Raw genomic sequence first — 288,358 nt, forward strand, 5'->3', positions numbered from 1 at the left:
GATCCAGGCCCACTTTAGCCAGACAGATCCCGTTCCGGCAGACAGACACACAGACGCGCTGGAGGGTGGGGGCAAACAGATGGAAAGACACATTTCCCCCCACCTCGATGGATTCACATTTCTCCGGGGGATTCTGGAAAGTGCGTTAATTCCCCCTTCCTCTTCTCCTCCCCGAAAAGTTTAGAGCAATACATTTTCGGAGGTAAATTCCATTCTAACGGGCTTGTATTTAATCTATTGGAACGACACAGAGATAGGGCCATCTGTGATCTGGAGCTGTGAAATTAACAACTGGGGTTTCTTCCGCTTCTTATTCACATGGATGGGGAGTTTGGTCCCAAAGTAAAAAAACAAAACGCGCTGGGGCTTGCTTGCGTTGTGCGAATGGGAGAATCGAAGGAATGAAAGAAACTTACATCCGAAATTAGCCCAAGAGAAAACTAGCTCCTCCATCTCTTAGATGTTACTTACCGTGCAGACTCGAAATCTGGTTTTGTGTATGCGTATAAAGAGACTAAATGTTTCCCTTATCTTAAGCATTCTAGACCTTAAAACATTTAACGACTTTAAGGGGGGGGGATCACATTTTGAAAACGTCTAGTCACCCCTTTAGTGCTTCTTGGGGAAATGATCGCCGAGTCACGGCAACAAAAATAGTACTGAGAGAAAGGTTTCAGAGTAGCAGCCGTGTTAGTCTGTATTCGCAAAAAGAAAAGGAGGACTTGTGGCACCTTAGAGACTAACCAATTTATTTGAGCATAAGCATCGGATGAAGTGAGCTGTAGCTCACGAAAGCTTATGCTCAAATAAATTGGTTGGTCTCTAGGGTACCACAAGTCCTCCTTTTCTTATTGAGAGGAAAAAAAATTAAACCTTTGTTAAAAAAGAGGTATACCCTAGACAAAGCACATAAATCGTGAAGCTTTTAACTTTATTGTCCCCCCCTTCCCCCCGTTGCATAACGTGGAGGATTCAGAACAGAAAAAGAGACAGATTTACATTTTGAAGACAAAAATATTTAGAAATGACCCTAATCACGAGAGAGCGGGAAATTGCCTTTTTCTGCTCTTTCGGTCGACTTATGATCTAATTATTTAACCACCAGAGAAGCTGAGATCCCACCTTACATCACTCCTCCTCTCAAAGAAATCAATATTTCAGTGACATGGTTCTCTTCTGTCCCTCCAGATTGGGTTGTCTTCAAAATCATGGTCAGTTTTTCACATTGATATGCCATGTTATCAGTTTTAAGCACAATTTTCCATTGAGCTCGATGCGGACCTTTTAAAACACATGACACCATGTGGGCTATATTTCCTACTAGTACATCTTATAGAGTCGATCATTAAAAAACTGCGGAAAGAGAACAAGAAAAAAAAAAAGTCCCTAATTTCCACATTAGTATTAAAAGCATCCACACCAGAGGTGTGGCTTATTAACACCAGAAGTGAGGACTAGTCAGCTTCCCGTGTCTTTCTTTTCAAGGCTCTCTGAAAATGTAGCTCAGTCAAACTAAAACATGGACCCTCTTTCATCTCCAAAACTGTTGTACAAATTAAGCTTTTGTGAGCTGTTGAAGTATAGGTATGTGAATGGATTGATTTGGCTGTTAGGAGACCCGTTACTAGTAAACTAGATAGACAAGCTAGGGCCTCAAGTGAACAACATCAGGCTACTTCGGTGACCTGAATATTCGGCAGGAATTATTTTCTTCCTTCCGAATAATCATTCCCCCCCCCCTTCTTGTCCCATTATTTATTGCCCCACTTTGCTGTGGGGAAGGGTAGTTAAAAGAAAAGGGGGGGGGGAACCCTCATTTTTAAGCATTTCCTCTTTGCTGTTCTATCATCTAAATAGATTGAAGTTAAAAAACAAACAAACAAACCAACATGAAAATGAACATCCCTGCTTGCTTTTAAACCAGAAGGGTACCAGAATTGTAGGCAAGGCCGATTTAGTCTCATGTCGAGACATATTTGTCCATTTCTAGAGTATCTAGCTAAAACTCCACATTCCTGTGTGTTCGTTTAACACATATCCTGGCTAAAAGACCAGTCTAGTTTCTTAATATAAATGCCACTTCCTAAGCACTGTAATATTTAATGTTTCCTTGTGCCCTAGGTTATTCGCTTGGCTGTCTAGCTTCCTCTGCATTGGAATCTCACACTATCTAACAGCCATTGTAGCGCCACCGAATTACACATTATCTATCCTACGTTTTCGCCCATGTGCCCTCTGGTTTATAGGTTCTAGCAGAGATCTCCTAAAGCTCTGATGGAAACGGACTCTCATTAGATGAACCCTAAACGAAGCTATACGGTTTAACAATGTAGTGTATTGGAGTCAGACCCCCCGTCGGCGTCTAGTGAACGTGTCAGCAAAGAGGAGAGAGCGGAGCTGGACCATCAGTGGAAACAGCCACTTGAAAGAAGTGGTTTCTATGGCCCGCTTGCTTGGTGGGGAGAACGCCGCGGCGGGTGCGGGGAGGCGCTGCGTGGGAAAGGCAGGCACACTCCTGGGTGTGTGCGTGCCTGGTTCGGTCCAGCGCTAGGTTTGCTCCTCTAGCTGGATCACAGGTTTTAACAGGACATTGGGTGGAGCGCCTTTGGGGCCCAGATCTGCTGTGGCTGCGGACTCAGCCCGAGCGGCGTCTCGCAAGCCTCGCTCCGCCAAGCCGCAGGGTCGGAGGCGGAGGCTAGCAGGCACCCAGGAATCCCTCTGGTCGCCTCTCTGCTCGTCCTTATGCTACGTTGAGTCGCCTGAGCGAATTGTGTGAGGAACGTTACATTCCCCCCCCCCCCCCCTTACGCCATCCAACTCAACGCCTGTCGCTGACCCGAGGAAATAGACCAATAATCCCAGGCCATCCGTATCTCTGTGTGCTACAGCCTTGTCAGCGTGTTTACAAATATGCCTTAAAAGCACTAAACGCCTTGGGAAAAAGACTGCTCGGTGTCTTTTAAATGAAAGCCACATGCAAGGTTGTTGCAGCCCGCAGTGCACTTTTATCCCAATAAATGTCCCTCTTAAAAGGCAGCTAGTAAACTGCAGGGAAGCCGGGGACAAGGAACAGCGCATCTGCCTGTAAAACCGGTTCCTAGCAGACATCAAGCCTGGACTCTCCAGAGAGACGCTAGGGAAAACACTGTCAAGGCACGGGATCTTTGCTAGAGAGGGACGCGCAGCCCTGTGCTTAAACTGAGGGCCCGCTTGGTGGCAAACTCCCGTAATAAACGCTTCCCCGGCACTTGGCTGGCAAGGAGAGAGCTCTCTGGATGCCGGGGGGGCCGGAGGGGTCTCCAAAGCTGGAAAGGCTGTTCCTGGTAATGTCACAGGTCTGAGCGTTCCTAACAAGCGCCGAGTGACTCCTGCACGCCAGGAGGGGAGCTGCAGCCCGCAGAGACTCCGAAGTGAGACCGTCACTTTCACTTGCCCTTGATGCTTGGTGCCTTCTAGCTCTAGGGAAAACCCCCCATGCGATGGGGCTGAGCGCCTGGGGTTACCCCCACTCCAGCTTCTCAACCCATTTCCCGCCTAGAGCTGCACCTTGATTCAGAGGCTGCTGGTTACGACAGCGCTGTCTGAATCTGTTACTGACAGGGCGGCGGGGTGGGGGTACCCACCACCACCCATTGTTACATTGCGTGTTTACGGGTCAAATTCTGCTCCCATTTACATCCGTGCCATTCTGCTGACTTCAAAGGGGTGGAAGGACGTAACTGGGGGGAGGGAGGGGAGAAATTGGCGCCACATACGTAAAATTATTCTTCAGAGCTTGAAAGGGCAAAGCTGCCTTCAGCTGCAGAAAATTTTTTAAAGGGCTTCTAAAGATCTCAGGAGAGGAGGAGGCAAATCGCACAGCGCCGGGAGCGCTCTCGCTCTCGCTGTCTGAAAAAGCATCTTTCTGCAGGGCAACTTCCCTGAGTGCAGCAGCCAGCCCGCCCCGGTAGTAAGGGCAGCGCGCAGATGTGCCGCTGTGTTTCAAGAGATGAAGGATCTCCTGAACCTGCTGTGAAAGGGTGTTGCGTGTGATGAAGAGACGTTTCGTGGCCAGAGGTGGTGTGAAGGCGCTTGCCCTTGCAGCGAACGCGAGCTCGCCAGGGAAACGCTGCCCGAGATCACCCCCGGATTATCCGCTGCCAAGTGGCTCCCGGCCCTGAGGTTTCGGAACTTCTGAACTTTTTTTGAGGGCTTTAGTGAACTTGGCTTCTTTCTTTTTCTTTCGCAACCTTTCCCCTTCCCGTCGGGATCAATTCGCTCTCTAGGAGCGCGCTCAGGAAGCTAAACTAAGAGAGTCGACAGGAGTGAATTATGAGCAAACATCAAACACAAACAGATCCCACATTTTAAAACAAAACCTACTTGGGGGAAAAAAAAAGAACTGGATGAGTCGGAAAAACTTCTCCACTGAACCAACCATCATTATTTGCGACAAACTGCCTGGAGCTACAGCCCGGGCGAGCTGCTCACATTGTCTCTCCAGTTTGCCCAGTCCCTATATTTATGGGCTCACGGCTCAATTAATGTCCCACTCTCCAGGGAATTCCCTTAGGTCTTCAGTTTGTTTAAACAAAGAGAGCGGACTAAAACACCAGTAAGGCTCAGGGATTTCCGTTGTAAATTTCAAATAAGACCACCCCCACCCTCTATTTCAGCCAGTGTTTTTCTAGCATTAGGATCAGGCAGGGTGTTTTGGCCTGGACTGTAGGGATCTACTTTACACCACTGATGTCTCCCAAACAACAAGCTGGTTTTAGTGCCTGTGTTGCAAACACGACATATATTTGTGGAAAAGAGAAATGATTCGCTTAGGTTGAGCGGCAGAGAGAAATCTCTTACTGCAGGGGTTGGCTTCTCTAAAGTACGGTTTTCTTCCCGAGCTGTTAACACAACCCTCTGATAAGGGAATTACAAGCTATAGGGGTTGTAAGATGGATGCTTTTACAGGGTTATTTTACAAAGTGAATTTGAGGTATACCAGTAAGGGAAGCTAGGGAGAGAAAAAAACTTGAATATGACCGAACATGCCAACTGCCGGGAAAGGAAAAAAAGGTCCATGAAAATAACGAAAGTAATTGAATGTTATGTAGAATGGCAAGTGGCCAAATGGTACAATATTGTCTGTGCCCTCTGTTTCCTTTGTGGAGGCTTCACCAACCACGAGTTTCATGCTTAAATATATAGATTTGTACTATCTCAGACTAACTTGAGAGTTTCACTGAAGTGAAAGCCATCAAGAAATAAATACACCAGCCTACAGTGTTATGAATCATTTTCTAAAACTTAGTTATTACTAACTTGACCTTCTTTTTGGCGACGGGCGAGCCAAAGAGAGGCGAATAAAACATAAAGTGCAACCTGCATGAATGATGTGACTTGAGAAATATTCACCCAAAATTATCTAAGGGAGCGTGAGAAGCCAACTTTTATAGGTGTAGAATATGGATTAACCCATTTACCTTTTACCAACACATTCTGTTTGGGAAAAAATATCAAATCAAATATTATTATAATAAACACACAATGCCAGCGTTTTAAAATGTATTCACACGCCGTTTAGAACGAGTTACTTAATATGATAAACTTCATGTTCAATGCATTAAAATACTGAATCCGTTTTAACCGCAGCACTCAGGATACTTAAAGGACCCGATTCAGCCCTCTTAAGTTCTATAGACAGGTCGTGTCCAAATCGATGAACTTTCTTTCCAAAGGACCGAAGAAACTTTCCCCCTCGCCGCGCCCCATTAAAGCATACAAATTTGGTTCAATACAGACAGATGCCCTTCGCATTTCATACTTCGGAGGGAAAAATGTTGAACAAAAATATTTTGAGAATTTTTACTGATATCTGGGCTCTGTAGGCTCAGTTAGAACGTACCAATAAATCCAGTTTTTTACTGAATATTTTAATATTTAATCCTGTGCAGAAGAAAAAGACTGACTGGCTCTAATAAACCCCTTTCACCTCTATCTGTGTTAAATTAAAACAAACGGATCATTTACTAGTTACGCCGGTCCCGATCCCCCAGCCCAAACCCAAGGAATGCAAGGTCAGGCACTTTCCGTTCGTATCTACAATCCAGCCAAGGGCAAAATAGCAGTAACGCTGCGGTATCTACCGTTTGACAATACCTTACTGGTTTAGCAGATTTCTTTTATGACACCTGCACAGATAAAAAGAAGAAAATCCCTGTCAGTTTAATTTGCGTCAAATAGGTGTTCAGGAAGAATACAGCACATGTAGGGAACGTAAAGGTTTGCCTTCCTCATGCAGGAAACAGCGAAATTGTTTCCAAAACTACGCCAGCCTTGATGAATTTCCATTTGGAGTACGCAATGACTAATCTTAAACCACCTAACGTTTCCCTAAGAACAAAATGGTATGAGATAGTGTGGTGTGTGGTATGGATTTAATCTGAGCTCAACAGGGAATCTCAACAGAGATGCTCCACAAAAGCAGACGGAGCTCTTAACTGGATCTAATTTAAATGATAATGACGCCTACTCACGTGTGTTGCAAAAACAAACCCAACAAGACTTCAAACTGCACATTACATGGAGGTTATAGTCGCTCTTTATCAGGTCTGTAAAGGGTTTGAAATTTGAGCAATAAGTGTCATAAGGATGAGACCAGCTACTCAAGAATGCAGGTTTCCAGGACCCGACCGTGTCCCGTACTCCACTTTAGAGCCGGCTCTAACTGCCCGCAGGCACTAGAAAGAGTTCCTGTCACATCACTGGGAGTTGGATCGGGCCCCTGGAGGAGGTGGCGCATCTGGACCCTATTCAATTCGCACTCTTTACAAGGATACACCAGTTCGAAATGAGAGGGGGGATAGCTGAGGTAGGTCTCCACTACAGCAGCTGAAAACTTTGTTTGAAATGGGGTCTGACCCCCTGTGCCATCCTGCCTAATAAATCAAGGAGATACATATAAAGAAAAACACAAATACCGTTTTCCACATCAAAGAAATGGTCACATTAAGAAAAAGAGGCCCAAACATGACTAAACAAGCCCGCTAGTAAGTGAAAGTTGAACATTTGCTGCTCATTTTCCCAGCAGAATTAATGTCTTATGTGTATTTTTTTAAAAATGAGCTCATTGAGAGTTTTAATTTTCGAAGACTCCTAACTAAATTAAATTAAAAAAAAAAAGCCTCTCTCTGTAGAACCACCCCAAAGTGAATCAACCTAGCCCCGATTTGGACTCTAAAACATTCAAGACTTCACACACCGAAGAAAGCCCCGTAATGGTCAGACACTCTTACCTTGCTAGCCTCTTGATTACTAGGAGGACAATTCTAAATCAATACGGGCTACATTACCGCAGCGACGCCAAGACACAGAAAACATCGCGGAGGCTGGTGTGAGTGGGTGTAGGGCTGAGCTGTCATCTCACGATTTAAAAAAAAACCAACAACACATGAAATATAGGTCGAAATTCTTGGTTTGCAGCACGAAGCTAAAGAAAGTCGGTTACAGATCGCACAAGGGCTAAAAAAAGGGCCGCTATTTATGGAGCCTGCGTTAACAAACGGCTACATTGAGTCGATTTAGACCCACATTGACAGGGACTGCTAGTTTTCAAGCTTAGATCAGCTGAAAGGCCGCTGCTTTTCGCCATGCAACATAAACGCTAGATCAGATTCAAAAATGGGTAATTCAGCTTCACCATTACTCATACAGCGCCCAGGCCGAAAGCCACAAAGCGATTTTATTCTGCTTTCTCGGGGTTTGGATCTGGAGAGTCTCAGCATTATTTTGCCCTTCGGTGAGAACCGTTTTGTAGTTTTCGAGCCGTTTTGAGTGCTTAATGGAGCATTTATTCCCAGCTAACTAAAGGTTCTCGCTCGGCCTTTCTTACCATGAGCATCTAGGTGAATACAGCCCCCCCCCCCCCCAAAAAAAAACACAAAAACCCAAAGACTGAGTGGGTAACCGATGTGCTACTGATATTTCATCCATGGTGCTTTTCTTTCCCCTTTAAACTCTAACTCTTGGGAAAACAACATATTTTAAGCTTTCCACACAAATATTGATATTGGCAAATAAAGCCCCATCTCACCGTCCATGGCTAGAGACAGTATTCTTTTTGTTTCGAAATTGTGCAATCAAAATTAACCCACGGCATTACAAATTGCCTAAAATATTCAGAGGGGGGCAGGTAACTTGTCTAGACAAAACTCCTACCTCCACTTGCCACTGTGGCAGAACGTGCCTGAGCCCTATGGCGAGGCATTTGCCTATCGGGGGACGCAGGCAAATGGCACAAAGTAGGATACGTCAAACTCAAACACGTGTATCACTGCATTACTGCCCGTAAATCGTTGGTGCGATCAAATAACCCAGGGAAGGTTGATCTCGACGCCTTGATTTGTATTCTGGTCACAGGGCAGCCCTGTAGACCTATATCTGAACCGAAGCAGGATAGCATGTCCTGGACATAGAACAGAACCAGATTGATCGCATCCTGGATAGTCATTGGGGTCTGAAACGCCAAATAAGGAACATACAAATACAATACCAACGCCGTCCGGATCAAGAGACTGACTTTAATCACCGCATAGGGCCAAGCTATACAATATACTAAATGGACTCGACCAGCCTTTAAGATGCACGGTCTGCAACAGAAACAAAGCAGATGAGTATTAATGAAAATGACATCAACATGAGTCGGATCCACACATAACAACTGTTGGCTAAGAGGTCTATTCTCAGACAAAAAAATAATGGAAATCAATGGGAATGGGCCCAAAATAAGGAATGAAACTTCTACTTTTAAAGAAGGGAAACTACCTGATCACTCAGTTTCTAACTATGACATTTTAAAAATAGAGATTCCTTTGTGGTCTTTAAGGAGCCGCTGTACTGCGCTTCTGTGAACTAACGTCGCCTTAGCAGCAAAAAGTTCACTCAATTTCATCAGTCCAGTTCTTCATAGAGGTTCCAATTTAATAAGAAACTATTTGTGAGGAATGGAAAAAAAGTCTTTAGAAATCACTATTTAGTTGAGCCTGTTTCATTTTCTTGGACTGCCTCCACTTCCATCATCTGCTTAATAGTATTTGCTTTCTGTGGCAGGCATTCTTCTTTTCCCACATTAAGAAAATTGTTTTTAAAAGAAAATTGCTGAGGAACTGAATTAAATTAGGTGAAATACAAAGACCTCACTACACAGGGCAGAGAAAGAATTCACGTTAGTCCTGTGTTTTTGCAAATGGGTAGACACTTGAATCTCTTGCAGATGATAATGGCAAAACACCTGTCCTGTTGAAATGACTGGTATCATATTATTACAGTCATCCTGCGGGAAAATAACTTATCTCCATCAACAGCAACTTGAATCAACCTTGTTCTTTTAATACTCTTAAAAATCGTGACACACAGCAGTAGACGATTAGCACCAGTACAAAAATACAGGAGTTACCGTCTTTATTTCTTATTGTTTATTTAATTTACAAAGCCTCAGCTACATAGCAGCAACTTTCCCTCGAAAATTGGTTTGTACAGAGAAACACCGGACGAGCTGATTTAAAGTCTTAACTAACTGCATTGTGCTCTTACAGGTATTAAGATTCAACATAATGACTTATGCAATCAAATATCAGCTACGGCACAAAAGGTACATGCTTGCCCTTAGAGATTGAAGAGACCACTGAATTTCAGCCACCAGGACACTTGGCTACTATCTGATCAGTGGTAACTGGCTTTCTTTAGTATGCAGGTGCAGCAAAGTAAATGTTGACGCTTAAAGGAAATACAGAAAACCAAATGAAAATTCTCCAGTTTCAAAACCACCAATCAACCCAAAATCCCAGCAAAACACAAATAATTTAATTAGTTGGAGAGTGGGGCAGGCAGAATTTTGCTAACCAGCCCGAACAACATTATTTAGCTAGACTATCAAAAAGTGTACCTGTCCAGTCATTTGTCCATAAGTAGGCATCTATTTGTATGTTGTTCTACAGGTAACCCATACATGCTCCCTCTTCACAATTTTACTCATGTCAGTTTCAAATCACCATAGAAAAGGCTTGTCCAACAGGGGATTAGGGTCGATTACACAGTGTCTCTGTTCAAGTTACTGGAAATTCCAAGACAGTTGCAAGGTTCGCTGAAATGTAAGGAGCTCTTCAGGATTTATAGAGAAAGTCTCCCAACCGCATATACAAGGCCCTCTGCACCACTATGAGTTGCCTGAGTGAGCTGGGGGGATGAGGAGTGTAAGCTACAAGTTGTGATCAGCTTGTCCCTGCACAACATGTAGATAGGGCAGTTGGGGACAGAGCAAGGAACTACCACAAGACCAACACCTAAAAGATATACAGTGTCACTAGCCTTGAGCTGGAATAGAGGGATGTGTTGCAAACCTGTTAATCTACAGGTGGGCTAGAGGTCTTTTCCCTAAGTTTCCTACAGAAAGGCCATTTTTCTTCCCTTGTGTGAGAAGGGACAATTTTTCCTTTTCTATTTTAAACTGGAATAATGCCCAATTCCCTTGAGAATCCCAGTCTCATCTAATTTATCCTAGTTAGATATGTGGCATGGGTTCCACTATCCATTTTTAGGCCTGCAGAGGCTGTAAATCAGCACTGAATCTGGTTCCTTGTCTTACTAGGTTTATAACTCCCATGCCAAGCCAGGATAATATTTTTCACAAGTCTTTAAAAAGATTAACATTAGATAATCTGTTTTTTTCCACTTATGCTGGTAAAAAATAAAACAAGCAACAAAGATTGCTAGTGTAAGACTTTTATGCTAGTACAGTTTAGTACAAACAGCTTTGATCTAAGATTGGAAATTTGGCAACCTAATCATGCATAATATGGTTCAGTTCTCTCCTGTATTATTGGGGACATCCAATAAAAACTAGTTTTCGTAAGGATTTTTCTCATTACACAATGTCACTTTAAGGTATCGTTTTCCAGTACAACCTGGCTTCCATTACTGCTAATAGGAGTAACTTTGGCGTTCATCAAGGAAAGAATGTATCTCCATAAATACACATTTCCATGACTGCTATGACTTACTATGCTGTGACACGGCAATCAAAGGGCTGTTAATCAACTACATTCTTTGCAGTGACTGTAATTTGTGCAGTAGGCAATCAAATGGTAGTTATGCTCCTGTGTATCTGTGGACTGATATGGATCCTAGTTATGGGAGCATCTTTGAAAATTATAGCATCATCGAGTAGATCCACCTTTAAGGGACAGGCCTGTTAAAATTAATTATGATGCTCCATTAAGGTAAAATGCAGCACAACCCTACATAAAAAGAAATCTGTAGAATATTTTTCTTTGTATCAACCAAAATATATTTTCTGTAAATAGAGCAGCACCTTGTTAAATGGGGATCAGTTAAAAGAAAAGAGCATTTTGAAGAATAGTGTTTAGTTAAAATAAGGTTACTGTTTAATTACTGTCTACTATACAAGCAGAATGGACTGTAGAGTAAACAAGAGGCATATATAATTATGGTACTTGGTCATTCAAGCACAGATTATTTGAGCATCACTGACGCATTTTAGTCTAACTAAGCAATAATGTTCAATTTTGGATATAGTCTCCCCATTTGAGGATGTTGTGATTACCAGTATTCAAATAGCTATAAACCTGTTAAAAACTTTCTAAATAAACAAGTAGTTAAAAAAAAGTTCTCATTTTATGAGCTCAGATACTATGGTGTTGAAGGAAATCAGGTAGCTGCAAGTTAGATAGGCAAAGAGAGTTCAGTGTTTGGATCAGAGGAGAATACATGTAAAAATTTCAAAAGTCTTTCAAATTGATTTGGTAAATGACACAGTTATAACAAACCTCTCTATGTATATTTCTATGTTGGTCATTTCAATCCCAATTTGGAATCACTGCATTTTTAGGTTTCTGAGAATGTATTCTATACATTCATCAGAGGACTTTTTAAGTGGATATTCCCATTAATTTTTTCTTCCTGATTTATAGGACGTACAAAGAAAAAAAAAAGCCTTAGATGGAAACGTTGATGGATTGTTGTTAAGAGTGCTGGTGCACCATATGGAAGTAGAACTTCTAGCAGACTATGCTCTCAGATTTTTACGGATCTGGGTTTGTTAAGCCACTAATGGGGAGAGGAGAAGGGTTTTCAGTTTACAGGGTCAGTGTTAGTCTATATCAGCTTTTCCTCATTCAACACATTCCTGTTCTGACTTCAGAAAATAGAACTAGGTCCCTGGGAAATTTTTCATTGAAAATACTCTGACTATGTTCCTAACTAGGAAGTATTTTCTGATGTATACAGGAAGTAGCATATGACATCTTTGTGTTGTAAAGCTATGGTTCTCAACCTTTATTTCATTTATGGACCTCTAAATTTTTCAAATGGAGGTGAGGACCCCTTTGGAAATCTTAGACATAGTTTGGGTCAGCGGACCACAGGTTGAAAACGACTGTTGTAAGGAACGGGGTCCCAACTGATAGTGGAAGAGATGTCATGTCTCATAAATATGCTGCCATCTCTAGACATCCATACTTATTATTCATAATATCAGACATTACAAAGTTGTGTACATTCCACTATAAAATGTTTGCACAACCTTAAGAGTCCCATTCTACTCCAACTGAAATCAATGGAAGTCTTTCCATTAATTTTAACAGGAGCTGGATCAGACACCTTTGTCCATATCTGACCAGACCCAGTGCCTCTTTGATGTTCTGATCATATAATAGGGCTCTTTGAAAAAGCAAATTGTGCACTTTGATATGACATTGCAACGTTATGTAGTAAAGGCTGCAGCATATCTTGGCATAGTCCATACTTGACTTTTGGATGGATATGTTGTTTAAACACCACCATGACAATGCTAATTTGTGGAATAGCAGAATAAGTACAATACTATAACAAAGAAGTTCGCTACAAAATTCTGTCACTTCAGAGTACTTGCTCACAGATTACATTGTAGAGCAGTTAAGACAAAACTACCACTTTGCTCATCACATAGTATGCACCTGAAATGATGATGCCAAATCAGTTGCCATTAACAGTTTTCAGTTTATTCATGCTTGGAGACGACGGTTCTTAACTTTTGAAAATCTGCAGTGCTGCCCTGATGAAAGTAGATACAGTTCCCTTTTACACAGCATGAATTTGGAAATACAAATCCCCTTCATTTGTAGCTGCTCTCACATGTGCAGTGGGGTGCAGATTGCCACCTGCTACACCCATGGGTGTGTGTCAAATCACATAATGAATCTGAATTGCTAGATGTTACATTCGGACCTCTACTTTAGCTGATACACAGGTAAAACATATAGTCAGAAATCTACTTAGTGACTGTACAGCTGCACATATTGAAAACCATGTTATTTCAGGTTTCAGAGTAGCAGCCGTATTAGTCTGTATCCGCAAAAAGAAAAAATTGTTAGTCTCTCAGGTGCCACACGTACTCCTTTTCTTTTTTCATGTTATTTCAGTGATGGAAGAAGGTTGTTCCTGCCATCCTGGATAATATAATGGTAGTCATAGTTTTCAAATTTGAACACCTACATGGCATGCAGTGATGCATCTGGATCGTCAAATTAGCATTAAGTATCTAAAACAGGTACTTGATCAGGTAAGTACCAATTTGTGTCCACATCTAAAGAACTGGATGCTGTAACACACCGCTTATGGGCATTTTATATTCTTGTTTATGATGAATAGCAGCTTACTCCATAAGCAGTTCCATTGATACATTTCTATTCATCCTGAATAAGGTAACTGGTGTCCCCATCCTCTGATGCCCCAGAAACCTCTCAGATTTGGTCCAGTAAGTAGCAATTTTGTGTGAATTTATTTGTAATTCCCATCACCAATACAGTCTGGTGTATCCAGAGACGAACCGAGTCTCCCTTCCTTGAGATCTCAGTGCATTCTTGGGATCAGCTAACCCAGGTTCTCCCCTTCCTTCCTTCCGGTGTCTTCTTTTATACTCCTCAGCTCATGGCTAATAGGTTCATCAGCCCTCCCACCCTGATCAGCGAATTAGTGGCATATTCCCCAATCAGCCTTTTTCAGGGGAACTGACTGGTGCCTAAGTGCAGGCTCACCAGTTACTTTCCAGCATTCTGTCACACTAGCCTTCAGTATGAATAGCAGGCTCACTGGAGTAAGCAGCAATTTATCTTTTTCAAAATTTAAATAAGAAATTAGCACGTAGATTTTAATTAGAGAATATTTTTGTTCCTTTTAAATAACGAGGCAATTAAATAGGCAGAGATCAGCTTCATGAGTTTGCATATGAATACTAAAAGTCCTTAAACATCAGTATTAATGCAGCTTTCCTTTGGATTGTTCAGAGTAAAAGACGATAAAGTTAAACACTTCCAATCCATATTAACTTGTGGATGTTAAAAGAAGACAATATGATGGACACCGCACAGAACAATGTCTTCTGGAATTTACACCATGTTCCAAAAACAATGACAACATAAGAATTTATGTTTTCTTTATTGACTGACATCTCAAGCCCCATTAGCCTTCCCACTGAGTCTCAGTTTGTAGCAGTTTAAGGCTTCACAAGAAAGCATGAGACAAAGGCAAACAGATGAGGAAACACCAAAGACTTGCTTCTCTATATGCAATTAGCAATTTCCACCTTTTAAACAGAAACCATTTAAAAATAGGAATACAAATCTAACGACCTTTTCTGTCCTGTCTATGGATGAACATAGTGATTATTAAAAACAATGAGAGTTATGCACCCACTTCAAGCGTGCTAAAGATAAACATAGTACTTCTCAGGCTTCCTTCATTAAAGCTGTCTCACAATACTTTTACGCATGCGTGCATTAGCTTGAATGAGACCAATTACTTGAACAAATAGAGACTGCCTATCATTGACCTCGAGATGTAATGCTACACTACCACAGGAGAAAATTTCAGGATGGTGAACTCAACTTTTCACTGAAAAAAATGTTAGAAGTCCTTGAAAGTATAAAACGTTAGCAGCTTGCCTTAGCGTCACAACAGAACAGTACTAACATAATTTAGCATTAGAATTCATATGCACCTCTCATCTTACTAGAAACAAATACTCGCATTTTATAAGCTTCTAACATGCTGAGAATTTCCATTGTTTCTTCAATAATATATACATGTAGACTTTTCTCAGGGTGCCATTCTTGGCCATTAGAGTTCACAACACAGTTCATAAGTATAAACATGACATATATTATTATTGTATTATAAGAAATCAGTACTTCAGTTTCTAACATACATCCTCAATAATAATCATGACCTATTATTGCATTTATACATCTAAACTAGTTATGAGTAAACCCACAAATCACATTATATTAACAGAAGTTAATGGATTCTGTATTCCATGCCACATGAACACAGAAGCAATTGCAAATACAAAATCTGATATGTATAGAATATCGTCACCAGAAAACAAAAACAAAACAAAAAACCTGCAAAACATGCAGGGTAAAATAAATCAAACATAGTTCTCTGAAACTTTGTATCTAATTGGTAACATATATCTAGAATCCTGAAATAACTGATAATCACAGACCTCTTGAAAAGAAACAGCTCTTCACACATTTTGCATGTTGAAGTTTAAACTAATTCTTTAAAGGTTTTGCCTTCTTCTTGCCACTTCCCCATCCCCCACTGAGCTGGACTGGATGGTCTCGAAATGATATCCGCTCTTTATGAAATGGACCCAGGTTTGTTCTTTCTGAAGCAGGTATGTCCTTTGCTATACAATCAAACAAGTGGCATGAAAATATGTCATCAGTTCAGTCAAATTAGATTATTTTTAATACAATAAAGTAAAAATTCTTTCATCAACATGTCTAATTTGGTAGTTTATACATTTGCATAGCTTGTGTCTTTTGTCTTTGTGCTTTTTCTTCAAAATAATTTCAAGGTTTAAAAGAAGCTTGTAGCAGTAATTTTGTAAATATAGTACAGTATTTTGGAAAATAAACTGCAAAATTATTAGACATAGGCAATGTAGTTTCCAAACAAGTTTCCCTACCTGCCCATTTTGAAATTATTTTAAAGAATATGCACAAGATACATTAGAGAAACAAGTCACTCTTATAATTAAAGATGTTTTGTAACCACACAAAGAACAAGCTTGGAGGTTTTATCTATTTAACTAGTTATTGTTTTGATAACATCAGTACAAATACAATGGGCCAGATTTGCTCTAAGTGACGTCAAAGGAAGTTTTGCCCTTAGTGCTGATGAAAGCAGAACTGGGACAAAAAGATATTATAACCCCCCAAAACTTTTAAATCTTATGAAATTATTCAGTATTTAGTAACATCTATACAAATACCTAAGTAATGCAACTACTGATTTCTACAAACAAGCAGCGTAAGACAAGATGGGTTAATTTAATAGACAAGAGAATAATGTATAAAGAATGCCATAGATGTAATTTTATTTTAAGAAAATCAACACTTCAACTGACATAAATGTCTCCCTTTCTCTCACTAGGCATGTAAAATCCTCTCATATTCTGTGTAACACATCTCACATTGTGTAGCAAATCCTCAGAGGAAAATGGTGAAGATAATACAGTTATCTAAGGTGTCTATTACCAAAGAATTAAGCTAAGCAAGCATAACCAAATTTTACAAGTGTCTTTCTGCCAATTATCAATAGAACCTGTTCTAATTTACCCATTTTGGGTAGTCCATACGTTATTTTCAACAATTTTAATTAGCTGCATTAAAGTAGTTCATAGAATCATGGAGACTCGAAATGAAAAATGCCTATTATATCATCTCTGCCAAAACAGGATTGGTGACTGTTATATATGTGTTGCCTAATTTAGTTTTAATTCCCGAGCAATGGCACCCTCACTACTTCCCTTCAGAGCTTATTCTACAGTCTAACAGTATCTCACAGTCAGGACATTTCCCCTGATATTCACTCTCCATCACCCCTTTTAATTTTATTCCATTACCCCTTGTTATACTGTCATGCACTACGCAAAATAACACTTCTCTCTTCTTGATATTTTGACCCTTCAAATATTTTTTATGCATCCCCGATTTTTAGTTGTGGCTTAGTCAAGCTATACATATTTTTCTTATTTAATTTTTCCTCACAATTCTTTTCTGATACTACTTACAGTAGACCTAATTAATAAGGTGTCAAAAATGCCTGTGGCAGCTGTTGCCCCATCTACACTAGGGCTCTCAACATTGGGTCATTCTGTTACCTTACCAATGGCAACAAGTTTTTAGAAAATGTCACTAGTGCAGACAGGACATTTAATAGGGAGCAAGGAGTTAAGGTATATAATAATTAATGGAAGCTTACTGTAAACTTTCAGGGAATTCTTTAGCTGGAGACATAAAGTACTCCCAGAAGACAGCCGAAGCTGACAGCAGCAGAGTGGTAAATTCAATAATTTCCTTGATGAAGTTTCAAATTAAGCATAATAAAACAATAATATGAAGAAGTTTCTTTCTCAACTGAAGGAGAGACTGTGAAGTTGGAAAGCACAGTTGCTAAGAAGAAAAAGCACCAAGAATTAAGAATATGGAACATGGTTTGTTTATTTGTGGAAAAGAGGAAGTCATTGTTACATGTTTAGACTAAAAGAAAGAGTTGGCGCTATTGTGTGTATGTGACAGGCTTTCTCCAGCACATCTCTTATAAGCTGCAGCAATACGAATGGGCGAAGGTGGGGACATGAATTATTTTTTTCCTTTCCCCATGTCACACCTTTTTATATCCCTTACGTGGAAAAAAAAATCCCCATACCAAAATGGTTCTGGAAGTTCACCCAAAAGGGACAGAATTCAGTGGAGCAGAACTTGAAATTCATCACACCCTAACTACTAATGGCACTAGCTGCTTCTAAATTTCTACATTGTTTAAATTTGATTTCTAGTGGAAGGACTCCAGAAATCTTTGCATGTAGGGTTTTCTGCTTTTCCACATATAAACGCACATAATTCATTGGAACGGACAGTACTACATTTCCATTGCTATGAAATAATATTCTGAAATGGAAATGTAAGAATTTTTTCCAGTTTGGTGTAATTTGCTGCAAGATAATTGTTAACATTTTACAAAATTATTGAGTTATATCTTTTTATTTGGACAGAACCATGTTATACTACGGCATGAACTGTTCTTGCCCCCAAAGTCTCTAAACTTCAGCTTCAAATGTCCACAAATTTACTTTGTATTTCTGATTGTAATATTTTTTTTTAAATGTGTATTAATTTTTTTTGTAAATAAATATGAATTTAATAATTTTTAGAGTTTGCGAACTGTGTCGACAACAGGTGGTATTCCAACAGTCTGTGATTACACTTGTGGGAAGAATGACAATCATATCTCAGACTATGCAGTTATACAGTGTCACAGAGTAGGATTAAACAGTCAGTCTTTTGATGGTTTTGTAGGTTTCCAGAAAATTCTACATAACCAGATTCTCTGTTTCACTGAGTTTATATTCAGTGAAGCAAAGAGGGGGATTCGTAAGGGTGCCAGTTGTGGCTCCCTGATTATCTAGCCATTCTCTACCTCCGTAACTGACAAGATCCATATATGGCGTGCAAAGGATTGCTCTTTAGTGGCTAAAAAAAAAAAAAAAATCAACTACTCTCTGAAGGGAAAGATTAACCAAACTACTATGAAATCCCAAGAGTTTAGGGAAGCTATAAGATAACTACACAAGACATTTCACCTCTATGTGCCTCAGCTTCCCCAACTCTGTAAAATGGAATAATGATACTGACCTTTGTGAAGCATTTTGAGATCTATCAATGAAAAGCAGTATATAAGAACTAGGTATTAATTATTATTATTATTACTACTGCTACTGACAGTCTTAGCAGACAGGTTAAAGCCTGAACGGATAGGGAGATTAAACAACCTCATCATACCTAAAGATTGTCCCTTGAACACAGAATTGAGTCAGATTGGCATAGGAGTATAGCGAAGACTGTTCTTTTCTATACCTACTCTAGACTGATGCTGCAGGCTTTACACACAGAAAACTACCACTGGTTTACACATTAATCATGATTGAAAGACTGGGCCCTGGGATTCTGTGATTATGCCAGAGGCAGTCTGGGTAGTCAATGGAGGAGTTCACCTTGTAAGAAAAGTACCCCAATTTATCCCAGTCCTTCCTGGAGTTGAATGTAGAAACAACCTGTGGGGAAGAAAAAGAAAGAGGAGCCAGCTGCAGGGCAGACACTGCAGAACTAGGAATTGTCTACGCACAAATTGACCCTGAAATAACAATTTTGGTTGTAATTCACAGTTAGTTACTTTTGTGAAAGTTGTGCACGAATGCACTTATTTTGCATTAAGAGTGTCTTATTTATACAAAATGAGCATCCATACACAGACTAGCACTGAAATAACAAAAGATGTCAATTAAAATCAATTTAGTTATTTTGGTGTCAATCTGTCTGTAATTTTAATTTAATCTGTCTCTTTATTCTACGCTATCAATATAGAAACCTGGGCAAACTTTTCTCTGAGTGAAGCGTTCCACTAAAGAGAGAATCATCTCCAACGTTTCCAGTCCCGTCTAGATCCAGGGGTACAACAGGAATTTACAGAATTGGCAACACCATTTTGAACTGAGAGAGTATTCCTTACTTATACAGCGCCACTTATTCCCAGAAATTCTGCACTGCAGTCTCTCACTGAAATGAATGGGTAACAAATACCAGTTTATGTTTCATCTGTTTATTTATATTTTTTCTCTTTTCTTCTGATTTCTCTTCTCCTCCTCCTCATTGGTATATGTGTTTGTAGCTGCTTGTTTCCTTCTGGCCACAGGAGGCCAAGCAGGATTATTATTTTAAAGTGTTTTTTTTTAAACAGCCAAGAGAGGGGACAAAGAAAGAATGGAGAGATAGAGGAAGATGATTGATTGGAGATACCAGAGATAAAGACAGAGATCCCTACTAACTAATACCTAGCACTTTTATAGCATTTTGTATTTTTCAAGGTGCTGTAGCAAACATTAATCTCAATGGGGCTAATTACATAAGTAAGAGCTGCATGGTCAGGCATTTATTCATTGCAAAACTATTCTGTGGGCCTTCAGCTGTTGTCTTTGTGCCCTTTCTCAAAGTCAGACTCTACACATAGTGGCAACCACAAGAATACCCCTGTTAATAAGTATGATTAGTATTACATTTAAACAGAATTGGACAAGTCTATTAAATAGAATAATTATACACTGACTGTGCTAAATTGTAACAGTTAGCCAGATGGGAATAAAATCATGAACAATTCTTAAACAAGAAAAGTGAATAACTCATACTATTCATACCTCTAAAATTGTGAAGCTGTTATTGAAAATGATTTGTTTATAGTAACACTGTGTTTTTGGCTATGTGAAGCTCCAAGTATCAAAGATATTTTCAGGTGCTTGCACATACCAAATAATATTTTTGTTTAAATATGTGCTGAAAGCATCTCTTGAGTTTGGTTAGAGTGTTCATATTTTCAAGCAGTCACTTCTCTGATGTTTAATCTGTTTTCTGCTAATGATTTGTTCTGGTCTTTTTTGGTTAAATCCTTGGTTCTTTAACAAATGTCAAGGTTTACATATGCTCTGTTTGGATAAGTAATGCAATATGTAAAATGCTTTGAATGAAACTCTTGGTATTTAGAAAAAAACCTTTGTTAAACAAGTTATGTTAGAAATTTTCATGATGTATGCTAAGACGTCATAGGATTTTCATCGATACACCTAACATGTTGTCTGGATATATAATTCATTTCAAAGTCCTTACCATATTGTATTGCTTAACAGCAAATACTGCAAAAGAAAGCATGGAGAGAAAAATTCAACATTTTAATGAAAGTGACCAGAACGAATCCTTAGCAGCACAGCGTTTACATCAATTTAAGCTCTGCGAATGAGTTAGATTCAGCAGGTTTAGGGGTGAGCTAGATGCTACAGTCTATCAGCAGTTGTTTTTAATATTGTTTCTTATGTCCACATTGAAGTTATACTGGCCACTTCTCCTGAACATTATTTGTAGCATTTAAACTTTTTTTTTATAAATAGATAAAAATCAGGGGAGAAAATAAATAGAAAACTCTGAGGGCAAAATTCTGGCCCTTTTGAAATCAATGGGAGTTTTAGAGTAGGGTGAGGATTTTACCCCCAATGTATAATATATTTGGTATGTCAATAAACATATATTGTGATCTTAGTTACACTGTCTCATACATTTTTAAACCAGTTCAAAATGACTTTTTAATACTTTAACTCTAATTTTCAATTTGATCAATTTTCTTCATATTATTATTTCACTCTTATTCTGCAGTAGCATCAAGAAGCCTCAACCACTTTTCAGACTCAAAAATAGACCTGTTAAAAACAACTCTTATCAGATTTTGTAATATAAATGAGACAGTACATTTAGAACTTTTAACAAGCATACAATTTAGAAAGGGATGTGTAAAGATCAAAGATGAGGAAAAAAACCTCACAGGATTTGGGGTATGACATCTTTAATGATATTCTTTGTCGGTTAAATCCCAGTCCTGCAAACATTTATGCAAGTGTTAAACTTTATGTATGGGTCTTCTTGACTTCATGTTAAGGACCGGCATACGCATTTATAGGATTGGAGCCTGATTTTTGAATTTTGTAAACAAGACAACTAGTTTTAAATATTTGTCACTTCTGCCTGCATGCTACAAATGTTTATGCACATGAGTACCCTCACTGATCTCCAAAGGACTACTCAAATGCATAAAGATACTCATGAGTTTAAGTGTTTGCAGGGTATGGGCCATAAATTGCAACTATTTACTTATGGCATTTCTATACAATGAAACCATGTTTTAAAAAGCCAATAATCCAATTTTTCAATTTCCCTCCAAATAACTGTAAAACACAGCATTTTTTAAATCACAGGAGGGACTAATATTAAGGTTGCTTGGCACTTTCCATTACAAGACTATGTTCTCAGTTGCTTTGCAAGCTTTACCTATTTTGGCTGAAATAAATTTTTCATGCCAGCTATCTGCCTCAGGCGGATTCTTTTTAATTCTGGTGACCTTTCATATGATCAGCTCTTGCAACATCCATGCTATGGAGCAGGGACTTTAATTTTAGCAAGGAGGCAGCCTTTGTGTTAGGGATGTGTCTTTTGCCATTCCCATGATCTGTTCAAATTTAGCCAAGTTATAAGCCTTTGAAAAATCTTAGTTCACACATGATCAGTACAGACTTGCTAGAGCTTTGCAGATACATTCCAGAAGATTATGCCCCCACTAAGCTTCTCTGGTCTGGAATTTCAGGGACTGAGTAGGACTTTCCCTACAACTGCTCCTGCAGGTTGGGCCAGGTCCAGGCATGGAATAGGAAACTGCTTGAATCAAATGCAAAGGGAACAAGAACTGGACTGTGTGTGTATGTGTGTGGGGCGTGGGGAGAGGAGCAGTATAATAGGACAGGGAGCCAGTGGTGGGGTGTGGTTTGAGACTGGAAGTTGAGGGGATGAGGAGCTGGAAGGAGGGAACTGGCACTGAAATGGCAAGGAGACTGGAATTGAGAGTGGGAAAAAGACTTTGACTGGTGGTGGGAGACTAGGACTGGGATAAGAAGCTCAGGAGTGGAGCCTGAGACTGGCTAGAGGAGGAGAATGGGACTGAGACAAGGAGCCACAGATGAAGAAGAGACAGAATTGGGCAGGTTGGAGGCAAAGGAGCAGAAGTGGTCAAGCTTGGGGAAATAAGAAAAGTCTGTGCCCATTAGAGCACACTCCTCTCCAGAGCCTGAAATGAAGCCCTAGATTCCTGTATCTCACCATTCCTCTGAAATCAGTAAATATCAATAAAACCCACTGGCAAAGTGGGTGCTAATTCAGATAGAGGATGAGTACAGGCTATTTTACTCAGTTAGCTCAAGTGACAGAGGTCTGTGTGGTGGATCTAAAGGTTCCAGCCTTAATAATCACTCAAGTGGATGTCAATATGTTACATGATGGAATTTCTGTTTTTTCAGTTTGCTTATTTAAAAACCTAGAAAATTCCATACCAAAAACTACATTAAAACAACACGATTAATATTGCAAAGTCAAGCACGCAAAATTAGGAAATACCAGAATTAAGGTTCCCTTTGTGATCTTAATTCATTTCCGCATGTATACACGGATTATGAAACAGTCTTCAATTACAAGCACAAATGCTATTTTTTCCATCAGACTCCTGCCTCATTCAGTGCATATGGTGGACCTGCTGTGGAGATAAATCAGCACCGTGTAATAAAGGAGGCTTTTGTTTGTAGGACCCCTGTCCATTTGTTGTAGAAGATGGAAGGTGTGTAGTAAATGAGACAGGGGACTGCAGGAAGAGAAGTACAGTCTCATGGTTAAGACACTGAATGTTGCCCTGGAGAATTCGATTCTCTCTCTACCTCTGTCACTAAGTTACTGTGTGATGCTAGGCAAGTCACTTAAATCAAACTTTTCAGAGGTGGTCATTAGTTGTGTTCCTCCTTTTCTGGGTGCCGGACTTCCCACCCGGAAGTTTGAACTGCAAAGTGCTGAGCACTCACAGCTGCAACTGAAGTCAATGAGAGCTGTGCTTTGAACGTATTAAGTGCTATATTATATTACTTGCTCTGAGAAAAAACAGGAGGTAAGTATCTCAAATTGGGTGCCAAAAATTAGTGGATACTTTTGACCTAAGTCTTTTTGCCTCAGTTCCCCACCTGTAAAGTGGGGATACCACCATCCTATCACAGGGGTGTTGTGAAGATAAATTAATTAATGTCTGGAAGCACTCCAATACTATAGCAGCGGTGGCCAAGCTTACTGACCCTCCGAGCCACATACGATAATCTTCAGAAGCTCTAGAGCCAGGCACACCTTCCAGGGCTTGGGGCGTCTGCCCTATGGCAGGGTGGTGGGGCTAGGGGCTTTAGCCTGCCTGGCCTTCAGGCTTCAGCAAGAGTGGGGCTGAAGCCCTGATCTCTGGCAGGTGCCTCCCATGGGGCTGAAGCCCTGTGACCCACCACAGGGCAGAAGCCCTGAGCTCCCCGCTAAGTCTGGTAGGCAGAGAACGGGGGACATAGCGGGGCTCCGCAAGCTGCACTTTAACTGTAAAAGAGTCACATGGGTTTGGCCACCCCTGTACTATAGAAATGAGCGCCACAGAAAAGCCCATATGGAAAATAATAATTCTCTCTTCAGAGCAGGGTTTGAATAGTGTGCAATAAATAAGGCCTGGGCCACACACTGAGCAATAAGGATAAAACAAAATATTGTATAGCTGCCTATTAAATGAGCACTGTCCATTCTGTGCACAGGGGTCTTGTTGAAAAAAATACAGTATGTAATCATTTAACTAGACCATCATAATGAATACGCACAAGGGAGCCAAATTAAGGTTGCACAGGCACCTTAATTCTGGCATTTCCTAACTTTTGAGTGTTTGACTTTTTAACCTTAATAATGTTCTTTTAATGTAGTTTTTGAGTTTAATTATAGATCTATGTCTGTCTCTATATCTGATATATATGTCTCATAGGTGAAAACAATATTTATGTATGCATTATTTCTAGGGCTTTCCCAACAAAATATGTATCCCAAAAACAGATTAAGCACTTTATTAAAGGAATGCAATAAATAGGCTTTATTATTAGGGTATTAATGAATTATGGGTGAAATCTTGGTCCCTCTGAAGTTAATGAGAGTTTTGCCACTGACTTCAGCAGAATCAAAATTAGACCCAGAAGTCCAGCTTTTCACTCTGTCCCATTATTACTGTGATTCTTTACTAGAATCAAACCTAAGCTCCTTATCTTGTAAGTGGCTGCATGTGGGAGGATCCCTGCACCTGCACATTAAAGTCAATGGGGCTCCAGGAGGACATACAAGATTCTAGGCATGCTGAATCACTTCACTTGTAGGCATGGGGCCACAGGCGCTGGATCTAGGGGTGCGGGGCTGATGCTGCCACACTCCCTGGCTTGGAGTGATTTCCATCATATAGGGTTTACAGTTTTGTTCAATGGCTCTCAGCACCCCCATTGTACAAATTGTTCCAGCACCCTGGCTTAACTCTAAAGAAAATTTTTGAAAAGAAAGCCCATTTCACTTTCATGAATCTTTAATTCATTGTGCCAATTTATTTTATGATGCTCTGTCAAATTTTAAATATTACTACTTGAGAGTAATACTGCACTTTTGTCATTTAATATATCCAGAAAAAAGTTAGAGAAAATAACGAAACTGTCAAAGCTGATACACCTACAGTCTGACCAACCAACTTTGCTTTCTTTTGCTGGTAAGTACATCACTCGCCTCATGTGTCTGGCCATGGGTTTATTTTTGCCAAGAAAGGCCTTGATCGTGCAGATGGATGTGCACTGGTACAGAGCTCCATTGGCTTTAAATGGGGTTCTCTGTGATGCAGGGATATGCCTGGGTGGATCCATTTGTAGGACCTACCCTTGTCTTGACATGGAGGTTCTAAGCAGTTTAGTTAACTCATCAATGAGCAAGAAATATATAATTAGTACTTACTTGCTCCTTTTCTCACATACTACTCTTGGTAGTTAACAAAATAATACTATCAAGTTTTCATAAGTAGCTATCAGTACACTTTACATATTTGGTCAGTATTATTATCCCCATTTTACATATGCAGAGACTGAGGTATAGAGCGGGGAAGTGACTTGCCAAAATTTACCTAGCAGGTAGTGACAGAGTCCCACTCCAATACTTTTCTTACTAGACCACAGTGTCTCCCAAGTAGCTATAATATAGCCCAACAATACAATTCATTTGCTATACGCAGAAAATCAGTTTTCTATATCTCTCAGATTTTGTGCAAATAAGTTCTATTGTGTTGTGTTTTTTCACACATTATGCTTTAAAAACACCTTAATAAACTCAATAATAACTAAAGTAACATTATATAACTTCTGTTCATAGCTGATATTGTTTTATTCTTAATTATATCTTGAATAAAAAGTATCAATATTATATGAGTCACAGTTGAAAAAGTACATATTTGGAAAGTCTGTATTTGGATTATAGCTCAGAGTACAATACAGCCCTAAATATACAGGGATGTTATACATATAAATAAATAATTATTACTATGACGTGTTCTCCACTTTAAAAGTATATTTAAAATGATCAGACTTTTCAATAGGTGTCCATGCCATACTACTAGGTATAACAACATTTATCAAGACTTCAAGCATGTCAGAATAGTAGAACATTTCCCAGTCATCTCACACTTAAAGTTTGCACAGCTGTCTGTTCTCCCATCATGTCCTCTGTTTGATGGATTGCAGGCCTGCCAAAATATATGTGGACATTTCAGCTAGCTATAAGCCTACAGAAGATATCTACCTTACTCCTAATTATGGTGGCAGTAGTTGTGATTCTAGAGTAAGGTAGGGTTCAATTTAATGCAAGGCTAGGGTTAAAGACTTTATTCTGGATGACAGATACACTATATCTTCTCCAAATTTACAGCACTTAATCTGTGAGTGAAGAGTGAATTTTATGGCTATTTTCAAGTAAGCTGTTAAGCAGTTAATATTAATTTAAAATGATCCCTTAAAAAATTCATTACAAAATTAGGTTGAGTTTCAGAATCTTTCAGGCTTCTCCAATGGCTTGTTATTAATCCTTTAAACTCTCCATACAGTCAAATCTAATTGAAAAAACCTGGAAAAAGGCACAATTGAAAAAGTTTGTAATTAAGCAACTTCATTAATTACTGTTGTTTGAAACGTATTACAATCAGAGCCAATTCAATGATTCATGTCATTCTTTTGTGTCACCGTGATATCAGAGACAACTCAATCATTCATCACTATTCCTCACTCATTAATTTGCATGCTATAGTTCTACTGGCTAGAGTAAATCAATTACATAAGGGTGGCTGTATCTAATGCTGTCTCCTCTGAGGGTCCAGAACATTGATGCTCCTGTACTTCTCCAGCTGGTTGAGCAGACAAAAGCTAGGATACACAGAATTAAGGTTTCCATGGCAGCTTTGCCTTTTGTGCATTTTATTACTATTAATAAACATTTTTATACTGTTGTAAGTTTATATATCTCTTTAAAGATACAAGGTGAAATATGGAGATCCCTGGTCCATTTTTATACTGAGGCATATTATCACTGGAGTCAATGGGAGTTAGCTAAATATAGAATCAGTAAAATATGAGTAAAGACATTGGGATTTAGCTCAGAAATAAAATGTTTCCTGCCCCATGAGTTTACAGACTGCTAGCAGCAAAATAAAGATAAAGATGATACAGAAGACTACATTTCTGGAATGACAGTCTGGAGATTACTAACGCTGAGGAACTGGTTAAAGAAGTGGATTAAGGAGGGGTTTGAAGGAATAGGATGGACAGTAAGAGCTTTCTTGGTGTAGGAGGTAGCATGACAGACGGCTCACAACCTTCAAATGAAACTGGGTGGAGCTCAGGGAGTGGGTAGCGTGGAGGAGTAGGAAGAAGCAGAAATGTAGGTGAGGACAAGATGTAAAAGGCCTCATAGGTGACAACAATGTAGAAGATTTGCTAAGTGATCATGAAGTGCTAGAATATAGGATGCAATGACGGGAAACAAGGAGGGAAGACTCTACCAGAGAGGAGGAAAAGGAAGATGATTTTTTCAGCAGAATTTTGTATAGATTGGAGGAGGGGCAGCTGGAGCCAGGAGACTGGACAGTAAAAGCTTACTGTTTATTTAATTAGTTAATTTAACTAGAGGGTTTTTTGTAGTCTTACCACAGTAGTATACAAATGCTTCATTAATCATGATGAACTTAATTTCACAATATAGTGATGTAGTAGTGAAGTAATCTAGGTGAGAGGTGACCAGGGAATGTATAAAGGTTTAGCAGTGGAGATGATAAGTCAAGGGTAGATTCGGAAAAGAATGATAAGGAAGAAGTGCCGGGATTTAGGTATCTGATTAAGGCAAGCTTCCTTGCCTGAGAAGTGATGCTTTCCTAAATCAGTGACTCAGCGAGAGATTAGCATGTGCGGAGGAGGAGAGGTAAGAATTAAAGGTGAGATACTGAAAAGCACCTGTGTGATTTAAGAGCACAAGTCCCATTGATTTTCAATTCTAAATCATACATGTGCTTTTGGAAATTCCACTCTAAAAGATAACAACAAAATTATAGGCCTCAGAAACAAGGAGGAGAATGGAAATAAAGGACGAGAAGGCCAGCGATTAGGAGAAAAAAAGGATATGTTTAAATTACGAAAAATGGAGCTGGTGGCTGGACACTGCAGAAGAGAGGTCAGAGAGACATTTAAAAGTGCAAGACTGGTTGGAGTGGGGAGAGGTCTGGAGTAGAGGCAGATTTAGGGATAATTAGCATTGGAAGTCAAAACCACAAGAAGAGTCATAGTGACAGAAAGAGGGAGGAGGAGATTGAAAACAGGTCACGGTGATCAGGTCTTGCACTATATGACCACAAACTGGGCACTGGTGTAAGTATTTTAGTCTATCCTTCCAATTTGTCAAAGCTATACTATATTCTAATTCTCTCTAAAAAATCCCATCCACAATTTTGCATTACCTAGGCACCTAGAATGTTAACAGTCTTACATAAAAATGATCTACAAGCTTGGTTACTGTGCTATTTACTGCAAAGTTCCTGACATTAATTAAAATATTAATTAGTATTGGAACCATACCTGAACTTTGCATGACTATTTGACAATATATCACTAATAATCACTGCTAAAGGCACACAGACTAATTAAGGTAATTGAGAAGATATACTGGCTACTTATTCACCCTGTCTCTTAATACAAATATAAGGGGATAGGAAATGAAATTGAAAGGCTGAATATTTAATAATCATAAACGTTTTGTTTTTAACACAATATTCCATTTTGCTTTCAGAATTCTCTGCCACAAGATGTCACTGAGGTCAACACCTTCACAAAATTCAAAATGGATTGAACATTTATGTGGATAATGAGAACACCCAGAGGTATAATAGCAATGATTAAAAAAACACAAAAATTAACAGCCAAGAGTTTTCAAAGGGATATAAACCCTCATGTTTCAGAGCACAAGTCAAGCTCTAACTAATTGGGTTGTGATGAAATTTTTCCTGGGGGCAGGTTATCCAATAACTGACCACTTCAAAGTTTCCTGTACCTTCTTCTGAAGCAGCTAGTGCTGGCCGGTGGCAGAGACAGGATACCGAAAAAAACAGACCACTAGTCCGATCCAATATGGCAGTTCTTATATCCCTGTTCTTTCTGTTGATGTTTTAGCTTGTTGTAGTGCAGTGGCTCCATTTAATCCACAGCACTCAATTTTCTTTATGAGTATATTATGTGGCACCATATCAGATGCCTTACTAAAGTTGAGATATACTGTTCTACTGCATTTCCCTTATCCACCCCCTGCCTGGGAGAGTACATGGTAGAAAGAGAGAAATGAGTCATTGGGCTTCCTTGACCAGGAAAGGGAGGGATGGGGAAAGAGAACAGCTGAGAACTTGAGCTCCCTTCTCCAGTAGGAACTTTGCTAACAGTCTCATTTTGGCTGTCACTGTCTCAGATTTTAGTTCTGAGTTCTAGATCTCAGTGAATTGCATCTCTGTCTTGAGGACACAGAGCTGCTTGGATTGCAATATGTGCTGAAGAGGCTGTTCCTCATAGTTCTCATTGATCCTAATCAGAGCTCCTTTTCTTTGTGCCGCACTGCAGAGGCATAATGGGAGCACCAGCTACCTGCCCCACCACACCCCTTGCAGGAGAAGAACAGGAAAATATGAAAACATGGTGTGGGAAAGAAAGAAAGAAAGAGGGGATATAAGAGAGAAAGCGAAAATAAAAGGAAGAGAAAGATGGCTCATGGAAGCATAATGGCAAGATGTGAGGGGCTGTGACGTGTAGCAGGAGTAGGTGAGGGAGGAGGGGCAGAGAGCAAGGTAGGAAAGACAAGTTGAGAGAGAATTTTGCCTTTCTGACTCCAAGACCCCACGTGTTTCTGAATTCAATATAGTATTCAGCTACAATAAATGTGACCATGGAACAGGGTACTCACTTGAGCCAATGGAGGGTTGTGAATGAAGGATGGCAAATGGGGACAAGCAGAGAGACTCTAACTTGTATTTTTGTCTATACTGGAATTAACATCACACACATACACACAATCTTGGTTTTGTATGCCTTTCTTATGAATAGTCTTCTGAAATCTGTAACAAAGACAGAAATCAAGGGCACTACTCTGAATTACAATTCTCCCTGAGTTCCTGGGTTGTGCAAGGGAGGATGGCAAGGGAGGGGCCTACTGCCACTCACAGCATACCCCACCCCTGTCTCACACACCCCCAAACACAATACGGCTCTGCCAACATTTTGTTCCTTCCTGTCCACTTGTTTGCGTGGTGGTGGTGGTGTCTGTCCTCCCCTTTGCGCCCAATTCCCACTTTGGGAAAAAGTTACATGGCTATCCGGGGGATGAAGGTGATACATGCCCCTCCCCCCGATGTTTATCAGGATGGTCACATAGGGCTAGGATTACAACGTAGGCCACAATTGTTATATGTTGTATTATTTAATAAAACAGACACCCACTTTTCATCTTTATATGTGAGTCAAGGTTTCTCCATATATATTGTTCAAGATACGCTGCATTTATGAAGTTTTTTTAACTGAATTATAGATAAGATGCATTCATTATACATGTATTTATTTATGAACAATTCATTCAAGTGTTCATTACAGGACTTTGTATCTCTGTACACTTATGAGCACAGTGGGCTCAACCCTACTTCCTTTCATCTCAGTGGGACTTTTGCCATCAATTTAACTTAGTGTAGGATTAGATGCAATGTTTTTTTGGGTTTTTTTGCCCTTAGTGGATTTTCTGACTGACTGTATTCCAGCTGTATCCTCATTTCACCCTTTGTTTTAAACGTTTTTTAATTATAGTAGCAAAATATAGATTACAAAAAGTATTCCTTATGGTTTTATATCTACTTTTTTTCTTTTAGGACATCAGTTTATTGGACTTTGGTTCAAGTTCATTTAAACTGAACAGTCAATATTAATGTCAATGGTAACAGTCTGATCAAAATTTCTAAAACCAGCAATTTGATTTACTTTTTGTTGAAATCACCTATTTTACGATATGAACAATCTCAATGAACTCCACTAGTTATACAGTACTACTGAACTACACAAATCTGCCTTCGTCTTTTAATATCCCTTACACTTCCTATGCGGTCTTTTTTTTCACCTGAATTTCACTTACACTTGAAAGTCACATTTTCCAAAATCTACATCCAAAAGTATAAATAGCATATGAAATATAATATATTACACAACAGATGATTCCCCAATTTTCCTCAATTAGTTTTACTATGCAAAGCAAAACTTTAAGCTTAAAAAGTTAAGTTTTTTATGATTTTTAATAATTAGAACCTTTATTTCCAGTGTTGATTCCCTTGTTTATTTCTATGACATTTAAACAGTGATAAAGTTTCCCCAGAACTCTGAAAATACCATTTGCTATTAGAGTCCAACAGTCATCACTATCTCCATCCCAATTTAATAACTGAATTCATGGCAATACGTGCCTTGATTGGGACATATGTACTGGCATCTGGGTGGTTATAGAAATCAACTTTCCCTAAATATTTTTAATGAACTTTTATGGAAGAAAGACAAGAAATCAATTCTTTAGAAGTACAAAACTTTCCTTTCATAATTAAAGAGTTAGACAAAAATCTGTTTTTTAGGAAATGAATGATCAAAGGATTTGGTATAGTTTACAGGAGAATCACAGGTTACAATTAACTAACAGACAAAAATCTAATGATGTTAATTTTTTGAAGTGATTTAGCATTATAAATAAATATGTAAAACATAAAGGGAAAGTTTCAAGTAAGAAAGAATCAAATATACATGTTACTAGACATTCCAAAGGCTGGCATCCTATCCCGTCTATATGAGAATGCAGTTAGACAGGCAATTCCATCAACTCATTTTAAAGTGAATATTGAAAGAAACCACAACTTACTTGAAGATCCTGCTGAGTGTCTGTGTGGCTGATTATTTTTTTCTCTGTTCTGAGTCAAAGCACTTCCACTGATCATGGAAATAAGGTCTAAATCCGCGTCTTCTCTGCTTACAGGGCTTGCCTGGGAGCAGTGGGAGAGAATGTACACAATCATGAAACAAAATATGACATTTTCTGAATGCAGCTCACATTCCTCAAATAAACAAACAGACTCTGTCAAACAACCTTCTTCAAAATGATACCACAGTCCTTTATTGCTGCCTCGGCTGAACAAATGCACTATGTCAAAGCATTTTTGTAAATAAGAGCTGATCTTAAAATTGTGGTTTGCGATCTGAGTCAGTACAACAACAAAAGAAAACTTTTCAGTACAGTAATTTTGAAGAAAATCAATCTTGCAGACAGCTGATGAAACCTTAAACAGCTTAAGATCATTTACTGACCAGTCTATAATTTAAGTCATAGCTGAATGCCAGAAATGTCATATCAAATTATTTTCTGCAATATTTATGTTTTATCCAGGGCAAGTATCAATTCTATCAATCAAGCATGCAGTAAGTAATTTCATCTTTTAGTGGTTTGCTACTTAACCATGGCCATCAAAGAGCATTTAAATTATACTTTGAGTATTATATTAATTATAATCTTCTGGCATGCAATGGTGGTACATAAGAATGGCCATACTGGGTCAGACCAAAGGTCCTCCAGCCCAGTATCCTGTCTACCGACAGTGGCCAATGCCAGGTGCCCCAGAGGGAGTGAACCTAACAGGTAACGATCAAGTGATCTCTCTCCTGCCATCCCTTTCCACTCTCTGACAAACAGTGGCTAGGGACACCATTCCTTACCCATCCTGGCTAATAGCCATTAATGGACTTAACTTCCATGAATTTATCTAGTTCTCTTTTAAACCCTGTTATAGTCCTAGCCTTCACAACCTCCTCGGGCAAGGAGTTCCACAGGTTGACTGTGCGCTGAGTGAAGAAGAACTTCCTTTTATTTGTTTTAAACCTGCTGCCCATTAATTTCATTGGTGGCCCCTAGTTCTTATATTATGGGAACAAGTAAATAACTTTTCCTTATTCACTTTCTCCACACCACTCATGATTTTATATACCTCTATCATATCCCCCCTTAGTCTCCTCTTTTCCAAGCTCTTTTCCTAGCCTCTTTAATCTCTCCTCATATGGGATCTGTTCCAACCCCTAATCATTATAGTTGCCCTTTTCTGAACCTTTTCTAATGCCAGTACATGTTGGTGATGGACAGGATATATGAACCTAAATACAATAACATAAAATTGAAATGTTCTCTCATTTTAGCATTGGGTTCTTGATCTTGGGGGCTCATGCAGCATGGCATAGAAACACTGACCTGGAAGATACCACAGTCCATAGATAACACTTTTAGGAGCTTGAACCTACATGTACTTAATGAGAATTCCCTTAGGTAGAAGATCTGAGATATTAATCCAAGCAGGGAATATCCTGCAACACCTATGCTTAGGGACCTAGACAGTCCACTGTGCTTTTATTGTCAGTTCTCTTTCTAGTAGGGAGTGATATATTTCTAAAACAAAAGCATATGAACAATATACGTATACTCAAATTTCAGAGTCCCCATTTTGGTGGGGAGTGGTAATCTGTCAAGATGTACCTCCTCAATGAAAACAATGATAGAAAAGTAATTATTTCTTCTCTGAAAATACCTATTTTGATAGATTTCCATTCTGGGAGACTAAACTGCTGCAGATATGTCAAAGAAAAAGAACTGCAATAGGAAGTGTGAGACGATAAACACAGTAAACATACATCTTGAACAGTAGCAATTTTATGTTACATTATTACTATATAAAAACACACACACTCACACATGTATGTATGTGTATACACATTTTGGGCTCAATTATGACAATATGTGTCAGCTTGTAGGGATCCTCAGCAGGAACTCAAAGTTATTGTGCCTCAGTGCAGAGAGAGAAAGGCTGTTGTACCATCCTTGGTGCTATCATGCCCAAGTCAGGTAAACCACAGCTCTTGATCCTCCCTCCTTCCTCTGTGGAGTCTAGCAGCCACGATAATGCAAGATAGATTTCAACAGTCTTTGCATTCAAAACAGCACAAGAACTGAGATTTCTCACAGCCTTTGTGATGACTTTCTGAGAAATGAAGTCTGCTCCAGACAAAAGCTCAGGGGCTTTTTTTACATTGATCTTGTGAAGACGGTCTTCACCGCACCAGATGTGAGTAAAGGAATGACATGAAAAGGGATATTGACTAATGAAGGTGGGACACCATCACCAACTTAGGAAGGAATTCAGGCTGTGTTGGGAGCACCATCTTGTCCTTGAAAAAAACATTGTGTAAGATGGAGGTTTTAAAGGCAACCTGCAAAGGAAACGAAGAAGGGTGGTGTCCTTTTTAGCTTGTTTACAATATGTAAAGGGGGCCTAAACCGCTATTTCAAAAGAGGGAGGGGCTCTACAATTAAAATTTTGGGTTTTAAGCAGATTCTATGGATGAGAGGAAAATTAGGAGACTTATGATATGACAAGTACCAAAGAAATAAAACCTAACCTGCTCAGGCTGGACACCATTGTGAGAAAAGTAATAGTACCTTATGTCAGAGAGACATAAAAGAGACAATAGTCATTGACTAGAGAGCAACCTGTAAGTATTAAATTCCTGACTTGAGCTGGACAGGTAAAAGGTATCATTGTAAAAAATGGCCATTGTAATCTCCATTCAAACTGCAACTAAATACTGACAGGTATCAATGATGTGTAAAAGGAAATTTCAGAAGCAGGGTAAAACGATAGACAAGATTTAGAAAAGAGAAAGAAAATGAATCCACCTCCATGTTAACAGAGTGCAAGCAAGAGAGCATGCATGAAATGGAATAAACCTGGCATTAACTCATTCTCTGAGAGACAGAGTGATTGGTTTTATTTTGTGAGTATCATGCTTTTTCATATCCTCACACCTCAATCTCCTTCTGTCAAATGAAAGCTGCTATTTTGCAGGATTTGTAGACTGTCTACACCACATTGCCTTTGTGACCTTTAGCACTGCCAGATAAAAGAGGATTTACTTAAAGATGTAACTGGGGAGAAACACTAAAATACAACACCCCCCCCCCCCCCGGTCTCTGCAGTGCTATTAGGATTTTCTCCTTATCTGTGAAGTTGTGGAGTCACAGTATAAGAGCTCCTGGTCTTGGAGCTCCCGGAGACGAGGAATTAATGAGCTGTGAGTGGAGTGTATTTTCATGTAGTTACATTTCTATTCAAGATTTAAAACTTCAGAGAACCCCATGTTAGAGAAAGTTGTGGGATCAAGCCTTGGGCTCCTCAACCCACAATGCACAAATTGTTCCTTTATTTTTTGTTCTCTCACTTTTCCAGACACCTTCCCCATTATTGCAATTTCTTGCTGGAGCTGTTATAAACTCTAAAGTACAGACTCTCATCCTCTAGGGAAGGGGCGGACAATAATTTTGGCAGGGGGGCCACTCCACAAATTTTGCTAAGTCGTCATGGGCCGCACATTCCTATGAAATTTATGTTGGGGTGCAGGAGAAGGGAAGGGCTCTGGGAGGGAGTTTGGTTCAGGAGGGGTCTCTGGGCTGGAGAGGGGATTGGGGTACAGGAGTGGGTGCAGGGTCTGGGTGCGAGTTTGGGTGCAGGAGGCAGTTCTGACCTTGGGCGTGGGGTTGGGGTCCAAGAGGGGGTGTGAGGTGCAGGCTCTGGCCAGGAGGTGCTTACCACAGGCGGTTCTTGGCTGGCAGCATAGTGGGGTGCTCAGGCAGGCTGCCTTCATGCCATGGCCCCACACCACTCCCGGAAGTGGCCAGCTGCTGGCACCATGGCATGTCTCTGCATGTCCCTGGTGGGGCGGGGGAGCAGGTCTCCATGCACTGCCCACGCCTGCAAGCACTGCCCCTGCAGCTCCCATTGGCTGGAAACCAATGATTCAGTAATTTAAACAAGTATCCATTCTGTGGGGCTCCAATTTGTCCACCAACAAACCTTTTGAGAATGCATCCCTCTCTTACAGACACATTTACACCGGATTTAATAAGGGTTGCTGGCTTTATGACTATTAATATTTCTTACTCTGCAGGCTAAAATAAAGATAAGAATAATCACATCAAAAGATGGTCAATCAAAATATTAGCTTTTAAAAATTCTTTACTACAGAACAAAGTTTCATCCAGCACCCGGAAGCGGCCTAATCCAAAGCCCACAGAAGTCAATGGAAATAGTCCCATTGATTTCAGTAGACTTTGGATCAGGTCCAAGATGCACAGCAGGAGTCCAACACATTTTTTTTTTTTTTAAGAACAATGGAGGTAAGCATCTCACCTGAATTCATGACACTATATTTAACTTTTTTCCCTATTTCACCCTTGGCCTTATTTTATAAAACATCCTTTCAAATTAATTGGAATTTTTTTGACTCCACAGGAAAGTCTATCTGTATTGAATATAGCTGTAGATTTGTACATTTGATTATTACTTTGTTAAATTTTCAAATCTTCTGAGAGAAAAGGCTATCTATACATGTAAAAGATATGTGGATGTTTTTGGTATGATAATCAGTAATTAACTAGTTAACAACATAATTATTTGGAGATACGATGTATTAATTTCGATGGAATAAATGGGCCAAAGGTGTTACTATAACCCAGTCCCTGTTGAACATTAAACAGTGTTAAATAAAGTACAGTGTCTGGTATACAAAGACCTCAGCCTGCTTAGTACCAGGGCAAACAGATCATTAAAAGTCCTTTTAACTTTTTAGTAAAGCAAAAGAAAAGAAGGAAAAACGGTGAAAACTTTGTAAAGTATTAAATAAAGCTTTCATTTTAATATTTTTTGTTCCCTTTTTCTTTAGCTGGAGAGAGTTTTTAGAAGAAAAAAACCCCTTGTTTGGAAATCTCTTAGGTGGTATCCAAGGGGTAATAACCATACTTTGGGGGTGTGGGGAAAGAGAAGAAGTTAGATGAAATTGATTGGCGCTGTTGTTGTTTTTGCTGTTCTCAAAATATATGATCCCGTTTTATCTCAGGTGGAATTTGCGATTCAGCTGAAGCTGCTGGGGGGGGGGGGGGGTGCCAGGATCTGGATCCCACTCTCTGGCCCGGTCTGGTCAGGACATCTCTCAGGATTTGGATGACGAAAGCCAAGAGTCCCAGAAGACCAGGATGAGGTGGGGTGGGGTTTGGCAGCCATGATGGTGAAGCTTGCTGTAGTAACCTCTGTCTTTCATTCCATTCTCTCCCAAAAGTCTCCTTCTTCAAGGACCCACAAAGAGAATGGTGGGTGGAATAGCCCATTATTGTGTTTACCAGTTAGGCCTAATATCGGATACACTAATTCTGGCTCATTAATTTCTGGTTCCACATCTTTTGTGATTTCAACACAGTCCTTGAGATACATCAAGTGGCCTTTTTTTTTGTTTGGACTAATTTAGTCTGTCTGATTCTCTTGCATCTGTTTGTAACATTCATTACTGAAAACAACTTGACCTACTCTCGATCAATATTTATTATTATAGGTTACTGTAGTATCTTATGGACTTTCATATACTTTTTACAATTAAGTTTACAATTAGGGTAAATTTGTCAGCCCAATTATCACAACAGGTAATAAACACCTTGTTAAGATGAAAAAGGAAGTGCACTCTACTCTAATACCCCAATTCAGTGAAGTCCTTAAGCACATGGCTAATTTAACATGCTTAACTTAAACATGAAGTCAATGCAACTACTTATGTGCTTAAAGTCAGGCATGCATTTCAAGTACATTGGAGAATTAGGGGTTTGGTATTAGTTCTTCAGTCTGTCTTGAAGACTCAAAACAGTGTACTAGACAAAGCTGCTTTTGCAGCTAGAAGGTTAGGACTTCATTTTTTGCTACGGTATTTAGACTTGGAAGGATTAGACTTTTATTGATAAAATGTTGGTAAACATCCATTTCACCGTACACACAGAAAAATACTTCCAATGATAATCATCAAAATTTACAGACAGACTAAGTAAGAAAAGCCCTGAAAGTAGTGAGGCATCCACAGTAGACTGTCAACCCCCAACCTTCTCTGAAATATCCCCAGATTTGTTCTCCATTCCCAGACAGCGTAGAAAGACGAAAAGGGAAAGAAGGGCAGCTAAGGCCTTGGGAACCCGAATGCTGGCCCAAAGCCAGAGGGTCGCTCTCACAGGTAGGCGGACCCAAGCAGCTGAAAACGAGGCCACCCAGGAGGGAGAAACACCCGAGTCTGACCCACACCCTAACGCCTCTGAACAAGTAGAGGCAACAGAGACTGGCCCCCTAGACCCCCTAATCTCGGGCAGATTAGCCCCGGAAGAGGAAATTCTGGACTAAATAAAAGGATTATATTCAAGGGAAGAAAAAAAAAAGATCATGCTTGTTTTTCATACTGCATACATATTTGGGAATATCAGCTATTAAGGTTTAAGTGCTGATTTTATAAAGTTTTACAGTGAAACAAACATCTTACCACTAGCTGAACTCGTCCACCATTGAGTATGTCTGGATCTAAGTCAGGCAAGAAGCGATTGCTGTGTAGTGATAAAAACCAGAGCAAATACTTCAGAAACACCTTAACTATACAGATTTCGATAAGATAACTTCCTGGAAGTACTATTGCTCAATAGAGAAAGCAACATATTCAGCTAAATATGATCAATGATTGTTTTTATTTTATATCAAGGCATATTATTTTTTAAACACCTGAGTAGCTCAAATATAGTCATCAGTCATTTCAAGCTAGCCAAAGATGTAGTTCTCAAAATGCAAATCAGTCAATGACTGGAAACAAAAAATATAGCGGTTTGCTGAATGAGTGTAAATTACAGCCATAGACTCTGATCCAAAACCCACTGAAGAAAGTGAAGACTCCCTTTGACTTCAGTGGGCTTTGGTTCAGGCTCACAATTATCAGATCTTATCAAATCAGTTGTTATATTTACCTTCTGTCACAATGAAGTTGTTTAAGTCTATCAGATGTTTTACACATTGTGTTCCCATTGAAGTCAATGGGAGTTTTACCACTAACTTCAATAGGAGCAGGATTGGACAAAATATCGATATGCAGTGTTGTAGCTGTGTTGGTCCCAGGATGTGACACTGAAACAGATTTGGCAGAGACCTAAAGATGAGCTCTGTATCAGCGCAAAAGCTTGTCTCACTCACCAATAGAAGTTGGTCCTCATCCAGCTTGTCTCTCTAGTACTAATATTAATGTCCTACACATCAGAGGTGCTGGAACTAGGGGTGCTACCGCACCTCCCGACTTGAAGTGGTTTCCATCATATACAGGATTTACAGTTGGTTCAATGGCTCTCAGCACCCCACTTTAAAAATTGTTCCAGCACCCCTAATACGCACATTTGCAGAGGTAACTTCAGATTTTAAAAACTTTTCCTGCGGCGGACATATTTTCTTACTTTTGAAAATCATCCTGTTTTCCTTTGCAAAATGTTTTCATTAAAATCAAAAGCAGTGAAAAATCACCTTAAACACCTGGAGTCCAGGAAGCTCACTATGAGATTATTGCTACTTACTCATCTGATATACACAATTTAACAATGTAGAGAAAGGTTATTTTTTCTAAGTGAAAAAATATATCAGTACAGTAGTTTTCTTCAGAAATTAATATTTTTGCTTCTTAAAGAAATAGGTTAAATAAAGCACACTAGCATGATTTTTCTTTTTAAAAGTGCTGAGCATCTGCAGTTCGCAGTGACTTCAATGGCCAAATATTTATTGGCTATTGACTTTATGAACAAGAAATGGTAAATGCACTGTGTTTATGTTAACATCTCCGTTTAAGGAGCTAAAATATTTTAAATAAATCTATACTTGTATTTGATCTAGTTAGTAACCAAAACAAAGTTAATACAGAGGAGGGGCGTTTTATAACCCCTTATCCACATGTAGTATAGACTTGTCAAGGTTGTATTTTCTTAATTTGTTCTCTGTGTTTCAAAGATAAAATAAAAATACATATTATCCATTTGTAAAGTTTTAATTAGTTCCTTAACATATCCTAACAACATATGTACAGTGTATCTAATTAGCTATTACACTAAAATAATTTGAATGCATTATATAACAAGGAAATTATGCCCCACGTGAAGAACATATATTTTTCCTATATTCTTCATAGAATACAATTCCTCATATTTGTGGTGAAAAGTTACTTATATATATGTTATCATTAGATATTGCATTCTGGTAACATACCAATTCCCTATCAGTTGCAGAAGAGGGATCCATAGAATTATTAAATCAGTTTTAACGGGAGTCTGTTTGGGACCTCAAAAAGAAAAGGAGGACTTGTGGCACCTTAGAGACTAACAAATTTATTTGAGCATAAGCTTTTGTGAGCTACAGCTCACTTCATCCACTGAATGCATCTGATGAAGTGAGCTGTAGCTCACAAAAGCTTATGCTCAAATAAATTTGTTAGTCTCTAAGGTGCCACAAGTCCTCCTCTTCTTTTTGCGGATACAGACTAACACGGCTGCTATCTGAAACTTGTTTGGGACCTGGTATTGTGATGTGCTGGCCTTTGGCTATAAAGCCATGTTTGTTTTAGGACAATACACCTAGGTTTCACTTTACAAGAGGTATTTAACATACACAAATCTAATTTAAAAGCCAATGAACTCACCATTTAACATTGCTCAAACTGGTTGCTTCATAATCTCCGACCTGTGTGTGAAGCCATTGGTATGTAAGTTCTTTGCTCCTTTGTAATTTCTCAGCTGAAGTGGTATCCAAGTGGACAATATCTTCTTCCCTCCCTGGGGATGAGAAAGAGATCCTCATCTTCCATTGTTATTTGAGAATAAGAGAGAGTAAAAGAGTAATCACTGAACTCTGCAAATATCAGAAGATGATTTTGAGGAAGTCAACAAACCAGCAATTATCCACTTAACCTGAAAAGAGTCCAAAGCCCTCTGGATTACTTTTAAATATTATTCTTTTTTAGGATAAAATATTGACCCTTTGAAGAAAAGTGTCTGGAAAGGGAAGATTGCAGAGCACCCTTCTGTAGTAGCTGGGGAAATAAAATTCTACCTAGGAACTTACAGCCCTGCTTAGTGCAGCATGTAGATGCTTCTCAAACATTAATGAATTTATCTTTACTTTGCCCCCATAAGGTAGGAATTATTATTATCCTCATTTTCCAAATAGGGAACCAAAGCAAACGTGACTTACCCAAAGTCACACAAGAAGTTGGCAGAGCCTCAACTGATAGTGGTCCCAACTCTCAGCTTCAGCTGCCTCCAAACAGTCATTTCATGTTAAGATAATAAATCTTAACTATATATTAGCAAAGGTTTTTTTTCTGGGGGAAATCTAGCTGAAGAGTTGGAACAACTGCTGAAACTTACCTCTGAGTGTTGGGGGGAAAGCAGGGCAGAGAGTCAGGGAGGAAGTCACATATACAATAAGCTATAATAAAAAGTACATACTCTTTTTAACTGGCAAGTTATGTTTCCCAAATTATTGTTAATTATTTGCTACGTGTATGGTTTGGATTTCTGACTGTGTTATGTCTGGGGAATATTGCCAATTGTTTTATTCATAGCAATGCAAAACATTCTGACATCCAGTTACTTAAAAAAGGAAATAATCAAGATAAATGTACGTACATTAAACTGACAAATGTATGAACTGATTTTTAAATCACATCTGCTATTTAACACAATGGCCACTTTCTATATTACATTTAACACAGTTTTTGTTTTCTCAAAAGGGCAAATGCTATGCAGGAACTGCTTAGTTAATGCACAAGAAAATTCTGTTCTCTTGTCTCTCCCTAAAATATATCCACACGCTTAAATCTCAGTGTTAATGTCTTGAATATTTTTCTTGAGGTTACAATCTTTTTACTTATTTAGAAAAAATAATATATTAAAAATAATAAATGTTAATCAACCACTCTTGTTCCATTTGTGAATCTTCAAAACCACCCATACCAAATATCATGTGTTTGGGGATCCGATATATCAATAGTAATAAAATGCTATTTACCTGACAGCATTCTTAAATTAGGACTCTAGCTTTCTGACAGCTTGTGGCCTGATTTTCAAAAGTACTGAACACCTACAAATCCCACTGAAATCATTTGGGGCTACAGGCATTCACCATCTTTGAAAATCAGGCCTATCTATTTGCAAAACATAAATTCCTCTTGGAATATCAGGTTAAAGGGAACTTTTGACTATTCAGAGAGAAATGACAGTAATAATAACACCACCTCTCTCTTATTTAGTACTTTTCATCAGTAGATCTCAAAGTACTTTACAAAAGGAGGTCAGTATCATTGTTCCCCATTTTACAGATGCAGAAACTAAGGCACAGGGAGGTAAATTGACTTGACCAAGGTCACTTAGTAGGGCCAGGAGCAGAACCAGAAATATAACACCCAGGACCCCTAAGTCCCAGTCCAGTGCTCTAACCACTAGGCAATACAAGAAAACTAAATTAATTTCAGAAACATTAAAATAAAACACATTAAGGGATCATTTCTAAGCTTTCAATCTATTACACTTTACCTACATGATACATGCACTTTAACCATTTAAGATTAGAAAACTCAATACAATAGTGATTTTTAGGTGCTGTCAATTAACAGTCAGCACGCACAACACACACCACACAATTACATATTTCAATATTAAATTTCTCTGGGCTAGATAATATCCTCACAATTGTGCATGTCCAACCTTTTTCATGGAACTTGGACTCTAGAGGATGACTTCGTTCAAGTAGTCAGCTTACTGAGGGTGCAAATTGAGGGATCAACTCACTTGGGTCTCTAAAGGATTATGTCTGGTCTAAGAAGGATCTTTCAAACATAAAAAAATATAGGGAGGTGATTTCAGGTCTCTAGTTTTATGCCACTTATTTCTCTGGTCTTATTAAGTTGGAAAGTAATGCCTGAGGCGTAACTATTAACACCTAACTAAAGCGCTAGGAACCTAGCCCAACGTTGGCAGAGGGAGGCAGCTGAGAATAATATTTTAGAATATTATTTGTATTTAATCTGTAGTTTTGAACCTTTGCATTCCCCAGCTCAGAAGAACTTTAGCTGCTCCCCTAGTGGGGGGATGGGCAACTAGAAAGTATGCAGGGTGCCGAGTGGGGATTTGCAGGCTACATCTACCCTTGGAACTAGGGGGGTGATTCCCAGCGCACTAAAAGTAGCGTAGCTGCAGTGGCACAGGCAGTGCTGAGTGGCACCATAGGCTTGCTGCCCTGATTATGCACTCATGGTCCAGGAGTTTCCCAGTGAGCCCAATTAACTTCTGAAGGTGAATGAAAGAGCTATAAAATGGACATTTCTCAAGGGAAAGCAATGTCTGACCATGAAACTGAACTCTAAACCAACAAGCACCCAGAAACTTACAAATGTACTAAGGAAAAGGTTAACAAAGAGTACTGCGTACACACATTTTTTGACCCATTCACAACAGCAAGAGTCCTGCAGAAAGTAACTGAAGCATACATAGCCAGAATCTAGTAAAATGAGGACTACAAACTTTGATTCTGTCCTAAAACTCTCTCCCTCTCCTTCTCCACACGATTGTTCAGATTTCAAAGAGAAGATCAATAAAAGCTACCACAATCTCCCCCTCCTGCTCTCCTCTAATCCCTCCACCTGCCCTAGTGTGATTCCATCCTTTTCACATCCTGACCTCCCTTGACCCCCACCATCATTCTCCAGTGCTCTCCTTTCATAATGCAAGCATGCTCTGGTCTCCCTGATCCTCAAAAAGCGATGACTCAAATAGGGCCAGAGTCCAATATCTTGGTAAATCAGTCCCACTTTTCATTGTGAGGCCATACTCCTCTTCCCCTATTTCAGTTTTCTTGCCAGCTGTCTCAATTCCCCTCCCCTGCACTCTATCTCTGGGTGCTCTCTTCTACTCACATGACTTCAAGTACCTGACAAATTGAAAGTCTACCTCTCCACTCCTAACCTGCCTCCCTCCATATAATACCATATCTCAGCTAAAGATGACACCTCAGTTTTCTCATAGTAAAATTACCTGGAAGATTTTATTTTTCTTCTGAGAAGGTTGTGTGATTTTTATGGTCTAAAAACAGAGTTAAGAAAACATGACCTGGCCACTGTTTTGGGTAGTCACAATTGAGATTCTAGCGATGAATACCAGGACTAAAATTAGTTCCTAAAGTTGGGGACCATTGTTACTCCTTGATAATGAAAAATCCCAGATTAACAAGTAGAGAACTATAGAATGTATCTATTTCCAAGAGTAGATGCATTTTAACTCCTTCACAGATGACAATCTCCATTCTGGCATTTATATTCAGCATTGCTCTGGTAAATATCAGCATGTCACCTTGTAATACTGACATTTTAAAGGAGCCATATTGTACTAGGTATGTGCGGCAAAACAGTAGGATTTTTTTTTTTTTGCTTCTGCACCTGGCACGATAGCCGGACGCAAATGGTTAATCAAGTGAATTATATAGAAGAAAAATAAGACAGAAGTAAACTACATAAATGCTGAAAGACTAAGATTCTAACTGCTCTGTAACTTTCCAGATTCATAGGAATAATTCAACTCCCTCACAAAATGTCAGTGCTACTATTTCCAAAGCAAGGTTTAGAAAGAAAGCAGTCTTTCATTTCTTGTATGCTGGATGAATATCAAATCTTTGTAACATCTGTGCCAGCATTTGATCTAACATTTAGATTCTTGAAATCTATGAGGCTGCATTAAGAAAAACAGAAGACAGGTATCATGGCAATACCATTTGTAGCTCCAAAGCAAAGCATAACAGTTTTCATTAGAATCCATAATTTGAAGTGATTATAAACATTTGCATCAAGTTACAGATACAAGATACCCATTTTAGGAGCAAAACAATTGGAAAAAAAATATTAGTAGCATATCATTGGAGTGGCAATTTTTTTTCTATCTATGGTACCTATATGCCCCCAGTCACCATGTTATATGAGCACCTTTTAATTTATTTATCATCTTTGAATATATTTATTCATATAACAACCCTCTAAGGTAGTGAAGTATTATTGCCCACATTTTACAGATAGGGAAATGATACACAGAGATATTGACTTGCCCACGGTCTCATAGGAAGTCTGTGGCAAAGCAGAGCATTGAAGCTGGGTCTCCCAAGTCCCAGGCTAGCACCCTAACCACTGGACTATTCTTCCTCTCTTTCCCCATCACCTTAGTCCTTAGTGTGAACTGAAATATGTGGACAATTAGAAAAATCAAAATCAACCAAGTTAGAAATGTGTCAAGTGCATTTGCTAAAATATTTTGAAAAAGCATTTACTTAGTGCTATAGCTAGGCTTGTAAGGATTACAGTTTTATAGGTAAATGTCAACAAACACAGATTTCATCATATACACAAACCAACAAAAATATCTGCAGCAATAATAACGGAAATTTCAGATAGACAAAGTAAGAAAAATGATGCTTGAGAACGTCTTAGAGTTGGATTCAAGGATATTTACTTTGTATATGCTGATGTGATTTTGTCATTTGTTAAAACACAAATTGTCAACGCTAACTTTTTGAATCTCTCAGTCTACTGTCATTAAATAATGATGGTCTGCTCCCCCATACTTTCTGCAACAGTGAAAATTTAAATAGATGAAAATAAAAAAATTGCTAAAACATAATTTTGCACAAAAATGAAAATGTAAATTGATAAAATCTAAAAAAAAAAAAAGCTTCAAATAAACAATATTAACTGTCAAAATTACAAAAGAATAAAAATCAAATTCTGCAAAGCCTAGCTATAACATAGTTAAATCACTATCAGTAGCTGGATGTTCCAAAATATCCATTTCCACAAATCCATTTAGAGCCCATGTGCCTTGTTGTAAGGGTTCAAAAACGTTGAGAGCACTTGGCTGCATGTTGTTGCTACACATGCAGATTGGCGCCAAGCTTGAAGTGATAAAAAAGGCAAAGAGGCTCCCCCCCCGCCTCAGCTTCAATCTGAAATAAAGAAAAACTCCAAAGAAACAGAATTGGAGCGATAGAAGGAAGGGGCAAATATGGATCTGTGGAGGCCATACTGCATATCTGGGAAAATTAAGTTGTTGATAAAGTGCCATATTGCAACTGATATTCCTCTAGGCCAGTGGTTCTCAAACTTATTTGATCAGGCCTCCCTTCTTTGTGTCTGTAGTCATTTACATCCCACCCCCCTCCACAAGTACATAATCCGCCACCCAGCTCTGAAGGCAGAACAGAGAGCAGTGGCTGCTGGCTGGGCGTCCAGCTCCGAAGGCAGTGCCATATTGGCAGCAGCACAGAAGTAAGGGGAGCAATGTGAAAAGTGATATTCGTCAATATCACTTTTCACAGCAGACTTAGTGCCCCATTGACACCCTGCACTTACTTCTGTGCTGCTACCGCCACCCCGGGGCTGGCAGCCAGAGCCCCGCTGCCTCCAGGTGAGGGATGGGGGTGGGGTGAGGGAAGGAGTGCCCGAGCCCAGGTGGCAAGGCTCCAGCAATTCCCCTTTATCCCCGCATCCCAGGTGTGCACGGTCCTTCTGCATGAGCCCTAGCCACCTGGGGCTGACAGCCAGAGCTCTTAAAAAAAAAAAAAAAAAAAAAAAAAAAAAAAAAGCAGCACACAGCTCACACTTCCCTTGACACATTCCTGCGCCCAGCCCCATAGTTTGAGAACTGCTGCTCTAGGGTATAGCAGCAAGTGCTGTGGCATACCAGCTCCTCCTAGATATCTTACTGTCTATACTATGTGCTTGGAGGCAAGCACTGAAGGTGCTACAAGCACTAAACTCTTCAGCAGCCAGACCCTGGTGGATTACTAAATTATCTGTATTATCATAGCATCTAGGAGTCCTAAATCATGGACCAGAGCCCCATTATGCTAGGTACTGCATAAACAGAACACAAACAATGCCTGCCTCAAAGAGCTTACAATCTAAGGATAAGGCAAGACAGAACAGATGGATACAGACAGACTGACGGGGAGAACAATGAACAAAAAAAACAATCAACATTCACACACCTCAAGTAACACATAATTGCTTTACCAGCGCCGCCAGAAACTACCAGGTGCACAATGGCACCCTAAGCACAATGATTTTATGTTACAATGCAAAGATCAAACCACCAACAGTCCTCAGATCAGCTCCTAAAAGCAGTCCAATTCATCAATATCATCATCACATTGTAACCTTGCCACCCTATACTCTTGGCCTGTAGGCTGCTACCTGTATCTCCCTGGGAGATGCAACTGTTGCCTCCTTGCCAGCAACAGAGCGAGTCTGGCTGTCAGCCTTTCAGTCCCAGCTTCCAAGCCTCTCCTCCACAGCCAACTACCATGATACTGCCTCTGGCCTGCTGATCCTGCTCTCCCAGTGTCTCTGGGTCTCCACCCTATCCTGTCCCCAATGACCTCAGGTCATCCTCTCTGAGGATTATGGAGCCCTCAATTGGCTAAATATTGAACTGGGGATTGAACCAGAAATGAGCCACAAACTTCATTACAGTTTCTCCCTTATGAAATTACTTCTACATTTCTCAAACTCTTGAGATTAACAACAGAAGTAATCCACTATGTTAGGTGACTGATAAGTGCTTAGTGGAAGGATGGAAACATTAATCTGATATAGCCTCAACATCAAGAATAATTCTGGGTAAAAATATATATCCAATTACCCAAAGTCTCTCCGTGAATCTTAGAGATGGACACTGGGAGTCTGTAGAAGCTGCTCTAACTCTACTAGAGTTGGCTTTAAGGCCATCCGGTAGTTGAATTCCAGAGAGTACATAATAGATCTGCTTGGTGAGGATGATCAATTTGCACAATCTCAACACCTAAGAAAATTGTCAAATGCAATACGTCATCTGCAGGACTTTCCAAAATATTAGGTCCTATCCAGCTAACAACAGAATACCTGCATTACATTCATTTTATAGAGCAAATTTGTCCTAGGACCATCACAGAGTCTGTGGGGTAGATGGATGGACTGTTTCAGAAGTTGAAACACGTTATCTTATCTTTATAAAGAACTGTAAGAGAGGGATGAGATATCAAAGCTTGGAGCTCGCCCATACACTTAACAATGGTAATAAATGACCAAAAAGGTGGCCGCTTTTTGCTACAGAAAGTGTAAAGAATGTTCCCAACGTGATTCAAAAGGAAGGGTCCAGGAATTTGCTGAAGTCTATATTCATATCCCAGAAATTTGTTAGGCACACTAGCAGACAGTACAAGTGCAGCAGCTTCTTTCAGGGAAAACAAGCAGAAGCCAACATTCAGCAAAAGTAAGCAATCTAAGATGCAAGGTAGCAAAACAAGAATGGAGGCACCAGAGCCTAGTTTGAAATACAAATGGAAAAGTGCCTCCACTTTGAAGCACAGGCTTATGACAAGTAGCATTGTCACGGAGTGGAAGGACGTGGTTTCAGGATAGCAGTACGGATAAACCCATTCTACTACCCCTAGATTTTGAGTGTGAGGCTAGAGTACCAAAAAGAGGTTGGGCGGGGATTTCTCTCCTTGGTTTAGGATTATTCTTCGGCCTAGATAGAGATACACTCAGTAAGCCTGTTATTTTTTCCTTATTTGAGTATGGTTTGGATCTGATCCTGAAGGTTCCAGGATGGCAGATGCAAGCATAACACTTGCCGGAGTTTGCCTAGTGTGAGAAGTCTCCTTCCTAATAGGGTCTCAGAAGCCATTTTGTCAAAGCCGAAGAGTTTGTTCCCACTCACCACCACTCTAAGATTCAGTGGTGAAAGCAAGCTGGGAAACATTATCCAGCTTAGCAATCATTGTAACAATTTGTGTCTTTGGTGGGGCATGAAGGGCAAAGGGGAGGAAATACTGGGATATTAAAAAACCCCAAACGTTTTTTTAAAAAATGGAGATTACTAAGTGACAACACTGTAATTAACTTGCATCATCCTAAGTACTTACAAGCAAGGAAATGATTAGGTAGGGATAGTATAAAATGACTTCAGGGGAGTCACAATGATTTACACCAGATGAATATTTGGCCAATACTATTTATGAAATGCATATTTTTCACCAAACCTTATATTGTTACTTTAAAAAAAACATATATTACACTATTTATGTATGTTTTATTTTGCTTTTAATATCTAAATATTTTGTTCTAAAGTATATTCTAATTACACTATTATAACTTAATATTTGTCAATTGATAATAGGATTTGTATATATACTTATAATTGCAGTTTCTTTAGAACAACACTAAGTGAAGTTTAGTAAAGAAAATGTATACTTTATCAATGTATGGTAAAATTATGAATGCACATGGGCTTGTATATTATGCTGATCAATACATTCATATTTGTGTTTCATTTTAGAAGGGTTTTATCTTGTGTTATTTCAGCTAATGATGAAAAATAGTATTTGTTTTTGGGTCAGTCATGGTCATTGCTTTGTGATGAAATATGTATTATTTAACTAGATAAGAGTATTGTATTAACTATTCATGGCTTCATGAGTGTGAGAAATGCAGCAATTAAAAAACATATGGCAATAAGTGATATCACACTACATCATTATGTATTTTCTCATACAAGTTCCACACACAAAGTGTATGAAAAAGGATGTGAGAATTATTGTTTAATATTTATATTACAGTAGTACCCAGAGGCACCAGTGAGATCAGACATCCCATTGTGCTGTGCATTGTACAAACAAGGCCTGATCCAATGCTCAGCTGACGTCAACGGAAAGAATTGTAATAATTTCAATAGGCGTATTGATTTCAATTTCAGATTCACATATAGGAAGACATGGTTCCTTTTCCAAAAAGCTTAAATCTAAGGAAACAAATGACATGGTAGGTGGAGACGAGTATAATCAAATACATACCATTTAAAATGTATTTGCAATTTGTACATTATAAATAGATATAAATGTCAACTATCCCCATCTTCCCTTCAAGTCATAATTCATTGGTGACTTTACATATGGCAGAAGTAGTTCTTAAAGAGGGATTTGAAGGACAAGATCTTATAGTTAAGTTCAGGGAGGACATTCCACGCACAAGGGGAACCACTGAGAAAGGAAGAGAGTCGTTTGAACACATTCTTCTAGCCCTAATGTAACACTTTGTATTTCTACACTAAGGAGTTCAAAGGACTTTACAAATGTTCCTTAATGAAGCCTCAACTGTTTGGAAAAGAGAGTCTTCTGACTTGTTTACACAAAGGAATGGTAACAATTTAACTACAGTTGTTTCTGAACCAATTTAGTTACAAATGGCATAACCTCTTTGTGTGGGCACATTTAAAACGACTTAAGAGTGTCAATCTAGGAGGCTGCACCAAATTTAACAAGATTGATTTAGAAACAGATATAGTTACATTGGCACAATTTCTTTGTGTAGACCAGGCCTAAATGATTTGCCTGACAGAAATAACAAGTCAGAGCTGAGAACAGAACCCAGGAATCCAAATTCCCACAGTCCTTTGCAGGAACTATTATACTCGCACAATGCCTACTTAATATAAGTTAACTTTAAGCTAATGACAACTCTGTACTGCTTAATTCACTAAGTTCTCACCTAAGCTTGTAAGATGAGGATGAATATTTTATTCTCATTGGAGTTGTACACAAATTCCCATGATTTTTGAGATATTCTTATTTGGGCAACTATTAAAAATACAGTGAATATACCCAAGTTCACTTACTTGGGACACAAATAATGGGGAGATCATGTGTTTAATTAGGGTGTTTCCAAGGGAACCAGTTAAATCCAGGCATTAGGATGCTGATTCTGACTTCAGGTGATGCTTTTGTCCTGTCTCTCTAATCTCTGCTCATTTTTTGTTTTGTTTTGTTTTTTCATCTCTACCAATTTTCAAGATGTCCATAGCTGAGATACATGCAGAAGTATGAATTGTTTCACTGCTGTTTGTTCCTGACTGTTCACTTGCAACCTCCATGCAAATTATATATGCTCAGTCCCTGTCTCTGGCACTGAGCAGGCAAAACACACAGTCCCTATCCCAGTACAGGGAATGTCCAATTATATGATGATCTTTGCAATTTTTAAAGACTACAACTATACTAGTAAAATGCTGTCATCTCAGGTGAGAAGTCTTCAAAATGACAACAAAATAATCTCCATCAAAACAAACCAATTAAGAAGATGCTACTTGATCTGTAATAAGGCAGAGCTGATGGCATTTAATGGACAAATCTAGAAATACCACATGCCTGCTTTTGGGTTTGTTTGGGAGAACCCAGAATCCATGGCTTCTCCCAGGAAGAGCTGAAGCAAGTCACAAAAAAAGAGAAAACACACAGAGATTCATACAAAATAAAACCTTACTAAACAGATTCTATTAGATTCTTGCAACACAAACAACAGCAAAATAGTATGAACAAAAATGATGATAGCTTTATAACAGCTCAAGAAATTAAAAGTCCCGCATTAATTAGAAATAATTACAACATATGGTAGTTGCATTTGTCTAAATGTACTCTAATAACTGAAAGTAAGTGCATGCTTAACAGTCTTGTGTTACAGCAGAATTTCTTCTACTCCTCTGATCTGAAAGGAAAATAAATTGATTAGAAACAGCATGTTAAAAATATTCTCACAGAGACTTATGTATCACTGCAGTGAGATGATAAAAAATGTTAATGAAAAACATACAAACTTGTCATCAGTGGGTGCATCATAGTCCCCAAAATACCCTTTCAAACCTCTAAAGCAAGCAGCTCTCCCACTCTGGTTCAGCTGCTGCAGCAGAAGCAATTAATGCAGAGACATGCCTGGATGGCATCATAGTCCCCCAAACAAGCACATTCTCAGAAGAGGCTCTCCTCTCCCTCATGATTCTAGCTGCCATGGTTAATAAAACAGGAAAAAAGAACGTAATGTAGTTAAAAGGTAATTAACAGGAAGATATGTGAAATCCAACAAACTTAAAGCTCATACTACTACTTTCCTTCTCCCAGATTCCAACCAGGTTCTACAGTTTTCATCTAGCCAGACCTTAGATCACCTCACTTTGAGGTGGTCTGGGAGCTCACCAGTATTGCTTCCTTGTACATGGTTAATTGTACAATGAAAATAAGGATTTCACCCTCTAGCAGTGCTGCCAGGATGCATATGAGGCATCCGAGTATATCATACTGGCAGAGAGACTTGGAAACAAGAAGCACTTTGAACAGGGAAATAAGACAAAGCTCTTGTTACATAACTTGTACAACATATTATAAGACATACTGTATCACTAATCGGTGACTATGAAACTATTTGATGCTTGTACAAATATAAAAAAAAACCCATCACATCCATCATATGAAATGATGGACATCTAATGAACAAGGAATTTGTTTGTGAAATGTATGTCAAGTAAGTTTTACAAACATTAGTATTTGCAAAATGCATTTAAAAAAAGTTTCAAAAGAGATTTGTATGGTGTACTAAAGTCACATAATACCATGACAGCCTACGTGATGTTTCAGCATATGTAGCCCAGACTACAAGCAGAGTCTGACAAAACCTAAGCAAGCAGACCTGGCTAAGAATCAGGAGTCATGCTTATTATATAGAATTCTCAAGGGTATCTTGCAATCAGAGGTCACAATCGAGGCAACAGAAGCAATGTCACGATATCAGAGAAAGGGCCAATTCAGTCCTGCTCCCTGACAGTCAGTGAGGTCAGGGATTGCAGCAAATAATTGTATCAAAAGGGAATATTCTCTGCACACTTTTAGAACCATCATCTGAACAAACAAGGCCAGGTCATCTCGAGGTTAAATCAGAACTCTCTGCTTAACCTTGTAGCTGATTGTTTTATGTTTAATTCCCAATCAATTTCTTACTTAAAAGAGGAACCTCTAATGAAAATTCTTTATATACATTTTACTTTGATATACATATTAAACTGTTTAGAAATAATAAAATGTATATTTGCAATTAAATCCTTAACTATGTCTATAAAAGATGCCCCTTTTCATATGCTTCAAAATGCTTCATATTAGAGTACAATAATGATGTAACTATTTTAAGAGAAATGACCTTTCATAGTTTAGTAAGCCTGGTACTCAATCTGCACTTGAAAACCACTTAAATAACTTATGCTTAAGCATATCTCACTTGCTGTATAATTAATGTGAAAGTGAGGTTAATTGCTACCCTTGTCTGGCTATTTTTATTCCTTTATACTGAACGTGCCACAGGGGGCTAAACACAAGCCTTATCAATGGCTTTTTAGTTGCAATAATTTAATTTATGCAATTATAATAAAATGTCAGAAATTTTAACCTGATAGTATATGAATAGAAGAATTATTTGAATGGTCATCTAAGTGACATTTTATTGTAGAACATGATCTCTGCAGTGCCGTGACAATGTTTACAAGCACAGAAGTTTCCTGAGTCACAGCTGAGGAAGCTAACTGTATCAATTGGAAAATACAGTATTTTCACATTGTTCTTTACCCAGTATTAATTGTACAGTATGAGATTTGTTTCCAAGCCTACTTAAAACTTGAAACTCAATAGTCTGTTTTTTTAATTTTCTTTTTGAATATACATAGGCAAGATAAAATATTTAAGGCACACACACCAAGAAGCACTGTGGTGTAACTCCAACCTAAAAACACCTTCCTTATAAACAGTACAGACATATACATTTGACATAACTTGAAAAGTTTGTATATTATACATGTTAAAATTTGAATTTTGAAGTCATGGAGTAGAAAAGTGTATATTATATAACACATGTCCTAAAGGTTAATATAAAATTGACTAGATATATTATTCTACAATTCCTCTATTACAATATTTGAATAGTTTGTAACCATACCTACAATTTCTTGTAAAAGCATCTAAATCTAGCATGATTACGGTCTATTTGTGTAGATTATATGAATCTTGTAAAAGGTACAGGGCTTTGTTCATTTTATTTAACAGCACTATATTTTCAATATCTAAGTTTCAATTTTGGAGTCTTTTCTCAATGTTTTGTTTAACAGAATATTTCACATCATCAAAAGGAGTTATAATATACTGCTGATCCTCAACTTTATTAGTAAGAAAAAAGAAAAAAACAACTCAAACGTGCGTTTAATATTAAAAATGTTGTCACAAGGAAACAACTTTTTTTGAACGCTGTAGATCTCTGACCTCATTAAGACAATTAATCTTTCATAACACTGTAGGTCCCATGCACAGAATAGAAAACCAATAATTTCTTCATAAGCGATGTCAGTCAATTACATTTTCAGTTCAACAAAATGACCTTGTAAAGGTCTTTCTTGTCCTAATCCAACCTCAAAGGTATTTGAACAGTTAAGACAGATGATTAGAGGCATTTGTATTATAACATATACATTTATAGAATACTTTATTTTCTTTGTTGTGGATTTAAAATGTATCATGTTGCCATCTGTTATAGGAGTTGCACACAGGAATTGTTTCTAAGACTTCATTTGTTCACCCAGAGTCATAACTCTGCACACTCCTAACTTATTTTCGTGAAGTGAACTATCACATAATGTGGCACTTGAGGATCTTCTTTGAATATGCAGTATATACCTAAATGCTCTGTGTAAGGTTATTTGTATATCTAAATGAGTTAAACGTTTAGAATATTTAGCAATCCAAAACTAAGTAAGATAACCTCCTTATGTTTAGTGACTTTCTGGAAAGTAAAAGTAGAATCTCTGCCTTGGCATGTTGTTTTAAAAAAATAAATAGTATGGACGTATGTCATCCAGGTACATGGCAACAAATTCAATGATTATTTTTAATTAGACTTAAGTTCAAATGTTGTAAAACTTTATTGAAAGAGGAATTTAGCCAAATTTACTCTCCCTTAACCCCTCCAACCAAACCCATTTGGATTTAACTTGTTGCTAAAATTATCTGTCTTTTGCACTCGAAGACCTGGGTCACAACCTTACTTAGGGACAGGAAATAGTTATCAGGTCACTGAATGGTCAGATGAAAAAGGATTTGAAATGCTTTAGTACTCAGGGGTCTATTCATCCAAAATGACTGCCTTATGCAGTGTAAAAAGCTGTGGATTTTGACTCTGCACTCAATTTATTCATCTATAAATTGGTTGCGAGGCAGAAATATTTGTTTTATGTTACCCAGTTCCAGGTCACAGAAGCTAAATAAAAAAAAAAAAAAAAGAGAAAACTTCAGATGCTGTAAATTACTGTTCAGCTATCTTATTCAAGAATGATAAAAAATTGCCCTAAGTGGCTGCAGAAATTATGAGGCCTAATCTTGTTCCACCCATTGAAGTCCACATTAGTCAGTCATTAATTTAAGAAGCAGGAAGACCTCGCTCTATTGTTTTTAAATGTAAAGTCCCCCTCTACCCCCGTTCCCTCAAAGCCAGGTAAATTGCCATAGCAGCCAGGTGTGACCCAGGTGTCAAAGCTCTAACTTTTTTTTTTTTTTAAATAGTTTGGGGCCTTAAAAGGTTGTTGTGGCACAGAAGATTGGAGAACATATTAAAGTCAGATAGCCTCACAAGCGGCTTACTGTTGTTCACCTAATATCATTACAAATGACTAGAGCCTTCAAATGGGAGGAGGTAGGGAATGAGGAGAGGGGACAGTGCACAAATGGGTGGAACATTCCGCCAAGTTCAGAATCCTGTGGGGCTAACACCATGGAATTTGGAAGACCAGAACCACAGTGAGGCAGCAGGGTATCAAGCTGTAGTATCTCCATGGCTGGTACTTACAGTGCTGGAATCACAAGCAAATGCCAACCTTACTGTTTAAAATAGACTTCTGAACATAAAACACAGAATTCACTTTCTAAATATTCAAACGCCAATGCACACTGCATTGCTCACCAAACAAAATAGGTTTTATTTATTTATTTATTTATTTTTAAGCTTGTGAAGCAATTTTAAGATTGGTTTATTCCAAGATCACTGAAAATGCCTAAGTTATCATTGATGGACAGAAGACTGGCAAATTAGGCACAGATTTCATTTTAAAGTTTTATTTCATAATAAGAAACTGGGCTACTAAAACTATGTAATTGAAGCTCGAGTGCGTGCACTGTAAGGCCCCTGCAGTCTTTTGCAACTTTTCAGCGTGCCGCTATTGTGAACTGGGTTTGCACTCTGCCAGCAGAGCAGCTCTGACCCATGGAGAGCACTCCTTCAGATCAACACTGCCTCAGGCTTTACTGCTTTCTCCAAGAAGTCTTACATTTCAGGCATCAAGTTGATTTCTTCTGGAGATGATTAACCCAAACCCATGACAGATTTTTTCCAAGATATCCAACTCCTTATGTTTATTTTATCCTGGCTCTTTCTGGATGTACTGGACACAAGTAACCTACTCATTTTACATGTTAAAGGGCTTGTGGAGAGCCATTAATTCCTTAAAATGAGAAAATATTTCAATGTGCAGAGCTCTGTTGTGTGAGCTCACACTAGATAATGAGAAACAAAGTTACAGAACTATGATTTTAAAAGACAGACTCCCTTCCACACTACAGGTTTTTTTTAAATGCATTTTATTACATCTCAAGATAGATCTTATGCTTTTTGGAAATGCATTATTCTGTCACTTTCACCAGTGCTGTACTGTAAGAATCAGATATTGCTTCCATAGTCTACCATAAAAAATATAGTGCCTGGGAGAGATTATTATATTTTTACTGTAAACATGGGAAAACATTTGTTAAATTATAGAGAATTAATTTTGCAGCATGGTTACTGATGTGTTTTTAGACCAGATTTTAGAAATTGGATGTATACAAACAATTTGTGCTTTCTGGGAACTAAGGCCTTTTATATGCTTTAACTGAAAATGGTCAAGTTATTAAAGCCTAAAAACAACTAATACCCATGTGTATTAGCTACCTTTCATAATATTCTTATCTACCGTTTGAACGACATACACATCCTGATATAATGAAAGCTTATCTGTTTCACAGCACTAGTAAAGGTTACTGAAAATATCTCAATCTCAATGACACTTCTGTCAGCTTTCATCTGAAGATATTATATCCAGACAACCACTAGGAATTTGAATCAATAAGTAAATGCTATTTACTTACTATATACTTATATTTTCCAATGTATTTCCTTTCATTACGACAATATAGGATATTACATATGTTAAACATGTTTATGTAAAAACATTTTTAAAGTGCGTACTTATATTAACCAAAAAAGGGAATCCTAAATTACCAGATGTATTTGGCCTAGTATAGCAAAGAAATTTAAAGACAAAGTGGCAGTCCTAAGTCTCAGTTTTCATGGGTTTAAGTTAAGCCTAGTAATAATAAATACAGTATAACAACATTCTGCACTTAAGTAACACCTTCTGTCTGTGGATGTAGATGAGCTTTACAAATATGAGTTATGAGAAAGTTGAGGCACAGACATATTTTAAGAGACATACCTAAAGTCAAATAAGTTGTCTGTGTCACAGCCAGGATGGATGAAAACCTGGACCCACTGAAGACAACAGGAGTTTAGCTATTCATTTCACAAGGGTCAGGATTTCATACCTGCTTTCCTGAATCCCAGTCCTGTGCTGTAACCACACAATCATCTTTCCTCTAATTTTTGGTTAATGTGATCTGAAAAGAACTTGTATTTTTTGTATTTTCATTTGCAATGTTAGAGAAATTAAATACATTTGTCTTTAAATAAAAACTGACTGATAAAAGCAGAACCTGTTAGTTTTCAAATGAATATTTATGAAAATCTATCCTCAGTACTTATTATGTTTTCTATATTTCTTATTATGCTTTCTATAATTTAGTGACCAATGATCATAAGATGACAGAGGACAAAGTATTACTAATTAGATACTACGGCTTATTAAGAAATTTCCAGCCTGCAGGCTACATCTAACAATATAAAACAATATGACTAATAGCGATTATCCTTGTGACACTGAACACTGTGCACATTCAGGAGTGAAGCCACCTTAATGAGTTATTTTCACTGAATCTGAAGACTATACAGAGAGTGCATGTACACCAAGAGGTTCAGATGTACCTTGATGCATGTACTTCTATGCCAGTCACCGGTTGTGAGTAAAACTTAATAAAGGCATCAGAGTATAGTGCCTGAACTTCTGAGTAACAGCAAGAGAAGTGGATCCTGACATTAAAGATTTTCAGTAGGATTACTGACTTCCAACAGATTGATTCTGTTTCTCCTTCTTGCACAGCTGATTCCCCACCTAAGAGAAATGATGAACATGGCTCACCAATCATATGGGTAGATGGACTGCACTCACTATCAGGTGGCCAGGATGATCCAAAGTGCTTCAAAAGCTTATATTCCAAGTGGGCCAGACCCAGCAGTTTTGTGCTGCTGTAGCAGAGTAATACAGCCATATTGCCCGTTGAACTGACTGTGGCAGAGACGGACTATGCCACACTCTGGCTCACGATTTATAGGAATTTTCCAAGAAGAAGGAGACAACGGAGAACACCAGCAACTTGTAGCTGTCAGATCAACTCTTTGGGTCCGAAAGGCCCCAGACTACTCTACACGAGACCAGGAATTGGACTGGTCCCTAGGCAGCCCCAGGATGAAGGAGTAGAAATAAAAGTGGTTTAAAGTAGAGCTGGTCTAAAAATCATGAAAAAAAATGATTTTTTTAATTGAGAAAAAAAAAAGTTTCACAGAACTTTTCATTACATTTTTCGTTTGTCATTCTAAATCAAAATTTGACAAAAAAATTTAACCAGCTTTAGCTTAAAGCCATCTAACCCCTCCCTCTTCTAATCCCAATCTAAGCAGAACTCAGCTGGACCAGAGAATCCAGTCCAACATATTTGATCCATATGAACGGCTAACAGATCACTGGAAATCACAGAACATGTCTTTCAGATTACTGCAGAGGGTTTTGGATCAGGCCCTAACTTCCCAAGAAGAAAAGCAGGTTATCGTGTGTGTGTGTGTGCGTGTTTAAAATATATTACAATTTTACTAAGTGCTAACATGGCCCATCAGTGCCACAACATTTAGGAAGGTTTTGTAGCCTTCAGATGTATTGACAGGTTACTGTCTCACCTTCTCTAGAATTATTTTGGTGCATGTATATATCCCTCCTCCCATCCCTTTTACATATCACTTATCTTCTTAGATTGGTTTCAGAGTAGCAGCCGTGTTAGTCTGTATTTGCAAAAAGAAAAGGAGTACTTGTGGCACCTTAGAGACTAACAAATTTATTTGAGCATAAGCTTTCGTGAGCTACAGCTCACTTCATCGGATTCATTGGAAACTCTTCAAAGTGGAGACCAGGTCTCCATATGTTGTTTGTGCAACACCTAACACAAAGAGGTCTGTTTCTGATTGGGACTTCTGCATGCTACTCTGCTATAAATATTAATGAATAACAATTTCTCCTTCAGGCTTATTATACAGTCACTGGAGGATCAATAGTGGATTCACTGACATTTCATGAAAGATTTGATATCTCATGGCAAACTTTAAAAAATATATTTTTGGATATTCCTGTTCACAAAGACCCCGGTCCTATAAAGCACTCAAGGAGCATGTATCAGGTTTTGCTCACATGAGTAGTCCCATGTGACTGAAGTTATGCACATGCCTTGATGCTTTGAAGTAGGTCCATAAATTTCTTTTCTTCTCACTTTCCCCCTACAATTTTGTTATAGAATGATTTGCATAAAAATGGGTTTTCTTCTGCAGAGCTCATTTTCTCTTTTTGGCAATACCTCAGTATAGTAAATCTGTGGCATCACACTTGCTTTTACAAGTACAATTAGTGTGATGCCAGAAATGAAATTCCAATTTCAAATGAGGAAAAAGCAGGACCAGGAGGTCTCAAAACCAAAGCTTTTGGATTTATACAATAATCTGTAATAAAAAATGAATGAAGGCAGAAAGAAAATACATGAGCCAGTAAGAGAATTGTCAGCAAGAAAAGTGCTATTTTCCATGAAGTCTCAGTGAGCTTTTAAAAAGCCATAAGTTCAATAAGTTGTCAACTCAACATGTGGGGGAAGGGAATGTTATACTTTTTATGTAGTATTAAAACAAAACTATTTAAAAAAATCCCATTCAAATTAAAATATTGGTCTTACCTAAACTTAAACCAAGGAAGTTGAGTATTACAGATGCCAATTTATCCTAATTCCCCCATTGTGTTTAGATCTATGTCACACAACAGCATACAACATCCTGAGACTTCTGAACTATGTAGGAAAAAAAGGTGAATTATGACAAAATGTCATCCTTAACTCAGACAGAATTGATTTGCTTTAATTAGTTCACCAGATTGTTGATCTTATTTAAGTGCAAGTTTTTTCCTTCCATTCAGTGGACTTGTTTCCAGACAAAAAGTTTGCTATATTCTTCCCTTCCCACAAATGCTTAGCATCCATTAATCCTTAGAACAATAAATATTTTAAAATAACCATGAAAAAAATGAAATACCAGATATATTTAAAGTTGAAACAAATTTAACCAACCGAAGGATAGAATATAAAATACAAATATGATACAGTGGTTTAAATAACCATCAATACTGGTTAATACTGTATAGATAGGAGTCAGATACAAGCTTTTAGATATATTGTTTTTTCTACCACTTCTTTTCCGTCTATGCAGTGTTTCTTTTTTGCATTAGGTTTATTTTAAATACTGTTAACCATAATCCATAATTACAACCAAAAGAACAGAGAAGACTCAAGAGACATACCATACATTTGACAACTTAAATCCTTCTAGATGTTCTCTGCTGTGATGTGTTCCAGTTTAAAAAGCTAAAAATCATCTAATTGTTTCACTTCCTAGGGCATCCCCTTTCAAAAGGGGCAATCCCCTTATTTAACAGATAACATGTGTTCTTGCTATTGATGTTACAGTTTCTCCTCCCCACCTCCCACATTAAAGCAGGAATATTTAGAATGTAGATCTCTTCTTCTTTGAGATCTCTCTTTAGTGGGTTCTAAAGGAGAGGAGTTGGGATTCAAACCCTCCACCAAAGTATTAAAGCACTGACTGGCAGGCAGGCCGGCTGTCCGTGGAGGGAAAATGGGTTGTATGGTTGAAGTTGATTCCTACCAGTCAGCCGATTGGTTTGTTCTTCCTTTTGCTCTGGGGGACAATGTCTGCAGGGCTTGAACAGAAGTTGGTCCAATAAAAGATATTACCTCACCCACCTTGTATCTACCTGGTGTCTCTACAGAGCTTGTTCGCAGAGAGTGGGAACTCCCACCATAAAAAAAAGATTCAAGAAGATCTGCTCAAGGCAGGAAAAGGCATGGTCAAAAGGACAGAAAGGGAAGACATTGGCCTGGTGCTTGTGAGATGGGAGTCAAGCAACCCAGTCTGCACAGATCCTGTTCCAGCCCAACTCAGTGAAACTCTCATGCAGGCTCTTTGTTTTGTGGAGGCCAAAGTGAGGCACAGAAAGCTCTGAAGTCATCCTGGTGGTATCACAACAGCTCAAGCAGCTGTTCCTCAGGTGTGCTTTTGACCCTAATTCCCATCCCCAACTTAATGCTTTCTGGGAAGCCCATTTGAAGCCATATTGCACCAGAGATGCTTTCTTCCACTTGATCAAGGAATGAAGCAATGTGGCAGCATTCTCAGTCTAACCAAACCCCCTTTAGAGAAGGAATAGTCACTAATAGTATGCAGTGCCTGTGAGAGTTAGCTGGAAAAAAACCCAGCCAGTCAATGATCAGAGGGGAATAGCTGTGGACGACGGGAGAAGTGCCCAGCATTGGCCTAACTCTGCTTCCAGTGAAGACAATTGGAGTATTACCACTGACTTCAATAGTAGCAGAATTGAACAAACGCTGAGGGCATTTGAAAAGCTCAGTCTATAACTTTTATAAGTTCTTCTGAAATTTCTCACGTATACCCTCAGCCCAAAGGTGAATTCTTTTTGAATGTTCAATACAATGTTTGAATTGTATGAGCATGGAGCAAAAATGTTTTTTTTTTCCATTTAAAGATTTTATCATATTTTTCTTTTGAATTTACAGAATAGTTTGTTTAAAATAAAAAAGGTTCATTGTCTTCAAGAATGGGTAACTTGAAAAAAAACATAACCAAGAAACAAAGTGAGCTTAGAAATGGTGTTATTTGGTGCATTTAAATTGGTAAGAAAAACGTACAGTGTCTGAAATAGATAAGGGTGTACACAAGGCCCAAACCATATTATTTCTCTGGTTACTACCATTCATAGTATTCTATGCTACTGCTTTGTATTTCCTCTGTACAGTGCTTTGCTGCTTGTTTAAAATATTTTATTAAATCTGTAGCAGCTAGTGTCATGCCGTTCCACCTCCAATCCCACAGCACGGTGAACAGCTCCCCATTTTGTTGAAAGGGTCTTTTACTAAGATCCTTCTAAGCTGCACAGCCGCGTGGCTGCACAGCAGGCTATCAAGGGCTATCAAGTGCCGCGTAGGCGGGGAAAGGTGCCTCTCCCCCAGCCCCAGCCCCATGGCAGCCTGCACCCAACCCCCTCATCCCCAGCCCCACCCCAGAGCCCACACTCCCAGCTGGAGCCCTCACCTCCCTGCAGCACTCCAACCCTCTGCCCCAGTTGTGAGCCCCCTCCCGGACCCCAAACTCCTCATCCTTGGCCCCACCCCAGAGCCCTCCCCTTCCCCCCCCCCCGCACCCTAACCCTGTGCCCCCTCCCACATGCCAAAACTCTCAGTCCCACCCCCGCCAGACATCATCTCCATATTGGTGCACATAACAAAATTCATTCCGCACATGGATGTAAAAAATTAGAGGGAACATTGGTCTTTCACCTCCCTTCTATGCATGTAGCTTCAAGCATGTCACTTAAACCAGCTCCCCCAATTTAAAAGTATTTAGTGCCTGAACCAAAGCTCACTGAAATCAATGGAAAAATTCCCATTGATTTCAATGAGCTTTGGGTCAGGCCTACAGTGCACATTACAAATTAATCACTAGAAAAAAGTGTATTAAAACTGAAATGTTTCATCATGTCATTTGAGTTGTCCACACACAGCTAAGGACTTGGAGCTAATCCCTTCTCTTACTTCTGCGTGTTTTTTCATAACTGAAAAAGAATTGCAAAGACATTGCAAAATACATAAATACATATAAAGGAAAACTCCTGTTCAATACCTTCAAAGTAACTGCTGGCTGTCTCTTTTGCTGGCTGTCTCTTCCTTGGTGGTTTCACAGGGGGATGTTTATTTTCATTGTTTCTGAACAACGCCAGGCGCACAGCTGGGTCTAGACGACAAGAACAAGTTAAAATCAGAGGTCAGATCTGGCTTGTTCATTCCTTGAAGCAGATATTCACCTTTTAGTCATTTAATAAAAGAAACAATCTCTTGTGTACGTTTTACATTAACAAAAACAATTACATTACTTCTAAAATACATTAATATATGTACAAAGAAGCAGCCATCTTGACTTGTTTATGTACTTTTAAAAGTTTTCTAAATCATCCACCTGTGAAAAGCAAAACTACATTTTGAAAGGATATATATTTTAGGAAATATTTAGAAGTCCTATTTTGAAGGTGGGGATCTCAATCATAAATATTAGGTAAACAAATATGTAACCCCCCAACGTCTACAACTTAATAGACTGGTTCAAATAAATGTGTTTCCCATTAAGCAAAGAAAATCACAAATATTTTATTATCTGAGGCTAAACTTGAGGAACATAAATGAACTGAAAGCCCTTTAACATATCCTATCCTGTTCAAAGTAGAGATGGCCTCCAACAGCCTGTGGAAACATACACTCCATAATCATTCCCATAATTAGTAGGCTACATAGTCTTAAGTCTTCATAACTTAGCAAAAATTGTTTGTAAAGAGCCAGAGATGGACACAAACATTCCCACACCAGAAGAACTTACAATTTATATAAGAAAAGCAAAACAAATCTTTTTGTTCAACAGCTGAGGAGAAGGGAGTTTTGCACTTTATTAATGAAGGGAAGGGAGGAGGGACTGCTTGAACAGGTGAATTTAAGGAGGGATATGAAGGAAAGTGAGTGCTTGAGGACAAGGAAAGGAGTACTTGTGGCACCTTAGAGACTAACAAATTTATCTGAGCATAAGCTTTCGTGAGCTACAACTCACTTCATCGGATGCATTCAGTGGAAAATACAGTGGGGAGATTTATATACACAGAGAACATGAAACAATGGGCGTTACCATACACACTGTAACAAGAGTGATCAGGTAAGGTGAACTACCACCAGCAGGAGAGCGGGGGGGAAAAACCTTTTGTAGTGATAATCAAGGAGGGCCATTTCCAGCAGTTGACAAGAACGTGTGAGGAACAGTGTGTGTGGGGGAAATAAACATGGGGAAATAGTTTTACTTCGTGTAATGACACATCCACTCCCAGTCTTTATTCAAGCCTAAGTTAATTGTATACAGTTTTCAAATTAATTCCAATTCAGCAGTCTCTCATTGGAGTCTGTTTTTGAAGTTTTTTTGTTGAAGAATTGCCACTTTTAGGTCTGTAATCGAGTGACCAAAGAGACTGAAGTGTTCTCCAACTGGTTTTTGAATGTTATAATTCTTGACATCTGATTTGTGTCCATTTATTCTTTTATGTAGAGACTGTCCAGTTTGCCCAATGTACATGGCCAAACTGCCCCTCCACCCCCACGAACATGATACAGTTCTGTGGGGACCTAGAATCCTACTTTCGACGTCTCCGACTCAAGGAATATTTCCAACACACCTCTGAACAACATACTAACCCACAGAGACCTTCCTACCAAGACTACAAAAAGAAGGATTCTGGGTGGACTCCTCCTGAAGGTCGAAACAACAGACTGGACTTCTACATAGAGTGCTTCCGCCGACGTGCACGGGCTGAAATTGTGGAAAAGCAGCATCACTTGCCCTATAAGCTCAACTGTGCAGAACACAATGCCATCCACAGCCTCAGAAACAACTCTGACATCATAATCAAAAAGGCTGACAAAGGAGGTGCTGTCGTCATCATGAATAGGTCGGAATATGAACAAGAGGCTGCTCTGCAGCTCTCCAACACCACTTTCTACAAGCCATTACCCTCTGATCCCACTGAGGGTTACCAAAAGAAACTACACCATTTGCTCAAGAAACTCCCTGAAAAAGCACAAGAACAAATCTGTACAGACACACCCCTAGAACCCTGACCAGGGGTATTCTATCTGCTACCCAAGATCCATAAACCTGGAAATCCTAGATGCCCCATCATCTCACCATGGCACCCTGACAGCAGGATTGTCTGGCTATGTCGACTCCCTCCTCAGGCCCTACACTACCAGCAATCTTCGAGACACAACTGACTTCCTGAGGAAACTACAATCCATCGGTGATCTTCCTGAAAATATCATCCTAGCCACTATGGATGTAGAAGCCCTCTACACCAACATTCCACACAAAGATGGACTACAAGCCATCAGGAACACTATCCCCGATAATGTCACGGCAAACCTCGTGGCTGAACTTCGTGATTTTGTCCTCACCTATAACTATTTCACATTTCGGGACAATGTATACCTTCAAATCAGCAGCACTGTTATGGGAACCCGCATGGCCCCACAGTATGCCAACATTTTTATGGCTGTCTTAGAACAACGCTTCCTCAGTTCTCATCCCCTAATGCCCTTACTCTACTTGCGCTACATTGATGACATCTTCATCATCTGGACCCATGGAAAAGAAGTCCTTGAGGAATTCCACCATGATTTCAACAATTTCCGTCCCACCAGCACCCTCAGCCTGGACCAGTCCACACAACAGATCCACTTCCTGGACACTACGGTGCTAATAAGCTATGGTCACATAAACACCACCCTATACCAGAAACCTACTGACCGCTATGCTTACCTACATGCCTCCAGCTTTCATCCAGACCACACCTTGTCTACAGCCAAGCTCAACGATACAACCGCATTTGCTCCAATCCCTCAGACAGAGACAAACACCTATAAGATCTCTATCAAGCATTCTTACAACTACAATACCCACCTGCTGAAGTGAAAAAAAACAGATTGACAGAGCCAGAAGAGCACCCAGAAGTTACCTACTTCAGGACAGGCCCAACAAAGAAAATAACAGAACGCCACTAGCCATCACCTTCAGCCCCCAACTAAAACGTCTTCAACGCATCATCAAGGATCTACACCCTATCCTGAAGGATGACCCATCACTCTCACAGATCTTGGGAGACAGGCCAGCCCTTGCTTACAGACAGCCCCCCAACCTGAAGCAAATACTCAACAGCAACCACACACCACACAACTAAAACACTAACCCAGGAAGCTATCCTTGCAACAAAACCCGTTGCCAACTGTGTCCACATATCTATTCAGGGGACACCTTCAGAGGGCCTAATCACATCAGCCACACTATCAGTGGCTCGTTCACCTGCACATCTACCCATGTGATATCTGCCATCATGTGCCAGCAATGCCCCTCTGCCATGTACATTGGGCAAACTGGACAGTCTCTATGTAAAAGAATAAATGGACACAAATCAGATATCAAGAATTATAACATTCAAAAACCAGTCGAGAACACTTCAATCTCTTTGGTAACTCAATTACAGACCTAAAAGTGGCAATCCTTCAACAAAAAAAACTTCAAAAACAGACTCCAAGGAGAGACTGCTGAATTGGAATTAATTTGAAAACTATATACAATTAACTTAGGTTTGAATAAAGACTGGAAGTGGATGTGTCATTACACAAAGTAAAACTATTTCCCCATGTTTATTTCCCCTCCCCCCCACTGTTCCTCAGACATTCTTGTCAAGTGCTGGAAATGGCCCACCTTGATTATCACTACAAAAGGTTTTTTCCCTCCCGCTCTCCTGCTGGCAATAGCTCACCTTACCTGATCACTCTTGTTACAGTGTGTATGGTAACACCCATTGTTTCATGTTCTCTGTGTATATAAATCTCCCCACTGTATTTTCCACTGCATGCGTCCGATGAAGTGAGCTGTAGCTCACGAAAGCTTATGCGCAAATAAATTTGTTAGTCTCTGAGGTGCCACAAGTACTCCTTTTGTTTTTGCGGATACAGACTAACATGGTTGCTAGTCTGAAACCTGAGGACAAGGAAAGAGTCTCACATACAGGGGGCAGAATGAAATAAGCTTAAATCAGGTATCTGGAATAGGGGATGAAGAGGGGGTGGGAAAAACACAAGAACTGGAAGAAATGCACAGAGTAAGAGCGGGAGGCATTACATAGGATCGTGCAGGGGGTGAAGTTGGAAAGCTTGAACCTGATGCTAGGGTTGCCAACCCTCCAGGATTGGCCTGGAGTCTCCAGGAATTAAAGATTAATCTTTATTTAAAGATTATGTCATGTGATTAAATCTCCAGGAATATGTCCAACCAAAACTGGGAACCCTACCTGATGCAGTAAACAGTGTAAGACCCAAAGGAGGGAACCAATGGAAAAGGTCATATGGTTAGTGAAGGGGGGAGGAGACTGTATCAGCAGACAGACTTGGGATGAAGGGGAAAGCTAATAGGAAATGAAGGCAGAAAAGAGATTGTTACAAGGTGACAGATTGTTTTTTAGCCGTGACAAGGGTTTTAGCAGTGGGGACAATGAGGAAAGGATGTAGCTTGAGGAAGTGAAGAGAAAAAGGAGTAGAACTTAGCAAGAAAAGAATGAGTAGGCAGGCAGCGTAGAAGGATTAGGGAAGATGGGAAGTGCAGTTTTGGAGAGAATGGGTGTGTCAGAATAATAATGTCAGTTTCTCCATTATGAGACTGTTACCAAGGGAGCCGGGGGAAGGAGGAGGCGGCTTCTGTGGGGACAAAATTACTTCTTAATCAGTGAGGCTGTCAGAGCTTCTGAGAGCCAGCAGCAAAGTATGTAGTCTTTTAGAGGCGTGAGGGTGAGGGGAAGGGAGCTAGGTCTATAAATGTCAGACCCTAATCTCTCCAAAGTCAAGGTGTGTTTTTCCACTAACTTCAGAATTAGATTAGAAAATAGGCTGGAGTCCCTTCATACCAGGTAAAAGGGCTGGAATGGCATGAAGGGGCCCTAGAAGTTCCAGTTCTGCATGGGGGAGGATTCCCTTGGTGCAAGTACTCCAGACCCAGGACCCCATCACAAGCCCTAGGGTAGAGGGCATGATAGGGGCACGGCTGGAGGTGGGGGAGGGATGTGTGTCGGGGGGTCAGGGAGGCTTTTTAGCTTCCAATCATGGTGCAATCTCTATTGGTTGCAGGAACAAATTCGTAATAAATTCAATTCAGTCTGTAGTTCAGGCGTACTCCTGGGATTCCTTGTTGACATTAGGCTCTCACACAGCAGCATCTAGAAGTAATACTTTTTACCATCTCTGATTGGCTAAGGGACTCCCAAGATCTGGCCTCAGTTATTAAACTGAAACTACTGAAAGGCACTCAGACACTATGGTCATGAGCATGGTAAAAAGCCTATATAGAAACAGGAACTGCAGTGCACAGAATCCAGAGATTCCAGGCAGTGCTGTGGTCTATAGGGCAGTCTGGAGGATGCTGCCATATCTTAGGCCTCCAGGGTCTGTCTATGTTCTGGTAATGACCTCTCCAGCCTCTGGAGGAGCCAAGGATTGAGATGCCACAAAGGAAGTGAAAAGTCACCTTAGCCTGACCCTCTATTTGCCTGGCTGCAAGTTTCATCAGCCTTTCTCTCAAGGTTAGCTCCATTAACTTAAATCAGACATTTTAGAATGTTTCAGATAACTAGATTGTTTGTGTTGAGGAACCAGACTACTGGGCTAACTTGTTAACTGTGGAGATTTTAGTAGTTACGGTGGGTAGCTAGACAAGTCAAGTATTTCCATTTTGGCAAATCACCAAAATCTTTATTAATATGCCATTCTTAGTGTCAGCAAATGTTTACAGTACTCGGTCATACTGGTGTGCAAGTTCATAACTAATATCTAAAATACAGTAACAGATAATCAGTCCTTGTTACAATATACAAGAGAATTTGTCATGCATTTCTTACTATAACTCAGTAAAAATACTGCACCTGTATAACTATATCAGTTATGCGCATACAATTTTAATTTCAGAGATCCTTTTCTCAATAACTTTAGCTGACAGAAAAGCTATATGAAATATAAAAATGTTTAACTATAGTGTAATTCATTATAATTTATAATTATAATGTAATACACTGTAGTGTATTTTCTAGAGTTATATAATGAGACCCATTTTTATATACAGTACAACACACAGTGAGAAAGGTAGAGAAGAATATTTTCTGTACTAATTGCTTCCCCAAAACCAAGCCTGTAATGTGCAATGAAAAACCAGACACCTCAGCAGACTACTTTAGAACAATTTCAAATATGGTAACTTTCTTGAGGAGGGTAAAAGATCAAGTTACCAAAATTGAAAGACTAGTAATTCACAAAACAAAATGTGATAAAGGATTCCTAGGTTTCTTCTCTGATGTTCCCAACAGACTATTATAAATTGTTTTGCTTCTTGGGTCTATTGAAGCTATTCCAAACTTGTTATGTCTAAAAGCTTTAGAAATGGAACTTTTTCCACATTCAAACCTGCCTAGTTTGAAAAAGATGACCAGTCTAATAGTACAATGCATCAGGGACATTTGGGTGAAGTCACATAAAATGACTAATATCACCAGAATTATTCTATAATTGATCTATGTATAAGATTGTCAAAGTAGGTACTGAAGGAGAGTTGTCTATTGGGAAGAGAGCTATGGAAACTGTTCTGAGAGATTTATATCAGATAATCTTACTTTTGAGCTACGCAAAATAATTTAAATAATCCACCGAGATTTATCACAATGTCAGAGTACTTAAATTACACCTACATGAATCACCCTAATCATTGCCTACAGCTCTTTTGATATTAAAAAGAACCCTTTTTAAATCTAGTCTCCAATTAAGGTAATATTACTTCAGTTATTTTATGATACTAGTATTTTTCAGTATCAGAGAAATGGATTAGATTTACGTTTTTATTATAGACAATCAACAAACGTTTTAGATTTCACACACAGGAACTGCGAAAGAGTCAAACAGTTCAGAATTACACTAAGATCTTACTAGACTCTGGCATACTTGTTTAAATTTGGTTTATTAGTTGATGATTTGTACTGAATATCTGGAAACCTGGGAGGTAATTTAATGCACACATTTTGGCAGACTCCAGCTATAAAAGATAATTTGGACAAACATTATAAATGTGATAGAAATACTATGGAAATTCTATGGAAATTCATGTTACTGCCTGAGCTGGCATTTGTTACATGACATCTTGGCAATGCGTGAAAATACAAAAAACCCTCAAAACTTTAATTAGTTTGTCACTGATTTTGGGCGTGGGGAAAAACTGAGAAAATGAAAACAAAAATAGGTATTAGTTGTGCCAGTTTTAAAGAGTTGATATTTCAAAATTGCGAACATTGCATCATGTCAAGGAGGATTATTCAGAGTAAGTTCAATGGGAGAGGGACTATCCTTTTGTTCTGTGTTTGTATTGTGCCTATCACAGTGTTTTACTGGTCCATAACTGGGGCTCCTAGGGACTATTGCAATACAAAGAATAAAACAAACAAACAAACATAGAAGCATTTTATTTTTTACAGAGGAATTTCTTGCATCCATTAAGGAAAATTCAGGAATAAGGGTATTTTAATTCATATGGGAAGTACAGATGGTGAATGATGTTCAGTTCATTAAAGTTGTTTTGTATTGTCAGAAAATCTTTTAACTCTGAATGTATTTAATGTAGTATCTTTCAAAGACGAAGAAGAAAACAGACTGACAGAACAATACTTCTTGTCCTGTGACAAATCAATCAGTTGTTTCAGTTTTATCTGAGTAGTCAAGTCTCAGCTTTTACTTCTCCTTTGTCTCTTCTTCTGTTTCCACCTGGGTGGCACCAGAAGTATCACTTCATTTTGTCAATCACTAACAAACTTTGCCTCCAGAAAGGAAATGGTTAAACAAGTAACAGTACAGCATGGCAGAAGATAGCAGCTGAAAACAGTTACTCCAGACCTCTGGTCATTTTAAAAAAAATTTGTTAAAAGAAAAAAGAAATTAACTTTATTAAAGTCTTTGAATTTCCTTGATTTTGTGGATTTGATAATAGGCCCTTAAATCCCAAAGTTAAGCCAGAAACTCTGTTCTCTTGTGCCAAGATATCTTTAAGGGCTCTGTGATCTTATGAATCATAGATGTTTAGTACCCAGGCACAATGAAGTGCATTACTGTCTATTGCTTTTAGGTTTTTAATTAGAATTCTGCAGAATTTCATGCATTCTTAATAAATGGGAATATTTTTGATATTTTGCCGCTTCTACTTGGCTGCAAAAATTTCTAGTATCTTGCCCGCATTTCTCATATTATTTGACAGTCAAGAAAAGTAGTTGATGTGGATACAGTGGAGGTATAAAACATGGCATGCATATGTTATGGTTAAAATACAGGCCACGATTTTAACTGTTTATACCTGCATCCATAACCGTAATAGATTGGAGCATAATCTATGCCGGTGGTACTGGTCCAGTGCAATATGATACTCATTGTCTGCACCAACCCAACTTTGTAAGGACAGACTACCTTTAGCTCTCCCTAATGATACAAGGCACAGGACTCAGGATACTTACTAGCATCCTTCAGACCCGTCTTTCTTTGTGCAAAGCTTCTTGGGCCCAGACACAGCATGACTCTGTAGAAGACCCCATGCCCTGCAGGTCTTGTCTTAATTTTTTTCTAATCCTGTGCTCAAGGTTAAGATTGGTAAAAACCTCACATTTTCTTAGAACTCCTGCACTGGAATCTGCTCCACAAAGTTTCAACAAATACACAAATAGAATGCATATACAGAAAGTCCCCCCATAAACTAAGCTTTTGGGGAAGGCAAACCCCATAACTGGCTCATGTTAATCTGCAAAAACTGCACAGTCCTCTAGATGTGCTCTCAGTGCACATCCCCTTCACCAATATCACCACAATACCCAGTGCTTCCACCTATTTACTCAGTGCTTCCACCTACAGCTTTAGGCCCTCTCAGGTCCTGACCTGATGGGAGAAGAGATCTCCTTTGTCTGAGCCCTCTCTGTGACCAGCCCCAGCTAGCCCTGACCCTCTGTTCTCCCCTTTCTCTCTTTTTTCCCTTTACACTTCCTTCCTGTGTCTCTTGTCAGCCTGGGGCTGATGAGCCAAGTGAGTTCATTGATCCCAAACAGCTTCTCCTGGGGCACTAATTAGCCTCTAAGTGATCAGAGTGCAGGCTCGTCTATTCACTCCCTTCACTCTGTCACAGGGCTGCTGAATCAGTACAGTCAGTCATAAAGTGCACCTACCACTGCTGGAGCTGGATGCACTCGAGCAACAGAAGTCAGGGATAATTTGTGCTCTCACATTATGGACTTGCATGGCCCAGTGGAAGAGGTGGAATAGTATCTCTATGAGTATGCGGGTGGGCCCGGGGAAACAGGGCTAGATTACCATGCAATGTAGTTATTATGAATGTCATGATGTTTTATGAAATGGGTGGGAAGTGAGTCATAGTATGGGTTCATATAAGGAAGTGATTGACACATGGATTGGTGTATCTAACTGTATAGGAATAGTGTTTGCTTACTAATTCTTAAATTGTTCCTGAACTTATGTTTAGCTTTATTAATTCAAATCTTGGTTGTATTATGAGATGCAGTGATAGCAATAAACTTTCTTGGTGACATAAAAGGCTTTATTTATAAACATGTGTTAAAACAGTGCAGCAGTCACACACAGCCAGGCAGGCCAGCTGCCATTACAACACCAAAACACCAGTTACAAAAGAACATCCCCAAAATAGGAAAACAAGTGCACACATGACAGAAACACCCTACTGCTGTATGTCCCTAGTCTTCCCTATTCTCCTTTCCTTTCTTTTCTCATTTCCCATGCAGTTGGTGCAGCAGGAGGTGGATGGAGGTATTCAGAGGAGAGGGGGATCAAGATGGAGGGCCACATGAGGTTTAGTTTGCCCTGCCCAACTGCTCATGGGGCCAGACTGTATGGGCCACCCAGACATGGAGTTTTTGCAGCTGTTTTTGGACTCAGGGTATGTCACAAGGGAATCAAGCCACAGTGTGGGAAAGGCACCAGGTGCCAATAATCTTGCAGCCATAATTAAGATGAACAGCTCAAACAGTTCTTTCTGTTGAGCCCTGTCCTCCTCCCTTAGCCACTGTTCTCGCTCCTGTGCTGATACCTTGTTCTCAGCCTTTCCTCTTGCCTCTCAGAATGCCTTTTCTCCAGTCTTAAGTCCCTGTGTTTCTGGTACTGAACTTGCTTGTTGGCCCTCTCAAGAACTTCAACCATTAGTTCATCACAGAAATGCTTCCTCTTGGAATGGTCCATGAAAGTACGGATATCAAGCTGTGGAGATACAGCAGCTAGTAGTGGGGACTGCAATAGGACACAATATAGAGCGTCTCAAATATCTCAGTGGCAGGAGCCCAGAATTAATTCTTGTGGAATTTCAAGGACATAAAATGTTACATTTCAAAACTTAACTGCAATATACTGTGAAATGGATGCTTCAGTCCCCAGAATCTCCCTGGACATAGCCTGGGTAACAGCAGTTAAAGCAGTGCAGACACAATGGTAAATAAAAATGCAAAGCTGTTTTGGTTTTACAAAACTTGCATAATTACTTGGGTTGGAGAAAGGGAGGGGGAATGGTCGATAGCCTTTCTACAAAAAGCTTTTTTTATTTTTTATAATCATTTCAGGCCTTTCATATTTTGGAAGGACATAACTGTTCTCATGGTGCCCCATTGGCAAAGGAAGATGTTATTTCAAGCTACTGGTTGTAAATTTGCAGTGTATGCATCAGAAATATTCAAACATATCATGATTGAACATCACATCTATGAATGGAGTGGGCTGGTGAGCTACCCAAGTGACACTGGAAAATATATGTTTCCACACAATGTGACTAACTATCTGGAATTCCTGCTTCAGGAAAATTGTGCAGCTATTAGCAATCAGGACTGGGTCAGAATCCATGACTGAATGAACAGAATGCTGAGTTAGCTCACTCATGGCTTATTCTGTTATGGCTGCATTCCTCCTTCCTTCCCACAGCACATTTCTGGACAAAACTTCAAACCCCAGTCATACTTGGGATAAATGATTGTGTCACCTATGGACTGCATGGACTACCTTTAACTGAAATGAACTAGTTTTGAAAATGGATCACATTTCCCTAAACACATAGTTCATTTTTATAGGCAGCTCCATAGACCACTGAGTGATTACAGTGTGGCAAATGCACGGCAATGTAATATTATTTTTATGAAACAGGAATGGGCTGAGCAAAAAATCTGTGTCTTTCCAGTAAAAATCCTCTTTAAAGGTGTTCATTACTGTTTTCACTTCCTGGTCGTCATTTTGAGCCGTGTGAGGGGGGGCTGGGGAGAAAGGGAGGCAGAATGCCAAGCTGATTCCAAGACAATGGAAGACTTAATGCTGATTCACTGAGCTGCTGTTGTATGCTGAGGGGGGTGGCTTCTTTTTTCAACTGAGTCAACTGGAGATTCTTGGGATACAGAGGAGAAAGGTGGTTGACCCATGGGATTGGGGTATACTACTTTTGGACTCCCTGGACACACGTTGGGGGGTTGTGACTACCATGCAAAGCAATAGGGCTCAAACCCTGGATCATGGCTTGACACGGGCTTACCCTTGAACACCACAGGGTCCTAGGAGTGGACCCTAGGTCCAAGCCCGAGTCTGAGAGATTTACGCAGACAGAAGAAGGGTTTGAGTTCAAGCCTGAGTCTGAGCCTGGGTTTACACTGCAGTGTACAGATACTCCAAGTGGCCAGTGCATAAGCCAGTCCTGGTCCCACAGGATGGGAAACCCTCCTACCACACTACTCATCACAGCTCTAAGAGAAGCAGATATATGGAGAGAAGAAGGGAACAAGTCCCCTCACCAGAGAGCATCAGGAACCCAGGATGTTCATTACAATGCTAATCCCATCCAAGTTCCACTGTGGTAAATGAGTAGGCATTTTAAAGAGGGGCTATGTAAAACCCAGGGCAGATGCTAACTTTCTATTTTGTGGGTATGTGAATATCAGCTAATAAAGCCCTAAGGCAGAGGAAGTTGGTGACATTTGCAAGTGACGGGTGACAAGACCACAAGATATTTGTAGTGACAAGAGCATATGAGTGGTCCTATGAAACAACAGTTAATAAGGGACTACTGTGTGAATGCACCATCTTCAATTTAGCAAGTCCTTACCTTAGCATAGCAAGATTTCTCATGAAAGATGTTTGGTTAGCGGGCTGACATTGAGACTTGAACATAAAAGGATGCCTATTTGTTAATATTCTGTAACTTCCTTGTATTTCGAGCTACTGGAGGTTGCTCATTCTATGGCTCAGCTGACAACTTAATTTTTATTGTATTTTTGTTTGCAAATAATGTATAGAGCAATGAATGGACATATTAGAGGTTCTGGAAACCTACTTCTTTATAGAATATAATTAACGTTGTGTGCATACTTTGTACTTTATCCTCAGATTGGTGGGAATGTCTATATCACTAAGTTAATACTTATATTAAAATAATATTAAGTTTTTGAATGAAATTAGTTGAAACTATGCCCAGATAAATTTGTTAGTCTCTAAAGTACCACAAGGATGCCTCATTGTTTTTATGTTAGGAAGGAATAGTGACAAACAACATAACATACAATCTGGAGTTTAAGAAAAGATCAAACCTAAAAAAACCCAAGATATAATCAGGGTAAGGGTAATACTGAGGTGTGGATGACTATATGGTGGCTGAGGATCAATTCAGAGAATACAGAAAGGATGTGATGCTGGTTCCTAGGGAAACAAGAGGAAATGATGAGGCTGACAATTGCTTATTGTTTAGAGAGGTTGTTACCTGCCTTTTGTTAGTAAGAGGCACATGTTCTGGGGATATCCAGCTGCATGAGAGGTTAAACTGACAGAAGAGGCCAAAGGTTTTTTTTTTTTTTTTAATGTCTGGTTAAGGGATTGTGACTGCTCTCATTCTTGAAAAGGATGTTGACATTGCCAAATATGTTTTTTTACCTCAAGACGAGTTACTGCAATTTGTTCTACATGTGGCTGCATCTGAAGACCACTCATCCCTGAGTTGGGGAGAGTGGCAGCCACACACAGCTTGTTGCAGCTCCCTGATTCACGGCTGCCTGGTCTCGGAACAAGTTAGAACAGGACTCCTCCACCTCTTACTTAAGCTTCTGGTGTAAAGTCTCAGTTCCACCATGTCCTCAGACCATCCCTGATATTCCTTTTCTGTTTCTCTTCCCCCACCCACCCACCCCCATCCCGTATGCTGGGAGGGATGTAGGAGACAGCTATGCTTGTGGAGATTCCCCCTACACAGGGAAAATTTTCCACTGGGATTTTCTGATCAGTATAAAGCCACTTCACATAAGCAGCACAAAGGAACTTTGGCAGACTACAGACGCCAGACCAGAAAGTTCTGAATGTAGTTGCTTGATTATGCACTTAGTGCTGCTTCTGGCAAGGAGGGATTGACAGCTGTGCTTCAGTATCTGCACTAGTGTCCAATTCAGATCAGGGTGTAACTGAAAATGTTGGTTTTAAGTTAAGCTCCATTTAGATCTGACTACTTTAGAGTCTGCCTCTTTCACCATGCTGTACCAGAGCAATTCAGATGAACGGAGGTACTTGACCTAACAGCCCCAATACTGAAAGGGGATTGAAGGTGGGGCATTTTCTGTGACGAGGCACTCACTCTGAAAATCAACGCTCTCTTTTGCCTGGATGGAATATGTGGAAAGGGGATTCCTTACTGGGTAGTCATGGAAGGAGATATCTTGCAACTAAACAACAGATCAGGTCTATACAGATCTAACAACTCAAATTATAAAGTCTTTTTAACTTTTTAAACACTGGTCATGTGCTTAGAAGACTTTTCCAGAGCAGCACTTTCTATAAACAAACAAAACAAAACCCCCTCCAATCATCTGAACAAAATGAATATAAAAACATTCAAAAAATCCACTAGAACAACAACAAAAAAATAGGATAATTGAATTTGATACTCTCAAACCATTTATGACTGAATTAATCACTACTAATATAAACCAGACAACATATGGAGAAAAGATGATATAACCTAATAGACTTTATTCATTAAAAATGATACAAGGGCTACCAAGTTATACATATGTCAAACGTTCAGCTGGCCACCAGATATTTATGGTTTTGTGGCTGGGCAATGTGGTGGGGCAGGGTGGGAAACTATAAAGGATTAAATAACAATGTTTTAGCCTCCTGCCCATTGTCTTTTCCTCACCCATAATAAAAAGGTTAATTATATAGTACCTTTTGTTGAAATCTAGAGATCTATCTGTCATAAGTAGTCTTAGGTGCTGGTACTTGGCTGGGGGAGGAGGGACTTGCAAATTTTTCTTAACTTTACCTTTTTATCTGTAAGTTGTGTTTCCCCTCTTGAGTGCAAATAATCTTGAATTTAAAAAAAAAACAACCACCACTTGTCACAAAACAGGGATTTCCCATGTTATGCAGCAATGGAAAATGAATTATAGCCAGTAGTGAGAGCTCCAAACATATCACCAAAGAGTTAAACATTATTAATGGAAGGATTTCTCAAGACAGCCTACCATGACTAATGAACTTAAAGATGTCAACCAATAATTAACTAAGATATTTTATCCTTATGACGGACACAAGAGGTGACCATGCAGGGAAGGAATAATTTTAGCATCAGTCAGCGAAGAGAGGAAAGTACCTTCCAAGATTCACAGAATCATCTCTGAAGCTTGAATGCCAAATTATGATAAATTCTAGAGACACCAAAAACTGTGAAACCTTCAGAAATGTATATAAATAGCACCTAATATAATCAAGAGCAGGAGAACTGAGCAAGGCTATTATAACTTGAGATATTCTTCTGAAGGAAAAAAAATTTAAGCAGCACAAAAATACAGAAATATAAACTTTATATCTAGAAAAGGGAATACACAGAACACAATGAAACAAAGTTCCCATGTCATACACTTGTCAAATATTCCTCTCAATATTCACCAGAGTACTTTTTCAAATATTAATATATTTAACATATAGACAAAATAAACTTCCTTTTATGATGATTTAATATGTTCATTTCTGAAGCACATTACTCCCCCCTCATATTAACATGTGAAGCAATCTAAGAAAATACAAGCAAAATTTCTAGAAGTGACAATCTGCTTTCAGAAGAAGAAGTAGAGACCTGCTGTTTCCTACATTTTATACATATTCTTATGTAACATATATTGTAACAGAACTGTTGACTTACCTAGATTTTTATGACTAGATTTCTTGGATTTCATTTTATGGGCCCTCTTCAGCATTAGCTGTGCAGTAGCAATATCTTTAAAACCCCTAAGGGAAGGTGATATTTTACTATCAATATATACACGTTCTCACATATCAACTGCACAGTGTTCTCTCTCTCTCTCTCTCTCTCTCCCTCCCCCACATCTTTCACATAGAATACAGCAAGAGCACAGGATATCTCATGTATGATACTCGACATACTGAACTACACAGATGCTTGCAGTGCTCGTCTTAAACAGTTAAGACATTGTAGTTAATTGACTTGGTATCTCACACGCCGGTTAAAAGTTTAAAACAATATTTTTGACATTTAGAAATAAATACCTACTTAACCAGGGTACCTATTAAAAGCCTCTACATCTACAGCTCCTGATGTGTAAAATTCACATTAAAAAACAAACAAACAAACAAAAAAACAGGATAGATTTGGACATACCATTCTTCTGAAATTTTCTCTTCTTTTTCCGATTTGAAAGACAACTTATTTCTGGGTTGCAAGTCAGAGAGACGTGACATAGCTCTCTTCTCTGACCTGACAAAAGAGTAGCAGAGCAATACTGAAACCTGGGTCAGTAGTAAAAGTATGGTATGATGGCTTTGCAGCCTTTATTATTCTGCGAACTATTTATGCCTTCTGAAACTCAGAAATAAAAACATCTATTTTAATACTCCAAGAAGTCTTTATCTTTGAGAGTAATAAAAGTTTGCCATCGATTTTGAATGTTTACATTTCAGTTACAATGAAGTGTATTTCAGTCCTTTTCTGAAAAGGAATACAGCCTTGTGAGAAATACTTTTAAATTCTTATCTGTTAGATATCTGTATGTTAAGGCCTATGTTATAAGATTTTTTTTGTTAACATTTTATTATTTACATATATATAGCCTTTTATTCTTAGAACTTTGATAGTTTAATTAAATGCACATTAAACTACTGCAGACCTAATAGACTGTATTTGTTTTATTCAGTTTTAATGAGCGCATTTACTTACAAATCAGTAATTATCTGAGTTACTAATCAAACAGTTGCAAAAACCACCACAAAGAGGAGTACTAATTACTCTTCCAGTGTCTATTCTGGTCCCTGCCAGAGCAGGTACAAGTAGTAATAAAAAAAGCAAATCATTTTGGCTTACCTGCTACTAAGTTGGGTGTTTTCTGATGACAATGAATGTGGTCTCTCATCACACTGCCAGGCTTCATGTGGAGGCCATGGTAAATTAAATGAATTATGATCGGAACTTTGAGGCCTAGCATACTTGTAAGTCAGGAAATATATATATATAAAAAAAAGTCAGTGAATAGTATCGTAACTTTGGCCCTGATCCTACAAACGCTTACTCATGGGCTTGATTTTATGCACAGGAGTAGCCTTGTTGATTTTAATGAGGCTACTCACATATGTAGTTAAACATAAGTGTGTTTGCAGAGTCGTGCCCTTTGTTTGTATTTCAGAGGTATAGTCAAAACATGATAAGGTCTATGATGGACCTTATCTTCAATTAACTAAATGCTCTGTGGAATATTGCAAAAAAGATGGTGTGTTTAATTATATCTCAAAAGCAAAAAAAAGTTTAAGTCACTATACATTTATGAATAGCTATTATTTGAATCCAGGCAAAAATATTTTAAAGAATACTTTGCATATACAGCAGAAGAAAAATGGAAAAAACCTAAAACAAAAACAAAAACACCCCAGAAAGCTGAAACTTCAAAGTTTATCAAATAACTCACAGATATTACAGTTCAGTGACCTTTAGCTGTTCTGAAAGTCCTCAGCTGTTGCAATATAATGCAGACTTTAGTATTTTTAAAGTACTGTGTCAACGAGCAATTTTTAATCCATTGCCAAATGTGCAGATGAAGCACATCATCTTTTTTTTTTTTGAGCTACTGTGAAGTAAAGTGTTGAAAGAAATCCAAAATAAAGAAAAATTTAAGCAAATGAAAGAAAAGCTACATGAAAAATTACATCTGGGGATGAGGAGGAAGTCAGAGGCTTCTAAAAGTAATTGTGTTTTTCAAGTCAATAAATTGAAGTATTAATCACCCCAGTGTAGCATATCCTCAAGGAATGAACAAAGACTGAAGACTAAGAAGTTTCCATGACATGTTACCTTTGGCCAGTGCAGCTGGTTTGTGAGCAGCAGTGTTTTTGAAGGGAAGCGGGTGGAATCCAAAGCTAGCCATTCTCTCTCTAAGGCAGCCTGTATGAATGAGTAAAGTCAAATAATGCACTGATAAAAACAGTTTAGTTTAGATAATTTCTACAAAGTCTCTTTTAAATTGTCTTGCAGATTGATTCAAATGTGTTCACGTTGTATATCAGAATTGCCACCTGCAATGTAATCACAGTCACAATTCTGAAGTGCTGCATTGGATTGATTTCTATTATTATTTACTGTTTGTATTATCATTGCATCTAGGACCATGATCATGGACCAAGACCCCTATTGTACTAGGTGCTGTAGAAATAGAACAAAAAGACACAAATAAATCCACAATTAATAGTTATTTTCACTCAGCTGTTTCTATCCTCTTCTCAAATTCTCTTTATTTTACTCCAACAACTTTGCTAAAATAAGCAAATAAGAGCCACTAAAACAGAAAAGTACAGAGCTAAAGTAGTTTTCAAATATTAAGGGCACAGAGAAGCTTGTTAGCTTTTTTTGAACAATTACTATTTTAAATCCCTGTTTGCATGCCTGATTCTGTCACCCTTTCTCATGTTGAGTTGTACTTATCTGGTGAAGAGTCCCACTGAAATCAATGTGTCAAAATGTGCAAACATTCACTAAAGTAGTCCAACTGATTTATAGCCTAATAGAACAACTTGCAAGGGTCGCAGAATCAGATCCTGAAGGGTATTTTATTTTTTCCTAATTGAAAACTCAGCCAGTCTAACTTTTTTCTTACACTTCATTGACTTTTTCTACCATATTTTCTTTTAACACTTTTAAACAAGTGATAGAAGTGCACATCCCGATGAGAATAAGTAAGTACCTCTAAGAGTCTGGCTTCTCTTACTGAAGACTCAGACACTCAGATTGCTCCTACTTCAGCAGCAAAGAACCTTGCAGTTCATTCTAATCCTACTCCCTTTTCCAAAAACCTCTAATTTATGTGGCTAGAACATCTTTCTCCCATTTATGGAATATTATTAGGTTGCATTCATTTCTGCCTCCATCAGAACTCCCAGCTTTGAATACCTTAAGACGTGATTACAGTAATTCTTTATTGGCTAGCATGCTTTACAAGTCTTTGCATAATCTTACATTGGTGAACAATGGGTGCTGCCAGATTCTTTCTGAAGAGGAGATGACAGGTTCATATTTTACCTATTTTGAACAGGTAACCTTGGATGATGGTCAAATACTATACTAATTTTAAAACAGCTCTTATCTATATGTACTATATGATGCTGAATCATCATCCTTCCTCCATACTTACTCAAAAATTCCTGAAACAAGGTTTTTCAGAGTTTATAGGCAAGTTTTAAATCATAAGAACTCTTCCATGTTAGACTCCTTGTTTCTATAATTTCCTTAAGCTTGATAGGATGGAATTAGCCATATTTGGTACTTGGGGTTTAATTTCTTTTAAAATCTAGATCAGATTCTATTCCCTCTTCATTTATATCTGATGTAGCATCGCTGTTCTTTCCCATTTATCGTTTAATTTCAAGAACAAAGTTTTTTAGGTTTTCCTTTAAACCCCTTCACATCAGTTGCATGTTTAGGAAATATCAGAGTGATAAAGTCAAAACACATTTGCCAGATAAATTTATCATGCACCTATGACTGTCTCATTCGCCCTCTGTCCACTCATCAACCCACTTTGGAATTTATTCTAACATTCCTAACCAGTGAGCAGCTTCAAACCACCCCCCATTTAAAAAAAAAAAATCAAAGTGCCACTCTGATGTGGATTCTGTCTTTGCAGTCCACACCTTAAAAGCCACCAATCTGAGATGTAAGATGGACAATGTTCAGACTCAGAAACAGTGACTAATTCAAGGTTTGATAGGTCTATGACCCAGCAGAGCTAGAATTGGGAGCTTCCCAGATTTTCCACACAGAACTTGCTTCTAAGCTTTGGAATGGTATCTCAGGACATCCATCAGACTTTAAAAGTATATACTTATTGTTGGCCTTGTAGTTTATCTGCTGTGGGAAGAGGTTTTGAAGCTAAAAATCTCTTCAATCTTGACAAAAAGAACAATTTTAGAGGGAGTCAAATTTGCGTATTTTTCTTAACATTAAATGAGACTACCAAACATCTCATTTGGAAAAAGGTATTAGTTTACAAATGAGTACTCTTCATGCCCTCTTTAATTTGTACTCAGTTTCAATTAACTAGCAGAAAAAAACTTCTGATTATTCAAATGAGCATCCCTTCATTCATCCTGAGTCCAGTCTTGCAACCATCAGAAGTAGTCTCACTGACACTAGAAGTTCTGCTCCAAAAAGCAGCTGTATAAAGATGATAGCCTTCTTATTCAAAAATCTCCTCCCTCTCTGTTAGTAGTACCAAGTCAACACAACTAAGTGTGTACTGGAGTCTGTTATTTCTTCTGCATATTTGTCAGGAGACTGGGTAGTAGGCAGTCAGGCCTAGTGGCTAGATTCCAATTTCCAGAGCCAGGGGTTGAGACAGGACCAGAACTAGGACCAAAGGTCAGAATCAGAGTCAGCGTCCAAATGCCAGAGCCAAGCGTTGAGGCAGTGTTGCAGTCAGGAATCAGAGCTGAGTGTTGGAACTGGATTACCAGAAGTCAGGGAAGGCAGGAGCAGGGCAGGTTCTGAGGGAGGAGCAAGGCAGGGACAGGATGGGAACAAGGCTGGATGCAGGGCAGGACCTGGGCTGAAGCTGTGGAGGAGCAGAGCAGGAGCAGGGGTTGGTGAGAGACAAGCACAAGGAGGCAGAAAGTCTGTGTGCATGTGCATTGGGCAGTCAACAAGCTACAGCTCCTGTTGATCTTCAGAACTGGCCTACTGGCTGCCTCATCCAGTCAGGCAGGATGGTCTGTCAGGCAGCCCAGATGACTCGTTAGGGTGTCAGGAGTACTGAGTAGGCATAGCTGCAGTGCCTTACTCCTGATAATACCGAATTCTAATCAATCTCTCTTGGGTAATCACACTGAAGCTACTTGTGGTACACAGGCATATTTGAAAGGAGATTCTGCAAAACATTTATTAATGCAGAATAAGACCCAAGCTTGACTCTCAGATCTCCGGTCAAGTTTGTAGACCTGGCAGTTTAAGTTTCTACTCTAAACTGAGCTCATTTGCTACAGAAATCAGTCAAAAAACCCCCAAACAAACATAGAAGCCTAGACAGCTTTAAGATTTGAGGACTTCAGTAACTCAGCAAGAGATTATGAGCCTATTGTCAGAATGGGTGGGTGAAGAAGCTCTGTGGCCTGTGGTATGCAGGAGGCCAGACTAGATGCCGGTATGGTCCCTGCCTGAAGTATGGATTGGATCCCTTTGTTTTAGAGATGCATTATTTACTAATATTCTTTCTTTGGCTTTTAAATGCATGTTGAAGCCTTACTGTAATTTTTAAATTCAGTTTATACCATTTACTGAATTTTATATCAGTTACTATTTTAATAGTGTTTTCATTTGTTTCACTAATTGTATGTAAAATATAAAATGTCTAAAGCTGTCCGGTAAAAAAAGACACCACAGCACAGAATGGTAAAGCATTATTCAAAGATATAAAAGGTACAGTAACTAACAAAACATTACCAAGACAATTGATTTATCATTAAGATCAGATTTGTTAATACGAAGCACATTTAGCACTACTAAGAATGTACTGTGTATTAAAAATATACTAAAATGTCATTTGCTTTGGCCAACAACAATAAACACATCATTGATTTTCAAAATGTATGTTATTCTATTATGCTTATCCCTAGAGATTTCTACAGTACCAAGCTCAAGAAACTCCTGTTCATAGTCCTCCCATAAATATAGTACTGAAGTATAACTATCTAAACCAAAGTTTATACACAAACAGATTTTTCGATAACAGTCTTAAAATTAGATCCCAATACTACTGCGGATATACTCTGATGGAAAAAAATGCAAGCTGGGATAGACTAAAGATGTATAAAAAGTAGAAAGCATGATTATATGGACTAAATAAAAAAATACCAATTCCATTTTTACTAGAGAAGTGTGTGTACGTCGAAGAGCCTCTGCTGAATATTAAATATATTTCTGAAACCAAATTAAGCGCTTGATTTTAAAACACTAATGTATACAAGTAACTTTACGCATGCTTGCAAATTCCATTCAATGGACCTAACTCACATGTGTAAAGTCAATTATTCATGTACAATTCGCTGCAGGATTATACCCTTGGAATTTTACATCTAGTTCTATTTGTTTCAAAATAAAGAATGAAATTTACAAAGCTTCATTTAATGGAACTGAAGATTTGGCAAAGATAATACATAAATTGGTTGCAAGTTAGAAACACTAGCACATTTTTAAATCTCAAAATAAATTCTTTAACCTCCTTTCAGTCTGACCTTTTAACACTAGTTTGTTTGCACGTTTTTCCAAGAAAGAATACACATATATTGAGTAATATTCAGTAAAGGTTTGCACTTTCTGATTTACCAGGAGCGGGCACAAGAATGTCCAGATTATACCTTCATGCTCAATCTAGCTCATGGAATTCTTTATTAAATACAGTATTTTTTCTCCTCATTGCTTCATATTGCAAGAACTATTAAAATGAACATATATATTATAGTAATACAAAATTCTTATGCTGTAAGTACATTTTGGTATATCGATTAGATAAAGAACTTCATTCAGTGATTCACTGCATCACATTCTTTCAGCTTCTGTGAATGTAATCCTGTGATTATTTTACCCCAGTATTCTGGTATCTCATAAATGAATTCCAAATGAACAGTGAATTCTTCCACTCCATAGTTTACTACATAACCTTTTCATATATAGCTATTCTTTCCTACCTTTAATCTATTAATTCTAAAATAATCCCAATATCTCTTTCTAGAGCATTATATATCTTGCTTTTATTAAATAGTCCTCATTTTGGACTTAACATTTCAAAGTGCAGAGCACCCCCAATTCCAATGTTAGTCAGTGGGAGCTGTGGGAGCTCAGCACTTTGCAGATGACTGTCAGCACGTAAAAGTGTGGAATTCTGCTGAGTACAATTTAAATAAACTTAATTAAATAATAATAATAATAAAAGCAATGATGAGGTGGTCAGTGACTTCTTAAGAAGGAAAAGGCAGTGGGTAGAGAAGGTGGGTGTCCTAATTCATCTTTTATAAAAATACAACTGCATTACAAAAAAAATTAATTACTTTCATTGGATCCAATGTCCATTGAATGTATGCTGGATTAGGCCTACTGGGAGGTGGAGATTACATCCCAATCATGCAAACATACATCAGAGTAACTTTACTCTTGTGAGCAGCCCCACTGAGATCAATGGACAGGTCTCATGTGAGTAAAGTTATGCACATACATAGTTTTGGAGAGGACTGGACCATAGTCTTCTCCAGGAGCAAAGTGGAGCAGGAGGGTTAACAAAAATACAAAAACAAATTAGGGAGAGGTTGGATTGACAGGAAGGAGAAGAGGGAGGGAAGAGTCTCAAAATATTTAAATAAATCAGCATTTCAAACAAACAACTACGCAAGGATTCTTCAAGTTAATGTATTAACCTAAACTCCTGCCTACAAACACACAATAGCTTTATGGCTTCTAAATTGATTTAGCCCATGATTCAGTTATTATAATAGCTTGACAGTTCTTCTTGTTTACAAGTACTAACTATGTCCTAAGATATATTTTTATTAATCCCATAATATATTACTGAATTTCTAGACAGTAGAGTCAATTCATTATTATACTGAAGTATTCACTTAAATAGCTACATATTATATGGGAAGAAAAAAAACCTACAAGAAGCTGTTCAAAATGTTGAATGTTACCTTTTTAAAAGTAGAAAATCCTTTTGACCTCCTCAATTACTCTCTTCCCCCTCATTTAACCCCTTCTCTGCCTACAGTACAGCATGGGGCTGTCCAGAATAATTGTCATATTTGTGTTTATACTGTGCTTCAAAACCAAAATTTGGGAGTGATTGGCTGGAATCCTCCAAATGTAAACAAAGCAATGAAAACAATTATTCTGACAGTTATTCTGAATTCAGGTGCCCTGTTGGCCTGTGGGAGTGACGGTGGCATGAGAAGAATGGAAGGAAAGAAGGCAATGAGTAAATCTTGTTTTAAAAAACAGCCTCTCTTTACAGTTTCACAGGCCTAACAGCTAAATCCACTGCTTATTTTCACTCAAGGCTGTTCTATACTCAGCTCCAGTCTATACCTATCATAAGATTTTGTCTAATCAGTTTCCCTGACTTCTGCTCTGCCAATGAAGTCATTCATCTCCAGTTCCCAATCCTGTCACCATGCCTTTTTCACATCATCTCTAGGTAAGGAATGTCCTCTTCATCCTGATTTTACCACACCGCCATCCTCTCTGCATCCAAATTTCTTTTTAACATTCATTTTTCCACATGGACAACAAAGAGTGAACAAATAGAAAAATGACTCAAAATTAATCATTATGCTTATCTTCCCCATGCCTGAAGTGTTTTCAGTTTTGTATTTAAACTAAATTCTTCATGGTAGGGGATGTCTTCACTTTGTTCTTGTACAGAACCAAGTTTGCTGTTGGTCTTCAATAGAAATGAGTAACAGTCTAGCTCAGTGTTGAAATAATGCTCTGATTCACAATGCAAGTGGAATACATTCAACAGTGTTCTCAGAAATGTCACTCCCCAAGATGCGGAGGATAAGCACTTTGTTTCCATGTGACATGCCATAGACTAAAACTTCTTCACCCCATGTTGGCTATTTAGTGGGCTATATTGTTGTTTTCTCTCTTCTTTGGGTCAGGAATAAGGAACCACGTAATGGTGGCCAACTTTGTGGATGATGGAAGTAGAAAAGAACATACCAGAGAAAAAATGACTGTATTGCCTTTCATTTGGCTGAAAGCTGCAAATTTCTATCTTGATTTCTGGCTAAAATCTCTCCGTGGTGTATTCCATTCAATCCTCCAAGACAAACCTTTTCACCACTTAATCTAGCTTTTGTTTTCTGCAAGAATCTTAGTATCTCTGATACAAAGTTCTTCTCTGTAAAGTTAAGTACTTGCAAAAGTTGCAAGAAAACATGCAATTGTTACTCACAGGTTTCCTGGCACAAGAGCCCTGAACTATTCTTTCCCAGTTGTTTATATATTGCTGATTGACTGTGAATGAAACCTGCCTTTGAAATTAGAGATCTGAATTTTTTTAGTGCATTTAAAGTTCTCTTTCATCCCCAGAATTTTGATAAATAAGATTACTCTACAGGCTAGTTTTCCAGAGCAAGAAAGCAACAGGAGTTGTCTTGTATAGCTTAATTTGGAATCAGGAAGCCAAACATATTTAGACATTCAGGGCCAAACTCTTGGCTAGTATAAATTCATCTGAATCCAATGGAGCTACACCTATTTACATATACTGAAGATGTGTCCTCAGGCAGATTTGCTACAACTTTCATTAAAAGGGGGAAGATTTTAATATTTTCAAACAAAAAGATTGGATAAAAGTTGGAAGTTGAGGCAGTATGAATTATGTGTTACAGAAAGTGTACATATTGGGCCTGATACTTCTCAGCATTACATTGATTTTACACCTTAGTCCAAACACCTTTTAGTCAGTGGAGTTACACAAGCATAAAAAACAGTGCAACTAGGTGGACCAGGCCCTATTGTTTTTATAAAAGCTATCATCCTGAATTGTTTTAAATCAATTTGTCCCACAAGTTCCATCTTTCCTCAAACAGTTCTATTGATGAATCACATACATGGATAGAATCTTAGAATTGCAGCCAATAAGAATAATGTAGCCTTTTTCTGTTGGTTTTACTTTTCCTGATACCTCACCTATTCTATTTGGTAGAAGTAAGCAGGTAAGCTCCCCAGAAGAGCATTTTAACCTTTGACCAATGCTTCTTCCTTAGCTCTGCTGTTATTTGTGGTGGAGGAGTTGAGAAAGAGAAAATGAGCATGTGTGCTTAAAGCAAGATTCCTATAAGTTCCAAAGTTGCTCTTAAAAAACGTCCCTTAGACAGAATCAGAATGGAGAAAGGTTAATACTGTTTACATGCTAGCAAAATGGGTATACACTTTTGTTTGTAGTGGGCGAGCTTGAAGCATGATGACTATCTCTGCCATTGGATGTGGAATGCCTGACCAGTAAGAGGAAGCAGCATAGCCTGATACCAACACTTCAGCTGCCACTGGTGAATCTGCAAAGGAGATCTCTGTAGCGCAGACTAGTGAAGATGCCACGGAAAATATTCAGCTTTTGGATCCCAAGTTGAGTTTTGCAAGGCTGGCAGTTAGAAAAATTTCCATTTGTAAACACAGCACATTTCATAGGTAAATCAGTACTAAAATGGAATTTTGGAGTGCTGTGTTTGTCTCAGTCATTTTACAAAGTAAAACCACATAGCAAACCACTCTGAAAGCAAAGCGAGGAAAATATGGATCATCAGGATATGTAAATTTAATAAAAATTGTGCAAAACTTTGTGTGCAATACAAAAATAAGGATTATAGAAAATGGCTATTGCATACCTCTATCTACAAAAATAGGAAGCTTTAGAAACCTGTTATACCTGGATTCAGAAACAACTCTGAACTACTACTAACTGAGATTATTTTAAAACACTATTCTAATTGCTAAAACCAAACAATATTTCCAGCCAAGAAAAGTAGAGAGAGGTGTTGTATGAATTCCAAAGAAATATCACAACAGTGAATTGTTCTCATGGGATCTCAAGAGATTTTAAAGACATAAGAAAGTAGAGTAATTATTACAGAACATTCCTTTAAGAGAGAGTTAATTTAGAAGAAAAGTACAGCTATAGTGGCATAATCCTCTGTATCTCTCTTGTAAGTGGACACAATGAAAAAAACGATAACATTTTGCTGAGAAAAACTTAAAGCAGGACCATATTTTTGAATGCTTGCGCCAAATGTCATTTGCCAAAATCCTTAGAGTAACCCTAGACAATCATTCTAATGATTGGTTTCACTCTTATTCCTATTGCCTGTGTTTTTTTTTAAAAACTAAATATGATTAGGACTGTGTAGAATTAGCTGACTACTCAGTATATGAAGGAGGATGCAAGTAAATGAGTAAAATAAAACAATCTCCAGAACCTTGGAATTTTTACAAATGAAAACACTCCATACTTAACTCCAAAGAGGTCAAGTCTTATGATAGTGTTACAGAAGTTATTCATGACATACACATAACTTTTCTCCAAAATGTGCTTTGTGCCCTAAGCTTGATAGTGCTCAAAGGAAGTTATGGGTCAGAAGCCAATTCCTACATTTTGTTTTGAATAAAAGACTACAAAGTACAGATGAGTGAACCTCATAAGCTTCAGAGGTTACACTTGGTTCACATAAGCACCAGAAATGCTTGGATGCTTACCCAACCCTTTTGAAGTTCCCAATCCCACCCTCTCAGCAACCTCAAGAATCCCCAGGCTCTTGGCACCTTCAGCCCTCCTCTGGAAGGCTCCAAGATCCCCACACAATCTTCCTTCCAAAGGCTCCCAGAATCCTGCTGCCTTCCTACCTCTGATTCCACCGCTCTCTACAAGATCCCAACCAGACCACTGTCCCTACACGTTCCAGATGATGTGTCCACACAACCAAATCTCCCACACATCCTAACTTTGTAAATAAAGCTAGGGAATTCAAACTACAACAGCTTTGCTAGACTGTGGCAAGACCACAAAGCTTCTGTATCTAAATAATATTGCACTTGGAGCTTTCTCTATTAAACATAACTCAGAGTATACTGGCCTCCAGATTTCCAATATGGGATATCACCACCAGAGAATATGCTACAATTGCTGGGGGCTGCAGCTTTATCAGAAGAAGAGAAGCCGGAGAGAAAAGTTAATAGTGGAACAGGATAAATGTTGAGGTATTGCCCAAGGCAGAGATTTTCAAAATTGGAGTGTGGCTGCACATTCTGCACTTTTGAAAGACAGGCTACTTTTTAAGTGTCTAAATATGGACTTCAGAACATAGTTTTAGGCTCCTGTTTTTTTGAAAATCACAATGTAAGATGCTTAAGGTAGACACAGGATACTTAATTATTAAGAAGATCTATCTTCATAAGACCCACTGCTGGAGAAAAATTGGACCAGGAAGCAAAGAAGGTGGCTAGTCACCTGCCTTGACCTGAGTCCCCACATTCTGCGCCTCCTGGCTTCAACTCTTCTTTAGAAACGAGTCCTATGAAGCTCTAAAAACAGTTGGTCCCTGAGTGTCTTGTCAGTCTAGGACTTGGATCCACTATTCTTTTGAGATCTGCACTCAGTCTACCACTGTTTAAAGAGGTTTTGAGAACCTCCAAGTGCTGGGCCCTCCAAAATGTCTCTCTGTTGGACAGTCACCCCTGCAGATCAATAATTGTCACTGTTTGTGTGTCAAAATTTATTTTTTGTGGGGGGAGGGTACAAAATAAACAATTAATGTAAGGACCCACAGAAAGTCATATCAACAGCATTTTTGGCTCCTCAACCCAAGGTGCAGTCATGCCTAAAACTGAAGGACTTGATTGATACAGGGTCAGGGAAATCTGCCTGTTTGTAAGCAAAGATAATACTGTATTTGCATAGTCTCCATAAGGAGATTTGTGATGTCTTTTTTCCCTTTTAAGAATCACAGGAATAAATTATTAGAACCTGACAAAACTTATGGACTCTTTACAGTCAAAGAATGCACATGGTTACAAGATGCACATATTCTGCCTGTTTTGTTCCTAACATCATTTGGTTTTTGTTCCTTCCTTCCCTATCTCCCTCTTCCTTTAGGAGCTCAAGAACTGATAAGAGGGGGGAAAAGGCTTAGAGAAATAATGTATAGACTTCAGGCTACCAGGAGAAAGAGGAAAAACAGTGAGGAGAAAGTGGGTGGGTTGAGCTACTTATAGCAGCTGTGACTGACAAGCCATCTTTGTCTCCTTACTTCCAGGTAGTTTGCAACATGAAGGATAAGTCCTAAGTAGGCTTAGGAAAGAAAGGTTGCATGACAAATCAACAGTTTAAGAGCTGTGTAACATTGTTCTATTTCGTAAGAAGATAATAGTAATTATTTTTCAAGAGAGGATTGTTTCATTTAGTAATGTTCTCAAATATTTCTTTCATCACTTTTCTTAAGATTGGAAAAAGTGAATGCTTCTGAAGTTTAAGCTGATGCTGAATATATCTATGAATTCTCCAGGACAACTCTCAAAGACAAGAGCTTCAATTGGAAGCAAGAATTTGTTATTTATTAGATTTTATTTTGAAAGAATTTGGTCTTTCTTTTCTATTATTGCTACATTAAATATTGATGTTCCTTTAAAAACAAATGAATTAATGATGAATAAAATTTCTCCTCACATTTAGCCTGTGGGTTAGAAGATATCCCGTGTTCTAAAGCTAAAAGGATTTCATGAGCCAAGCTACAAACAATGAGATACATATGGATTTTTGTGTGGAGAGAGAAAGAAAGGAAATTGACACTTCACTTTCCTCCTTTGTCCCTCTAAAAGTATTGATATTAAAGCCAATTACAATACTGGCTGCATTGATGACCTCTTCTCACAGAGTATGGAAATGGATGTTGATACAATTAGCACATTCTTGGCACACAGATCTCCAAGTACTTTAGTAAGAGTGTAACCCAAAGTTCTTGACTCTTTAGAAGCAACTATATATAAAGCCCCTAGGCTATGAGCTGGAAAAGATTAGCTAGACCCCACATTACCTCATCTATATAACGATATCATACATGCCATGATAAATTTATATAAGGGAGCAGATTATGATAAATCTATATGAGGGTTAAATGGGAGCTCTGGGTAATTAATGGCAGACAACTGGATGGAGAAGCTTAATATAGTATCTTTTGGCATTTCAATTGTATAGACGCTAAAAGCATGACAGCAAAGATGTATAAAACCCTCCATCATTCCAGACACAGAATTTCTTGCCCTTGATGTACAGGAACACCTAGAAGAGTAGTTAATATGGACAGGAACTTGCAGAAGAGATAGAGGGTCACCCATATTAGTAAGCCAGAATGCAATCATTGGAGCAGCCAGGCAGGGAGAAAGCACTCCTAGAGTTTGAAAACAGATGTTACAGAAGTCTTCTTCCCCACCAGTCAATGTACCAAATATTATGTGACCATGTTAAATAACTGAGGTGACAGATCTCTGGATATTTATACATTCTGGATGACCCTTTAAAGGCAAAATATACCATCAATATACAAAAATATAGTAATTTTAATTGGACACAAAAATATGTGAATTTAGGGTTAGACTCAATTCCAGTTCCCGCCTCCATGAGTTCAGTGACTCCCCTGACAACAGAGCTAGTGCAGGTCTATTGCAGAAGGATGAGCTGAATGCAGGGAATTGGCACCTCATGCTCACTGCAGCTGTGCAAGGCCTCCTGATGCAACTGTACTGAGAAACAGGCAAAGTGGAAGGATCTATCACTGCATGAATCCTCACCTGCCTTTTCACTTTGTAACATGCCATAGAAACTGCTTTGCCTCCTAGCCTGGAGTAATCACTCCATGACCCTGGGAGGGGTAGAAAGATTCCTCCCGTTTACATTCAGGCCAGGTGCTTGACTCTGTATTTGCACCTAGATGAGCAACTATTAAGAATATTCAGGTAATGACATGATAGCACTCTGATATGGAATACATGCTATAAACACCACTGTTATTCATTTTAGAAAAATACTATAATAGTTGGAATATAGAGAGATTCCAGGCCAGATCTCCATGTGGTATAAAAGGCCATAGTTCCACTGACTTTAATGCAACTACACTGATTTACACTAAATAAGGATCTGGTTCACTGGGTGTAAAATGCAATACAACATATGTGCCTTTCCCTTCTTTGATACACGTGAACAGATATTTTCCTCCCTGTGTGAGAAAGGAAGTTCTGCAACTTTCTAGTATTGAGTATTATTTGAGAGAAAGATGGGAGCAAACACCACAGTTGCTCTTTATGTTGGATACGTTTTAAAATCCTAAACATTAAAAGGTAAAATTTAAGCCTACTCTGCTGGTTCAAACCCCCATTTATGCCCGCAAAATTATTTCCTGGTACTTGTGCCTCTGTCTGATTTGCACTCTCAAAAGGGTGGCTGCCCTTTTGAAAATATACCCCTGAAAAGTTTATAGCTACTCAAAGACTGAAGAAAAACTAATTTTGATTGTTAAAAATTATTCCAAGTCATAAGTAATAAATTGTATGTCTATATAATAAACACCATTCCTGTTTTGTTTAATCCACTGCAACTCTAACTGGGGTCCTCAAAAGGTGGCTGATCCTCAGGTCACTAGATACTGGTACAGTCCCATTTTGGTATACGGCAAAGGCAAAAATATTTTATGAGCCCTAAGAACACGTGATCTCTGGCCAAGGAGGGGTTAACCACATCAGAAGTAAGTCATCTCAACCTCCCTTTTGAAGTTATGGTGGGATTTTAACACAGGACTTTTGCAAGCACCCATGAGCTCCATACAGTACATCACAGCTCACCCAGATCCAAATGTCCATGACAAAGCCATATACAGTTCCATGGAGCCAGCCACGATGAGTTCCTTTCTTGTACTTGAAATCATGACAAGGAAAGCAGGGTGAGTGAATGAGGATGTGCAGAAAACTCAGAGAGCTCCAATTACAGGTGAGTAACTTTCTTCATCCAGAATTGCTCCTACAGATACTCAGTTTCCATCCAGTTTCCAGAAGTGGTAGGCTGTACTGTGTAGTATTTAATTCACACTGGATTAATTCTCCCCTGAAATGACCCTCTGACTGGCTCTGAGCAACAATTAAATCCTTGCTGGAGTCTACTCTGCCAACTGCTTCCAAAAACAGAGCCCCAACCATGCAAGTACTTTCAAAGAGGAGTTTCTGTTGTTTTGCAGGAAAGTAAAGATGATGCTGTGTAAGGTTCCTTTTCCATGTTTAGTGAAAAGATTTGGCTGTTGGCAGTTGTTTGATTCCCTAGATGCTGTAGAACATTGCCTAAATGTTTTATATATCAATTTACCAGGTTTTGAACTTTACTTTATTGCTCTGTAATTCCTTTGGTGATCTTTGTCATCTCTTAAAAATGAATATTTTTGCTCAAGTTCAGTCCTCTGAAACTTCACTTATCCTCCCTGAACTGCCAATATTATTGACAATTATTCCAATACACCTCTACCCCGATATAACGTGACCCGATATAACCTGCGGCGGGAAGCTGAGCGCCGTGGCTGGGAGCTGGCAGAGTGGAGCGGGCTGGGGCTGGGCTGCTCCACTTCCCGCTACCAGTGAGCATGGGACCTTTCCCCAACCTCCCCCACCCCGAGGGACACTGGAGGCAAGGAGAGCGGAGCAGGCTGGGGCCGTGTCGCTCCACTTCCCACTGCCAGTGAGTGCAGGGGGCGTCCTTTCTCCAACCTCCCCGCACTCACAGGCGGCAGGAAGCAGAGTGCCACAGCTGGGAGCTGGCGGAGTGGAGCGGGCTGGGGCCAGGCTGCTTCGCTTCCTGCCGCTGTCGGCGAGTGCCTGTTAGGGGACAGGGTGTGTGGATAGCCGTTGGGGCAGTCAGGGGACAAGGAGCAGGGGGGCCAAAGCAAGTTCGATATAACACAGTCTCACCTATATAGCACGGTAAGATTTTTTGGCTCCCGAGGACTGCATTATATCAGGGTAGAGGTGTAGTTCCTATAGTACTGCAGATGGACGTTGGGGGTACTGCTTCTTTAGCCTGTTCCTTCCCAATTTCACTATCCCTTTCTTCATTAACTATTCTTGTATTAAGAACCCTGATCCTCCTTGTCATTTTCAAAAAGACAGGTGAGACTGCTGAATTGTTTAGCAGCTTTCTCCACTTCCTGTTGATGGTGGTGGTTTGTTTATTTATTTAGTTATCCCTTAATGTTAATTAGCAGATATATTTTCCTTTAATTTCAAATATGTTTTTTCTTTTAGAAGTTTGCATCCATCAGTGTCATAGCTCCCAATCTGCCAAATGACCCGACTGATCACTATGTTGGTGACATCACACCTACTCGGGAACCTGGGGACCACTTGGGAGGGTCAACGCCAATCCATATTTTCTCCAAAAATTACGGTTTTGTAATATTTTTGAAACTACATTGTACCTTTTACCCCACAGGGTATAAAATATTATTAAAAGGGTTACAAAACTGCACATTTTTGGACAAAAACAATCACTTGCTCGATCCATTTATTTGCCTTCAGGTTCTAGAAATAGATAAGGTTCCACGGTGGGTATGTCATTAAAAGCATAGTAGCACTGGAACATCAATGCGACCAGGAATCCAATAATCCATAACAAGTACATTTAAATGAATTATATACACAAAATGTAACTCTCTCTCACTCTCTCAGGATATCTAGGACATCCAACATACAGTTCTAATGTAGGTAGGTTTACTGCTGTTTTAGGCGAGCTTTTATGTTAACAACTGTGCTTACTTCATCAAATGTAAAATCATCCACATTTACTTCTTCATAGTCATCCTCCACTTCATCACTTTTAACAGCTGCAAGAGCACTGGCTAGTTTCTTCCGCAAGAGGAAACCCTTCCAAAATGCCTAAACAAAAATTTAAAGCATGTTATACAAGGCCATAGATCAAACCCAAATCCAGATTCTCTATGTTATCCCATTAGGAAGATAAAACATCTTAGACCTTGGTTTAATAGCTCAATGATCTGTTTTTTGAACTTTATGTGACATTTAAAACTACAAGACAAATTAAATGCCAGCATATGTCTAAAGCCCAGAATACTCAAGAGGTTTTCCTCAAGTAAGCAGAATGGAATCTTGAAACTCCCTCAACTACAAACCTAGGTCAACTAATTAATTATTTGACAATTCCTACAGGGCCTATTCTAAGCTGAGGGGGAAGAAGATATAACAAAAAGTTGAGTGTTCACTTTCAAATTACTGAGAACAAAAATAAAAACACACTTATACCAAATTTCCAGTGGTTACAAGTGGCAATTGTTGTTGTCATTTCATGTGATTAACCTAAACCAGTCAACCACATCTTCACAGTCACCGTCTACTCTTTTTTTTTTTTTTAAGAAAGAGGCTTTTTATCATCATCATCTAGCTAAAAAAAAGAACATACAGCAAAAGAATGAGCACTTACATACCAGAACATGATGCAAGTCAGTAGGAACATGTACAAAGACATACTGGATACGTTAGGATAAAAGGTACATTATACATGGGAATATTATTTTTTATAACTGTAGTCTTATGGATCATGGTTTTAAGGGAAATTCCTGTTTTATGGTAGACAGTGTTAGAACTTGGAAAGCAATTTTCCTTGCTCATTGAGAATGTCCTACACTGTATCAATTAGAGGATATTGCCATTTCCTCCTCCCTCTCAAAAATTATGTGCAAATAGCAGCCCTATATCTGCTTTGCCTTATCATTTGCAGTGTGCTGCCACAAACTAATGATTTATCATAAACATAATGAAATGCTGAGACTGAAGATCTGCTTTCGTACTGGTTACTCTGTTGGGCTTTAACTGCTAGGAACATACAATTAAAGTTAAATCAGGAATACCATAGCACTTATGATTGGCTGGGTTAAAAGCTTGTAGATTGGGTTATAGCCTCAACTCTTCCAGAGCACACGTGGTAGGACAGGGCATCCTCATGGGCAAGTGACCTGTGCTTGGAGAGCCCATTTCTAGAATTCAGAGAGAAGGAAAAGACAGCATTTCCCCACAATGCTGGTCCTTTCCTGACACCCATTCTACATTCCCAGAAGACAAGTCACGTTGAGCAGATGCCACAATGTGATGAAATCCATGAGGCAAGCAGTAAAATTTTCTAAAGTAGGATACTTAGTAGATTAAATCCTATTGATATTTAAATAAGATTTAGGCTTCAAAGTGCCTAAGGTATTTTTGAAAATGAGACTTAAGATCCTAAATCACTTAGGTACCTTTGACGTTTTCACCCAACACACACAATATGGAATAACCTTCAAGATAGGGTTTACATAAGGCTAAACATTCTGGCAATGTTCCTTTAATTTAAAAAGGACTATAAAGATTTTAGAACTTAGAACGTTCAGGGTACATAGCATTATTTACCTAAGTCACCACAGTAAAATTAAAACCAAGCATCAACTAATTTAACAGTATTTTGTAAAAGACAAAAACTTGTGATGCTTATACAGGATTTTATTAAACAAAAAAAAAGGGGGGGTTTCTGCTGGAATCATCTGTTTGGTTCAAGGAAAAAACCGAATGAACATTACTTATAAATACAGCTAATCAATCAGATCATTCCTTACTAAGTCTAACTGTAACAAATGAACAGAACACTGTAGCAAACCAACCTGAATAAGGGTAGCAGCTTTATGCTTCTGTTCTATAGCATCTGTGAGTTGATTACTTTCTTTTTTGCAGTAGACACTGTTTCTCCTGGCACAGTACTTCCGCCAAGCACACTGGATCTCTGTTGCTGCCATATGTAGTCTAGCACAGAAATTAATATCTCTGCGAATTATGTAGCCTCGCCAATATGACTGGATTAGTGTAGCTGCCAAGCTATCAACACCAGAAAAAGAAAGTTTTATGGAACTGAAGACACTACCAGTAACGGTAAAGAAGTTCCCCATTAGATATTATGCATACATGTGTTTATCCACACACAATGGTTGAGAGACTCTTGGAAAACGCATTTTCAGCTTCTACCTATTTTTACTTTTTAAACAACAAGACTATTCAAGAGAGTAATACATTAGGGATTCTTTTAAATCTCCACAATGATTTAAAACAGCTATGTACGGGGTGCCATGTAGTTAGGCTTATGCAATCATCATATAGTTTATAATTTCATACGGCAATCCTAGTGGTTAAAGTATTGTTCAAGTTCCATTCTGCTTATTGTTTAAAAAGTACAGTTATTAATTTAAATGCTATAAAACAGCCTTGATTATATTACAATCAGACTATTCAGATCTGTCAAATGGTTGCTGCTTTCTAAAGGTTTGGGGAATTCAAGAAACCAAGGCACATGCTCCCTACAGTGATCTGCAGATAAATTTTTTACAGAGAAGTTAATGTTTAATGGCAGTTCTAAGTTATCTCAAAATGTTAGAAAAAAACCCTAGCATCTCTTATATCAACAAACCAATGAAAGAGCAGAAGAACTGAGAAACACCCAAAAATTCTATATTTTTATATTTTTTTTTCTTATTTAGGTATAGCTGCTTAAAATGTGAAGCAGCTTACAGTGAAACAGATACTCCGAAACAAGTCACAACCTCCCACAGGAATATTCTGAAGTCAACAAGTTAACTCAGAGATAAGTAAATATTAAATGGAAAATATGTGGCTTTTTAAAAATCTTAACTTTTAAGAAAATACTTGGGAAATTTTTAAAAATAATTGATATCACCACAAAAAAGTATATTTTAAAACCTTGCTTAAGTACTGATGAGCAAGCGCAACCAGGGGTGGGGAACTAAGGATGCTGGGGGTGCAGTAGCACCCCTGATTTGAAGTAGTTTCTATCACATACAGGGTTTACACTTTTGCCCAATAACTTTCAGCACCTTCACTATAAAAAATGTTCCGCCACTGGGTGCAACTCACAGTTAAGAGAATGGCTTTCCAACAGCAGAATTCCTGAAAAATTTATATTAGAAGATTAACTAAAAAACTTTAAATGCAATGTTTAGAAAAGGATTTAGATTTTCAAAAACACTAAGGTTTCATAATGGGCTATTATGCTCCCGCTCATCTCCACTGGAGTCCATTGTGAATTCTGCAGTCCTTCTCAATAAATATATTCATAATAAATTAATCGATTCCCACGTACAACCAAAAACAAAAAACCCTAAAACACAGGGAATGATGTCTGCATATTGTACTTCTAAGGAAACCGAAGGAACATACCTTTCAGTGTTGCCCCTCACAATGTACCCCAGGCTTGTACATGTACAGTGTATTTTTTAAACTGGACACCTTGTCATACCAGAACTTTTATGTACATAGGACCAAATCTTCACCTCCCGTTCTACCTGTGTAGCTGGAGTCACTACAAAGCAGCTAGAAATCTGCCCTAAACAGCAACAGAGCATTCCACTTCACACAGGAGAATCCTTAGATGGCACAAATCAAGTGTAGCTGGCTCTATGCTCCCCAACCCCTCTTGTATGAGATGGAAAGAGGCAGGTTGGGAATGCCAAGGGAAGGACAGATAGTTGGCTCTTCAGTCAGCACAGCTGCATGTGATTGGCCTAGGGTCAGGAGAATGGAGACACAGCTTTATCACCACCTTTCCCTCCCACCTGCTCAACTGTAAACTCAGCACAGATTAGGACTGAGCCCTAATGAAGTTCAGAAAAAAAAAAATCTTACTAACAATGGTAAAAAACCTCTACACTATTGTTTTATTGTTTTATACAATTAGGCAGAGGGTTCATGTATTTAGTACCAAGAAAGGAAAAGTTAGATAGAAGTCACATTTAAAATTTTCTCCTTACTTTTCACGCAGTTTTCAATTCGAATATATTTTTAAAATATTTTTTAAATGCAATCACTGACAAAATATCACAGAACGGTCATACATAAAGGATATTAATTTTAACCAAGATTAGGGGACAATAAGAGTTAAAACTTCTTATTAAAAAAGTACATAGGAGGTGAACAGAAAAGACAAAGGGTTTTTCTACATGGCAAGTTACTGCACAGCAAGCCTGTGTGTAATATACAGCATACTGCACTTTGAAGTAGAAGAATGCTAAGCCACACTCCAGGACTTTCACTGTGGTCCACCCAGGATGCTGCTGCATGGCAAGCTAGTGCGCCGTAGATTCACAGCACGGTAACTTGCTGTGTAGACAAGCCCTTAATAGAACATAATAGTTGTAAGTTTGTATCCCATTGGAAACTATTTTGAAAACTAACTTTCTACATTACATTTATGCAGAAATAGAACTGGGTTTTTATGGCAAATATTTGACATTTATATCTTACTTTTCCACACTGTTCTCAACATATTGGAGATTCTTTCCCTCATTACTTGCAATGACTGTCTCTCTGAATGTGTTTCTTGTAGTTGGGGTTGATATTTTACTGTTATCTTTGTGCTCCCCTTTCTGACTGATGCAACATTCAGTACTTTTCTTCTTTATTTTGTGCTCTTGATTACTTTTTTTTTGAGGCACAGGTACGGAGGAGTTAATGAACATAGGCTGAATGTGGCCTGTAGTAATCCATCTTTCAGAAGGATTCAACAAGCCCTGCTTATTTTCCTTTGCACCAGCGATAAAGAGGTTATTTTGCTGTAGCCTGTCGGTGGCTGTTTGCTTCAAATGATCTTGCTGTGCTTCTGGTTCATCTCTGTCAGCAATGTTTAGGTCTCCATATTCATGTGCACATCGGTGTTCATTACTAAGTTTCATCAGCTCCTTAAAATACCAGCACTGACTCTGTGCAGCATCCAAGGCAGAAGCATTTCTGAAGAAAGATAAAAATGCAGTTACATTTATTTTAGACAATTGGAATTATATTTTTTAAATCAAGCATGCCTTTATTTTCTAATGTACATAAGCCACGTATTGGATGAGTTTAGCACACACATAACATTGTGAACACTGAGTACTAAATGACTCCTGCTTTAATTGCTAATTTATAATATTCTTAAATTGTTTCTTTTCCCCCTCTTTATTTTTCCAGTATCTTGAATACACTAACACACATCAGTTTGTTTATTTTACTAAGCCAGTAGCTTGATTAGAAAATTATTTTTTCTCGGTTTTCAGACTTTAGGTTTGAAATACGTACTGGGGTATCTATTTCACTGAAAATTTTAGTGTGGTTAGGAGCACATAGTGCAGCAAATTCTGGAGGATTTGAATCTATTTTACTTTACACACCAATAACCTTACGAATCTATTCTAAAATAGGAACTAAGCAAGACAAAGTAAAGATGGTACTAAATATTTCTGAATCTAGAGCAGAACTTAACAAAACTCAGACTCCAACCAACAAGCCACAATGTCTAGTGAGGATCTAAAAGAGAATAAAAAGACTATTAAAAAATGGAGAAATGCAACAATAAAATACTTTGGCAGGTTGCCATTCTCCACCAGCTTGCTGGTTTCAAAGAATTACTCAGTGGCCTCCCACTTCCATAGCTAACTGCTGGTGAAGTTTTCATGGATTTTTGCTGGTTTGTGACTGGTAGGTTTAAATGCACTAAGGCATGATAATCAGCTTAGAGTAGAGGAAGGAACGTAAGAGGAAACGAGGAACACAGGGCACTTGCCTTCCTGTTTGGCTGCTGGGTCCATAGTCCTACCTTCCTTTCCTCTCTCCACTAAGTATGGTTATGTGTTGTAGCTCCTACATGAATAGGAGGAGTAAGTGCATATAATAACCAGGTACTGCAGACAGAGGAGTATGTCTTGCTGATCATCACTTACATAGAACGAATGCACAGCATTAGTCAATAAATATTTCTGGGGTCAGTGGCACAAGAGAAGTGGAAACCTAGAAGGCTCCTGTACAAGATCTGGCAGAATTGAGACCTGCAACTGTCGCAGAAGAATGACAGCAGTATACTTGCCATATTTTCTTATTGAAAGACAAGGCTTTCATAGTGCCTGGCTGTGTAAAAAGCCACACACTGATTTTCCTTATATGAGCATTCCTCTACTGTATTTCTACCAAATGTATGAAATGTTGGAAACTGAGTCAGGCCATGCTAGAAAGACAGCCTGATTCTCTTCACCAGTTTGATTCTATTGACTCAAAGGGAGCTTCACCAGCATAAAACTGGTTTAATAGAAATTAGGTCCATGCACTAGAACCAGATAACTTACTGCAGATACATGGGCCAAACAACTTGAGAGTCCTGTTGCCCATTAGGCAGCATTTCTCTTTCTTGTTAAAAAAAAAATCCAAAACAATGGCAGCACTTTATCTATAAAGATTTATTAAAACCAACAGTGCTGTACATTTGCTTGAGGAACTAAGATAAATTACACCTGCACCTGCTGACTTCAACACACGAAAAAGGTTGACATGTCTGAAAATGAAAGAAATATTGTTAAGGTTTAGAAGAAGATAGATCTATTGAAAACATGCCAAAAGGTTGGACTTGCATTTCCCAAATGCTGCAAGATATACTGCATCAAAGAAGTTTGTTGATTATGATGGGCTAAATGCTATCAGCTCAACAATAGACACTATGTTTGAGACCATCACCAGTGCAACTTCTTCTGAAAATGCCAGTCTAAGCCAGATTATTTTTATCATATCTCACAAACCACTTAAACATATCTTAATACCATTTGGCCAAAAAAAAGGGGGGTGGGAAGAGTGGTAATATTAATGCTTGTTACATTCCTTGTTGAATCCATCTGGTAAAAGTTCACTGACAATCTGAAATTTCTACATGTGTTGCAACCCAAACATTATGCAACAGCCCTCATAATTTCTGAAGTTCAGAAATGCAAATAAATGTAACAATGACAACATTACTAGAAAAAGTGATACCATTAATAAACAAACAATCTCATATCCACCACTTATTTTTGAATTTCAGATTGGCTGTCAGAAATTTCCATTCCACTCACTGAGTCAGAATTTACGGACAATACTACGATTGACACTCATTAAAACACCAAGCAAAGACTGCACCTTTGTAACTGGAAACCCGAACGCGAAAGTAGGAGCTGTAAATGCTCTTAAGGAAGTAATGGGAAACAATGGTCTGGGTTTGAAAAATGAGAGAGGAAGGCACTGTGGCGGGCGGGACACACCCCTGTGGCGCCTCCTGCTGGTTGTCCAGGTAATTAGCGTTTCCAGCCTCCGGAGCGCCATCTGCAGGCCAGTGTCCCGCTTCCCACTGGGCCCCGAGTCCCTCCCAGACCCCGGTGCCCCTTTCACGCCGGGGTGCTGCCCCCTGGCAGCACCCCCACAGATCTGGGTCTCCCTCCCCCCCCCCAGGAACCCCCACCCTCTATCCCCACCTCGCCTCAGTATATGGCTACTGCCAGTCACCATCTAGCCCCCACTTCCTGAGGCAGACTGCAGTATAATTGCCACTCATCATCGGCAATGAGGGTCTGGACCTGCTGCTTCTGCCTACCCTTGGGCTGCCCAGTACCCTTTTCCTAGGCCTTCATCAAGGCCTGCAGCCTGGGGGTTTCTCAGGCCACAGTTCCCCAGCTCCTCTGGCCTTTCCCCATCCTTGCTCCACTGATAGGTACCCTGCTCAGATCCCAGCAGTCAGGGCCCTCCCTCTCAACCTCTAGAGAGAGACTGTCTCAGCTTCTGGCCCACTGCCCTCTTATAAGGGCCAGCTGGGCACAGATTGCACTGGCTACAGCTGTGGCTGCTTTCTCCATCAGCCCTGCTTTTCTCTCCCACAGCCCTCTCCTGGGCTGCTTTAAGCCCTTCTAGGGAGGAGCGGAGTGACCACCCTGCTACACTCCGCTACAGGCACTTAGTCAGATTCTGCTGCTGTAATCATCTGGTCATTACAAACACCATTTTCAGCCACCATCCTAGATGTTTATATATTGAGGTCACATGACAAAGAACAAAACTGATTATGTAATGATACAGGGATGATTGCGATTGAGTGGCCAATGGACGAAGACTTTCCTGAATGCAGACTGCCGGTCAGACCAACTCTTAGCCTCAAACATAAAATTAAAACTGAAAAAGATAAGCTGTTTGGCAGGTCCACTGTGTATGGTCTTGTTCAAAATCAATTAAAAGACTACAAGACTTCTATATAATTTCTATATAGGTTTGAGTCATTGTCATAGGTGAAAAGAGAAAAACCTGAATGAACTTGGAATAAAATGAAACCATCATGCTCAAAGCTGCCAAAGCACACATTCTAAAAAAAAAAATCAGTGTTGGACCACACCATTGTTGACTGAAAAGGTGTTTGATCTTGCGCTGTTTTTTCACTGAGTCAAAGAGAGAGGATTGAAGACTGAGGAATGCAGGAAAGAACACAAGGAATTGAGCAGACAGATTCAAAGGCAGAGCAGACAAGACAAAAGTGACTACATCAGGGCAAAATGTGAGGATTATAAATTGTAAAAAGAGTAATAATACAAAAGGTATGTTCAAAGTTGTCAGACTTCTTTCTAAAAAGTTTTCCCCACCACTGAGTGTAATAAAAGATTATGATGGCAGGTTATTGAAAGTGACTATATCAAATGCAACTGGAGAGATTGCTGTAATAATCTGTATGCCCAATCAAAGCCATTTACAATACAGGATGACAGAAAAGAGTATGGAGCTACAGTCATCAGTCCAAAACAGTGCATGCTATTATGAAAATGAAACCTGAGAAAGCATGAGGGGTAGATAACTTACCAACAGGATTGTTAAAAATGACTGGTGACCATGGTATTGATCTCATGCGGAAAACTTGTATTGTGATACAAATGACTAAAAACTGGCTGGATGACTTGGATGAAGAGAATCTTTCGGTCCTTACCAAAGAAATGGGATATAACAGATTGCAGTAGCTGTTGTAACATCTCCCTAATATCACATTCATATAAAGTGCTGTTCTACATAATTCAGGATTGCAAGAAGCGGATGATAGAAACAGAACTACCACCACAAGAAGTTGGTTTCAGAGAGGGACGTGATCAAATTATGAATATCTCATATCACTGAAAAATGCAGGGAGTATAATCACCCATTGATTGTGTGTTTTATTGACTATTCCAAAGTATTTGATGCCATCCAACATATTAGTCTCTGGAGGATACTGGAGGATATGGGAATTCCAAAAATATGTCACTGAACTCATTCCAAATCTCTGCGATCAACAGCAGACCATGATGCTAACAGCAGCAGGCAACAGCCAGTGTTTTTCCATTAGGCAGCGTGTATTCGGCCCCCATGTTCACAGAATTTATTATGAGACAAGATCTGGACAGTTTTGATAAAGTGGAAGAAGCTGGGATTTCCATTGGTGCACACTTCTTAACTGACCTCAGATATGCTGATGATATGATGATATGATGCAACCATTGATACAATGCAATGAATGTTAGTCTGTAAAAGCAGTTAGTGAGGACTATATACTATTCCTGAAAGTGGAAAAACTTATATTCATGAATTTTGACATGAACAATAAAAATAGGATACAAGCAGACATTGCAATTAACTGTACAGCACAGGCTGTTGATTAATTTCATTATCTGGGTATCATACATATCCAACCAAGAAGGCTGCTCCAAAGAAATTGGAAGATGATTACAGATGGATCCACTCAGCCATGGAATCTATCTGAAAATGTGGAAAAACTGTGGCATCTCAAAATGCATGAAAGGTCCACGTGAACTTAGTTACTTATGGATATGAATCCTTGGAAACTAATGCTGCAGACAAAAAGAAAATTGAAGCCTTTGAGATGTGGTACTAGTGAAGATTCTTGTGCATCTCCTGGACAGAAAAGAAGAAAATCACTTACATTAGAAATATTATCAGAGAGAAGCAGATTTGGCTCTTGGAAATCAAAAGGTGCAAACTTCTATACACCTCTATCCCGATATAACGCGACCTGATATAATACGAATTCGGATATAACGCGGTAAAGCAGCGCTCCAGGGGGGCGGGGCTGCGCGGTCCAGTGGATCAAAGCAAGTTTGATATAACGCAGTTTCACCTATAACGCGGTAAGATTTTTTGGCTCCCGAGGACAGCGTTATATCGGGGTAGAGATGTATTTTGATCAAATCAGACACAGAGATGAAAATACCCTTGAACAAGTTATCATGAAAGGAATAGTGATGGATCATTATAGTAAAGGACAACCAGTGAGAAGATGGATAGATGATTTGCAGCAGATCACTAGAAGTTCAGCTGCTGTATGTGTGAAGTTAGCAATGGACTGAAAAGGCTTCCGAAAATTCTGCTATGATGTCACCAGTGTTCAGCCAGGAACAAATGGATTTTACTACTATTACTATTACTGACCAGCCATCAAAGACTTTGCCTAACATGCTAGATTACAGTTTTGCAAAAATACATGTAGGCATTAGTAATGCTCTGGCAAAAATGTCTTATTCTTATCTGAATCTTTACCCTACAAGTCCATATTTAAAAGCACCCTTTCGTCAATGCTGGCACTATAGACACTAATAATGCACCATAATGCCTGATAGTGTAGAATGACTTACTTTCCCAAACATAAATTATATCAAGTTTCAGTATTCAGTGTATGTCGCTTTAATAAAGAATTATTACACAATTCTGTGTTTAAAAGAAATATGAGAGTTGTTACAAACAGTATATGGAGACTCTACACTCAGATATTACATTAGATTCTATTTGTAATTGTGTAGTAAAATAATTCTGCATAGAGGAAACATCTAGAAGTATCATTATTCTTCAACTACAAATTACAAAAGTCCCTTACAGATACATAAAAGAGTTCACTGTTTATATTTCTTCTTTCACATTCCTATAACAGAGCTTTCCTGTCATTTTCACTATTTTAAATAGTTACTATTTATAAGGTTTTCAACTTCCATCAGTATCTGTTACTGAAACTGAAGTGTTGGGTTTCTTAATATAGCTATTTATTAGTAAGTGTCAAAAGATTACATGACAGGCATTATTAGAACACAGAAATTTAATTTTTAAAAAACATAATTCTTAAGCACGGTAAAAACAAGGCATTTGAAAGCAGAAACTGCACAGACAATTTATTTGAGCAGCAGTGGTATATGAAACATGGATTAGAGAACCAACCAGTGATTACTTTTGGCAGATTACATAGCTGAGGTCGTACCTACAGGGGCTCATAACTTAGTGAGATGTGAAACAGACAAGAAGCTTGCTCTTTTTTCAGTCTGTTCTTATATTCAATGTTACATTAACTCAGTCAACTTGGAGAAAGTATCACAGTATGTAAGTATAATAGCTGTGCTGTTTAGGCTTATGTAGGTATGTTTTGTTTAGGGGGGTTTTGTGTGTGTTTTTTTAAGTGCACTTTTCAATGGTTTTTAAATCATCCATATAATGTGCTCTGGGCCAAAAAATATAATATACAAGTTTGTAACCCAAGTGAATACTTTTTTAAACCAAATTTCATAAGAGTTATTTCATCCATTTCCAATTTACAAGTTTAAATTTAAAAATTACTAAGGGTAAAATTTTTAAAGGACCTTCAGATATCATTGACAACAGAAGATAGTTAAACTAAAGAATATTTGTGAAACAAAATTTGGACATGAGAATTATCTACTTGTAATTGATCTTCTCAAATATATCCAAAATTTTGGGTGCATAATGCTATATTATGGCAGGAACTGCCATAGTTTTAGAATTTTCTTGTATCCTCCCCCAGTACACCAGCAATTGATATTTCCCATCCTCATTGAGGGCTGAAGCAATCCTAAGTGTCTCTAGTCACTTTGGTACTTCAATAAGCAAATCACTTTCCTGCAGTTATACATCCACAGTTGAGGACACTATAAAGTTCTCTACACGGTAAATAAGTAATAGGCAAATTTTTTAGCAAGGAGACATTGCTTCAAGTGGTAAACTGGTGAGGAAGCATCAGTGCTTCATCTGCAAAACAGAAGTCAAGAATCACAATTAAAAACACAGCTGGCTATGAAGATGTGGAAACTCTTACTGTGTGCTGTAAGAATAAGAGCATGCAGTGTGAATATGTTCTGGAAACCAAAGAGAAACCTGGATACATAAAATAAGAACAAATCTAAATACTAGAGCCCTGAAAAGTAATCAGGGCAATATGACCTAGAACCCAGGAATGGTCAGACAAAATGAAGTGTAAACACAAACTAAATGGACCTTTTACAGGCCTCATCTGCAGAGTTTGTTGCAGATAAAGGTTAAAAAAAAAAAAGCCTCCAATACTGAACTCACACAGTAAAGAAGAAAGGTGTTACTAGTTAAAAAGGTGGTTAAGGTAGGACAAAGTTGACTGTTGATGAGGTGATTCTTCCACTGCAAGCCTGCATAATATGTACATATAATTTGAAACAGAAGATGATTTAGACCAGAGGTGGGCAAACTATGGCCCGCGGGCCCCATCCGGCCTGCAGGACCCTCCTGCCCGGCCCCTGGCCTGAGAGGCTAGCCCCCAGCCCCTCCCCTGCTGTTCCCCCTCCCTCACAGCCTCAGCTCACTGTGCTGCCGGCGCAATGCTCTGGGCGGTGGGGCTGCGAGGTCTTGCTGGGCAGCGCAGCTGAAGAGTCACAGCCTGACCCAGTGCTCTGTGCTGTGTGGCAGCATGGCTGGCTCCAGCTGGGCAGCATGGCTGCCTGTCCTGGTGCTTTGGGTGGCACGGCTGTAGCGCCGCCAACCACCGGTGCTCCAGGCAGCACGGTAGGGGGCAGGAGCAGGGCAGGTTGGATAGAGGGCAGGGGAGTTTGGGATGGTGGGCAGGGGGCAGGGGTATGGATCGGGCTTGGGGCGGTTAGAGGTCGGAGAATGGGGGGGTAGAATGGGGGGCAGGGGTCCCAGGGGGGCAGTCAGGAAGGGGGGGGGGTGGATGGGGCGATGAGGGGCAGCCAGGGGTAGGGATTCCGGGCAGTCAGGAATGAGAGAAGGGGTGGTTGGATGGGGGGGGGCAGTCAGGGGCCAGGGAAGGGTGGATGGAGCAGGGGTCCCAGGGGGGCCAGGCCACGCCTGGCTGTTTGGGGAGGCACAGCCTTCCCTAACCAGCCCTCCAGACAATTTCGGAAACCCAATGTGGCCCTCAGGCCAAAAAGTTTGCCAGCCCCTGGGATAGATACTCCATTTAGGATATACTGACTATCACATATAGAAAAAACAGTTACCTACCTTTCGTAACTGTTGTTCTTCAAGATGTGTTGCTCATGTCCATTCCAGTTAGGTGTGTGCACGTTGCGTGCACAGTAGCCAGAAGGTTTTTCCGCTAGCAGTACCCGTCAAGTCAGCTCAGGCACCCCCTGGCGTCACACCTCCATGGCGGCATATATAGGGCCCTGCCGAGCCGCCACCACTTCAGTTCTTTCTTGCCGGACTTGCTCCGACAGAGGGGTAGACAGGTGGGTCTTGGAAAGGACATGAGCAACACATCTCACATCAACACATCTCAACAGTTACGAAAGGTAGGTAACCATTTTTTCTTCTTCAAGTGCTTGCTCATGTCGATTCCAATTAGGTGACTCCCAAGCAGGAACTCAGAGGCAGGGTCAGAGCTCATGGGTTCGCTAATTGAAGCACCGCTCTGCTAAAGGCTGCATTGTCCCTAGCCTGCTGAGTAATGGCGTAATGCAAGGGAAACCACATCGCAGCCCTGAAAATTTCCTGGGTTGGGACCTGGGCCAGGAATGCCACTGAAGATGCCTGCGTCCTCATGAAGCGTGCTATAAGCATGGGGCAGGTACTTTCGCCAGATCGTAGCACATCCTGATAATTGAGGTAATCCACGAAGAAATTATTTGAGAAGAGACCAGGAGCCCCTTCATTCTGTCTGCTACTGTGATGAAGAGCTGAGTAGATTTTTGAAACAGCTTTGTCTGTTCAATATAGAAGGCTAACGCCTGGCGAACACCCAAAGAGTGAAGTCTTTGTTCCCGGCTGTTTGCATGTGGCTTGGGGTAAAAGATTGTAAGAAAAATGTCCTGATTAACGTGAAACTGGGAGACGACCTTTGGTAGGAAGGCCGGGTGCAGGCTGAAGCTGAATCTTGTCCTTATAGAAGACTGTGTAAGGAGGTTCAGATGTTAGGGCCTTAATCTTGGATACACTCCTGGCAAATGTTTTTTGCTCTGTCTCTCATGAAAAGGGAACATTTCTGGTAGAAATAACATATCACTAGTGGCTCAAAGAGGGGCCCCAATACTCTGGAAAGAACCAGGTTAAGGTCCTAGGCAAGGATCGGTTATCGTACTTGAGGGTATAGCCTCTCAAGTCCTTTAGGAAGCATTCAACTATTGGGTTTGTGAAGACCGACTGGCTTGCCACATCTGGATAAAAGACGGAAATGGCAGCCAAGTGGACTTTTACTGATGACATAGAAAGCCCTTGCTGCTTCAGGTGCAGAAGTTCAAGATAAAAGGTATTGTCGAGTGCGCACAAGATGTGTGTTTCTACGATGACCAAATTGTGAATTTCTTCCATTTGGGTTGATAAGTTGCCCTAGTAGATGGTTTCCTACGGCCAAGGAGGACTTCCCTAAATGGATCAGAGCAAGCAAGCTCCATCGGGTTTAGCCCTGGAGCTTCCAAGCCATGAAGTGGAGAGATTCAAGGTTGGCAGCGGTTCTGTGTTATCAGGTCCAGGAGAAACGGTAGAGTGACTGGAGTTTCCACTGACAGCTCCAGAAGAGATGTGTACCAGTGCTGACATGGAGCTATCATGAAGTGAGCTGTAGCACACGAAAGCTTATGCTCAAATAAATTGGTTAGTCTCCAAGGTGCCACAAGTACTCCTTTTCTTTTTGCGAATACAGACTAACACGGCTGCTACTCTGAAACCTGTCAATATTACAGAGGTTTCATCCCTCTGAACCTTGAGTAGCATCTTGTGGACGAGTAGAATGGGGGGGTACCCCCAGAACAATTCCCTACTAGAATTCTAACTATATAATGACTAAACTAACTACAACTACTAACTACTGGTCTAACTATTTACAGAAAAAACAGTCTGAAGACTACTAGGGAGAAAGCTTGCCAAAGCAAGAGAGAACGAGTATTCTGGCTAACTGTCACAGACAGTAAGAAGGAACTGAAGTGGGGGTGAGTCGGCAGGGCCCTATATACAGTGTCATAGAGGCGTGACTCTAGCGGGCCCCTGAGTCTACCTCATCAGTACTGCTAGGGGAAAAACCTTCTGCTTACTGTGCACGCAGTGCACACATACCTAATTGGAATCAACATGAGCAAGCACTTGAAGAAGTAGTGAGAATATCTCTGCAAAAAGACCCAGAACATTTCCAAGCCTTTCTGCTAATATGTCACAGAAAGGCTTGGAAAGATTTACAGTTTCCTGATTTACCTGGGCCTGTTTCAGCAAAGCACTTAAGCAAGCACTTAACTTCAAGCATATGTGTAGTCCCATTAACTTTAGTGGAAATATTCACCCACTTACAGTTAAGCACAGGCTTGAGTACTTTCCTGAACTGAAGCCTCTATCCCTATGCAAGATACCAAAGAACTCATGAATGGAATGAGAAACACAGATTGTGGATTTTGGTATAATTTTATGAAATATACACAAAAGTATGTTTCCGATAAATAGCTAAAAAAACAAATAGGTGTTTTATATGGGATATTTTAAGATGCCTTATTGTAATAATATGCCTTTCAGAATTCATATCACAAATATTTTACGTTAACAAAATCTGTAACCCCTAGTAAGGAATAGGACAATCACTACAGACAATGCATGAAGGTCTCATCCCAGAAATGTAGATGTTGCCCAAGAATGAAAAAACACTGAGTGATTCCAGAGACTAATCAGCACAACAAAAGCCCCAATAAGATCCCTTATCAAAATAAAGCAAACATAAAAAAACCTGTGCAAAAATAAACTTGTAACAAATTTGAAAAAAGCTGTTTATGCAACATAGATAGTAGGAGAATGCCTGTTAACAAATACTGTACATTTTATTTATGCATACACTTACATGAAAGCGTACACACACACACACACACACACACAGAGTGACCAGCTTCTTGGTTTCTAAAAGGACTTGACATTTCAGTGCTAGACAAATTAATTATTTACATTGATATATCCGTTTCTTGGAATATGTATCAGAACTAAATTAATAATGATCGAACAGGAAACTTTTGGTTGGCCCAAGACCAATTAAATTGTTAAATAATGTTACCTGCCTCATTATTACCTGATTTATGTTATCTTTTCTAAAGTTATTCTAGGGAAGATATTTTCTCCATACTTCTACATTATCTCCTTGCAAGAAAATCTCAATCTCATAAATTTATTTAAGAAAAATTTACCACAGGACAGCTGCTCAAAAATTTACCACGGTATCAAGTCTGGAGGTATGAGAGACTTTGAAGACCACAGTCTTCCCTTATAAAAACTTAGAGCTTTACCTATGTACCTCCAATCACTTGGAGTATTATCAACACACCCAAGAAAAACTAATATGGGAAAAAATCTCAATGTGCCTTTAACAAAAATCACTTTAATCTAATCTTGGGCCGCAAATACTAAAATGTATTGATTGAATCAGCCCTTAGAGGATAGACTTAAACTTGTTTGAAGGCCTTGACATGTTTGGATCTCTTAAGTTTAAACTTAACTCTGACCTGGCTTTGTAAGCTTATTTTGAGGATAATTATAACATCATTGCAATGTTCTTTATGTTTAAATTACTTATATATACTCTCATTCTTAACATAAATTTATATTCCCAGACAAAAAATTAAGTAAAATACAGGAAAACAATGAGGAAGTATACTAAAGACATAACATTTCCAAAAGCATGCTTTTGAAAATAATTATATTCGCATAAAAAGATTTCGGATATCTACCCTTGTTCAGTGGTCTTCTTTTTTATTAAGTCAATTTCTTCAATCTGGGCTTGATAAAATTTCAAAAAGCTTCCTGGTTTTGACGCTTTGATTCTTTCAGTTGAGAGCTTTGCAGGAGAATTTAGGTTTTCACCATTAAGAAACTGCAAACTAGGAAGTATTTTAAGTAGGGAACACCTTTTAAAAGAGGAGAGAACAATCCATTATTAGCATTATGGAAAAACTTGCATTTTAGAATCCAAAGTCTAGAAATCCCCATCACAACTACATAAAGAGATTGACCTTTAAGTATGTTATTTTACTAAACATTTTGGTATACATGAAAATGTTTACATAAATTTATATACCTTATTTGATATTTATTTACGGTTTATTACTAGCAAAATTTACTCTTATGGAAACCACAAAATTAACATGAAAAATCATTTCTTTGCAGCAATTCTTAATACTTTGTAGGTATATAGATGCTGGGTGAAATCCTGGCCACACTGAAATCAGTGACAAAAATCTCTGATTCAAAAGGGCCCGGATGTAATCCATTACCATTAATAACTCCATGAGTACCTGAAATATTTTTGTGTTTTGTTTTAAACATAGGCAACTGATTAGCAGGCAATACAGAAAACTATATCATGATGGAGTAACATAAAAATAAAAATAAAGCAGCACTGGCTGACCTGACACATTTGGAGACATTGCATAGACTGTGAATGAAAATGGCATTGCAATATCAGCTCACTCTCCATTTATACACACAGCAAAAACAAGACAATTCAGCCTGACTAGCAGTCTCAGGAAAGTCCATGTGGAACAGCAGGGGTGTTGCAAGTCACGAATGAGAGGAAAATAGCATGGAACTTGCTTGTACTATAGCAAATTCTAGTGCTGTTGTTAGTCACACATTTTTATGAGAATTAAGGGATAGCTCCTGCTCCAATCCTAGTCACTGGGATAGGTCCCTGATTCTGTATATACCTAAATGGAACTCCCACTGACTTCAAACAAAACAGGACTGGGTTAATTCACCCCCTTTAAAAAAAAAAAACACCTTAGATAGCTATTGGAATTCATTTTTTACTTTTCTAAAAGATGTATTTTAAAAAATATTCAGAAATGTGTAACAACTGATTTAACAGACTATGGGATTAACAATACCCCTCATAGCACAAAGTCCATCCTAGAAGAAAGGAAGTTGTACCAGTGAAAGCAGAGTGGGGAGGGCTAATGAATTTCCTAGGCAGTCCTTTCACATGTAAGGGATAATCTGGCACACAGATGTTAAAAACACTTTTTATGTGTGTCTTATTCACCAATTAAACCTCATGGCATTTTAAATATTTGTTTAGGACAATACAATATGTATTATGTCTGATATTCCTTATTTTCAATTCATCAAACTGCAAAAAAAAAAATCTTAAATTGGTAAAGTATTATATCTTAACACAAATAGTTTTAAATAAGTCTGAATTAGCTTTTCCTTTATTTAGATTTAAACACCACACATTAAAGAAAGTCTATTCTGCACTATAGGCACCCTTGCCATCAGTTAAAACTATATTACATAATCCTTCAGAACCAGAGCATTCCTTGACTGCCCCCATATTTAAAGAAAAGAATGTTACTTAGCTGAGACCATATATGCCAAGTTTCAAATCCGAGCAAATTTCTATGGCTGAGTTACATTATCCAAAACATAGATTGGCAAAAGTCTTTACAACAGCAGTGCTCTTTGATGCAGATATAAAGATTACCCCGCACTCCCTGCTTGTTATGGCAAATGTAATACTGTCTAAAATATACTTGAAATAAAAGGATCATTTTAGATACACTGGCCTTGAGCTTGTAATGAAGAGCCAATGTTGAATAATGATACATTTAACAAGTGCCATATCAAGTTGATTAATGCTGAAAGTAGTGTATCTTCGAGCTATGGGATCTCAACACTGGTTTTTCCAGCTGGGTTTCTCCTGGTGAAGGGCTGAGTCAATATTTCATTTAGTGAAAACTTCCTGGTGAATATTCTGTCACTTAAGAGGCTCTATTAATCATTGCTGCAGTGAAACACATTCCCCTAGGAGCGCTCAGACTGATCCTAGGGTTTAATTTTTAAAAAGCAATTTCTTAGTACTTCAGTTTTGTCGGTGTTATCGCTGGCTGGACATGAAAGTAGGAAACCGATTGGAAAATTTTACAACTAATTCCTTTGTTGGTATCAGGGGGTTATGTAAAGTTCATTGGAACATATTGCCTGAAGTTATAGTTAATGCTGTATTCCACAAATCCATATTTTATACTGTCCCAGCCTTTAAATCCTTGAGATAAATGAATCTCTTGTCCAATCATAAAGGCTCTATTGGGTCAAATGATCTAAGAGAGGAACCTGAGGTATCAGTTCTTAAAGTTAATAGGAATTCAGAAGTAATTTCGTTTTCCTGAGTAATGTCTGAGGAAGAAATTCATTCTATGAGACATCAGAAATTAAAAACAGTATAAACGTAAATGTGAGCTTTACTAAAATGTCACATGCTGAAGAGTAATATTTAATAGTACTTGCATTCATTAACAGTAGTGTAAATACCTGTATGCATTAAATATAAACACATATTTACAGCTACTTCTGCTACGGTTTGAAAGCTTCAAATTCCAAAAAATGTGCACACATTTTTCCACTTGAATACTAATATGAAGTTTGCTAAAAGATCTCCTACTGCAGAAAATATACGTATATATTTTTCTCTCTTTATATACCACATGCAAAAACCAAACAAACAAAAAACCAAAACAACCCCCCCCGCTCCCCTGAATTTATCACACCAATAAAATAAAAATTGGCAAGTCACTGCATTAGGGAAGCTTGTGGTAATACTGGAGCATAAAGTTTTGTATTTAATTGGCTTGAAGTTATGCAAGGAACTGAGAGAAAAGTTTTTTAAAAAATGATTACAGAAATGAATGTCAATGAATGTCAAAGTAAATGTTGACTCAGACACTGAAATGATCATACTGAAGGTTACTATACACAGTTACATGGTACTGCACTTGAGGGACTATGGCTCGTGGGCAGCAAAAGTAGGAAATCATAAGAACATTACTAGCAGCATATTTCTGTGGCTTGGAAAGATTGGTCCCAGAGACTAGGAAAACAAAGAAAAAAAGAAGTTAAGAAATATTTCAATCTATGGTTCCAAGAAGGGCTTATCAATGACAGTAATATTTTTTTAAATAATAAAAAAAAAATAAACCCTCAAACACTGCTACATATTCCACCGCCTTGTGATATCACTTTTGATAAGCAACACAAGCGAGGCCAGGATCCAATTGCTAAGCTCTTTTAATTTTTTTTTTGAAAGTGTTCCTAGTCAAAATCATAATCAACTACATTACTCATATCTTATCTGAAAGTTCCCTTGTTATCTCAACCCAGAATACTGACATTTTTAATGGGCTTAATATCTCTTTTCTATCCTTAGAGCTATTCTATATAAGTAATACTTTCCCAAGTAAATACTACATGCCCTTATTTGGAAAGAACAGTTTAGATTACTCTGGTCAATCTAAAGCTTCTCTGAATCAACTAAATGGCTCACTTAAAAAGTTCAGTAATAGGGACAGCTTATTGACCCAATAGTTTATTCTGCCCTATCATGTACAAGACAAAAGTTGGATTCCAGGCCTGCCATCTTCCTCTTGAAGCTACCAGGCCAGAAAGTTAAGTGAAAGAACTCTGGATCTTATGCAGGATCAGACTGGCTGCTCAGGAACCATCTGTCTAAAAAGGTTAAGGAAAAGATTTGGAAGGGGGAGTTTGTGGATTTATTTACCTGGCTCTTTAGGAAACAACAGACAGAGAAAGGGGGCAAAAAGAACAAAAAAAAGATGAGAACAAATCCCGCATACCTAAGGTGCTTCAAAATTTTAAGAACGATCTTTTGCAGTTATGCGAGCATAATTTGCGAGCGAGTTGTATTTCCTTGTTCAAGTACGAGGACTTAATGGCAAGGACTTATGCTACATTATGGTGGGGTAACACAGTTAAAAAGCATGACAGAGAATTTAGACAGAGGATGGCAAAGGAGACAATTACCCTGGGTTACAACAGACCAGGAACTTTGGCTGCAGTGCATGACTCCTTATCACCCCACCCAGCTGGCATTCATAGACATTCGTTTTCAAAATACCAATTTAAAATGAAGATGTGCTTTACATTTAACTATGGAAAATGTTTTTGCTCCCAATGCAAGTACAAACTTCACTATAGGTGATCTGGGGGGTCAGCACAGTTCCCTCCCTTGTTATGGGGATAAAAGGTGGTAGGAAAGGGGGTCAACAGGACTCACTGCTTCAGGAGATGCTACAGGGGGAGGAAGTAACCATGAGAAGGCTCCTTCTACAAATTAAAATACAGGATTTATGGAATATTATTGGACCAACCCAAGAAAAAAAAATATGCAGCTTATTTATGGAATGGGTTTTCAGCCAGTTTTCAAATCCCAAATGAAGGAGTGAGATACAACTCCTTGGCAAAAAACTGGAAGTCCATTAAAGGCATCAAGCATATAGTGAGAGCAAACATCACCCCACATTATAGGGCCAGATCCTGGTGCCCACTCTGGCTGCTTCATATCCCACAAAGCATCCAGAAAGATGGCAGATCCAGCCCCTTAAAGATTTCCCAACTATAGAAGAATCCTGGGGTAGTACAGAGTTGTTATAGAGGCTTCCCAACAACCCTCCCAGACCACGGGATCTGGGCAGGGAAAATGTGCACAGTTGGTTGCCTGTATTCCTCAGCTGCTGGGATGGCCCTTAGTGTCCCTGAAGCTACTCTGCTTTATACCTGAGACTGGCTCAATCTGAAGCCTGAGGTTTAATACCTTGCCTGCTTCTCTCCCCCGACCTGTTACACTGTGTACATCTCAGCCACAACTGAAGAACTAGTCCTACATACCATTGCATACAAAAGTCCTTAATCATCTATTAGTTTCTCAATGTTTATACAAATGAAAACTACTTTTTAAGAAGCATTTCACAGCAATTACTCACTGGAAATATCATAAAAGTGTTCTATTGATATTGTAACAGGGATTTCAGTAACTCCAAGAGATGGAACCTAGTAAACCTGCCAATTTAAATTGGTACACCATTTCAGAAAGAGAACAGAGATGAAATGATAGGTATGCTGTGAAATATCTGAGTGACAAACGTGTGTGCCAGAACAGGTCAATGCTCACTCTTTTTATGAAGCAGTAAGTACTCTACTAAAACATCTTAATTTGTGTATTTCACTTTATAAAGCTATAAAACATTTTAAGACATGTTCTTTAATTTTATTTGGAGTTGGGAAAGAATGCTAATTAGAATGGAGAATAAGCTTGAAGTAACCACTGCCACACTTTGGCAAACTTATGAAAATATACAGTATTTTACTAAAAACCCAGAAATGTTGGGCTAAATTTTGGGGTCCTTGTTTGTGCAAAGTTTCCGTTGATATCAATAGGATTTTTCCTCAAATAAACAGTGCACAATTCAGCCCATTTATGCAGTTTTCCCCCTTAAGTGCTATTGTAAAGAGTGTATATATATATACACACACACACATATACACACACATACACATACATATAGATATACTTACACACACACACACACACACACACACACACATATATCACAGTTCTCTTTCATTGTATATCTGTCCTGTTCCTACTTCATTCGTTTAGAAGTGTCATACTTGGTTGTTTGCAGGAGTGTATCTAAGACCAAAGAGTTGTGGGTGGGGAAAGCATGTTTTGTGTCAACAATTTTACAAGTGAAGAGAGACAGCTACTTGCTCACTTATATCTCCAATGACTCTTCAGAGTCCTTCATTGTGAGGGAAAGAAATCAGAAGGAAACAGAATGCCTCTATAAAAACCAACAATGAAATCATTAACTTTTCCAATTCTTTTTATCCACACTCATTCCCTGTCACCCCCATCCAAGTTATAAATCCCTGAATACAAAAGGACTGCAGAATCCAGCAGCCAGGCCCACATTTTTGTATTGGGATAAGCCTGGGTTCCCCCCCGTCCCAAATTTAACTGTGATGATGAAAACTGTTTTCCTTTTAAGCAGTGGAATTCAGAGTTGGAAGAGAAGGAAAGGGAGGACAAGGTGCTTGAGTCCAAAAACTGACAGGATCGGTCAGGATCTAACTTTAACCCAGCACCTTACACCTATACTAAGTGTCAGGGAAACAAATCTTCCCTCCAAAAACCTCTCCCAAAGCACCACAATACTGCCTTTCACATGCACCATAGTAAATGTAAGTGTTCATTTATAACTTGACAAGCACAAGTTGAGATTTTTAAATAATTTTAGAGTGGCTGGCATATTCCTGGTGTTGAAGCTCTATAAGGCTTACTGAAGCAAAGTAAATTTACAGATAATCCTATGAATGTTTCTGGCCTGCCCATCATTTTGGTACATGATGGTACTGACATGCTCCTTCATTTCTGTGCACCTCCACCTTTCTGTGCACACACAGAACTCTCCTCTTTCCTAACCACTTACATGCAGCACCACAGTACTCATAGTTGTGAAGTCTCATTATAAGCTAGGCTGGCAGGGAAGCAGCTCCTGGTGCACAAGAAGCCTAGTGACTAATGCTGACAGTCAGTCTTCCACTGGACAGTGTAATCTGGGAGTTCCCTCTCGACAGACTAAGCCATGCTGACTTTTCTCTCTATCTGCTCGTTCCAGTTTGTGGGTAGCGATTACTTAGATTAGGGAACTGGCTTCTCTTTCTTTCTGTTATTGATAGCAGCAATTTTGGTGGGTAGCTCCCCATAAAGCTGGGTACTTCCGATCAGCTGCACTCCCTCGTCCTGAGGAGCAAAGCAGAGCGTTTTGTTTTTTTCCTATTCTCAAGGGCAAGCGAAGGGGCTGAGCCTTTTTTTGCTACTTGAAGTCAACTCCCTTACCTTCCCCAAAACACAGTACTTGTGTGGCCTGGGTGCATGTCTGAATGTCTTAGCTGTGTGCATGCTACTATAGGTGTGGGGTTGGTTGTCCAGGCATGTCAGTCAGGCTCTGGGCCCCAGCCAGGATGATAGCCCCATTGTGCTAAGTGCCATACAAACATGGAACAGGAAGGCAGTCCCTGTCCTAGAGAGCTCAGAAGCTAAGCTCACAACCAGAAACAACACATAGATGAAGCAGGTAAACAGGATGATGGAATGATAACGCAGAACTGTTTGCAAAGTAGAAGGTAGTCTCAGCTTGCCACCTGACTAGCCACTGTCATCTGGCAGTATTTTCTAGGGTTTTATTGAGTCATACTTTTATCATTATTGAGGCCTGCAGTAGGCATGCTCTCCGCAACAGTGGGTATGGTCTACATTGCAAAAAAAAAGATGTGTTCTTCACTCAAATTAGCTCACCCACATTAGCTAACTCAAGTTAAAATAGCATCAAAGACATGTCAACTTGGGTTAGCAACTTGGGTTAAAGCTGATTGAATTCAGGCTGCTAACCCAATTTAAAAACTTTGTGCTGTGTCTTCACTGATATTTTAACCCGAGTTAGCTAACCTGAGTTAAGAACAAAGCGTTTGTTTTTGCAGTGTACACCTACCCACAGGCAGGCTGCCCAGAATATTAACCATTATAGTTGGAAACTGGAAGACAGCCCCAAATCTGAGGTTAGTGAGTGATGCAAAATGCATCCCTCTATACAAAAAGGGGAAATGAATATCTCCCACAGCTGGCAAGCCCTGCACAGCTCTTCATAACTAATCTTACACGTCAGTCTCTCTACATTTCCTGGATGTAACAAAGATTAATATTTACCACTACAAGTTTTCTCTGATCATAGAAGCTTAGGCCTTAGTCTTTTCCTGAAATTAGAATCCCTACAAGGATGATGACTCTCTGGATATTATTTCACAACAATATCTAACTTTAAAAAATGACCAGCATTTACACCAAAAAAAAAATAATCAGATCACCTATAAAAATATCAACATTTGCAGATGTTGCATCAAGCCTAGATGCAGATGTTGCCACAAGCCTAAATGCAGTGTGTGCAGGAGAGCTGAGGGATAATTTTGGCCATTTGTTGGGTGGAGGTATTTATAATATTTAGATTTCAAAAATGATCAGATATAATATTCTGAATAATAAAATATATAGTGTATTCATTGCAACCTCCAGATTTTTATAAAATTACTATTTAGCTAAACTTAAATATTAAGATTTATTTACCATCTGGTTATGTGTGAACTTTGGTTGATTTAGATTTTGTTGAGCAATGGATATATTGTAAGGGTTAATTAATTGTTTATCTTACCTCCAACTTTTTTCTTGGAGAACTGGATTTCCACTGAGTGACAACTCAGTTAGTTTGTGACATCCACTAAACCATGTGATGACACTCTCAAGGTCTATATTACATTAGGGAGGAAAAAGTATATATAACATTGAATAATTAAGGTGAAACCATGTGTAAAAAGCAAAGAATTATAGTAAAGTAGTATCATTAACAAACTCTCAGTTACTGTGGATTCTGTTAGAAACAAAATGACAATTGTCCAAATTTTTTGTGAAAAAGTTTTCTCCAATTTCAACCAGCTCTAGTATAGAGTATATTCAAATAAAATTCAATTTAACAGAAATCATAAAATTGAGCAGAAGTATACAAACATTTCTGTTGTCTTGTAAAGTAGTCACCTGTTTGCCTGAATATGTTTGGAAATACCTGAAATATCTAGATAAATAGGTATTTGATAAAACATTATGCTATTACATTTTGAAAAACAGGTGAGGACAACAAGGCATCCCAAAACATAGAATGAGGATATATTCCTTCTTTACGGATTTCCTTCATCTAAAGAGCACTCTGACATTAAATTATGATCCTTTGCATTACAGCTGGAAATGCACAAATAACACTAACTACTACAAACAGAGCTGATGGTATACAATTCCAGCTTGAGTCTGTGGAATAGAAGCTACAACATATTCTTCATTGTTTCAAATATAGCAGTAATTCATGTCTAGGTTTTTTGTTCTTTAGCCAGCAGTATGCAGATGGCACAGAGCTTTACCTATTTTTCACCATACAGTGGAGTCGCATCTTACGTGGGGATTAGATTCTAAAGTCAGTGCGTAAGGAGAAAATCACGTATAGTCAAAAAGAGAGAGACAGAAAAATGAAAGAATAAAAACGGGAGAAAGACGACTTCAACGTCGTTATGCGGAAACCGGAGTGCCTCAGGATGGCAAGAAGCATTGTCTATGATCAGCAATGCTTTAAAGTCAAGTCCTTTCTCTTCGAGGTACCGCTTGACCTCCGGAATGAAACACTTGTGGAACCAATCCAGAAATAATGCTGCCATCACCCAAGCCTTTTAGTTTGATTGCCAGAACACGGGCAGGAGATTTTTGTTCTTGCCTTTTAGGGCACAGATTTGCAGCTCTGTAGAGCAAGCCCGGCTTTATTAAATGCCCAGCCGCATTGCCACAAAACAACATAGTCTTTAGCTGCTTTGAAGCCAGGGGCTTGTCTTTCTGTTTTTGAAGCGTAAGTGCAGTTGGGCATTTTTTTTTCCAGAAGAGCCCAGTCTCGTCAGCATTAAAAACTTGTTCCGGAAGATAGCCCTTTTCTTCTATGATTTCGTTTAATTGTTCGGGGGAGGCTTTTGCTGCCTCTTCATTGGCAGATGCAGCTTCACCAGTAGTCTGCACCTTTTTGAGATTGAAGCGGTTCCTAAAACTGTTAAGCCAACGTTGGCTGGCTTTGAATTCCTTCTCATCAGAAGGCTGTCCCTCTTCGGCAGGAGGTTTGAACAGTGCATACAGGCTAAGAGCCTTTTCTTGCAACGTGTTGCCATCAATAGGCACGTGTTTCCAGTTCATGTCTTCCAGCCATAAGTTTAATGCCTTTTCAGTCTTCACTAAAGTCTTATCATGTACCTGGCTCATCACCTTAGCAGTTATTGGAGCATTTGATGCCACGGCTTGACGAATTTCTCTCTCTCGAATCTTGATGACACGGATGCTAGATTAGTTGCAGCCATACTGGAGACCACCATACCGTCTCTCTATAAGGCCAATACAGCCAGTTTTTCCTTCAGCGTTGGAACAGCTTGCTGTTTCTTCAGTTGAGCACCAGATGAAGTAGTTGGCTTGCGTTTAGGGGCCATGTTGTACAAAAAATACAGATCTTTAAACACTAGAATCACACTCAGCGCGGCGAGATGCTCACCGGATCGGCGGGCAGCGATCGATCCAGCGGGGGTCGACTAGACGTGATAAATCAACCCCCAAGCGCTCTCCCGTCAACTCCTGTACAGTACTCCACCGCAGAGAGTTATTGTTATTTTCTTTTTTTTTTTGCTGAGCGTGTATAGTTGAATCCGCGTAAGTTAAATGCGTGTACGATGCAACTCCACTGTATATGACCTACCACTAAGATGCCCCAGTGCTTGGATGAGATCATCTCACGGATGAAGATCAGCTGGTTGAAAAAGAACTTGACAGAGGTTATGCTGATGGAGAGAAGAAAGCAGTTTGAGGAGTCTGCAGCCACAGTGCAATCTCCTTTGATTAAAGGTACACACCCTCAGTTGGTGAAGTCAGTATGTAGGTGAGCAGTACTCCCAGATTCCTCACTCTGATTCTAAATTCTCACATAGCATCCACGAATAAAACAACTTCTAACAACTCTAGTTGGTTAGGAGACTGCATTATATGCTGGTGGCCTCAGTTACATAAACCTTCCTCACCTCTCATCTGGACTACAACAGTGCAAGCCATCAGACCTTTGATAACTCCAAGTAGTACAGCACACCACCAAGCATCTCCTTAGCAACACAGGCTACTGTGTGCATGTCAAACATGTCCTCTGCTGCATACACTGGCTTCCCATAGAATAATTAAGCAAGTTCAAGGTCCTTATCTTTGAAGTGTTCAGCAGCCTAGGCCTAGCATATCTCAAAGATCACCAGAAGCTTTGGGATGAAGTCTGACCAACAAATGCTCCTGAAGAATAATTAATCTTCCTATCGTAAGGGTAATGCTCTTCTGTGTGGAAGAAAGAACTGTCTCGGGGGACCCATCTGAGATGGCAGAATGAACTCACAAACTTCACCACCTTCTAATCCAAATGCAAGATGCAATTCTTCAACCCTTCTTTAACATAAGCACACAGCAGCATGTACATTAAAAAAAACAAAAACACAATTCTTCCCCTGGGGAGAGGATGAGAGACAGAATAAATCAGATGTTAGCGACATCACTTAGTACACAACTGGCAGGTGCCCAGATACTACACTCATGAAGGTGGTGATAGAATAGAATAGCTCCTGTCATTTTAAGACCCCATTCCATATATTTTAATAAACAACTGAAATTTATAATATGCTGGTTGCCTGTATTCCTAAAAAAGGCCTTAAGGTAATTTTTTAAAAAAAATATTGTTTAATTCATTTTACATACTCACCTGACAAGCAGTTGTTGCTGATATTAAGCTTTTCCAAAGATATACATGAAAACAGGGGTGCAAGCTGAGTCAAACTAGAAACAAAACAGAGAAAGTTATGTAAATAAAAAAGCAGCACTTCTCATTGAGACAGACATAGGGACAAGTATTGCTGAAATAAGTTTTGAAATACGATGTCAGGAATAGATAGATAGATAATTTTGCTATTAGGGTTGTCAACTAATCGCAGTTAACTCACGCGATTAACTAAAAAAATTAATTGCAATTAAAAAAATTAATCAGGATTAATTGCAGTTTTAATCGCACTGTTAAGCAATAGAATACCAAGTGAAATTTATTAAATATTTTGAATGTTTTTTTTCTATATTTTCAAATATAGTGATTTCAATTACAACACAGAATACAAAACGTTCAGGGCTCACTTTATATTATTTTTATTACAAATAGTTGCACTCTAAAACTAACAAAATAAATACCATTTTTCAATTGACCTCAGACAAGTACTATAGTGCAATCTCTTTATCGTGAAAGTGCAACTTACAAATGTAATTTTTTTTGTTACATAACTGCACTCAAACACAAACGAACAATGTAAAACTTTAGAGCCTACAAGTCCAATCAGTCCTACTTCTTGTTCAGCCAATCACTAAGACAAACAAGTTTGTTTACATTTATGGGATGTAATGCTGCCTGCTTATTATTTGTAATGTCTCCTGAAAGTCAGAACAGGCCTTTGCATGGAACTTCTGTAGCCAGCATTGCAAGGTATTTACGTGCCAGATATGCTAAATATTCGTATGTCCCTTCATGCTTCTGCCACCAATCCAGAGCACATGCTTCCACGCTGATGATGCTCATTAAAAAAATAATGCATTAATTCAATTTGTGACCAAACTCCTTGGGAGAGAATTGTATGTCTCCTGCTGTTTTACCTGCATTTACCTGCTGTTTTACCCGGATGATGACCCAGCATGTTATTTGTTTTAAGAACACTTTCATTGCAGATTTGACAAAATGCAAAGAAGGTACCAATGTGAGATTTCGAAAGATAGTGACAGCACTCGATCCAAGGTTTAAGAATCTGAAGTGCCTTCCAAAATCTGAGAGGGACTAGATGTGGAGCATGCTTTCAAAAGTCTTAGAAGAGCAACACTCAGATGTGGAACCTACAGAACCCAAACCACCAAAAAAGAAAACCATGCAGCTACACTGCCGGCTATCTGCTACAGGCGCCGCCCCTCTCCCCCACCCCAGCAGCTTCCATTGGCTGGGGGAGAGGGACAGAGATACCATCACTAGTCGCTGGGCAGAGTCAGCCATGGAGGGAGCATCACTCGTTGCCAGGCAGAGTCAGCCATGGTGGCATGACGCCAAGGGAGCGAGGGAAAAGGGTGGGAAACGGGCTGGGAGGTGGTGTGAACACCATCTTCAGAGACATTATTGGCCTGCTGGGAGGAGTTGAGGACTGGCACTGGCCCTAAGGTAAATTGAGTTTGAGACCCCTGATTTAGTCTAACCGTCTGTATAGCACAGGCCATAGAACGTCCCCAAAATAATTCCTAGAGCATATCTTTTAGAAAAAGCATCCAATCTTGATTTAAAAATGGTTAGTGATGGAGAATCCATCATGACCCTTGGTAAATTGCTCCAATGGTTAATTGCTGTCACCATTAAAAAATTATGCCTTATTTCCAGTCTGAATTTGTCTAGCTTCAAATTCCAGCCATTGGATTCTGTTTAAAATAGACAAATTATCTTTGGGCAATAGAAAAAAGATCTCTGTTGCATACAAGGCATTGTGATCCCTTGCCTGTTGAAGTCAATGACAAAACAAACTCCCATTGAGTTCGATCTAAGCAGGATCAAATTCAGTGCAAACACACTGATCCTGCAACATGTTTTCACACCCAGTTGAGTGTGGTTTTTTTAAAGGAATTCTAATCAAAATGCCCCCTCAGAGCTCTCACTTATTAATACATATTAGTCTCTCTATTAAATGTGTATGTTATATGCATTTTTATACTACACTAACGACTGTAATTATGGTTGACAGTGTATTTCCATTGCAAGCCACTGTCTTTTGGGAATTACAACATTTCCAGAAATCCTTAGTGGTAATTAACTATGATATTGGAGTTAATCAGTCATAAAAATACCTTTGGATATAGAATTTTTCTGAATAGGACTGGATTTTATCAATTTCAGTAACCTTTTGTTGCAGATATTTATTTTGAGTGTCTAGTATTAGACAATGTTGTTAAGTATTCTCTGCCAGAATATTCAGGAAAAATAGAAGGATAATTTAGGACAATAGAGGTGAAGTTTTGTAAGTAAAACACTGTATAATTTTTAAAGAATGTGAAAGAAATACAGGAACTTTATTTTAAGATAAGAATATACATTATAGTACATCAGTTAAATTTTAGTTCTTCAGTCTTCCTACCTGTTAAAACTTTCCTGGGTAAAGGCAGACATTCAACAGGATTTGGGCCATTGTGTAATATTTGGTAAGCATATTCTAAAATTAATTTTTACACTGTTTTCTCCTATTCGAGTCTTTTAAAAATCTGTTTTCTGACTGCAAGCCTCTCTAGCTGTCAGCATCCTACTCCTGCTGCAACATTAAATGGGAGCAGAAAGCGGAAGCTGTTGCTTGCTTTTTTGTGAATATCTTTTACTTGTGTGTCTTCTTTGTAATTTATATCTTTTTTATGCCGAGGGCTAGTGTGACAAGGTCAAGTGGTATTAAGTTTTCAGTAATGTCCTTTGTCTTTCTGGTTTGAATTTTCTTCGAAAAAGAATTAACAAAGCATGTCAGTCAAAGGAAAGCGATATACTGATGAGAAAAAGTTTTAAATCTCATAATAATCCCAGCAGAAAAAAGCAGAGTAGGAGTCAAACAGAATTGTCAATTCATCACGGAATAGCGCTACAACTACCAACATAATCAACACAGCATAAAAAAAATAGTGCATTATTTTGTCTAGGAAACTGCTTTAAAATCAGCTTTCACCCCATAGCACCCAGACTAACTTTTGTTGATTCTGAGGTACTAGAGCCTGTGTCATGGATTTTCAAGATGCAGTATACACTGTTATGAGAAATAAAAATAGATGCACTATTTGTGTGTCAGTGGAAAAAAATACTTTTGAAGTGATTTTTAAATGATATTGTTAACGTCCTGTAAAACCACATTAAATCGTTTTTAAAGACTATAATACAGGGATTGGCAACCTTTGGAACGCGGACTACCAGGGTAAGCCCCCTGGCAGGCCGGACCGGTTTGTTTACCTGCCACGTCTGCAGGTTCAGCCGATCGCAGCTCCCGCTGGCCACGGTTCGCCGCTTCCTGCGGCCCCCATTGGACTTGAACGGCGAACCGCAGCCAGTGGGAGCCGCGATCGGCCAAACCTGCGGATGCAGCAGGTAAACAAACAGGCCTGGCCTGCCAGGGGTCTTACTCTGATGGGCCACATGTCAAAGGTTGCTGATCCCTTCTATAATGTTCCATAATTTTTTCAATCTCGTTGAAAAAATATGATGGGCAGAGGATAAATTGGAGTAAGTGCAGTTCTTACTGTGAAATGTAATTCAAAAAGAAAAGGCATATTGAGACACAACTAATATGAATTTTACTGACTCTAGATTTGATTTTCGGACTTTGAAACTATATTTTTACTTGTAAACTGCCCTCCTTGTGAATTGACATGGGATGTGAAAGTCAGGTTGAGCTCTTTGTGGCTCACATGTACACATATTCATCAGTAATAAAGATTCTGCAATCAAAACTTGTTTCACAATTCTATTGATGATACATGAACCAGAAGAAAATCCATCTTTTTCTCTTAGCTGTAATGACTACAGGAATAACAGTGTTTAAAAGTCATAAAACATGTATTTTGGCAAATATGAGCAGCTTTGACTAACAGGTTGTGAGTCTATCAGAAGATGTTTTTACGCAAAAAGATTTCTGACCATAGCAGACTCTAATTTATAGGTTCATTTACTTTCCTCCCCACAGTACAGTCCTTTCGATTTTAAAAACTAACGGTTGCCAACAGTCATAGTGCCATCTGTGATATTTAGGCCTTGTCCGTACAAAAACTTGAACCAGGTTAATTAAATGCGTGTTTATTAACTGATTTAGCTAAACTAGTGCAAGTTTGTGCATAAACCCTTTAATTTTGGTTTAAGAGTGGCATGTTGCAGTTTAGCTTGATCCCTTCTTTTTTTTTCAGGTTTAAGATAAAGCAAAATATAAACTACTCTTTTAAAATGAAAGAATAGCATTTTCATTCAACAAACTGGCAATGGTTTAACTAAATCCAATTAAAAACACACACTTCATTAAACCAGTGCAAACTTGTGTGTAGACAAAGTCTTACAATAACAGTGCATAGCACAACTGTGGATAAATTTTGATTTTTTTAATTGCAGTAACTGAAAATGTTCTTTAATTCAGAAAAACGTACAATGTGTTGATCATACCCATGCCACAAACACTCTCCACAGTAGATTTCCTATTTTGGGGACCCAGTATTTTGCTATTTCAGTTCTGTTCTGACTGACTAGCGTATAAAGAGTAATTCTGTATCAGTCCTTGTACTTGGCATATCTCTGATAGAGTTTTCTGAGGTAGTGAGATACAGGAGGCTCTACAGAGCTAGTTGACCTCAGCGCAGCAGCTGATATATCAGAGCATATGCACGCCTACAAGGATATTACTGCTGTGTACCTTTTAAGGTCTAGGAAGCAATTTGAGTGAGTAGAGAAAGGAGATGGAAACAAATAGTGTAAGGGAGGAGAAAACTGAGAAAAAAAGAGGAAAAACAAATTTTTCTTATTTCCCCAGAATCATGGCCCCTTGTTAGTCCCATACTGGTGGTGCTATCTCGAGCAAAGACATGGTAGCTGAGTCATTGAAAGGTAGCAGAAGAGTTAAAATAATCAGAACTACATAAAAATAAAAAAAAAATAAAAAAAGAGTAAAATCTATGAAGCAAAAGACAAAACAAAACCTCCTAAAGAGAAAATGGTTAGACTAAGCTGAGCTGGTCTAAAGTACTGCGCTGAAATGCCATGCCATGTAAGAGATTAAAATACTATAAAGCACTATAAGCTAAAAAGGAAAACTGCAGCAATTAGTTCTAGCACCTTGGATAGCTAAATGAATAGTTACCAGGGCTGTCAAGCGATTATAAAAATTAATCATGATTAAACATGCGATTAATCGCATTGTTAAACAATAATAGAATACCATTTATTTAAATATTTTGGGTGTTTTCTATATTTTCAAATATATTGATTTCAATTACAACACAGAATACAAAGTGTACAGTGCCCAGTTTATATTTATTTTTGATTGCAAATATTTGCACTGTAAAAAAAAAAAAAAAGAAAGTATTTTTCAGTTCCCGCATTTACAAGTACTGCAGTGCAATCTCTTTATCATGAAAGTTGAATTTACAAATGTAGAATTATGTAAAAGAAAAAAACCCTGGATTCAAAAACAATGTAAAGCTTTAGAGCCTACAAGTCCACTCAGTCCTACTTCTTGTTCAGCCAATCACTCAGACAAACAAGTTCATTTACATTTGCAGGAGATAATTCTGCCCGCTTTTTATTCACAATGTCACCTGAAAGTGACCAACAGGTGTTCACGTGGCACTGTTGTAGCTGGCGTCACAAGATATTTACATGCCAAATGCCCTAAAGATTCGTATGTCCCTTCATGCTACAGCCACCATTCCAGGGCACATGAGTCCATGCTGATGTCGGGTTTTGCTCGATAACAATCCAAAGTAGTGCGGACAGATGCGTGTTCATTTTCATCATCTGAGTCAGATGCCACCAGTAGAAGGTTGAGTCTCTCCTCTGTGGCTCCGCCGGCAACAGCAGGGATAGTGAACCGCTTGCAGGGAGCGGAGCTGCTCGAGGTGAATGACACGTTGCCGAGTGCAACCCCTGGGAGGGTCCCAGGAGCAGCAGGATGGAGCAACGTTGGTGGGAGGCGCATGTGAATCTCTCCTGTCCGGTCCCCTCCTACCCCCAGCTGGTAGCCATGAGGGCCGGATGAAAGAACTTTTAAAAAAGTTTCTGTGGGCTGCATGTGGGGAAGTTCTCAGGCCGCAGATGCCCACGGGAAGGGACTTTGAGACCCCTGGACTAAATGATCACAAAGGTTCCGTCTGGATTCATAATCTATAAAGTTATACTCAGAAACATAATAGCTGGCTGAAAATTAGGCTAACAAAGTTTCATTGTAAAGCCTTTGTCAATTAAAAAGAAATTGTTATGATCCTAAGTCATTAACAGAGTACATGTATAGATATAAATATTAAAGACTTTTAATGAAAACCTTTCTGAAAATGAATTTTTCTACCTACTGGCCACATCCTGACTTCAGAGTTCTGTTTGTTCTGAAACATCTAATGTAATCTTAAAAGTCTAAAGCAAAGCAAGGAACACTTGTTCCCTTGCATGCCGCTCTCTAATTGGGTGTTTGTGATGTTCAGCTATCACACAGGGAACACAGCTAGGGAGGCCAGCTGCCCAGTTTTCGACCAGAAAGTCCGGTTGAAAAGGGGACCTGATAGTGTCCATTCAGATTACTGATTGGACACCCAAAGTCCCGTTATTGTGAGTGAGGGAGGTGCCAAGTCATCACCTGTGTCAGTCCCTACTTAGCTGGGTCCTACCTGTGTCAGGCAGCTGCAGTTCCCAGCCCCGGCTCCGCAGGCAAGTCCATCCCGATAGAGGTGGGGGAGGTGAAGAGCAGCAAGCGACAAGGGGAGGGGGGAAAAGAGGAGCAAATGGGCACGGGGCCTCAGGGGCAGGGCAGCGGCTGGTCCGCAGGGAGAAGGGGCGGGGAAGGAGAGGTTCTGGCGCTCCTGCTGGAGTGTTATTAAATATTACAAATTTGGCAACCTTAAACATAGCTCTTGACTAGTACATTCATATAGGCTCTTCTCATAAATATAAAGGGAAGGGTAAACACCTTTAAAATCCCTCCTGGCCAGAGGAAAAATCCTTTCACCTGTAAAGGGTTAAGAAGCTAGGATAACCTCGCTGGGACCTGACCACAATGACTAATGAGGAGACAAGATAATTTCAAAAGCTGGGAGGAGGGAGAAAAACAAAGGGTCTGTGTCTGTCTGTGGGATGCTTTTGCTGGGGACAGAACAGGAATGGAGTCTTAGAATTTAGTAAGTAATCTAGCTAGATATGCGTTAGATTATGATTTCTTTAAATGGCTGAGAAATTAAGCTGTGCTGAATAGAATGGATATTCCTGTCTGTGTGTCTTTTTGTAACTTAAGGTTTTGCCTAGAGGGATTCTCTATGTTTTGAATCTAATTACCCTGTAAGGTATTTACCATCCTGATTTTACAGAGGTGATTCTTTTTTTTACTTTTTACTTCTATTAAAATCCTTCTTTTCAGAAACTGAATGCTTTTTCATTGTTCTTAAGATCCAAGGGTTTGGGTCTGTGGTCACCTATGCAAATTGGTGAGGATTTTTACCAAACCTTCCCCAGGAAGTGGGGTGCAAGGGTTGAGAGGATTTTGGGGGGAAAGACGTTTCCAAACAACGCTTTCCTAATAAATAAACCCAGATAAACGTTTGGTGGTGGCAGTGGAAGTCCAAGGGCAAAGGGTAAAATAGTTTGTACCTTGGGGAAGGTTTTAACCTAAGCTGGTAAAAGTAAGCTTAGGAGGTTTTCATGCAGGTCCCCACATCTGTACCCTAGAGTTCAGGGTGGGGAAGGAACCTTGACAGCCCTGATTCTGCACTGTTAAAGTCAGTGGGAGCTATGCTGTTGACTGCAGGGATCAAACCCACACTGAGTATGTATAGGTTTCAGAGTAGTAGCTGTGTTAGTCTGTACATGCAAAAAGAAAAGGAGTACTTGTGGCGCCTTAGAGACTAACAAATTTATCTGAGCATAAGCTTTCGTGAGCTACAGCTCACTTCATCGGATGCACGAAAGCTTATGCTATAATAAATTTGTTAGTCTCTAAGGTGCCACAAGTACTCCTTTTCTTTTTGCTGAGTATGTATGTATTACATAATGCAAAGCTCTGTGACCATCTCAGCTGTAGCACTGCAACACCACAAAAAACTTGGACTTCTGAAGGTATGTGAAAGAGATACCTGTTTTCAGTTATTTTGTCTTCAGATGCATTTACAATATGTAATGTTTAGCTCTATAACAATTCCCTGTTAACAAGTTGTGGATTTAAAACATTTTCTTTATGCTTTGAGGTTCAACTTTGAAAAATGATTTTTGGGAGCAATTTTTGATATCGATATGGACATAATATCTAGATCAACAAATCCTTACAAATTAGTTTGTGAGGAACTTTTTTTTGTTTTGATTTTCCTTAACACTGTGCTTTATTTTTAAGGAGAATATAAATTCACAGTCTTACCATTGCAGGGGCTTCCTGAAATCAGCAAAAAGGAAATGGCACTCAGTACACACTCTTAAAAAGATTCACAAGATTGCATTGGCTGAAGGATTAAAGCAAAGAAACAGCTTTTCTTTCAACAGCTTACTCCATTACATTAATTCCTCCTATATAGAAGATCCAGTTATTTATGCCATAGCGACGCATATGGAGCTGCTTATAATGTACATAAAGTGAATGTAACAGAGTAGGCTACTGCAATACTAGGAATTTTGAGGCTTCTATCCTGTATTTAACGCGAACTTGTCTCTTTTGCCCCAAAGATTTGAGTTAAGGCACTGACACATGATGTGGTAGTTGTTCATGTCTGACTTATCATTCATATATTTGTTCTGTTGATGCTCTGACATGTTACAGCGCTTCTTTCTCCACTACGGGAAGCACTTTACATTTCAGCCAACCACTAAAGCACAGCATGTCAGCAGGACTAGCAGAGAGAAGACACATGAAAGGGAATGAGGGTTTTAACAGAAAAAGATGGCAACTGAATGTGTGAATGAGTCAGAAAAAAAGAGATGGGGGAGAAGGGGAAAAAGCAGGGGACAGGAAACAGAGAAGGACTCCATAAAATATAGAGAAGAGGAAAAGGCACTCAGGCTGGATCCACAAGGTATTTAGGCACTGAGATACTGAGCATCGCAAAACCTAATGTTTAGGCACCTAGAAAAATCACAGGAACGTATTGTATTCACCAAGCCTGAGTTAGACATCTAGGCTCCTATACAATGAATGGGGAGAGATAGGCACCTTGGAATACAATTCCCAAAAGCCAGCATGCTAGGCAGGGAAATGACTAGAGGTACCCAATAGGAGATGCCAAAATCAAGGATGTGTCAAACTCCAGCCCTATAGGCAGGGAGATGCCTCAGTCCAGGCTGTAGGGAGGTGCCTCTCTTTGCTACCGGTTCATAAAGAGGAACCCCTTTCTTGGAGTCAGGCAGCTTAGATGACTAAGCTGCTTCTTGTGAGAATGAATGAGGCCAGAGCATCGCTCCACACAAAATAGCTAGAGACTCACCCAGGTTCAATTCTCCCCGTCCTGTAGGGTGCTATAACTACTGAGCTATGGGTTAGTCTGATATGGGGCTCTCTCAGTCTCTTCTACTGAAGTTGTTCCAGTTTGGATAAATAAACTGAAGAATGATCGGAGCAGGAGAACTAGACCAAGGGTCCTCCCACCTCCGAAGTGAGTATCCTAACCACCAAGCTATAATCAGTCAGTCATTCTCTCACTCTCTGACTTTTTAAGTATTTATAAACAGCGGAACAGCTTCAAATACTAAAGAATCTTTGGGAGAGAGAGAAAATATGATTCTATAGCCTTGTGAGAGCACTTACCTGGGAGGTGGTGGACCCAGCATCCATTCTCTCTGCTCCAATGACTCTTTATCCAAAGTAGAACAGCTTCAACAGGAGACACTGAGGGAGCTTCACACTGGACAATCCCATGGCTCAGCAGTTAGAGCACTCTCCCGAGAGGTGGCAAACCCATGTTCAAATCCTTTCTTCTTCTCTGGAAGGGGGCGGGGGGAAATGAACTCAGATCTCCCACATCCCAGCTGAATACCATAACCACTTCAGCTCAAAAGTTCATCACCATCATCTTGTGTTGAGGCCATATTTTGAATGCGACACAATCTGGTAGGCAACCTCTGAGCACTCTTACCAGATTGGGCCCTCCACACAAGGTAGGCAGCTGAATACCTATCTTCCCCAAATTGTGAATCTGGACACCTAATGTGAGGCAGCAGTGCACATACCCAGAGGCAGAAACCTAGGTGCCAAGTGAGTTTAGATACATAAAGCTTTCAGCAGGAATTTTTTGTATCACAGTGGAGCCTAAAACTGGGACTTAACATCACCTTAACACAAATATAGGTACCTAAGTCTGGGGTTTAGGTGATTAGGTACCTTTGCAAATCCAGGCCTCAGATACCACTTTGATGGGTGTTTTATAGAAGCTGAATAGGAAACAGAAAAGAAAGATATGAAGTAAACAGAGGGAGAATACTGTCTGGGGAAATCATACACAGACTTATATTTTAATCTGATTTACCAAAATAAGAGTAAATCAAAATCCACTGCCCACCAAACAGTGTTCATGTTAATCACAGACACGAAGCACTGTCTCCAAGAAAGCTTGATCAAGAAAGAAGTCTAGATTTTCGCATATCCACCCTGCATGCCTTGCAATTTCATATGTGTTACTACATTATAGGTGACCTGTAAGGCATAGTTTGAAAAGTCAGAATGCCCCCTAAGTGAATCTAAACTTATTTTTTATTTACATCTCCCCACAGTCACAGCCAATTGGCTCTCCTTGGACACAGAAAGCACCATGCCCCAGCTATGACAGAACCCTGCTTAGTGTGATATGCCCTAAATTCTTTAGCACTGCCCTATGTTTTCAGGAAGGCTATCGATTCTGTATATGCCCTACAGTAGGGCATGCAAAATACCTGCAGACCTATACCCTACATTGTGACAAGAGGACAAGCTACTAACAAAAATCCTTTATAAAATGTCTGAAATGGTGATGTAAGCTAGTAAAATACACTTCCCATTCAGAAACTGTAGCTACTTATATCTCAAAAACAAACAAACAAACAAAAAACCACATAGGCACGCACACACAGTCTTATGAGTTTGTACAAAAGTAATACAGAGAACTAGAAATATCCAGAATTGTAACTGTTTGTTATTGTTTGCCTTTGCTCATGCACTGAGATAGACTCATTTTTGAAATCAACTACATAAAAAAGGGTAACAACCTTTTGACTCAGAACATGTGGTCACTATATTCCCATAGAAGCACAGATTGCCACATACTAATTTATGACTTCCCATAGCTTTGTATTTTACTACAGGACTTATAAATAATAAGAAAAAAACCCTATTTTATTTTTTACACCTTAAATCAAACTGAACTGTAACAATGAAAAATAAAAACTGATAAGCCACTTGAAATTCCTTTTCTTTGACACCTGAATGCAATGTGTGCATGGAAATGAAAATTAATATTTTGATGAACTTTTTAATTAGCACTGTTTATTCCAGATCGAGTGGGAGGCCTCTATTAGGTCCAACTTTTGGAGCAAAACCAGCCCTTTGATGGGAAGTAAGACAGACACTGTTTTACAAATAATTCTATTTGCAGCACTGCCATAATTATATTTTTAAGTTAACCTTTTATGCTCACCATTGTTTTCAAAATTGTCTAAATAAGATTACACCTATTAATTGCTAAATATACTTTTTCAGACATAATCATCCTAGGAATTCTGCTTGTCTGGTACAGAAGAGCTGTCCTTTATATACGCTCAGGTTCATACCTAAAACTCGTAAGAGAACTGTTATTTTGTAAATATCTATGTATTAAATTGCTCGAATAGAAAGACTTTCCACTTTACCTGTTTTGTGATAGAGAAAGGATCTGTAGCAGAGGCAGCCAATAAAAAGAAAATGTTTCCATAGTTGAAATACTATTGTCATCCAAGTATAGTTCTCTTAGCAGAACATGATTTTCCAACGTAGGGAGCTAAATACAGAAAAGTGATTTTTTGCTATTATTTTTCAAATAAAAATTGATTGCATATAACAATTGAATGCTTATCAGCTGCTTTTCTTGATTAGATTATTAAATACTATTACAGATATGCTTTGTTACATAGTATGTATATCGTTTTCAATTATCACATGCTAACATTTTTCTATGCTTTGTGCATAGTCTGAACATTCGATATAAGACACAGAATTTGAGATTAGCAATATACACAAATTTACTGCTTTCATTCATGCAATGACTGACTATTTATTGACAAGTAGGTTTTGCCTCAGCTTTATATAAAAGCCATTGCCAAGAAAGGTGACTAAATGTACAGGTAGCCATCTAGGGCCTCATTATGAGAGTTGCAGTCCACAATGATTTAATTCAAGTTTTAGGCAGTTACCACCTACGAAAATCATCCCATACTGAATTCTGGAAGAAATATCTCTACTGCATGGCTTGTTTTACCTTTAATGATCATAGCAGCTTGACCAACTTAAAAAAAAATTAGCATACAAAAAACTGAAAACTACCCACTATAGTGCAAAGAATGGAAACTAAATTACTGAGGGGGGGATTTTTAAAGGTTAAAAAGAGTACTGAGACACCAAACTCCCATAGCTGGCCATTTGTACATCTCCCCCTCAAAAAAAAAGAAAAAAGTGATCAGCATCATGGGCTGTATTACTGGTATCAGAGAAGCATGGTATAAAAAACCAGCCTATTTGATTCACGGATATTACCTCACTTAGATTATTTCCTTGTAACTTCAGAATCTGAAGCAGACCACAATTCTCAATGCCCTCAAGTTGAGTAAGATGATTAAAAGAGCAGTCTATGTGCATGAGAGTTGGCACATCACAAAGACCTTTCGTACTGATTAACTGATTGTGGTCCACAATTAGTTGCTGGAGATTTTTCAATGACTCTAAACCACCTGAAAAGGAAAACTCATATTTTAACCTGAATTAAATCATAATGTGATTAAAATTGTGTTGATTTTAAAACATAAAGCACACTGAGATTGTAACAGGTTCATATTTTATACATAAAAAATAAACACATTCAGTTCTCTATAAAAGGCTTTACAATGATTTTGAGGTATTTTAAACACCGATTAATTTTACATTCATCCCCATGTGTTTCAAGCATTTTAAACAATCATCTTCAGAGTATACAAAAATAGCAAACATCTGAGTCTATCAACTAAACAAGAAACCAAATAAACTTAGCATTCTCTGTGCACATCACATTGTCAAAGTGTTGTAACAGGACATGCTTCATGCAGTAAAGTACTCCTACAATGCTGTGACTAGAGAAATTAGTAAATACCCAAGGCAGAAAGCATATTTAGTCAAGGTCCTGTGGTATTAGGAAAATACTAGCCGCCATCTTAAAATCTCTACTAAGAGCAAAAGCTTAATGGTCTCACTTTGAAATATTTTAGTTAAAGTTTTTAAAAAGCGACCAGAAATGGTAAGAACTAATCATATCACTATAATACACAGAGGCTAATCAGCAGGGAGGTGAATGAGGGCATGCATTGTTCAAGCAAGAGCATTAAAACAAAGTCTTATAAGGAAAGTGAGGTATCTGTAAACATAGGTATGTCTTGAACTATATCTACAACTACCATATTTTTAAAGAGCATTCCTAACAGCTGGTATACAGAGCAAGAATCAGGCTATCACATCCCACAGTTATACCTGGGAGAGTGAGAGTTCTCTCCTGGAGTTGCCCCCAATCATTCTGTTGGCAGTTTATATGATAGTGCAACAAGATTAGGTTCCTCCCACAACTTTGTGGAACTCAGGGGATCTGAAAGTTGGGTAGGCCTTGTACCTCTGTACCGGCTCTGGGCCCATTCACTCCTCACTTGTTCTAGCACTGTGGCTCCCTTGAAGGGAGCTCAAAAATGATAGTGATGAATAGGGTATAAAAACCTATGGCAGGGGGAGGGAAAGTGAGAAAAATGTAGTACCCTCCCAGTCCTTTTTTCTGGGTAATCTTCACAGAATTGGGAGGTAGTTGAGGCAGTCCTTCTCAGACCTACCCCCAACCTTCCCATCCTTCCATGCACAGAGTAGAGATGATGTGTGCAAGGATGGAGGTGGCTTTGTGGTAATCTCCCTGGAGCAACCTAGGCCTTCCAAAGTACTGTTTGTCCCAGCCAAAGAAAGGGTTACCACAGGTACAGAGGGTGTATGGAGAAAGAACATAAAGGGGAAAAAAAAAAAAGTAAAAATTAAACATCAATATTCACATTACATTAAGAATTTATACAGCATATGACTTAGGATAATAATAACTGGAAATGGAAAAGAATATCAGATATTAAACTGATACTATAGTAAATTTAAGCCAAATGGTCTGTTACAAGCAGTTTATTTCCTCCCATCCGAGCTTTAAGAAATTAATTTACTAGCCTTTAATTACTAAAAAAGAATTTCAGATATGCCTGTGACATACTACACCAGACTGCAAGCTGCTTTTCTGGATTTTATTTAATTTATTTATTTATTGGGGGGGGGGGAATTAAAAGGGAACTAGCACCATCTAGTGGACTGATCATAGTTTCATTTCAGGCATAGGACTTGTCTCAACATTATTTTTCCATTTTTAAAGCTTTGTACTTCTGTGTAGCAAGGTCAACACCCTTAAAAGACAGCACTGGATTCAAATTAGTGGCAGACAAGTAGAGGATGTGCAAAAGGGACCTGTATAGGAGGTGTGCGTGAGTTAAGAGACCAGGGTTCTATTTCCAGCTCTGTCACTACCCTACTATGCAATCCTGGAAAGTCATTTCACTTTATGTACCCGTTTCCTCATTTATTTAGATTGAAAGCCCTGTCTCTGTCTTGTCTATTTTGTCCGTCTCATCTATTTACATTGTTAGTTCTTTGGGACAGGGATTGTCGCTCACTGTGTATGTATAATGCTAAGTACAATGGGGTTCCAATCTACTTTGGGACCTCTTGGTGCTACTGTAATACAAATATGTACTGGCTGTATTGCAGACATATGCAAGGTTAAAACTAACCACAAATGTTAGGTGACTATATATTTTGCACTGTGCAGAGTGCAGAGGGAGTGGATGACAGGGGATGGATCACTCGATGATTGCCTGTTCTGTCCATTTCCTCTGAAGCACCTGGCATTGGCCACTGTCAGAGACAGAGATACTGGATTAGATGGGCCATTGGTCTGACCCAGTATGGCCAATCTTACACCTTCTGTGTTTTGTACAATGCTAAAGATCTTGTCATGCTTAAAAAATAGTAATGATTTTGTTGAGAGTCTGACTTCTCATGGGCACTGACAAGGCACCAACATAAAACACATGATGTGATACCAGCTATGGCACTACATGAAAAAAGGTGTTCTGTGACTATATGCATATGTCTCAATAAAACAAACTGAGGTGAAAACCCCTCTATAAGCAGAACTGCTCTTGGTAAAATGAAAACAGTGCAGCTGCATGTAGCATCCACTTGCCCATAGCACCCCATTCTGCGCACATTGTCCTGACTCAGTGACCAGCAGCAATAAAGTAACTTTCTTTTTAAAGCAAGAAGACAATGGATGAGGCAAGAGAAGTGAGGTCCTATGAAGAACAGGAGGAGACTTCTGACTGAAAGAAAGAGAGAGGAGGGGTTCTGAGTAAGCTGATGCTCCAATTAGGCGATTCTTAACTTCTAACAAATGGTAAAACCAAGACTGCCTGAAAGGGTGATCCAGGGCTGTGCTTTGTTCTCATTAGCACTGGTAGCATACCAGGTAGAATACACATCCTATAACCCACAGAGAAATTCACAGGGGGAAAAGAGCAGCAGCAGCATACACATGCATTTTCAAAGGGGCTGGATCTAGTTATTAACCAAAGATTTGGGAGCTGTGGTGCATAATCACCTGAACATGAGCTCGCAGTGTGATGCTATGGCCAAGAGAGTTCATGCAATCTGTGGATGCATAAACAAGAGTCTCAAATAGGAGTAGAGAGGTTACATTTTGTCTGTATTTGGCACTGGTGCAACCACTGCTGGAACACTGTATCCAGAATTCAAGAAGGATGTTGGTAAATTGGAGAGGATTCAGAGAAGAGCCATAAGAATGATTAATAGATTAGAAAACAAGCTGTATAGCAACAGCCTCATGGAGCTCAATCTATTCAGCTTAACAAAGAGAGGGTTAATGGGTGCCCCAATCACAGAGAAAGGTATAATATGATCCAATGGCTAGAAGTTGAAGCTAGTCAAATGCAGACTGAATATAAGGCATACGTTTTTAACAATGAGAGTAATTAACCATTTACCAAGGGACGTAGTAGATTTGCCATCACTGGCAATTTTAAAATCAAGATTGAATGTTTTTCTAAAAGCTCTGCTCTAGGAATTATTTTGGGGAAGTTCTATGACCTGTGTTACACAGGGGACAAGACTAGATGATCACAGTGGTCCCTTCTGGCCTTGGAAATCTATGAATGCCATAATTGACAAGATTTAAAAAAAATATTTTTCATTAATAAAAGAAATATTTCAATGAACCAGCCCCCTCCCAAGTATATACATATGCTAAAGTTCCTTACATTCATTGTACAAAAGTATAATCACTCAGGCAGTGAGCATGCTGCTTTCAGAGGACATGCTCCTTTGCAATAAAGCATTCCCCTCAACCCCATTTACTTTATTGACAGCTTCTGCCAACTGCCATTTTCCCCCACTTTTATACTCTGATGAAAACAAAAGTAATAGTATCTAGGAAACTTCCTGCAACAAGTTAACCTGAATTGTTACAACCATAAATATAAATAAGCCCTTAAAAAAAACACCCCATAGATTAGAATAATTTAAAACTGAATGAATTGAATGTAAAAAAGAATGCTACACAGCAGTGCAACTTCCAAAATTGCCATGGGACATTCTACTAGATTTACAGATGGGAGGAGCAAATTAACATCTTAAAAACACAAGTCCATCTTTGTGTGATTCTATAAGATGTCTAACTATCAATATGTTATTGTGCGAAACAAACAAAAAAATCTATGTTATGCATTTAGTTTATCCAGACATCCTCAAAGCTGTTCCTTAGGAGAGAAAACCATGTGGTTTTTCGTTGAACATTCACTTCTCCATTTAAACACATCTTACACTCAGTAAATACAGTACTTTCATTGTACATAATAGATAGTACAGAAGGCTTTTACTTCATTTGCTCTGTACACAGATACTTCATACTTAAGGATCATCAATTAATATTATGTCACTTGCATATTAATCTTGCAGATATTCTGCCACAGGAAATCCATCTCAAACAAATAATCTCACACAGCATTACTGGCAACCAGACATGGAGGAAGTTCCAGCACTGCTTCTTGCAGTTTGTTTCCTCAGTTCCCCTGAGGCTACTGGCACTGGTTTTTATAGAAAGTGCCAACACCACCACCATTTACAACCACCGCAGGACATTGTCCCCAGAAACATGAATTATGGTCATGTACTTTAATATGTAAAATCAACAATCCAATATCCAAAGTATTAGCATTTTGAAACTGAAGCTATTAACACCACATGGGTGGCTGTACAATCACTAATTTCTCAAGTTTAATATTTCCTATTTGCCTTTTTCTTGTTTATTTTGTTAATCATGGAGTTTGGCCCTCACCTCTCATATCTGCATATTTGTCTAAACTTCTGTTTTTGCTGCTGTAAAAACTTTTAATTTTTTTTAAAATGACCTTATGTGTATGGGCTTAATTTGTCAGTGTGGAAGTTGCAATGATGTTGGTTTTTCATTTAATTCCTTATTTCCGTTAACACCTCATTTTGTTTATCGGTAAACGTTAAGACAAGTCTAAAGCAAGACAAAGCACTCAAAAGCACCACCTTTCTGATGCTCATCTCAAGTCCTTCCACACACACATTTGAAGCGGCCTCAGCTCAAGAGCTGGCCACCTACCCACCCACTGCTTGCATAGGCTTCCTCAGCTCAAATGAGTTTCCTCCAAACAAAAGATGAATTGCTTCAGCAAATGAAATCTTTCCTTATGACTCAAAACCTATGTTTTGATTTTCACTCAAATTAGTTCCTGGCAAGCCCCAGAAGGCTCAGTGTTTGAATTAGTTAAGTATTCCAATGATTACCTACATCTTTGTGGCCCTCACAACTCTACCTTCCAACATGACCCAGTCCCCACAGCAGGACCTGCAACCCTTTCAGCAGCAGATCTACCTGCTGCGTTTCATTCTTGAAGGAAGAAGCACCTTGCTCCTTTCAGCACTGGGATCATCATTTTAGGTCATTACAAGGCGGTTTACCTCTCTCCCCGCTTCAATTATTAAGGCTACTTTTGAAGGGGAAAACTTGAGGCTTTCTCTTGCCAACTGAATGGGCTCATTCTTCTGTAGACAACCAAAGAACCGATTCTCCCCACTCTAATGCAGCAGAATCAGCAATTCTTTCCACTGTGTTGCATTTAACAGCCCCTTCATTACAGAGAAAACATTCTGAGGCCTGCTGTACCAGCATCAGGCCAATGGGTCTCCTGGTTACCCCCAGAGGGAGGAACTAGGACAAGTATTTCTCTTCTTGTATGAGATTTTAAACTATTCACGTCCTACAAAGGGTGTAAGATTTTAAATGTAATTTTCCGATTTTTCCATCCTAATAAGGACATGAGTACTGAGTAATATCTTCTTTGAAATAAGCCTGTTACAAGATTAAAAACAAACACTACTACATTGGCAACAGTCATTTTCTATCCTCAACCAAACCAAGTTATGAATAAATGCACAATACTGATGTTAAATGAATAAAATGCATCATCTTTAATATTTTCTTACCAATTCGAGTGATTTTATTGCAGGACAGTTCAAGTTTCCTGAGATCACTGCAGCCATCTAAGCCTTGAAGTGATGCAAGTTGATTTTTATTCAGAATTAAAATGCAGAGATTTTCTAGATTCTCACAACTTATTGTCTGAATATTGTTTTCCTACCACAAAGAAAAAAAAACAGATAAAATTAAAGATCATTTTGAATAGAAAAGTATAGGCAGTTTTCAGCGAGAGAGAAAAGATAGTCCAGCATTTGGTTAGCTTGCCTCGGACTTGGTAGATCCAGGCTCAATTCCCTACTTCACCACAGACTTCCTGTGTGCTCTTGGACTACTTGCTCATGTAGTCTCTCTGTTACTCAGTTCCCCATCTGTAAAAATGAGGATACCACCACTTCCTTACCTCACCGGGGTGTTTGAGGATAAATACCGTAAAAGACTGAAACTCTTCGAGATCTACTGATGAAAATCACTATATTAAGTTAAGCATTATTATGGGTCATTGAAAAATATTGTAAACTTTACTGTCGTTAACCATTTTTAGTCTGAGCAGTTAGCTAGTAGTTGGGGCCTTGAGGAGTGTTTCCATTAAGAGGCAAAACTGATGGTTGAGTCAGGCATCTTTGATGTAATCCATTTATAAAGAATGTACAGAGAGTCCTATTTCACCGAACACAGTAGGAAGCACACAACAGGAAGCAGTTTCTTTGCTCACATTTCCAAGCTTCTTTCTAGCCAGAACTCTGCCTATAAAGCTCTCTTGGCTTTTTCCCCCTCCAGGGCCACATTACTAGTGCTTCTATTGCTGTCTGCTTGGCTTTCGCTGCCTGCTTCTGACTCTCAGGCACTTACAGCTCCACCAAACAACAATGCTCAAGGAATTGTTTTGGGGAAGTTCTATGGCCTGTGTCTTACAGAAGCTCAGACTAGGCAATCACAATGGTTCCTCCTGGCCTCGGAATCTGTGAATACTCAGTCCCCTGTGTTGGTATGCAGATGCTAGGAAAACCCCTCAGACCAAATGGCTCAACTCCTACTTGAGCCTTGCCATGCTGATCTGTGATTTGGGAAGTGTCTTCTGTTGTTTCAGCTATTAGTAAACAAAGGGGCATTTAAGTGCCCGGTCATTTTAGTTTGAATGGAAGTCTTCTATCAGAGGAGCCAGCACTGCCCGTAGATCAAGCCACCCAACTTCCAGCGAATAGACAGTCTATAGAATGACACTTCTAATCCTTAGAAACACCAAGTTTGTGTGTAAAAATACTAGGCAACACTTAGTATAAAACCTCATCACTCATAAATGTCAGTCAGAGAAAGATTAACAGGTTAGCTATATGTATAAAATCCTCTTACTCCTTTTGCGCTGTAATTTGAGGCACCCAAAATTAGTGGGCATTTGAAAATTTTGCCCAAGATTATTTTTAATAGGTAGAAAAACTGGGAAAAGAACACAAGAGAGTCTTGACTCCCAGTGCACTGCTCTAGCCACTAGACAACATTGCCTTAGCTATAACTGACCTTGCCCATTCCTCTTTCAGTTTTGAGAAGGTCACAGCACACTCCAAACAGTAGTCATTGGGCAAAAAAGAAACATTCAAAGCTTGTATACACAATTTGTCTTCTGTTAGTCATTATGCATGAACTCTCCCAGTGCACTGATATAATCAAAATACTAAAAACCGAAAAGGTAAAACCATCCATTTCATATAAATCGTCAAGTTCTTTAAATGAGACACATTATAAAAAGACACATTTTCTTTAGTCACTTACATTTTAAGCCACAGCTCCGTGAAAGCAGCAGTGCAATGCCACCCCCCCCCCCCCCGCAGAAGCAGCACTGGAGAGACTGTGCCTCAGAAACCAATGCTGATGCTGCTCCTTGCTCATGTGGGCAAGCAATCTGGGCTAATACACAGGAGATATGTGCCTAAGGCCTCCTTGCCCACTTTTAAATGCTCTAGTCACTGGCGGGGGGGGGGTGTACAGCCTTTGTACAGCCATGCAACAGAGGGAATGAAGATTTATCACTTTCCCTCCATACTCACACTAGGGCCATTCACAACCTAATACTTGGAGACAGAGAAAGAGACTGTGCCTATTTCCTAGTTCTGGAAGTTCCAAATTACTGCACTTTAAAATTATAACAATATATACAGTAGACTAGCATCTCCTTGTGTCCCTTCAACTTTGTCTTTGAGCCAAAAACAAGGAACAAGGTTAGGTACTCAGAATATCAGAAAATCAGGCTGCTTATTAAGTGCAAATCCTAACTCTGCATTTAGTAGACTAACTTTTGCACTTTTAAAAAAAATATTGTCCTATATGTACATACACATATAAACTGATGGATTCAGTCTCATAGTATTCTGAATGGCAGAGATGACAGTCTCACCCCACCTCCACATAGACAGTAAAATATGCTAGGTACCTCCACATCAATATACTTTAGGCCTTTGCAGTTACTGAGTCCTTCCAGTGCAGTTAGTCCACAGCGTCTAAGGGTCAATAACTGAAGATTTGAACATTCTGACAATGTAGAGAGGCTACAGCCAGACAAATCTTGAAGCGTAAGTGTTGTAACCTACACACATTCAATGAAAAGGATGTCCATAAAATTGCATTCTAATGGTATTTTTATGTAGCCTTTTTAAAGTTAAATACATACTACGTAGCATACAATTATATGAATTAAGTCTAGATTCTGAATTTACTATAAAACATTTAAAGACTAAAAGTTTTCTGATCTTCAGCAAAATCATTAACTGATAAATTGATGCTCCCGTCATAAAAAAAAATGCATAACAACAATACTTAAGCATCATAAAAACATGGAAATGATTTATAATTGGGTTGTCAAACAATTATAAAGTGAGCACTGCAATTAATTGCAATTTTTTAATCATTTTTATTACAAATATTTGTACTGTAAAAAAGAAACAAAAATAGCATATGCTAAACATTCGTATGCCCCTTTACTCTTTGGCCACCATTCCAGAGAATAGTGCAAATATTTGTACTAAAAAATTATCATATAAAATGAGCACTGTACACTTTGTATTCTGTGTTGCAACTGAAATCAATATATATGAAAATGTAGAAAAAATCCACAAATATTTATAATAAATTTAAATAGGTATTCTATTATGAACTGTGTGATTCAAACTGTGATTAATCATGATTATTTTTAACTGAGTTAATTTGTTTCGAGATAATCATTTGAGTTCACTGCAATTAATTGAAAGCCCTAATTTATAACTGATAGTGGAAAAAATTGGTAAAACTATAAAAAGGTAGCCAAACTCATTTGATTTTGATGTCCATTTCAAACACAAGTGCTTCACTACTAATAATGTATAATGTGAATGAATAGAAGATTAATGCGACAGCAAAACAGAAGCCAATGTGGGTTTTGTCTCATTTATAATGTCCACAGATTAGAAGTGTATCTAATCTTATCATAATAGACGTGAAAAGAATCGTCGCTAAACTAAGTATCATATATATTAGAAATAATAATGGTATGTTGTGTGACAAAGTTCCTCCTCTAACTTGTTGGGTCTTGCGCTTATTGGCGGATTTGCTTGCCTTGGAGCTTCACAGCAGCACTCAGTTTGGCCGTTTTTATGAACCCACAGTCCAGGTCAACTCTTCCTGTGTCTGACCAGGAGTTGGGAGGTTTGGGGGGAACCCGGGCCCACCCTCTACTCCGGGTTCCAACCCAGGGCCCTGTGGAATGCAGCTGTTTAGAGTGCCTCCTGGAACAGCTGTGCAACAGCTGCAACTCCCTGGGCTACTTTCCCATGGCCTCCTCCCAATGCCTTCTTTATCCTCACCATAGGACCTTCCTCCTGGTGTCTGATAATTCTTGTACTCCTCAGTCCTCCAACAGTATGCGTTCTCATTCTCAGCTCCTAGCACCTCTTGCTCCTAGCTCCTTACCCGTGCACCACAAACTGAAGTGAGCTCCTTTTTAAACCCAGGTGCCCTGATTAGCCTGCCTTAATTGATTCTAGCAGCTTCTTGATTGGCTGCAGGTGTTCTAATCAGCCTGTCTGTCTTAATTGTCTCCAGAAGGTTCCTGATTGTTCTGGAATCTTCCCTGTTACCTTACCCAGGGAAAAGGGACCTGCTTAACCTGGGGCTAATATATCTGCTTTCTATTACTCTCCTGTAGCCATCTGGCCCAACCCTGTCACAGTTGATAAAAGTCAGATGACAATAGTACAAATATGTGCCAGCTTCTTTTGTATTAAAATAACCTGTTCTGCAGTTCTGGGCCATTTTATCAGTGTGAACCACATTTTGATAGAGACATTTTCTTATGCACCACTTCCTATCCCAGTCACAGAACATCCTTGTTTCAATAAAGCAATTTCTTACATGGAAAAATAATGTTAGGAAACTATGTATTTTCAGCTGTGACTTAATGCAGTTTAGCAGCTGAAAACAAAGATTCAGCACCACAAGCAGGATTTCCAAAAGCACTCAACATTGGCCTCATTGTTTTCCCTTTGAAGAAGTCAATGGGAAAACCAATTAGGCCAACGCTGGCAGTTTTGAAAATTCCACCTCACGTGTCCAGTTAGCTCTCACGTAAATCACTGCTTAAGAATTACTTACAGTATTTAGTTACCTGTTGGAGGGCTTTCCAAGGGCCACACTGAATAATCATTTCTACACTTAATGGAGGCATCTTACTAGCTGAGGTTTTTCTTGGTCTGCTTCTTTTAATGACTTTCTTTCTTTTGTTTTCCCTATAAATTTTAGACCAGGGTTTACACGTTGTCATCCATGTTAGCCTCTTCTTTTCAACATCATCAGGTAGTGTTAGTGGCCTCTCAAAATACTTAATTACACTCTCACTTTTGTCCCAATCCTCAGCAACTCCCTCTTGAATTTCCTTCATCACAACCTCTGCTGTTTTAATTGTTTCAAACTTACACGATTGCATTTTGTGTTCACTGTTCCTGTTCTCTGGCTGGGCCTCCAAATTCCACTGATTGTTATGCATACTGTTTTCCTTATTTGCGATTGCATCATTAGCTACAAGAACAATGGCTTCTCTATCCAGCATATTTGTATTTTTATCAAGATCTATAGTTTGTAGGGAACTTTTTCCTGTATGTGTCATCATATACCCATCTTCATTTTCATTACTTTTGTCACGAGACTCTTCTTTCTTCTCAGAGTTTGGTGGTGTCTGTTTTCTGTCTTTTGGATTCTCTGAATTATTTGCCTCTTGTATCTTTCCAACATGTTTTTTTTCTGGTTTCTCTTCCTCTTCTTTTATTTCCAGTATCTGTTTCTTCTGCTCCTTTTCCTGTTCTCTTAGGTCTTTTATATTTTCTCTCTCTTTTTCTTTCTTTGTATTTTTTGTGTCTTTGTCTCTATTTTCTGTATTTATTGCTATTTTCTCTTTTTGTTTTGCTCCTTGTTGCCCTCTAGGTCCTTCTAGTTGCAGGCTTTTTTCTCGTTCAAGCCTCAGACTTACTTTCTTCTTTTCATATTCCTCACGTCTCCTCATCTGTTCCATATGAGCTTGTCTTTCTATTTCTTCTTGTCTCTTTCTCACCTCCTCTTCTTTTTGCTTCCTTTCTTGCATCCGTCTCCTCATTTTTTCTTCTTTTTCTCTCTTTTCTCTCTCCATTTTTTGTTGCAGTTCCTTCTTCCTTTTAATTTCTGCTTTCCATTCTTTTAAGATAGGAGCATATTTTCTGTACACGATAAATGCTCTAAATCTAGCTTGGATTTTCACAGCTGCTATATTCCACTGCTCTGCCAAGTGTTGTCTTTCTTTTGCTTTCTGCTCTTCAAAGGCCCTTTTTTCTTCTTCTATTTGCAACTGTAGTCTTTTGATCAATTCCTGTGCCAAAACGACAATGGAAATACATTTTATTCAGCATCTGAATTATTGAACTCTTCCTTAGGATGTAATTGTAATATGTGAAACAAGATAGACATAGATTTATTCTTAAAAGGTATTTTACTTTCTGCTAATATGGTTTCTTCTACATTTCTCCAGGTAAGTCTGGACACAGGATTGTCTTCTTATCAGTATATGGAGACAAACTCCGGTTTGTAAAGTTGGCCAAAAGTTTTGTTTAGCCGGAGAACCTGAGAGCTATTTGCAGATGCTCAAACAAGAAGAGAAATGGACTGCTCAGCCAGAGTTAACCCTCTTAAAAGAAGGGCTGCTTTCACAAATTTCAAAAACTTTTTTCTTTTTCTTAACACACATGGTATAAATCATTAAATTTGATTGTGTTTTCCTTCATCACAATGAAAGTATCTTTCAAGCATAGTACAATAACATTCAAATTCTTTTTGACAAAAGCTCATGTGTACAAATTACCTCATGTTGCCTAAACTTCTCTCTCCAAACTTCCTTTTCTTTCAGTAACTCATCTTCCATCATAGCTTGTTGCTGCTGTATAACAAGTAACCTTATATCAATTATTTTAATATATTTCATTATGTAACTCACTAAAATCACAGCTGACTATAAAAATAGAATTCTCCAAAGATCCACTTATTTTGTGCTGATACCTGAAATATAATAAGCAGTCAGGTTGGTTGAATCAAAACAAAACAAAAATAAAAAAAAAACAGTAGCTAAAAACTCAGATTCAGTGTCACCCATTTGGTCATACCTTGAAAGACAAAACCAGGTCAGCAACTTGGTACTTTACTTTATTTTGGTAAATAACTGCCATCTTGTTCTTCAAAATCTCCAGTCTATTGTTGAGAATTAAAAAAGTGTCTATCCTTATGGGACATGAAGAGATCCTTCAAAATGCATACAGGCTAACTGATGCAATTATGTCTAAGTCTGAAACAAATGCACTGACAGAAGTGTGAACTACCCCCATTAAAATAGTGTATAATTCTGAAGTTCATAAGCTCTTTGAAGAAGGAACAATGTCTCCTATGGCTACATGAAAATTTTTACACCAAAACAGTTTTGACAGAAAACCGGGGTTTCGATGAAATGAAGTTTTTCACAAAATAATTCACAGTAAACAGAAAATTTTCATCAAAAAAGCAGATTCCTCAACACCAAAATATTTCAGCCTGAAAACCAAAAAAATTGAAATCAGATATCTGAATCAGGTGCTTCATAGGAGCTGTAATTCATTTTTCTTATGCCCTCATTCTTCTCTATGGCCCGAGATCCCCAGCCAGACTACATCTTCCATGATGCAACCACTTCACTTCACTATGAGGGAACTCTGGTGCATCGGGCAGACATAATATGACCAAGGAGAACAACATAAAAAGAAAAGAACTGGAGCACAAGAAACAGAACTACAAATCCCAGGAGGCACCATAGCAGTGTTTGGCTTTCAGCCAAAATATTTTGTTTTGGATTTTTCACCAAAAAGTTGGAAAATTTTCCATGAAAAAGGCCTTTTTATGAGTTGCTCTAGTATCTATCTTGTATCTGTACAGCATCTAGCACTCTGGGGTTCCATTCTTGTCCAGGGATTTTGGCTGATACCATACTATAAATACTTACTAATAATGATAAAGCCTAACTATGACAATTTAAATGTCAGCTTTGTTAAGTAGTTCACAGCTGATCAAAACAGGGACGAGAGACAATCAATACAAAGATCTACATAATCTATTCTCAGCAGTATTTCTCTTTGGAACCAGAAGTGTGGGGATGTGCAGAGATTTGAGAGGGTACTTTTTTCCCCCCTCTTCAGCATTGATCTGTATGTTCAAGTAGTCCAGATAAATAAAGGGGTATGTTGTACATGTCTTTGTTAAAATGTTACCTTATGAAGCACCTCTAACTTCATCCTTTCAGCCTCAAATTCCTCCAGATACAGTTGCCTTCTTTTCTTTTCCTCTTCATTTTGTTTTTCCTCTATTTCCCTCTCAGCTTTCAGCTTTTTCCTTTTCTGGTCTTCAAGTTCTTTTTGTCGCTCCTCCCACAGCTCAAATTCTTGCCTGCACCTTTCCTCTACTTCATGGTAAGTAAAGCTAATGGTCATGTCACCATTATCTACAAGAATTTAAGCAAACACACCTTTTAACTAAAAGTCTCAGCTCATAGTAATTACTTATCTGAAATCATGAAATAATTTAATGGATTGAAAAGAAAACAATATGAGTAAGATTTTGTTTGTATACAGCCTACAACTTGAAGCCCTAGAGCAGGAGTTGCTGCTCCCGGGGCTGAAAAAGCGCTACGAGCAGAACGTGGCAGTCCATGGAGCTGTTCTAAATTCCGGCAATCTATTATGGGCTGCCTACAAGAGCTGGCACTGCACAAAATGCCCACAGTTCTATAGGCCTACCCACTCCAGCCTAAGGATCTGCCACAAACATACATGCCCACTATGCCAGGATTTGTAAGGAGGTCTCTGTAGGACTGTTTAGAGCAGTCCTACCCATGGAGGCACCAGGGCAATTTTCCCTTAGCCACATAGGGGCTTTTAAGGCCTCTGTATTCTACCATAGTAGAATACAGAGGCCATTTTGGAGGGTGACATTTAAAGTGAATAGTCTATAAAACAAATGATCAGTTGCCACAATAGAACTTCCATTTGTGTTCATACTATGTTTTGCATGGAGAAACAAGAGAACTGACACATACAAAGTTTATTTGCACTCAATCTGGCCATTTAAATTGGATTTACTTATGCAAAATCTGCATGTTCAGGTTGTGTGTATTCACACCAAAGCCACATTCTGCAAATGCGGCCCTTAATGTAACCCCCTCGAAATTAACAAATATTAAGATTGGCTAAGCATACTTAAAAGGTCCCAAAATCAGAAACTGGCCAAATGTACTAATCAGCAAATGAAATTAGCTAACAAACTATATTACTTAAGTCATCTGTGTATAATGCCATTTAAAATAAACTTATTATCAAGACTTTAGAGAGGAACAAGAATAAGAAGTTAAGATCCCAATCCTACAACTGGATAAATGCAGGCATCTGCCTAAGTAGCTCCACTTCCAGAATCAGGTTTTAAATCCCATTGTAACAGAGGAGCCATCTTTCTGAGTTGCCAGGGGGTGCTTGACCGTTGCTCCACCCCAGGCCCCACCCCCACTCCACCCCTTTCCCTAAACCTGCACCCCGCTCTGCCTCTTCCTGCCCTTGCCCTGCCTCTTCTCAACATGTTCTGCCCCCTCCCCAGAGCGTGTCCCACCCTCGCTCCACCCCCAAGAGCCTCCTGCACACTGCCAAACAGCTGATCTGCTGCGGGTGGGAGGCGCTGGGGGCGGAAAGGGAGAAGCTGATCGTGGGGGGGGGTAGGGGGGGCTGCCAGTGCGTGCTAAGTACCCACTATTTTTTTTTCCAGCCCAGAGCACCCACAGAGTTGACACCTATGCATTGTAATATATATTGTACTGGACTGCCTCAACTATTCTCATTAAAAAAAAACAGAGCAGAAGAAATATTTTATTCAGCGATATTAGTATGCACTAATTAGCAGCACAAATAAATTAATATTGTTTGTTTACCTGTGACAGAGTGCTCATCAGCAACCACACTGCAAGTTGTATCTTCATTGATGGGTTGACTATTACTGTCTGAAGTTGCACTGGTCTGCAATTCTTCATTTTCTATTTCAGACAGTATCTGTATAAAACCAAACACATTCTCATGATGAAATGAAATGGGATGAAGCTATAACAATCCAGAACATTTCGGATAAAGACTTTGGGTCAGGGACTTCATCTTCATTGTCCAGAGTTTAGCAATCTGGGGGCTCTGATCCCTAACTGCAGCCTTTAGGCACCAGTGCCACACAAATATATTTAAAATTAGAATGTTATTTTCTAGGGTAAGGAATATTTGGAGCAGTTCCCAAAAGATTGTAGTGCTTTCTTATATTTTGTATATTGAAAGGGAAATGGTCAAAATATATTTTTTGTAAGAAATTGCACAAGTAAATGCAAGTACCATATGTATAAATTAATTCTACTATGGCATTAAATACGTGGAATTGATCACACAGGGAAACTGAAAAAACATTATTTGAAAACAACACTGCATGGATCACATCTTCTAATTTTTCTTCCCTTGTTCTTCACTGCCAAGAATTGATCTACTCCCGCTACGTATTGATCATCTGCACAGTGTAGGTATAGTTCTACATTTGTGATATAACCACCATCACAGTAAATAATTGTGCTGTCACAAACAGGACGGTCACAAGAAAATGCTCTCTTAATGTAATTAAACGTCATATTTTATACAGTGCTCACTGGTAAAAACAGGGAAACAAGTAAAAGGTGGTACATAAACAGAACTGAACTGTTTTTAAAATATAGGTTCAGGTTTTCTAAGGTACCTATGAGAGTTTGGCAACTGAATACCACTGAAATTCAATGGAAATTATGTGCCTAACTCCATGAGTCGGACTTGAAAATTCCAGTCATAATTCTTTTAACATTTTCCCTGAAACTGCAAAACCTTGTCAATAAATGAATTATGTTAGTGATCTCATAATCCTAATAATGAAAAGAAACAGACAATGGTAAAATAATAGATAAATTTAAAAATGAACACTATAAAAATGTTATATGATAGAAATGACATTTTGCCTCTGGATTAAATATGAATAATTGATAGACCAAGTCTATTATAGTCATTTAATGTTCATCCCCACCACTTAAGACACTTATACCAAATGTTATAACTTCATGATCTATGGACTAAGTATATCACAACCAAGGACCCCAACCTGCAAAACCACATGCAAATGCTTCCCCTTATACACCATGTGCACCACTAGTCCCATGGGAACTACTTAAGAGTGTGTAAATTTAAGCATGTGCATTGGTCATTGTAAGATTGGGTCCAAAAAAGAAACTGATTATCTGAATCTATTATAAAGATGGTTTAAACATAGAATACCCTCTTCTTCAATGCATCTGGATCTTCATTGTATTCAGAAGCCAACTCTGCCAAGTACTCTGAAGCCGGGCTAGAAATTACTCGATAGATATCACCTGAGGAGGGAAGGGGGAGAAAAAAGGACATTGGGAGAAGATGTCTTAATCTAAGTAGTATAATTCTGGTGAATGCTAGTTCCCTATTATCTGTCCATAAAATCCAAAATCGGAAACACAATGCGTTTTTGCTTTAAAAGCATATACCACAGGCACTATTTTAAGAAAAACACCAAATCCACTCAGACAAGAAGAGGTCCAGTTAATATTAATTAAATCTAATTAATCTACGCTAATTAAAGCACTGGATATATAGAAATAAAATATTAGAGTAAAAAAAAAAAGAAAATCTATGGCAACAGCATCTATGCAAAGAAAACTACTCCACAAGACAAGACACATTTAAACATTCTCCAGTAGTAGGAAGTAATAAGTGTGCGGTGGTTACTTTTTTAGAATGAGAACTGTGACAAATTGAGGCTTCCCTAAAGGACAAGGTAAATAAGTAAGCATATACATATATTATATTTAGAATATACATAATTCTTATTACTGAGAAAAATGGAAGAAACTTCCCCTAAGGATGAATAGGGAACACTTAACTTTATTCAGAAGAGGTCCCAACTAAATGATGTGAAACCTGGAAACTCTGACTAAACTGGGATTTGGAGTCTCAACAAACTAGGGTAACTTAGTAACAAAGAGATCAGTCTTTGAGGTGTTAAATTACCTCATCTCCCACTAATTTCAGTGGGAGGCAGGGGTGTTGAGCACCTCACAAGATTGACCCTAACAAGAGCATGGTCTAGAGAGGGTGAGTACTACTATTTCAGAGAACAATCCTGTGAGAAGACCTGCCAGCAGTGGCCCCAGGTGCAAAGATCCACCCTAGCAAATGCTATTTCTGAATTAAGTCTTTAGAGATTACAAACGTTAAACATGTGCAGTAGGGTGGGGGTGCGGGGGGGAAGAAAAAAGAAAACTCATGATTGACCTGAATAGTCTGGAACAGTGTTTCTCAACCTTTTTGATACCAGGGACTGGCTTGCTGCCTTCGAAAACTGTGTCAGGGAGATCTTAGGGGCTGGCACCAGTCCATGGACTGGTCATTGAGAAATACTGATTCCTTGTTGTCCATAGAATTGGGGCTTCAAAACACAAGAAGGGAAGGCACATTATGCATCACTCTTCAGCATCCCACAATAATGAAGTTAGAAGTGACTGTGGTGACATTCTGAAGCCTGGATGGTTTCCCAGTAGCAGGGTAGGAATCAATTATGCAGGATATGAGGAAGGAATTAAGGATGGGATTAAGACAACTTCAACTTGTCCTCTATACAGCACATGTGTAAAATGCCTTGGACTTCCATCTCTGCAGACCGTCTAACATTATGCAGAAATTTTAGAATATCCTTGTCTGAGTCAATGAGGCAGAAAAGAATGCAGATTTTAAGAACTCTTATAACAACAGAAACTTTTCATGCTATTGTGAAGGCTAGAAAAGCAACACCACCTCAAGCCGTTGGCATTGCAGTCTATAAACTATTAACCAAGATTTCCGTATCACTGAACACAGTCATATTTACTAGCCAATCCTTTGCAAACTGTTTTGTAGTAATAAAAGTGATGCATACCATACTATACAGGATCTCATATTTTCCAGACTACATGCTACATTACTTAGTGATAGTCAGAGAACACCTGTAAGAGTATAGGAGCTGCAATACTAGGTGATGAGTTAAAGTTGGTGCAATAGGTTTCATAGTTTTGTTGCATTTGACGATTTAGGTTATATTATGGATGGTTGTTAGTTTGGTCTGCACTGTCAATATGAGGGTTTGGGGGGGGCACATCACACATACATTTATTATAGTCACAGCTTACTTGTGGTTTTTTCATCTTCCAAGTCTTGCAGTATAAAATTTTCAGCATTTTGACTTCTGTTCTTCACAAAGTTTAGACAGTACAGAACTGATTCTGGTAATTCATCTGAAGTCTAGAAGTAAACATTATTTTAAATTAAATTCTGTATGTTCATCTCTCTGTGAAGACCACAGGCAAACACTTAACATTCTTAATTAAAGTCCATTGGTCTGTCTACATAGCTATTTTAAAAGCACTAGCACTGGCCCCACTAGCCAAGACTATCTACCCAGGTTGAGAGACTCATTCCTGGTTCACTCCAAAATGCTGTGTAGACATACCGTATGCATCCCTCACTAAAACATTTAGTGAGGGACACACACTCCCTCCCACAAATCATGTATTTTTTCAGTCAGGCCTTGTTTCATTATTGTGTCACTCATTATTTGACAGTCATTTAGATTTCACAGCAATCTAATTACTACTGCCCTCTAGAAGCATCTTTCTAATTGATACTGTTTTCTTTGTTATTGGTTTGATCCAAGTTGAACAAAAGGACAAATGATTCAATACCCACGTCCTCAGCAAATGCCCTAATCACCAGATTACAGAGTCAGTCTCTCTCAATCTCTTCTGATGGAACTGTTCTACTTATGATAAATTTAATATTCAGAGGGCCAGCAAGAGAATGAGGCTGTAGCCTGGTGGTTAGGGTACTTTCCCGAAATGTAGGAGACCAGGAGATTCAAGTCCCCAACCCTGAGTTGGGAACCCCTGGTTCCCTACACTCTATGCAAGTATCTTAACCATCAGGCTTTCAGCTATCCTAGGGTGGGTGGGTCTCTCCCTCTCTCAAGCGCTGGACCTGAAAAACCTCCCGATGAAAATTTCATCAACACCAATCCATTTCCACAAAACATTTCAGTTTTGACAAATCAACATTTTTGGTGGGGCAAAATTCTCATTTATGTTTTTTTCAGGCAGCTCTACTGTCAAGGTTCCTCCCCCACTCTGAACTCTAGGGTACAGATGTGGGGACCTGCATGAAAAACCTCCTAAGCTTATCTTTACCAGCTTAGGTCAAAACTTCCCCAAGGTACAAAATATTCCACCCTTTGTCCTTGGATTGGCTCCTACCACCACCAAACTAATACTGGTTACTGGGGAAGAGTTGTTTGGACACGTCTTTCCCCCCAAAATACTTCCCAAAACCTTGCACCCCATTTCCTGGACAAGGGTTGGTAAAAAGCCTCACCAATTTGCCTAGGTGACTACAGACCCAGACCCTTGGATCCTAAGAACAATGAACAATCCTCCCAACACTTGCACCCCCCCCTTTCCTGGGAAATGTTGGATAAAAAGCCTCACCAATTTGCACAGGTGACCACAGACCCAAACCCTTGGATCTGAGAACAATGAAAAAGCATTCAGTTTTCTTACAAAAAGACTTTTAATAAAAATAGAAGTAAATAGAAATAAAGAAATCCCCCCTGTAAAATCAGGATGGTAGATACCTTACAGGGTAATTAGATTCAAAACATAGAGAACCCCTCTAGGCAAAACCTTAAGTTACAAAAAAGATACACAGACAGAAATAGTTATTCTATTCAGCACAGTTCTTTTCTCAGCCATTTAAAGAAATCATAATCTAACATGTACCTAGGTAGATTACTTACTAAAAGTTCTAAGACTCCATTCCTGGTCTATCCCCGGCAAAGACAGAATATAGACAGACACACAGACCCTTTGTTTCTCTCCCTCCTCCCAGCTTTTGAAAGTATCTTGCCTCCTCATTGGTCATTTTGGTCAGGTGCCAGCGAGGTTACCTTTAGCTTCTTAACCCTTTACAGGTGAGAGGAGATTTCCTCTGGCCAGGAGGGATTTTAAAGGGGTTTACCCTTCCCTTTATATTTATGACAACTATTTAATAATTGATCATTTCAGTGGATGGAAGCAAAGTGCACTAGGTTGGGAACAGGATGCTTCTGCAGGGATGGAAATGAAAAGAACAGAGGAGGGGGGGAAACAAGGCAGAGATCACAGTGGCCTGAAAGGGAACAGATTTTCCTCAGAATGATGAGCATTACAAGAAGGCACTGAACAAGTAATAAATAACTAAATGTTTAGTTACTACATAAAGGCAACATAGTCTCCTTGATCTCTGTAAAAACTTCTTACTGACATCAGAGAGCATTCCATTGTGCATCTAGGGAATGTATAGTCCTGAATTTATACCCCAACCCAGGGACATTAATTAACCATAGAATTTAGCTTTCTCAGATGAGCCTGCAAATGACATCTTTGCTCCCACTGTACTCCATTTCACTTCTTTTCACTGGTACTCTACTCTAGCCACGACTACATAAGTCACAGGCAGAAAGGCACAGAGGAGCAACCGTAAGCAGAGGAGTGAACTCAGTTCTGTGGAATATCATCAGCAGATTGCTCACCTGGGCAAGAGAGACCTCACCCTCATTGTTCAGAATTTGTATTTGTTTTTCCTCACTAAGGGTCCCGATCCTGTGAAGAACCCAGTGCCTTCTGAGAGCTGTTGAGTGTCAATGCCTTTTTATATCAAGAGGAGATTAAGGTGATCATCATCATTCAGGAAGCACTTAGTACTCAGAGGCCCTGAACATTGAGAGGTCCTGACATTCATTATTCTAGTGGGAGTTGTAGGTGCTTAATGACTGTCAGGATCAGGCCTTATGTTTTTAAATAGATCCCCACTGGCCAATGCTCTAGGAACTCTCTGCCAATAGGCAGTGGTAGTTTACGAAGACAAAAGGTTCTGATGATGGAAATAACACAATGGGTCCTTGAGATTACAGTCATAGTCCAAAGAATTTGAAGCAAGGATGCATCCCTACAGAAAAGTGGTAGCAGAGAATAAATGATGGTGGGAGCAGGAAGCCAAAAGAGGTGGCAAAGGAGAGCAATAAAAATGTTTGTTACCAAAAACACATTTATTTCCATGATCATATATTGGTCAATAAGGAGTAAATGAAGTGATTTAGATTTAAAAAAACAAACAAGTGAAAACAGAGCATTAGAATGCAAAGTGTCAGGCAACCTTAACAGGCATCACTACATGCTCTGTTCCTATGAGAACTGACCCAAAACTCAAACCTAACAAAGTAAGGTTGAAAAAGGTTCGGGTCAATCTCACTTGGGCTTTGTTTCCACATTCCTATACACTACCGACATCATAATTCAGATATAAAGAAGTGCTGCGCCAACCTCCATAATTTTGACCTTAAGGAATTTCAGGAAATTCAGTTTAAACCTTTATTTTCTCAGTTTCATCCCATGATTCCCAGTTATAATCTACTGGATCTACCTTTAGCAACTTCTCTGTCTTCATGATTTTTTACCCTCCAAATAACTTTTTCCAACGACTATATGTACTTAAATTACTAAGGGCCTGACCCTCTGTGTAGGTGGACCCCAGAGCCCATGGAGAACTGACTTTAGGATTGAGGGCCTGCAAGAAGACAGTATGCAGTTCTGTTAATCTTTACACATATATTAATCTATTTTCTCCCTTACTTCTCCCCCTCCCCTCTTGGCTCTTTTCTGAATTCCATCCAGCTGATTGACATAATTCTGGTATGTAGGTGCCTAGAATAGCATGCAGTATTCTTGGTGTTCTTGAGGAACTTTCTGATTTTTATGAGGTTGGAAGTACTCCAAGAAAATGAATAGTAGGACTTGGTGGTCTAGAGTAGACCAGACTGTTTAGTCTGGAGAAGGGAAGACTGATCGGGGACATAATAACAGTTTTCAAGTACATAAAAGGTTGTTACAAGGAGAAGGGAGAAAAAATGTTCTTCTAAACCTCTAAGATAGGACAAGAACCAATGGGCTTAAATTGCAGAAGGATGGTTTAGATTGGACAGTGGAAAAAACTTGGAAAAACTTCCTGTCAGGGTGGTTAAGCAGTGGAATAAATTGCCTAGGGAGGTTGTGGAATCTCCATCATTGGGGATTTTTAAGAGCAGGTTGGACAAACACCTGTCAGTGATGGGCTAGACAGTGCTTCTCAAGCTATCTGATGTGGGGGACCGGCAATTTTTTTTTCCCAATGTGCGCGCAGACTGGCAGTCAATGGCTCGCGGACCAGCACCGGTCCGTGGACCACCACTTTGAGTAGCACTGGTCTAGATAATACTTAGTCCTGCCTTGAGTGCAGGGGACTGGACTAGATGACCTCTCAAGGTCGCTTACAGTTCTATGATTCTATGAATACTACATATAATTCTAGGCATATACCAGAATTATGTCTGTCAATGGAATGCAGCGTTGTTGAAGCTGTGTTGGTCCCAGGATATTGGATCGACTGCTGTTGGTGGAAGGTACAAGCTTTTAGCTTCTTCCTCGGGTATGGGGAAGGTAACCAGGTATGGGGAAGGGAATGTCTGCAACACCGTGGTTACCTTCCTCATACCAAAGAAGAGCTCTATGACGCTAAAAGCTTGTACCTTCCACCAACAGAAGTTGGCCCACAATAAAAAGTATTACCTCATCTACCTTGTCTCAATCAACTGGATAGAATTCAGAAGACAGCTTAAAAAAAGCGGGGAGGGGGGGAAACTAAAGGGATTAATTTATATGGAAAGAATTAAAACTCGGGAAGTATTGTACAAGACAGCTTCTTCTTGCAAAATATGCAAGCCAAATTTTTAAGACCAAAGATTAATTTGGTTAACCATCACAACTTTTATCTATCTTATCTTTTAAAGTTCACCCATCTTTAACATCGAAAGGTTCTGTCAAAAATTACAATCCACTGGAATCTGATCTTGTGACTTCAGCAGAATGCCCGACCTACCAATTTGAGTTTTCTGAAAGTCAGTTTGCAACTCATTCTATATCCCATAAATAGCTTTCTTTTAACACATGCCCTTTTAAATACACAGTTCACAATAGGTATTTCTTTAATATCAGTTTATTTCAGGGGCTTATCTGTCACTTCAAATTTACATTTTCATGGAGCTCAATTAATAGGAGTAGGATACATTTGAAGGAAGTTTTCCTCCAGGGAATAAATATTAGGAAATAGTGCATTAGTCATCTAGACTCTCTCATATCTGTACTACACCAGGGTGGATAAAAATCAATTATTTCTTTTTTTTTTTAAATAAAAATCAGATTTTTTTAAATTTAAATTGGATTTTTTTTTGATAAAATGCTTTTTGAGGTAAAAAAGCAATCTAAAGATAGTTTTAATTAAGACACATTACAGCTCAAAGATATCTCATCACGGAATAGAGATTATAAATTCTAATTCTATAGTATGAGACAATATATTAATGTAATGTTTAAGAAAAGTTTTGTAAATGAGTTCCAATTTTACGGGGTTCCAGGGGCTTCTGTATAGATTATTTAGGTTAATCTTTCTATCTATTCAATGAGACTCAGTGCTTAGTCTAGAAGATACCATCAGAGATGCTTAGTTACTTTGGCCTGATCTACACTGGGGCGGGGAAATCGAAGATATGCAACTTCAGCTACGAGAATAGCGTAGCTGAAGTCAACGTATCTTAGATCGACTTAGAATCACTTACTTCGCGTCCTCGTAGCGCGGGATCAACGGCCGCCACTCCCCAGTCGACTCCGCTTCCACCTCTCTCCGTGGTGGAGTTCTGGAGTCGACGGCAGAGCGATCGGGGATCGATTTAATCACATCTACATGTCTATCGGTCCCCAATAGATCGATCACTACCCGCCGATCCAGCGGGTAGTGTAGACGTGGCCTTTTGTAGTTCTCAAACTGGATTTGTGTCTCCAGCGATAACATGCTCGTTAACAGCAAAAATGTTTTTTAAATAAATAGATAAATAATATAGAGAGGTGAAAAATAACAGACCTCAACCCTACTGTCCCTTTACAAATTTGTGTACACAGAGCCAATCCCTTACCTCTTTCTAAGAGACTGCAAAGTTTCAAAAAGTTCCAATTAATAGAAGATTGTTGGGGGCAGAAAAGATCTGGACAAGGAGAAGAAGTCTGGAGATAAATGTGAGAAGGGAGGGACAGGCAGTAGAAACAAAAGTGAAACTGTTTGAGCAGCATATTCCAGAAGTCTTGAGGTCTTTCTGAGTATAACCTTCATAGATTTGAGATCTACCATACCATTCTCTCACTAGGAGGGAAAACCTATAATGGCAGCAGGCCATAAAAGAGTTCCAGTTTGGAAATATTTTAATGAAGTTCCTCTACCTGTGGGTAAGACAGGCATGCGTGAAAAATGCAAACAGTACAACAAAGAAATGCAAGGCCTGGTTGTCCGAATGAAACAACATCACGAGAAGTGTTCCTTCTCAGGAGGAAGCTGCGTTGAAGATGATGAAAGGAACATGTCTGAACATGCAGGATCTTCAGGTCGGTAAAATTTTTTATTTCACACTTCTTTCTTAAGGACTGCCTGTCTTCACTCTGGACTATTCTTGAATTCTCATGTTTGAGCAAAAAATATAGTTGTTACTCTATGGTACTATCATTTTAGACGCAGTTTGATAAAAAAATAAATAGCTGAAATAGGCAGATCTTCCTTTTACAATTTCACCTTTAAAGAAGTATTGAGTGTCAGTGAACGCAATGAGTAAATGAGCAGTATGGTAATAATAATTAAATAACTACCGTACATTGACTTATTTTGTTTAGGAGAATCCATCCTCAATTCCAGGATTCTGAAGACTATCCACCTTCAAGATCACCATCATTTTCCAATAGTTTCAGAGTTATCTGCCAATGATAGTGTTTTAGTCACATCATGCATGTCACATAGCCACAGTAGCAAAAAGAAAAAAAAAAGTCTCCTTCCTCCATAAACAACCATAGATAAATTTGTGATAAGAATCAGCTGATTACAAAAAGTAGTAATTGATTAAAAAATTTCCCGGTTTGTTTATGCAACAAACTCTCCTTTCTGTATGATTGAGAACCCACACTTCATTAACATGGTTCAGCCATTAAGACCAGGATACAGTCCACCCGATGGAGCAGATGTCGCAGGCAAATTGCTGGATAAGTGTATGAAAGAGAAATTGAGCAGTGTGCAAAAGGTCTAGAGGGTGAAATTGTTCACCTGAGTCTTGATGGGTGGATGTCCTCAATGATCCTGTTGTGTGTGCTTGTGTGACAACAGAAGAAGCGGATGTCTTCCTTACAGAAACAATTGATACCTCAGGAAATGCACACACAGCAGAATACTTACAAGAAGTAGCAGTAAAAGCTATAACAAACTGTGAAAAACAATTCAAATGTCTAGTATGCAGCTTGGTCACAGACAGTGCTGCAAATGTATCCAAGATGAGAAGAAATTTAGAACACAGTCCCCAAGCTAATAACATATGGTTTCAGTGCTCATTGGATGCACCCCCTAGCCAAAGACTTCAGTGTTCCAGAAATAAAGCCTAATGTTGAAATTGCAAAATACTTCCGTAACAACCACTTTGCAGTAGCTGCTCTGAAAAAAGTGGGAGGAACCAAGCTAACTCTCCCACAAGACTTGCGATGGAACTCAGTAGTGGACTGTTTTGAGCACTATATCAAGAACTGGCCTAATCTGATGACAGTTTGTGAACAAAATCGTAAAAAAATAGATGGCACTGTCACAGCCAAAGTTCTCAACATTGGGCTTAAGAGAAATGTTGAACACATGCTGAGTCCCCTGAAGTCTATTTCTGTCGCCTTGAACAAAATGCAGGGAAATAGCTGTTTTATTGCTGATGCTGTTGAAATTTGGAAGGAACTGAGTGAGATCTTAATAAGAGAAATATGCAATGACAGAGTTAAATCACAAGCATTAAAAAAACGAATGGGACAAGCACTATCTCCAGCTCATTTTCTTGCAAATATTCTCAATACTCAGTACCAAGTCAAACCTTAACTGCTGAAGAAGAGGAGTTGGCTATGAAATGGACATCCAGCAATCAGCCCTCCATAATGCCAACTATAATAAACTTCAGAGCAAACCATTCAAGAAATATATGTTTGCTGATGATGTTTTAAAGAAAGTCACACCAGTGAACTGATGGAAATCACTTAAGCACTTGGATTCAGAGACTGTTGAAGAGATCATCTCACTTTTAACAGCAGTAGCTTCTTCTGCTAGTGTAGAAAGAAAAATTTCTTCCTTTGGACTAATTCATTCCAAATTGAGAAATCGTTTGGGACCTGAAAAAGCAGGAAAGCTTGTTTTTCTTTTCCATATTATGAACAAACAGGAAAATGAAGGTGAAGAAGACTGAGTTAGCTGCAGAAGCCAATATTTTAAGTTTCTCATGTTGACCTGGCTGACATAGTTGATTTGAAATATTTTTTTAAAAAAAAGTTATTTTAACAAAAACAAACCTGATTTTATAAAAACTTGAATGTTTAAATTCAAAAATTCATATGCTTGTTTTGTTAAAATATTATATGTTTGCTGTTGAAGAAAAAAATCCAGAATACATATTGTTGTTGTTTTAGTTAAATAAAACAATTTATATGTCTGTCTGTTGATGTTCTCCTCCTAATACATCATGGCAAGAAAATCGTCCAAATATTAATGATTAACCTGTTGAATTGGAGATAGTTCACCTCCCAATGACTTCATAAATATCTGTTTCAATTACCTTTGGTAAATGAAATAACCAAACAATCATTCATTTTCTGATATATCTGTAAAACTAATCTGAAAAGTTTTCAAAATAAATCACTTTAAAAATGCATAGTGTGTACCTTCTAAAAATGAAACCTACATCTATCTCTGAGTTGTGAAGAATATGTATTAAGGTTATAAAACCAACAAGAATGCACTTTTATGTAGAAATCCATGATTAAATTGAGTCTTCCTGACTAGTGATTTAAATCAAATCCACCCTATAGTACACTTCCAAGTACCTTAGAAAAGCAGGAATGCAAGAGGCCTCCACAAAAGACACACATTTGCCATGAAAAGTAAAGGAAGTACTCTCCCTCCTGTTTCCATTAAACACTTACTGTTTCACCATCACTCCAAGCTTCTGCTGATAAATCAGTGCTGAAATCATCCGCTTCAAGGGAAGTAACACTGATTCTGCTCAATTCTATATTTATTTCTTCTTCAAGTTTTACATCATCATCATCTTCCATAGCTTTCCATAATAAGATTGTAACAGCAAAAAAGGAAAAATAAAATGGAATACATTAGTAGATATTGACAGGTTTCAGAGTAGCAGCCGTGTTAGTCTGTATTTGCAAAAAGAAAAGGAGTACTTGTGGCACCTTAGAGACTAACCAATTTATCTGAGCATAAGCTTTCGTGAGCTACAGCTCACTTCATCGATGAAGTGAGCTGTAGCTCACGAAAGCTTATGCTCAAATAAATTGGTTAGTCTCTAAGGTGCCACAAGTACTCCTTTTCTTTTAGTGGATATTGTATTTACTGCTAGATTTGTGGTAGTAGTAGGTATCTCAAAAAGCTCTAAAACAAAACAAAAAAGCATCCATATCCACAGTAAGGCTCCAACTATGACAAGACTTACATGAACACTTAACTTTAGACACATGAGTAGTCCCATTGATGTCAATGGAATACTCACATTTGTAAAGTTAAGGTTTGGCTGTACTGGGACCTAAAACTCTATATTTATCAATCTGTTGAGAGAGAAGGATGCACAAAAATAATAAAATATATTACCTTGGCCCTGTTCCCATGAACATTTACATGTGTGTAACTTTAATTGGCTTCAATGGGAGGAACTACTCAGATGAGCAAAGTTATATGAGTTTAAGGGTATGTCTTCACTGGAAAAAAAGATGCGTCCTTAACTCAGGTTAGCTAACTTGGATTAAAATAGCAGCAAAAACATGGCAACTCCAGTTAGCAGTTTAAGTTAAAGCCTAAATAATACAACAGTTAATAATACCTAATACAACAGGTAACCAACTGCTTTCATGTTCTCTCCACAGGTACCATTGCGGAGAGTGGACCAGATGATATGTCTGGGGGGAGAAAGCAGAAGGAGACTCCGCTGGTTGGAAGGCATGAGATGCGATGTCCTGAGGTTGGGGGTTCCACGACCACCACTCCCAAGAGGAGAAGGCGGGTGGTGGTGGTCGGGGACTCTCTCCTCCGGGGGACTGAGTCATCTATCTGCCGCCCTGACCGGGAAAACCGAGAAGTCTGCTGCTTGCCAGGGGCTAAGATTCGCGATGTGACGGAGAGACTGCCGAGACTCATCAAGCCCTCGGATCGCTACCCCTTCCTGCTTCTCCACGTGGGCACCAATGATACTGCCAAGAATGACCTTGAGCGGATCACTGCGGACTACGTGGCTCTGGGAAGAAGGATAAAGGAGTTGGAGGCGCAAGTGGTCTTCTCGTCCATCCTCCCCGTGGAAGGAAAAGGCCTGGGTAGGGACCGTCGAATCGTGGAAGTCAACGAATGGCTACGCAGGTGGTGTCGGAGAGAAGGCTTTGGATTCTTTGACCATGGGATGGTGTTCCATGAAGGAGGAGTGCTGGGCAGAGACGGGCTCCATCTTACGAAGAGAGGGAAGAGCATCTTTGCCAGCAGGCTGGCTAACCTAGTGAGGAGGGCTTTAAACTAGGTTCACCGGGGGAAGGAGACCAAAGCCCTGAGGTAAGTGGGAAAGCGGGATACCGGGAGGAAGCACAGGCAGGAATGTCTGTGAGGGGAGGGCTCCTGCCTCATACTGGGAATGAGGGGCAATCAACAGGTTATCTCAAGTGCTTATATACAAATGCACAAAGCCTTGGAAACAAGCAGGGAGAACTGGAGGTCCTGGTGATGTCAAGGAACTATGACGTGATTGGAATAACAGAGACTTGGTGGGATAACTCACATGACTGGAGTACAGTCATGGATGGTTATAAACTGTTCAGGAAGGACAGGCAGGGCAGAAAAGGTGGGGGAGTAGCACTGTATGTAAGGGAGCAGTATGACTGCTCAGAGCTCCGGTACGAAACTGTGGAAAAACCTGAGTGTCTCTGGATTAAGTTTAGAAGTGTGTGCAACAAGAGTGATGTAGTGGTGGGAGTCTGCTATAGACCACCGGACCAGGGGGATAAGGTGGATGAGGCTTTCTTCCGGCAACTCACGGAAGCTACTAGATCGCATGCCCTGATTCTCATGGGTGACTTTAATTTTCCTGATATCTGCTGGGAGAGCAATACAGCGGTGCATAGACAATCCAGGAAGTTTTTGGAAAGCGTAGGGGACAATTTTCTGGCGCAAGTGCTAGGGGAGCCAACTAGGGGGGGCGCTTTTCTTGACCTGCTGCTCACAAACCGGGTAGAATTAGTGGGGGAAGCAAAAGTGGATGGGAATCTGGGAGGCAGTGACCATGAGTTGGTTGAGTTCAGGATCCTGACGCAGGGAAGAAAGGTAAGCAGCAGGATACGGACCCTGGACTTCAGGAAAGCAGACTTCGACTCCCTCAGGGAACGGATGGGTAGGATCCCCTGGGGGACTATCATGAAGGGGAAGGGAGTCCAGGAGAGCTGGCTGTATTTCAAGGAATCCCTGTTGAGGTTACAGGGACAAACCATCCCGATGAGTCGAAAGAATAGTAAACATGGCAAGCAACCAGCTTGGCTTAATGGTGAAATCCTAGCGGATCTTAAACATAAAAAAGAAGCTTACAAGAAGTGGAAGGTTGGACATATGACCAGGGAAGAGTATAAAAATATTGCTCGGGCATGTAGGAAAGATATAAGGAGGGCCAAATCGCACCTGGAGCTGCAGCTAGCAAGAGATGTCAAGAGTAACAAGAAGGGTTTCTTCAGGTATGTTGGCAACAAGAAGAAAGCCAAGGAAAGTGTGGGCCCCTTACTGAATGAGGGAGGCAACCTAGTGACAGAGGATGTGGAAAAAGCTAATGTACTCAATGCTTTTTTTGCCTCTGTTTTCACTAACAAGGTCAGCTCCCAGACTGCTGCGCTGGGCATCACAGAATGGGGAAGAGATGGCCAGCCCTCTGTGGAGATAGAGGTGGTTAGGGACTATTTAGAAAAGCTGGACGTGCACAAGTCCATGGGGCCGGACGAGTTACATCCGAGAGTGCTGAAGGAATTGGCGGCTGTGATTGCAGAGCCCTTGGCCATTATCTTTGAAAACTCGTGGCGAACGGGGGAAGTCCCGGATGACTGGAAAAAGGCTAATGTAGTGCCAATCTTTAAAAAAGGGAAGAAGGAGGATCCTGGGAACTACAGGCCAGTCAGCCTCACCTCAGTCCCTGGAAAAATCATGGAGCAGGTCCTCAAAGAATCAATCCTGAAGCACTTACATGAGAGGAAAGTGATCAGGAACAGTCAGCATGGATTCACCAAGGGAAGGTCATGCCTGACTAATCTAATCGCCTTTTATGATGAGATTACTGGTTCTGTGGATGAAGGGAAAGCAGTGGATGTATTGTTTCTTGACTTTAGCAAAGCTTTTGACACGGTCTCCCACAGTATTCTTGTCAGCAAGTTAAGGAAGTATGGGCTAGATGAATGCACTATAAGGTGGGTAGAAAGCTGGCTAGATTGTCGGGCTCAACGGGTAGTGATCAATGGCTCCATGTCTAGTTGGCAGCCGGTGTCAAGTGGAGTGCCCCAGGGGTCGGTCCTGGGGCCGGTTTTGTTCAATATCTTCATAAATGATCTGGAGGATGGTGTGGATTGCACTCTCAGCAAATTTGCAGATGATACTAAACTGGGAGGAGTGGTAGATACGCTGGAGGGGAGGGATAGGATACAGAAGGACCTAGACAAATTGGAGGATTGGGCCAAAAGAAACCTGATGAGGTTCAATAAGGATAAGTGCAGGGTCCTGCACTTAGGATGGAAGAATCCAATGCACCGCTACAGACTAGGGACCGAATGGCTAGGCAGCAGTTCTGCGGAAAAGGACCTAGGGGTGACAGTGGACGAGAAGCTGGATATGAGTCAACAGTGTGCCCTTGTTGCCAAGAAGGCCAATGGCATTTTGGGATGTATAAGTAGGGGCATAGCGAGCAGATCGAGGGATGTGATCGTTCCCCTCTATTCGACACTGGTGAGGCCTCATCTGGAGTACTGTGTCCAGTTTTGGGCCCCACACTACAAGAAGGATGTGGATAAATTGGAGAGAGTCCAGCGAAGGGCAACAAAAATGATTAGCGGTCTAGAGCACATGACTTATGAGGAGAGGCTGAGGGAGCTGGGATTGTTTAGTCTGCAGAAGAGAAGAATGAGGGGGGATTTGATAGCTGCTTTCAACTACCTGAAAGGGGGTTCCAAAGAGGATGGCTCTAGACTGTTCTCAATGGTAGCAGATGACAGAACGAGGAGTAATGGTCTCAAGTTGCAATGGGGGAGGTTTAGATTGGATATTAGGAAAAACTTTTTCACTAAGAGGGTGGTGAAACACTGGAATGCGTTACCTAGGGAGGTGGTAGAATCTCCTTCCTTAGAGGTTTTTAAGGTCAGGCTTGACAAAGCCCTGGCTGGGATGATTTAACTGGGAATTGGTCCTGCTTCGAGCAGGGGGTTGGACTAGATGACCTTCTGGGGTCCCTTCCAACCCTGATATTCTATGATTCTATGATTCTAAAGGGGAGCCTAGGAATGAACTTGAGCTGCTAACCAAGTTGCCACAGTGGTGGGTAGACCATGCTAATTTATTTATATGGCAGTACACATATCTGTGGTTTCTTATCAACCTTCAAAGGTCCACAAAGAGCATTACCTTCAATCACTGACCGTATTAAACAAAACACAGTAAACATGCATTCCCATTTGGCCTCAATTTAGTCAGCTATGGATTTAGAGCAAGGGTGGGCAAACTTTTTGGCCCGAGGGCCACATCTGGGAATAGAAATTGCCTGCGGGCCATGAATGCTCACAAAATTGGGGTTGGGGTGCGGGATGGGGTTAGGGCTCTGGTTGGGGGGGTAGGGGCTTCAGGATGGGGCAGAAATGAGGTGTTCAGGGTGCAGGAAAGGGCTCCGGGCTGTGGGCAGGGGAGTGGGCTGTAGGGGGGTGGGGGGAAGGGCTCTGGAGTGGGCTGGGAATGAGGAGAGTTTGGGGTGTAGGAGAGTGCTCCGGGCTGGGACCAAGGGGTTTGCAGGGTGGGGTGGGGGTTGGGGTGCTGGAAGGGGCACAGGCTCCAGCTGGGGGTGCGGGCTCTGGGATCGGGCTGGGGATGAGAGGTTTGGGGTGCAGGAGGGTGCGCCAGGCTGGGATTGAGGGGTTTGGCAGGCAGGAGGGAGATCAGGGTTCGGGCGTGGGGGGAGGCTCCGGGCTGCAGTCTCCAGGCGGCACTTAACTCAAGGGGCTCCCAGAAGCAGCAGCATGTCCCTTCTCCTGCTCCTACACGGAGGTGCAGCCAGGTGGCTCTGCACGCTGCCCCGTCCGCAGGCACCTCCCCAGCCGTTCCCATTGGCTGCGGTACTCGTAGGAGCCAGAGGGGGGCCATGCCGCTGCTTCTGGGAGCTGCATGGAGCACCCCCCCAATCCTGCTCCCAGGTTGGAGTGCCGGAGAGGGGCAAGCCACAGACCCCACTCCCCAGCGGAAGCTCAAGGGCCAGATTAAAAGAGCTGGCAGGCCGTAGTTTGCCCACCCCTGATTTAGAGTATGGGCAGTGCATGTGGATCTCTATTTTTTAATAAAGAGAAAAGGAACTTCACAAGATTATCCCAACTACACACTTTACTCTCTAACAGGAATGAAGAAAAACAATACAACACAGGAAAGGGTTTGCTTAATAGTTTGAAATAAGAAAAGCATCCCAGAACAGCCTATTCCTGTGGATTCGGCAGGAGCTGCTGTAACCCACACACCTCCTGCGTGTGGTTCTCTACCGTATGTAGTAGCATTGAGACCACTTAAAGAGAGATTAATGAGTCTGCTACTGCCTTAGCTAACAATCACATGCGGTAGAGGCTCACATATTCAGCTCCAGAGGTCCCAAGTTCAACCTTGCCCACTGACGACCAGAGTCTGTCGGTGTTACATTGCCACTTAGGATGAACAAAAAAACATGCCAACCCTATACCCTTTCCTATTGGTACTATTAAGCATAAACATAAATAATCAGTATTAATATGCCTTTCATCTGTATACTTTACACTAGTTTACATATGAAGGCTAAGATAGATACTGCCCAAGAAGTGCACAGTGAAATGGCACACCAGATACAATATAGCCCACTTTGGGAGTTGAGGTTTTGGGACAGGAGAGCTGATTTAGGGAAAAAGGTGAGGAGGAGCTTGGTGTCCTTGGGCCATTCTGATTCTATTTTTATTTTAAATTTGTGTACGTTTAGAATGTTTCTGATAACTTCAGTGTGTATATATATTTTATATAAAAATACAAAACCAGTCCAGAATGGCTAGAGGCCATTTAAGTGGCAAGCCTGAGGGTACCAGTAGGGTTTTGAAAGTTTGAGCTAGAATAACTCATACATCATTCTTTTCATTCCTTAGGAAGGATACAACAGAAAGTTTAGCAAGATTGCTTAGGGCTTGTCTATACAAGTAAAAAGCCTAGAGTAGCCTGTGTACATTAGCTATTCTTTCTTAATTCTCTGTGTGGAGGCTCTTACTCCGCACTCTTAAGAGTCCGGAGTAAGAGCCTCCACACAGAGAGTTAGGCCTGGTGTACATGTATTAGATTAACCTAGCTATGTTGTTCAGTGCTATGAAAAGTTTCACATAGAGTGAAATAGTTAGGCCCTGGTGACCTTCCATCTTGAAGAGATGGGTTAACCACATCACCAGAAAAAACCCTTTATCAACATGGGAAGTGTCTATGCTACAGCATTACAGCAGCTGTGCTGCTGTAGCGTAGACATTGCCTTAGTGCAGAGTACTTACTGTGCTTTAAATTCACACCCTGGTTCGCTGCACCCTAACTTCCCCCACATAGACAAGCCCTTACATTTCCCCCTGATTTCAGGTTTCACAAAGAAAACAAACCAAACTATAAAAAGAGCACTTAGGGAGGGTGGAGAGGCTGCATCCTGGGATTTTACACCATTAGGACAATTTATAAAGCAGACAGCACTTATTTAAATGTGGGACTGCTTCACGCAGATACATTCACGTGCAGCAAAATCCCTCCTCCCTCGACTCCATCAACGCAACTGCAGCGCTAATCGTGATCACGGGTAATATACTATCATCTTGCCAACCCTCATTAAGGTCTCAGGAGTCACACGCTATGTGATGTTTTTTTCTGGCAGACCCAAGCGCCTGGGAAGGTTCCAGAAGCTCAGCCTTCACTTAAAGACAAAAAGTGTCTCTGGTTCTCGGAGAAAAGATTTGCGTGTAAAGAGCCACAAGGCTCAGGACCAAGAAGGCAAATACAAACAGCAGCCAAGTTACTACGTTAAAGATATCCAGGGGTTCAAGGCAGGTGCTGGCAAAACAGCCCCCCCCCCCCGGAGGGGGGGCGGAGGGGGTGAGAATCCCACGGGAACAGGCCAGGCTCTCAGCCTGCGGGAGAAGAAACATCCCTTCCAGGCAAGGCTGGGCTCCCCCCAGCACAGCCCCCGGCGGCCCGCCCGGCTCATTTTCTTTCGAGAGGTCCCGTCCAGGACTACAACTCCCAGAATGCAACAAAAAGCCGCCCTCGCAGATCCAACAGCTCCCGGGCGACACAGATCGGCCCGACCAAGCCCCTGTGCATGCTGGGAGTGATAGTTCCTCCTCCTCCTTCTCCCCATCCCGGCGGACCAGCCGCAGCCCCCAGGATCTCGCCGAGCAGTCCCCGTGGGTTTCATGGAGCTGGTCGCCTCCCGTGGCCGGTGTCAGGCCCCTACCCGGGCCTCGGCCCTTGAAGACGCCCCGATCCTGCAGCTCCGGGTCACGCAGACCTCTCTACAAACCCTCCAGCTGCGCACGCTGCGGAGTTAAACAAGAAGCGTAACCATGGCACCGGCAGACTGGGGGCCGGGCGAAGCCTGTGCTACGGCACGCCGGAAGGGACGAACCTAGTGAGCAGCGCTCGCTTTACATTCCAGCCGGGGGAGAGAAGGTGAAGGAAGAGAGAAACGCGGTTGCAGGCTCAGGGGAAACCCTCTATCACCAGCCCCGCTGGGCTCCCGTTAGCAGCTCCCACCCCGCCTCCAGCTTGAATATTATTTCAACCCCCCATTATTTTCTTACACTGATTGGCCTGTGGCATGGGAAATAGATTTGCCAAGCCCAGGCATTCACAAATCATGAGTAGTCAGCCCCCTTACCCCCCCCCCAACAAATCATGAGATTGGTTTCGCAATCATGAGATTTTTATAAATAATTAATGTTGGGTGTGTTAGTTTTTGTCTTCTGGTTTGTGAGCTCTTTAGCATCGTGTTTCTAAGCTTTTCTCTGCACTGATAGCCAGAAACATACTTTAAAAAGAAAGTTGTGATTCTCAAGTAATCACCTGAATTCAGGAGCTGCTTTTTGAGGGAAAAAATACAAATATTATTAAACTTGCAATACAATTGGATAGTATGTCAATACTAAAAGTATTTACAAAACTTGTCCTTTTGAAATCCATCCTGTCTCCCCCAGCAGTCTGTAATAATATGTAACAATTTTGTCCAAATTTAGGGTTGTCAACTTTCTAATAGCAGAAAATCGAACACCCCTGCCCTGACCCTTCCCCGAGACCACGCCCCACTCACTCCATCCCCCCTCCTTCCATTGCTCCCTCTCCCCCATCCTCTCTCACTTTCATGGGGCTGAGACAAGGGATTGGTGTGCAGGAGGTGAGGGCTCCAGTTTGGGTTGTAGGATGGGGTTCAGGTCTGGAGCAGGAGGTTTGGGTGTGGGGAGCAGGCTCTGGGAGGGAGTTTGGTTGCGGGAGGAGACTCCGTGCTGGGGCAGGAGGTTAGGGTGCGGGGGGTAGGTGTGAGGGCTCCAGCTAGGTGTGTGGGTACTGGGGTAGGGCCGGGGATGAGGGGTTTGGGGTGCAGGAGGAGACTCTGGGCTGAGACAGGGGGTTGGGGAGCGAGGGGGGTGGGCTCTGGGATGGGGCTGGGGATGAGGGGTTTGGGCTGTAGGAAGGGGCTCATGGCTAGAGGCAGGGGGTTAGGGTGAGGTGCGGTGCAGGCTCCGAGAGGGAGTTTGGGCGCGGGAGGGGACTCCCGCCTGGGGCAGGGGTTTGGGGTGCGGGAGGGGGTACGGGGTCCCAGTGGTGCTTACCACAGCTCCCAGGAAGCAGATGTCAGTTATGGTACTGCCAGCTATACACTTACACAACACTACTCTGATCATGAAGCTCCCGCTTGGCTGCTACTAACCTGTAGGCACCTTAACTCACTAAGCACCTAGCATTCCACCGTAAAAGTTCCCTAGATGCCTAAGTTTTAGATCCAGGGTCATGTGTGCTACTTCCCCATTCTAGGCGTTTGGAGGCCTATCTCCCACCTAAGCCCCAGAGCAAATCACAAACTAGGCATTTGGTCGCCTAAGTCATGTGAGGGGCCCAATCTGGTAAGCGGTCACTGAGCACGGTTTCCAAATTGGGTCCCATTCAAAATATGACCAGAGGAAGATGTGGTATTATTTCCGACTTTATAACTTTTAGCCACATGGTTAGAGCACTCACCTGGGATGTTAGAGATCCAGGTTCAATTCCTCCAGAGCTGTCTGCAGAGGAGGAGAAAAAAATTGAAAAGGAAGTATCCCTTCTCTTCCTGTAGGAGAAAGGGGGTAATTGAACCTCACTCTCTCTCACATCCTAGATGAGTGCTAACCACTGAGCTACAAATTATGTGGTCGGCAAAGCCTCCTTCTATGACTATTTCATGTGGAGTAAAGTGGTGCTTAACTCATGCCCTCAAGAAGTGGCTTAGGCATCTAAGCCATCCCATTCGAGGCAATGGATACCAATTTGTGATTGCACACCAACTTAGGCACCTATCTCTATGAGAGGGGTGGGGCTTAGCATACACCCCTCTCGTCGGCATCTCCCATTGGCTTCCTTAGGCAGCTCCTTGCTTAACACACTGGCTTTTGTGGATCACATTCTTAGATGCCTTCCCCTCTCCCTTCATGGTATAGGGTGCCTACGTGCCTAATTCAGCTTCATGGATTGCTGTGTTGTTCCTGGGATTTTCTAGGCGCCTAAAAGTTAGACACTGTGATGCTCAGGGCTGCAATGCCTAAGATCCTTCATGGAGCCCACCCTACAAGACTTGTCCCTAATGGACAGTCACATTTGTCTAAAGTCAGTTACCATCCCCCATCTATAAAAGTCTGAGCAGAAAGAGCATGAGTCCTGCCAGTTAGAACTGAGATACTTTAGTAGAGCCCTATGGGGAAGATTGTAGAGTGTCTCCTGCGTTATTTCTGGATTAGCACTGCATCTTTAGGATCTGAACACCCTTTGATTAGGCACAATACAGCAGTAAAGCAGAGAGAAACCAAGGCCTAGATCCTCTAGAACAAAGGAGCCGTACTTGGTGAAAGTCTCCAGGAATGGAAGTGAGAGTTGGGAATAAGGTTGCATTATACCCTCTTTGTGGCTCTACAATCCTGGAGCTGGAAAATGCTAATCCAGCTCCTTGTGGAAGACAGAGCAGCCTGAAGATTACTCTATTTTATGCCAACTGCCAATGGGAGCTTTTCTGCCAGTAACGAAACAGACAGATATAGGGAGATCCCAGCCGTGATATCTTTTGCTCTCTATTCCTTATGCGGGGCGCTAGGACGTAAAGTAGTATGATTAGGAGATGATACTCCACTGGTCAATTGAGATGGGTTTAAGTCTGCTTCACTGTGCTTAAATAGATTTAACAAGATGGATAATCTCATCCTAAGGGTCTATCCAGGAGGACTGTAAAGGAAAGAGTCCATCAGGACTGGCAGGAAAAGTCATGTGAACAGAGCTGAGGGACGACAATCAAGGAATCTTGAGGAAAAAGGGTTGGAAAAAGGAGTTGAGGAAAAAGGAGTATTGCAGTTTTGGTGCATCTGAGTTCCATTTAGTTTTAACCTAATGGCTCTAAGGAGTGCTTATTCTTGCTTTCATGAGCACTAAATTCACTCACAACATATATAGATAACAAACATACTCCGATTTTTTTTTTAAGTAACCTTTACTTTCTACCACCTTCTTTGGTGGTAGGAGTAGTGATACTGAAAAACAGTGAGATTTATGACATACTTGAAATACTGCATGGCGGCCAGGGAGGCTCCGTGTGCTGCCCTTGCGCCTGCAGGCATCGCCCCCACAGGTCCCGTTGGTCATGATTCCTGGCCAATGGGAGCTGCGGAGCCGCAACTCAGGGTGGTGGTACTGCACCGAGCCTCCTTGCACCTCTGGGCCACAGGGACCTGGCAGCTGCTTCTGGGAGCCATGCAGAGCCAGGGCAGTTAGGCAGCCTGTCTTAGCCCAGCGCCCCATTGCATGGCCAACCAGACTAAATGACCCAGTTGGTGGTGCCAACAGTAGCCACCAGGGTCCATTTTCAACCGAGCATTCCGGTCGAATACCGGATGCCTGGCAACCCCATCTAAACCAATTTTAAAAGTTCTTTCATGCAGTGTTGTTGTAGCCATGTTGGTCTCAGAATATGGGAGAGACAAGATGTGTGAGGTAATATCTTTTATTGGACAACTTCTGTTGGTGAGAGAGACAAAAGTTTACTTGAAGAGCTCTGGGTAAGCTCAAAATCTTGTCTCTCTCACCAACAGAAGTTGGTCTAGTAACAGATATTATCTCAGCCACCTTAAAATTGTCGTTTAAGAGAAAATCAGATCCTTTAAAAAGTCTTCAGGGGCAGAACTGATTCAGTGATATTTATCTTCCAGTACATGAATTAGGCCTGAGCTACACTTAAAATTTAGGTCAACGTAACTATGTTGCTCAGGGTTGTGAAAAATGCCAACCTCACCTCAAGTGTAGACACAGCTAGGTTGATGAAAGACTGCTCCTGTCAACCTAGCTACTATTGCTCAGAATGTAGTGTTCCTACACTGATGGAAAAGGCCCTCCATTGGTGTAGGCTGTGTCAACACTACAGGGTTTTGCCAGCGTAGCTACAGCACTGTAGCTATGCTGGTATTGTCCCTGTAGTGTAGACATGACCTTAATCATTGTGTTCATGGTGATTAAAGCAAACAACTTGTTGCAGCACTGAAAGGAAAGAAACTTCTGTAGAGCATTGTATATTGTTGTCTTCTGTAACAAGGAAGTAAAATATTATCAACAAAAGAAGAATTAGTAAACATACTCAAGATGCAGTGAAGAAACGAATTTATGCCACTATATGGTAGTGCTCCATAGATGAGAGCGAAATATTCAGCACTGGTAAGGATCTTTGTTTTGTTTTGGAGTTATATTTTAACAGGATAATTACAGTACATGCTTCTGTGCAAATAACACTATTTTTACCTTTTATGTAATCAAACAGTTTTACAAAGATTGAAAAATTGTGTGTAAACTGTTTTAATAATGAAACATTGAAGTGCAAGCACTATTCTTCCAAAGATTTCTGACTATTTCATGTACAATTTGGTCAGGTAACATGTAACCATTAGTATTGTTTTGCTGAGTATGCTGCAGGTACAGCATTTCATTAAATTCTAGATGTGAAAAACTCTGGGATGAGATTTAATTCCCTGTTAATACATAGTGCATTATTTTAAGAGTGCTGGAATCTATTCCAGGGGAAGTGGAGCAACAGTTATCCAGTATGGTTCATAAATTGTACACAGTTTTGTAATATAGAATTAAACACATCAAAAGGCAGCCGTTTTAAGAAGTTTTTTCTTTTCGTCATTCTAGTGTTTAGCAAGTAAAAATTCCTAATGCAAAGAATAAGAATGTTGACAAGTCAAGCAAAAACTAATTTGAATGATATTCCTTAATCAATGCCTTTCACCATACTTCATTATATATGTTTTGTCTGTACAGTAAACTGTTTATTGGATACAATTCTTTGAAAATATGGAAGCTGCATCTATCCTGGTAAATCTCCTTCTATTTTAAAAATGACAGAAAATGTAACTATTATATTCTCATTCGTGCACAGAAATTGATAGCAGCCCTGACAAAGGAGAGATCCTTAGGCATCCTTTCTTTTTCTATTGCATCTCTTGAAATTTGCTTTGGGAAATACCATTTGAATAGCACTGTTAAATTTTTGGGGCTTCAGCAACTTAATTCTTTCACTTGCCTGAATGGTGTCATAAAACAGAGAAATCAGTTAGTGGAGTTTTCTGTTCATCTACAGAAAAGTGTACAGATAACTTTTGTGGTTAAAGGTGTAATTTAATACCAGCGTGGTGTTATGTGAATTAGGCTTGTAATAGAGTATTATAAGTATGTGACAAATCTCACAGTTTTTCAGTATCACCACTCCTACCACCAAAGAAGCTGGTAGAAAGTAAAGGTTATTTAAAAAAAAAATCTGAGTATGTTTGTTATCTATGTATGTTGTGAGTGAATTTAGTGCTCATGAAAGCAAGAATAAGCACTCCTTAGAGCCATTAGATTAAAACTAAATGGAACTCAGATGCACCAAAACTGCAATACTCCTTTTTTCCTCAACTCCTTTTTCCTCAAGATTCCTTGATTGTCGTCCCTCAGCTCTGTTCACATGACTTTTCCTGCCAGTCCTGATGGACTCTTTCCTTTACAGTCCTCCTGGATAGACCCTTAGGATGAGATTATCCATCTTGTTAAATCTATTTAAGCACAGTGAAGCAGACTTAAACCCATCTCAATTGACCAGTGGAGTATCATCTCCTAATCATACTACTTTACGTCCTAGTGCCCCGCATAAGGAATAGAGAGCAAAAGATATCACGGCTGGGATCTCCCTATATCTGTCTGTTTCGTTACTGGCAGAAAAGCTCCCATTGGCAGTTGGCATAAAATAGAGTAATCTTCAGGCTGCTCTGTCTTCCACAAGGAGCTGGATTAGCATTTTCCAGCTCCAGGATTGTAGAGCCACAAAGAGGGTATAATGCAACCTTATTCCCAACTCTCACTCCCATTCCTGGAGACTTTCACCAAGTACGGCTCCTTTGTTCTAGAGGATCTAGGCCTTGGTTTCTCTCTGCTTCACTGCTGTATTGTGCCTAATCAAAGGGTGTTCAGATCCTAAAGATGCAGTGCTAATCCAGAAATAATGCAGGAGACACTCTACAATCTTCCCCATAGGGCTCAACTAAAGTATGTCAGTTCTAACTGGCAGGACTCATGCTCTTTCTGCTCAGACTTTTATAGATGGGGGATGGTAACTGACTTTAGACAAATGTGACTGTCCATTAGGGACAAGTCTTGTAGGGTGGGCTCCATGAAGGATCTTAGGCATTGCAGCCCTGAGCATCACAGCGTCTAACTTTTAGGCGCCTAGAAAATCCCAGGAACAACATAGCAATCCATGAAACTGAATTAGGCACGTAGGCACCCTATACCATGAAGGGAGAGGGGAAGGCATCTAAGAATGTGATCCACAAAAGCCAGTGTGTTAAGCAAGCAGCTGCCTAAGGAAGCCAACGGGAGATGCCGATGAGAGGGGTGTATGCTAAGTCCCACCCCTCTCATAGAGATAGGTGCCGAAGTTGGTGTGCAATCACAAATTGGTATCCATTGCCTGGGATGGGATGCCCACTTCTTGAGGGCATGAGTTAAGCACCACTTTACTCCACATGAAAAAGCCATAGAAGGAGGCCTTGTGCACCTCATAACTTGTAGCTGAGTGGTTAGCACATTCATCTAGGATGTGAGAGAGTGAGGTTCAATTACCCTCTTTCTGCTACAGGAAGAGAAGGGATACTTTCTTTTCAAATCTTTTCTCTTCCTCTGCAGACAGCTCTGGAGGAATTGAACCTGGATCTCTAACATCCCAGGTGAGTGTGCTAATCACGTGGGTAAAAGTTATAAAATAGGCAATAATACCTCATCTTCCTCTGGCCATATTTTGAATGGAATGCTCAGTGACTACCTCCCAGATTGGGCCCCTCACACGACTTAGGCGGCCAAATGCCTGTCTTCCCCTGGTTCATGATTTGCTCTGGGGCTTATCCCAGCCATGATATCTTTTGCTCTGCCCTATTCCTTATGCTGGGCACTAGGATGTAAGGTGGGAGATAGGCCTCCAAACGCCTAGAATGGGGAAGCGGCGCACATGCCCCTAGATCTAAAACTTAGGCATCGAGGGAACTTTTACAGTGGAATGTTGTTATACCAATAAAATAAAAACCAGCAGGATCTTATTAAAGGGGAAAAGGCAAAATGCCACATTTATTATGAATACAGAAAGAATCATAGTAAGCAGTTAGTTATAGCTATAACATTCCATTCAATTTCATATTTATTCACACATTCATTCATACGAACACACACACACAGGTACTGTAAGGTTGTTATCATAGTTACCAGCCTTAGAGTTGCTCATGCCAAGCCACTGGCCAGGTGGCCTGGACATGAGGAGGGAGCAGGGCCTTGTCAGATGCTCATCTGATGCTCTTGGAAGTTGGTTTGCAGAATCAGACCCCAAAGTTCTCACTTTCTAGAGTCCATTTTTATAGGAATTTCTTCCTATGCCAGTCTATGGGAATTGCTTCATCATGCTGTTGCTGAATCAATCAGCAGATGGCACATTCCTGACGGCTCCGTGCTACCAGATGTTATCTTGTTCTTTGGTTCTCCCATTCTTGAGGCTGTTGGGTGGATTCCAGTCTGCCCTCTGGGGGTCTCTGGTTATTTCCACTTGACACCTTCTTCAGCCGATGGACACTGGATTCTTAGGCTGGCACCTCTCTGATCATTCAGTTATTATCCACACCAAGCATCCATCCACATACATCCTCTATCTCTATTTTAATCACAATTGTTAACAAAGGGAGATGAATACAGCAAAAGGGCGGGGAGTCTCTGGGTGCTGTTTCTGTTGTTACAGAGTATTGCTTTGAGTCTCTCTCTGTGTGAGTAGTTGTTGTTAGAAAGAACTGCTTTGAGAACAGACTGTGTCTTAGAATGTACTAACACAATTAGCATCTTGCAAGTTTCACACAGAGAGGGAGAGAAACAGTACCAAAAACCAAGAGACCTCTTAATTAGTAATACCCTGGAATTTAAACTATGGGGAATCAAACTCATTTGTGATTTTAATACAGAACTTCTTTAATACAATCCAATAATGTTAGGTGCTGAGTCAAGGTGCCTACAGGGTTAGCAGCAGCCAAGCGGGAGCTTCATGATCACAGTGGTGCTGTGTAAGTGTATAGCCGACAGAACTATAACTGACATCTTTGACACACAGACCTTCATCCCTCTTGCTTCAAAAAGTTTTTGCAGATGTATAAAGAAAAGACTGAAAAAGAAAATGTAAGATTGGTCACAGCTATAAGGCAGCCATGACATGTCAACCATCTTGGCACCTCTGATGATGCTACCACTTTGTAACTCAAAATAGCAGTTTTAAATATTTACACTTATAGAACTGTATTCAGACATATACTGAAGGAGTTACTTATCTCATTGATAATACTGAACGAATGATTTATGTTGAATGAATAATTATATTTTCAGAAGCCATTAAAAACTCAGAAAAAGAAAGAGAATGAAACCGAGAGATAAAATATTAATCCTAAAATACTTTCTAAGCATCTTCAATGGAATTTTCTTGGTAAGAATCTTGATTTATTTTTAACAAGTTAAATAACTTGGTAAATATTATTCAGCAACTGTATTAATTAAAAAAAACATTATTTTCAGGTTTTAGGTCTTATGCTTATGATGTTTGGTGTGTGGCTTCTAATTGACAGAAACAATTTATTCACTGTTTTATGTGAGTATAAATAGATATTTTTTCTTCATTCCATGACTAGCAAAACGTATACAAGCTAACAGAAATAATTATTGAATTTCTTCACAAGGTGGCAGCATTGGATTAAAATGCAATGAATTAACTTTGCTGTAATTTATGTTGTCCCTCACTGGACAAATCTATTGCCGTGAGAGAAAGAAATCTATAGCATAGATCCTTAGAACAGCAATTGAAGAGGTATTCTTCTGTTGAGCGGCATCTATAACAGAGCTTAGGTCAATTTAACTACATCTCTCAGGGGTATGAATGTAGCTGACATAGCTAGGTCAACCTCAAGTTTAGGTATAGACCAGGCCTGAGCCCCTGTCCCACCTGTAATAATAGGAAAGATCTTCAAGGATTCACAAGCTATTTCCTATGTAGACTCGAAGGGGAGCAACCACCTCCACAAAGGCTGAATGTGGAGGAAGGGGCCAACTACATTGTCCCAGATATCAACACTGAGGTGATTTGAAGGTCACAAAGGTCCAAAAATCTTTCTTGTAGACATGGAAGAAGGGAAAGAAAGAGTTCACCTTAGATGTCTCCTCCCATGTCAGCCTTTGGGGCAGAGAGTGGTCTAAATGGTTACCCCCAGAGATCTAACATAGGGAGGAGGAAAGCAAGCTCTCTCCTGAAAAGCATTATGTGACCTTGTGGTCTACTTGTCGGTGGATTGGCACAGCTAGGCAGAGTCCCCAGAATAATGACATGAGAACAAGTTAGTTAAGGAACAAAACCACATCTCTTTATTTCTGCAATAGAGTATAGAGGCAGCTCCCCTCCTGCTGCTGGCATTATTAGCACCAACCATTTTGCCTTCTCCCCATGGGCAGGAAGCACATACCCACACTCCTGAAGTCCCTCTCAGAATTACTTCTTGAGATAAGGATCCTTCCCACCTGTGAGGAGCCACACCTTTAAGACCTGTCTGAGTGACAAAGAACCACAACTCATCTAGTCAGTAAAGTAACTCTGACACAAGACACTGACAATGTAGAGGGGTGGAGGGTGGAATCACAACCATCTTCTCATGTCCACAAAGATGATAAAATATAAATGGAAGCCTGGTCCTGGTCCTCCAGTTAGGGAGGACTGGACCCATGCCCAAAGAGTTTGTGAATCTAGCATGAATTTTGAGAGCACAACAAACTTATAAGCAGGTGAGTGTCCTCTGGTTTCATTATGAACTGTTCACACAACTCTACTATATATATCCTTGTTTACATCTGATGTGCTGCTGGACAACTCTGGGTGTCCCAGAATGCCTTGTACTATGGTTTCAGACTGAACTCTCAAAAATGGAACTACTTTCTATGTGAGTGTATACAGTGATGAGCTGCCAAAACTTAACAACGGATTCCCTCCTCACCCCACGAGGGGGTCGTTGCCCACCCCTGCCCCCCGGGACTCCTGCCCTATCCAACCCCCCCGCATTCCTTGATGACCCCTGTCCCCTGACTGCCCCCAGAACCTGGCAGGAGGGTCTCTTGGGCCACCATAGTGGGTGCCCACCCCACCCCTAAGAGCCAGAGGCACCTGCTGGGGGGCGAGGTGGGGAGTCCCGGAGGTGCCTACCTGGGGCAGCTTCCAGGAAGCATCTGGCAGGTCCCTCTGGCTCCTAGGGGTGGGGGAGCATAGCTGGGGGGGGAGTAGGGGGAGTGGCCGCTCCACCATTGATCACATCAAAAGTGGCACCTTAGGCACCGACTCCCTGGGTGCTCCGGGGCTGGAGCACCCACGGGGAAAATTTGGTGGGTGCAGACACTCACCGGCAGTTCCCGACCCCACTCCCAGCCCCAGATCACCTCACCTCCGCTCCGCCTCCTCCGCTGAACACGCTGCCCCTCTCTGCTTCTCCGCTCCACCTCCCCCCCTCCCGGCTTCCCACAGATCAGCTGTTCGGCAGGAAGCCTGGGAGGGCTGAGAAGCAGGTGGCGGCTTCACACTCAGGCTGAGGGTGGCAGAGGCGAGCTGGTTCCCCTGCGTGCCCCACCCCCCCCAGGTTACCTGCTGCGGTGCGGGCGCCCCTCCTCACGCCCCCCGCCACAGCTCACCTCCGCATCCCTGGGCCTGAGCGGGAAGCCACGGCCTGCTTCTCAGCCTGCCCCAGCTTACCACGCAAACAGCTGATTCGCGGGAAGCCTGGGAGGGCGGAGAAGCAGAGCGGGGCGGCGCATTCAGGGGAGGAGGCGGAGGCAGAGCGGAGGTGAGCTGGGGCCGGGGGTGGGGTGGGGAGCTGCCGGTGGGTGCTCTGCACCCACCAAATTTTCCCCTTGGGTGCTCCAGGGCTGGAGCACCCATGGAGTCGGCGCCTAAGGTGCCACTTTTGGCCGGTTAAATTTAGAAGCCTTTTTAGAACTGGTTGTCCCTCGTGGAACAACCGGTTCTCAAAGGGCTTCTAAATTTAACAACCGGTTCTAGCGAACCGGTGCGAACCGGCTCCAGCTCACCACTGAGTGTATACCTCCTCTGAACAATACTGGGAGTTAGCAAAATATCAAGAGAAAAGCAGACCTCTGTCTCTTTAGCCAGATCTAGCAGTGAAGGTAATAACTTCATTTGGTGACTTCACTAATTCCGTCTTTCAACAATGGCTTTAAAAAAGTTGGGACAATGAATTTTTAAAAATGAAGAAGTTTTGATGGCAGATGTTTTGTGGAAGTGGAAGTTACCAAGAAAAAAAAATCACATTTTATGAATTCATTTTGTTTCAGTTCTCACAGGTGAGAGCCATTTGGTAGTATATATTTCTTATATGTTGCTTGGTGTTGGATTCATCCTTGTTTTTATTTCATTCTTGGGATTCCTAGGAAGCTTTAAAGAAATCAGATGGTTTCTAATTCTGGTAAGTACATTCTTGTGAAATGACTCCAGATTTAAAATGTTAACTTGCAAAGCACGGTCAATGAACATATTACAGGAACAGAGTGTCCCAATATTATTATTTACTTTCTACCAAATGCCTGTGTCACGTGTGAAGTTCCGCAGAAATAGATAAGGAGAGTGAATATAAAATGAGAGATCATGATGTAAGAAGCTGCGTGGCATAAGAGAAGACATTACCAGATGAGAATAAGCTGCAGCAAATTGCTTTTATCAAGTCACAATACTAGTGAGCATTAAGCATATGGGTTTAAAAATGTTAGAACATTGCAAATTTTATCCATTAGGTACATTTGCAACATTAGTTTATTATCAGTAAGCTCTTTTCGGGGCGGGGGGGGGAAATGCCTCTAGCCCCGAAGCAATTTGTAAAACTCCTTTTTAGTTTCAGACTATAAAGGTTGCTTCCCGCAAAGACCCACTTATAGCAACACCTTGTGGAATTACAGTATGCTGTAGATCTTGCCACCCTTTTAACAGTATAGGTTCGCCTTGCGGTGACAGTACTGGAAAAAAACAATTGCATTGTCAGTTTTGCTACCAAGCCAGATTATTTTACTGGATTATTTGTATAACCCTTCTGCCAGATGGATCCAGCAGCAATCAGGGCTGGGTTCAATATCTAGGGGTTTCTTTTCAACAGTGCAACAAAGAACCAACTCAAGCCCCGACCCAGTAATCTGAGAAAATTACACACCACCCATGGGTGCCTCTGAGAGGCAATACTTGCCTACTCGCAAGCATAGAGTCTGAATGTAGAAAAGAAACTTTTCATGAAAGGAGGGAAGGCACCTGACATTAATTAGGGAGAATGCCACAAGCAGGATTCAGGGGACACCATCATAAAGCCTAATCACATCAGCCACACTATCAGAGGCTCGTTCACCTGAGCATCTACCAATGTGATATGTGCCAGCAATGCCCCTCTGCCATGTACATTGGCCAAACCGGACAGTCTCTACATAAAAGAATAAATGGACAGAAATCAGATGTCAAGAATTATAACATTCAAAAACCAGTCGGAGAACACTTCAATCTCTCTGGGCACTCGATTACAGACCTAAAAGCGGCAATATTACAACAAAAAAACTTCAAAAAGATTCCAACAAGAGACTGCTGAATTGGAATTAATTTGCAAACTGGACACCATTAAATTAGGCTTGAATAAAGACTGGGAGTGGATGTGTCATTACACAAAGTAAAACTATTTTCCCATGTTTATTTTTCCCTCCTACTGTTCTTCATACGTTCTTGTCAACTGCTGAAAATGGCCCACCTTGATTATCACTACAAAAGTTTTTTTTTCCCTCTCCTGCTGGTAATAGCTCACCTTACCTGATCACTCTCATTACAGTGTGTATGGTAACACCCATTGTTTCATGTTCTCTGTGTATATAAAATCCCCCTACTGTATTTTCCACTGCATGCGTCCGATGAAGTGAGCTGTAGCTCATGAAACCTTATGCTCAAATAAATTTGTCAGTCTCTAAGGTGCCACAAGTACTCCTGTTCTTTTTGCAGATACAGACTAACACGGCTGCTACTCTGAAACAGTTCCTTTTCTGTGTCCCTCTCTGCTCCCTTACCACACCCCACTCACAGAAGTTGTGCTTGGTCAGAGAGGACTCGGGGTTCAGAGGTGCGTCTGTGTGAGTTCATCTCCCACCTGGGGAAGAAGGCACGTTGCTTGCGCTGCCAGCTGAGCACTTGCTTTGGCTGGCTGCCCCGCCAGCTGCTGCTCCTTGCCGCCTGGCCACCCCGCCAACCACGGTTCCTTACTGCCTCACCAGCCTCTCATTCTGCTCACTGCCTCGCTCATTCACTGGCCAACTGTCAGCCACCTGTCTCTCTGCTGTGACTGCTGCACATCAGTCTTGTAGTAATTTTCAGCTCTTTGCAGGGTGGGCAGAAACACAGTCCCACCACAACTGATTTCAGCTCTGATTCAGCATTTAAAATAACAAAGAGGCTCCTAATGAAGCCTGTTTAGCTCTTTCTTTGAACAGTGGGGAAGAACAGGTTAAACCAGTCTGGGGCCCCCTAGGGAGCCTTTCATAGGGCTCTGGCATTTGAGACCATGGCTTAACGAGGTCCTATCAGTTGTGGGTGACCCCCTAATCTGGGACAGGTTAAGCACAGTCCTGCTTTTCTGTATTCATACAATAATGCCAACAACATTGGTATCAGCATTTCACTACCCCTGCACTCAATAGTAAAGTGATTTGTAACCCAACACCAGCCAAAGTTGATTATTTTAAGCAATACTGCTCTATCTGCCAGATATCTATGCAGAGTAGGTGTGCTCCGGAAGTCTCTCCCCATCCCAGCTAGCTGTCAGGGGAGAATTCATTCAGTTCACTTAGACCCTTACATTTGGTTGACTTTAATTTACTACTTGATGCTGTCTTCAGTTGTAAATTGGTAGTGCTATTGCATGTTGTATTCCCTGTGCTCTTGGAACTGTTCAAGAAAAAGTGTCCCTGTCCCTCAGACAAAACCTCAACAGGGCAATCAGATTTCACTCTAAACCAGGGGTTGTCAAACTTCATTGCACCGGGACCCCCTTCTGACAACAAAAATTACTACACAACGCCAGGAGGGAGGACCAAAGCCTGAGCCTGCCCAAGCCCTGCCGCTCTGGGCAGATGGGGGCAAAGCTAAACGGAAGCTGAAGCTTAATGGAAGCCAAAGCTCAGTCTTCGGCTTCAGCTCTGGGCCCCAGAAAGTCTAAAGCCAGCCCTGGCGACCCCTTAAAACAGGGTCATGACCCACTTTGGGGTCCCGACTTACAGTTTGAGAATTGCTGCTCTAAACCATTGCTCCTCCTGCTGACAATAGTCTGCCTGCCCAGCAAGCTGTGGCGCTCTGTGGAGTCAGGTCTCCTGAGTGCAGTGCTTCAGTGGATGAAATGAAGCACTTGTGTGCTGCACAGCAGACTCCGCAGAGCAGGCTCACAGTTTGACTTATATTAGCAGGGACAGGCTCAGCAGAGATAGCAGTGCTCACTTTATGGCCTTTCTGAAAGTGAAGACTTGCAAGCATAGGAAGAGAAGGAATAATTGAAATATTTACCATCCCATATAACAGTGGTCCCCAAACTGTTGGTCATGCCCTCCAAGGGGGGGTGCAGAGGAATGTTCAGGGGGCTGTGTGGCGGGGCCCAGGCCAGCCCCCATGGGGGGCCGGGGGGGAGTGCCATCCAGCCCTGCTTTGCCCCCGGACCAGCTCTAGCCCCAGCCACAGCTTCATTCGTCCCCCTGCTCTGCCCCCAGACCAGCTCCAGCCCCAGAGGCAGCTTCACTGTGCCCCCTGCTCCACTCCCAGCCCAGCTCTGCCCCCATTCCCTCTCTGCCCCAGGCCAGCTCCGCCTCTAGCCCCAGCTGCTCCCCCATCCTCAGTTCTTCCCCCAGTTCCACCTTCAGCCCAAGCTCCACTACAGAGCTAACTGTGCAGTAATGGAGGCACGGCACTGACAAATTCCATTACTGGTAAGCAGGGGAGGGCATGAGAGGAAAAGTTTGGACACTTCTGCCATACAGCATGCATTCAGGAGATGGGTGATTAGAAGGGCAATTCCCACTACAGCTAATTAGTTAGGGCCTGTTTCTCCATTGCCTTAGACCCGATGTAGTCATTCATACCTGTGAAAAGTGAATGTAAACTGATATTGCTATTGTGAATGGAGAATTCAGATTTGAAGGTGTAAATACAATGGTGCAAGACCCCCACACACACTCCACCCCCTATGCCTTGTTCAGGATAAAAGTATCTTTCCAGGTATAACCAGAATTCCAACATGGGAGTGGTTCCTTCCACATCTGTCAGCTACTTCAATAGTATCTTCTTTTCAGGCTGGTCAAAATTCTGTCCCTCTAAGGCAATGGTGGGCAACCTGCGGGCCGCCAGACTGTTTGTGAAGGATCAGAAATGGACACTGTGTAGAGTCAAGCACAGAAGTTTATTACGCACAGTGCTGGCAGAGTGTCACTTTGCTTATTAGGCAATTAATTACAATAGATTATGTAGGGTGCTCATTGGGTGGAGAGAAGCAACAGGGATGGGTTTTCCCAAGCCCCTGGATAGTAAGACAAAGATAAGCACAATAAAACAATGGTCTAAAAGATTACATAATGGCTCCACCCATGGTTCAAATTAACATATTGCTTACACACAGGTAATTACCCTTAAACTATTTCTATTAAAGTATAGAGGTTCAATTCTAATTTTGGGGTCCAGGGGAAGGAGGTAGCAGCTCTCCCAGTTGACCAACAGGTACATTAATAGAATCATAGAATCATAGAATATCAGGGTTGGAAGGGACCTCAGGAGGTCATCTAGTCCAACCCCCTGCTCAAAGCAGGCCCAATCCCCAACTAAATCATCCTGGAGATTTGAAGCAAAAAAGCAGTAATTAGTACCTAAAAATAACGACTGTTTATAGTTTTACCCTTTGCACTTCTGTGGGCTACGATTGGCATACATCTGTGAGGGGAGAGTGTCATAACTCATGTCAATCATGTTAGACCTCTCCCTGAACTCTGTTCTGGCATCAGTACCAGGAAGTTACCTTGGAGGCCCTTCTCAGTGCTTCGTGTGTCTATAACTTGCGATAAGGACACCCAGTTACAACTAACTATCTGGAGTCATGCTGACTCTGCTTATTGACTTGAAACACATAAAGTTGTCTGTTTACCCCAGCTTTCTCTTAGCCAGGTATTGTTCTTTGTTAGCTAGTCCTCATCTGGGCCTATATTAAAAGTTCTTATCAGAAACTGTAGTTAAGATCTTACATCAGAAGCAAATGGATTTTGGCCCTTCAGTTTGTTTACATTTGGATGGCCGCCCGCAGCTTCCAGTGGCCGCGGTTTGCCATTCCTGGCCAATGGGAGCTGTGGGAAGTGGCGGTCAGGCCCGAGCTGCTTCCACAGCTCCCATTGGCGGGGAACGGCAAACCGCGGGAGGAGCTGTGGGTGACCATGCAAACGTAAGCAAACAGTCTGGCAGCCCACCAGCAGATTACCCTGGTGGGCCGCGTGCAGCCCACAGGCTGCAAGTTGCCCACAACTTCTCTAAGGCAATGGTTTGCAATGTTTTTTCATGTGCAGACCCCTAAAAATTTCGACTGGAGGCGTGGACCCCTTTAAAACCACTGTTTTATGGTAATGACAAACTTTTGCGGATCCCTTAGACATAGTCTGTGGACCCCCAGGGGTCCGTGGACCTCTGCTCTCAGGATGCTGGCCCCCTTTGAATCAGATGAGCATTATTGACTCACTAGCAGCATGTGCGATCTGCCAAGCTTCCTTGCTTAAGGGCCTTCCTTGACAGGCTGACATTCACAACTTTAGAAGTAGACCTAAGAAATACTAAAGCAGCTGCTCTAATAGACAGTAAAAAACAACAGCTGGAGGTAAAAAGGAAAAAAAAATGGTCTCAGATACAAAATTACTAACACTACTCTTGTAGCACTGCAACGTGCAATTGCTTTGTGAACTTTAAGGACCTTAAACCCTATGGCCTATGTTATACAGATCAGACTAGATGATCACAATGGTCCCTTTTAGTTTTATATCTACGAATAGGCTATATTTTCAGCACAGCTTTGCACAGAAGCAGAAGTGCATACAAGGGCTTATTTCAACTGATAGTAACTTATGGATGTTGTAATGATGATAGAATCTGAGAAGAAGCCTTTGCTTGTTCTGTAGCTTCACTTCAGAGAAAGGAAGCAGGTAATGCAGTGAAACAGTAGAGAGAGCCTAGAGAGGACTACACAGCAGACCCCTGTGCATATATTGGGGCCTGTCTGAACTCCAAGATAAATGCTCTACTACGAATGTGGTTAGACTTGACTAATGGGTCGTGAGCCAGTCTATGTACATACTTCAAAGAGTATAGGGAAATAAGGGACTTATTCCCTATGTGGGCTACTTATATTGCAGAACACAGCAACTGCACCAGCACTGCTGCTTCCCCTCCAATGCTATTCAGAGGAGAGTGTGTGGGAAAAAGGCAGAAGAAGGCAAAATGTCACAGGTATCAGTGTTTCAGGTACTCATGTAAATGAGGATCAGCAAAACTATTCCCACTGAAAGTGTTCATGTGGGCATCTTGAAAGCTCTTCACACGTTGGGACTCATCCAGTCAGGAAGCAGTGACAATACCATGTAACTTAGGGGATCACACAGGACAAATAGCAAGCTAAGAATATGTGAAGCAAGCCTTACGGTGAGTCCTTGTAAAACAAGAATATTTCATGTAATCTTGCCTTGGGCCTGAATGTGCAGATATTACTCATGTATCACTCCCCAATGAAATCAGTGGGAAGTTTGTGTGGCTAAGGCCAAGAGAATCATGTCGCAGTTTTGTGTTTTGCGTATCCATTGCTGAAAGCTCTGCTGATAATATAAAGCTCTGCTGGATAAAATTTGGCCCTCCTGAAGTCAATCAGAAAACTCCCATTGATACAACGGCACCAGGATTTAATCCATTAGATTTATATCACACTAAGTATGAAGAGTGTTTCACGACAGATAACTTATACTTTGAAGACACAAATGGCTATAATATAGCTATATTATGAAAACACCAAGTATGATTAAATAAAGAGTAGCTAGCAGTTATTTTGGCTATTATGGTTGTAACTAGTACTCATATTTGATATCTGTTCTTTAAGGACTCAGTTGAAATTAATGGCAAGACACATCAATTTCAGCGAGATTGGACTATAATTTTAAATTCTCACAATCTTTGTTTTTGTTTTTCATGCTCCTATATTCCTTTTCTCCCCATTTCTTTATTATCCTTTTTTGTGTAATATCTAATTTAGACGATAAGAACCTTGACCCAGAGAGATATCCTTTTTGTTGGTAAAGTACCACAAATGTCAATGAGGCACACCAGTCAGAGCTAGGAACTCCTGAGTTCTAATCCTGGCTCTTACCCCAGCTCAATCTACAGCACTAGACTATAGTGCCTTAGCCTTTTTGCATCACTTTTTTACATCTGTTAAAGGGAGATGATAATACAGGTATCTAATTGCCAGTCTCCATAAGGTTGTTATGATTAATTACTAAGAGTGAGATCCTGGCCTCACTGAAGTCAATGGAAAAACTCCAAGGGGCTGTCTTAGATGGACACAGTTTGTTGGGGAAGAGTCAACACAACTTTTGTGAAGGAAAATCATGCCTCACCAATCTATTAGAATTCTTTGAGAGGGTCAACAAACGTGGAGCAGAGCGATACAGAGGACATAGTGTACTTGGACTTTGAGAAAGCCTTTTACAAGGTCCCTCAACAAAGGCTTTTAAGCAAAGTAAGCATTCGTGGATAAGAGGGAATGTCCGCTCATGGATCAGTAACTGGTTAAAGGACAGGAAACAAAGGATAGGAATAAATGATCAGTTGTCCGAATGGAGAGAGATAAATAGTGGTGTCCCCCAAGGATCTGTACTGGGACCAGTGCTGTTCAACAGATTCATAAATTATCTGGAAAAAGGGAAATAATGAGGTGGCAAAATTTGCAGATGGTAAGTTACTCAAGATAGTTAAATCCAAATACTGCAAAGAGTTACATAGGAATCTCACAAAATTGGGTGACTGGGCAACAAAATGGCAGATGAAATTCATTGTTGATAAATGCAAAACAATGCACATTGGAAAACATAATCCCAACTATACATATAAAATGATGGGGTCTAAATTAGTTGTCACCACTGAAGAAAGAGATCTTGGAGTCACTGTGGATAGTTCTCTGAAAACAGCCACTCAATATGCAGTGGCAGTCAAAAAGCTAACAGAATACGAGGAACCATTAGGAAAGTGATAGATAATAAGCCAGAAAATGTCATAATGCCTCTATATAAATCTATGGTATGCCCACACATATTACATGCAGTTCTGGTCACCCCATCTCAAAAAAAAAATATTAGAATTGGAAAAGATACAGAGAAGGACAACGAAAATGATTAAGGGTATGGAACAGCTTATGTATGAGAAGAACTGGAACTTCTCAGCTTGGAAAAGAGACGACTAAGAGGGAATCTGATAGAGGTCTATGAAATTGTGAATGGTGTGGAGAAAGTGAATAAAGAAGTGTTATTTACTCCTTCACATTACAGAAGAACCAAGGGTTACCCAATGAAATTAATAGGCAGCAGGTTTAAAACAAACAAAAGGAAGTACTGCTTCACACAATGCACAGTTAACCTGTGGAACTCATTGCCAGGGGATGCTGTGAAGGTCAAAATTATAGTGGGGTTCAAAAAAAATTAGTTAAGTTCATGGAGGATAGGTCCATCAATGGCTATTAGCCAAGATGGTCCGGGATACAATCCTATGCTCCGGGTATCTCTAGTCTCTGGTTGCCACAAACTGGGTGTGAACAACAGGAGATGGATTCATTCCTTCTGAAGCAGTTAGCATTGGCCACAGCCAGAAGACAGGATACTGGGCTAGACAGACCATTGGTCTGACCCAGTATGGCTGTTCTTATGTCTTTTTATTCTAAGTTTGTATAGTGCCTAGCAGAGTGGATTCCTGGTCCATAACTGAGGCTACTAGCTGTTTTGATAATACCAATAAATAATAGTTTACTTCAAAGGAGCCTGGATTTCACCCTAAGTGTTTCACAATGTTTTCAAGATGAATGGCACTATATACTGCAACTACTCTGTAATTATTATGCTTAACATCTCTGCTACCTACCAGTAACTTTGCTCATTATTTCAATAAAAGTTAAAGCTTCCTCTTTAAATCTAGTGTCATCAAATTGTGTCTTACTTAATATCTAAGGCTAGGTGTACACTACAGCCTATCTTGGCAAAATTTATGTCACGTGGGGGTGTGAATATCCCCCCCTCCGCTGAGCAACATAAGTTACACCGACATAAATGCTTTTGTGCACAGCGCTACGTTTATGGGAGAGCTTCTGACATAGCTTCTGCTGCTCACAAAGGTGGTTTTTTATGCCAACATCAGAGCTTTCTCCCATAAGCACAGAGTGTCTTCACCAGATGCGCCGTAGTATCAGTACAGCCGTGCCGCTGCAGCACTGTATATATAGCAGTGGCCTAATCCTGAATGGCAGCAGCAGCGATACCTATGTATTGTGCTCTCTGATTGCTTTTATAGGGACATATTTCCTTACTTTTATTGGAATACATCTAAATAATAAGCATGGCTGATCAGATTTCAGTTTATGAAGCAGCTTTCCATGCAATGTTCTGTTGTGCAATAATTCTTATTTAGATATTTATTTTTATTTTTTTTCTTTCTAGTATCCGGGACTCATAGTCCTGCTGTTTGGTGTCCAAGTTGCAATGCTAGTGCTAATATATATAAGAAAAGAAGAGGTATGTAAACTTTCTATCATATAGACCTGTTATTAATTTTAAATTGTTGCTAAAATTATTAAGGGCCAATCCCTATGCGGGTACAGAGATATGTTATGCACTGAGATGGGAGCTCTGCAGTGGACTTAATATGCCCAAGTATGCTCATGCTGACACATTAGGGGACACAGAGCCACTTGGAACCCAAGGAGACTTGGAAGGTTCTCATGCAAATTAATTCCCCACCTCCTCCTCCACAGACTGTCTTTACAGCCTTCTCCTGTGCAGGAGCCAAGGATATTCTGGTCAGCAGTAGCACCAATAGATCCGCCCAGGGGGAGCTTGAAAGGGATACAGGTGCTTGTGAGTGTGGGTTGAGTAGGTGTCACCCCACTACCTTTCACTGTGGGCTAATGCACCCACTTCCTGCTGATATCTCCATTTAGAAGATGCCAGCCAGCTCTGGTGCTGGGCTGAGAGAAAGCACCACATTCCCGTAACTCCCCGATGACTCCACTGCTGCATACAGAAGTGGGAAGGAAGAGACAGAAGGGTGGGGATCCATGGCACACCTCTGGCTGCTGCCAGGGGGCTTTCCCCATAAAATTCAACTTCTCACAGTACAGGGCAGCAGCGTTGGTATTTGGCCTTTAGAAAATCACAGGTATTGTTACATGACTCACCATCCCAGAGAACCCCCCTGCAGCAAGAGCAGCAGATGTAGCACTTCCACCCCAGTTTCCCCACACAATCTTCAGCCTGCTCTCACCATGCCATTGACTTGCTGCAGTGATTTTGCCCTCCAACTAAGTCATTAACAAGAGTCCACTGCTTCTGGGGAATCCAGATCTAAAACCCAAAGGCTCCCCTCCTTCCCAAGGGGTCTGTCTTCTCTCCTTTAATTTCAGGCACTCTTCTGCCCACCCTAGGGCTGAGCTTTTGCTCGTTCCAGGTTCATTTCCATCTCACCTCTCCTGGGCTCCTTTGAGTTGCTCCCTGCTATTTCCTGAACAGCCACTCCTTAACCTCTGCCTGATTTATACCCACCTCTCCAGCCAGCTGCCCACAACTGCGCTTCCTTCCTCTTAAATTCGATACCCAGCACAGGTGAAGCGGGGTGCGGTGCTGACAGGCAAAAGTCCCATTGTCCCTTAAAGGGGCAGGCTTCCGTGTACCAAGTATTTAATCCCACTATCCAAGCAAAGACTGTGTAAACAATGACCGTAGCGCTATAGTTCAGATTGTATTATCCCAGTTTAGAGGGAACATATAGGCTGAATTAAAGACCACATAGAACACATGTTTCTACAAGATAATGATTGGGTGGGGGAAAATATGGAACTGTGTTAGATGGGATGGTCCTAAAGTAGTTCACATGACAGAAGGTATTTTCTCTTATGAAATATAAGAAGTGTAGGTAATGTACAATACATTAGCACTGCCACTGGTAGACCTTTTGTAAAATTCTAATGGCTGTTAATAGGGAATTAATGTATTTTTAAAGAATAATAGAAGAATTATGCTGAAATTAGATAATTAGCTTATGTAATGAGCTTTATAACATGAATGATATAATTAACCACTATGTAAGAACTGTATCTATCTTGCAATTTGTAGCAACAGTAATTGTTACCATGACATGTAAAATATATGAATTAATTACACTATTTGTCAACTTAAGTTCTATTTTAAATGCAAGCACAGCCAGCATGTCTGTGAATGCAAAAATTCTATGTGATGACTATGGCCCAGATCCACAAAGGGACTTAAGCACCCAAGTCCCAGATTTAGGTACCACTGCAATCCACAAAACCGCTGCTCAGCTGCAGTCTAAACCTGTAGGCCACCTAAACTCACTGAGGTTAGTATCCACAAAAGATTTAGATGTTACAACAGTAAGTGTTGCAACACCTAACTTTTAGGCTCCTTGAAAATCACTGGAATTCACAAATGCTGGGTTAGGCACATAGGCTCCTTTACAATGCACAGAGAGAGATAGGTGCCTGAGAATGGGATCCACAACTATAAGCATGGTAGGCGAGGAGCCACCTAAGCTACTCAACACCAGATGCCGATGAGATGGATGTAACCTAAGCCTTGCCCCTATCAGGCAGATAGGTGCCTAAGTCTGGGCTGCAGAGAGGCACCTACCATGGCCTGCAGTCCACAGCTGGGAACCCTCTTTTGGAGTCAGGCCCCAAAGTGGTTCATGCCTAACTCACACCTCTTTTGTGACCTTTAGCCCAGTGGCTACAGTTCTCACCTGGGATGTGGGAGATGCCATTTCAATCCCTCCCCACCTAACAAGCAGGGAGTTGAATGTGAGTTGCCTGTCATTAAGGTGAATGCTTTACCCACTGGGCTATCAAGTTATCCTCACTCATTTGCTGGCCCTATGCATATTGTTTAATACAAGGTGGAAAGTCTTCAACCAGAGAGATGGAGGGCTTGTCTACACTTACCGGAGGATCGACGCTGTGGCAATAGATGCATCGATAGTCGATTTAGCGGGTCTAGTGAAGACCTGCTAAATCAACGGCTGATCGCTCTCCTGTCGACTTCTGTATTCCACCAGATCAAGAAGAGTGAGGGAAGTCGACAGGAGAGTGTCTCCCATTGATGTCGTGTAGAGCGGGCCCTGCAGTAAGTAGATCTAATATACGTCGATTTGAGTTATGCTATTCATGTAACTCAAATTGCATAGCTTAGATTGACTTTTCCCTTTAGTGTAGACAAGGCATCTGCGAGCCCCACATCAGAGCATCCCGTAGTCTAGTGGTTAAGGCATGCACACAGAAGGTGGGAAACCTCTTTCTTCCCTTCTGACACCCATGGTGTGTAAGTTCCCTAACCTCTGAACTAAAGGTTATAAAGGGGGTGGCCCCTAGCCTGTCTCATTTCTCTGCCCCCCACCCCCAGCCTTCTTGTGTGGAGTTAGATGTGCAATGCTGCTTGTTAGGATATAGATATTCAGACCTGTCTGTAAAGGCCTGTACTTTAAGAATTTAGGGGTATTCTTATCACTTGGCTAGTTCTAGAGGTATAAAAGAAAGAATCAAAATCACTGTCTGCTGGTGTAAGGGCCTTTCTCTTACTGTGACAGTTTGAGGCCCTGTGCTTAGGCTAAGGCCTTTGGCTAAGCAGCAGAGGCAGCCATAAGCCAGGAAGCGAACAGTCACATCCTCACATTCCAAACTAGTCACATTGAAAGAAGGTGCTATTGGGCTGTCCTGGATACAATCCTGTCCTGAATACAATCCTGTCCTGATAATTCCTATCACCTCTAGAGAAAGGGAAGTGCCTAGAAAATGTAAAAAGAAACTTAGTTTGATAGCATCCTGTCTGGCAAGAACTCACTTATCAATAGCTGGGATGTGAAATCCTCACTTCTGTATTGTTTTGTCATTATAGTTCCCACTTTGCTATTGTTTGTCTGTATAATCTCTGTCTGGTTCTGTGATTGCTTCTGTCTGCTGTATAATTAATTTTGCTGGGTGTAAGCTAATTAAGGTGGTGGGATATAATTGGTTAGCTAATCATGTTACAATATGTTAGGATTGGTTAGTTAAATTTCAGTAGAATGATTGGTTAAGGTATAGCTAAGAATATTACTATATAAATTAGGGGCAAACAGGAAGTAAGTTGGGATTCGAAAATAAGGAAAAAGGAACTTGTATTTAAGCTTGCTGGAAGTTCACCCCAATAAACATCGAATTGTTTGCACCTTCGGACTTCGGGTATTGTTGCTCTCTGTTCATGCGAGAAGGACCAGGGAAGTGGGAGAGTGAAGGAATAAACTCTCTAACACTGCTATTCTTGAAAAAATGGCTTAGGAACCTGACTCCAGGAGATGCTTACTAGCTGTGGATCATGAGCAGAAATAGGCACCTCCCTGCATCCCAGACCTAGCTGCCTAATTCTGCAAGGGCTGGGGTTTAGGACACACCTCTCTTCCCAGCATCTGCCATTGACTCCTACATACCTTCATTTTTTTAACAATAGGAAGCAGCAGCTACAGATTGTGCAAAGCTGTTGGCCTGATACTCCACTGTTTTGTAGCTTCATATAGTAGTTTACGCACTTTACTTCAGCACTGCTGCTCTATGGAGGGCAGTAATTGGTGGTTCTATACAGCAGTCCTGACTCCTCCCTCTCCTGGCCATACTCCCTAAACTCTATTGCATCGGAATGCAAACGGAGTCCCCATGAAGCTAGGCTCAGCATGCACAGGGGGGTGCAGGCTCTTGTGCAGGTTTTCCAAAGCCAGCTCCTATCACCACACTATACAGTAGAACTGCATCTGTTCTGCTGCATCTGGGTCTCTCTATGGCACCAGAATTTGCCTCTTAACCAGTAATGAATGCTGACTGAGTTCTGCCTGTCACAGAATAATTTTCTGTATTGGAATATTTGAACAGATATGATACATTCTGAATTGTGTGTGTGTGTGCGCGCACATGTGTGTGTTATTTTAAAGACAGCAGTAAATGAAATACAATTTTATCTCATCCTAACTATAATGCTGGTCTGGTATTATAATAAATTACACTAACATGCTATCATTCACAATGCAGAGCTTCCAGCCATGTCTGCAGAATGAATAGGCTAATTGGGGTAATGAAATGTTTCCATGACCTACAGCATGTCATCATATGATACTCATGCCCTCTGTGCAGCCGCACTTTTCCCTGTGATTTGTCACTCCAATGCCCTAGAGGCTGCTGTTACACTGGACCACTTTGTTCATCTTTGCTTTCTTCTTTTCTGCTGGTGCCGTGGCCGTGTTCTTATATATGGTAAAGAGGCCAGAGCAACGCTGCTCACAGGTGGCCCTTGGAGAAAGCAGAATGTCAGTAAAAGAAAAAACACAGACTGCAGTATCCCCTTTCCCAAAAGTGGAAACACTGAAGGCCTCCTTCCACAACAGAAATGTCCAGGTTTCAGGTCCCTGAGCCTTTTCATGAAACCAGAGTATACAACACGTTGCTGACATACACGTTCTTTCATCAGAACTCTAAGAAGACATAGTAGAGGCAACATGGTCTAGTGGATAGGGCACTGTAGTGGGAGACAGGAGATCAGGATGATTTTGTCTCTGTCTTTGACCTGCTGTGTGATCTCTAACAAGTCATTTCAAGTTTGTGCCTCAGTTTCCCTTCCCACCTTTTGCCTATGTTGTCTATTTTGACTAAAGTTCTTCAGCACAACGACTGTTTCTCACTACCAAGCATAATGAGGCCTTGATCTCAGTTGGGGCCTCTGTATAGTAATAATACAGTATTTTGAGCAGTTTATTTTCAATCATCCAGTGTGTATGGTAAATGCTCTGTATTAACAGGTCCAGATTCTGTGGAATGACAGAATTGATGCCGTTATTTCTAACTATGAGAACAAAAATCTGACTGGAAGAGAACACAAGTGGAATATTCTGAATGCTGTGCAGCAGACTGTAAGCAGAAAATTGAAAAATCACCACCCCAGAAATATTCTATCACCTTTTATGACATGAAAAGTCTTATGTCATAAAGCACTGACTGAAAAACTGTTGTTTAGCCACAGGCTTATATATCATGGCAGCTGGTGTCAGATGTAAGTAGATATATTCCCTACTGTTTAACTGAAAACTTGGATGTCTACTGGGTTGATAGGGCTAGCTCTGCAGATGTGCAAAAAGCCTCTCCCCCACACGCCTTGCTTTGCCACCCTGTGCAGGGGCAGGCACAGTCCCAGTCACTGTAGGCCACTGGCCTAATTAGGCCCCTGAGCATAAGGGCAAGAATTCTCTAATGCCTTGGCCAATGGTAATAACTACAAAGGATGTGGGCAGGATGTGGCCGTGGCCTCAACCCCATGTACATTGTCTAATGGAGGTGTCCCAGCATGGAGAGGATTGAACACTGTATCCTGTAAGAGGGTATAGCTGGAGTCACACTGTCGCAGCAATCACAAGGGAATTGTCATGTGCCTTCCTCAGGGGCAATGCCGATCTCTCCAACGCATTATACCATACTCATCACCATAGTGTCCAAGTGCATGTGAGAACACCTGCTGGTGCTATATTTCTCTTCACCAGCCCCGACTGCCACAGGCAACTTAAAGCCACATTAGTCCTGCATATCAACATTTTATTACTAATATTTCAGAGCATTCATAAACATTTTCATTACATGGTGAGACATGAACAGTTTCCTTTGTTAGAAGTCCTTAATAGCAGCATCATTTTCCATGAGATAAATTGCTTAAAAGGTGAACTACAAAGTTCTTTACAAATGATAGGCAATGATTTATGATCCCAAATAATTCACAGCAGTATCTACCCTTGCAATTACAAGTTAATTTGCATTGCAGATACATTTTAAAACAAACATTCTTTGAAAATCTGTTCTTCCTTCTCTGAGTTGCAAAGTTCTGATTTCAGCAACAGCTGGTGCTGTGACATCATCATCATAAACTAAGACAGCATTCCCCACTCTGCTTCCAGCTCTTGTGTGATGTCATCAACAATTGTTAGAAAAACACAACCACAACCTAAGAGTTCACAGCTCTTTGCTTGATAAGTTTTTCCAGCAAAATAAGGTTTTTCATTGAAAAAAATTTTCTAGGAAAATGTCATTTTTGACTAAATTATCTGATTTTTCAACAGGAAAATTCTAAACAGTACATTTTCTTTTGAATTGACATTTCAACCTGAAACATTTTGAATCAATATTGTGAAGTGTCAAAAATGACATAAAAATATATATAGCCATTTCCAAATTGAATTTTTTCAGAATTGTTTCTTCTTTTCTTTTTTTAAATTTTTTTGATATTTCGACTTTTCATGCTGTTTTAGGATGAAAACAAATGTTGGAATATTAGAATTTCCCCTAGGGCAGAAATTCAGCTTTCCAAACAGTTCTACCACTGATATTCAAACAGGTTTTTGGGAAGGATGCCTAGAGCTGACCCATGGGATTTTGTGGTAGTAGTTAGCTTTTTGCCAAGTGCTAACCCTAAAATGAGGACCTTAGGGCTAGATTGTCAAAAGAGCTCCACTCTCATTTAGGTAAATGGCCAGGTTTTCAAAAGAGCTCAGCATGTTGGGAGCTGAGCTCTTAAAAATCTTACTGTGCCACCATAAGAGCTGCTGAGTTGTGAGTGCTTTGGAAAATCTTGCTCTTACAGAGGTGGCTAAATCAGACCTGTACTCCTTAGAAATCTGGCCCTAATTATGGAAATGCACTCCATTTCCTTTGCTATTTTTACAGATTTTTCTTTTTTCTTTCTGGTAGTATGTCACTGTGGCCTGGCCTGTTGTCAGTTTGGTGCCTCTACTGCTTGACTGAATAAACAACAGTTTATAAAGTGAATGCTTTCTTAGCTCACATTTAAACCTTGACGAAGGCTGAGTGTGGTGGTCCAAATGTTTGGCATTTGTCCTGGAATAAAAACATGATAACAACATTTCCAGTTTACATTTTTAGTAGTTCTGTCATGACCCTAGTGCCACAAATAGAAATTCCTTTCAAATATACATTTTAAGAACATATTCCTCTCCTAATATACACATGTAAAATGAACATTCCATACATGCCATTGCATATTACAAATATATGCAATGGCTGTTTTGGAAAAGAGATTGATTCTTACATGATAGAGGATGGTGAGACAATATAAACCATATTTTTAAAGAATAAACTACATCATTGACATTATTACTAATATCTCTTATTGTACTATAATTCTGTCTACCTTGGGGGCACCTTGTGTCGTTCTTTATTTGTTTTGGCATTAAAAGTACAGGATCTTTTTTTTTTCAGCTGGAATGCTGTGGAAGACACAATTTTACAGACTGGGAAGAGAATGAAAATAAAGAACACACAAATCACGTCCCATGTTCATGTACAAAATCTAATAGGAAGGAATGGTTTTGTGATGCCCCCGAGAATGAAGTGTACATTAAGGTAAGGAATAAGCAACTTTATTTCACCTGAGTGAACACAGTAGCTAGCTTTGATAACTTAGGGCTGGTCTACACTACACAATTAGGTCAAAGTGAGGCAGAAGCCGTGAAATTGATAAAAAAGCTGGACAGCTAAAGCCCAGCTGCCCCTTGCTCCACTGGAGGTGGCTGGACCCTGCTATCATCTGGGAGCTGGGTGAGAGTGGACCCCCTGCTGGCTGGGAGCTGGGGTGAGAATTCCTGCCTGGGAGCTGGGGTGAGAAGCCCAAGTGGCTCCCCCCCCAACCCCCCGCCACTTCTGGCAGGAAACGGGGAGGCAAGAAGCCCCTGGTGGTTTCCCCCCGACTCCTGGCGGGGAACAGGGTGTGGGGGGGAGAGCCTATCAGGAGCCCCAGAGCTTGTGGGGCAGCTGGGCTTGCTGCAGGGAGCTGAGAGACCAGGCTTTCAGCTCCCCACACTGCCTCTCTTAGGTCTGTGGAAGCGCTCCTGATGAGGGCGCATTCCACCAACTCAAGTAGGGTAGTGTGGACATGCACCACCACAGTAATTACTGCAGTGGCTATCAGTTGATCTAATATAGATCAACTTACATTTCTAGTGTAGACATACCCTAAATTAACCTTTGAAAACTCTTTCCAAATCTTAATTAAACTATAAGTGCCTTTAAAAAAATTGAAACAGTAGTAATGATCTTCATAATTAAAGCAAAGACATTCTTGAGCAGGCTGCTGGCGTGGTTGTTACTTTTTAGGAGTCTACCACACAGGAAACTCTAGATCAAGGAAGAGATCTCAGGATAACAGGAGCTGGGAGCATCACAGAGTGAGTCAGTCATGAGAGAACATTTACCGGTAGCTTGTGCAGTACTAAAGTTGTTGCCATCCACCATTTTGTGCTGTGTGCAAGTACAGCTATGCTACAGAACAGGAGTGAAGAATATAACATAAAACCTATGGCAACGCATAATTGTTATCTTTGTTGTTACTTGTATCATGCCAGCAGTGTATTCACCTATTTAGGAGTTGTCTTTCACCAGAACATCTGCATGCACTTTACAGAATTAAAGAATCCCAAGCAGAAAAATAAGAAGCATATTATCTGAGAACCCTGATAGATCAGAACTATCTAATTATAAAAGAGAAGGACAAGCTTGTTTAGGGCCATCAGATTGCTGTTATTAGAAAGCTGGAACAAACAGATACATCTTACCATACTTCCTAAGAACACACAGAGTTGATCTCATATAACCTTACATTGGGAAAAAATTCAAGAGGTGCAGGATCCAAAGTAAATACCATAATCCTATGCTCTTGGGCAATATTCTTCAGACAATCAGCCGAAGGCACCTCATGTCAATCATAGATATTTTGGAATGGTTTGGCATGGAAAAAAAAGAGATTTTCAGCAACAAATAGGACCCAGATCATTGAGGAGTTTGTAGATACTAATCAGCAACTTGAATTTCAACGGAAAGGGAACTAGCAGCCAACAAAGAGTAATGGTCTCAAGTTGCAGTGGGGGAGGTTTAGGTTGGATATTAGGAAAAACTTTTTCACTAGGAGGGTGGTGAAGCACTGGAATGCATTACCTAGGGAGGTGGTAGAATCTCCTTCCTTTGAGGTTTTTAAGGTCAGGCTTGACAAAGCCCTGGCTGGGATGATTTAGTTGGGGATTGGTCCTGCTTTGAGCAGGGGGTTGGACTAGATGACCTCCAGAGGTCCCTTCCAACCCTGATATTCTATGATTCTATGATTTCACTCTTTTCACATCAAGTTGGTACTGTCCCCTGTTGTTGCAATGAATTAACTCTGATAGCAGGTCATTTAATGGGATATAGAGACATATTTTCTCATCTATATATTAGAGCATTATTTCCCCCATGGAAAATTTAGACTTTTTGTCAAAAAAGCAAATGCTCAAAAACAGATATTTTTATTTATATATTTATGGTTTGACAACTGAAACTAATTAGTGTTTTATCTGAAAACTGCCAGAGACTGAAAGCTTTCAGTCAAAAACAAGAGAAATCCTTTTTTGGTTTTCTGTTTTCCTAGAAACCCCCTCATCCCCAAATTCAAGAAAAACAGAGACTCTTCATGAAAATTTTCATTTAATCAAAAATCCAATTTGCTGTTGGAAAACAGTTCAACAGAAAATCTTTGAGCAGTCCTAATCTAAAAAAACTTTATTCTTTACACTATTCCAAGATTTCTGAATATGTACACATATTGTTATTCAAAAACAGGGAAGTGGAAAGAGGAAAAGACATGGAGATTGGAAGTTTATATTAGTGTGAGACCTGCACAATACCTTTTCCCTGCAGTAACAATGACCCTTCTTTACTTTTCAGCTTGTTTCCTATATAACAGTTTATTAATTATTGAAGTGACTGGTATAACAAACACAAACAATGATCCAGAAGACAGATAAGTCCATCCTGAGATGAATAATAAGTGGGAATCACAGTAAACTTGCAATAGCTAAACATACCCTTTTAAGTATCCAATTGTAGAGTGATTGGATGCTTGAATGAGGATCCATCAATATGCTTTTACAAAAGCAAATTCCCCCTTAGATCAGCCATTAGTCCCAGTACTTTTGGGTGAAAAGGTAACTAGTTCAGTCATTTACTTTTAAAAATTGGTTTAAACATTTAAAAAAAAACACTTGAAAATGTTTTGGGCCCAACTCTCAGCATTACACACTAATGTGACTGCCTTCCAATGAGTAAGTAGCAGAACCCGTAAATCCCTGGTAGGAAGTTGTTGCATAAAATTTGAACAGGGACATGTTATAAACATGCAGTCTGAATCCAGGAATCAAAAATAATTTTGCAGTTAACAACTATTCATCTGCTTTTGCCTAGGGATGTGACGAGTATATTAAAATGCGGTTTGAAAACAACACTTTGGCCTTAATTGCAATTAATATTGCACTGCTTACTGTAGAGGTAAGAGTACTTGCTTTTTTTAAAAATAAGAAAATATTGACAAACTAGTGGGACCCACAAAGATAAGTTTAGTGTTCTATGGGCATGACCCTGCCCCATTAAAATCATGTAGGAAGTTCTATGAACTTCAACGGGAGCAAGATAAGTCTCTATTTATTGGTGGTTTTGGTAATTAAGGGCTTGTCTACACTACCACTTATGTTGGCAAAACTTCTTTGCTCAGGGGTGTGAAAAAAACACTCCCATGAGCAACAGAAGTTTCGCCGGTGGCATAAGTGGTACTGTGCACAACGCTATGTCAGTGGGAGAGCTTCTTCTACTGACATAGCTACCATCGCTTGTTGGGGGTGGTTTAACTATGCCGGCGGGAGATCTCTCTCCCATCAGCATAGAGTATATACACGAGAGATCTTACAGTGGTGCAGCTGCACTGGTACAGCTGTGCTGCTGTAAGGTCTCTAGTGTAGACATAGCCTCAGAAACAGTATTCCCAGAGCCAGTGGCGCTGGAACATTTTTAGTAGTGGGGGTGCTTAAAGCCAGCCCCCTTACCCCGTCTGTCCCCACCCCGCCCTGAGGCTGGAAGCAGGGCTGTGTCTCCAGGAGGGGGGACCGAGACAGGGGTAAAGGGGCCAAGGCCACAGCTGGGGGCAGGTGTGGAGCCAGGAGCGGAGCCCCGGGCAGGGGCCAGGAGGCTGGACCCCACGTGCAGGGCCAAGAGCAGAACCCCAGCTGTGGGGCCGGGCATGGGGCCAGCAGCTGGGGAGCGGGGCTGGTGGCTGGGGTCCCAGGAGCAGAGCTTCAGGTGTGGGGCTGGAAATGGGGCAGGCCCCGGGAGCAGAGGCCTGGGAGCGGCGGGTGGGGATGGCCAGGACCTGAGCTCCAGGTGAGATGAGGGGTTGGGGAGCTGAGGGCGGGCGGAGGGCCAGGATCAGGGCATAGGTGTGGGAAACACCCCAGCAACTGGTGAGCAGGGCATGGGGCCACCGGCCCTCCATAAAACCTGGGAGTGCTGCAGCACCCCCCACACTGCTACTTCCCACGCCTATGCCCAGAGCAGTGAAGACTTCTTCAGTGATGTTGATGCCCATCCTTTCTCTTATTTGTTTATACAGCTTGTTTCTTTCACCTGCAGTGGAGGAAAAGTCAGTTACGGAGATTGTAAGCTCTTTGGGGCAGGGACAATCTTGTTGTTGTGTGTTTGTATGGCATCTAGCACAGTGGGGTCCTGGTCCATTACTGGGGTTGAGAGATGATACCATACTCCTCCTCCTAATTATTATTAATAATTGATACATGTGCACTAAGTCAAACAGCACAAAATTACGCGAGGAAGAAAAGTCATTCTCAAATTTATGAGAAAAGTATATCATAAACAAGTTATAAACTCTGCAAAAACAAAACAAAATTTGTGTCTAATTACAACCAAGACTCGCCCTGAATTCCAAAGGCACCCCAAAGTCCCACTGCCACCAATGGAAATTGTTGGAGCACAAAGGAAGTTGGCTCAGACCCCAAATCACTGAGTCGGAAACTCAGTTATCTCAGTTTTATACTGAGACTGAGAACAGAATCTACCTCTGTATCTCCATAGACTTTTATTGTCCTACTGTCATATATTGGAAGGTCAGTGGAATTCCCCATTATCAGTGTTGGCCAAATTAGTAATAAAAAAAAGGTTTAGGGCTTATTTATATTAAGTACTGGGATGTGGTACAGACTAATTCATATTCTGACTGAACTGATTTATCCATCTCTCCTGACATACAGCCCTTTAAGGAATTGATCTGTGAGCAGCGTTTTGATCTGCAGGTATATTCTGCTGGATTCTTTTCTCTGTCAGATATTTTATTATTTTACTTTTAGGATTTTCTGTTCTGCTCACCATCTCTTCCAATTGGTGTGTTTTCGGGGCAGATGAAGTTTATGGCAAAATTTACGTTATTTATCCGCCATTCCCATAGTGCCTCACAGTCTTTTATGTCTTTAGCCTCATAACACACTTCCGTGAGGTAGGAAAGTGCTATTATTCCCATTGTACAGAGGGGGATCGAAGTCAGAGAAAGACCAAATGATCTGTGTAAGGTCACGCAAGAAGCTTAGGAAAGGGATAGGGAACTGAACCCAGGTCTTCTAAGTCCTAGGTTAGCATTTCTAACCATTGGTCTATCTTTCCTGTTGTTCTGCCTACTGTGGCATCAGTGGGAGCAGGATCTGGCCTCTAACCTGCAACAGATTAAATTTAGATATGAATGAGCATAAATAACTGACCCGCTTTAATTTTTAACCCATTGTTTCTTCCTTTTTTCAGGTCCTCCTGTTCACACTAAGTGCACTGCTGTTCAAAAACATCAAGAAGAATAAAATTTCACAAAAGGAATAAAGATTTTTGGTGTTGTTATATTGAATGAATTATCTAATAATTCTTTAATCCAGAGGTTCCCAAACTTTTCTTATTGTGTACCTCCTTCCAGATCTACAAGCTGCCCATGTACCCCTGCCCTTCTCATCATTGATACTTTGTGTGTTCTTCTTAACACTACCAGTCTTTAGCCATTTGTCCATATTTCACTGTTATGTACAGTTATAGTGCGACATATACAACCAAAAAAACCCCTAAATTCTGAGCTAAGTTAGAATGGACAGTTGCTGGGCAACTGAACCCGCAGTGTACGGTGATTGGAGGTGAGTACAGGGCCGGATTTACACCTTACGCACCCCTAGGCACAGCATCAGCGCCCCCTAGCTACAGCTGACCTTTGTGTTGCACACAATTTTAGAGAGGTAAGGTGCCTCTAGAATGCTGGCACCCCTAAGCATGTGCCTACTGTGCCTAATTGGAAATCTGGCCCTGGGTGAGGACTCTGTACATCAGTGTCTTTGTGTACCTGTGTTCTCATTGGTACATCTTGAAGTAAATTAACTACCATATTTTATATAACAAGTTCCCAGAGTTTTAAAGATTTGTCTGCGAAGGCCATTATGAAAATGTAATACATAAAATAATTAATAAATAAAATCCACCATTACACAATTTTTCCTGCATACCCCCCAGAGATGTCTTGAATACCCCCAGGAGTATGCATGCCAGAGTTTGGGAACCTCTACTTTAATCTGACCCTTCAAGTCAAAGGAAAGACTCCCATTAAAATCAATTATGCTTGGCTCAGGCCCTAAAATATAACAATTACTGTGATATAGTGTAATTTATGTGTTGAGACAGAAAATATCCCAATGGATATAGCTGCCTGCTGTGTACTGCATAACATATGTGAATTTATGTCTTGATATATTTGTGCATTGTTTGTAGTGTTGGTTATGATATTTATACTACAAAGACATAGAGACTAAAGTATTGAGCACTTACCCATTAACTAGCTGAATAATAAAACATTCTGTGAAACTGAATACTAGTTTTCTGAGTCTCCAAAACAATTTGCTCTGACAGTTATATTATATATGTTGCTGTACCTGCAAATAACTCTAAAACAAAAAGATATGTGGGCATTATCACTGGGGTTACTGACCCCATTTAAAGAGAGTCTGGGCCCAGGCTACCTTGATGAACTGATTTAAGGGAAACAAGCCTATCTAGGCAGCCTGGTAAAAGAGCATCAGGACTCGGTTGCAGAGAGGTGCTCACAGAAGGAGACGCACTCCTAAGAGAGAGGCACTCCCAGAAAACCACAGGCCCCAAGAGGAGGGTTGTGGCACCCCCTGAGCCCAAGGGGAGAGACTAGAGGCCAGGACTGAGAACCACAGGCTCCAAGGAGGAGGGATGTGCAACCCCTGAACCCAAAGGGAGAGAATTTTATTTCAAGTTTATTTAGCTTTAATAAAGGAGATCTCCAGCATGGGTATTTTGTCTTTCACTCAATTTGATTGTGTAGAAGGGGCTCAGAAAAGAGAAACTGAGACCAGGAGTGCCTGCACCACCACACTAAATCAACAGGAAGTGCTACAGGGCAGAATGACCTGCAACAGGTATTCATCAGACTCAGTGGTCAACCAAACATACTTGGCATGAAAGTGGGCAAGACAGCTTTCCCTGACAAATCCTACCAGCTTTTTCTTTTCAGTAGCAGTGAGTCTCAGAGCCCAGGTCAACTGACTCAGGCTCGCACAATGGGGCTAAATATAGCAGTGTAGACATTCTGCCCCAGCTCTGAGACCCTCACCAGGTTTCAAAGTCCAGGCTCCAAGCCTGAGAAGGAACTGCTATTTTTAGCCCTATAGGGCAAACCTGAGTCAGTTGACCTAGGAGCTGTGATTTGCTGATGCAGGGTTTTGTTTTGTTTTTTTCTGTGTAGATATACCCTTGGACAGCAGGGAGGGGAGGGGCTGTGAGGGATAAGGAAGGGGAAAGAAAGCAGGTGGCAATGCCTGGAACGGGGAGCTGAGCCCAGCCAGCCCTGTAGGACAGCAGCTGCTACAACCAGGACAGAAGGTTTTGTAGGAGAAACCTGGGATTGTTTGGGAGGTCTGCATGTTCCTTTTCTGCTGGATGGTCCATAACACTCCTTTGTCTGTGGGCTTGGGTGAAGCTAGTTAGGGATCTTCAAACATACTTATCCTAGGAGCAATAAAAGGCTTTAAAGAAAATTGATGCCTGGTATTGTATTGCAATTTAAAATGAAACACAGTGGACTAATGTTCAAATTCTGCAAATAAGGACTGTGGTCTGTGTCCAAATACTGACTTTAGATGAGCCCAGGCAGTTCCTATTGACATCAATGACAGCCTCGCATGCACAACTGAGAGGAGAATTTGACTCAGCATGTAGATAAATCTTGCACAGAATTTTAAAATTCTGCTCAAAGGCATTACCCTCTCAATGCCAGCCACCCACATCCACAATAAAACGTGAATGTACGTTGACTGCTAAAGCCTCCAACAAGCATTTTTCATGAATCCATGCTTTTGTGTGCCTCAAACAAGGCCAAACATGCTATTGGTGTTTAACAAATGATAATATTTAATAATAATTAATATACAGAAGATAGTAATGCCAAGTGAGAGAATCTGAAAAAAAGAGGAATAAGAAGAAATAGAGATGAAATTCCATTTATGTGCCAGAAGAAATGAATAATTATAGTCAAAAGTCATCAAATATTTATATTTTGAGATTAGGAGGAGGAAACGTGTAATTCTTCTATTTGTTAACTTGTGTTGTGCTTCTATAGAAATACTAGAGGATACAAAGTGCTACCGTATGCAGAAAAAGCCACCACAAAATTCACAGAGCACCACAAAATCCGAAAGGCTAAGGCACAAAACGAGTTACACCTTGCAAGGACATAAAGGGCAGTAAGAAGAGGTTCTATACATTCAGTAGGAGTAAGAGAAAGATAGAGGAAAGAATAGTTCCTCTATTTAGTGGGGAAAGAGAGCTAAAAATAGATGACATAAAAAAGGCTGAGGTGATTAATGCTTATTTTGCTTCAGTCTTCACTGAAAAAGTAAATTGTGACAAGATATTAGACACAATTAATATTAACAATAAGGGGGAAGGAACATAAGCCAAATAGGGAAAGGACGGGTTAAAAAATATTTAGATAAATTAGATGGGGGGAAAAGTAAGGGTGCTCTGGTACTTTGCAATCTTGGGTTAGGTTGATGTGCATGGTCCCCAAAAGTACTAGCAGTCTGCAAGTAGTCTCTGACCATATTGGAAATTAAATGGCACAAAAACTTTGTTAATAAAGAGTTAAGGTTGACCAGTGATAGCTCGTGCCCTCCCAGAATGTCCAGTTCAGCAAAACTCAAATGTCAGAAAACCAGGAAATACAGCATAAAGGTAAATGCCCACATGTGTACCTTGAAGATCCAGTCTGCAGCATTTCAATACAGAATTATGTAGGTTGTGTCAGTTGCAGGGCATTGGGGTCTTCTTGCCATGGATATTGTCAGTAGTGCGGTGGGGTATAAAAGCAGTCGGTGGATCAAATGATGGGTAGGGGACAGTATAGGTGTAGGTGGTATCCTGTGTGAAAATGTGAGGGGTATGAAGTGGTTGATAAATTTTGTAAGTGTGTTCTTCTGTCAGGAAATAGGCTCAGGATCTGGGTGTCGGGCTAGTGCAGGTAGTACCTGTCCATTACAGCAAAAAGGCAGAGAGTCAGTATGTGTGTTATGGGCATTGCTCAAAGAGGGTGGAGGTAAGGTTGCATGGGTGTTTCCCTTAACTTTGCTTCAGAATGTTTGACATGTGTCGTTATTGACAGGGCTGGAGAGAAAATTCTCATCCATGGTCTAGGTCCCAAACCTTGGACAGTTTTATTTCAGGGTTGTTACAGTAACTTTAAGCATATGAGAGAAGCTGGTGTGTCTCTCTCCTTCTCCACCCCTTGCCCCACCATTCCCCATAACATGCAATCCCCCCCTGCCCCACCAACCAACATTTCCAGATCCCCCTCCCCTTCCCATCCCATCCCATTAAGCCCCTAGCACTGTACGCATATCACAGGTAGCAACTAACTGGAGGACCTTGGTCAAGTAGCCAGAGCTACACACTGAGTTGGGCCCCCTATTCCAACTACCCACTTCCAGCTGGGACTTCTGCCCCGCTTCAGCCAGGCTTCCTCAGGTATGCTGCGGGTCCACCCCATCTACCCTTTCTCCAAATCAGGCCCATTCCCTGCACACTCTGGCCAGACCACCCGCTCATACACGCATACTCCCCACAAGGGTGATGCATATCTTAACTATTAATTTCATTTTCTGGATTTCCGATGTTTAGATTAGTGTTACCTTAATTCCCCCCTCCCCCCCGCCACAGAGATCCCAGCTCATTCATATGAATATATGAAATGCTTTGATTACATGCCCCCAAATTAAAAAAACAAACAAAACCAACCAACCAACACCAACCCCTTACAGAAACAGATTTTACTAATGTACCTTCCAACCTTTTCCAGATTTCTGCCCACAGTAGGACTCAAATTAACAATGGCTTTGATGACTTTCCCTGCCTTAGGCTACACTACATATTTACTTCAGTATAACTACGTTGCTCGGGGTGTGAAAAATCAGTATAATCTCCCGTGTGGACAGCGCTATGTTGGCAGGATCGTTTCTCCCTCTGACATAGCTACCATCTCTTGCGGAGGTGGAGTTATTACGCCAACAGGAGAGCTGTAAATTTGTAAAGTAGACCTGCCCTGCCTAAGAGCACGTTTGTAGGCTAGCATAAAAATTGAATTGCTGTACAAGCTCTAGCAGGATTTGAATGTGCTGAAATGCCCTTGTGCTGGCTGGCTTGCTGTGCATACTTCTGGCCGCATGTACAGTTTATATATGTTCTCTTGCTGGCTGGCTTTCTGTGAGCATGTTCTCAAGCTGGGCAGGCAGTTTGCAGATGCTCCCTGTTCTGGTGAGTAGTTTCCAGGGAACACTGGGAAAAGTAAAGGAGCCAAAACACTCTGCCTCCCAGTGCCTTTGAATAGGAGAGAAATTAGGTAGCTCCTAAAAGTAGTAAGAGGGCCTGGTCCTCCTAAACCCCTCTCATTCGAGCTCTGAGTCAGACTGACTTTGGTACCTAGAAAGATGCTGCAACAATTTGTAAGCACCTAAAGGATAATAGGGTTATAAAGAATAACCAACATGGATTTGCCAAGAACGAGTCATACCAAATCAACCGAATTTCCTTCTTTGATAGGGTTACTGGCCTTTTGAATGGGGAAGCTGTAATTGTGTTATATCTTGATTTCAGCTTTTGACACAGTCTCATATGATATTCTCTTAAGCAAACTAGGGAAATGTGGTTTAGATGAAATTAATATAAAGTGAGTGCAAAACACTGTATTGAAAGACAATACGCAGAGTAGTTATTGATGGTTCAGTGTTAAACTGGGGGGACATATCTAGTTGGATCCCACAGGGGTCTGTCCTGGGTCCAGTACTTTCAGTATTATTCAGTATTTTCATTAATGACTTGGATAACAGAGAAGAGAGTATGTGTATAAAATTTGCAGATGACACCAAACTGGGAGGAGTTGCTAGTACTTTGGAGGACAAGATTAGAATTCAAAATGATCTTGACAAACTGAAGAATGGGTCTGAAATCAACATGATGAAATTTAATAAAGAAAAATGCAAATGGGGAATAACTGGCCAGGTGGTAGTACTGTTGAAAAAGATCTGGGGGCTATAGAGGGTCACAAATTGAATACGAGTCAGCAATGTGATGCAGTTGTGAAAAAGGCTATCATCATTCTGGAGTGTATTAACGGAGTTTGTTGTATGTAAGACATGGGAGAAAACTGTCCTACTATACTCAGAATTGGTGAGGTCTCAGCTGGTGTACTGTGTCCAGTTCTGGTGCCACTCTTTAGGAAAGATGTGGACAAACTGGAGAGAGCCCAGAGGAGAACAAGAAATATGACACACCAGACCCTCGCTATAGCCTGGGGTTCGGGATCCATGTGCGGGACCGCGTTAACGTGGGGGATGTGTTGCCATGGATCCCAATTTAAATATTTAAATTTGGGATCCATTGCCGCGACTGCACTATATGCGAATCTGCACTATAGCGACGCGGGCTATAGCAAGGGTCTGGTGTATCATATCATAAAAGGGAACTATTAAAAAAACTCGGCATGTTTAGTCTTAAGCAAAAAAGACTGAGAAGGGACCCGATAACAGTTTTCAGATATGTTCAGGGCTGTTACAAAGAAGATCAATTGCTCTCCATGCCCACAAGGTAGAACAAGAAGTAATTGACTTCATCTGCAGCAAAGGAGATTTAGGTTAGATATTAGAAAACTTTTAAACTCTATGGCTAGTTAAGCATTGAAATAGGCTTCCCTGTGGAATCCCTGTCACTGGAGGGGAACAGGTTTTTGGAACAGGTTACACCTGTCAGGGATGGTCTGGGTTTACGTGGTCTTGCCTCAACATGGGGACCAGGCTAGATGACGTCTGAATATCCCTTCCAGCCTGATATTTCTATGATCTACATCCTTTACATCAGCGAAAGCGGCAAAGAGTCCCGTGGCACCTTATAGACTAACAGACGTATTGGATCATAAGCTTTCGTGGGTGAATACCCACTTCTTCAGATGCATGTCATGTCATACATCCTTTACATGTATTCTACATACCTTTATATCTATTAAATAATTCACTAGATACAGGCCATGTGGTTATTTGGTTTGAAACACTGACTGTAGCTGGAAGAAGAAAAAATGTGGAAACAAATCCTCAGAGGCAGATTGGTGTATAGCGTTCTGTCATAGAGAACAGCATACTTTGCAATTTGCACTGTGTTAAAGTATGGAAAGACCTATATTTTCCAGTTGTTTACTCCCTCCACCCCGCCCCCACTCCCCTCACAGAGATCGAAAGTGAGGTGGATCTGATTATATTTACATCAGGATAATGGCCCATTCCTACAAGGTGCTGATCACTACCAGAGCCAGAGCTGAATGTTTCCGCTCCCAGCACTTTCCAGGAGTTACTTTGTACTGTGGATTAGACCCTAGGGGCATTATGCACAGCCCACTAGAATCAATGGAAGTTCTTCCCTGAAGGCTTGATTCAAAGTCTATGGAATGAGAGTTAAGTAACCCTGTGGAAATCAGTGGAGTTACTCCACTGTAAAACAGGTGAGAATCAGGAAACAGGTCCATATATTCTAACTTTGTTCTAGTGTAGATGGGCTGACTTCTGGTATGTCTTCTAAGGATTTGAGTTCAAAAACACAGCTATATCCAAGAGATAAATAGGATGAAAAGCTCTTTGTCCAGAAAAATGGAATCCTCTTAATGGACAAATCATTAGCTCCCAGAAAACTGACACTCATCCATCCACATGAACACAAAAAGAAACAGTGCAGACGAGAAAATGTATGTGTGAAAAGTTTTTTTTAACTGAGTCAGAGTTTGTAGCTCTTTAAATAAACTAACCAAATTTACTGTTCTGTATTCTAATAAAAATTATTTAATCTTCCAGAAAGAGTTCAATAGCTGATATTTTCTTTTCTTTCGTGTATTTAATGGTATTAACATATGATTTCAATGATCTAATGATATCTCAAAATGAACGACAACTTTGTCTTTCTTTAAAGAACACGCTTAATCCTAGATTATGCTAAACACACATACAGATAGTCCGGCACAATGCTTTGATCACAGTTCTTATGGAATGTATCCCTTATGACAATAAGGTGATTAGAAAGGTCTGTGTATTCACTATTCTGAAGAATAAAGCCTGCAAGCTTTGATTCTCACCATGAATTTTGGCTTAGTTGTAATGTGTTTATATTTTAATTTTTCTCTAACTTAATATTCCTCTGTAGAAATTATTTACTTTGTATTGTCTCATGCAAAAAGGTTACAAAAACAGAGGATCAAAGTTTTCCTCTATGGGAATTGGTTAGAGCATTTTAGCACCAGTAAGATACACAGAGAAAAGTATTTTCATTATATATTACAGGATTTGGGAGGTGCATGAAATGGTCTCTTGAAATACTTTTATCCGTAAGTAGAAGGGAACAATTCTCACATAAATCTGCATTCTCAGAATCTATAACTAGGAGCAGTAAAACTATTTTAAGATGAGCCTTGGCACTGCATATAGATACATTTTAAAGCTTGGTTTTATTTTGGTGAAGTTTTTTTTTAAGTTACACAGTGTTGCTAATTCTCATGATTTTATCACACATCTCACAATGCTTGGTTTATTTCTTAAAGCTTCAGTTGCTGGAGACAAGTGATTGTGTGAGAAATGCAACTTTCATTTAAAAAAATTAAGTTTCTAGCTCTCATGGCTGCAGGAAAAAAAAGCTTGAAAATAGGACATGAGTATGACCTAAAGACTCAAAAAACAGAAGGAAAAAAAGCCCCATAAATGGATTATTTTAAAATCTCATGATCTTTAAGCTATTCTCATGATTTTTGAGAGCCTGACTCATGAGATTTGAGTGATTGGAGTTGGCAATACCATAAGTGTTTTAAAACATATTTAATTTCAATTGCCCGTTACCATCATTAGTACACTCAAGTCTTGGGGGCACAATCAGGTCATATATTTTTAACACTCATCTGTTATTGTTCCACATGTAAGTTACCTAGTGTCTGTACCCAGTGACCTGTATGTTCAAACGCAATGGATGAAAATGGAGGCTGTGAGAAGGGATCAGTGAGAGTTTATGGCCCTATATTTGTAAACACTGTTATATTTTATCAACTACACCATTCAAAAGGATGGTGCAACTTCCACATGAGGTGGTGTTTTGTTTCCTCAGATGCAGTGCCACTTGGAGCACTGCCAGGGGGCAATATGATTCCACACTGCCTAATATAGGTCTGTGCTTAATGTTCACTATCTGGCTGAATGTCCAGGCCACATTACTGGATCTGTGCCCTGAGCATGTCCCAGCCCTCCATGGCAGGAACACCAAAATGAGAGGTGCAATGACAGAGGAGAAATGAATGGTAATTGCACTCTGGAAACTTGCGATGCCAGATTGCTACCAGTCAGCGGGAAATCAATTTGGAGCTGGGAAATCCACCCCAGGGGGACATTTTCATGTAAGTGCCCAGGGCCATTAATTGCCTCCTGCCATGAAGGACTGCGACACTGGGCAATGTGCAGGACATAGTGGATGGATTCATGGCAAAGGGGTTCCTGGATGGTGGTGGAGCAATAGACAGCATGCATATCCCTATTTTGGCACCAGACTACCTTGTCACAGAGTACATCAGCAGAAAGGGTTATTTTTCTGTGGTTATGCAAGTGCCGGTGTATCACCAGAGATGTTTTACTGACATCAGTGTGGGCTGGTCAGGGAAGGTACATGCTGCTTGCATCTCGAAGAACACAGGACTTTTCTGAAAGCTGCAAACAGGGGCTTTCTTTCTTGACGAGTGAATTATCATTGGGAATGTTGAAATGCCAATAGTGTTCCTGACTCAGCCTACCTTAGTAGGGGAAGCAAAAGTGGATGGGAACCTGGGAGGCAGTGACCATGAAATGGTCGAGTTCAGGATCCTAACACAAGGAAGAAAGGAGAGCAGCAGAATACAGACCCTGGACTTCAGAAAAGCAGACTTTGACTCCCTCAGGGAACTGATGGGCAAGATCCCCTGGAAGAATAACATGAGGGAGAAAGGAGTCCAGGAGAGCTGGCTGTATTTTAAAGAATCCTTATTGAGGTTACAGGGACAAACCATCCCGATGTGTAGAACGAATAGTAAATATGGCAGGCGACCAGCTTGGCTTAACAGTGAAATCCTTGCTGCTCTTAAATACAAAAAAGAAGCTTACAAGAAGTGCAAGATTGGACAAATGACCAGGGATGAGTACAAAAATATTGCTCGGGCTTGCAGGAGTGAAATCAGGAAGGCCAAATCACACCTGGAGTTGCAGCTAGCAAGAGATGTTAAGAGTAACAAGAAGGGTTTCTTCAGGTATGTTGGCAACAAGAAGAAAGTCAAGGAAAGTGTGGGCCCCTTACTGAATGAGGGAGGCAACCTCGTGACAGAGGATGTGGAAAAAGCTAATGTACTCAATGCTTTTTTTGCCTCTGTCTTCACGAACAAGGTCACCTCCCAGACTACTGCACTGGGCAGCACAGCATGGGGAGGAGGTGATTAGCCCTCTGTGGAGAAAGAAGTGGTTCGGGACTATTTAGAAAAGCTGGATGTGCACAAGTCCATGGGGCCGGATGCGTTGCATCCGAGAGTGCTAAAGGAGTTGGCGGATGTGATTGCAGAGCCATTGGCCATTATCTTTGAAAACTCACGGCGATCGGGGGAGGTCCCAGATGACTGGAAAAAGGCTAATGTAGTGCCCATCTTTAAAAAAGGGAAGAAGGAGGATCCTGGGAACTACAGGCCAGTCAGCCTCACCTCAGTCCCTGGAAAAATCATGGAGCAGGTGCTCAAGGAATCAATTCTGAAGCACTTAGAGGAGAGGAAAGTGATCAGGAACAGTCAGCATGGATTCACCAAGGGCAAGTCATGCCTGACTAATCTAGTTGCCTTCTATGACGAGATAACTGGCTCTGTGGATGAAGGGAAAGCAGTGGACGTGTTGTTCCTTGACTTTAGCAAAGCTTTTGACACGGTCTCCCAAAGTATTCTTGTCAGCAAGTTAAAGAAGTATGGGCTGGATGAATGGAGTATAAGGTGGATAGAAAGTTGGCTAGATTGTCGGGCTCAGTGGGTAGTGATCAATGGCTCCATGTCTAGTTGGCAGCCGGTATCAAGTGGAGTGCCCCAGGGGTCGGTCCTGGGGCCGGTTTTGTTCAATATCTTCATAAATGATCTGGAGGATGGTGTGGATTGCACCCTCAGCAAGTTTGCAGATGACACTAAACTGGGAGGAGTGGTAGATACGCTGGAGGGTAGGGATAGGATACAGAGGGACCTAGCAAATTGGAGGATTGGGCCAAAAGAAATCTGATGAGGTTCAACAAGGACAAGTGCAGAGTCCTGCACTTAGGACGGAAGAATCCAATGCACCGCTACAGACTAGGGACCGAATGGCTCGGCAGCAGTTCTGCAGAAAAGGACCTAGTTACAGTGGACGAGAAGTTGGATATAAGTCAACAGTGTGCCCTTGTTGCCAAGAAGGCCAATGGCATTTTGGGATGTATAAGTAGGGGCATTGCCAGCAGATCGAGGGACGTGATCGTTCCCCTCTACTCGACATTGGTGAGGCCTCATCTGGAGTACTGTGTCCAGTTTTGGGCCCCACACTACAAAAAGGATGTGGAAGAGTCCAGCGGAGGGCAACAAAAATGATTAGGGGACTGGAACACATGAATCATAGAATCATAGAATATCAGGGTTGGAAGGGACCTCAGGAGGTCATCTAGTCCAACCCCCTGCTCAAAGCAGGACCAATCCCCAATTAAATCATCCCAGCCAGGGCTTTGTCAAGCCTGACCTTAAAAACTTCTAAGGAAGGAGATTCTACCACCTCCCTAGGTAACGCATTCCAGTGTTTCACCACCCTCCTAGTGAAAAAGTTTTTCCTAATATCCAACCTAAACCTCCCCCACTGCAACTTGAGACCATTACTCCTTGTCCTGTCCTCTTCTACCACTGAGAATAGTCTAGAACCATCTTCTCTGGAACCACCTCTCAGGTAGTTGAAAGCAGCTATCAAATCCCCCCTCATTCTTCTCTTCTGCAGACTAAACAATCCCAGTTCCCTCAGCCTCTCCTCATAAGTCATGTGTTCCAGATCCCTAATAATTTTTGTTGCCCTTCGCTGGACTCTCTCCACATCCTTCTTGTAGTGTGGGGCCCAAAACTGGACACAGTACTCCAGATGAGGCCTCACCAATGTCGAATAGAGGGGAACGATCATGTCCCTCGATCTGCTTGCTATGCCCCTACTTATACATCCCAAAATGCCATTGGCCTTCTTGGCAACAAGGGCACACTGCTGACTCATATCCAGCTTCTCGTCCACTGTCACCCCTAGGTCCTTTTCCGCAGAACTGCTGCCTAGCCATTCGGTCCCTAGTCTGTAGCTGAGCATTGGGTTCTTCCGTCCTAAGTGCAGGACCCTGCACTTATCCTTATTGAACCTCATCAGATTTCTTTTGGCCCAATCCTCCAATTTGTCTAGGTCCCTCTGTATCCTATCCCTGCCCTCCAGTGTATCTACCACTCCTCCCAGTTTAGTATCATCCGCAAATTTGCTAAGAGTGCAATCCACACCATCCTCCAGATCATTTATGAAGATATTGAACAAAACCGGCCCCAGGACCGACCCCTGGGGCACTCCACTTGACACCGGCTGCCAACGAGACACAGAGCCATTCATCACTACCCGTTGAGCCCGACAATCTAGCCAACTTTCTACCCACCTTATAGTGCATTCATCCAGCCCATACTTCTTTAACTTGCTGACAAGAATACTGTGGGAGACCGTGTCAAAAGCTTTGCTAAAGTCAAGAAACAATACATCCACTGCTTTCCCTTCATCCACAGAACCAGTAATCTCATCATAGAAGGCGATTAGATTAGTCAGGCATGACCTAGCCTTGGTGAATCCATGCTGACTGCTCCTGATCACTTTCCTCTCGTGTAAGTGCTTCAGGATTGATGACTTATGAGGAGAGGCTGAGGGAACTGGGGATGTTTAGTCTTCAGAAGAGAAGAATGAGGGGGGATTTGATAGCTGCTTTCAACTACCTGAAAAGGGGTTCCAAAGAGGATGGATCTAGACTGTTCTCAGTGGTAGCAGATGACAGAACAAGGAGTAATGGTCTCAAGTTGCAGTGGGGGAGATTTAGGTTGGATATTAGGAAAAACTTTTTCACTACGAGGGTGGTGAAACACTGGAATGCGTTACCTAGGGAGGTGGTAGAATCTCCTTCCTTGGAAGTTTTTAAGGTCAGGCTTGACAAAGCCCTGGCTGGGATGATTTGATTGGGGATTGGTCCTGCTTTGAGCAGGGGGTTGGACTAGATGACCTCCTGAGGTCCCTTCCAACCCTGATATTCTATGATTCTACGTGTAGATCCAGCCTGCCTGTTGCTCCTCTGGCTTATGAAGCCATACGCTGGCCATCTTGATGGCACCAAGGAACACTTCAGCTACTAGCTTAGCGGGCACAGAATGACAGTTGAGTGTGCTTTTGATCAGTCAAGGGATGCTGGCATTGTTTACTCACAAGATTGGATCTCAGTGAGAAAATATCCCAATAGTTATAGCTACCTGCTGTGTACTGCATAATGTATATGAAGCAAAGGGGGGCAAGTTTTCACTGGGGGGGAGGGCAGAGGTGCAGTGCGTGATTGTCTGCTGAATTTGAACAGCCAGACACAAGGGCTATTAGAAGAGCTGAACATGGAGCTATATGGCGAGGGAGTCTTTGAAAGCAATTTAAGAGTAAGCCACCATAGAGTGTTTTGCTGCAGTGAGCGTTACATGGCCTGTGTGGTGATTGATTTACATATAGGAATACAACATTGTCAAAACATCTATTAATTTTGTATGTGGCTTATCCAGTGAGTTGTATCACATTGTCAGTAACAAGTAAATTGGTTGCTTTCAGATCTGCTAAGCACTCAGTAACGGATGTTGCAAAATAATAAAGATGAGTTATGTTTTAAATAGAAATTTATTTTGAAAAGAATTCAGTCCAAAGAAAAAGGACACCACGAAATTTTAGAACATGTATATTTAAAACTTAATAAATTAAGAGAAAATAACTTATGAAGGGCATACAGCTTCATCTGGTGGGCATACTGATCCCCTAACGCACCCTCTGGGGGTGCCCTGGCCCTAAGCTGCTGAAGGCTACATCCCCTCTTTTCTTAGTGATTCTTTAAAAGAAATATATACACAAAATAGCCCAGATCAGATAGTGTAAACCATTGCAGCTCCAATGGTACAAAAAAAACTAGATAAGAGTTTACAGAATAGTAGCAAGATTTGATAAATGCGGGAAAAATGCACACTTCACTGAAATATTTGTGTATATGTTTTCATACTATTTTCTGGTTTTGCCCAGCTCAAAATAATTGGATTTCAAAACACATGAGTAGAATTTGTTATCACTGTTAATTAAAAAACACCCACCAAAAAATGACCTAGCAAACTAGCATGTTTTTCTCTCCCTGCTTTAATTACATTTAAAGTTTGAATTTTTTGGAAGTGAAATTGTCAAAAGTAGTAACAATATAATGGGCTATTAAAGTAAAACAGCCTACTTCCCCCCCCCTTTCACCTTGTCTTTTTTGCTCATTGGCTCTGTGACCGTATGTCAAAGTTCTAGGTATTGGTCAGCATGGCATTTAGTATATATATATATCTCACAGAATTTTCATATCTTGGGGTGGGAAAGTAGGGGGTCCTATGTGGTTATTCCTTGCCATGGCTTTAAATATTAATCTATAGCCACAAGTATGTATTATGCAATGAAATATTCCATTTCACGAACAATTTTTTTTAAAAGTGGTGTAGTTTTAATACTTTCTGCATATGTGAAATGAAAGGCTTCTGTACACAGCCCAATGGAAACAGAACGTCAGGATTTTGCCAAGACTCATAATGCTCAATCTTTTGGAAAGACGGCAGAGTTTTTTGGTTTCATCATGTAATTTTGGCAATGTGCACATCAGCACTTTTATCCAGCCCCTAGCCACACCACGCCTCCAATTAGGTACACCACAAAGAAGAATGTTCAGAAGCCACCCTCAGGAGCTAGGTTCAAATTAGTGCATGTTCTGACAATGCCCTTGTCTGGTGCATTCCTCTGATGACTGCATACATTATTCCTGAGCTGTATCTAATAATACAACATAGTAAAGTAACACAGCGGTAAGATACTTAATGCACCAAACCAGTAACACATTTGATTTGTAACCCACTGAGCCCATCAATTTAGTAGTTTCTTTGAATTAATAACAATCAATATTAATTTTAAAAATAATTTTAGGACACTTTTCTTAAAACCCTCTTCATCATCATTTTCTCAAACACCACAGAGCTCACTCTAAAAGCTTTATTTTAGGCAAAGTTCAGTAAAGGCCGGACACCCTTCTCATTCACATCAGTCTTATATGGGTGTGGCTTCAGCGGAATTACTCCTGATTTATACCAGTATAAGTGAGGCCTGGGCTACTGAATTAGGTTGATGCAAGGCAGCTTACGTTGATATAACTCTGTGTCTACATTTAATTTTTGCACCCACCGACATACCTCACCTGCTACATTGGGTTAATAACTCTACCTCCATGAGAACCACAGCATTTAGGTTGACATAGTTAGGTTGACGCAGTGTCAGCATAGACACGACATTACTTCATTACTTACATTGACTTTAGCGGCCTCTAGGAGGTGTCCCACAATGCCCCAACTTGACCACTCTGATCACTATTTTGAACTCTGCTGCCCAGCAGTCAGGTACATAGTTACAGACCCCTACCTTTTAAAGCCTTGCACATTTTTGAAATCAATTTCCTGGTTGCCTGGCTTGGAGAGAACACGTAGCAACTGCCCAGCTGACCATACTGGCTATACACTGCAGAGGCATGCCTGCCTGGACTACTCAGGAGATGTTGGCTCTCCTGAGTAGGTGGGGAGGAGAGGCTGTGCAGACACAGCTCTGATCCAGCTGTAGAAATGTCAGCATCTATGGGCAGATCGCTTGGGGCATGGTACAGAAGGGCTACAAGAGGGACCCACAACAGTGCCCAGTGTGAAAGCCATGGAGCTGCAGCAGGTGTAGCAGAATTCAAGAGAGGGAAACAGTCACTCTGATGCGGAGCTGGAGACCTGCTGCTTTTACAAAGAGCTGCATGCCATCCTTGGCGGACACCCCACCACCATCCCCAAGAGCCCACAGGCCCCCATCATGAACAGCAAGGAGGATTATGCGGAAGAGGTGACCAAGGGATCCAGTGGCATGGGGAGCCAGGACCTGTTTTTGACTCCTGGGTAGTGAAGCCAGTCCCTACAGCCCAGCACAGGCGAGTCTGATGCAGGGGAAGGAACCTCTGGTAAGTATTCTGTTCGCTTTGCAATTGCACGGATGGAACCTCCAAAGTAGCAGGACACATCTGCTGATTTATGTTTTTTTACTTAGAATCATAGAATCATAGAATATTAGGGTTGAAAGAGACCTCAGGAGGTCATCTAGTCCAATCCCCTGCTCAAAGCAGGACCAACACCAACTAAATCATCCCAGCCAAGGCTTAGTCAAGACGGGCCTTAAAAACCTCCCTCGGTAACCCATTCCAGTGCTTCGCCACCCTCCTAGTGAAATAGTGTTTCCTAATATCCAACCTAGACCTCCCACTGCAACTTGAGACCATTGCTTCTTGTTCTGTCATCTGCCACCACTGAGAACAGCCTAGCTCCATCCTCTTTGGAACCCTCCTTCAGGTAGTTGAAGGCTGCTTTCAAATCCCCCCTCACTCTTCTCTTCTGCAGACTAAATAACCCCACTTCCCTCAGCCTTTCCTTGTAAGTCATGTGCCCCAGCTCCCTAATCATTTTCGTTGCCCTCCGCTGGACTCTCTCCAATTTGTCTACATCCCTTCTATAGTGGGGGGACCAAAACTGGACGCAATACTCCAGATGTGGCCTCACCAGTGCCGAACAGAGGGGAATAATCACTTCCCTCAATCTGCGGGCAATGCTCCTACTAATACAGCCCAATATGCCGTTGGCATTCTTGGCAACGAGGGCACACTGCTGACTCATATTGAGTTTCTCATCCACTGTAATCCGCAGGTCCTTTTCTGAGAACAGCTGCTTAGCCAGTCAGTCCCCAGCCTGTAGCGGTGCCTGGGATTCTTTCATCCTAAGTGCAGGACTCTGCACTTGCCCTTGCTGAACCTCATCAGATTTATTTTGTCCCACTCCTCCAATTTGTCTAGGTCACTCTGGACGCTATCCCTACCCTCCAGCATATCTAACTCTCCCCCCCTGCCACCAGCTTAGTGTCATCTGTGAACTTGCTGAGGGTGTAATTCATCCCATCATCCAGATCACTGATAAAGATGTTGAACAAAACTGGCCCCAGGACTGACCCCTGGGGCACTCTGCTTGATACTGGCTGCCAACTAGACATCGAGATGTTGATCACTACCTGTTGAGCCCGAGAATCTAGCCAGCTTTCTATCCACTTTATAGTCCATTCATCCAATCCATACTTTTTAAACTTGCTGACAATAATATGGGGGAGACCGTATCAAAAGCTTTGCTAAAGTCAAGATATATCATATCCACTGCGTTCCCCATATCCAGAGCCAGTTATCTCACCATAGAAGGCAATCAGGTTGGTCAGGCATGACTTGCCCTTAGTGAATCCATGTTGACTGTTCCTGATCACCTTCCTCTCCTCCAAGTGCTTCAAAATAGATTCCTTGAGGACCTGCTCCAGGAACTGAAGTGAGGCTGACTGGTCTGTAGTTCCCCTGGTTCTCTTTCTTCCCTTATTTAAATATGGGCACTATATTTGCCTTTTTCCAATCGTCTGGGACCTCCCCTGGTCGCCATGAATTTTCAAAGATAACGGCCGATGGCTTTGCAATCACATCAGCCATCTCCCTCAGTACTCTTGGATGCATTAGATCTGGACCCATGGACTTGTGCACGTCCAGCTTTTCTAAATATTCCGTAACCTGTTCTTTCACCACTGAGGGTTGCTCACCTCCTCCGCATACTGTGTTGCCCAGTGCAGCAGTCTGGGAGCTGACCTTGTCTGTGAAGACTGAGGGAAGAAAACAAAAACAAAAACAACCTTATGCTAGAAAAGGTTGTGAAACAACCAATAGAGGTAGAATTGCTATCTGGTTCCCATTCCCCTGTACAGCTAGGCAGAGGGGATGCTGTGGAACAGCATTTTTATGTGCACCAGGGTGTCCCGTGAATCCTCCACAGAGATCTCAAGGAAACTTTCCTGAAGATAGTCTACAATTCTCTGCCATACATTTCTGGGGAGGGCTGCCTTATTTCTTCTGCTGTGGTAGGACACTTTTTCATGCCACTCAGCAGTTACGTCAGCAGGCACCATTAGAGCACAGAGGCTACAGCATACAGACCCAGTTGGAAGCATGCAGGAGCTGTTCCCTTTCAACCTCCGTTACCTTCAGGAGTGAGACATCAGCTAAGATCACCACGGCCTATGGAAAACTGTGCCAGTGTTCAGTTCAATGGCCCTATACACATATACTTATGGCAGTTAGCTATCCCCCCCGCTCTTATTTTTCCAACTTGCCCCCTTCCCCCAAGGCTGTACTCACCATGGCTGGGACTGCCACTGTGCTGCATAAATCCCAAGTAGAAGTGAGAATGTAGTGCTTGCAATTTGTGTGGATCCAGGGGATTGAGTTCAGTATACCAAGTTTCCATTTATCTTGTGAATACGCTCGCAGTGGTACCTCTGTGCATTGTATCTTTTGCAGCTGGAAATGTGGCCTTGAGGGTCTCTCCATCCACACCAGCAGAGTGGCTCAGCAAGATAACGAGGAGAAGGAAGACGACAGAGGATGACATGTTCCAAGAGATCCTAAAAGACTCTGCTGCACAGGGCTTGGAGGATCACCCTTGCAGACAGAATGGCCAAAGATAGAGTGGAGAGGAGAAAGGTGTGGGGAAAGGAAAGAGATGTGCAGCAGGAGATGCTAGAGGTTTTCAGGCAGCAAACGGACATGCTGCAGATTCTTTTTGATTTCCAGGTTCAACAGTGTTGTGCTTGCCTCCCTCTTCATCCCATAGAGAACTGCATTCTGGGACCTTGCTACAGCTCCCCCCACCCCCCACATTCCACATGGTATCTGCAGCTGCAGCACTACCCCTACAGCTGCACCCTGGGGGAGAGTACAGACAATCACAGCTGCGCATACACTGACCTGTGAAGGACACAAGTGTCTGTGTACCTGAAATGGAAATGACTGTTCTTTCCCCTTCAAAAGTTCTTTTCCTTCTATTTATTAATTTTTATTCACTTATAAATGTGTCTGTTTACATGGGTATGGAATAAAAGTCTATTCTGGGAAACTTAATTCATCTTTATTAGTTCACAACATATGCTAGCTGGGGCTGACATTCACAGATACTAGTAATAGGTGCATTTGCAATGTCATGTCATTACACACACAGCACTCATTACAAGGTTCATACTGGGGTGTAAAAGAGCAATGCCAAGGTACAGCACACTACAGCAATACATATTTCTGTGGCTCACTATTGGAATGGTATTTCAAAGCCTCCCTGAACCAAATAGTTCCACGTGGAGCTTTTCTTATAACCCTGGTATCCAGCTGCTCAAAATCAGTGGACAGCCGTTCCACCTCCAACCTGGTGGAAACTTGTCCCCCTTTGCTTCACCGATACTGTGAAGCACACAGCAGGCAGCTATAACCATTGGGATATTTTTTCTTTGAGGTCCAATCTCATAGGTAGACACCACCAGTGACCTTTCAAACAGCCAAAGGCACATTCAACTGTCATTCTGCATCTGCTGATCTTGTAGTTGAAGCGCTCCTTGGTGCTGTCAAGGTGGCCAGTGTATGGCTTCATGAACCACAGGAGTAAGGGGTAGGCTGGGTCTCTCAGGATCACTATTGGCATTTCAACATCCCCAATGGTAATCCTATCTAGAAAGAAAGTCTCCGCTTGCAGCTTTCTGAACAGCTCGGTGTTCTTAAAGATGCGTGTATCATGCACCTTCCCTGACCAACCTACACTGATGTCAGTAAAGCATTCCCCAATGATCCATCAGCGCTTCCACTATGATAGAAAAGTAGCCCTTTCTGTTGGTGTACTCTGTGGCAAGATCTGGTGCCAAAATAGGGATATGCATGCCATCTATTGCCCCACTGCAGTTCAGGAACCCCACTGCTGAAAAGCTATCCACTATGTCAGGGGTGGCCAAACTTACTGATCCTCTGAGCTGCATATGACAATCTTCAGAAGTTCGAGAACCGGGGTGCACCTGCGGGGTCTTGGGTCAAGATGAAGCCCTGAGCCCCGGAAGGTACACCTTGCAGGGCTCAAGCCTCTGGGCAGAAGCCAGAAGTGATGTGTGGGGGAGGTCAGATGAGGTAATGTGCACCCCCCAGATTTTTGCCAGAGTTTGCTGGCCCCTCTCAGTCACATGGTGCCATCAGGCCCCCTCCCTGCATGGCAGCTGGGAGCTGCAGCTATGGGGAGAGGCAGCAGCAAACAGCTGGGAGCTGCTGGGAGAGCAGCTGCTTTTGCTACTGCCTCTGCCAGGGAGCTGTAGCAGCAATCCCTCCCTACAGCTCTCAGCTGTTTGCTGCTGCCTCTCCGTGTGGAGCTAATACCTGGGAGCTGCATGGCGGGGCCGCTGAGGTAAGTTGAGGGGCATGACTCAAGCTGTTGGGGGAGGCAAACCTTTAAATTGTGCCCCCCACCCCACTCTCAGCTGACACCAGTAATCTCTGGCAGAAGTTTCTAGCCCCATCACCCCTCCACAGGTCAGAAGACATGAGCTCTCCCCCCCACCACCTCCCACTCAGTCTGGTAGGTGGAGAATGGTGGGGAGAGCATGGGATTGCCCAGAGTCACAGTCCTTCATAGCAAGAGATGATTAATGGCTCTGCACACTTGCATCACAACCACCCCTGTGGTGGATTTCCCCACTCCAAATTGATTCCCGATTGATCAGTAGCAAACAGGTGTTGCAAGTTTCCACAGAGCGATCACCACTCGCTTCTCCATTGTCAGTGTAGATCTATTTTGGTGTCGCTGTGCTGGAGCGCTAGTGTGAGCTCTACAGACAGACCCAGGAATGTGGCTTTGCTCATCCAAAAATTCTGCAGCCACTGCTCATCATCCCAAGGCTGCATTACGACCCAATCCCACCAATCAATGGTCATTTTTCAGGCCCAGAAGCAGCACTCTACCATCTGCAGTTGCTCCGTGAATGATGTCAGCAACTTTGTATTGTTTCTTTCTATGTCCCACAACAATATACCCCCTCACCCAAGGAATTGTCATGTTCCCCGCAGCTCCTCTGACAGCTCTGCAAATACTGCAGGATCAGGCAGCCCATGCTCACAATGAGTATCACATTAGTGCAGAGCTGTGCAGTATACATGCTTCTGATATGGATGGCAGACAGTAAGGAGGGATGGGTGGGTTTGCGGGGATCTTTGAAAAAAGGTGCAAAACATTATGGGATGCAGATTAAATTAGGAGATGAACACTGCATTATGGGATGTTTAAATCATGTTCCCAGTCAACCCTGAATGACTTGTTTGGTCCTATGAGGCACTGCAAACCCTCCCCAAAACACCCTGTGCTAGAAGGTGGTGAGCTTCACAGTGGGATAGCTACCCACAGTGTACTGCTCTCTGCATCCATGCAAGTGCTGCTCGTGAAGAGACAAACCGCTGACATAAGGAGCATAGTGTGGACATGCAAAAGCTATTTAATTACTGCGGCAGCTGTATGCTGATGGAACTGAGGTCGACATGGCCTGACAGGAGAATCTACCCCTCAATTTCTGATTTTCCAGATTAATATTTTAAATTAATAATCAACATGATTACCTGAGATACCACCTTGTTCCCTATGCCACATTTCTACAGTTAGGATCACAGAAAGTGCTTAATTTATAGTTCCCTTGATATAAATGGGGGAAGCTGTTGGAAGAGAATTCCTCAGCTTTCAACTTTTGACTCACAATAGGCATTAGACACCTCGGGCTTCTTGATGTAATCAGGTATTAGCTCTCCTTCCACTATAAGTAGAGGACCTACACTTTCATGCATGTTTCTCATGCTCTTAACATATTTAAATAACCTTTTCTTATTGCCTTTTGTGTGTCTTGCTTGGTGTAACTCACTTTGTGCCTTAGCCTTTCTGATTTTGTCCCTACTTGCTTGTGCTATTCTTTTGTATTCATCCTTAGCAATATGTCCATGTTTCCACTTTGTGTAGGATTCCTTTTCGATTTTCAGGTCAATAAAGAGCTCTTGATAGAGCTACACTGTCTTCTTACTTTTCTTCCTATCTTTCCTTCACATCAGGAGAGCTTTTAGCTGTTCCTTTAATACTATCTCCTTGAAAAACTGTTGGTTCTCCTGAACTCCTTTTTCCCCCTCAGATTTTCTTCCTGTGGTACCTTACCTACTAGTTCTATGAGTTTGTTAAAGTCTGCTTTTTTGAAGTCCATTGTCCTTATTCCACTGTTCTCACTCCTTCCTTTCCTTAGAATCATGTAATCTATCATTTCATGATCACTTTCATCCAAATTGCCTTCTACCTTCAGATTCTCAACTAACTCCTCCCTGTTGGTCAGCATCAAGTCAAAAATGGCTTTTCCCCTTGTTACTTGCTCCACTTTCTGAAACAAAAAGTTGTCCTCAATACAATCCAAAAACTTAACAGCAATTTTGTGTTTTGCTGTATTACTTTTCCAGTAGATGTCCGGGTAGTTAAAGTGCCCCATTATTATCAGGTCTTCTGTGTTGGATATTTTTGTTATTTATTCCAGAAATGCCTCATCCACCTCCTCGTCCTGATCCTGTAGTCTATAATAGACTCTTACCATGACATCATCCCTGTTCACCGCCCCCGCCCCCAATTTTACCTTTATTCAGAGGCTTTCCACTAGTCTGCCTCTCACCTCCTTCTGGACCTCAGAACAAGTGTATATATTCTTGATGTATAATGCAAAACCTCCTTGTTTTTTTCTTCCTGAACAGTCTATACCCCTCTATACCAATATTCCAGTCATGAGACTTATCCCAGGAAGTTGTGTTCAGGGAAGAAGGTTGGTCTTGCTGCCAGGGAAATAGGCAGGGACTTAGGAGTTCTGGGTTCCATTCTTGTCTCTGTCACATACTTCCTTTGTGACCTGGAGCAAGTCACTTAATGTTGGTGTGTTTCAGTTCTCCGACTGTAAACAGGGATGCGAATATTTACTCTCACTTGTCCATTCCAATTGTAAGCTCTGCGGGGCATTGGTGGTTTCTGCACAAATACATATAGTCAATGCCTAAAACAATGGGGGCTCTTTTGTGGTTGGGGTCTGGATAACTACAATAAATTATAATAAATGACATTATTTACATTGTGAGGTTATTTGAGCCTATTAGAAAATTATTTCTAATGGGTAAGAGTCAAAATTCACATGCTAGGATCATAAATAACCCTCACTTATTGTAATTTAAGTGAAGCTGCTTAAAATCCAACCATCAGCAGACTGTGTCCACTCCTATTAGTAACAATCAGTGCTTCTGCCCTCCATCAGTAAGAAAGGTGTTCATATCTTTTGTTGAAGCTGGCTAAATCCAGGCAAAGGCCAGACTGCTTCAGCCAGCAGATTTGCACAAAGATTATACATCAATAGTAAATCCAGTCTAAAGAGGCACAAGTTTGGATAACATCTCTGTTGATATTACCAAGGTACTTCCCCGCCATTGCCTTTTCAGTATTGTATTGTTAGGGGAAATGACTACAGACAGATCCATTACTACTGACCTGAGGAAAAAAAGCAAGTGTATGGAAGAGAAAGCAGAGGGGAAAAAAAAAAAAAAAAGATACTCATGACACTTCTATTGTCATTTATTAATGCAGGGAGGTCAAGGTTTAAAATTAAATTACAGTCCCAGATCTGAACCTCTAAAGCAGAGTAAGCTCAATTATTTCCTGAATCATGAAGAATGTGTTTAAAGAACACAGATTGCAAAGGTCCCTTTGCAGATAATGGATCCCGGTGGATTGGATTATCTGAATATTCATCCTGCAGTAATTGTGCAGCATAGAACCCAGGTTAATGTCTTACTGAATCTAGCCCTAGGCTTGTTAACCAATATCAAAACTGATCATTTCAAGACAAATTTTTCCACTCCATAACTTGAAAACCAGTTTCACATCACATAGCAAGTGATAAATGATATAATCCCCTAATCTTTTGCCATCCAGTGTGCAGGGGCAGACAGTTTCAGTGTTAAATCTGAGTTCTTGGCTTTTCACAGTTGGACCTTTGACATTTTGCCTTACACAAAATTATAGATCTATTCTGATGGGTGTACCTGAAAAGATGGAGATTTGGATCAGATAAGCACTCCAACATGTGGCTATTTAAGCTCTTCAGAACTTCATAGGTTTTCAAAATTGAGCCAGACACTTCCAGTCACATTTTTTCTTTGGCTTCTTGCCCCACTCAGGAAACATGCAGGCCCCCAAACTGGGTAGTGTTTGCTTTCAAACATTAACCAACTTTTTTATAACCTCAGAAAAGACTCAGTTCAGAGACTGGTCGCATAGTTTTGGTTTCTATTTTATTCAACTGTTTTTTGAACCCTTACATAAAATGTGACCATACAGTACTAGATTGTTTATTTAGACACAAAGTTCAGTAAGGTGAAGAGGGCAGGAATACATTACCTGCACTAGGAATAGCATATAGACCAGGGATGGGCAAACATTGTGGCCCGAGGGCCACATCTGGGTATGGAACTTGTATGGTGGGCCATGAATGCTCACGAAAAATTGGGGTTGGGGTGTTGGAGGGCTCTGGCTGGGGGCATGGGCTCTGCAGTGAGGCCATAAATGAGGAGTTCACGATGCAGAAGGCTCTGGGCTAGGGCAGTGGGTTAGGGTGTGCGGGGGGGGGGGGGAAGGTTCTGGCTGGGGATGCGGGTTCCGGGGTGGGGCTGAGGATGAGGGGTTGGGGGTGCAGGAGGGTGCTCCAGGCTGGGACCAAGGGGTTTGGAGGGTGGCAGATGGATTGCGGTGGTCCAGGAGATTGGACGAGGCTCTGGGGGGTACTTACCTCAAGCAGCTCCCAGAAGCAGCAGCATGTCCCCACTCTGGCTCCTACATGGAGGCACAGCCAGGTGGCTCTGCGCGCTGCCCTGTCTGCAGGCACCACCCCTGCAGCTCCCATTGGCCATGGTTCCTGGCCAATGGCAGCTGCGGGAGCGGCGCTTGAGGTGGGGGCAGCATGCGGAGACCCCTGGGTGCCCCTATGCATAGGACCAGGAGGGGGGACATGCTGCTGCTTCTGGGAGCCATGCGGAGTGGGGCAAGCCTCCAACCCTGCTCCCCGGCTGGAGTGGGGCAATCCCTGGACCCCACTCCTCGGAGGGAGCTTGAGGGCTGGATTAAAACATCTGGAGGGCTGGATACGGCCTCTGGGCCATAGTTTTCCCACCCCGATATAGACAGAGGCACTGTGACTTCAGAGATCCACACTGACACATCCTCCCATTTCCTTCTTGCTCTGGAGCAAGCTGTAATTTGCAACAACCCTCTCACAGTTCAACTGTGCTTGTCAACTAATAGAGGGTGGAGCCCTCCCTGCCCAACCCCTGCCCACCTGCAGAAGGTAGGAGGCACACAGGTAATTTTTTAAAAGTGCCTCAGAATCCTATGTCCCACTGAAATGTTACCAACAGTGCCAGCTTACTCTAGGGAACTCATTCAGGCCTATAAAGGGAAGTTCTTGCTCTCTTATTGACTTGCATAAACATGCAGTCCAAGTCACTATCTAATACAAAGTTTGCATCACTTATAAGAAAACGCTGGTTATAAGAAAATGTTTCCAAAATACATGGTGCCAGATCCTCAGTTGGCATACACTGTCACTGACTTCAAGCTCCACTGAAGTCAATGGAGCTATGGCAATTGACACCAGCTGTGGATCAGCTCCCACTTCTGTACTGAGGTTTCCAGTGTGATCTTTCTTCTGGCTTACAACACTTCTGAGACATCCATTTTTAATATTTTTTGCTTTGTTACTTTAAGGAGGTGACCTAGTAATTTTCTTTTATGCTTTTAAAATCTGATTCTTAATTCTCAGTGCAACAAGCCGTGAACCAAGTCTGGGAACCCCTGATTTAAGTGGTAGGTTACATACCACAGTTAGTAGTTCTGTACTTTCATATTTATGTTCCTTAAGAACTTTTGGGTGAATGCCATCTGATCCTGGCAACTTATTACGATTTGATTTATCAGTTTATTCCAGCACATCTCTGCCAACAACATAAAAAAAGAATGGCTTGGATGTGGGGATCTCCCCTACATCTTCTGCAGTGACAATCAGTACAAAGGCCACAATGGCCTTGTCTTTCTTGAGTGCTCCTTTAGTACCTCGATTGTCCAGTGACCCCACTGATTGTTTGGCAAGTCATTGCTTATGAACTTTTAAAAAATTGCTGTTAGAATTTGAAGAGCAACTGGCCAAAGACACAAAAACTTTCTTAATCTGCCTTATTATATTTTTACACTTGACTTGCCAGAGTTTGTGCTCCTTTCTATTTTCCTCTCTATAATTTGACATCCTTTAACAATTGGAAGCCTTTCTACCTCTAACTGCTACTTTTATTCTTTTGTTTAGCTGCAAGCGGCCATACCTGTGGACACTCAGGTAAACAAAGCATCTTGTGGCCCGCCAGGGGCTTACCCTGAACAAGCCGTGAACCAAGTTTGCTTTAGTCAGAACTAACCTGCAGGGCAGCTGACTGATGGATGCCCCAAAAGGCTTCCCTGAGTCTGTAGTTCTGGAACCAAATGCAAACACTGGGGTAAGCATGTCAACTCCACTGAAACTGATGGGCTGAGTTTAGCTAAAGCTCTATGGGCTTAACGGTGTTAGTGCTAAGGATAAATTTGGTCAGAGTGGGAAAGAGCCTCTCATCTACACTGAATAATGTTGCTTTATAGGCTTCCCACACCATTCTCTTCTACACTGTCAAGCATCACTATCTCTGCTCAGCCACAGTGCTGTCTGATTCCTTCACTATTAACCCTAATACCTAGTAATGATTATTTATAGGTTACTTTGGCATTATTGTGATTTTAATATGTCTTTCTACTTGCAGTATTTTGGGCCAGATTGCGTCACCCTAATTCACATTCAGCAGAACCTTACCATGCAAATATGTCTTATCCAGTCCGTGTAAAAGTAGCATGATCTGACCACTGGGTACTGCATTTTTTAATTAAGATGATGAACAGGCTTGTTGACAGTACAAGTTATTTTCTTACATAACAATTAAAATGGAGAGTGACCGTTATAAAGACATGGGATGAAATCCCAGTTCTACTGAACTCACTGGGAGTTTCACTTTCAATAGGGCCAGGATTTCACCCAGAAAATTTAAAGCAGAATTGAGACAGTTAAGCAAAGCCAGAAACCAGGCTTTCCTCACTTTATAAAACCATCTGATTTAAGGAAATGAAACTACCAAAAGCAAAACTGAAATCACCTTTCTAAACGACACCTATTTAGATAAATTCTTCAACAGCAGTTGCCAGATGGTTTGTTTTTTCCAATAGAGCTGAGTGCTCATGAAAGTAAGATTGACAGCTGGGCAATCTGAAAAAAAATTAGATTGAAGACAGCTTCAGAAGGCCAATCTCCTTCATGTTGCTTAACGAAGGAGTGATAGCAGGCATCCTGTCTGTCTGTCTGGGCATATTTTGAAGAAAGGTGGAGTGATAACATATGAATGCCTAAACTTGTAGAAATCTGCTGTTTCTATAGCTATAGATATTGAAATTAATTTAATTTTAATTCAGAAGTATCTAAAAAGGGATAAGAAATGCAATTTGTTAAAAATTTAAGCACTTTTAAAAAAAACTCTACTATACTTCTTACAAATGCATATGAGAGAAAATATCATAGTACAGCAATAGGATTTTATATTTTACAACAATGACACTGGTAGGACTACAGGAAAATGCTTGTTAATGAACAGATCATACAGTGCCAAAGCTTACAGGATCAAGTGACTGGCTTTGGATTGATAAATAATATAATACTCCAGACTTCAGGTGTTTTATGGTCTCTCACAATGAAAGCAGCAAGAGACTACTTCATTAGTAACTAAATATTCTTCATACATGTCAATTACTACACATAAAAGACAGTATAATATGTACAGGTCAAACACCAGTACTAGACATATTTCAAGTTTTCTATATTCTTAAGCCTGTCAAAATAATTAAACCAGACTATTAAGAGTAGTCTGCTGATGTATCTTTGCTCTCCAGCCAATAAGGGGAATAATGTTATGAGGGAGCTGATGCTACTTCCATGCTAAAAATTGCCAGCAGGGATATTCTGAAACCAACTTACAATGACACCAGACACTAAAATCCCTTTTAAAAAAACCTTCCCTTTCACAGAAGTACCCCCAGGACAAAATGGTGGGGAATTAATCATCCCTGGGGCTCAGCAGCTCTCTGTGGCAAAGGTGATGTAATTTGCATCTTTGCATCAGTACAGATTAATTTACACCCCTAAATTAGGCGTTGGTCAACTATAATTTATAGGTATACAAGCTGAATGTTTGAACAAATAAGTGGCCAGCAAATGTAGTTAAAATCCAGCAAAGCTTCTGAAAAAGTCTAACCCCTGTATTTTATAAAGAAGCATGCAGTGATTTAGTCATATGTGGTAAAATGGCTGTGCCAACACGCCTCTGGTGATTGTATACAGCACTGAGACAGCTATGTATCAGTTTCCCCCATGACTTCTTTGGCCTATTTCAGCTGTGAGCATGACCTGGTCCTCTGACCAAGCCAGATAACAGCGTCCAACCCTTTGCAGGATCTCAAAGTCTTTCACATAAAATCCAGCAGAAAATAGCTAGACAACAATCTCCAGCCCAGCCAGACTGAGCTAGAAGCCTTCTTCTTTGCAGACTAGCCCCAGCTTCAAACTGGCCCCAGTTGCCAGGTTTCACTCCAACTACCCAGGGGCAGTCACACTATCCTTTTGCTGAGGGTTTTAAGCAGGCTGCAGTTCCTGATTGGCTCCTGTCTCCATCCAGGCTTCTAGCTCAGGGCTCAGCCACCCAGGCTTCTCTCAGCTCTCAAACAAAGAGAAAAAGCTACCTCTCACCTGGGTGTCCTCCCTGACCACTCCTCCTGTAGTCTTTTCCTCCTTCCTTTATGAAGACCCAGCCCCTCCCTAGCTGGGTTTGATCAACAATGAGGCCTAACATCCCTCCAGGTCCAGCCTGCTAGGTTAATTGGCCTTTCAGGCCACTTAAACACTTTGTCACCTGTGTGGCACCCCCATCAGATACCCTCCCCCTCAAGACTGCATCCTGACCAGTGCTAGGGTCTTGCCAACCTGGGGGATGAAGAAGGTGTCCACCTTGTTATATCATAATGTCAATAGATAATTCCTTTCCTCCGGAAGTCTCCCAGCCTGCTGTCAAATGAACCAGTCTCATTCTCCAGGAGCTCCACCTGAAAATCTAACCACCTTTTTGCTTATTTAGGTTTGCCTTTTCTTAATAGGCCTCATGCAAGGTCTATTCCTCCTTCATCTGCTTTTCCTAAAGGCTTGCTGCTTCTGTTACCACTTCAATTTCGGGGAAGTTCAATGTATATAAAGTTGATGGATATCTCAGAATCAGTTCTCTATAAGGGATTGAGGCATTTTTTGTTAAAAATGGGTAACAACTTTTTATAACATAATTTGAACCTGTTGATTTCAAAAATGCTTGCTACTAAACAGAATTTTGACATTTGGACCCTCAAACTTGTAAATAAATATGGTCACCAAAATCCACCAGAAATATTTGATATACCACCAGCACATGCATGAACTTGTCGGCAAAATCCAACTGTCTGGCATAATTGCTTTTCAGACTATTAAGAACAGCAATGAGAAAACATCTACTGAACCCTAACTTTCAATTTTTATAGTGTTAAGTCATCCATTTATTGTAATAGCCAAAATTAGTTAAACACAACACGTTATTTTTTCATGTAAGAAAATCATTTTCTTGCATGCTTAGTGTTTGTTTTATAGTACATAATGCTTTGTAGTGAGAGTAGAATTAACCAAGAATTGATGATGATGTTTTGTTTTGGGGTCTTGTTTTTTTGTTGTTTTTTTTTACAAAGAGAGAAAACAACAGTAGTTAGATGAGGTGATGGTTTATGACACTGAAATTCTTTACAGTTGCAGCAATACTATGGAATTGGTAGTAAATCTGAAGAGATCCACACCAGTTTCCTACAGTCTCTGCATTATTTGTGAAGAATCACATAAAGCACATGAACAAAGATTGCATCGAATAAGGGAGTCAACAGCCATTAGAAAGGAACTACAAGATGTCAAATACAGAGAGGCCAGTGGCAAGATTGAGTCCATCTTGCATTCAGAACAGATAGTATCAGTCGTGCAGCACAGAAATTGCTATGCCCAATACACTGGCAAAGGCAAATCCAGAGGTTACAGGCATCTGCAGCTGATGTATCGTGGTAAGCTGTAGTGATCCCAATAAAGACACCAGTATCCATAATCCAGTCCAGTTCTGTGAAACCCATTGACTGTAAATGCTGCATGTTTTGTCAAGGAGTGCTGCCTAAACAAAGACTCATGTCTGCATCTACATTCAAGATAACTGAACAGTTAGTGAATGCAGTTGTATTTGTTCACAAAATGAGTGTTCATTTAGCTAGAGTAAATGACCCCATAGCTGCTAAAGGAAAGTACCACCTGACTTGTCACGTTCTGTTTAGGAGGTCTGTGATGAAAGCGTGAAGGCACCAAAATTACCAAAACAGCCATGGTTTGGCTTAAAATGAGCTTTAGCATGTAGCCAATCAAGGCCATGTTTTAGAGCTATCTGAGGTTTGGCATCATTACTGCAATCTTGCAAAGGAAACTGGCATTGAAATTCCACACTCCTGCATCAGTCAGAGACCATCATTCAAGGAAAAACTCCAGGCTCATCCTGGGGATTTAGTTCATTTCATTTCATTGCCTGATCAATCCCCTGCTGAGAGACAAACACTCTTAGTTCCAGCCAAGTATAAATATGTATCTATCTCACAAGTGACAGATTCCTGCCAAGATGATGAGAAACTGTCCCCATTTACCATCGCCAAGGAGTCATATTTCTGTCACTGGTATATGTTGCATTGAAAATTCATGGAGATACTTTGTTACACCCCGGCCACAAAGGCAATGTCTGAGGATGATGCAGCTGCCTGCTTTCCAGAGAGTCTGTACTTGTTCCTCTACCTGCTGTATGAAGGGCAATCTCTTCTGATTAAGAGAACCTTGAGAAATAAGAATCAGTGAAATTTAAGGTGCTTAATGTAGCTCAAGACATTATATGTCGTGTGAGGGGAGGAAAGAAATGGATACCGAAGCATATGGGTTTGGGGTCCCCCCTTCATCAGGCAACAAGGACAAAACTATTTGTTCAGTTTTCCACAAGACTGCCCATTGCATTAGTTAGGAAGTACAGACTTTGGATGCTGAGAATGGGGATGTTATTCCTCCCAACCTGGTTCCCAGGAAGCTCATTCATCCGACAATGTGCAGGAAGGCAGACTAGATGACCATGATGGTCTCTTCTAAGCTTAAAGTCTATTAATCTATTAGTCTATAAACTGCAGTGCAGGCAGTTGCTTCTGATATGGCCTGTATCATTTAATGTCAAATGAGAACCCAATTTATGAACGGATACATTCAACCATTTACACATGACAACAGAACCAGAAATAACCACCAGTGGGTACTTGCTAATCATTTCAAGCCCCTACCCATGAGTTAGATAGCCTCAATATTGTATGTAGATACAAACATGTGTCATCAGTGCTTGGGCAGCAATATGTGGTTCCAACTGTTCATGAAGCTCTGTACTGTAAACTGATGGAACTAAAATGGGCCACAGAGTGACTTATTCCACAATTAATAGGCCTCTGTGTCTCACTGAACTTTCAGAAACTTATAGGCCAGCACATACAGGCAGATGTCAGGACTGGACCAAAGTCAAGAGAAAAAGCTGTGAATGGCAAGTCATATTCCAGGGCAATGCAGGCCCACAAAATGACACTTCCAGTACCTGCTTCTTTCACAGCTCTTGGACTTTATAGCAGCGTATGATCAAGGACTCAAAGATAATATTGTCAAAGCCAATCAGTCACATTCTTATGGTGAGCACATCAGTTCATATTTCACAAAGATTTCAAAATCTCACCTCCACATCTGTGGCCAGCAAAGATGAAGGTAGTGTGTATTTTAGGTTTTGGTGGCAGTACATGAAAATAGTGTCTCTACTGCTCATATTCAACCATGTACTGTAAAAACATAGAGTAAGGTGTTTTATGAATGCTTGCAATGTTCTGAATTTATGGTCACTATGAGATTTGTATACAGACCATGCTTATGCATTTATGTATGTATGTATACAGAGAAAATTGCAAATTGTAACTGTGGTGCAACAGGGTGGTGAAGCAATCATACAAGGAGGGTCAAGTGCCAAAACAGTTGTTTACACAACATTGGCTTAAAGAAAATGATGGATCATTAAAGTTAATGGAAAGACATTGAAACAACAGGGAATTTGCCCAAACTGGGTAACTGTGCAACAGTATAGCCTGAGAGAGACAGAGTCAGAGAGAGAGAAAAAAAAGGAGGCTTGAATCTGAGGTTTTCATCTAGGAGCTGAGGGACAGTTACTTGGCAGGTGCTGTTCGTGAAATCTGGATCCTCCCTATGGCCAAGGGGAATTCTGGTAAACTGTTTAAAGGCAACTGGTAACTTAAATTAGAAAAGGGATTGTATCTAATATGGAAGTTTAGAGCCTGAGGTTGCATCTTTATGTGTATTTTCTATGTAATTTGTATAAGTTTGCTCTCCCTTACTATTATTTCACCTTTGAAGCTGTGGCTTTTCTATTAAATAATTCTTTTATTTATTTTTTACCCCAATCAGGCCTCTGGTGTGCAAACTGTGTGGTGTGTATGTGCCAAAGTAAGCTGGTATCTGGGTGGCTGGTTGCACACCTTTTGGGGTGATGAGGCAAAGGGGAAAAGTCTGAGTGCCTGATAGAACTCAGGGAGGATGGATCTGAGGAGACTCAGGACTGGAGAGGGCTGTTGGTGTCACCCTGCAAGGAGTAACTAGGTTGGTGGAAGTGAGGGTGAGACCTTGTGCTTGTGGGCAGGCTACTGTTGTCAGGGGTATGAACCAAAGATGCATAGTGTAAAGGCATCCAAGGTTATAGAGTAGGCGGAGACAGAATTCTTTCTGGTTTGGATGATCCCCAACATGTCACAGTGAGGGTGCCATCTACATCGCCAAAATGCATCAACTACCAGCTGGAGTGCTCAAGGAATTCCAACAGGGGAACTTTGTTGTCAAGATATCATGTTAGAAGTTCAACCAAATGGACCCTGATCAGAGCCAAGTGTGGCTTAATGGAACGGGAAAGAAAGAAACTGGAATTGTAGGCATCACCGAGATTTGCTCAGGCCTCAGATAGGCCTTGTCTTACAGTGAGAGCCCATATCACAGCAGACACCAGAGCCATGTTCCATGTTGGGTTGGATGACCAACTTATTCACAATAAGTCCAAAAAAGGCAAAGAAGTGACATGACAATGAAGATGAGGATGCACTCTTACAAATACTTCAAAGGTTCACCGTTTTCTTTGGGGAGGAACCACCCACTTCAGTGCAAAATATTGCAACAAAAGATCTGGCTACTGAAGCCATACAAGATGCACTGTGGAATGCAAAAATCCTAGGACAAGTGGTGCTGGACGGTTTTGTGGAGAAACAACTTATGACACAGGAGGGGGAGCCTAGGTATGTACACTTTCATAATCCACTGCCAAAAAAATAATGCTCTGACTTTTCCATGCTATATGAATTGGGGGAAGAAGTCAACGGAAAGGCCTCAACCATGAAGACAGACAGAAATATTCTTCAGAGCCTAATCACAGCCTGTAAAGATGGCAGGACTGTGAATTTAAACAAATTTTGAATCAAGAAATGACTGTCCCTTTGGCATGAGTGCAGATGAATGGCAGCCTAAGAACAGACACAAAAGCAATACTGACTGGTGTACTGACAGCTGACTTACACTGCCCACCAACAGTTACCCTTGTTGGGAAAAGATGTCTTATGGAACATGTGCAAGCTTTGTACAAGCCATAGGAAACGCAGAACGTATGGAGATCTTGTGGATACATTTGTAAAAATAATACTTAGTACTGGTGCAGACTTCCACAAAATAGATGTGTTTGACAGATACTACAAGGAATCTATTAAGGATAGTACATGACAAAAAACAGTCAAGAGGTACAAGACCCATTTGATGAGTGGTGGAAGGCAGATATGTGAAATTGGATAACTTCATTTTGCTTCCAGAAAATAAGAAAGACCTTGTAATATTTTTATCTGAGCAACGAATGACCCAAGCACCATATGATAAAATCATCATTCTGGCTGATGGCTTTCAGGATGAAGGTCAGGTATGATGCTCGACAGCAACAGTTGATACCAATCAGCAATGCACTCAACAGCAAGAAACAGACAAAAGAATGATTTTGCACTGTGTCTGTGATGTGATCGTTCCCCTCTATTCGACATTGGTGAGGCCTCATCTGGAGTACTGTGTCCAGTTTTGGGCCCCACACTACAAGAAGGATGTGGAGAAATTGGAGAGAGTCCAGCGAAGGGCAACAAAAATGATTAGGGGTCTGGAACACATGACTTATGAGGAGAGGCTGAGGGAACTGGGATTGTTTAGTCTGCAGAAGAGAAGAATGAGGGGGGATTTGATAGCTGCTTTCAACTACCTGAGAGGTGGTTCCAGAGAGGATGGTTCTAGACTATTATCAGTGGTAGAAGATGACAGGACAAGGAGTAATGGTCTCAAGTTGCAGTGGGGGAGGTTTAGGCTGGATATTAGGAAAAACTTTTTCACTAGGAGGGTGGTGAAACACTGGAATGCGTTACCTAGGGAGGTGGTAGAATCTCCTTCCTTAGAAGTTTTTAAGGTCAGGCTTGACAAAGCCCTGGCTGGGATGATTTAATTGGGGATTGGTCCTGCTTTGAGCAGGGGTTGGACTAGATGACCTCCTGAGGTCCCTTCCAACCCTGATATTCTATGATTCTATGATTCTACAGTGATACCAACAGTATGGTTGTTGCAGCTAGGGACACTGATGTGCTTATTCTTTTGCTGGCTCACCACAGCAAAACAACATGTAGGCAGCTTTGGATGAAAGCTGGCACATCAAAGGAACTAAAGTACTTTCTCACAAATGGCATGAATAGGAAACTACAATATGAACCACACGTTCCGGAAACTCTGCTCCCATTTCACACCTTGACCGATTGTGATGCTACCTCATTTATTGCTGGACACAGCAAAAAGACCACATGGAAAGTTTTTCAGCGACTTCATTAGCTGCTAATACACCTTGGACACAGTGAGCTGGACTTGAAGAAGGTGAAAAGTGCAGAAGAGTTTATTTGTAAGATATATGGCTTGTCAGAGGTCCATAGCACTGATAAAGCATTTGCTATTTTGTTCACATGCTTGCAGTCATCAGAAGCACTACTCCCAGTAAGTGATGGTGTTACTGCCACATACAGAGAGCTCATTTCCAGGCATTAGTTGGGCGACAGGTTCACTGCCCAGATCCAGTACTTCCTCCTCCAAATACAATGGGTTGGAAATAAGAGAACGGCAGTCCGGTGCCACAGCTCATGTCATTGCCACCAATAGCAGCAGACTGAATGGAGGAAATATTCTGTAGCTGTACAACAGGGTGCAAGAGTCAGTGATGCAGGTGCAGGACAGCATGAATTGTTTGTACAGGAGCATGCAAATATTGAGATCTGGAACAAGGTTGTGTCAATGTACCTGATATTTACTGCTTAAGGGCAGTATTATCAAATAAGTAGATGTGTCATAAGTGACTTAATAAGATGTTAATTCAATCTGTATACCAAAGTTTCTTTAAATAGTACAACATTAAATAAGTATTTTAATGCATACATTCATGCTTAGTCAAGAATATATCACCACATGTTTTTAAACCAGATGTTTTCAGATTATGTGTTATATTTCTGATAGTTAAATCAGCTGCTATACATTTGTTTCAAAGTTCTAACACTGAAGGAATAAGAGCACTTTTGTGGTTGTATAACAAAGTGAACTACTTCTAATATCTCTTGCAAATAAGAAATGGAAATTCAATAGCTTTATAAACAGGCTGTGCATATTATTTGATCACTTGTATTACATCCCACAGCTCATTACAATCATTTGACACATGTTATTCCTAAATGAAAAGGAAATAAAAAATTTTACTCTTCAGCAATTTCCAAAAGTTACTTTGCGCTCTTTGTAGAGGCCTGTATACACAACATAAAGCTTGGTAACAACCATATTTGGATTCAGTGCACCCTAATTATCTTTAAAAAAAAAGAGACTTGTTGCCAACATTTAACAGCAGCAGCAGCAGCAGCAGCAGCAGCAGCCTTTTACAATTTACTTTTTTTGAAAACCCAATCAGTCTAATAGATCTGAAACATATTTTGTATCTTGGACTCATCTCTTTATTAAAGGTACCCTAAAATTACATTCCTAACTTCTTAATTGCATTAAAAATACTTCCAGCCCATCATCCTTCAGTGCAAAGTCAAAATAACAGAGACATTTTCTGAATTAAGAAGTGTCTTCTCTTTCAGATATCACTCCATTTTAGATTGGAACCTCCAGATCCTTGGAAGACCTGAGCACTTCACTAGAATTTACTTTTAAGTTTTGCCCAAATTGAACTTTGAATATGAAATGGTACGTCCCTCCAGCTGAATGCAGAATATCCAGAGGAAGAAACAGTCAGACCCTAAGAGTTGCAGAGACTCTATAATTTCTAATGAAGTCAGCAGAGGAGGCCACCAATTTGGTACCAGGCCATGGCTCTCTGATACAGCAGTGATAGTGATAGTGGGCCACTTTGTCTCCTGCCCTATCTTTAGTTTCTATCAGTCTCTTGGAGTGACACTTTTGGGCCGCCCAGGCTTCCTCAGCTACATGTGTTCTGGGCACCTTTACACATGCACCTTCTCAAAGAAGCTGAATGAGCATTCTTCTTTCAGACTTCTGCTCTTAGTGGTTTGCCCTTCACCCTATCCTTCCTGATGCACCAAGGACAGCCCCATTGGCTGCTCTCCACTGCTACTCACTGGGGAGGGGTGGCTACTAGTGTTAAGGAGTGGGGGAATGTGAGGAAATGTGAAGAAAAACAGAAAGGGTTTCTTAGACCTTCTATAACCAGATCATTATTGTACTTTGTTTCAAACCAATATCCATGAAATGAACTGAGAGTAGTGTCACACTGATTTTTCCCATATGCTGTGATCTCATTGTGCTCTCTGCATGTGCAGCCATGCTTTTTTAAGAAAGAAAAAAATATTTCATTTTCTTCTGGCAACTGACCCTCAGTGAGAAGTTGAATTTTGTTAATCCTGGACATTGTGTTAGGATTTCAGTTCTTAATACATTTGCTCTGAATGTCATTTAAGATTTTACATAGTTTGGAGTCACAACACACAATACTGTAGCACAGATTATGATCCAATTAAGACTTTTAAACCTTCAAACCTACATGAGATATAATAGCCACTTCTATGAAGCTGTTTATTTGCCAACCCTCTGGCTTCCCTACACCCACAAGAGTTGTTCTTACTCTTCTAACAGGATTATATTTAGCCCTTCCCCCATGTAACCTTTGATTATGTATTCCCAATTACTAATTTAAAAATAAGGAATAACAGCAAACTGAATTCTTTAAGATTTGGGCCTCCAAGGGAGATACAGATAATTTAATTTAATGAAGGACTGTAAATAACAGAAATGATAAAATTAAATACTTTATTTAATATGAAATAGTTAAGCAAACAGGCATTACAGTATAATCATACACTGCATTTATACTCACATTATATGATGATATGATGCAGCTGGGGGTGATCAGTCCCTAAATGGAGAAAAATTATTATACTCATTCTCTAACGATACCTTAATAGTAGAAGGGTGTGCCTAATGTAAAATTATTGTGCTATCTTTTTAATGAATAATACGCTTTAATTAATTAGCATTAACTCCATCTTTACTATAATTCAATATTTTCTACTTTCTTATTGGCTATTTAACATTGCCATGTTAACATCTGTGTAAATGCCATACCTGTAATTATCAATATAGATAAAATGTTAATGTTTTGGAAAATGCTATTTAAAACACTTGAAAAAACCAGTCAGGACCAAAACATGTTTACAACTTGCCCTGGGGTTATATCCTAACTTATCTTCAGCTTGCATCTGAATTCACTCACTTCACTTTACTCATTTTACCAGGCCTCGCTTGACTGTTATCAAGCCTATTTTTAAGAAACAGATGTTTGGGCCTCCTTAAATTTCAACATTTCTATAATAACATAGCAAGCATCATCTTTGTAGGCTACACCCAAGGCACGGCTCAAGCCTTCTTCATGCTTGCTAACTGAGTGGCTTCTCCTCCCACTTTATGTGGGTAGGTCCTTGGTTCTTTATTTCGGCATCTGGTCCTCCACCCAAGGTGACTCCTCTCAGTGTCTGGGATACAAGGGGTGCTGTCCCTTGGGAAAATAATTAATTCTGTTACTCTGTTCACAAGGAATGTAACCCAGTACATGAACAATATAATACATTAATAGAAGCCCCAGCCAATGAAATGCCACATTCAGAAAGAATAATACTGCACAGAGGACTTTATTGGGGACAGGAAACAAATACTCTAGGGAAGGAAAGGATTAAGATTGTTATTTCGCTGATGTTTTAGTCAAATTCCCTACCTCCCTGCAGTTACCATTCGATACAGGTTCCCAGCTCCCTCCCTAGAACCTTTCCAAGCAGATGAGGTACTGAGGGTAAGTTCTGCAACAAGTGCTGCAGTGCTATGAATGCTGGCTAGTTTATATAAAACAAGGGGGCTCCCCTTTAGGGTGTTGTCACCCATGCATGAGGCAGGGTCCTCACCTGGCCCCCTGATTTGGAGCCCAGTAGAGGTCTCGGCTGGCTCTAGGTAACTGGTGCTGGATTGGTTCTCTGCCCCTTTGATCATTGGTATCCACAGAGCTGGTACTCCCCAGTCATAGACTAAATCCCACAGTAGTTCAAAGACCACTTTTGTGTGGGAAGTGGAAGTTGATTAGAGACTTCCTAGGCTATGCTGCCTCTCCCCAAAGTGAAACCAAAACTAGTCCTTTTGTCTCTGGGTCAGGAAACCCCACCCCCACACAGTCCTCCCGCAGAACTGAACTGTCCTGGTTCCTTATTGGCCCAGCAAACTGTCTATATAAATAACTCCATCCAATTCATTGGCATTGGTAGGCCTTCCCAGTCTACTCTGTCCCTGCCCCAGACCCTAAAGCAGTCTGGGAAATGGTGTCCATTGGTTCTGAAGCCATTGTTGCTGTGGTCAAGAGAGTAGGCTCCATAGAGGCTCAGTTCAGCCTTCCAGGAGCTAGCAAACACCAAAGGGGGGTTACATAGATATGATCTGAATTTTAATTAATATGACCTTATAAAAATGTCTGTTTATCAAAATTGGTAGATCCACTTTGTACTAATTACTGATTGGGTGAAGTGAAGTGGTTTGACTGGTTAATTGTATGGTCACTAATATAGGCTACATTTAATTGAAACATGGTTTAAAGATTGGGCGTGTGTGGTTTAAGGAAGTATTAGTGCTTATTTCGGGCCTGATCCTGATTGGTATTAGTCCAATGGGAGCTGAGAGCACATATCAACCTTATAGCAGCTTCTTCAGCATATCTCAGGGTATTATATTCACTCTTGACCCATTTCTTAGATTTTTTAAAAATCTAATAATATTTTACATTTACATAGTGCTTTTTATCCTAAGGGAACCCACAGTTCTTCACAAAAGTGTGCTGGATCTTGGCCTCCTTACTCATGTGAGTAGACCCTTGACTTCAGCGAGACTACTCACATGAGTAAGCAAAAACTATATGGTCTTAAACACCATGCCTACAATAGTATTGGAGTAATAAGCAATGACAGTGTGTGCATTAGTCAACAATGTGCACACCTTGAATGCAGTGTTTAATGTTTTGTCCTCATCCATCCCAGTAGTCATCTGCAGCATGCCCAGGACTGTTTTTGTTACCAGAGTAAAAACTTCACTGGTTTTACAAAAATGTTTTAAATAAGAAAATAATTCACACTGACAACAAATTCTGATCATCTGGAATAAAGCTTAGTAATGAAAAATGAAAAAAAAAGATTTAAAACAAATGTTGTGGGAATTTTACAATGTATCTTGCAATGAAAAGTTGCTTCTACTCAAAAACAAAAATACAAAATAAGCGCAAATTTATAACCCCCATGGTTATAAAGAATCTTGACCTATATTTATTGTAAAGAATATTCACTAATTTTATTTTTTCAGGTTTCTTGGACTAACATAAGCTCCCTTTATCCTTCTCTCATGAGTATTGCTGACCTTTCAGTTGCAATCTGTTGCTAAATGATTGCTTTCTGCTCCCGCTTTTTATTAGACTTAAATTGGGAAGAGTAATAGTCCAACATTACATTTTTTGGTAATAGAAAAGTGCTTGGAAGGGCAACTGGAATAATGGATGATAGGCGGTGGGAGTGAAGACGTAGTTTAACCTGCACTCTCCATACAGCTCTTTTCCTTCCTTCTAATTTTCCACATAACCTCCATCTCAAGCTTGGTTCTTAAATCATATGGACTAGCAAGGGATTTAGGCCCTGATTCATGAAGGTTGTTAAGCATGCTGACATCAGTGGGACAACTTATGTGCTTAAAGTTAGACAGTGCATCAATACCTGACTGAATCAGGGACTGAATAATGATACCTGTCACAGATGGTTATTTTAAGTGAGATGTCTGAAAAAGAAGCTTATGTAGAAAATCTAAAGCTAGATTTAAAAAAAATATCCCAAGCAAAACATTTTTGTCAGTTTATGAATGGATTAGAAGCACCGTTGTGCATGAATTTATGAAATAATTTGCAATTTCATTAAAAGATGTAACAGTCATGAAAAGATGTCTGAAGATCTGTGTATCCGGGTTGCATAAATTTTCATGACCAATTACACAAACAACCGGACATTTCCTGTGTGTCCTATTTTTCAGGAAATCTCAGATCTTTAGTGAGCCAGGGTGAGATTTTCAGTTGCGCACCTTCTTAGTTCTTAGTCACACTCTTCTCAGGTGGATGTCATCAGCACATCAGTGTACTGAGGAACTATACAAACAAAATAACCTTGAACATGATCAATATATGTTTGAAAAGGAAAGGGCAATCAGGAAATACTCTAAATATGTTTGGCCTGTTTAAAAATATTTTTGCTTTGCCCTTCTTGAAGATGGCTCATACATGACCAACTTCTGTGCTGTGTTATACCACTGCAATCCTATTGACTTCACCATGGCTGCATGGGTGAAAATGGACAGAATTTGGCCCATAAAATAAAACTATCTACCAATAGTCCAACCCCTTATTCTGATAACTCTTTATGGAATATTAGCTATATGCCTAAAGAGTGGCATTTAAAACCATATCCTTATTTTTTATAAGGAAAGAAATATTTGTCTATTCTTGATACTGCAGATGCAGTTTTCAGGCCAGATATACAGTCTTCTCTGTTCTCCATCCCATCAATGGCAGCATACACACAACTTACTGTTTTATTTCATTTATTTATTTAGATTTAAATAATAAAAAAAATCTCTGCCTGGTTTTAGAGGCCCTCACACGTAAGTGATAATACAAGAGAAATCCTAGCATCATTAAATGATCATCATAGCCTGTCACTTTAAAACTGTAGCCAAGACCTGGTGTTGTCACTTATCTCAGATAGCACAGGATATTGACAGGGGGCACTGCCTCAGACAGTGTTCAAGTGTTTGCCTAGGCTCCCCACGTTCACATCTAGGGTCATTCCTCAGCTTCCACTCAGACATATTGTCACCGGCCTTTGCCACCCCATCTCTCACTTGATTTAGAAAAAAACAGTTCCTTGAGGTCAGTGCCTGGGGGGGTTGTTCTGAAGGAACCAGGTTCTTCAAGATCATTGGCTTTTCCTGCCATTTTGTAACTCTGTAGCTTTCCACAATGGTATTTTGGGATAAGTAATTTTAAAAGGCAGAGCTCTTTTTGGACTTCAGCCACTTGTGTGGTGGAATATGTCCATGAAGAGCATGTCTTGGAACATGCATCTGTTTTTGTCTCTCCTTTTTAATGAAGGCATCGTGCCTCACTGAAGGTTGTGCAATCCTGCAAGGCAGTATAGCGACAGTATGGAAGATTTTTTTTTCAAAGTCCCTGTGATGATCCTACAGGATTTACTGAGTTCAGTATCAATTTTATGCGCATGGCGTGAGCAAGACCACTGAGGCACAGTACTCCGAAATTGAGTAACACAAGGCAAAACTGGTTGCTCACAGTGTTTTGGGGTCAGCTTCTCATTTTGTGTTGGGCAGTTTCTGGAGAACACAGTTCCTGGGGTTCATTTTTTTTCAGCGTATTGATGTACTCTTTGAATGTCAGTGTTTGGTCTAATGGCCAAAGGTCCAAAGGTCCAACGGATGTTCATAGTGCTCAAGGGTTGTATCATTTCATAATATATGGAGCTTTTGGTTGGCCTGGGGGTGTTTCAGATGGAACACATACATTAATGTCTTGAGAAGGTTGCCATTCAAGAACCATGTGTGATAGTACAGTCTTTTCCAAGTACACTCAAGTACAGACATCCCTAGCTGCTCAATGTCCTCAAATCTCTCTGAGTGGGTGGTGATGAAAAGATCATCTACATAAATGAATCTTTACATATCGGGGAATTCTTGTTGTTGTCTGTGAAGACATTAAACAGCAAGGGTGATAACACTGAATCTTGGGGCAATCCTTCTGCTGAGTACACCATAGACTTTTCTAAGCAGCCATCCTGACCTAACCCCACCCCTAATCCTTGATTATTGAACAGTCAAGAGATCAACAAACACAGCCTGTAATTTTTCAGATTTCTAAGTAATCTTCAATGTATTGAGTTAGATTTGCAGCATGGCAAAAGCATGAACGTCCTAATGAAAGTGGCTTGGTCATCAGTCAGCTGTCCTTCCACTATTGGTGCTATTCTATCCATTATCATCTGCTTCTATAGCTTGTAGGTTGAGCAGAGTCAGGTATATTCATGTTGTGACCCCTGTTAATCTCACATTGCAAGTAACCATAGAAGAGAGCAAATCTGACAATACACACCAAGCCTGTAATAGCAGACAGACATAGATGTCAACATAAACTTCCCCTTTCAGAGCCTCAGCCAAAGGCTCTGAAATTGTCAATTTCAGAGTGGAGGGATTCTCTGTACAGAAGGCTGACATCAATCTGGCATGAAAGCAGACATTATGTGCTTACAAGAGGCAACAGCACCAACTGTCCCTGGCATGTTTATTGCTGCAAACATTAAAAGCAACATCTATGCAGCACAATACTTCTATGTGAAAAAAGTCTGGTGAAACATCCTGGTATAATGGAACTTACCATGATTGAACTTTATCAAAAAGCAGTAGTTTCTGCTTACAAACCAGCATGAACAGTTTTTATGGCCAACTGACTTTCTCCTTGTCAATGGAGATTGTAACAGTCATATCACCATCTGGGAAAGAAGTTGAGAAGTGGGCAGCAACTATCAACTTGACCTTGCTCTGACTTCAAGTATAAATGTAATTTCCCAAGCTCACAATGGAACAAGAGGTACATTTCTGACCTCACCTTTGTCACCTCTGAAAACGCAGGCAACTTCGGAAGGGAGGTTATGGCAGCGATGCCAAGACTGCAGAATAAACCAGAGCAAATGACAGTAGAGGCTGCAGTACAATCCAGAAAAAACACAGTACATTCTGACAGGTTTCAGAGTAGCAGCCATGTTTGTCTGTATTCGCAAAAAGAAAAGGAGTACTTGTGGCACCTTAAAGACTAACAAATTTATTTGAGCATAAGCTTTCGTAAGCATCCGATGAAGTGAGCTGTAGCTCACGAAAGCTTATGCTCAAATAAATTTGTTAGTCTCTAATGTGCCACAAGTACTCCTCTTCTTTTTGAAAGTACATTCTGAGATTCAATATCAGAAAGACTAACTGGGAAGGCTTTACCTTTGAATTGGATGAACCCATCTTTAATATTACTCCAACACACAGCACTACAGAGAATTGATTTCCCTAATGTGGAAGACAGCCCAAAAGCACATCCCTAGGGGATGGTCTGAAATCCAACATACACATAGTGTGAGAAAAGACAAGCCAACAATATAAGAGATTAATTGATCACTCAAGAGGAACTCAGCCATCCATCCATCTACAAATCTAGTTTTTATTGTGGGAAGTATATCCTCAGCCCTCTGCAAAACAGGAATCTATCTAACAGGTGCCTTTTTACAGCATGCTTGGAAGGTCACCAAATTTGGGCTACTTCAGCCCAAGGTGAGGAGTAAGTTCTGGAACCAGCCACTATGTTTCTTTAACAATGACAGGGGATCTATTTTGAGTGCCTCTGCTGAACAAAGCTGTGGAAGTATGGCATGGCTAGAAGCCATCCTTCAATGCCGGAGACCTCTCCAACCTTCCATTCCTGGGCAAAATAATTGGAAAAGTAGTTACAGTACCACCAAATTCCAGGTACACGTGACACCAGCCAACATTCCGGAAGCATCACAATTGGAGTTTTAAACCAGGCACAGCACAAAGACATTCCTATGTCACTCAAAGAAAAACTCCTCATGGCTGTGGACACTGGCAAGATCACCATGCTGACATTGCTGGACTACTCTCTGCAGCCTTTAACACAGTAGACCGCAAGATATCACTAATCCTCTACATGCCATAGCAGCAGTAGATGGTCTAGAACTATATTTGCACCAATCATTCCTCTCCCTCCCTTCACCCGCAAAGGCCATCATTTGCAGGATCCCACAGAGATCTATACTAGTCCCACCTCAACTCCCCCTTCACTATCTACATGAGACAATTAGGGAAGATTGTTGGCTGCTGAGCCCATGACATCTCACTATGTGCACATGACACAAGACGCGAATTAAGGTTTCCTGGGGCCCTGGGCCAGAGCAAATGGGGGGCCCCTCCCCACTCCTTCCACCTGTTGTCTCGCCCCCATTCTACCCCCTGCACATGTGACCCTGCCCATGGCCCCACCCCTTTCTGCTCCTTCCCCAGGGCCCTGCCCCATTCCACCCAGGGTCCTCCCCATTCTGCTCATCCACGTGGCCCCAAGACTGGAGAAGCTCTGTCTCCCTGCCACAGCCCCAGGCTGCAGCGGGGAGTGCGACTTCCCCTAGCCCTGAGGCTGAGCACATAGCAAGCACTCCTCCAGTCCTGGGGCCGCAGCAGGTAGCAAGAGCTCCTCCAGCGCTGGGGCCACAGCAAGGGTCATGATGCTGGGGCTTCTCCTGCTGCCCCCCGGCTTCTGCCTGAGATGGGGTTGGGGGTGCACTGGAGGCTTCCCTTGCTGACCCCAGGCTTTTGCCAGGGAGAGGGTCAGGGGGCGCTAGGTGTTTCCCTGTGGTCAGCCAGCTTCTCTCAGGGTCAGGGAGTGCTGTGGGCTTCCCCAGGCCCCTGGCTGCTGCTGGGGATGGGGGATGCTGGGGGAGTCTCCCACCACCATGCCCACCCTGCCCACCCAGTGTGGTCACCGGGGAGCGGGGCTGGGGGGCACTGGGGCTTTCCCCACCCACCTGCCTGGGATAGCTTAGTTGACTGAGGCCCTTGGGCACAGGCCCCATAGGCCCAGTGGCTAATCCATCACCGCATGACACGACTATATGTCTCATTCACCACTGCTGAAATTATCACTACTAAATTGTCAGGATGAAGGGCTGCTGGCACAATCTGAACCCAGACATGATCAAAGCAATGTTGGTCAGAAAGGGTTAAGTGTTTTAAAGAACTAGTGATACACTGTCTCCATGTTCTGTTGAAGGCATACAGCCCTATTCAAAGTGCTGTGAAGCCTTGGGATCCTGTTTGACTCCCCGCTAAACTTGGAAGATCAGGTAACATCAGTATCTAAAAATGCCTTATTTCACTTTCAACTTAGTAGGAAACTTCCTCCCTTCCTCCCAGGTGAGGACTTGGCACAGTGACCCATGCATTTTTACCTCGAGGCTGGATTACTGTAATTGACTGTACGTGAACATGAGCACAATGGACAGGCTCCAACTGGTACAGAATGCAGCTCCTCACTTTTTCCATAGTCTATGCTGCTATGAGCACATTAGGTTCTTGCTCAAGTCCCTCCACTAGATCCCAATTTCAAATACCGTTTTAAGGCTTGGGTCCTAATCTTTCAAGCAACAAACAGACCAAGCTTCAGCTATACTAAAGATCAAATTTCAGTCTATAATCACTGAGCCAGCAGAGCTTCTGTGGGAGAATGCAGACCACAAAGCACAGGACGAAGAAGGTGAGAGCTGGGGACAAAGCATCCTCTTTCGACGAGCTCCAGCTATGGAATAAACTTTCAAAAGAGATTAGGCGTATCCAGAGTCTATCTTTGGGAAATGCTGCAAAAGCTTCTTCTTAGAAAAAGACTTTCCAGCATAGTAAGAATGACTGTCACAATACTGGCACACCCATACCCAAATACCACCCACCCCTCACAAAAAATTTAACCAAACAAATCAACCAACTAACCAAAAAGGAAACCCACTGGGAGTGGATGGGTCATTACACAAAGTAAAACTATTTCCCCATGTTTAATCCCCCCCCCACACACACATACACTGTTTCTCAGACGTTCTTGTCAACTGCTGGAAATGACCCACCTTGATTATCACTACAAAAGTCCCCCCCCCCACCCAGCTTCTCCTGCTGGTAATAGCTCACCTTACTTGATCACTCTCCTTACAGTGTGTATGGTAACACCCATTGTTTCATGTTCTCTGTGTATATAAATCTCTTCTATATTTTCCACAGTATGCATCTGATGAAGTGAGCTATAGCTCACAAAAGCTTATACTCAAATAAATTTGTTAGTCTCTAAGGTGCCACAAGTACTCCTTTTCTTTTTGCAGATACAGACTAACACAGCTGCTACTCTGAAACCAAAAAGAAAAGAGACCAAAAAGAAACAACAACTCCAAGAGAATATTCACTCCAAAAAAAGAAAAGCCAGAGATTCCACGAAGTCCACTAGGGACATTGCTATTGATTTTATGTGGAAGACACTCAGTTACTGGGGTGATGGATGACAGCATAAAGCCCTAAGATAGATAGCCCTAAATTAGACCACCACTGATAGTCAATGTTGCCTCAAACAGACTTCTCCCACCTCCTCTTGGGCTGACCCCTTCTTCCATTCGTTACTTTATCTTCAAAGCACTCCTGGGCAGTGGTGGCTATGTGGGCTGATGGGGCATTCTCTGTAATCATATTTCCCTGCCACATTGCCACTCTTTTATGGTTTTGTTGTTTTGTACCCTTTGGAGGATTAAGCAAATGAAGAATGGGATTATTTAATACCCAAGGACAAGATATCACAGCATTCAGTGCAAGCCTAGTGGCCTAATAACAAACACCAGTATTTGAATTAGTACCCTTTTTCTGACAGTCTCAGAGAGCCCAAGCATTGAATGAGCATAAGAGTGAAGTATCTTCTTATCCCTACAGGGGTTCTCAAGTTCAGAGGAAAGGCATGTTAGTAGAGTAGCACTTAGGCTTACCATGCTGTGTTTTCCCTGTGGATAAAAAATAGACTTCAATCTCCAAAGAGAGCATGAGGACTAGCATTCATTTGAAAATCATTTTTGTACAAATGTGAAATCTAAAGGCCAGATTCTTTAGCTTGATAAAGGATTAGTGAAATCGGGGGAGGGAGCATCAAGCAGCCAATTTAGGTTCCCAGATTCTCTGTCATAGCCCCAAGGCAGGTTTGAGCACAAGTTAACTTGCTCTAACTTGTGCCAGCTGGCAACAGTCAAAGGACTATCCACCAGCTGAGCACTGCATTCTATCTACTCCTACATCATGCTCCAATTCTCCCTTCCCTGCACTGCGGACTGCAGGGAGGCTGGCATTGGAACTGGCTATTCCAACTCTATATATTTTGGGGACACAACCATCCTAAGGGAATTCCTAGCTAGAGAGATTCAGCCAGTTCTGCTCCTTTTGTGCTGACTGTCTGCAGCAGAATGCTTCTGGTGCTCCCTGTGGGGTAGTGCAGATCCTTATCATTTCAATTTGAAGCTGTAATGATAAGGCATAATCAAGCCCTGAGTGACTATTTTGAGATGTTTCTGTCTTCTGAACTAAGATGTCAAGATATCTGTGAATCGTGATAATTAACCTATGAACATCCTGACATATAAATATACTGGCTTATAGAAATACCTGGTATTGTGGAAAACAGTGTCTCTCTTCCAGAATGTTGGCCTTTGACATGTGCCATAAATATAAAGGGAAGGGTAACAACTTTCCTGTATACAGTACTATAAAATCCCTCCTGGCCAGATGGGGAAATACACTTTTGTGTGGACTACCGTAAGCGAAATGCTGTGACTTGCCCAGACAATTATCCAATGCCACGCACAGATGAGCTATTGTAGAAACTGCGATGTGCGCAGTTCATCTCTACCTTAGACTTAACCAAGGGGTACTGGCAAGTACTGCTGGATGAATCCGCCAAGGAAAAGTCAGCCTTCTTCACCCATTTAGGGCTGTATGAATTTAATATGCTCCCTTTCAGGCTTCAAAATGCACCTGCCACCTTCCAAAAACTTGTAGGTCGTCTCCTAGTGGGATTGGGAGAATCTGCAGTCACCTACCTTGACGATGTGGCCATCTTTTCTGATTCATGGGCAGAACACCTGGAGTATCTACAAAAAGTCTTTGAGTGCATAAGGGAGGCAGGACTAACTGTTAAGGCTAAAAAGTGTCAAATAGGCCTAAACAGAGTGACTTACCTTGGACACCAGGTGGGTCAAGGAACTATCAACCCCCTACAGGCCAAAGTGGATGCTATCCAAAAGTGGTCTGTCCCAAAGTCAAAAAACCAGGTCCAATCCTCCTTAGGCTTGGCCGGATATTACATGCGATTTGTACCGCAATACAGCCAAATCGCCGCCCCACTGACAGACCTAACCAAAAAGAAACAGACAAATGCCGTTCAGTGGATTGAAGAGTGTCAGAAGGCCTTTAACCAGCTTAAAGTGACACTCATGTCTGACCCTGTGCTAAGGGCCCCAGACTTTGACAAACCGTTCCTAGTAACCACAGATGCGTCCGAGCATGGTGTGGGAGCAGTTTTAATGCAAGAAGGACAGGATCAAGAATTCCATCCTGTCGTGTTTCTCAGCAAGAAACTGTCTGAGAGGGAAAGCCACTGGTCAATCAGTGAAAAGGAATGTTATGCCATTGTGTACACTCTGGAAAAGCTACGCCCATACGTTTGGGGATGGCGTTTCCACGTGCAAACTGACCATGCTGCGCTACAGTGGCTTCCTACCGTCAAGGACAATAACAAAAAATTTCTTCGGTGGAGTTTAGCTCTTCAAGATTTTGATTCTCACATACAACACATTTCAGGAGCTTCTAACAAGGTGGCTGATGCACTCTCCCGTGAAAGTTTCCCAGAATCAACTGGTCCAAATCATCCTTAAGATGTGGGAAATATTGTTAGTCTTTACAAAGTTAGTAGTATATTTAGAGATGCATGTGTTTTATTAACTCTGTTTTCTCCTTGAGCTCCAGGAAGAAATCACAGCCAGTGTGGAACCTGCTGTCCAATACTATCTGTGATTTGGAGGGCATGTCATAAATATAAAGGAAAGGGTAACCACCTTCCTGTATACACTACTATAAAATCCCTCCTGGCCAGAGGCACAAAATCCTTTTACCTGTAAAGGGTTAAGAAGCTCAGGTAACCTGGCTGGCACCTGATCAAAAGGACCAATAAGGGGACAAGATACTTTCAAATCTGGGGGGTGGAAGGTTTTGGTCTGTCTGTTCTGTGTGCTTGCCGGATCAAGGAAGCAAGCAATCCAACTCCATTGGAATTAGTAAGTACTAGCAAGGGAATGCGTTAGCTTATTTTTGTTTTGGCTTGTGATTTTCTCTGTGCTGAGAGGAAGGTATATTCCTGGTTTTCTTTTTGTAACTTTAAAGTTTGGCCCAGAGGGAAATCCTCTGTGTTTTTGAATCTGATTGCCCTGTAAGATTACCTTCCATTCTAATTTTACAGAGGTGCTTCTTTTACCTTTTTTCTTTCTAATAAAGTTCTGTTTCTTTTAGAATCTGATTGGGGTTTCTTTTGGTGTCCTAAAAAAACCCAAGGTTGGTCTGTGCTCATCTTGTTTATTCTCAAGCCTCCCCAGGAAAGGGGGTGTGGGGGCTTGGGGGGATATTAGGGGGGAGTAGGAACTCCAAGTGGTCCTTTCCCTGAGTTTGTCTGAATCTCTTGGTGGTGGCAGCATTACCTAATCCAAGGTACAAGGGAAAATTTGTGCCTTGGGGAGCTTTTAACCTAAGCTGGTGCTCCCAGACTGCTGCGCTGGGCATCGCAACATGGGGAGTAGATGGCCAGCCCTCTGTGGAGAAAGAGGTGGTTAGGGACTATTTAGAAAAGCTGGACGTGCACAAGTCCATGGGGCCGGACGAGTTGCATCCGAGAGTACTAAAGGAATTGGCGGATGTGATTGCAGAGCCATTGGCCATTATCTTTGAAAACTCGTGGCGAACGGGGGAAGTCCCAGACGACTGGAAAAAGGCTAATGTAGTGCCAATCTTTAAAAAAGGGAAGAAGGAGTATCCTGGGAACTACAGGCCAGTCAGCCTCACCTCAGTCCCCGGAAAAATCATGGAGCAGGTCCTCAAGGAATCAATCCTGAAGCACTTACACGAGAGGAAAGTGATCAGGAACAGTCAGCATGGATTCACCAAGGGAAGGTCATGCCTGACTAATCTAATCGCCTTCTATGATGAGATTACTGATTCTGTGGATGAAGGGAAAGCAGTGGATGTATTGTTTCTTGACTTTAGCAAAGCTTTTGACACGGTCTCCCACAGTATTCTTGCCTGCAAGTTAAAGAAGTATGGGCTGGATGAATGCACTATAAGGTGGGTAGAAAGTTGGCTAGATTTTCGGGCTCAACGGGTAGTGATCAATGGCTCCATGTCTAGTTGGCAGCCGGTGTCAAGTGGAGTGCCCCAGGGGTCGGTCCTGGGGCCGGTTTTGTTCAATATCTTCATAAATGATCTGGAGGATGGTGTGGATTGCACTCTCAGCAAATTTGCGGATGATACTAAACTGGGAGGAGTGGTAGATACGCTGGAGGGCAGAGATAGGATACAGAGGGATCTAGACAAATTGGAGGATTGGGCCAAAAGAAACCTGATGAGGTTCAATAAGGATAAGTGCAGGGTCCTGCACTTAGGACGGAAGAACCCAATGCACAGCTACAGACTAGGGACCGAATGGCTAGGCAGCAGTTCTGCGGAAAAGGACCTAGGGGTTACAGTGGACGAGAAGCTGGATATGAGTCAGCAGTGTGCCCTTGTTGCCAAGAAGGCCAATGGCATTTTGGGATGTATAAGTAGGGGCACAGCAAGCAGATCGAGGGACGTGATCGTTCCCCTCTATTCGACATTGGTGAGGCCTCATCTGGAGTACTGTGTCCAGTTTTGGGCCCCACGCTACAAGAAGGATGTGGATAAATTGGAGAGAGTCCAGCGAAGGGCAACAAAAATGATTAGGGATCTGGAACACATGACTTATGAGGAGAGGCTGAGGGAATTGGGATTGTTTAGTCTGCAGAAGAGAAGAATAAGGGGGGATTTGATAGCTGCTTTCAACTACCTGAGAGGTGGTTCCAGAGAGGATGGTTCTAGACTATTCTCAGTGGTAGAAGATGACAGGACAAGGAGTAATGGTCTCAAGTTGCAGTGGGGGAGGTTTAGGTTGGATATTAGGAAAAACTTTTTCACTAGGAGGGTGGTGAAACACTGGAATGCGTTACCTAGGGAGGTGGTAGAATCTCCTTCCTTGGAAGTTTTTAAGGTCAGGCTTGACAAAGCCTTGGCTGGGATGATTTGATTGGAGATTGGTCCTGCTTTGAGCAGGGGGTTGGACTAGATGACCTCCTGAGGTCCCTTCCAACCCTGATATTCTATGATTCTATGATTCTATGAAATAAGGTTAAGGGATCTTTCATGTGGGTCCCCATGTCTGTACCCTAGAGTTCAGAGTGGGGAGGGAACCCTGACAACATGTAATTCCAGGGTGACTGCATGGTCATTAACTTAGAAAAACTGATATTATAATAAATATTGGTCAGTCTTGCATAAAACCAAGCAGAACACAATTGTAATTGCTTAGGAAAATGCCAAATCGATGGTGTTAATCTGAACTAACACAAGGTAATTTCTAGAAATTTTTGAGAAATACTGTGAACTGCTCACTATCATTTCAGTTACTAACACAATCCAGGCACTAGTGGAATTATTATTTTTTTTTTTTGGTAGGAAGACAAAGCTATTTTTAAGAAGGATTATTTTACAATATATTGATTAAAAGTATATATTGCAGGGTTAAGAATAAAGGTCTATATCAAGCAATAGTAACCACAAGGCTCTTTGTTGTCCTCTCACTTCTCTCTCAAAAAAGAGAAATATAAGGGTAAAGGGGACATTTTGTATAGTAGGGTTTTTTTTTTCAGTGAACAAAGGTTGAAATTGTATGTCTCAATGGCCACAGACACTCCCTATCCAGCTTAGACAGATGTTTCCAGTAGCAGTTAGAATCACTCAGTGTTCTAGGTACTGTAAGCACATTACCTGCCCGTGGGGTAACACTGCTTGCAGTACTGAAATCAATAGCGCTACTTGCAGACTAAGGGACTTCCAACAAGGATAAAGCTAGCTAAGTCTGGTTCAGAATGAACACAACTCCGTACTTTCACTCTCTCTGAGGGATATTTAATGTGTATTCTCTTTCTTTGTTGTTTTCCTCAATTTCAGATACAAATCATCCACAGTGAGAATACATCTCTTGCTCTTCACAGTGTGGAAAACATAACATTTAACAGACTGTTTGCGGAATGATGAAAACACCCAAAGCATGGTAAATCAGTACGCTCCTAGAAGTGACTTAAGGCTAAGGTTTTCTAGCATGGGTGACTAAACTGGCCAAGTTCCTCAAGAACTTAGAATAACCAGGGCACAGTCTGCCAACTGGGCATAAAAAGTAGCTATGGGCCTACTGGGGGTGTGGTCCATGCCAGAGCTACGGGGGTGGTGCCTCTTCCTATGCCAGCTTTATACCCATTGGGGATTCCCCACACTGGGTGATTCTGAGGATAAGTGTGCAGTAGCTGGTCCCTTTGCACTGCCCATGTGACACAAAGGGAATAGACCAAGACAGAGATTCTGGTTGATATTCTTGTCTGCCATGTAAGAAGGTCTGATGTTGTTAGATGGTTACATTAGTTAGTAGTATGCTATGCACTATCAGTACACTGGAAAAGGGAAGTATGCTACAGTGCCCCAGACAACAGATACACAGACACAGACTGAAACTCCCTGGTCTTTTCTGTAAATTAATGTAGTCACTGAAAGTTTAAAATAGAACTGTGCAATTATAGTAAGTGAAGGAAACAGTCATAAAAGGAGCATCTTTCACAAATTCTATTCACAGCTTTGGGGACTTTTGACAGCATAGGATAATAAAAAGCAGTTAATTTATTGACAATAAAAGGAACAACTGCAGTTAACACATAGGAAAAGCTATTTTAGTTTAAGATAGAGATGAATGGGAGGGGCGCACAAATCATGCTAGATCTTAATCTAAAGTCTAGACACAAAGGTTGATGAACAGATACAGGGCTCTGTTCCAGCTGCTCTGCACATTTCCACTGGCAGCAGCATCCCAAAGCAGCCATTGTGAGGATCATTGATCCACTTAAGGATATCTGATGCTCTCAACCTCAGACAGTCCAAAAGCTCTGAGGTCACTCAGACTAGACTTCGTTACGGAAGTCCATTGTGTCACGGGAGTTGGCATATCTTTACTATTTTAAGCAAGTTAATCAGCATTTGAGTTACTAGAGTTAGTAGTTAGTTAGTAGATGTTTCAAAAATGGCAGTGCAATGAGAAATCTAAGGGACCCAACTCATTTGCATCTCCATGTTTAAATAGTAAAACCAGCCTCTGAGTAGCTAATATCTTTTCTCCTCTTAGAGGTGTCAACTTGTGGCCAAAGTCTGCTCAACTAGAAAACAAAGAATAATTTTATCCGTTACTGAATAGCTCAGAATGCTTTTAGCTTGATCCTTTTTCTCTTTTTCCACCAGACTATCACAAATAGCTGAATTGGCTTAGTATCACAATGAAAGTTCTAGCTCAATATCATGTCAAAAAATAGCAATGCTAGAAGCTTGTCATAAGGGATACTGAGAAGATATGGTAAAAAATGTAGCATCCGCTACTATAATAATAGTTTTAAAGGAAAAGTGGCCCAAGTCCAAATAGTTGGGGATTTCAGAAAGTAACCATGGCAGCTACCCAGGTTAATTTAATAGAAATATGGCACAGATCACACCTTCTGGAAGAAGAGGGCCAGGAGTCAAACAGGGAAAACTACATGAGATAACCCTTGCAGAATTTTTCTCTGTATTCTTTAGGGGGGTGGAGAGTGCTTGCTTCTCTGTGGAAGAAGGTTTGACCTCCAAATCCAGCAGACTCTAATCTTCTGGAGGCATTAGGCCATCTGCACAGAGGTCTTGTATCACTGTATCAGGGCCAGGCTTCCTTTCCCCTTCGCTCAATGGAGCTCCCTAGCCTGCAGCTGCCCTTTTAAAATGAGCTCTACAGTGTGGAAGGGCTCATTAAGAAAGTTTACTTTCCTGAGTATACCTCCAGTGGAGTTGGTGGGTCCCTCAGCCCTGTTATTGACCCCCTGGCCCATGCATAGGTCCTGGACTCCATGGAGAACTCTCTGCAGAGTGTTGGGAAGGTCTGGGTTACATGAATGCATGTAATAGAGGAAGGTCTGGGTTTCACACTGAGAGTCTCATTTTCCTGTTTCTTTACAAGAAGTTTGCACACCTTTACTACCCCGACTACCTTAGTATCATCCCATTTATCATAGCTGATGTATATTATCCAATTTAACAGGAAATGCAATAGGTATATTTTCCCTTCATTTCTGTTGTAATCTACTAATGATTCACCAGATAGATTCATTGTAGTTCAGATGCTTTAAGACTGGTGTGCTGAACCTGCTTGGAACTGGTATTTACTGGTGATGGTCACGTACTAGTGATGAAACTACTCTGAACGTGATGGTGTGTAAACTTCTGTTTGGAACCTGAAGGTAATAAAGATTTGTGTCTCAAATTTTGGTATTCTGTGGAAATGTGTCATTCAGAATGATGTTGCAAGAGAGAGTCCTTGCTGACGGACAGGGTAGGGCTGATCAGAAAGGTTCATTGATCACATCAGGGCAAAGGTTGTTGGTGGGTGTGAGGGTATGGGATTTATTGCTAATGCTATTTTCATCAAGGGTGGCTGCCAAAAATAGAGGATGAGAGAGGAAAGCTGAAATATCGAGCTAGCGCATTGCTTCAGTCTTCAGCGTAACGACTAGGGAGGTGGTGGAATCTCCTTCCTTAGATATTTTTAAGGTCAGGCTTGACAAAGCCCTGGCTGGGATGATTTAGTTGGGGATTGGTCCTGCTTTGAGCAGGGGGTTGGACTAGATGACCTCCTGAGGTCCTTTGCAATCTTGATAATCTATGATTCTATGACTGCGAAAGGAGCAGGGAACAAACCCAGGGTATCTCCATAGTTAGTGCTAGTCCAGACAAGGCTTGGGGATTGTTTTAAGAGCCTATGTGCAGTAGCACAGGGAAATGGAGTACAGAACTGAAGATGCCCCTCCCAGTGCTGATGTTTATGGAAAAAAAAACAAACAGAAATGAGGTCCCTCCGTATGCAAACTGGAGCCCACCAGCAGGAGGCTCAGAAATACCAATTTCAATCAGAAATATTCACTTCAAAAAACCATTCACAGCTTTTGCAGGGTAAGGAGTGCTTCTTGCCATGTGAACTCTCAGGATGCTACATCAAGTTAAACAAATAAGCATCCTACAAAACATATATACCTAACTGGACACTACATCTTGCTGAAGATTGGCATTTTGAATGTTAAGAAATCTGATCTTTTAAAAAAATGTTTTCACAAAGGATACTAAAAATCAGTGGGCTGGTTCCCTCACCTACTGCCTCCCAAAACAATTAGGAAGCTGCTATTTCTCCTGAAGTGATCCTAAATATTTTGCAGCATCATAGGACCATTATCTTATACTTGGTGCCACTCTCCTTCTCCCATTCTGATAAGTGGTGAGTTTGTGACATCAGTAAAGTAGTATAATGGACAGAATGGAGTGTCTTCACAGCTCCTTGGACTAGCGACACCACAGCAGGTGGGGGCATACAGAGAAAACATAAAATACTCTTACAAAATCCCTTTTGTACAGCATCTCATTGGGAAATTTTAAAGATACTTCATAAGCTTTAATGAACTAAGCCTAGCAACTCCCCTGTGAGGTAGGTGAATAATTAGGGTGATAGCCTTATCCCTGCTCCAGCCTATTATAGGGGGTCAGGGCATCGGCAATGATGCCTGATGGTTAGAGTCAGGAGCCTGGTACCAAAGCCAGGATCAGAGCCACATGCCAAGGTCAGAGTCAGATACTACGCCAGTGGTCAATGCCAGAGTCAGTGGTATAGCATAGGAGCAAAGACCTGAAGTAAGGCAGGAAAGTATGAACTGGGAAGAGATGAGGATAAGGAGAACAGGAACAGGCAGGAAAGCAGCACTCAGAAGTCAGGCAAGTAGCCAGGAACCACAGTAACACCCAGTTGCTCAGACAAATTCCTGTGCCTCTTTGTGGTTTAAGTAGTGCATCCCAACCAATCAGTGAGGCTGGACATCTCTCCCATCAGGTGCTTCATGGGTGTGACCCTTTGCGAGCTAGAAGAGCTATGGTGTGGTGGCACAATCTGAGCCCTGGCTGCAGAACCCATGTTCAAAGCCTTCAATCTCTCACATCTGTATACGTTGGGTAGAAGTGATGAAAAGGTGCTCTAAAATTCCACTGATGCAGGTATTGTGGGAGACAGCCATAAGGCTACCCTCCGAGTAAAATCCCTGATGTAAGGGATGGGTGTCAGGGCCTGTAACAGGGTGCTGGCCAGGAGGTTCCGTTAGCCCAGCCCCAATTAAGGGGTATTAATTGCTGCTGGCTGGGTATGGCTCGCCTAAGGGCTTCAGCAGAAACACCTGCTGGCCTTATCAGGCAGGGGGCTATATAAAGCTGGCAGAAAGGAAGCAAAGGGGGGAATTGGAAAGGGAGAAGTCTGTGGCTGCAGTTCCCTGCTGAATGAAGAAGTTAGCTATTCCCCAGGGAGCTGCATGGAATGGACTGTATATAAACGGTGGTGGGAACTGACACTGTGAATAAGAGGGCACTGGTGCTTGCATGCTAAGCAGTCTTTAACTGATTTGTGGCATGAGTAGTGAAGGGCTCCATTACAGAGCCCCAGGAGACAGTACTGTGGAGATGCCAGGCAATGTAGCAGCCCCAGGAGACTGGCATAATGTGTTTCTAGAGCAGCCCAGTATTGGGAGGACACAAAGCTGGTTTAAAGTCTCCTTTTGCCAGGCTGTGAGTACAGTGCTGTACCTCTACAAGAGGCAGCACAGAATCTCACCCTCAGAGGTGATTGACAATTAGTGAATATTTTTAATGACAATTTTTTGAAGTTTCAAAACAGAAAAGTTTTGATTTGTTCTTGTAAACATTATCCACCTGTAGCAGATGAGGGAATTGCAACACACAAAGTTGTAGTGATTGGCCATACGTCACATGGAGAGTCATTTGTAGAGCCAGGCTCAGAACCCAGCTCTCGATTCCTAGTCCTGTGCTTTAACAAGTACACTATAGCACCCCAATAGCTATCACTAACTTAAAGCTGCAAAAATATTCTCAATTTAATTCTGCTTTTAAACTTCATTGTCTGACAAGTTTACCTTTGGGGCTAAAACTTCCCCCCATATTCAAATATCTTATTTTCCTCAGATTCTTTTTCACTCTTTAAGACCTCCATGGATAATGAAGGTGTAACTTTATAGATAAGCACTAGCCAGAATGTCTCACACCTGGTACAGCTAAAGTTTTAGATTTGCAAACTTTAAAGTTAAGAACATAAGAATGGCTGTACTGGGTCAGACCAAAGGTCCATCCAGCCCAGTATTCTGTCTACCAACAGTGGCAAATGCCAGGTGCCCCAGAGGGAATGAACCTAGCAGGTGATCATAGAATATCAGGGTTGGAAGGGACCTCAGGAGGTCATCTAGTCCAACCCCCTGCTCAAAGCAGGGCTAATCCCCAATTTTTGCCCCTGATCCCATTTGATTGAACTCACAACCCTGGGCTTAGCAGGCCAATGCTAAAACCACTGAGCTATCCCTCTCCCACCGTGATGTTCTAGTGATCTCTCTCTTGCCATCCATCTCCATCCTCTGACAAACAGAGGCTAGGGATGCCATTCCTTACCCATCCTGGCTAATAGCCATTAATGGACTTAACCTTCATGAATTTATCCAGTTCTCTTTTAAACCCTGTTACAGGCAAGGAGTTCCACAGGTTGGCTGTGCGCTGAGTGAAGAAGAACTTCCTTTTATTTGTTTTAAACCTGCTACCCATTAATGTCATTTGGTGGCCACTAGTTCTTATATTATGGGAACAAGTAAATAGTTGCTAGAAAGGCTTAGAGATACTGAATTTAAAGCTAGAATTTATTGGGCTATGGCCTGTTTTATTAACTTATTTTACTGTAACTATAGACTTTAGGAGCCCAGAAACTTTTGGCCTGGGGACTTTACAAATAACTATTATAATTACAATCTTTAACTACCCCAGCCTGTACTTTGCCCATACAAATACAAATTACAATCATGTTATATTTTTTTGGCTTGGGTTCCCTACAGCTTAACATTTCTAAGTTATGAGAAAAACATTGAGAAAGCATGTCAGGGTGTGTTCAGGTAATAGTGGTTCTTTCACTAAAGATTATTTCCTACAGAGGTTTCCCACCAAAAAACCAAGCTCAGCAATAGCAAGTTTAACAATATCTTTTGCTACCTAGTAATACAATTTCCAGATATCTCGAGTGTTATTTCTTTGCTTCACATTTTATTTTAGAGTTTTTTCAGTAAAAAGGAATATACAGAGATAGGCAGTTGAATTAGTACAAAGCAATGTTAAAACAAATGTATATAAAGCTAACAATAACTGATACATATTATGGTAAAAATATCAGATTTGCAAGAATTAATAACTGTTCAGGCTTTATGAAAAGGTGTGAAGGCATAAGAGTAGAAAAAAGATGTATACAAACAAAAGGGAAACACTGTATACGAATAGAATCAGTTATTGATGTATTGTGCCTAAGAAGTACTCTTATATTTGTCTTCCGCATTTTGTAGTCTCTCTCTACATATTATAAATATAGATATATAAATTCTCTCATATGAGGTTGTCTTTGCTTAGCTTATGGTCCAGTCTCATACTCTTGAAATGCATCCGTCTTCCGGTGCTGGAGTACCATTACTTTCACTACAATTAGATTTATAACAATCATGTGATTTTTTTTCCCTCTCAATGCCTTTCATAGCTTTTTGATGTCATGAAACCAGGGGAATGTTGCAGAAATGGAGACCACAGTATTTAAACATCAAATCAGTTGTCCAGACAACACACATCCCCAACCCGAATTGTCTGCCTTCCAAAGAATCTGAAAACAAAAAAAATCTATATTTACTTGAGACAATAGCTCCAGAAATTTTTAGACCACATCTGCACATCTTTCTTGTTGTAAAATAGAGGTGGAGAAAAAGGCTATAATGGTTTAATTTTAAATTTGCATCTCTCCCCCTACTTTTACTATAACCAGTCTTTTGTGCAGCCAAGCAAAGCGTAAGTAAGCCCCCATAAAAGAAACTTCCAGTAATGATGGCACTGAGGAACCAGCTGTAAGCATAACACTTCTAAATCAGACAATTTCCTCATTAAAACACCATTCTGGTCTAAAAGGCAACTCTGGAAAAAAAAGTTTTCTATGTTGCAAGGCTTTTCACATTAAAAATGCTTGGCTTGAAATATATTTTTTCCAGCCACCAAATTAGCAAACTCTGAATGTTAGGCCAGATTATTATTATTATTACCACCATAGTCCCAAGTCCTCATTGTGCTAGGCACTGTACAAACACAGAACAAAGAAATGGTCACTTCTTCTCATCTTGTGCACCTTCACCAGTAACAAAAACCTTGCACACCAAACTAGGCCATTGGTGACACTCGTGCAACTTCACTATCAGATCGTGCCATCAGTGACACCTGTATAAACCGTCTCTCCACCTTGGTTTGTGTGTGCACATCTGTACCTCCACTCAATATGCAGATCTGGTCTTGCAGTAGGGGAAATACACTTTAGAATGTTGTGCAATATCTGTTTTGACTCTGCAAAGTTATATTTTACTTTCCAAAGCAAAGTTAACAGAAAAATATGATTTCCCCCATTTTTACTGACAGAAAAATTGAAACACAGAGAGAATGATTTGACCAAAGTAGTAGAATCAGGAACAGAACCCAGATTTTGGATAATATTTTTTAAATCACCTAAGTCACTTAGGCACTTTTGCAAATTTTACTATTAGTGCCTTCACCATAAGACCGTCTTTTCATTGAAGTATTTTCACTCAGAGTATAATGTTTTATCAAATGTATCTTTAACATCAGTTATACACAAATTCTTAAGGTTGATGTAAATACATGGCTCTGTCCAGTGTCTAATATGCAAAAAGTGAACATACATGGCCATAATAAAATCACCTACAACATAAAAATATTGAGTACCATATATACTCATTCATAAGCCAAATATTTTTGGTAAAAAAGTGACGCATCAAAGAGCTGGGGTCAGCTTATAAATGGGTCTACACCAAAATTTGATTATTTTAAACTCTATGAAATCATTGAATTGAATATCTAACACGTTGTTTTGTTTACCTGAAGCGTCTGCAGGCATGGAGCCCCTCAGTTCCCTGTGGCCGCAGTTTGCTGTACCCAGCCAATGGGAGCTGCGGGAAGTGGCGCCACTTCCCGCAGCTCCCATTGGCTGGGAACGGCAAACCGCGGCCACTGGGAGCTGAGGGGCTCCATGACTGTGAATGCTCCAGGTAAACAAAATGTTCTGACCGGCCAGCGGCTTACCCTGACAGGCCAGGAGCCAAAGTTTGCCAACCCCTGAAATAGAGGGTCGGCTTATGAAAGGGTCATACAGTTTTTACTATTTTTACCTATCCATCTTGGGGGGGTTGGCTTATAAACGAACGGGCTAATGAACGAGTATATACGGTATATTTATCATAAGTTTACTTCTATGTTAGTATAGCTTTTCTTCTTACAAGTTATTTAAATGTCGAAGTCAGAAAATAAGTACAACCGGTGAGAAACAGGATTTTCCATATTGCTGGAAATTCCATGAGTTCAGTTCTTTTTTTCTGTTCTGAAACTAGTAAAAAAAAAATCCAACAAAAATTATTCATTTCTCACTAAAAGAAATTAAAAAGCTTGTTTCACACCAAAATATTCTGTTTCAACAAAATCAACTCCAATTCATTTAATTCTATTTTTTACCTTTTTTTATATTAAATTGCTTTAGTTTGGGTTAAGCCTCATTTAAACCGTGGGGTGTGACCACCACCCATCATCTAAAGCTATGTCTACACTGTGCTGCTACAGCTGTGCTGTTGTAAGGTCTCTCATGTAGCTGCTCTTTGCTGGCAGGAGAAAGCTCTCCTGCCGGCAAAATAAAACCACCTGTGATGAGCAGTGGTTCCTCTGTCGGTGGGAGAGCATCTGTAAAACTTTTGACTGTAAAACTACCGTCAGTCAGTGGTGTGTTTTATTCACACCCCTCACCAAGAAAAGTTTTACTGACAAAAGTGCAGTGTAGACACAGCCTAAGATAGCTTTAAGAGACAGTTAAGCAGCCCCTCCTACAATAAAAGCTTAAGGGAACTGGCCCAGGAATAGGAAAATGTGAGCAGATGGCTTTGCTGAGTACTGTTTTGCTGTTAGTTATATTCACAGCATACAGAGACGTTTATGCTTTTAATTTGCTGGAAGGTTCTAATGTAACATGACTTTATTTCTTAAAATCTAGAACCTTAACACACAAGAGCCAAAAACAGAAGGAGGAAAGCAGGCTGCTCTCTAAGGCAAAGAAGCATAACTCATCATCCCTTGCTGAAGAAAGACTGCCAGAGACCCAGATTACATGCTTCCCTACAGAGCCCCCGGCCCTGCAAGCAGGACCAGGAAACCCCTTACAAATTTAATGTAGTAATTTGTAATTTTTAGTTTTCAATACACCATAGTTAAGGGTATGTGGGAGAGACAGACAGACAGGAGAGAGGTGAGGGAGAGAAATGACACAGGAGAAACACCAGAGAACCCAGTGGAGCAGGAAGCTCCAGTTCAGCCTGAGCAAGTGCAGTGGCATGGTTCTGAGGAAGAGCATAGAGAGAGTTCTTGGGTGTGCTGACTGAAAGAAGTTTGGTGCTGGGATCAGGCAAAGTGTCTCTAGTTTGTTTGATTCCTCTTGTGCTCAAACAAATGGGACTTTGTACGTTTTTGAAAATAGAACTGCAGCAAAGATACTTTAATCCAGGGGTGGCCAACCTGTGGCTCCAGAGCCACATGCGGCTCTTCAGAAGTTGATATGCGGCTCCTTGTATAGGCATCAACTCCAGGGCTGGAGCTACAGGCGCCAACTTTCCAATGTGCCGGGGGGTGGGGGGAGTGTGCTCAGTGCTCAACCCCTGGCTCTGCCACAGGCCCAGCTCTCATTCCACCCCTTCCCGCCCCCTCCCCTGAGCCTGCCATGTCCTCACTCCTCCCCGTCCCCCCCAGAGCCTCCTGCACACCATGAAACAGCTGATCAGGAGTGCAGGGAGGGAAGGGGAGATGCTGATCGGCAGGGCTGCCGGTGGGTGGGAGGCGCTGGGAGCAGGGGTGGGGCGGAAGCTGATGGGGGGCTGCTGACAATGACAATTTGGCAATGTACATTGGTAAATTCTGGCTCCTTCTCAGGCTCAGGTTGGCCTCCCCTGCTTTAATCCATCATCATTTCTTCTCCTAACTGGAACAACCTGCAAGACCCTGAATGCTGACTAGCCGCTCAGCTCAAAAGGAGTAACAATATAAAATAAAAACACTGAAATGAAAAATTGTTTACAAAATCAGAACTTCCATTTCAACAGGTCAAAAGAAAACATTTCAGCCTCACTTGAATACTCTGGACTGGTTTTTTTTTTTAAATACAATTCTGTCAGAACTGACACATTTCCACAAAATATTTCGCTTTTGACAAAGTGGCTTTTTAAAAACAGAAAAATGGTCTAGTGGAAAATTTCCAACCATCTCCAGAAATATAGACATTAGATTCAATTAAACTTAATTCCAAAGACCAGACTGATGGTTTTATGTCTTTGAGACTGTTGGCTATGCAAGCAGCATGTCACATTGTCAGACTGACATGGTATGTATTCAACAGTGTGGTCTATATCTCATTCATAGCACTGCAGGTGTCAATACATTGATTTGAAGCCCTCCACATTCTCCCAGGAGAAGCATCTCTTAGGCTGTATTTCATCTCTCTACAATCCCTTCCCTATTCTCAAATATAGAGAGGACTGGATAATGCACAGTCTCTCACTTCTTTAATTTTATTATATACACATGTATTCTACTTGCTTTTGTTTTGTCTGAATATGTTTTGTCTGTACTGTCCTGGATAGCGTTGCATCCATTTGCAACGCTAGATGGTAGCCCTTAGTCCCTAGCTTATCACTCTGATTAGCTTCATCTTATGCTTAACCATTCTTTTTCCTTTCTCCTGCACAATGTTATGGCAGAGATAAAAGAACAAAACAGTCTAGTTACCTGTAAAGAAAGTAAATAAAAGTGAATATTTCTGAATATTTCGCCATAGTGTTTCTTTTGAAAGCTGCCCCTTTTCCCACCCAGAATCATGAACCTGCATTATCACTGCAATGAACTGGGAAACTCCAGCCAGTAGAGTTGCTACTTGTCAGAATCAATATTTCTGTCCACTTCATTTTGCTTAAATCCTTTCGTTCGCTGCTGCAGGGCAGCTATACCACATAAGAACCATCACATGCTTTTTCTGTTGCTAAGGGCAACAATGCAGAGGGTGAGAACTGGTTGATGCACATCACATGATACACTGCAAAGTATAACAGATTTGGATGGCTTGTCCTTGAATTATTTAAGCTGGTGTTAGGATCACATGATCGCTCGAGTAGCATTTAAGTGCTAATTAGAAATAAAATAATTTACCCCTTGTTATTGTAACAACTTGATAAATCAGTGCAGCAGAGCACATGCCTGGCTTTCCAAAGAGGACAGCCATACAGTGTGTGTTGGGTGGTGGGGTAGTATTATAAGCCTTGTCCTCATTTGTAACTTATCAACAGTTAAAATCCTATTTTCACTATGTTCCCATTGGGTATGTCTGCACCACAATTAGACACCCGTGGCTGGTCCGCTCCAGCTGCCGTAGGCTCACAGGGCTGAGGGTCACATTCTGTTACAAACTGGGACTTTGCATATGTCCTCTTAGTTCAGGAAGCCTCAATGAAAAAGTGTGACCAATTTCTAATTGGTTCCTAATAGATTCACTTGATAGTTAAGTTTTACATCAGAACAATCCCTCCAGTATAAACCAACAAAAACCCATAAGTATCATCAAAGATCAGCAGAATCCAACCAGAGTTCAGTTGACTGGTTCTACTGGAATTTCCACGAGGAACAACATATCCCTTCTCCCAGGGCAGGGAGGAGAGAAGAACTCCCTGCCTTTAGTGTAGAGGGAAGGAGGATTTTCTCCTGCCTGTTTCTCCCCATAGATCCTGGGGATGAGAAGAAAGGGAAATATACACACATCCACCACCATCACCATCCCACTCACTTGGGCCCTGTTGCAAAGAAGACATCAGTGGTAAGAAGAGGAGTATACATGGGAAGCAGGGCTCCCAAGCAATCTGTTTTCATTCCTTTCATCCTGGAATCAAAGGATCTTCACCCTTGCACATCAGGGAAAAAAGAATAGATTTTTAAGCCCCTTGAACTATTGAAAACAAAATCTTTGGGCTGCAAAAAACTCAAAATAGTATTTTTGAAACCTAAGATTTTTGAAACATATATTAAATTATATATCCAGTAATAGAGAAGCACTAATGTTTAATCATGGCTATTAGTTGTCTTTATTCTGCTTATCTACCTATTCAGACTCCAGTTTTAGAGAAAAAAATTGCCACTGAGAACTACATAGACTTTGCTTTGGTATTCTGTTCCTCCTGTATGGACTGAATCTCCCAACATTCAAGGGAAGCTGAACACTGGAGATAAATTTTGTTAGTAGCTTGACTGAGATGAAGAAAGTAGCTGTTAATTTTTGTAGGAGTCCATTTCACCGGTTGAATATCAGGCTGTAAGAATGTGTAGTTTCCACACTGCCCTGACTACAATATTCAAACCTGGGTCAGAGCTTCAGCTGGGGTAAATAGTCATAGATAGCTCCATGGACTTCAAAAAAAATGATTACATTGAGAGTCTGACCCACTATACAGTACATAGTCCAAATTTGCTGTGTTGTTCTCCTCCTATCATGGTCGTTATTATTAGTAGTATTGATAACTATTCATATTTTGGTAGCAGCTAAGGACATCAGTCAGATTTGGAATTCCATTATGCTAGACAAAGAGAAAAACACGGTCCATCCTGAATGTTCCTTCAAGGGAAGTTTCATTGTAACCCAGAAAATAGAGGTTTTTTGGTGAAAATGCCTTGCTGGTAGTTCATTAATAATATAGTAGTGTGAATGACTTTGCAGTCTTGTATAATATGGTATCTTTGTGGTTTGATATTTCATAGTTTAGTTAGTGGCTTTTATGTATCTACTACTGCTGTTGCTATTACAATGTAGCCATCTTTTAATGTATGATTACTTGAGAATTTCACCTTACGTGCTGTGGATCTAGGCCTCCCCTCCCGCCTCCGCTTCCTATCTTAAAGATTTTCTGGTGAAAGAGTTAACATGTAAATATATCTGGGGCTTTTGAGACTGAACTGAAGAAATTGCTCTTTTAACCTGTGCTTAAAAATTGGTAACTGGGTGTCAAATATCCTTTGATAGATGTATGTGCACACACCAGACCAGATTATAGATTATTCTCCTAAAATTGATTTTTTGTAGTTATGTCTGAGCTGTTCAGGCTGTATGAGGAGGCCTGCCAGAAATAATTTATATTAGCCGGGTATTAAGAATAAGTCTATTGGATTACATTTTAGCTAACTGAACATTGCCATTTAAAACTAAAAAGGCAGTTTTAAATTTCCTGGAAAGAGCTGTATTTAATGGCTTAAAAAGATTATCTACATATTATGGGTCTGATTGTGCCATTTAGGGCATCTCTACGCTAGACGTTTTTTACCCTGGGAGTAAGTGATCAATTAACTCAAGTTAGCTAACACTTTTGTAAAGGCTAGTGTGAATGTTCCTTAAGTTTTTTTCCAGGCTACAAACATATGAGCTTCATCGTAGGCTGAACAATTATACTGAGGTAAATCTAATGTAGACATATGCTGTGGCACTGCACACAGGCTCCAGTTGAGGATGATATTTAAGTGTATGCATAGCCGTAAGTATGTTAATAGTCACACTGAAGCCAGTGGGACTCTCTGTGCTTAAAAATAGGACTATTCTAACATATCTTTCTGAATCAGGGCAATAATAAGGAGAAGTGCAGAACAATGCAGCCTGAAGAGAAACAATGCCTGAAGTAGAATGCCTTCTGGTTCCTCCTCCCTAAGGGGTCTAGTAGGACAGTTAATGTCCCCCACCTGGCTGGCCAGCTCTGCAGAAGTATGAAGTGAGCAATCCTTACACTCTCCAGAGCACAGGCATTGCAATTCCACCCAGCCCTTACATGGGCCACACCAGGAGAGATAAGGCCTTACATCTTTCCCCACATTGTGCATAAGGGCCAGGCCAGTACATGACTGAAACATCGTCCAGTACATTAATTCGAAATTGAGTGAAACATCACAGATGACTTAAAGTCCACAAGAGACAGAAATACCAATAAATATATCTCCAGATACATATTGCCATTTGTCCCTACTATACAGATGAAGAATGAAAAAGCTTTGACATTGGGAGATAAATCTATGGTTCAGATACCTGCATAGGTTCATCATAGTTTACAGTTGGAGCAATACAGTATATGGAGATAGTGTAGGGTCCTATCTAAACTAGAAAGATTTGTTGGTATAGTTATACCAGTATCCCAATCCCTTCTTGTGTAGACACAAATTATATTAACAAAAAAGAGCTTTTGTTAGTATAAAAGCTATACTGGCAAAAGATGATAGAACTGTGTCTACGCTATCGTTTTGCCAGTATAAAAGTGTTACAAAAAATCACCCCCTACCTCACACTGTTACACCCACAAAAGATTATAGAGTTGGCTAGGCCTAAGACAGCATGAACCATTCGCCTCTTACCAAAAGAGGCAACTTACAACTACCCTAACGGGTCACTGGATGGTTAAGGGATTGTTAATGTGCTAAGGAACCTCTCCCCTTTACAGAGCTGGGATCTTTTAAATCTAGACTGAACAAAACAAGGAACAATCCTGAGTTTGCAGGGAGACAGACTTGAGAATGTAATTTTTTTCTTTTTCATCTTTCAAAGTGTCATGAGATGAGGCCCTTTTTCAGCAACTCATGGAACTTAGAGATAGAAAAATACAAAGGCCTGTTAGCTGGACATCAAAGAACCAGTGGATTGGGGTGAGATTGCTACAGCAATGTTGAGCCAATTTTCAAAGGTTATATTCCTCTCAGATGCACAATACAAGTAGAGCTGCTACTTGTCCTGAGCTGTCAGCATGTTCAGATGCTGAAAATTATATTCAGTTAAAAATGCATAATGATAGAAGTATTTAATTGTTTGGGAGGGCAGGTCTGCCCCAACATGTAGATTTATGCACAATTTACTGTAGCTAATCCCAATTTCCATCACTGATCCCCACCTTAGTTCCCAGGTCTGAAAGTGATCAGGAGAAAAGCTGGGAAACAAGCAGGAAGAACTGGAAGTCCTGGCACAGTCAAAGAACTATGATGTGATTGGAATAACAGAGACTTGGTGGGGTAGCTCACATGACTGGAGGACTGTCATGGGTGGGTATGAACTGTTCAGGAAGGACAGCCAGGGGAGGAAAGGTGAAGGAGTTGCACTGTATGTAAGAGAGCGGCATGATTGCTCAGAACTCCAGTATGAAACTGGATAAAAGCCTGTTGAGAGAGTTTGGATTAAGTTAAGAAGCGAGAGCAACAAGGGTGATGTTGTGGTGGGTGGGTGCGAAAGACCACCAGACCAGGAGGATGAGGTAGACGAGGCTTTCTTTGAACAATTAACTGAAGTTTACAGAACACAGGCCCTGGTTCTAATGTGGGACTTTAATCACCCTGACATCTGCTGGGAGAGCAATACAACAGTGTACAGACAATCCAGGAAATTTTTGGAGAGGGTTTGGGGACAACTTCCTGGTCCAACTACTGGAGGAACCAACCAGGGGCTGTTCTCCTCTTGACCTGCTGCTTTCAAACAGGGAAGAATTGGTATGGGAAGTAGATGAGGGTGGCAATCTGGGAAGCAGTGACCATGAGATGGTTGAGTTCAGGATCCTCACAAAAGCAAGAAAGGAGAGTAGCAAAATACGGACCCTGGACTTCAGAAAAACGGACTTTGATTCCTTTAGGGAACTGATGGGCAGGATCCCTTGGGAGGCTAATAAGAGGGGGAAAGGAGTCCAGGAAAGTTGGCTGTATTTCAGAGCAGCCTTACTGAGGGTGCAGGAACAAACCATCCTGATGTGCAGAAAGAATAGCAAATATGGAAGGCAACCAGCTTGGCTTAACAATGAAATCTTCGGTGAGCTTAAACACGAAAAGGAAGCTTACAAGAAGTGGAAACTTGGACAGATGACTAGGGAGGAGTATAAAAATATTGATTGAGCATGCAGGGGTGTAATCAGGAAAGCCAAAACACAATTGGAGTTGCAGCTAGCAAGGGATGTGAAGGGTAAAAGAAGGTGATTCTACAGGTATGTTAACAACAAGAAAAAGGTCAGGGAAAGTGTGGGACCCTTAATGAATGGCGGAGGCAACCTAGTGACAGATGATGTGGAAAAAGCTGAAGTATTCAATGCTTTTTTTGCCTCGGTCTTCACAGACAAAGTCAGCTCCCACACTGCTGTCTGGCAATACAGTATGGGGAGGAGGTGAGCAGCCCTCAGTGGAGAAAGAACAGATTAAGGACTATTTAGAAAAGCTGGACATGCACAAGTCCATGGGTCCAGATCTAATGCATCCGAGGGTGCTGAGGGAGTTGGCAATTATCTTTGAAAACTCGTGGCGATCTGGGGAAGTCCCAGATGATTGGAAAAAGGCAAATATAGTGTCCATCTTTAAAAAAGGGAAGAAGGAGAATCCGGGGAACTACAGACCAGTCAGTCTCACCTCAGTCCCTGGAAAAATCATGGACCAGGTCCTCAAAGAAACCATTTTGAAGCACTTGGAGGAGAGGAAGGTGATCAGGAACAGTCAACATGGATTCACCAAGGGCAAGTCATGCCTGACCAACCTGATTGCCTTCTATGATGAAATAACTGGCTCTGTGGATATGGGAAAAGCAGTGGACGTGATATATCTTGACTTTAGCAAAGCTTTTGATATGGTCTCCCACAGTATTCTTGCCAGCAAGTTTAAAAAGTATGGATTGGATGAATGGACTAGAAAGCTGGCTAGATTGTCGGGTTCAATGGGTAGTGATCCACGGCTCGATGTCTAGTTGACAGCCGGTATCAAGTGGAGTGCCCCAGGGGTCAGTCCTGGTGCTGGTTTTGTTCAACATCTTTATTAATGTTCTGGATGATAGATGGATTGCATCCTCAGAAAGTTCGCAGATGACACTAAGATGGCGAGAGAGGTAGATACTCTGGAGGGTAGGGATAGGATCCAGAGTGACCTAGACAAATTGGAGGATTGGGCCAAAAGAAATCTGATGAGGTTCAGCAAGGGCAAGTGCAGAGTCTTGCACTTAGGATGGAAGAATCCCATGCACCGCTACAGGCTGGGGACCGACTGGCTAAGCAGCTGTTCTACAGAAAAGGACCTAGGGATTACAGTGGACGAGAAGCTGGATATGAGTCAGCAGTGTGCTCTTGTTGCCAAGAAGGCTAACGACATATTGGACTGCATTAGTAGGAGCATTGCCAGCAGATCAAGGGACGTGATCATTCCCCCCTATCTGGCACTGGTGAGGCCACATCTGGAGTGCTGCATCCAGTTTGGGCCCCCCCCCCCCCCACTACAGAAAGGATGTGGACAAATTGGAGAGAGTCCAGTGGAGGGCAATGAAAATGATCAGGGGGCTGGGACACATGACTTAGGAGGAAAGGCTGAGGGAACTGGGCTTGTTTAGTCTGCAGAAGAGTGAGGGGGATTTGATAGCAGCCTTCAACTACCTGAAAGGGGGTTCCAATGAGAATGGAGCTCAGCTGTTCTCAGTAGTGACAGATGACAGAACAAGGAGCAATGGTCTCAAGTTGCAGTGGGGAGGGTCTAGGTTGGATATTAAGGAAAACTATTTCACTCGGAGGGTTGTGAAGCACTGGAATGGGTTGCCTAGGGAGGTGGTGGAATCTCCATCCTTAGAAGTTTTTAAGGCCTGGCTTGACAAAGCCCTGGCTGGGATGATTTAGTTGGTGCTGGTCCTGCTTTGAGCAGGAGTTTGGACTAGATGACCTCTTGAGGTCTCTTCGAACCCTAATCTTCTATGATTCTATTATTCTAAGGTACTTGCCAGACACTTGCTATTTCCAGTGAAATAATAAACTGTGAATCATAGTATATTTAGTCTAGTTTCCTAACTGGGAAAAAAACAAGACCAATGCAAAATGCAGTCATTGAAAGATAGCTGCATACAATTCCATTTAAAAATTGTCCTTCTCAGCAGCTTGTGAAGGCAATTCCAGAACAGCTCTGCAAGTGACAGTGGGAGGAAAGGAGCAAAGTGACAGTTTAACTACAGTAAGAGAGAGAGAGAGAGAGATTTATTTATCCTCTTCAGTGATGCAGGACAGTCCAAATAGATCCAGGAAATGAGATTGTCTAGTGCACCCAGACTTCCAAGGCAAACCCTTGCATTTCATTCATTTGAAAGGGTTTGCTTTTAAAACTATTTTCAAGATGTTGATATGGCCTCTCAGTAACAGTGAAAAGGGTAAACCAACAATGGGGGAATTTAAAGATATAATCCACAAAAATGCTGTATCACAAACTGAAAATAAAAACAACATAAGGTGGCTGTATTTATTCAGTAGTGTTCCCCACTGTAATCTGCCTGCTAACTAGGGCTGTGTCAAGCTCATTTACAAACCTGAAACCAGTGAAACTTGGCCCAACTTTGTTGAAAGTCTTTGGGACTTCTCACAGCCCTTTGGAGGGGAACCTAGACCAAATTTCATATGCATGTCCTCCCCATGTGTTTTGAGGAGGATTTATGATTATGTTCAAACCCATGCAAAATATATTACATTTTTATATGGTTTTTTCAACCCAAAACCAGGCCAGGTGTGTTTGGGTTCATTCAGACTCAAAGCAAAACTCAGAAGGTTATAAAAAAAGTAGATGGAAACCAAAAAAAAGTGAAGGTTTCATTTAAAAAGAGAACAAAACCTTTGAAAAGCACAATTAAAAGAGCCAGGTAACCTTTATTCTGTCTCATGGCCTGCCCATCTGTGTGCCTGGCTTGTAAGCTAGACATGTTTTGCCATGAACTTTAAGAAATCCACAGCCACAAAAATCCTTACTGTAAACTTAATATAATTTTGAGTAGCAGCTTGCTCCATGAGCAGTCTCATTGATTTCAGTGGGACTAATCACAGAGTAAGGTGCTATTCAGCAAAACTAAAGGGGCAGAATCTGGGACAAAACTGTCTTAAGTAAACCTGAAGGATGACAGTTTTTATGACAGGTTTCAAAGTAACAGCCGTGTTAGTCTGTATTCGCAAAAAGAAAAGGAGTACTTGTGGCACCTTAGAGACTAACCAATTTATTTGAGCATAAGCTTTCGTGAGCTACAGCTCACTTCATCGGATGCATACTGTGGAAAGTGTAGAAGATCTTTTTATATACACACAAAGCATGAAAAAATACCTCCTCCCACCCCACTCTCCTGCTGGTAATAGCTTATCTAAAGTGATCACTTTAAAGTGGGAGGAGGTATTTTTTCATGCTTTGTGTGTATATAAAAAGATCTTCTACACTTTCCACAGTATGCATCCGATGAAGTGAGCTGTAGCTCACGAAAGCTTATGCTCAAATAAATTGGTTAGTCTCTAAGGTGCCACAAGTACTCCTTTTCTTTTGACAGTTTTTATGTTGTTCGAATTGACAATGAATATTCACATGTGCTTTTTCTGTATGTCAGATGAAATTTAAAATGACATCTGCATAAGGAATTGTGTCAATACTTAGCATATATTTAAAGGCACACAATAATTAATGATCCAGGGGCAAAGTTAGTTAATATTCTGACTTGATCAGTCCTGGTCAGGCGAGCAAATTTATGTTCTCCGGAATAAACACCAGATGCCAACCTTGACTCATGTGCATGTCAATTTCAGGGAACGGATCATGGCTAACATCTGCTCTGCCATGCAATCTGTAAATGGACATTTGGTTGCACTTGCAAACCAACAGTGATATAAAACAGGAACAAAATCCAGACATAACTTGTTTCTAACAGAGAAGTGAAAGCTACAAAGGCCAAATGATCATTTAATGTGGGCATGTTGTAACAGCTTAAATGGTCAGCTAAATATCCTGATTATGTTCCCTTTCACCCTGAGTATCATGAAAAACTGGATCACTTCCAATTTGTTTGCTATAGCAGTTAATTAAGTTTAATCATTCACCTGACAAGAATATCTCTGCGATCCAAGTTGCAGGTTTTTCTGAAGATTCCAATTTCAAATCTGCAGCCTTTTTCTTATATTTAGTGTTTTTATATTTTATGTTTATAAAAGGATTGAGTTTTGAAGAGCCCTCAATCTGGCTCTGACCGGACATTCACATCTTTTGCACAGAATAACTTGTGCATATTAATTGTACATACAGTGGAGCAGACGCTAAAGTCTCTTTGTGCCACTCTATTGTTGGGAGTAACTTAAAGTTGATCTATAGGAGCAGTGGAAGATTCTTCCAGCATGTGGCATTCCTAGGCTGGCATAGAACTGGTATGATCAACTCTACACCTCCTCCTAGCAGCCCCTCCAGTGTATGTTTTTGGGGCAGGCAGGAGTGTGGCCAGAGCACACTTTAATCTGACAACCCCAACCAGCATAATGGCCCCATGGGAAACATTGAAGGCTAGTGTAATTTAGAGGAACCGTAATGCTATTCTAAATCATGCTGGGGTCAAATTGACCTCCAGCTGCTCTGGGGGACAGAAAAGTGCAAAGGTGGCTGATAGGCATGCTGGTCCCTCTATCTCGCCCCCTGTGATAGAGCTCTGGTGGAGCTAAGAATCAGGATCAATGCTTACACACTTTACTGATGTGTGCTTATGGATGTCTGACAGTCTACTATTCTTTATCTACCATGCTGAATATTCTTAACTATAAACACTGATCTGAAAAAAACAACGATCGAGTTTTACAGCTCTACTACAACAGTGGTTCGTCTAAACAGACTTAAGATGTTTTTACTTTGGGCCTATAATCAGTACCTGGTATTAATTTGTTTTTTGAAACAAGTAGAGAGCCACATAAAACTTTGCTCAGTTTATATTATAGCGTAAAGCTGCATAAAATATCTATCAGTTTTACACTGGAGAGCTACACTTCCAATGGCATTGTGTTGATCAGGTCCTCCAAAAAGGTGTAGCATCAAAAAGATATTGAAAATGAGTAATTCCTTGTAATTTGGTTGCTAGGAAACTAAAAACATGTTTCCATTACAATACAGCACATTTGACTTAAATTATTATATTGCCATTAGCCATACGTATAAGTATTTGTTATAGAAAACGTGGTAGTATTTTAAAACTGTATCAGTCAAAGCATATACCGTAGGAACAATAGAAAAATCTAGGTTTTTAAAGGGCCATAATCACCACAGAATCTGAGCAGCTTGTATACAGTATATTGATGAATTGATCCTCAGAACATCTGTGCGTGGCTGTTAAGTATAATACCCATTTTCCAGACAGGGAGCTAATTCAGAGAGATGGTGGCTCCAATTCAACAAAGCATGTGCTTAACTTTGACAAGATCAGGATTCTCAAACTGCTAGGACCACTTCTTGAAAGAGAATATACGCTCAACCCCTTCCAAATATCCCACTTCTAATTTGACCCCATCCTACCCTGTGAGAACTACAGTAAATTAATACATTCGTTTGATTTTAAAAAAATGTATATGAGTGTCCTTTCCCATGAACTAATCTTTTCCTCTTCCTGTCATCTCATCCCATGAACTAGATGCTAATTGGTCATTTTTTATATCTAATGTCTGTGTTCCTGTCAAAATAAACTTCATTCTGTTTTTAACTTTTATTCTGCCAACTTTGAACCTGCAATAATATTTACTGATCTGGACTTTCCTTTGCTTCTACACCTACGTTCAGTCTTGTGTTAGTAATAATGAACCTTGCAAGAGTCAGGAGAGCAGAAACTAGAGAGGATAATTTTGGACTGTGGGGGCTAACTTTGAGATGAAGCAGTTCCCATTACCTTCAAGTGGAATTTTGGCTGTTCAGTCTTCTGAAACTTCTACTCCAAGTTTGGTCTCTGCGTTTAAACATCTAATCACCCTGTTTGCATGAACACTTCTGAGTTTTGGAGAATGGTCAGAGTTTTCTATGCAAATTTGGAAGTCACTTTTAAACAAAACCTAAATGTTAAGTAACCTAAAATGTTCAATAGCCATCTCCAATAGAATTGTGGGTGCAATTTTACTCCTGCCTGTAATATCTCACGGTGCCAAATTAATTTCACCCTCAGATGTATCCTAAAATTGGAGCCTAAGACTTTAAGAAGTCAAGGTGAACTTTATCTGTGTTCAAGAGGCCTGCACAGGCCTAGGTATCCCTTATGTACCAGAGAGCTTTTTGAGTGGTGCATAGTCCTTGTTCAATCCCCCTACACTGGGGATGGATTTCACTCTGGATGTATTGATAAATATATGTACATGGTCAGCATTAGAGTGACACAGCAGGAACATCCTTGGCCTATAAACCAGAGACTGATGGACTGAAACCATCTTCTGCTAGCTGCTGCCTCCTCTAAAGAAGGATGGTCTTGTGGTTAAAGCTGGAACAGGGACTCAGGAAATCTGGGTTCAATCCTAGATTGGCTCCACCACAGACTTTCAGCATTGCCAGCCCCAAGCATTCAACGGTCGTGAGTCAGGGTCCCCAAAATAATCTGATAATGTGATTTGGCTGAAAAAATGATCAATTATTTCTCTTGTTTTTTTAGCCTTTAGAGTGTACATAGATCACATTCTCAAGGTTTTCTCTGCAGCCATGACAGCCAGAAGCTTACCTTAAAAAAATAAAGCTGAAACTCCTAATCACAGCACTCCAAGGTTTGGGGTGTTAGGTAAAATAACAAATGTTGCAAGTAATGTGATAAAAATCACAAGAGTAGACAAGAATGAACGAGTTTATATCTTACCTAAGGGAAGTCTCCCAATCTTTCAGTGCCCCTTTCTGCATCTATAAAACTAAGATAAAAATACTATGTCTACGCTTTTTCTGACTCGTCTAATTACACTGTAAACTTGTTTTGGCAGGGATTGTCTGGAATGCTCATGAGGGAGACAAGGTGGGTGAGGTGATATCTTTTATTAGACCAACTTCTGTTGGTGAAAGAGACAAACTTCTGAGCTTGAAATCTTGTCTCTTTCACCATCAGAAGCAGGTCCAATAAAAGATATTACCTCACCCACCATGTCTCTCTCATATTTTGGGACCAACACGGTTACAACCACACTGCAAACAACTATGTTCCTGGACAGTACTTAGCACAATGGATCCCTGATCTCAAATGAGTCCTTTAGGTGCTACTGTAATACAAATGACTAATAATAACGTTTTGAAAGTTAAAGTGAAGGCAAAATTGACAAATAAGTCATCAATTCTGTTTAAGAAAATGATTTGTGGATTTCCTGGTTGCACTCGTCTGTAAGGTATCACAGTTCTTTGATACCTAATATTTTTGGAGCTCTCTTATTTAATCCCTTTAAGAAAGTATCTGCTATCATATCAAAGTGGTTCATGCCCAAAAGGAAGGCTCATATGATTAACCTTCTGCAACGCCAATGCAAAAGTAAAGTTAAAGAAGATCAATGGACAGATTCACTAGTAGACTCCAGCTGCTTTGCATCACTAGGGTGCGCTGCTAAGCAGCTGGAACATTCTCGTGAATCTGAGCCCAAATCCTTTTTCCGTGTATAATAAAAAATTGTGACAGGTTTCAGAGTGGCAGCCGTGTTAGTCTGTATCAGCAAAAACAACAGGGAGTACTTGTGGCACCTTAAAGACTAACACATTTATTTGGGCACAAGCTTTTGTGAAGTGGGTTTTAGTCCACGAAAGCTTATGGCCAAATAAATAAAAATTGTGTGGTACATAATAGAGAAACCCCATAAGCATATTTTCATATTTTAACAACATGGAGTATAACAAGCAGAAAATCCCATACACAATGGCAACATTGAAGGATGGCATTTTTTAACATCATGGGATGATTTCAAATGCCAGAGGGAATTGCTTTTATAAGCATTCAATCTATAAGATTCAGCGAGCATAACCTGGGAGAAGAAACTAATTACATGCCTGGGACATTTTCACTGAGAAACTGCAGCCTGTAATATAGATGTGTTAAATCCAATTGTAGACATCTCAAGCCAGTTATCTCCAGATTTAACATATTTTTCCTTATTTCAGTCAATAAGGAAAAATAAATAAATGAAGGGGGGGGAACCATTTATAAAGTGCAGTTCTAAAATGCCTGCTTTCTGTTTTTGCCAGGAAGTGAGTAATACATGCCAAATAAATCAGATATACACCAACTATTCCCTTGCAGAAAGACTCCTAAAATGTAGGACTTCCTGTGGAGTAGGAGCACCAATTGATGTAAATCTCCTAGCATGGACAATTTTCTCTCCAGTTATTTCAGGATAAGAGCAAAGTCACATGCTCTCGGCATCACATGAGGATTGTCAGGGGAGATATCTTCTGAATGCCTAATGAGGAATCAGAGAAATGAACTGGAAAAGAAAGATCGTTGTGCCAGAGTTATTGCTTCCACACATTGTCAGGTGACAGGTACCTCCTCAGAGGGCAAAATACTATTTTATGATCAGAATATTTATTGTAAATTGTATTAGCTATCTGTAACATAGTAACCTCTGGTTTCAGAGTAGCAGCCGTGTTAGTCTGTATCCGTAAAATGAAAAGGAGTACTTGTGGCACCTTAGAGACTAACAAATTTATTAGAGCATAAGCTTTCGTGAGCTACAGCTCACTTCATCAGATGCATGCAGTGGAAAATATAGTGGGGAGATTTTATATACACAGAGAACATGAAACAATGGGTGTTACCATACAGACTGTAACAAGAGTGATCAAGAAAGGTGAGCTATTACCAGCAGAAGAGCGGTGGGGCGGAACCTTTTGTAGTGATAATCAAGTGGGCCATTTCCAGCAATATGCAAGAACAGTAGGAGGGGAAATAAACATGGGGAAATAGTTTTACTTTGTGTAATGACACATCCACTCCCAGTCTTTATTCAAGCCTAAGTTAATTGTATCCAGTTTGCAAATTAATTCCAATTCAGCAGTCTCTCGTTGGAGTCTGTTTTTGAAGTTTTTTTGTTGACGAATTGCCATTTTTAGGTCTGAAATGAGTGACCAGAGAGATTGAAGTGTTCTCTGACTGGTTTTTGAATGTTATAATTCATGACGTCTGATTTCTGTCCATTTATTCCTTTATGTAGAGACTGTCTGGTTTGGCCCATGTACATGGCAGAGGGGCATTGCTGGCTCATGATGGCATATATCACATTGGTAGATGTGCAGGTGAACGAGCCTCTGATAGTGTGGCTGATGTGATTAGGCCCTATGATGGTGTCCCCTGAATAGATATGTGGACATAGTTGTCAGTGGGCTTTGTTGCAAGGATAGGTTCCTGGGTTAGTGGTTCTGTTGTGTGGTGTGTGGTTGCTGGTGAGTATTTGCTTCAGGTTTGGGGGGCTGTCTGTAAGCAAGGACTGGCCTGTCTCCCAAGATCTGTGATAGTAACCTCTATAATTATCTCAATGCTAAACTTAGACAAGGGCACTTGTAAAGTGATATGAAGTAGATAAATTATGCATACTTAAGCATCTGCCAAAAGGATAGTTATTTCACACAGTGCACACCAGTTCCTGTGACCCGTCAAGATGCTGAAATATTAATAAAAAACAAAACAAAAATACCCAAACAGATTAGCCCCTTTGAAAATTGAGGCCTGATTTTCAGAGGGTTAGTGCTCAGGACTTCCTGAAAATCAGATCCATTTAAGCTTGACCCCCCAAAAGTGAGGCTTTCAAAAATCACTGATCACTTTTGAAAATTTAGGCCTCTGTTTGGTCCTCTTGTCCACAGTAAACTGGGGGCAAGCAATGACACAGATAATTCATTTGACGTGCATTGGAGTGCAGGTTGACTGGTGAAATCACAGTGTTGCTGCAGAACAATAAAGTAATCAAACCCAGCATGCTTTTATATGTGGTCGCACTGAATTAATTCAAATAGACATGGAACAGGCATAAATAGCATTGATAAATAAAGTCAAGGAGACCTTATGCAGCCATAAAATGATTTATTGGGCACTCCATTTATATCTCTATTCTCTTTTTTGTAACAGGACCACTGTTGAAATAACTGTTCTTTCTCTAAAACAGCTCGTCTAAATGACTAGGGAATTCTGTACAGCATGGACATGCAGAATTAGACTCTCAATGTTGTGTTTGTCTGCATGTGACCCAAGTAACTTAGGGGCTGTCTACATGGGGAGTTTTTTCTTCCTACAATAACTTTTGGGGTTTTATTCAAATCAAAATGACCTGTGTCCACATGATGCAATCCCCAGGGGTGAAAGTAAGGCGGTACGGCCAGTATAGCGTACCTATAAAAAAATAGCCGCCAGAACTGGCCCAGACCGCTGACTTTAAAGCGCTTTAAGAACCCTGCTTAAAGAGCTGCCACAGCAGTGCTTTAACATCACTGCTCCTTTTGCGCCCCCTATTGGCGGCCCTGCCAGGTCCCTACCAGCAGGGCCACTGATGCGGGGGGCGCAAAAGGGGCAGCGACGACCTGGCAGGGTCACCGATGGGGGGCGCAAAAAGGCAGCGACATTAAAGTGCTGCCATGAGAGCGCTTTAACGTTATTGCCCCTTTTGCCCCCCCCGGCCGCCGACGGAGGGGCAAAAGAAGTAGCCGCCCCCGGCCCTTTAAATTGCTGCTGGAGCCCCAGGCGGCGTGGGCCAGGCAGTGCAGATGGGCTAGCTGGGGGACACTGAAGCCCCGCCCCTTCTGCCCCAGGCCTCACCCCTTCCGGGGGGGTCCAGAGCAGCCCTGTACCGGTAAGGGCTCAATTTTACTTTCACCCCTGGCAATCCCTTCATGAGAATTAACTCACCAGATATTGTGAATGGGCTAATCCAGTTTAAAACTTGATTAAGTCCATTGTAGAAAGTTTAAGGTTCATGAGTAAGGTTCATGTGAACACATCTGTATTTCACAGTGACTTGGCAGTCCACCAGCTGCTATCCCACACTGCATTGTTTCATACCAGGACCAACCTGTCTAACTGTGTGCCTTCTACAGCTCTGGGGTCATCTTGATCAGATTCATTTCCCCATTTAAATGCTGGCACACAGGTTCACCCCCATTTATAATGGCAAGCCCCTGTATTTGCATACCTCTGTATTTTAAGAGCAGTATTTCTTTCACCTGTGGGTTCCTGGTTTGAGCTCAGTGGGATTCTACAGTAAAATGAGGTTCTGGTCTCAATTCAGGAACTAATGCAGCTAATCAAACACCAGTATTTCAAAATAAATCTGTTTGGACGAAATGGCAGCAGTTGAAGAGCCAAGACAACTTAGTTAACAGAGACTGAACTCAATACTTGGAAGGAAGGGCAAAAGAAAGAGAAGTCAATGGGACCCACCCATGTTAGTGATTACATTTGCACTGTGAATATCAGCATTGTAGTTAAAACATCAAATCTTCAGGTTACAGAGCTGCTAATCTCTTCAATATCTCAGTGTCAGAGTTCCCCAGTGGCAGGCTGAGGCAGGAGAAGATGCAGGCTGGAATGAGCTGGCTAGTGTAGAAACAAACACTGCTAGAGCAGGAGTAAGGGCCATCTAGAGCAGTCTATTGAAATTACTAGCAACAGGAATGCTCCACGCTAGGTAGTGAATTTGAGCAGACTGGAGATACTGCTTGTCTCGGGAGCCTATATACCTGCCTTTGGATCACGTGTGTGGGTCCTCACCTGTGGATTGGCTGAACACTGCTTGAATGGTACAGGACCTATCACAAGACCTGCAGGAAATTGCCTCTGGTCACTCATCAAACTCTCTGGCTCAGGGGTGACTCATCACATTTAAACAGGCTCAAAAAGATGTAATTTAGGT

The 288,358-nt window shown here is 40.8% G+C and overlaps 2 protein-coding genes across 7 annotated transcripts; one reads left to right on the forward strand and one right to left on the reverse strand.

Annotated features, from left to right (window-relative positions):
* Positions 1-15,550: 15,550 nt before the first annotated feature.
* Positions 15,551-173,168, reverse strand: LRRIQ1 (leucine rich repeats and IQ motif containing 1). Of its 6 annotated transcripts, XM_074941954.1 has the most exons (28): positions 173,016-173,168; positions 165,226-165,359; positions 156,259-156,370; positions 154,340-154,434; positions 152,941-153,058; positions 151,238-151,467; positions 149,809-149,883; positions 148,090-149,319; positions 145,885-146,037; positions 143,465-143,615; positions 137,369-137,562; positions 136,489-136,616; positions 124,609-124,682; positions 121,456-121,549; positions 113,128-113,304; positions 100,613-101,095; positions 97,966-98,176; positions 96,074-96,193; positions 80,549-80,638; positions 79,568-79,689; positions 78,869-78,964; positions 78,392-78,477; positions 63,176-63,286; positions 40,712-40,844; positions 38,534-38,594; positions 32,013-32,133; positions 19,094-19,153; positions 15,699-15,721 (listed from the first exon to the last, which is right to left on the reverse strand). In XM_074941954.1, exons 2-27 carry the CDS (start codon positions 165,355-165,357, stop codon positions 19,116-19,118), a joined length of 4,635 nt encoding a protein of 1,544 aa, XP_074798055.1. In that variant the 5' UTR covers positions 165,358-165,359; positions 173,016-173,168; the 3' UTR covers positions 15,699-15,721; positions 19,094-19,115. The 6 variants fall into 6 exon arrangements, with proteins under 6 accessions (XP_074798056.1, XP_074798052.1, XP_074798051.1 ...); XM_074941951.1 differs by lacking the exon at positions 19,094-19,153 and having other exon boundaries at positions 15,560-15,721; positions 149,809-149,880; XM_074941950.1 differs by lacking the exon at positions 19,094-19,153 and having other exon boundaries at positions 15,561-15,721.
* Positions 173,169-181,763: 8,595 nt separating this feature from the next.
* On the forward strand, positions 181,764-207,501 carry TSPAN19 (tetraspanin 19). The gene is made up of 8 exons (XM_074951268.1): positions 181,764-181,829; positions 181,919-181,991; positions 184,727-184,857; positions 194,174-194,248; positions 199,566-199,676; positions 202,027-202,170; positions 205,036-205,119; positions 207,430-207,501. The coding sequence occupies exons 1-8, from the start codon at positions 181,764-181,766 to the stop codon at positions 207,499-207,501; spliced, it is 756 nt and encodes a 251-aa protein (XP_074807369.1).
* The last annotated feature ends 80,857 nt before the right edge of the window (positions 207,502-288,358 follow it).

Source organism: Natator depressus, chromosome 1, assembly GCF_965152275.1.
Source record: "Natator depressus isolate rNatDep1 chromosome 1, rNatDep2.hap1, whole genome shotgun sequence".
Lineage (NCBI taxonomy): Eukaryota > Metazoa > Chordata > Testudines > Cheloniidae > Natator > Natator depressus.

Coding starts and splice junctions, on each gene's coding strand:
- TSPAN19 (XM_074951268.1), top strand. CDS start 181,764: ATGAAACCGAGAGATAAAATATTAATCCTAAAATACTTTCTAAGCATC. Junction 181,830..181,918: donor TCTTCAATGGAATTTTCTTG/GTAAGAATCTTG, acceptor CATTATTTTCAG/GTTTTAGGTCTTATGCTTAT. Junction 184,858..194,173: donor TCAGATGGTTTCTAATTCTG/GTAAGTACATTC, acceptor TTTTCTTTCTAG/TATCCGGGACTCATAGTCCT.
- LRRIQ1 (XM_074941950.1), bottom strand. CDS start 165,357: ATGGAAGATGATGATGATGTAAAACTTGAAGAAGAAATAAATATAGAA. Junction 149,320..149,808: donor AGAAGTTTAGGCAACATGAG/GTAATTTGTACA, acceptor GTTTTGGCACAG/GAATTGATCAAAAGACTACA. Junction 78,965..79,567: donor AACACCCAACTTAGTAGCAG/GTAAGCCAAAAT, acceptor CTCTTTTGTCAG/GTCAGAGAAGAGAGCTATGT.